Source organism: Phocoena phocoena, chromosome 12, assembly GCF_963924675.1.
Source record: "Phocoena phocoena chromosome 12, mPhoPho1.1, whole genome shotgun sequence".
Lineage (NCBI taxonomy): Eukaryota > Metazoa > Chordata > Mammalia > Artiodactyla > Phocoenidae > Phocoena > Phocoena phocoena.
In genome coordinates this window covers 66782901-67035828 of record NC_089230.1, presented here as the reverse complement: position 1 = coordinate 67035828, position 252928 = coordinate 66782901, and the positions used below count along the sequence as shown (strand labels likewise).

The 252928-nt window shown below is 43.3% G+C and overlaps 1 protein-coding gene and 1 non-coding gene across 5 annotated transcripts; one reads left to right on the top strand and one right to left on the bottom strand.

The window, feature by feature from the left end:
* Positions 1–23107: 23107 nt before the first annotated feature.
* Positions 23108–23214, bottom strand: LOC136132369 (U6 spliceosomal RNA). Its single transcript, XR_010656450.1, has one exon. It is a non-coding gene; the product is annotated as a U6 spliceosomal RNA (small nuclear RNA).
* An 88901-nt stretch (positions 23215–112115) lies between these two features.
* Positions 112116–252641, top strand: ANKRD6 (ankyrin repeat domain 6). Of its 4 annotated transcripts, none has more exons than XM_065888746.1 (15): positions 112116–112235; positions 138581–138679; positions 145511–145609; positions 147248–147346; positions 150945–151043; positions 152433–152531; positions 154918–155016; positions 156245–156322; positions 160510–160614; positions 161943–162077; positions 162386–162571; positions 163032–163184; positions 249912–250025; positions 250726–250837; positions 252073–252641. In XM_065888746.1, the coding sequence occupies exons 1-15, from the start codon at positions 112116–112118 to the stop codon at positions 252639–252641; spliced, it is 2166 nt and encodes a 721-aa protein (XP_065744818.1). The 4 variants fall into 4 exon arrangements, with proteins under 4 accessions (XP_065744818.1, XP_065744817.1, XP_065744819.1 ...); XM_065888745.1 differs by having other exon boundaries at positions 250726–250852; XM_065888747.1 differs by lacking the exon at positions 160510–160614 and having other exon boundaries at positions 250726–250852.
* The last annotated feature ends 287 nt before the right edge of the window (positions 252642–252928 follow it).

Here is a 252928-nt window from a genome sequence, read left to right as displayed (position 1 = left end):
GGGAAGCCCGAGATGAACCTATTTTATCATGGTTAGATGGTAGTGATTTGAATTTATTATTGAGGATGAAAATAAATCATGAACAATTTGACTTGGAAATTTTCAATTCAGATTTTTCACAAAACTAAAAGTTATTTCTCTTTCTTTGGAAGGGATAACATGTCTCATGCCAGTTTTTTGTTTTTAAATTAATTAAGTTATTTTTGGCTGCATTGGGTCTTCGTTGTGGTGTGCGGGCTTCTCATTGCAGTGGCTTCTCTTGTTGCGGAGCACGGGCTCTAGGCGCGTGGGCTTCAGTAGTCGTGGCATGCAGGCTGTAGTTGTGGCTTGCAGGCTCTAGAGCACAGGCTCAGTAGTTGTGGCACACTGGCTTAGTTGTTCCACAGAATGTGGGATCATCCCAGACCAGGGCTCGAACCCATGTCCCCTGCACTGGCAGGTGGATTCTTTACCACTGCACCACCAGGGGAATCCCTAGTGCCAGTTTTTAAACTTACTTTCTATCTAGAAAATACCAAGTGAACTGTAAGTCTCAGCTGAAATTCTGAATTTGACCCAATTTAGGTAGAATGTTGAGATGCACTATACACTGTTTTATATTATGCCATATGTAGTATAAAATATTCAAGTACCAAAGAGCAGACTTTTTTTTTTTTTTTTTTTTTTTGCGGTACGCGGGCCTCTCACTGTTGTGGCCTCTCCTGTTGTGGAGCGCAGGCTCCGGACGCGCAGGCTCAGTGGCCATGGCTCACAGGCCTAGCCGCTCCGCGGCATGTAGGATCCTCCCAGACCGGGGCACGAACCCGTGTCCCCTGCATCGGCAGGTGGATTCTCAACCACTGCGCCACTGGGGAGGCCCTGGTTGTAACATTTTTGAAGGTTTACTTAACCTCATTATGCCTCAGTTTCCTAGTCTGTAAAATGGGGATTTGAAACACTTTTGTACTCTGACTATGGTGGTAGTTACATGAATCTATGAATGTGATAAAATTCATAGAACTACACACACACGCACACGCACACACACACGCGCACACGCACACGCACACACACACACACACTGTGAGCCCATGGAAAAAGTGAAATCCAAGTAAGTTCTGTAAGTTTACTTTTTTTTTTTTTTTTTTTTTTTTTTGTGGTACGTGGGCCTCTCACTGTTGGGGCCTCTCCCGTTGCAGAGCACAGGCTCCGGACACGCAGGCCCAGCAGCCACGGCCCACGGGCCCAGCCGCTCCGCAGCACGCGGGACCCTCCCGGACCGGGGCACGAACCCGCGTCCCCTGCATCGGCAGGCGGACTCTCAACCACTGCGCCACCAGGGAAGCCCTGTAAGTTTACTTAATAGTATTTTACCAGTGCCAGTTCCCTTGTTTTGATAATTGTACTGTGGTTATGTAAGATATTACCATTGGGAGATAGGGTACACAGGAACTCTCTGTATTATTTTTTTACTGTGATAAAATATACACAACATAAAATTTACCATTTCAATGATTTTTTAAGTATGCAGTTCAGTGGCATTAATCACATTCACATTGTTTTGTAACCATCACCACTGTCAGTCTCCAGAGCTTTTTCATCATCCTAAACTGAAACTCTGTACCCGTTAAACGATAACTCCCCAATCCCATCTCCCCCAGGCCCCTGGTGACCACTGTTCTACTTTCTTTCTCTGTCAGTTTGATTCTAGATGCCTCCTATAAGTGGAATCATACAATATTTGTTCTTTTGTGACTGGCTTATTTTACTTACTCTTAATACCTTTGAGGTTCATGGACTATTTTTGCAACTTCTATGTGAGACTAATGTTTCAAAATAACGTTTAAAAAAGTAATAATAAAAAAAAATCCTATTGATGGGGCCCCACTGCTGGACTGTACCAAGGCCTAGAGGTTAAGAGCAGTGCAGATGGCCAGAAAGGCCAAGGAGTGACATTACCTCTCTTTCCTCTTCCTCCTTATCCCTAGTCATAGGAGAAGAGGTGCGAGAAAGAGCTGTGTTCTCTCTTGTATAGGGAAGAGCCTGCATTATTTATTAGTAGGTTCCTATATCAACCTGAGGAGCAGCTATGAAATCTCCTACTAAAATAGGGATTCTTTTTGTTGTTGTTTTGATGTTTCTGAAAACATGCTTGATTTTTAAAAAAAATTTTTATTAGAGTATAGTTGATTTACAATGTTGTGTTAGTTTCAGGTGTACAGCAAGGTGAATCAGTTATACATATACACATATCCACTCTTTTTTAGATTCTATTCCCATATAGGCCATTGCAGAGTACTGAGTAGAGTTGCCTGTATAGTAGGTCCTTATTAGTTATCTATTTTATATATAGTAGTGTGTATATGTCAATTCCAATTTTCCAATCTATCCCTCCCCCCCTTACCCCCGGTAACATAAGTTTTTTTAAAAAGCATTATATTATTTATTTATTTAATATTTATTTATTTATTTGACTGCGCTGGGTCTTAGTTGCGGCACACGAACTCTTAGTTGTGGCATGTGGGATATAGTTCCCTGACCAGGGATCAAACCCAGGCCCCCCTGCACTGGGAGCATGGAGTCTTAGCCACTGGACCACCAGGAAAGTCCCCACAAGTTTGCTTTCTACATCTGTAACTCTATTTCTGTTTTGTAGGTAAGTTCGTTTGTACTCCTTTTTTAGATTCCACATATAATCATATAAATATGATATTTGTCTTTCTCTGTCTGACTTACTTTGAAATAGGGATTCTTAACCTGAGGTTCATTGATGGGCTACAGATGCTCTAAGAGCTCCCAGAATTTAGGTGTAAGTATTTAAGTTAATGCTCATTTGTATATATGAGAGGGAAGACATTCCATAGCTTTTGTTACATTCTCACATGGTTCCCTAACCCAAAAATGGTTAGTAAGCAATGCAAGAAAATGTTGTTTACACAGCTCTACCCACTGCGTAACAGGCTCTTTCACTTGGGTGTCTTAGCACCTTTCAGTTTTCTGGTATATCTTTCCCCTTATCAGCCTCCAGAGGCTTTCTTTCTGTTTAAACCTGAGAGAAGCCTGAACAATTCTTTTCCTTCAGAGCCTCCCGCCATTCTCTCCTATATCCTACAAACTCCAGGATCCATTCCTCAAGGGCCAGAGGAGCCCCATAGCAAACTGTCTTGGAGTCCCTAGTGGGCAGATGTGGAACTAGAGCGTGTGCAGGACTTGGCCTCACAACTGCCATTTTTGTCCCTAACCTCTTTAGGCTCCAGAAAAATAGGAAGAAAATAATACTTGAGGTACAGCTCTGGAAAACTCATGAAGTGGTCCTGAATGACTGAAGTTCAGTAGATTCTGCCTTGGGGAATGCAAATTTAATTTTCATATTGTCTTCTGGTTTACACTTTATGTTTTAAATGTATTATAAATATATCATACAATACATTCTACCTTGTGGAGTATCCAGTGATTTAGGTGAGCTATTGCAATGATGTATTGTTATAAAAGATGTTAGTATCAGAATTTATTTATAAATAGAACTCTCTAGTCATTCAGACTGGTTTTTAACTCATATGAATGGATTGCATAAATGGGAGAAACTGTAACTTTCAAGTTTTTCTTATACATGTGATGCTTCAATATTTGCATTCATCTTAGAAACCCTTCAATAAATTATGACTTGACTCATTTATCCAACTCAAAATATATTCTGTTAGGGTAGGCTAACTGCTGTAACAAACATCTCCAAATCTCAGTAGCTTAATCTAGTAAAAGTTTATTTCCAGCTCACCTGAAGTCCAAATAGGTTATTCCTGGTTGAGCAGCTCTCCTGGTTAGCTCTTCTGCAAGTGACTCTGAGATAAAGGCTCCTTCCATCCCGTTATACCATCATTTTCAACATGTGGTTTCTCATGTCCCTACAAGGGGGAAGAGAGTGTGAAAAACGCAACCAGATTAACTACCCTCACCAGCAAGTGAAAACATCACTTCTGCTCGCATTGCATTGGCCAGAAGCAGCTCAGAGCCCCACCTCAATTTATGGGGACTGGGAAATATAGCGCCTGGCCAGGCAGCTGCTTCTGAGCAATAATCATTTACTTTATTTATTTATTTAATTTTTTATTTTTTGGCTGCACATGCAGATTCTGGGATCTTAGTTCCTCGATCACGGATTGAACCCAGGGCCACTGAGTCGTAGTCACCGGACCACCAGGGAATTCCCAATAACCATTTACTTTAGAAGGGGAACAGAACTCTTTGGTGGATAAGTAGCCACCTTTTATATTAATATGCTAGTCTTTTAACCGGTCAGTTCAGTGTAACTGCCTTCATATTATTTATTTCTCACTTTCCAAACAGCAAGTGTTATTATGTCTTTGTAGTGTAAAGTGTGGATGAGACCTTCATATGGGAAACAATTTTGTCATAATTGTTGAGCAAATAAAAATGGGATTAAGCCATCTAGTTTTATACATTTATTAGGGAATGAAGTATATTTTATTTATTCAGTCACCCAACCCCCTAGAGAATTGTACATTTGAGAAAGATGGAACATTAGCAAAGAGGAAGATTAGCAAAGAACAAGAATATGCATATCTTATTGGGTTCATTCTCGTAGTAATTTAAAACTACTTCCAGGGCTTCCCTGGTGGCGCAGTGGTTGAGAGTCTGCCTGCCGATGTAGGGGACACGGGTTCGTGCCCCGGTCCGGGAAGATCCCACGTGCCGCGGAGCGGCTCCACCCGTGAGCCATGACCGCTGAGCCTGCGCGTCCGGAGCCTGTGCTCCGCAATGGGAGAGGCCGCAACAGTGAGAGGCCCGCGTACCCCAAAAAAACCCAAAAAAACAAACAAAAAACCCCAAATAAACTACTTCCAGCTGCTGGCAATAGGCAAGTATGAAAATTTTTTTCTTCTTCTTCCAAAAAAAAAACAAAAGCAGTCTTCACCATGGGATGTATTACACAATCATAAATGTGTCACTTTTATTTGCTCTTTAAAGATCTTAATTTTAAAAAAAAATATTTATTTTTGGCTGCGTTGGGTCTTCGTTGCTGCATGCGGGCTTTCTCTAGTTGTGGTGAGCGAAGGCTACTCTTTGTTGTGGTGCCGGCTTCTCGTTGCGGTGGCTTCTCTTGTTGCAGAGCATGGGCTCTAGGTGCGCGGGCTCAGTAGCTGTGGCTCGTGGGCTCTAGGGCACAGGCTCAGTAGTTGTGGCACACGGGCTTAGTTGTTCCATGGCATGTGGGGTCCTCCCGGACCAGGGCTCGAACCTGTGTCCCCTGCATTGGCAGGTGGATTCTTAACCATGGCACCACCAGGGAAGCCGTATTTATTTGCTCTTAAGGGAAATTAATGTTGTAAGGTTTGGATCTGTTTATTTTATTTGCTTGAAGCCATTTTGTGCCTAGGAGGGTGCCATTTGGCTCTATTCAGCATCCGACAGCTAGAAATGGAGAATATTGAGTGTGAAGGATCCCAGTACTTAGCTGGAGTCATGGAGAAAGTGGTCCACAACTTTAGTAGTTACACTAACTATACAGGCATATCTTGTTTTATTGCTCTTCGCTTTGCTGTGCTTTGCTTTATTGTGCTTCATAGATACTGTGTTTTTTACAAATGGAAGGTTTGTGGCCACCCTGTATTGAGCAAGTCCATCAACACCATTTTTCCAATGGCATTTGCTCACTTTGTGTCTCTGTTATGTTTTGGTAATTCTTGCAATATTTCAACCTTTTTCATTATTAGTATATTTGCTACGATGATCTGTGTTCAGTGATCTTTGATGTTACTATTGCAAAAAGATTATGACTCACTGAGGCTCAGACAGTGGTAAGCATATTTTGGCAATAAAATATTTTAAAATTAAGGTATGTACATTTTTAGGACATAATGCTATTACACACTAAATAGACTACATTGTAGTGTAAATATAACTTTTACATGCACTGGGAAACCAGGACACTGGTATGACTTGCTTTATTGCTGTATTCACTTTATTGCAGTGGTCTGGAACCAAATCCACAATGTCTTCGAGGTCAGCCTGTAGTAGTGTTTCATTTACCCATTACTAGTTGAGACTGGGCTGTCCCACCTAAGGAAGAGGTCCCAATAATGAATATTTACCATCTTTTAAGTCCTAATTTATTTCTTTTAAAGTTACATTTTATGGTGCCCATGTAGGAATTAAAGATGCACTAGAGCAAAGGTCAGCAAATTATAGCCATGGGCCAAGTCTAGCCCACTGCCTGTTTTGTAAAGTTTTGTTAGAACGCAGACATACTCATTGATTTACATACCGCCTATGGTTGCTTTCACACTATACTGGCAGAGTTGAGTAGCTGTCACAGAGACCGTATGGTCCACAACACCTCATGTATTTATTTAGTATCCCTTTATGGAAAGTTTGCTAACCCTTTCACTAGACCCTTAAACCCTTAAAATTAGTATAACTTGGTTTGAGGTAACTCTGCTCCTACTTAGGATTTACTTAATCTCTGGCCCACAGTTCGCCATCACAGTGAGGATAATAAAACCTACCTGTCGAGGTAGTTAAAGTAGACTTTAAGTGATCTTGGGCAAGTTACTCAGTTGATCTTCTAGTTAGCTATCTGCCAGTCTGTCTTCCAGTAGGCTTCCTTAGACCAATCCATTTCCAATTTACCATGTATAAGAATCATCTGGGAACTCTATTAAAATTCAAAGATGCCCACCCTCATTCCCTAGGTCCTGATTCATCAGGTCTGGGAAGATGCACGTGTAACAGGCACCCCAGATTCTGATGCAGGTGGCCTGGACTTCAAGTAACTCAGACCCTTGTGGCAACTTGTCTTTGGGTCCCTAGAAATAGTTTCTCTGACAGCTCCAGATATGCTTCTTGACTCAGCCAGAATTGAAGCCTTGCCTACTATATAGGAGAGCTTGGAACCAAAAGGGGACTGCCCAGCGGCGTTAGTCATCAGCATTCTGAACATGTGCAGAGAGACCCGGCAGTGGGCTTATCGTATAAATCAAATTATTGACTGCCTGACTGCACCTATACAGCCATCTGCTGCTTTGCTTTCAAATAGAAATAATGATAGGGAAGTTGGCACTGGGGCTTCAGAGAAAGTGATTGGTTTATGTTGCAGCTCTGTATGCCTCTTGATGCTAAGAGGGAACAAATTAAAGCTAAAATTAGCAGTATAGCCCTGGGTTAGCTGTCTCTTTTTAAAAATCAAGATAAAAGTTAATAGCAGAAGAAGTTACCATGAGAGGAAGAGCCTAAGTCCAGGTGCTTTATAGGTGCTTTAAGAACGGATGCTGATTTAATGGTTTGTAATTTCCTTAATCTCCAGAATGTATTACCCTAGGTTATGTGATACTTAATGAACGGTTTGCTCACTGAAGCCTTTGTTTTCCTCCATTTGCTATTCAAAAACTGAGTAAAGAGCTGCAAAGCCAGTAATGAATAATGGCAAAATCCCCTGGCACCTGTTGGGTTTTAATACAATATGGAACAAAGTGAGACCCCCCCCCACAAAAAAAAGTCCAAAAACAAAAACCAGAAAAATAAAAACTTGAAGGAAGAATCAAAGAACCTCACTCTTTCAGTACTTACTATGAGTGGAGCTGTGTTGCTGTTCAAAAGCAGTGTTAAAATTGAGGTTCAGGTGCCTTTAAACATTTCCGTCTTTGCTGACCTGCTGAAATAAACCTGGGTGTTTGATTGGATGTAAGCCAGGGTATTTTGTACTCTGAAATGTAAGTAAAGTAAACACTTTATCATCCAATGAAGGACTTAACAGCTAATTAGATACCTTCCTGTTGGGAGATGTCTTGGGAAACTGATTTCAAAAGCATATGCTAATAAGGATTTAAAGAATCCTATGTAAGATTATCAAAGGATTCCTTTCAATAATGAGTTCCCTTAGACCCAGGATATTTTAATATATGATTAGAATTACTAATCATTCATTTAAGGGAGCCCAGCATTGCTGGGAAGTTAGGAATACCATCAGGGAACATGTTCTCAAGAGGTTGCAAAATAAACAACCATCTTCTGTTTTTATTAAAATGATAGCTTTAAAAGATCATTCCTTTTCTTCCCTGCAAAATATGCAACAGGTCTAATTTATCTCTAGACACCAGAATTTCTTTCCTTCCTATTACTAAACCCTTGAGAAAAGGCCATTTTGAAAAAAATAAGGCTTCTGTCTTTAAAAACGGATTATTTTGATATACCAAAAACGAATTGTCTTGATGCTCAGTGCATTTCTGTCCTTTTAAATCCTAAATTCACAAATTTATATTCTTCCCTTGGTATTTAAAGACTCAAGAACACTAACACTGTGCTTATAATTGACTGTGTTAAAAGTGACCATGTTTTTGTGTCTGAAAGTAGAACATGAAATATTGTACCAGATTTTGCCCGAGGACTTCCGTGCTGTTTCTTATTATGTCCTTCTCTCCCCAGCCTTTGGAATTCCCTTAATGTCAGAGACATTAACTTTGAGGGTAAGAGAGTAAATCTTAAGAGATGTAGTATTTGCTTTGAATTTACCAGCCAACTAAATAGGAAGGATGTTAATGTCTCAGGTGTACAAGGTGTACTTCTTGTTAGTGTTAATGAAAGCTGTGTATATAGTGGAGAGAAAACATATTCCCCAAATCAGTAAACAGACAGAAGCTATGATGGACTTTTTTCTTTTTTCTTTTTGGCCGTGTCACACAGCATGTGGGATCTTTAGTTCCCCAACCAGGGAAAGAACCCGTGGCCCCTGCAGTGGAATCGCAGAGTCTTAACCAATGGACCACTAGGGGAGTCCTGGATTTTGTATGAAAAAAGCAATGTCAGAGGCTATTAGGGTATTTAAGTGAAGGGAAAAATTCTATGTTATAGTACTAAATCTAAAAGGAAAAATCAAAAAGAATGGATACCTCTATGGGTATAACTGAATCACTTTGCTGTAACTGTAACTGTAAAATCATCTGTAACTAACACATCATTGTTAATCAACTATACTCCAATATAAAATAATTTTAAAAACATTTTTAAAAATTAAAAATAATGAAAAAATAAAAGGAAAGACCAAGTATTGATTGTAACCTAACCAGATACCATAAATCCACAGCAGCATTCTCAGCCCCACAGAATAAATGGCATTCATTAAGTTTGAGTATATTGTTGCCCTAGGATCAGGGAGGCCAAACTGTTTTACTCTTCTCTGCAAAGCCTAATCTCTCTACCTGAAAAATAATTTAGGAAAAAAAAATTTTAAGGTCAGTGACTCTCTCTTGGCCTCCCTGCATATTTGTCTTTTTCTTTCTTATTAGCATTAGGTAATGTATCTTAAAACCCCAGGCCTCTACATTCAAACCTGGCTGAATTACCTCTCTTGCACAATGCAGATGCCCTTCAGGAGAAGTCTGTTTCGTGGGAGACTGGCAGGCTTTAAAGAGAAGAGTGTGACTTGGCTGCCTGGAGGCTTGGGTTCCAATTTCATGTCTGACAGCAGCCTTTGTGCCCTCTGCCGAGTCACCTTCTTACTTCTGTGGCTTTCCTTTTCTTTTCTCTTAGAAAGGTGACCACTGGACTCATGTTTCAGATGGGTCCTCACTGACTAGTCCCCTGCCCCCATGGATTTGAGGCCCAGAAAAATTGTTTAGCTTAACAAATTATTATAAGCCAAATACCCTTATAACAGCCACGCCAGTCAGGAAATCGAACTTTGCCAGTCACCCCAGAAGCCCCTCCTTGGGTTGCATCTCAATCATAACTCCCTCTCTCCCTCCAAATTAACTACAGGCAGTCCTTGCCTTACATGACACTGTGGTACTATAAAGAAATGCTGAAATCCTGATAGGCTATCTTAATAATCAGTGGGAGAAATTGCGATTGTTCTGAGACCTTTAAATGTTTGGTCAGAACATTAAAAACTCTTTTACTGTCTGTTATAATTTTAGAGGGAAATGAAAAAATACTAAAATTTAGTATGTAATAATTTAAAACATTAGCAACATTGAGAATTAGACTTTTATTTCTTTGTAAAATCTTATCAAGAGTAGTTTGGTTTGCCTTTTCCCATACTATAATTTATGATACAGAACAAGCATCTTTTCTTTTCAAAATTTATTCTATTGAAGTATACTTGATTTACAATGTCATGTTAATTTCTGCTGTACAGCAAAGTGATTCAGTTATACATATATATACATTCTTTTTCATATTCTTTTCCATTCTGGTTTATCACAGGATATTGAATATAGTTCCCTGTGCGATACAATAGGATCTTGTTGTTTATCCTTCCTATATATACTAGTCTGCATCTTCAACAAGCATCTTTTCTATGCCTTGATGAACTTTCATACTCCTGTAGAAGTTTAGATCAGTTTCCAACATTTTATCCTTTGCGTTTTCAGTGTTGTGAAGTATCTGCAGGAGTTCCTTTAATGTGGACTTTTTGCAGCATCATTTCTTCATTCTTTTCATCTCCACACTTTCGTCATTTATGGCGATCAGTTCCCTTCATTCAGTTCCTCTGGCTGCACATCTAGAGGCTTCGGGTGGTAGCGCATCAACTTTCCCACAGTCAAACATTTCTTCTGTGACTCCATCCTGTTCCATTCAAATTTCACTTCCAGTGTTACCACTTTTGATTTCTTTGCTGCACTTTCTTCTTTGTTGGCTAATTACCTATTTTAATTGTTTATTTTGGTAAGCTATTATGTGGGTTTTTCATGGGGAGACAAGAAGACAACACAGATACATGGTTTGCTGTCTGTGTGAACTGAGTAACAAATGAGTGACCAGTCACTGACAGACTTGGAAAGATGTGACATGATTGGTCACTGATCATGATGGTCATCTATTAATTACATAGTGATTCGTAGACTGGAGTGCTGTTAGTGAAGTTTGTACCTCATGCAGTTTCTGAAAGTTAATTCACCATGGTAAGTGAGATTTGAGCCGTGTTGTTGGAGGACTGGTATAATTTAAACTGTGGGACCTGAAATTGTGCACATTATAATCGTGTAAAGTGAAGGCTGCCTGTATGATTTGCTGTAGTAATCACTTTCTTGTAGGTCTGGACACTATGGTTTAGTGTTGTTCCATAAAATGTTTTTGTTATGTCTTCTAAGTCTTTTTTTTTTTTTTAAATCTGTGGGTTTCCCCTCTGTATTAGTTTTCCAGGGCTGCTGTAACAAAGTACCACAGACTGGGTGGCTTAAACAACAGAAATTTATTTTCTCACAGTTCTGGAGGCTGGAAAATCTCAGATCAAGGTGTTAGCAGATTTGATAAACAACAAGGCCCTACTTTATAGCACAGAGAACTATATTCAATATCCTATGATAAACCATAATGGAAAAGAATATGTATATATATATTTATATGAGAATGTATACATATGTGTAACTGAGTCACTTTGCTGTACAGCAGAAATTAACACAACATTGTAAATCAACTATACTTCAAAAAATTTTTTTTAACTTAAAAAAAAAAAGGTGATTTGGTTTCTCCTGAGGCCTCTCTCCTTGGCTTGCAGATGGCCACCTTCTTGTTGTGTCTTCACATGGTCTTTTCTCTGTGCAAGTGAACTCCTGGTTTCTCTTTCCCTTCTTATAATGACACTAGTACTGTTGAATTAGGGCCTACCTTAATGGCCTTATTTTAACTTAATTACCTCTTTAAAGGCCACGTCTCCAAATATAGTCATACGAATTTTGGAGGGACACAGTTCAGCCCATCACATCTTCTATTCCTTTCTTTTCTTTACTACTTATGTATCAAAATAGCTGGGCTTCTTGACCACTGGTTATATAAAACATAAGCCATAATCACATAAACTTTTCATTAAAGAGTTAAGATCATTCATGAAGGACAACATTGAAAATTAGGCCTGGATTATGTTGGGTAAAATTATGTTCCAGTTACTAAGGATATATAACAAATCACCCCCAAACTTGGCAGCTTAAAACAGCAATAATCATTTATTATCTCTCAAAATCTGTCAGTCAGGAATTACAGAGTAACTCAGCTGAGAAGTTCTGACTCTGGTCTTTCAATAAGATTGCAGACAGATTTAACTGGGGCTACAGTCATCTGAAAGTTTGACTGGGGCAGGAGTCATCTTGAAGATGGCTTGCTCACTTGGCTGGCACATTGGGGATGGCTGCTGGTGGGAGGCCTCAGTTCCTTTCTGCATGGCTGCTTGACTGTCCTTATGGCATGGCAGCTGACCTGAGTGAGTAATCCAAGAGGTCAAGACAGAAGCTGCAATGAATTGTCATTTTCACCATGTTCTATTGGTCACAGAGATCCAGTCTTGATTCACTGTAGAAGGGGACTCCACAAAGGCATGAATATAGGAGGTATTGATTATTGGGAGCCATCTTGGGGACTGGCTGCTATAAATTGGATGGGTAAAAAGTGTCGTACTTTTGGGAAACCTGTTTGTAAGTCTATACCTTCAAATGCTGCTTATCTTACAGGCATGTCGTCAAAGTTAAACATTATTAAATGCAAACTTTCTACCTCACACTTAATGAGTTAATATTTTTAAGAGTTTTCAAGGTAATTTTTTATGATCAGTCTCTATGTCTGACTAAAACCATTATATTAATCCAAATACATACACTTACCTATTAGTAGATTTTTCTTTGGCTTGGTCATTCATCTGAGATACTGGTCTTTTGTTTTGTTTTAATTGGAGTATAGTTGCTTTACAATTTTATGTTAGTTTCTACTGTACAGCAAAGTGAGTCAGTTATACGTAAACATATCCCCTCTTTTTTTAGATTTCCTTCCCATTTAGGTAACCACAGAGCACTCACTGAGTAGAGTTCCCTGTGCTATTCAGTAGGTTCTCATTAGTTATCTGTTTAATACATAGTAGTGTATATATGTCAATCCCAATCTCCCAATTCATCCGCCCCACCCGAGATACTGGTCTTAAATGGTGGGATCAACAGCTTCAGATATCACATATGCCTTTATGTGAAGTAGGAGACGTTACTGGAAATGACAGAAGAGCATGTGCTATGGAGCAGGAAGGATATATGAAGGAAGGGAAGCAAGTTGAACAGGGGTGAACATGAGTAGTATGGAGGGTATATTAGTTGATGGGACAGAACAGAATTGGTGTGAGATGAAATTTCTTATGACAGGTTGTAAACTTGTGCAACAATATTTATTCTGTGCTGTCTGTAGGAAGATATATAGTTACCTAAGTGATTTAGCAGTATAAAGTATGAGATTCATGGCTTTATGTTAAATCAACTTATGTCCGATATAAAGCTGATGCTAATAATTTAGGATTAACATTTTTTATTGAAGTATAGGTAATTTACAGTGTTGTGTTAGTTTCAAGTGTACAGCAAAATGATTCAGTTATACACACACACACACACACACACACACTCACGCACACACATATTCTTTTTCAGATTCTTTTATAGGTTATTACAAGATAAGGTATTGAGTATAGTTCCCTGTGCTATGCAGTAAGTCCTTGTTGTTTACCTATTTTATATATAGTAGTGTGTATGTTAATCCCAAGATCCTAATTTATCTCCCCCCCCTCCACCCGACCCCTGCTATCCCCTTTGGTAACCATAAGTTTGTTTTCTATGTCTGTGAGTCTATTTCTGTTATGTAAATAAGTTCATTTGTGTCATTTTTTTAGATTCCATAAATAAGTGACATCGTATGATATTTGTCTTTCTTTGTCTGACTTAGTTCACCTCATATGATAATCTGTAGGTCCATCCATGTTGCTACAAATGGTATTATTTCATTCTTTTTTATTGCTGAGTCATATTCCATTGTATAAAACCACATAGGATTAAAATTTTTTTAATTGCCCACATTCACTCTTAACTCAGTATCGTTGGTTAAATAAAGATGTTTTGGGTTCATTCATAAAGGAAAATTAGGAACATTAGTAAAATATGATGAGTTTAAGCCCCTTAATGTGTTATAGTTTGATAGGACTTCACACAGCTGCAGAAATGAGTGTAGTATCCAATCTGAACTCTTGTGAATAGAGTGTTAGAAATGATGTTATTGAATTTTTACACTCCTGGAAGTTTGTCTAATAAATTGAGTAGTTGTCACACTGAGTTTCCTACAATTCATGTCATAAAAAATAACTAAAAACTAATATATTTGTATTCTCCCTCACTCCACAGGCTCATTAGAAGTGACTGGTTACTAGTTTCAAAAATGTAGTGAAAGAAGTTTGCAGAGTTTGTGTTCATTTGGGATCAGGCTGTTTTGCAGAGTCAAGGTTATTGAAATTTATTTGTGGCAGAGATGGGTGAATAATGAACAGTTCTTTCTAGACACATAATACAAGCTCCCTGTTGGCTTCTATCTGTCTGCCTTAGGAACAAAGATGTCTCTGTGCTACGGGGTAAAGACCTGGAGTGAAGTGAGTACCTGGCAAAGGCTAAGAGCACATGTAGGGCATGGAACCACGAGGACTCATCATGATGACTAGATTGCTTATGAAAAACCAATACTTGCAAGTTCTGATTGGAGTGGGCTTCACAAGTCTGTGTTCTGTCTTTCATATGTAGCATTTTGTTTTAGAGACAAAATAAGGTCTGTTGGATAAGGCAGTAAAAGGTTGTCTTTGGGCAATTCCTATAGCAGACTTTCTGTTTCAACTGATCTCTTGTTATTTGAGCCTTTTATTTATTTTTAGAGACATTTTAAAACACAGAAAAGTACATAGGCACTCTGTTCATTGACCACCAAGATCAGTTTTTAGTTTTCAGTATCTTCCTGGTGGGAATTTAATTTCCTGCTTCACAAAGTATTATGCTCGGACTACTAAAGTGAAGAACAATGATCCCTTCCAAGACTAGCTTTTATTTATAGCTGTAGCTTCTAATTTTATTTTAGTGCTTTGTAAACTCACCAAATCCCACTGCTTAACATTAGCAATAAGTTATGCCTTGTTTACTTCTAAGATGGTCTGGAGCTTTTAGTGTAATCGATCGGCTGCCTGCTTTTGCACATCTGCAAATGGTTATGTTATACACTGTCAAACCCATTCCAGAGAGGTGAGGAAGAAGAGAAAAAGAAAAGGATTCTTATCCTCTTCTTAAAATGATCTTTTCTTCTCCATGTAGGGAATTCGGATAATTCTGAAACGTCAACCACTTGATGTGGTTGGTTTTTTTCATTCGTTGTCCCATTCAGTATAGAGATTCATGCCCTTCACTTCTGGGAAATTTTATTCTATCATTTCTTTGATAATTCTCCTGTCCTCTTACTCTGTTTTCTCTTTTAAAACTTCTGATATGCAGAAGACCTATTGAATTGAGCCTCTCTTTTTGCTTAACTTTTCTGTCTCTATTTCTGCCTCTGTCTTTTGGTTCTATTTCCTGGGAGATTTTTTTTTTTTTCGGTACACGGGCCTCTCACTGTCGTGGCCCCTCCTGTTGCGGAGCACAGGCTCCGGACGCACAGGCTCAGCGGCCATGGCTCACGGGCCCAGCCGCTCCGCGGCATGTGGGATCTTCCCGGACCGGGGCACGAACCCGTGTCGCCTGCATTGGCAGGCGGACTCTCAGCCACCGCGCCACCAGGGAAGCCCTGTGGGAGATTTTTAAAACTTACTTTCGTTTCTTCTATTGAATAAAAAAAAAAATTGTCAATAACATTTTTATTTCCAAGAAATCTCTTTGGTTCTCTGATCATTTTTTTCATTTTAACTTGTTCTATAATACTTTCATTAATCTCTGAGGATACTAATGCAAGTTTTGTTTTTTTTTTTTTAAGTTCTTATCTTTTTTTTTGGCCACACAGCATAGCATGTGGAATCTTAGTTCCCCTACCAGGCATTGAACCCACCCCCATCTGCAGTGGAATACTGGAGTCTTAACTGCCAGACTGCCAGGGAAGTCCCTTAAGTTCTTGTCAGTTACCAGAATTATCTTAGTTTATTCCAGGGTTATTTCTTCTTGTTTACTGTGGTCCCTCCTTTTCATTTTGGAGGCTTTCCTTGAATGTCTGGTGGTCCTTGGTTTTGTGTTCATGTTTAAGACTAAAAGGCAATTGGAGGGTCTGTGTGCAAAATTGTAGAGTATATGAAGGTCTTGTCTTAGAAGCTGTTCAAATTCTCTAGAGAGGAAACATAATATTGGGGGGAAACCACTGACGAATTAATACAATATGATATCAGTTTTACAAATTGAAAAATAAAACTAAATGACATATGGCTTGTGGTTATATACATATGTGGCAAAACCATAATAAAGGCAAAAGAAAGTAAACACAAAATTCAAATGGTGCTTACCCTTCGGGGATATGATTGGAGTGGAGCATAAAGAATATCACTGTTATTGGTTATGTTCTAGTTTTTAAATTGAGAAGTGAGTTTTATTATGATCTTTATTCCTATGTGTATGTAATATAATATTAATACAGTCTTTTATATGTGTCAAGTATTTCATAATAAAAATGAGAAAATTTGAAGAAAACTCTTTGTATCCCATCTTGTGAGAGCAGATGCTTGACTGACAGTGTTCTGTGCTTGGAGTTGGAGGGCTGACTGTTAATAATCATGACCCACCCTTTCAGCTCAGTATGCAATTTGAGAAATGACAGGGTTAAATGAATCAGCACAAACAGGGTGGTTATGCATAATTCCTTTGGGGTTGTTCTTGGCACCATGCTCCCTGACGTCCTGATGTGTATACTGGTCACGGATTCTTCCAGACACCATTCAGTCTTCCCAGTGATGTGTAAGAGATGCCTCCACCAGCCCCTGAGTACCTGCTGGTCTTAAATTTCACCCTTTGCCTTCTGCAAGGTGCCTCAGGCACTTTTGTAGCACCTTTACTGCTGTCACTTACACATCTCTGTAAGCCGTTTGGGGTCAAAACTGTTCAGTTGCACATGAGATAAAGGCAGAAAGAAACCTCAGTGGAGTAAAGGAGCAGCTGGGAGACAAAGCACAGTACCGTGGTCAGTGCTCATTGGTGAAAGCTCATGGGCGGGGCATGGCTGGGAGGTGTGCATCTTCCCTCCACTCCCTCCTCAGCACCGGAATGATTCACCTGTGTGTGCATGGGGGTGTGCATAGTTTTTAATATTGAAATGTTTGAGACAGAAGGGTCATAATGAGTCAGTGCGTGTGGGGCACCACTAACCAAGTACAACTGTAGACCTTCAGTTTCTCCCCAGTTTGTGTTTCTGTCCACCCCAGTGCCAAGTGTTTCTAAGTCCCAAACCTCAGCAGGGTTTTGCAGGGCAAAATTGTCCCTTTCTCAAGTGTCCCCCTCTGTAAACACCAAGCTGAGGCTTCTTTCCCCTCATACAGAAGTTACCTCTTCTCCACTGTCTTTCCATCTTCCATAACTGTTGAAATCTCTCCTTTGCTTTTGGCCACTCCGTGTTCTATTCCTTAATGTGGCTTATCTTTATTCTTTTTCTCGCACGTTAGTGGGGTCTTTGTTGGGAGAGGATATAGGGGAGGTGTTTAATAAGCTTGCTTTTTTTCTGCCAAGAAATTTTAAAAAATTATTTAAAATTTGTTTTTATTTTCTTTTTTAATTGAAGTATAGTTGATTTACAATGTTACATTAGTTTTAGGTGTACAATATCGTGATTCAATAAGCTTTCTTTTTTAAAAAAAATTTATTAATTTGGCTGTACATGTGCGAGATCTTCATTACGGCATGCAGGATCTTTTTAGTTGGAGCACGTGGGATCTTAGTTGCAGCATGTGGGCTCTTAGGTGTGGCACGTGGGATCTAGTTCCCTGACCAGGGATCGAACCCAGGGCCCCTGCATTGGGAGTGTGGAGTCTTAACCACTGGACCACCAAGGAAGTCCCCAATAAGCTTTCTTTAATCAGAAAACAATATTAACATTATGAGGAATTTTGTCTCCCCCTATCCCGTGGTTTTTTTTTTTTCCCTTTAGCTTCATTGAGGTATAATTGACAAATAAAATTTTAAGATTTTTGTTTTTTGGTAAGATATTTAAAGTGTGCAAAATGGTGGTTTGATATACGTAAACATTGTGAAAGGATTAACATATCCATCACCTCACATGTATCTTTTTTTGTGTGTGTGAGAACATTTAAGTTCTAGTACTCTCAGCAAATTTCAACTACATGTGTTATCAACTGTGGTCACCATGTTGTACATTATTAGATCCTCAGACCTTATTCATCTTATAACTGAAAGGTTGTACCCTTTTACTGACCTCTCCTTGTTGCTCTCACTCTCCAACCCCTGGCAGCCTACTCTCTTTCTATGAGTTCAGCTATTTAAATATCTATTTATTTATAATTAAAAAAAAATTTAAGACTCCATATATAAGTGGCATTATGCAGTATTTGTGTTTCTGTGACTCATTTCACTTAGCATAATACCCTCCAGGTTCATTAATGTTGTTGCAAATGACAGGATTCCCTTCTTTTTTAAGGCTGAAATTTATTCCACTGTGTATGGAGTAAAATATTATATATATATATATATATATATATATATATATATATATATATATATATAAATATATATAATGTTTTCTTTAGCCATTCATCCATTAATGGACACTTAGGTTGCCTGCATACCTTGGCTATCATGAATAATGCTGCCATGAATATGGGAGTACAAATATCTCTTGGAGATAACTGATTTCGTTTCTTTCGGCTATATGCCCAGAAGTGGGATTGCTGGATCATATGGTAGTTCTATTTTTAACTTTTCGAGGGACCTCCATACTGTTCTCCATAGTGACTGTCCCAATTTACATTCGCACCAACAGTGTACAGGGGTCCCCTTTTCTCTGCATCCTTGCCAACACTTGTTATCTCTTGTCTTTTTGATGATAGCCATTCTAACTGGTGTGACATGATATCTCATTGCAGTTTTCCCTTATGATCAGTGATGTTGAGCACCTTTTCATATATGTGTTGGCAATTTGTATGTCTTCTTATGGGAAATGTCTATTCAGGTACTTTGCCTATTTTTGAATTGTGTTATTTGCTTTCTTGCTTTGGAGCTGTTTGAGTATTTTATATATTTTGGATAACTTGCAAATATTTTCTCCCATTCCATAGATTGTCTCTATACTTTGTTATTTGCTGTGTAGAATCTTTAGTTTGATTCAATACAATTTATTTCTGCTTTTGTTTTCTGCACTTTTGGGGTCATATTAGAAAAATCATTGCCCTGACCAATGTCAAAAAGATTTTCCCCTGTGTTTTCTTCCCCTATGTTTTATAGTTTCAGTTCTTACATTTAAGTCTTTAATCTATTTTTGAGTTGATTTTTGCATATGGAGTGAGATAAGGGTCCAATTTTATTCTTTTGATGAAAACAGAGTCTTCGCAACTCTCTTTATTGAAGAGACTGTCCTTTGTGTGTTCTTGGCACCTTTGTTGAAGATCAATTGTGGATTTATTTCTGGGCTCTCTATTCTGTTCCACTGGTTTATATGTCTGTTTTTATGCCAGTGCCATGCTCTTTTAATTATTATAGCTTTTTAGTACATTTTGAAATCACATGGTATGATGCTTTTAGCTTTGTTCTTTTTGCCCAGGATTGCTTTGATTATTTGAGGTCTCTGGGGGTTTCATGTGAATTTTAAGATTGTTTTTGGATAAATCTTTATAATTGAAGGAGCTTATATTAATTAGACTCATTCCTTGGTGAGGCAATCTTTTGTTAGTTTCACTTTTGCAAAACAAAGATTTGATAATGTATATTTACATACTGGAGATATGGCTCAATCTAATTTATCAGTTAGGTGCAAAAACACAGTCCACCAGTAATAGTGGCTCATCTTTAATAAGCTCTGGGATAACAGAATAAAATATTCCTTCCTGAAATGTAACTGAGGAGAACTATTATTGGTCCCTGAAGTTAAAAAGCTGTCATTGTTCTTTAATAAGATAATTTCATCACTAGTGGTGATATTTTATCTAGTAGTCTAAATTCCTACTTCCACCAGCAGGAACTTCACTTCTTTTTAACATGATCAAGTGTCCAATTTTAGAACAGCAGATGGCTGGAGCTTGCTTTATACTGATTAGTAATATTTTTTCTTCTAATGTACAGAAAACATTTCTTTAGTCCCTAGCAACTTGATCATCTGCACCCTTACAGAAATCTCAGTGTGCCCTATATGGCTCAGAGTATTATCTACAAGCACTTACATCTATCAGGCTTTTGTTTGGAGGCCAGAGCAGGAATGTCACATGATACGCAGGAAAAGGTCCTGTAATCTTGCCTATTCATACGTGGCGCACCATAGTTTGTCAAGAGTCTTTTGTACTTTAACAACACCTTTCCAAGAACTTATGTTGCTTCCATCTAAACTAACTTGAAACTTCCTTAGGGGAAAAATAGTATACATTTCTGTTTGTGAGGGAAACGGAACATACTTTATTTTATACTGGATTGTGAGTTAATATGTCTGGGTAGACCGTTACTGGCCAGAGCTGGAACCGAACTCAGGTTTGGCTGCTCATTGCTCTGGAGTCAATGTTCCAGAGACAAGGGTTGGTGAAAAAAAAAGATGCTTTATTCAGGAAGCTGGCAACCTGGGGAGATGGCAGACTAGCATACCCTAAGCCACCTCCCAGTTGTTGGTTAGGGGGCAGAAGGTCTTAAAGGGGAGTTTCAGGGGTGCACAGGCAGTGGGGGGCCCTCCGTGCAGAACAGCACAGTCAGTTCCGACAACCGTCTTGAAACTGGTCATGTGGTGGTCTAATCAGCATCATCGTGATTGTTTTAAGCACAGTTACTCTTCAATTCCAGGGTTGATTTGTTCCCATTTCCTTGAGGCCAGTTCTTGGAATTGTGCAAGGCACAGACTCAGTACTGCTCAAGACAGAGCAGCTTATGTCATGGCTACAGTCTGGTCATCCTGCAGTTAGCTTTTTCCCTCTGGTGGCAGTTTTAGTATCTGCAAAACAACTCAGGAATGTGCATCAGACACTGTTATCTATGTTCTTCAGGGAGGAACTAAAGATTCTGTGACGCTGTTGTCCTAATCATTAACTGCTTGAGCCTGCTCTTTTGTGACTCAGGGGAGGCCTGGGAAACTATGGCTTTTCTACAAACAAGAGACAGGGGACATGGAAGGGCTTTTATATCTGGAGGGCCCCCCTCCAAGGTCTGGCTCTGTTTCAAGACCTCTGGGAGTTATTTGTGGGGGACCCACCTTGGCTTTTAGGAGCAGGAAAGAAGTATTCAGGGAATTGTCATGGCCTGGGAAGGGAGCAGAAAAGTGTACCAATTGGAGTTTGAGTTTTTGAGAATGCTGTGTTTGTGTGTGTTGAAGGGAGGGAGAATAGTGATAGAGGAATAAATAGATGACTTTTCAGATAATCTGAGTGAAAACCTAAAATGAAAAGGGACAGCCTGGTGAGATGGGAGAAAACATCCAGCTTCACCACCTGTCTCCCAGTATGCTCTGAAAATTCTGGCCTGCAAAGATCCTCTTTCTTTAAGAATTTGTAGTGCATGTAATTATAGATTATCTGGCATTTTACTTTAAATTATTTTAAAAATGTGAGTCACTGCAAAGTGGTTTAGAGATCAGGCTCTGGAGCTAGGTCAATTTAGGACAAATCCTGGCCTTATGATGTATTAGCTGTGTGACCTGGGACAAGCTACTTAACCTCTCTGTGCCTCAGTTTCCTCATATTTAAAATGAGGATAATAATAATATCTACCTTGTTTTGTTATGGGTAAATTACTTAGCCGGCAAAATTAGTACATATTCATTGTAGAAAAGTAGATAGTGGGAATTCCCTGGCGGTCCAGTGGCTAGGACTCTGTGCTTTCACTGCTGAGGGCCCAGGTTCGATCCCTGGTTGGGGAACTAAGATCCCGCAAGCCAATGAAAATAAAAGGAAAGAAAAGAAGATAGTATAAAAATTAGCAGAAAAGGAGATAAGCATCTTCAATCCTTCCACCTATAGGTAACCACTATTACTATATTGGTACATACCCTTAAATGTTTTTTGTGTGCAGCCTTGCGATCATACTTTTCATGTTATCTTGTAACTTTTTCCTTTAATAATATATCATGAGCATTTGCCCATACTTTTCAACATCATATATCTAAAATAGAACTACATTGATTGGATAGGTAGTTTTTAGTTTATTAAAGTGTTCCCATATTGTTGAAGCTTTAGGTGGCTTCCAGATTTTCACTTTTACATGAAATGCTTCAGTATACATTTTTGTATGTTAATCTCATTCTTGAAGTTATTTTCCTTGAAGAGAAATGGAATTGCTGAGTCAAAGGGTATTCGTTTTTATTTTTAAGGCTTTTGACACATATTGCTAAATTGCCTTCCAGAAATGTTCACTAGCGATGTGTGAGAGTTTGTTTTCTTGCCCTCTTGTCAGTAGGGATTATTCTAATTTTTTTACATTCAATTTTATAGGTAAAAATTGTGTCTTCGTTGTTTGATTATGAAGAAGACTGAACATTTGTATGTTTTTAGCTCTTGGATTTCTTTTTCTTCTCTGGTGTGTGAAGTGCCTGTGTATTCCTTATTCACCTTTTTTTTTCCCTGAAGTATTCACTTTCTTGTAAACTTTCAATTTGTAAGAGATCTTTATGTTGAAAAGCTATTGTTTGGCTTCATTAAGATATTTTTCCCCCAAGAAGTAAAATTTCAACAACTTTGTTAATGAATCTGATACTCTGAGGTTGGTCAATTAAGCTTCATCCATGAGGTCTCTAAGAGAAAAACTACAAATCAGTTGATATTTATGATTTTATAGTACACAGGTATATTATTTATAGACACAGTTGGGAAGTCTTTTTTTTTTTCCTTCTGAAAATAGCAAATACTTGCTGGTGAGTTGATTTACTGTTTGGAGTTTGCTTTGTAGGTGGAATGTACTTCATTCTGATTAGGTATTGTGAATTCTGTTTTGTGCTATACCTATGAGATCATTTTCTTTTAATTGAAGTATAGTTGACTTACAATGTTGTGTTAGTTTCTGGTGTACAGCAAAGTGATTCAGTTATATATACATATATATACATATTCTTTTTCATATTCTTTTCCATTATGGTTTATTATAGGATATTGAATATAGCTTCCATTTGCTATACAGTAGGACCTTATTGTTTATCTGTTTTATATATAGTAGTTTGTATATGTTAATCCCCCCAAAATGTGGAATGCCTGACGATTTTGCATGTCATCCTTGCACAGGGGCCATGCTAATCTTCTCTGTATCATTCCAATTTTAGTATATGTGCTGCCGAAGCGAGCACTATACCTGTGATACCTTGATGGAGTCCTGAACTATTTGCTGGACACTGTCTTGGTATTTTGTTTATTTATTTATTTTTTTTATATGTAAAATATATAGAGATGAGATTTCTTTTTTTTACATCTTTATTGGAGTATAATTGCTTTACAATGGTGTGTTAGTTTCTGCTTTATAACAAAGTGAATCAGTTATACATATACATATGTTCCCATATCTCCTCCCTCTTGCATCTCCTTCCCTCCCACCCTCCCTATCCCACCCCTCTAGGTGGTCACAAAGCACCAAGCTGATCTCCCTGTGCTATGCGGCTGCTTCCTACTAGCTATCTATTTTACGTTTGGTAGTGTATATATGACCATGCCACTCTCTCACTTTGTCACAGTTTACCCTTCCCCCTCCCCATATCCTTAAGTCCATTCTCTAGTAGGTCTGTCTTTATTCCTGTCTTACCCCTAGGTTCTTCTTGACATTTTTTTCCCCTTAAATTCCATATATATGTGTTAGCGTACGGTATTTGTCTTTCTTTTTCTGACTTACTTCACTCCGTGTCTTGGTATTTTAAACTCTTAGAGTCAGCCACAGTGTTTATGTCCTGTATTTATCAAGGACTTGCTGTGTAGATAGATCAAAAGTCGAGATGGAAGGCACAGAGTTTTGTGATTCTAGAGCTGAGGTCATAATGCTTAGCATACAAATGACTTGAAAGATGGGATTCTTAGAAAGATTGGAACCATTGCCAACGTTGAACGCTTCACTGATTCTCTTTGAAGAGTATCTCAAGAGCTCACCCTCTGTAGGGCAGAGCACTGTTGCTCAGGCCTCCTGCAGGTATAACTTCTGAAAGCATGTTGGAGGACTCATTTATCTGTGTAGCATCTTGAGGCTTAAGTGCGAAGCATATATTTTTGTGAACTGAAGGAAATTTCTTTAGAGTGCAGTTGAAACTTTACTCACACCTTCAGACTCATTTTGGAATTTAAAACAGCTGTAAAAATTCCTCTTGTACTGATGGAGTTCCCAGGGTGGTGTGTCTCTCCTTCCACTTTCTTTACTTCCCAAGCTCTCCCCACCACAAGGCCTCCCAGCCGTCTAAGGAGATATCTCTGATGGCATAAAAGCCTTCTGAAAACCGTTAGGTGACTCATACCACGCGTGTATGGCTTTAGGCTTGACAGGTGTTTTTTTTACAATAGTTCACCCTCCCACTCTAAGGAGATTTCTGAAGTTCTGATCAGGGAGTCTAAAAATTCACATTTTGCCTAGTAGGTGATGAGGAGGGTGCTTATCTTACCTGTCTGGATTTTTTTTTTTTTACTCAAAGTTTAATGAAATATTCTGTATTACCCATAATCCTTTTTTGAAAGCGAGAGCAGACTATGAGGAAATATGTAGAATGAGTATAAATCAGCAGAGGAAAAGTCAAGTTCTTACTCCTATTATTTATAAATATTGAGACGTTATTTATTTAGGCATGATAAATATTCTTTTTTGATGGTTGAATGTGAGGGTCGTTTAGAATTAAATTTTTTATTTTAGTTTTTCTGAGTGGCTGGGACTTTTTCTAGCTAACCTAAGTGGTTTTATAGCGTTTCTCTGGCCGCTTAATCTGTATTTAGAATTTTTAGCAGTATTTTCAGAAAATTTCCAAGGCGCATCATTTTGTAAAAATTTGTGTTACAAACTTGTTTCTTTTTGATTCCCCCTCCCTTGGTCTCTCCCTTCCGCACCTCCATCTCATCAGTTCCTCCACTTCCCCAGTTCTGGGTCTGTTTAGTTTTCACCTCATGAGTAATGATTATTATGAATTCCGCTCGTTCTAATGAGGCACTAAGGCTGTCTCTCAGGTTTTGGATTTCCTTTAGGAGAAGTGTTAATTATTACCGCCTCACCTTCTTATACCTGGCACAAAAGTAAGTTGCAGAAGGAGAAGAGGAAACACCTGTTTATAAAATGTGGCATTTGAGTAAAATTCTAATGCAGAATGATTAACAGCAGAGCCTCATAGAATCAGCTCAGCCCCGTCTTGATTCGGTTTCCCGTGGTTGTGGATGTCGCATGTTTCATACTATGTGTAGACCTCTTCCACCATGCTTTTCATGTCACTCTCTACTTCTGTTGCCACCTTTTCAATTCACAACTTTAGTTCATTTCTCTGTCACGTTAGCTTTTTTTTTTTTTTAAATATTTTTCTAATTTTAATTATGCTTTATTATTTGACCTACATGCTATTTATGATTGTATTGATTAATTTTAAATTATTTTTTTAAAACCCCACAGTTGTTTATTTATTTATTTTTCTGGCTGTGTTGGGTCTTCGTTTCTCTGCGAGGGCTTTCTCTAGTTGTGGCAAGCGGGGGCCACTCTTCATCGCGGTGCGCGGGCCTCTCACTATCGTGGCCTCTCCTGTTGCGGAGCACAGGCTCCAGACGCGCAGGCTCAGTAGTTGTGGCTCACGGGCACAGTTGCTCCCGCAGCATGTGGGATCCTCCCAGACCAGGGCTCGAACCCGTGTCCCCTGCATTAGCAGGCAGATTCTCAACCACTGCGCCACCAGGGAAGCCTACGTTAGCTTTTTCACTGGGCTTTCCCTGTCTCCAGGGTCAAGTTCCCTTAATCTGTAAATCCAACAAATAGCCGCTAAATTTGTATTTGAATGGGGCCCCTGCACTACGCAGCCCTCCTAGAATTCCTCCTGTGTTATGGTCCAAGTCCTCAGCCTCTTCAAGGCTTTTTACTGTGAGCTCCAGATTAATTTTCTAGTCTCGTCACCTGCTGCTCCTTGACCTCCACATTCTGCCCTGTTGATCTGACAAGCCTGCCAGTCAGAACAGCTACTGCTTTTCCTACCACCCATCTCTGTGCAGAGAAATCCGACCCACCTTGGAAGGGGCACCATCTCCTCCAGCATTCCTTTGCAGATCCCTCCCGTTGACAGTGTTGCTCTGCATTCTGTAGCTCCGGTGTCACTCATCGGGAATTTTTTTTTTTTTTTTGCGGTACGCGGGCCTCTCGCTGTTGCGGCCTCTCCCGTTGCGGAGCACAGGCTCCGGACGCGCAGGCTCAGCGGCCATGGCTCACAGGCCCAGCCACTCCGCCACATGTGGGATCTTCCCGGACCGAGGCACGAATCCGTGTTCCCTGCATCGGCAGGCAGACTCTCAACCACTGCGCCACCAGGGAAGCCCGGGAATTGTTTTTACATTTGTAGGTTCTTATCTGTGTCGCCTGAGGGTAGGAACCAGCTCATCTATTCCTGGTTCCCCTGGACACACTCAACCTGCTTGGCCTGCGGTGCTCACTCTTTCATCCCCTTCTGGTTCTTTCCCCCATTAACATTCTCATTTCTCCTGTTGTAAAACAGCAACTACTGCAAACTCTCTCTTTACCCCAATTCCCTCTGTTATAGCTGTATCTCTCTCTGCTTGCCTCTATGAATTTATTTTTTGTAATTGAAGTATAGTTGATTTACAACGTTGTATTAATGTCTGCTATACAGCAAAGTGATTCAGCTATACAATATATACATTCTTTTTTTAATATTCTTTTCCATATGTTTTATCATAGGATATTGAATACAGTTTCCTGTGCTATATAGTAGGACCTGGTTTATCCATTATATATAATAGCTTACATCTGCTAACCCCAGTCTCCCACTCCAACCCTCCCCCAACCCCCTCCCCCTTGGTAACCACAAGTCTTGAACTTTTTTTTTAATGGAAGAGACTTGCTTTATTGATTTTCCTGATAAACAAGCTCATTGGAGAAAAATACAAATAATACAGAATTTGAAGAGGGTAAAAATCATCTAAAATGCTATCACTCAGAGGTAAATTGCGTTTCATTAAACATCGTGTCCCATTTCACACGTACGCACACGTACATACGCACTCTTGTGCATGATACCACAATTTTATATTAATGAAATCACACTGTACATACTGTTCTGTAACCTGCTTAAAAAAAATTCAGCAGTATATTGGGGACATCTTTCCAAGTCAGTTCATGTTAATCCTCATCATTTCTGTAAGCAATTATCAAGCACTCGATTGAATCAACAATTATTTAATCTAGCATCTTTTGATGAGGATACCCATTCTTTCCTGGTTTTTCATTTGTATGACTAACGCTGTAATTGCATTAGTTAGGGTTCTCCAGAGAAACAGAACCAGGGGACATGCACAATATAAAGAGCAATATAAAGCAATATATAGGATTGGCTCATGTGATTATAGAGGCTGAGAAGTCCCAAGATCTCCAGTTGAAAGCCTGGAGATCTCCAGTTGAAAACCCCCCATTAACTCTTAAGGATAAATTCCTGCATGTGAAATTGGTGGGTCAAATGTGTGTGTATGCTAGGTGATATTATTGCCCATCAGAAAGGTAAAGCTGTACCCAGGTAAAGTTGTCAGTAGCTTTTCCACTGCCCTCACCAACATGAATATTGTCAAATCATCCTAATCTTTGCCAATTTTATGGTTTAAAAATATCTTTCTTTTGCATTTCTTTCAAGACTAAGGTTGAATATTATTTTGTAAGTTAATGTTTGTGTGTGTGTGTGTGTGTGTTTTCCTTCAATTAGACTGACTGCTGTTTTCTGCACTTTTCTAGGGTCCTAAATCCAAATAATTACAATCCTATAATGGAACTTACTTAGTGTGTGTGTGGAATTGCTTAATCAGATCCTTTGCCCATTTCACTATTTGAGTGTTTTGTCTTTATTCATTTGTAAGAACTTTTCAAAAAGTATGCATGTTGGGGCTTCCTTGGTGGCGCAGTGGTTGAGAGTCCGCCTGCCGATGCAGGGGACACGGGTTCGTGCCCCAGCCCGGGAAGTTACCACATGCCGCGGAGCGGCTGGGCCTGTGAGCCATGGCCGCTGAGCCTGCGCTCCGCGGCTGGGCCCGTGAGCCATGGCCGCTGAGCCTGCGCGTCCAGAGCCTGTGCTCCTCAACGGGAGAGGCCACAACAGTGAGAGGCCCGCGTACCGCAAAAAAAAAAAAAAAAAAAAAAAAGTATGCATGTTATCATACGTTATCACAGTTTTCTTTTAAATTTTTTGGTTTTTATGATTAAGATGAAAAGGGCTTGTGTACTCCTAAAATTGTAAATATATTAATCTGTAGTTTCTTCTGCTCTTTTTATGGTTTTACTTTATTTTTTTAAATTTAATTTAATTTTTAATTTTTTTACTGGGGTATAGTTTTTCTTAAAAAATTAATTTATTTATTTTTGGCTGTGTTGGATCTTCATTTCTGTGCGAGGGCTTTCTCTAGTTGTGGCAAGCGGGGGCCATTCTTCATCGCGGTGCGTGGCCCTCTCACTGTCGCAGCCTCTCTTGTTGTGGAGCACAGTCTCCAGACGCACAGGCTCAGTAGTTGTGGCTCACGGGCCTAGTTGCTCCGTGGCATGTGGGATCTTCCCAGACCAGGGCTCGAACCCGTGTCCCCTGCATTAGCAGGCAGATCCTCAACCACTGCGCCACCAGGGAAGCCCTATAGTTGTTTTATATGGCTTTATTTTTAAAATTATCTTTTATTTTTATATTTGTCATAGATACTATGCCATCTATGTATTTTACCTTTATTTCCATAATTTCTAATAGGTAGCAACCTCTTTGTTTTCAGTATGGCTCTTTAATCCATTGGGTACTGCTAAATATATATACGGGTTACATTATTTCTTCTTTATTAGCTGAAATATAAAGAGAAACTTTATCTTATTTACTATTTGGTTTACTATTTTGGTTATTCACTTACTATTTGGAACAGTTTGTAATAGCACAGGCAGGATAAATCTTAATTCTTTCCTTTATCAGTTAGTTTTTACAGGAACTTCCTTACAGTAAAACTAGTGTAATTCAAGAGAGTCTGTTGCACAGAGCATAGTGCCTGTTGGAATAGCTTCTTGGAATACCTTTCTTTCAAGTAAAGGTATAGAGGTTTGCATGATATCCTATAGATAATGGTTTGGCTAAGAGGTCATGTAGTTCCACCTTCTGTTTTTTCTTTCTTTTTAATTTCTTGAGGTGGTTATTTATTAAGCTTCCAAGCAAATATAGTGTAGCATAAGACACTCCAAATCTATTCAGAAGAAAAGTATAAAATACTACCAAGTATTATTGCTAGTTTCTTCCACACCTCCTGTTTTCTCTAAAAGAGGAATAACCATCTCCCCCCCTGCAGCCTTCCTTCCTCCCTTCCATCTCCACACACATAGATATCAATGCCTATATGTATATGTACATGTTTATCACTTCAAGTTCCAGGACAGCCCCATATGGTCAAACTCTAAGTAACTGTGATTCGGCCCAGAGTTAGTGAATCCATTGTAGGTGCCTGATGGGCAAAGGAGCCCCTTGGAGGAGCAGGGACAGCTGGTTATTGGAGGTCACTGTGCTTCTCGGGTCTTCCCTTGTCTTTGGCAATAGTCCTGCTTCACGGTGAACCTGCCAAAAACTCGCTGGGTCTTTTCCTTTCGCTCCCTCTCAGGATAGCCTGTGCCAGAATTGTGAACGCATCCCCTGAGGATCCTGGCAGAAAACCTCAGGGTGACGGGTGCCGCCACCACCTCAGCGTCTCACTGGGTCTCCCCATCTCTTGGCATCTCTCTGGCTGTGAGTGGCTTCCTCTGCAAGGCAAGGTGAATCATGTTGTTTCATGCTGTCTGCACCACCCCCCGCTCTGGTCTGCCTCTGTAAAGCAAAGAAAATCGTTCACTCCCCTGCTCCCACGTCTGCTGATTGCTCAGGCCAACGTGCTGTGTCCGAGCCTCAGCCCTATGAGAAGGTTCGGGCCGTGAGGTACCTGGGCTCACACTTGGCCAGGAAAAGCCCCAGAGGAAGAGAGGCCACTGCCTGCTTCCTGAGCTCTCATCTGTCTCCATGGTCACTGGCCTTGCTCCGTGTTGTCATCTTGTGTTGCTTAGACTTTCTTTGTGTTTAATAGAGATTCTTTAAATCACACATTTTTAGATTTTTTTCCTGACCTGGCATCCCAAGTTTCGAATTCAGGCATACTATAAGTTTTTGCTCCCTTGCCTTTGCTTTTCACCTTTATGTAATCACTGCTGTAGGTCTAGAGGGTTTATTAAAAAGCATATATTTGTTACATCTTCCAAAATATTTTTCTTTAAAGGTGTCACTTCTTGGTTTTTCTTTCTTTTTAAAATCTCATCTTTATTCTTATCCTTCTAGGGTTGCGTAATTTTAAGTCTCTCCAGTGAATTTCTGTGTACCTGATGTATAGTGTTTATTAGTCAAGTGTAGTTGTGTTATTTTGTAAAGTAACATCTCACATTACCAGTGTGAATGGTTTTTAAAAATTTTTATTTTCTAAGCAACTGTCAATCCAGTTAATGGTGGGGCTTGAGGCTTAAAAATCGACAGCTTGTAATGTTGTAGATAAAGGGGGTGCAGGCGGTAATGCTTATCTGTCAGACTTCTCCAAGTAGCCCCCATGCAGCACTACACAACTCACCCAGCTTCCTTTTTTTTTTGCCGTACGCGGGTCTCTCACTGTTGTGGCCTCTCCGTTGCGGAGCACAGGCTCCAGATGCGCAGGCTCAGCGGCCATGGCTCATGGGCCCAGCTGCTCCGCGGCATGTGGGATCTTCCCAGACCGGGGCATGAACCCGCGTCCCCTGCATTGGCAGGCGGACTTTCAACCACTGCGCCACCAGGGAAGCCCCACCCAGCTTCCTTTTATCTTTTCCTTCACATCTCTAAAGCTGTCTTAGCTTGAGGTAGAGAACAAATGTTCAGAATGTGCAGTGGTCTGCAAATTAGATATCATCAGTGTTCATAAAGATATGTTTATCTGAGGAACTCTAATATCAATAACTTGTGAAGTTTTTGTCTATTTTTTTTTGGCCGCGCTGCGGCATCTTAGTTTCCTGAGCAGGGATCAAACCTGTGCCCCCTGCAGTGGAAGTGTGGAGTCCTAACCACTGGACCGCCAGGGAAGTCCCTCTCTTTTTTAATCTGAAAAATTGCCCACTACATTGTTACATTGACTATAGTCTAGAAACAAACCTAATTCATTAATGTCATTTTAGCTTGAAGTTATTTGTGCTTTTACTCCACCTCCTTTACAGTCTTCACTGAGGAGATGTAATTTAACCTGCATTCTTGACCTGATCAGAATTTTTGTACTTTGAGTAACCATTGAGGGAGTCAATATAAAATGAGAAATTTGTCTTATTTATAAATTGTCAGAAGGCAACAATCCCAAGACTCTCTATGTAAACATGAATAGATAGATGGAAACACAATTTATTTAGGAGACAAACCCTAGGAGCCCAAACCTAAGGTCTGGACATTTCCTATTTAAGCAAAAATAGGAAAAAATGAGAGCATATATGGCTCCCATTCTATGACTATTTTCAAATAAGAGTTGCTATACTCTAAATTCTGTTTGTGAAGCTGGGAGCTAAAAAGAAAACAATCTAAAACATGCTTATTTCACCTGAATCTGTATCCTAGCGTCTGTACTGGCATGCATATGATTGGAACATGTAGAGTTGAATCAGCACCCTTGTTTCTGGTTAGTTGCCAGAAATAAAGACATCAAAGGAAATAGTAAACTGGGCAGTGAATCAAAGCTGCGTGACCTTTCCATTTAGTAGCTATTGTAGGTCTCTCCACTGCTTTCTAACTGAAACTCTCCTTCCCACAGTCCCCTGTGAGAAAGGGCCACCCTAGGTAGACCAGTTGTTCGTTCTTGTTACCTTTACTTTGTACATGTGTAGAGTTGTTTCTGTGGGACAGAGTCCCAGATGTGGAAATATTCAGTCAAAGGGAGTGAACGTTAATAGATTTAACAAGTACTACCAAGTTGTCCTTTAGAAAGGGTGTGTCCATGTGCACTTCCACCAACAGTGAAGGTGAAACCAGCCACTGAGTTGTGATGAATACTGTGGGTTGTTTGTTGGGAGCCAGGCAAGCCTGAAGTTTTGCCAGCCATCTTCTAGACAAGAAGTTGATTCTTGGAATGGTTAAAAGCTGTTTTAGGCAGTGTAAAATGAGTTACAGATATTCTTAGAAAAGAACATTTTCTAAGAATACTTAGAATACATTTTCATAAATAAAATGAAAATATAATATTAAAGAATATTTAAAAATAATACATAATCCTACTCTCAATAGATATTCATTTTTGCAAATTACCATCTGCATATGGTTATATTTTCCTGGTTATAATTTGTGTGTATTTTTATATTTTACTTTTTTTTTCAGAGGACTGTCTCATAAGCTGTTTCCTATGTCTGTATGTCTCATAATGGTCATTTAAAAGCTGCATTTTGTCATTGTACCATAATTTAACTAAGCTCTTAATATTGAATAGTTAATATATAACCAAATACTTAAACTACATGTTCTTAATTAGATTTATTGGCTTGTTCTGGTTATGAGAGTAATGTAGTTCATTATTAAAAAATTTGGAAAACACACAAAACTTAGGAAGATGTACACAAAATTCTTTCTATAACTTCTGTTAACGAACTCTGTGAGTATTATATATTTTCTTCCTGTCTTTCCTTAATACACTATTTGTGTAAAACATATTCGTTTTCACATGTTTCTAAACCCCATTTTTTTTGGCTGCTCCACGTGGCATGTGAAATCTTAGTTCTGTGACTAGGGATCGAACCTGTGCCCCTGCAGGGAAAGTGTGGATTCTTAACCACTGGACCTCCAGGGAAGTCCTTAAACCCTTTAAAAATATCATTTCTCCTTTTTTAAAAAAAGGGAAGTTTTTTTCTGACTATAATAGTAATTTGAAATTATTACACAAAATTGGGAAACAATCCCAAACATCCATACTATCACCCTGAGGCATAAACCATTAATATTTTGGTTTATTACCTTCACATTTTATTTTCTTTAAAAAAAAATCTGAGATCTGGTATCATCAATGGTTCTTAACTTGGGGATGGTCATGGACTCTAAAATAAAATCCAAGTTAAGAACTCTTGCTGTATATGTAAATATACCTCCTTTTTTTCTATTAAACATTATAAAACAGGTGTTTTTAAATTATTGGAAACTCTCATAAATCTGCAAATTTGCTGATTGTTATGCGTTGAATTGTGTCACCCGAAAATGCACGTGTGAAAGTCCTAACTCCCTTTACCTCAGACAGTGACCTTATTTGTAGACAAGTTCTCTATAGAGGCAGTCAAATTAAAATGAAGTCATTGGTGTGAGCCCTAGTCCGGCATGACTAGGGCTTTATGAAAAGAGGAAATTTGGAGACAGACACACACAGAGAAGATGGCCATCCACAGGTCAAGGAAAGAGGCCTGGAGTGGATTCTTCTCTCATAGCTCTCAGAAGGAACCAACCCTGCTGACACCTTTATTCCAGACTTGTGACCTCCAGAATTGTGAGACAATAAATTGTGACTATTGTTTAGGTCACCCAGCTTGTGGTATTTGGTTATGGCAGCCCTAACAAACGAACACACTGATTATGTAGTCTTATATAATATAGACGTCTAGGTGCATATTTAGTTTGTGCTAGGCACTGTGCTGGGTTGGGAGTACTAAATCAACAGAGTCAAGTTCCCTGACCTTAAGGTGCTTAATTGGCACACAGGAATAGAACCCTGGGGTCATGCTATGATGGGTGGTGCTCAGGGCATCACGGGAGCCCAGAGCTGGGCCAGGGGTGAGGGCAGACTTCCCAGGAGAAGTACCACTTGAGCTGAGTTTGGAAGAAATAATAGGAGCTTACTTAACATTTCTATTGTGGGATATTAGGGTGTTCTCACTTTCCTGTGTTTTTCAATTATTTCTTTAGGATAGATCCCCAGTAGTGCATTACTGAGACAAGAATGTGAAGCTTGAAACATCATTTTTAGGGCACTGTAATTTTCTAGCAGGTGGAGGTTTCCTGGTTTATTGAATCATCCTCTTTTATTGGATGACAGTCTTCCTGATGCTGTTTCCAGTTTTGCTACTATAAATAACACTGTCATGTACATCTTTTTGTAGGTCCGTTTCTTCTCTTGGGTTTCCCACTTAGAGAAGTTCCTTTAGCATTTGTTGTAGAGCTGGTTTGGTGGTACCGAATTCTCTTAGCTTTTGCTTGTCTATAAAGGTTTTAATTTCTCTGTCGAATCTGAATGTGATCCTTGCTGGGTAGAGTAATCTTGATTGTAGATTCCTCGCTTTCATCACTTTAAATATATCATGCCACTCCCTTCTGGCTTGTAGAGTTTCTGCTGAGAAATCAACTGTTAACCTTATGGGAGTTCCCTTGTATGTTATTTGTCATTTTTCCCTTGTTGCTTTTAACAATTTTTCATCTTTAATTTTTGTCAGTTTGATTACTATGTGTCTCAGCAAGTTTCTCCTTGGGTTTATCCTGTATGGGACTCTCTACACTTCCTGGACTTGGATGGCTATTTCCTTTCCCATGTGAGAGAAGTTTTGGACTATAATCTCTTCATATATTTTCTCGGGTCCTTTCTCTCTCTCTTCTCCTTCTGGGACCCCTATAATGCGAATGTTGTTGTGTTTAATGTTGTCCCAGAGGTCTCTTGGGCTGTCTTAATTTCTTTTCATTCTCTCTTCTTTATTCTCTTCTGTGGCAGTGAATTCCACCATTGTGTCTTCCAGGTCACTTATCCGTTCTTCTGCCTCAGTTATTCTGCTGTTGATTCCTTCTAGTGTATTTTTCATTTCAGTTATTGTATTGCTCATCTCTGTTTGTTTGTTCTTTAATTCTTTGAGGTGTTTGTTCTTTAATTCTTCCAGGTCTTGTTAAACATTTCTTGCATCTTCTCGATCTTTGCCTCCATTCTTTTTCCGAGGTCCTGGATCATCTTCACTATTATTATTCTGAATTCTTTTTCTGGAAGGTTGCCTATCTCCATTTCATTTAGTTGTTTTTCTGGGGTTTTATCTTGTTCCTTCATCTGGTACATAGCCCTCTGTCTTTTCATCTTGTCTATCTTTCTGTGAATGTGCTTTTTGTTCCACAGGCTGCAGGATTGTAGTTCTTCTTGCTTCTGCTGTTTGCCGTCTGTGGATGAGGCTATCTAAGAGGCTTGTGCTAGTTTCCTGATGGGAGGGACTGATGGTGGGTAGAGCTGGGTGTTGCTCTGGTGGGCAGAGTTCCGTAAAACTTTAATCCACTTGTCTGCTGTTGGGTGGGGCTGGGTTCCCTCCCTGTTGGTTGTTTGGCCTGAGGCGACCCAGCACTGGAGCCTACCCGGGCTCTTTGGTGGGGTTAATGGCAGACTCTGGGAGGGCTCACGTCAAGGAGTACTTCCCAGAGCTTCTGCTGCCAGTGTCTTTGTCCTCACGGTGAGACACAGCCACCCCCCGCCTCTGCAGGACACCCTCCAACACTAGCAGGTAGGTCTGGTTCAGTCTCCTATGGGGTCACTCTCCTTCCTCCTGGGTCCTGATATGTACACTGCTTTGTGTGTGCCCTCCAAGAGTGGAGTCTCTGTTTCCCCCAGTCTTGTCAAAGTCCTGCAATCAAATCCCAGTAGCCTTCAAAGTCTGGTTCTCTAAGAATTCCTCCTCCCGTTGCTGGACCCCCAGGTTGGGAAGCCTGACGTGGGGCTAAGAACCTTCACTGCAGTGGGTGGACTTCTGTGGTCTAAGTGTTCTCCTGTTTGTGAGTCACCCACCCAGCAGTTATGGGATTTGATTTTATTGTGATTGCGCCCCTCCTACCGTCTCACTGTGGCTTCTCCTTGGTCTTTGGATGTGGGGTGTCTTTTTGGTGAGTTCCAGTGTCTTCCTGTCGATGATTGTTCAGCAGTCAGTTGTGATTCCGGTGCTCTCGCAAGAGGGAGTGAGCGCACGTCCTTTTACTCTGCCATCTTGAACCAATCTCTGTCGTGTACATCTTTCTGCATAAAGCTTTTTTTATAATTAAAATTATTTCCTGGGACTTCCCTGGCAGTCCAGTGGTTAAGACTCCACACTCCCAACGCATGGGGGACAGGTTCAGTCCCTGGTTGGGGACGATCCTGCATGCGGCATGGCGTGGCCAAAAAAAAAAAGAATTATTTCCTTAGTGATAGAGTCCTAGAAATGAATTAGGGTATCAAAACAGTCAAATTATTTTTCAGAATTACTGATTTACATTCCCATTAATAATCAAGTGAAATTTATTAACAAATCCATTTGATTTATTATAGTCTTTTATATCCTTTGGGGTGTGTTGAAACAGTTCAGTACTTCCCTCTTTGAAGACTGAACCTTTCCAGGGAAGTAAAGTGAGGTTTGTATCACTTGGGATGCAAGACCCCCCTCCTCCTTAGATTCTTCTTTTCCTCTGAGAAAAACCTGCTTAAAGGGCATTGTACCATCACAGACTTGCCCACACAGCTTCTGTGCTGGTTTCTCACCAGCAGATGTGTGCATTGGTCTCTGTTTATACTCTTAGGTCATTGTCTGTCTGAAATCTAACTATCCCAAAAGATCAGCCTTCCAAATTGGCTATTTCTGTTCTATTCTGAGATTCTCTCAAAAAGACTCATGTCCTCTGCATTCTGCTAGACTCTAAATGTTGGCAGCATATCTAATGTAACAGTAACAAAAACCCCACAATCATGGTGACATGCTGGGCATATGGGTCCATGAAGGAGCTGGATCAGGAGTGATGGGTCCTGCCTCAGTGAGAGAAGAGTTTGTTAACAAGCTTTGTATTGTTTCCTTCATTTTAAAAGTGAGTGTGTAGGGAGGGTGGGAGGGAGGGAGACGCAAGAGGGAAGAGATATGGGAACATGTGTATATGTATAACTGATTCACTTTGTTATAAAGCAGAAACTAACACACCATTGTAAAGCAATTATACCCCAATAAAGATGTTAAAAAAAAAAAAAAGTGAGTGTGAGTACATGTTATTCACTCAACCAGATAGTGAGCATCAAGGAACAAGGACTCACCTTAATTAGTTTTGTACTGTCTACCCCAAAGGGTGCCTTGCATAATTAATTGATGCTGAATAACCATTGATATAATTTTTTTGAAAATGCCCCACTCACTAGTTACTTAAAAAACTTTACTTTTGACATCGGGGGAAAAAAAGCAAAGTTATGCATAGTTTAAACACTACAGAAGCACATATGTGGAAAGTGTGAGTCTCCTATGTTCCTGTCCCACAAAGATGAGCAATCATGGTCTGCAATTTAGGACATGTTTCTCCACATTTTCTCCCTAGCGTTTAAAAAAATATAATGAGGGGCTTCCCTGGTGGTGCAGTGGTTGAGGGTCCGCCTGCAGATGCAGGGGACACGGGTTCGTGCCCCGGTCCGGGAGGATCCCACATGCCGTGGAGCGGCTGGGCCCGTGAGCCATGGCCGCTGAGCCTGCGCGTCCGGAGCCTGTGCTCCGCAACGGGAGACGCCAGGGCAGTGAGAGGCCCGCGTACTGCCAAAAAAAAAAAAAAAAAAAAAAAAAACAATGATGCTTCACTTCACTTCACTAACAATAAGTGAAATACAGAGTAAACAAAAATGAGATTTTTTTCCCTTATCAAGTTCTCAAAGGTAAGGTGAAACATAACATGCAGACCTGATTATGTTCATGTTGGTCTACCTGTAGGAAAATGGCACTTCTGTAGATGTGGGTGGGAGTTGAAATCTATCTAGACGGTAATTTGTCAGTAATTACCAAAATTTTGTCTACACACATCTTGTGCATTTTCTCTGCTGACTTTAGAGAAGTAAGAATGTTGAGAGCTGTTTTATAATAATGTCGTTAGGTGATGCGCTGGTGCTGGTGGTGGTGTCTCTACTATATGAGGAGGCTTGGTGAAGTCTCATCTGAGTCTGCTGTGTACCCAGAACAGTGCCAGGGGGCAATGTGGGTCAAAGCAATTCTCATGATTCTTTCACAATGTAGGCAGAGATAAGCTTCCCTGGGGAGGAAAGATTTTTTACCATTGCTCTTCTCAAGGTGGAAATAATCGGAGGTCCGCTCAGTCCCTGCAGACACTTTCTGAAGGCATTCCCTAGAACTCCCTCCTTTCCTCTGCTTCTAAGTTCTAAGGTAGCAGAGAGATTCTGCCCTATGACATATTCATAAGATTCAATTGACCGTAAAGCACTTTGTAAATGTAAGTGCTATAAGTGACCCAAATTATATCAGCAGCTTTTTGAGAAATGGAGAGAGGAAGGAAAAGGAATGTAAGGGAATGGGATCCAGGGAGCCAACCTTGCCATTTTCAAACTATAACAAATGGGTCATGGATCTACATTTTGTAATTTCAGAAATGACTAATGCTTGGACTGTTTTTGAGCATCTTAAGAGTGGCTTCATTCCAAGATAAATCAATCTTTGTACATTACACAGATTATGCCACTTTTTAAATCCATATTTTAATTTCATCATCATCCTGTTTCCAGCTCGAAAGATCCTGAGAACCCGTACTCAAGGTGGTCTTCTCACATCAGATGCTAAGGAAGTGTCCCTGTAGGCAGCTGGCCACCAGCCGAGCCTTAGAAGGAGCCTCTGCCCAGCACCTCTCGTACAGGGGGCGGGGCTCCAAGGGCCCTTTGGGAAAGCAGCCTTGGCGCTGACTCTCGACAGCCAGAGCTTTTCATTGTTAGAAAATTCATCAGCCCTTTCTGCTGCCGTCTGGAGCCCCCAGAATAAATCTACTGTGTGTGCCCTTCCTGTACTGAGGATGGCCATTCCCCACCCCGACCCTGCCCAAATCATTTCTTCCTCGTAGGAGAAGATTCTTCTTTGTAAAATAGTATGTGGACCATCTAATCCTCCCCATCCGCCCTTGTCCTTAGTGCTGTCTTTTTATAATGAATCCTAAAATTGTTACGTTTGTTCACTTGTTTCTGACACCCACGTCTCTCCATTGTCTCCTATTGACTTGTAAGCAAACTAAAACCCCAGAGCAGTTGCTTTTGAGCCTAAGTGAATGATGGAACCTCTGCTTCTCTGAACTGTCTTTTTCCTTTCAGCTCATTTTTTTTCAAGCCAGACAGACCTCTTTTGGAATTCTGATTCTGTGGGTCTTATCTAAAGCATTCATCTCTCCCAGCGTGAAGTCCTTAGATAATTTGAAAAGCCTGTGATGTATTTACCTAGGCTCAGGGCTCCCAAGAGGGTGACAAATCCGTCATAAAGAGTTTGCCAAATGCCTGCTGGCAACCAGTGGCTTCAAGGCTCCGTGGAGAGAGAGAAGGACAAAACCCAGGGCCTGGCTGCACGGAGGGGCCCAGGTCGCGGGAGCTTTGGTTTGACTATTGACATGTAAATGGTCAGAGGGGCCTGAGGCGGATCCCCGCAGACCCTCCCGCCATCCCTCCAACCACACAAAGCCCAGCCCTGAACGCGGCTGCAGGCTTTACCCTGTGAGGCGCTGGGCATCCTGACTGCAGAGGTAAGTCCTGAATCAGCTCTGCTGTAAAACTGTTCTGTTTGGGATGGTGATTGTGGACTGGAAACTTCTCCGAGCCACATGCAGTGGGAGCGGTCCCTTTGGATGTCGACAGAGACTCTGTGAAGGTTTTTGAAATGAAAAAGAATACTACTAAGTGATGATTAATTTGATTTGGTGTAAGAAAATAAACAATCACATTTGCCCACCTGTATGTGCATAGACAAGATTTGATGCTAGATGAGTTTCAAAATACTTTTTGAATTTTACCTGAAATTTCTGTAGCGTTATTTTCGGCTTTGTGTTTCTGTAGTCCCTCAGGCACCCCCCACCCCCTTTCCCTCTCTCAGTCTCTACCTCCCTTCCCTTCCGTCCTCCCTCCTTGTTCTTTTTTAAAATAAATTTATTTATTTATTTTTGGCTGCATTGGGTCTTCGTTGCTGCACGCGGGCTTTCTCTAGTTATGGTGAGCGGGGGCTACTCTTTGTTGCGGTGCGTGGGCTTCTCATTGCAGTGGCTTCTCTTGTTGCGGTGCACGGGCTCTAGGCGCACAGGCTTCAATAGTTGTGGCACGCGGGCTCAATAGTTGTGGCTCATGGGCTCAATAGTTGGGCTCACGGGCTCTAGAGCACAGGCTCTGTAGTTGTGGCGCATGGGCTTAGTTGCTCCACGGCATGTGGGATCTTCCCGGACTAGGGCTTGCGCCCGTGTCCCCTGCATCGGCAGGCAGATTCTTAACCACTTCTGCCACCAGGGAAGTCCCCTCCTTGTTCTTGTAGGGATGGTAAATTGTGTGACTCATAAAAGGAGTATCACAATGTGCTTTACAAATTAGAGAAGTGAAGGAAAAATTATACACCATTAGAATTATATGAATAAACCACCACTAAAGACTGGAGGAGCTGAGTCTGTTTTGTTCTCTCTCTCTCTGAAATTTCAGGGGAAAAGTTTATGTAGCTATAGTGTCCTAAATTTAGCATGTGAATTATGTGTGCTGGATTGCATGTACACCCTTTGCCAAATCATATATGCATTGACCTCCCCCACCCTTCAGAGCCGTTCCTTAGAGATATCTGAGATGCTCTCTCCCGGGCTTTTGTCCTCAGCAAGTCCCCCAGTACAACGGGATTCACAGCTCTCACACTGTGCATTTTTTCAGTTGACAGTGTCATGCTTTGGACCGATTTTGTTACAAGTCCTTTCAGAACTAGCGAGAAGTTACTGAAAATATAAACTTAGATTTCACATTCATAATGAGTGCTAGGTTGAATTTGAGAATCCTGATTTTAAAAAATCTCAACTGAAAGATTTTATTTGGTAAAAGTTATCCCATGTAGGACTCACTTCCCTGACTGCTTGCAGAGATGGTGCTTTGAAGGAAAACATTTTTTTAATAAAATGTAAATGTTTCCAGATCTCTTTCTCTCTCTGGTACAGATATTCTTTGAAATATGAGTTCTGTACACAATGCATCCTGAGGACTTGAATATTGATAGGTGGTTGTTAGTTCAGACACTTTTTTTGCCCTCTTAGAGTAATTATAGTAATAGAATTATGCTTCTATACCAGAATACCCATAACGAGATTGAAAAAACAGTTCAGGCAATCAGGCTTAGATCCAGAAACCATAAATCCTATCAGTAAGTGTGAAGTCTATTCTTAATATTTGTGTCTCATGCTCTAATGAGCCTAATTAGGGGAGTTTGGTACAATGAAAAGAACACAAAACTAAGTGTTACGAGACATAGGATTTGGCTCTAGCTACTTAGGTGGCCTTGGGCAAATGACCGACTGACTTCTCTGCCCTCAGTGGTTCTCGACCACTGGGGGCACCAATGGTTGAGGACCCTGGAAACTAAAACCCTGCAGTGCCACCCGGTCCAGGGAAGAATTGGCCCACTCCAAATGCCAATGGCTCCCACGCTGAGAAACACCGAACCCAACGGTCCCTGAGGTTCTTTCAGCTCTGTTTCTCTCAAGTTTACAAGCGGAGCATTGAAAGCATCCAGAACGATGTTGAACTGTTACACTTACTGTCTGTATCTCCCTATCTGCCACAGTCAAATAAAGAAAAAAGCAACTTCTCTCCGTTGATGAAGAATTGTTTAGGTATGGGATGAGGTGATGTGGAACCCATAAGTGTAGTCCTCAAGCTCTCTTCCCCTCCAACCAAATTTAACTTCTTGACATGCTGGAAGAAAAGAAAATTATCTTCAGCAACAGGATAGGAAATGTATGTGAAATTAGCCATATAACTTGTAAAACATTAGGTTAGTCTCTTTATTCTGTGCTATGTGAAAATCACTCACTTCATTGCATTTACTTTTACATTTACAGTGAAGAAATTGTTGCAAAGATGGGATTCATAGTGTTTGCTCCTGGACCTGGGAGTGAGAGCTGTGGTCCACGTTCCTTGTTCAGCAGTCCTGTCCTACGAGTTGCTCGGTGATAACTCAGTTCTCCCACCCTCAGGTGACCGAGAACCCTCTGCACAGCATGCCGTGACCTGGCCTGGCCTTTACGTGTATCAGTGCAGCATTGCTAGATGAAGGCTGCTTCTCTGTTGATCTCAGCAATCCAGCCACCTGCATTTGATGATAAACACGAATGCAAATGTGAACATTTAAACCATATGACCCAACACAGTTATGAGGGAGACGTCCAGATGATTCCGAAGATGTTCAGTATAGATTTGCATTAGCGTTACCAAACGCAAGTTTGTGTGCCCGATGCACAGTGAGGCCAAACAAACCAAATGTCGGAGTTTAGAGCAGAGAAAGGTTGTTTTTTTTTTTAGATTTATTTTTAACATCTTTATTGGAGTATAATTGCTTTATAATGGTGTGTTAGTTTCTGCTTCATAACAAAGTGAATCAGCTATACGTATACCTATATCCCCGTAGAGAGAACAGTTTATTGCCGGCCCAAGCAAGGACAGCTGGGTGTGGCGGGTGGGAAGGGGAGAGCTCAGGCTGAAAATACCCTGAGGTCCCCGAAGGGTTTCAGCAAAGCTGTTTTAAAAGCCAGGTGAGGGAGCGGGGGTTGCAGGAGATGTATGTGATCAGCTGGTGCAGAATTCTCTGATTGGTTGATGTTGAAGTAACTGGGTGATTAACAAAACCCTTAGGCGCCCTGTACATAGGTCTTGGGGCTCATGATCATCAAGTAGTTAATTTCTTCCGTTCGGTGGTGGTTTCATCATCTGTAAAACAACTCCGGAAGAGTGCATCAGATACTATTATCTAGGTAGTTCAGAGAGGAGCTACAGCAAAGGATGTGGCGGAGGGGTCTGTCCCGGGGAGGCCCCAGAGGGTCCTGCTCGGTTATATTAGGAGCACAAAATGTGAAAATTCTCATCAAGAATTTTCAGGCCTCTGAAAATACGTCTTAAAACCCCAGAACTGTGCTTGGGAAAGGCTGACTCAGTTTGCAGACACTGTCCAAGGTACTTTTGATAATTATTGGCATTCCAAAAAGGAAGGTAAATTATATTTTTATTATTTCTTTGGATTGAATACTTGATTCACTTTTGCTCAAGAATAGTGCCTTTCACACTTTAGACTGTGACCCATTAAAAGAAATATATTTTACATAGTCACTGGCTATGTACCTACACATATAAACACATACAAGTGAAACAGTTGTTTCCCAAAATACACGCAGCACACTCTATTTCCAGTTCTGTTTCATTCTTTAAAATGCTGCTTATGACCCACTAACTTATTTTCATGACCCACAAATAGGTCTGCACGACCTGCAGTTTGGAAGCTCTGTTCCAGAGGTGGTGTGGTGGGTAACTTTAGTGGGGCCTTTATCACGGTGGAAGCCCGTTGCCTTCCTCTGGATGCCAAGCCCCGCAGGCTGTCCATGCCCCGGGCGTCACCTCTGGTGGGTCTCGGGGCCATGGGCCTGGGCAGGCAGTGAAGGCAGAGCCCACGTGCTGGCTGCCTGGGAACTTGAACAGCTTCGCTTTTGAGAGCGTCCATCCTTCCCTGGACTCTGCTTTAGCTGACAGCTGCGTCTGAGAGGGAAGGTTTAAACAAAGACAATGATTCAATTTGAGTGCCCGTGAATCATGTCTTTGTCTCTGCTCTTGATAGAACAGAAGGAAGTTGTTCGTTATTAAGGATGCCAGCTGCCCGTGGAATGATAGGTCTGTAGTCAGGGCTGGCTCACTGTCAAGCAGGTAGAGAAGCTGGCTCCCCAGTTGGTGTGTTTTGAAGGGGTGTAGAAAGGATTTTCCTAAAGTTGTCTCCTCATTCCCTTCTGCCTAAAATTTTATTTTTAGAAGTTCATCCTTTTCAATCTTATAAGCTTTTTGGTTTCCCAGCTCAAAATAAAAAATATCCTTGAGGAAAGAGAATACCTTAAGATTACGTCAGATAACATTTAGTGGGGATTTGGACAGCCACTGAGAGCAAGGGGAGGGCTGCAGCGGGGGCTGGTGTGCCTGGAGGGCCGTGAGCAGGAACAGGGGGGCTGCAGGCCGGTGGAAGTTTCTGAATCTAATGGCATTTTGAAAGCTGTTTAAGAGTGTGGTGCTCTTTAAATTTTTTTTTTTTTTTTTTGCGGTACGCGGGTCTCTCACTGTTGTGGCCTCTCCCGTTGCGGAGCGCAGGCTCCGGACACGCAGGCCCAGCGGCCATGGCTCACGGGCCCAGCCGCTCCGCGGCATGTGGGATCTTCCCGGACCGGGGCACGAACCCGTGTCCCCTGCATCGGCAGGCGGACTCTCAACCACTGCGCCACCAGGGAAGCCCATCTTTAAATATTTTAATGAGAATTTTATGAAGACCTGGTGTCTTGGGGTGGACTTGAGTAGGGCTTAGAGGTGAGAGAGCTGATCCAAATGATGAAGGATGAGGGATGAGGGGACCCACCAAAAGTGACCAGAGGTCTTAGGATCACTTGCCACTGAGGGATTACGTGGCCTGTATAACAATAGAACCTGTTGCACACAATGGGTTCGTGTTCTCATTTAACAAATGTATTGTCTGCAGACATGACTAAAGTATGCCACCCAAGGTTCACATTTTATTTTGTCCAGTGCCTTCCACAAGCACCTTGCACGTATTTAGACATTTTTCCTTAATTGTAGCTTTCTGCTTGGTCAGATCACCACAATTCGATTGCATGCCAGTTTGTTTTTCCAGTTGTTGGTTATGATAGAATTTAGAGATAGAAAAAGATCTTAGTGATCACCTGGGTCAATGTTTTTCAAGCTGTGGTTATCAGCCCATTCCTGGGTCATTAGATCAGCCTCACGGGAGTTACTGACAGAGCCTGTCGGTTGAATGGGTGAGAACCCTGTAAATATTTATCTTCCCCACCAGGCATTGTGTAGCACACACGTACCTCCTGATGAGTAGCAATATACACAATACATTTCATGGGATACAGATATATTCATTCTTTTGTTTGACAAATATCAATTGTCAATTAAGCACCTTTTGTTTATAGGTACTGTGGGAAGGGGCAGGGGGTACAAAGGTGAGGAAGACATGGACCCCCGCCCTCGAGATGCTCGGGTAGTGGGGGCACAAAAGCTTATCACAGTGCGGTGGCTGCAGTGATGAGGACACGTAATTCCCTCCTCACCTCACCTGGGAGAACGCTCTCCCTGGGACGCCCCGCTCTGGAAAAGCACGGGCTGGCTGGTTTCAATGAACACAGCCGAGGAGACGCTCCCGGTACACCTGTGAGAGGACAGAAAATCCACCCTCAGTTTCAGAAAACTAGACGAGGGAAGGCTCCTGATGAGCGGTGATAGCTCGGCTTGGCCGGCACAGTGGATTGAATGCTGGCCCCCAAAATCTACGTCCATTCCCTAAATCCCTGGAGCCTGTGAACATTCCCTAATTTGGAAAAAGGGTTGAGGAACACCGCAGCTGGAGGAGGCCCGGAAGGGATCCTGCCCAGAGCTTCCAGAGGGAGCGCAGGCCTCCAGACCCTTGGGAGAATGAATTGCAGCTGTTTTAAGTCACCAACTTTGTGGCACTCTGTTATGGCAGCCCTAGCAAACTAAGCCTGGGTTTCCATAGGCAGGGACTACAGGAGGGCGGGTATTTCTGGAGAGGGTACAGGGGCGGGAGGCAAAGCCCTGCGTAGGGAGAGAGTGGGCCATGTGGCCGCAGCAGGGATTTTGTAAAAGGGAGTAACAGGAGAGAGGGCTGCAAAGCCGGTATCTGACTCCTGGCCTTTGTGGTGGTTTGAGTGATGCCCTGTTTATAAAGGATTATTTGATGGTTCATTGTACTGCCTCTCAGGTAATGGCTCCTAACACCGGGTGACCAGGCGAAAAATACAGAGTGAGGTTTGTTTGTTCCTTGGCTGGCTCCACTCTTGTGTGGACATGTGGAAAGCGCAGACACTCTCCGCTCTCTGGCCACTGCCCGCTGGAGAGGGCAGCCCCCCAGCTAGAGGGCCACTTTATTCACTCGCCTCGTCTTATTCTTTTGTTTTGTTTTGTTTTTTGGGGGTTTTTTTGCAGTACGCGGGCCTCTCACTGCTGTGGCCTCTCCCGTTGTGGAGCACAGGCTCTGGACGTGCAGGCTCAGTGGCCATGGCTCACGGGCCTACGGGATCATGTAGGATCCTCTGGGACTGGGGCACAAACCCATGTTCCCTGCATCGGCAGGCGGACTCTCAACCACTGCGCCACCAGGGAAGCCCCCGCCTTGTCTTATTCTTGAACTTGTATTTCTCACTGCATTTTCCTAAAAAGATATATTTTTATGGCGTTTTATCTCCTTGAAATTATCAATTAATGTTGACTCACTCCTGTGATGTGTAGTGAGCATGTTTAAACCAGATGAAGAAAATCATATTCCTCATTGTGAAACTAGTCCATGCTCCTTTCAGGGATGCAGGAGTTCAGGTTCTAGAACAGACCCTCCCCACATCATGCTCCTTCTTCTCCAACTAGACCATTTGATACCTGTTTGTTTTCTTTAGTGAGATAGAATTTAGGTGTGAGTACATTTTGGGGTCAAACTAAATTTTATTTCTTCGGCATGAGACATAGCAGCTAGAGGTCTTGTGTCTCCTCAGCTGTCTGTCTGACGGGCACGGTATCTCCTTCTATGTTCACTTTCCCCATCCCCCAAATTTTATTTACTCTCATGTTTTATGGCTTTAATGATCAGTTTTTATTACAAAAATAATTCAGGCTTATTATAAAATTGTCAAATGGTAGGTTTGAATATATTGCTCCTTAGTACTTTAGCTGGCTGCAAAACCCACTCCCCACTTTGCTGTGGTTTGTGTCCTCCCCCAAATTCATATGAGGAAATCGAATGTCCAATGTGATGGTCTTTGGAGGCGGGGCCTTTGGGAAGTGATTAGGGCATGAGGATGGAGCCCTCATGAATGGAATTAGTGCCCTTATGAAAGAGGCCTCAGAGAGCACCCTTGTCCCTCCCACCATGTGAGGACACAGTGAAAAGGCACCATCTATGAAACAGAAAGCAAGCCCTCACCAGACACTGAATCGGCTGGCACCTTGATCCTGGACTTCCCAGCCTCCAGAATTGAGAGCCAATTCTGTTCTTTATAAGCTACCTAGTCTGTGGTATTTTGTTATATATAGCAGCCCAGATGGACTAAGACACACTTCTGTGCCCTTATTAGTTTCCTGAGGCTGCTGTAACAAATCACTACAAACCGGGTGGCATAAAACAACAGAAATTTACTCCCTCACAGCCCTGGAAGCCAGGAGTCCAGCATCCAGGTGGGGGCTGGGCAGGCTCCCTCCAGAGGCTCTAGGGCAGATTCTGTTCTTGACTCTTACAGCTACTGGGGGTGAAGATATTTCTTGGCTTGAGGCCACATCACTCCAGTCTTTGCTTCTGTCTTCACATCACTGGTTCCTCTTTGTGTCTCTGTATGTCTGTGTCCCAAAACGCCCTCTGCCTCTCTCTTATAAGGATACATGTGATTGCATTCAGGGTCCCCCAAAGTAATATCCACTCTTTTGCCAGGTAAGGTCATACTCACAGGTTCCCAGTCTTAGGGCATGGACGTAACTTTTGGGGGGCTACCGTTCAACCCACTAACCATTGTTAAAGGAAGGATTATTATGACACATGTTAAAATGGTAAGAAAGACTTTATTCAGGAATATTGTGACAGGTGTCGACTACTGCTGTAGGAGAGAGAGATCGGGCTCAGCCCCGAATATGACAAGTACAGGTGGGGATTTATAGCCAAGGAGCAGGTTGGAGGGGTGGAGGGAAAATTACTAAGAGGAGACCTCAAGGGTAGGAAGAATTCTTGCTAAACGAACAGGATGCTTGCTGAAGGCCAGATGGTGGGGGATGAGGAATTTGATCAGATATTGAGGGTGATCAGCTATTAAGAGTGGGAGGTATTAAGGGTACTAAACTGACATAGCGGGATTCTCGCTAAAACTGGGCTCTGCAGGCCTGGCATGGATGGGGGCCGATGTGAGTTTGGTTAGGAGAGGGTCTTTGTCACAGTTCTCTTCAGCAGTATTTTCCAGACTCAGAAAGACCATAAAAGCCAACCCAAACTATATCAACAACCGAGCTTATGCCGATGGGGGAACTTCTGGAGAGCTACATGCTGCAGCTGCCTAATTGGAAAAGTGGCTCCTTGCAGGGTTCTCTCTCGTCTCCTGCAATCAATCTCTCTTGCCTCTCCAGACGCCCTAGCAGCGTGGGCATGCCGTCTTCTTTAGCAGAACCAGTTTACAGGTCACTCTGCTCCCCAACTCTCCCCCCACCCCTGCCCCACGCCTTAGAAAGCAGCACCTGCCCCTCCCTGAATGTTATTGTTTGTATTCAACCCAGGAGGGCTGATGTTAGGAAACTCACTGTGACATCAGAGAGAATTTTAGATAAATCGCCTTGTGGGAAGAGGAAATTGATTGCCGGTATGGGGCCCACCCTGGAAACATTTGGCAGCTGATAAGAAGCCCGGTGGTCATTCTAAGGATATGAAGGACCTGATTAGGCAGGAACCCTGTGGCCTGGGGGCGGGGACAGGGCGGGTCTAACTTCAAGACTGGTGTCTGTGGGAAGAGGGTGTGGGAGGGTCTTTTCCATAGCAGGGGAGGAGGGGTCTGCCTTCAAAATGACCTGATCCCTCTAGGGAGGACCAGGGCAGAACCAGGTCCAGATCTGTTGCTGGACTCACATCTGAGCAGGTAGTTGCCGGCCTGTCTCCTGCCGTGGAGACAGGTACTAAATAAATAAAGGGATTTACAGGTAGGAAATAAATGGAATCGGCTTGACGACTCTATAAGTAGCTCCTGCTGGTGCTTCAGGGAATGGGAGGCCCTGCTTTCACGGTATTTTCCAGTTCTCTTCTACAGGCTTATTTTACAGGATGAGACAATAGTGCTTGTCAAACTGAAACTCTCTCCTAGAGCTTTGCAGGAATCCAGTATGCTAATTATATCGAATTTGGCTCATGCTTATTTCACCCCAGCCCTACTCTGTGGGCTCTCTAGTACACTTTTTCTTTATCTTGTTTAACCTTTTACCGCCTTCAAGTCATAGGTATTATCTCCATTTTTTGGAGTGAGGAAACTGAGGCTCAGAAAGTTTTTGACCTGTCCAGGTTCTCACGTCTAGTGATGGTGGAGTCAGGATTGGAACCCGGGGCTGCCACTCCAGACCAGCGTGTGTGCATGCTCGGATGCAACCCCAAGGACCCCCATTAAAGGTGGGACAGACTCCCGGAGCTAACTGGGGGCTGCCTTAGGTCTTCAGGACATCGTACTGAGCCTGTCGAAAACGAAAACTCTGGAGTTATCCTTCTGCAGGTCTCAGGAACACTGAAGAGAAGGATTATTAGCAAGTGGGTTTTTGTGATTGTTGTTGTTTTAATATTTATTTATTTATTTGGCTGTGCCGTAGGGGAGCTGCGGCACGTGGAATCTTCCATTGCAACATGCGGGATCTAGTTCCCTGACCTGGGATCGAACCGGGTTCCCTGCATTGGGAGCCTGGAGTATTAACCACTGGACCACCGGGGAAGTCCCTTGTTTTGTTTTTTTGTAAGTACTTAGGAGTTTCATTTGGGAAGACAATGGTTGAATGAATAACAACAGAATTCTGTGTAGAAAGGGGTGTGTGTGGGGTTATCTAGAGTACTTAGAAGGTAAGGTTCTGTTGGCATGATTAAGGGTTGTCAGAGGGCAGAGTGAATCACCACCCAGGATCCTGTTTGTAACAAGCCTGCAGGACGCTAACTGAAGTCAGTGTGTGAACTGGAGATGTGGGCAGGAGATGATGTGAAGCCTGGTGCCCGTCTGCACTCAGGCCCAGGAAATCTGTCTCTTCCCCACCCTTTGCCCTTTAGAGGAATGTGCCCTGGGGAAATTTAAACTTTAAATCCCACTGTTTTTTTATCAAGTGAAAACAAACTTACTAAGTTTCAGAATTTGAGAATTTATGAGGTCTGTAAGTAAGAAGTTTGTCCCAACATCTAAGTGTAAATTCTAGCAGTTATTGTTTGATAGACAATATTGATGAAAAATTAAAGTTGTTTTTACTTCTCACTTTTTGCAGCAGACAAAGCTTCTACCGCAAGCACAGTGCCCCTGCTGTGGATGATTTCACAGCTTCCTTTATTCTGTTTTGGTGTAAATTCTAACTTGTCAGAGATGCTTTCTTTTACAAAAGAAAATGAAGTTTCAAATTAATTTTCCTTACTAGGTAGGTTTAATCTGAGGTGATTTTGAATGGATTAGATTCTCCCGAATGACAAAAACAGAAACAAATTGTTGCTGGCACCAGCTGATAATTTAGGATATTTAAAATTGAATTACAACCTTTAAACCACATTTAGTTTTTGCTTGTTTTTATTTGGCATACTTTTTTTTTTTGTCTTCTACTTTATGAGTTTTGTAAACAGAGGGCTCTAATCGCCTCCTCCTTGTCTAGTAAGTTCCTGCTCTGCAGAAACACTGGACTTACTGCCCAGACCTTGTTTGCTTTTTTCCTTTTTCTATTTCTCATTTTCAGATTTGTAGGAAGGCTATGAGAAATGGTATGTATGACTAAACGCTGCTTTTCTATGACATTAGTGAAATCCTTGAAAAGTGTTCTTTTGTCAAAATTCTTTTTTTTTTTTTTTAATCACTCCTGCAAACCTTATCTTCCTAAGTGTAGTACTAACAAATAACAGTGGATGCATTTCTCTCTCTCCCTGTCTTTGGAGCTATTTTTAAAATAGCTTTATTGAGGTATAACTCACATACCATAACACATCCATATATAGTTTAGTAAATTTCTACAGTTGTACAGCCATCACCACAGTGCAGTTTTAGGACATTTTCATCACTCATCATCGTTAGCTTGTGCCCATTTGCAATCAGTTCTAACCCTGCCTTTAGCTCCAGGCAACCATCGGTCTTCTTTCTGCCTCTATACATTTGCCTTTTCTAAACATTCCGTATAAACAGAATCATATAGTATTTGTTTTTTTCTGCTTGGCTACTTTCATTCAGCTTCTTTTTTTTAGGTTCATCTGTGAAGTATGTATCAGTATATGTTCCAGAGCTGTTTAAAAAACCCAACTTTCTATTGTGGCAATTTCAAAACTAGAGAGACTAGTACAAGTCACCCACATGTACCTCACTCCCAGATTCAATAATTAGGGACTTACAGTCAATCTTGTTTCATCTACTGGCCCCCTCTGCTTTTCTCTCCCACCCTCTTGGATTATTTTGAAGCCAATCCCAGATGTTCTATCACTTACTTTTTGTAAATAGTTTAGTATATGCATGTATGTTTATCTCCTGCTTTTCTAGAGCTAAGGAGTTAAATATCTTTAGAAAACGTGGGTTCTTGGGTAATGGAGACGATAAAAGAGCTAAATTTGTAATTTAGCTAAGATATAACACTCCTGCTGTGTTCAGGGTGCTCCATGTGGCAATCTAGGGTGTGATGTATAAATCTGGTGTGTCTACCAGGTCTGCAGTATATAATTACAATACTTAACTCAGACATCTGTCTATAAGGATAACAGATTTCCCTTCTAATATTTTTATTTTTATATTTTATTCATTTATTTATTTTTGGCTGCGTTGGGTCTTCATTGCTGCATGCGGGCTTTCTCTACTTGGGGCGAGTGGAGATCACTCTTCGTTGTGGTGCGCGGGCTTCTCATTGCGGTGGCTTCTCTTGTTCTAGAGCACGGGCTCTAGAGCGCAGGCTCAGTAGTTGTGGCTCATGGGCTTAGTTGCTCCGCGGCATGTGGGATCTTCCCGGACCAGGGCTCGAACCCGTGTTCCCTTCATTGGCAGGCGGATTCTTAACCACTGCGCCACCAGGGAAGCCCCTGGCTACAGTGGCTTGAACAACCTGGAGGAAATGCCCAAGGTCCCCTTCCCATCCGCGCCTCTCTTCAGCTTAGCCTGGCTTCCCTTCCACCTCTGTTCCTGCACCCTCCTTGATTCCTTGAGCCTCCAGCATCAAGGCTGCATTCCAAGTGGGGGACACAGCGTGATTGGAATGCTTCTTTTCCAGGTTGCCTTCTCTCTCCAGGGTACATAAATCCTACCGACAACATCAAGACCTAGACCTGTCTAATCATTTTCTCTTGTGGAAGCACCAGGCTAGTTCCTACGTATTTCCAGCATTTTGCCCTTTAAGGAGCACATGCTTGTAAAAACAGACGAAAACTTTCTTTCAGCCGAAAACGCCTCTTGGGTCTGCCCTCCACAGCTTAAACCTCGGGGCTCCATTTACGTCTGCATGCAAAAGGGAAAGGCCTTCGCAAAAGGGAAAGGCCTTCGCACAAGAGCACACACACTGTCCATATGGGGTTGCTCGGAACTCCTTCAGCTTAAACATTCTTTAGAAACACATTTTAGAAACACATTCCTTTGATGAGCTTGACAGGACTCCCAGCCATGAGAAGGCCCCGCTTATTCAGAGCTCGGCCTTACCTCTTGTCTCTAAGCCTCAGGCATCTCTCTCTGGAAGGAAACAGCGTAACAAAACGCCTGTCAAAGGTGTATCCTGCAGTGTCTTTGCATCAAAGCAAAGTACTTATTTCAGTGACTTGGGGAGGGGCTTTAGGGGTGACATCCACTTGGAGACACTTGAAAAAGGTTGTTTCTCACACTGGAGTGAATGGGCATTTATTTGTGTGTTCCCTGGTATGGGGTGCTGTAATGAAGATTCTTCTTTTGCATTCCTTTTCATTGCAAAGGCATCGTGGTGCTGAGTCTTTAATATGAGAAAGTTCTCTTCAAAAACAAAGCGTAGACTTGAATTGTGTAGTGCAGACAACATTATGCCCCAGCACACACCGACCCGTCCGATTTCTCTCCTCCTTTAATTTAATGGGTCTGGTTTGCAGGATAGATTTTCAGATTCTCACCCTCGTTGGTTTTCGGCTGAAAGTTCTAGTTGGCCGCCACTGAACACAATTAGCACCATTACTTATAGCCCCTATATTCTCGTTAACATTAAATTACACTTGCCCTAAAATTTCTGTTTATTCCATTTCCTCACTGGTTATTGGATGTTTGTAATTTTTTCTCGTGAGGTCTGCCACATTTCTTCACAGCAATAATGGGAATCATTACAATAGTAGAACTGGGATTTACACTGCCTATTTACTTGAAAAAAATTTTTTTGTTTACATATATATAGTCATTTAAAATAACATAACATTCCTATAATTAACATAACCATAATAAAAATAATCGATCTCAAGCAGAATAACCATTTCAACATCTCAATAGACATGAAAAGAAATAAATCCAGATTCCTGGCTACCAAGTTTACAGCCTAGTCTTATTTATTTTTTAGACCTGTCGGAGCCAATAAATAAATATTTTGAAAAAACAGCTTTTTAAAGCATATGCAGATTCAATCCTCGCATGCCTTACCTGACAGGACCCTTTTTGAGCTTTTGGCTGTTGTCAAGAAAATATAGCAATTAAATCCCATTAGGATAATAGCTACAGAAATGTAGGCCTTCACATTGTACTATTCTAAGCCTGGTATTTATATTAATTCACTTAATTAAAAACACAGAGATCTCAGCGTGGGGTATGACAAGAAAGCCTGCCAGTCTCTAGCTAACAGTCTGCCTCCTGGAAGATTTATTGCGTTCAACACAGGGAGGGGTGCCGGTGGGGTGATCCTGACAGGACTTGGCTTGGCCCAGGCTCTGCTGCTGCTGCCCCTAGTTCTGTCTAACCCAGGCTGTAGCCCCTCCACCGCCCCCTCCGCAGCCTCCCGCTGGTGCTGCAGGAGCCCCTCCACTCTCTCCAGTCCTCAGGCAGCAGAGTGCTGCAGTCCTTGCAGCTGGAATCTGGGCTAATCTGCAGAAGCACTCTTGCCGACGTTAGTGATTGGGCTACACTACAGTGCCTGGCAGGCAGTGCCCAGCCTTTTGCGTTAGAACGGTGGGTGGATCTGATGCCTTTTGGCTGCAGGGGCTCTCAAGGCAGGATTGGAAGGAGGACGAGGAAAGTGGGTCCCACTGCCTCTAAGTCATGTTCTCTGCCTGGTTAGGAAGCAGTGTGGATGGGCCCAGCGTCTAAGGAGGAGCGCCTCTCATGGGTAGAGAAGAGGACAGAAAGTAGGATCACGTGAGTGCACACATTTATCTCACGCCTGCTGTGTCTCTAACAGCCCCTGGGATGTGGAAGGAGGGTTTCCTGTATGGAAGGAGGGTGCCCTGTACAGAGCGTGGGCTTCTGAGTCAGAGGGAAGCTGATTTTGGCTCCTACCACTGCGCCCTACTACCTCTGCAAACGTGGGAAGCTACCTAATGCCTTAGGTTCTTCATTTATTTATTTCATTCAACAAATATTTGTTACGTGACTACTGTGTGGCTGATCTAGCCTTGAACAAAACAGTTCCTACCGTTGTGATGCTAGAGGGTGAAACACAGTAAACAAAATATCGTAAGTAGTGCTAAATGCTAAGACTGTAATTTTAAGCAAGGTAGTCGGAGAAGGCATCACCAGTGAGGTAACATCTGTGCAAACACCCGTAGGGGCTGAGGGGGAGGGCCATTTACATACTATATAGAGGAACAACAGTGCAAAGGTCCTGAGGCAGGGGGTACCTCTTATGTTGGAAGAGTAGCAGGGAGGCCAGTGTAGAGTGGGGTAGAGTGGGCCAGGGGACTAGAGGATGCGATCAGAGAGGAAAGGGGGAGCAGATCCCAGACGGCTTTGCACAGACCTGCGCTTTTATTCTGGGCCGTATGGCAAGCCATGTTCGGCGCTGGGGAAAGGGAGTTTGAAAATGTAGAAGAGTGACACGATCTGACTTGAGGTTTCATCACCTTGGCAGTTGTGATGAGAAACAGTCGTGGGGTGAGGGGCAGGGCTGGAACAGAAAGAACAGGCAAGAGGCTATGCAGCGCACAGGTGAGATGGGATGGAGGCCTGGACCAGGGTGGTGGTAGGAAAACGAGGCAAAGTGGTCACATTCTGGACCTCTTGAGTAATATCCACCTGATGGTGTGGTTGTGAGGTTAAATGAGATGCATACAGGGTCCTGGCATGTGGCGGGTCCTCAATAAAGGCCAGCTGCTACTATTGTTATTGAGGGGCTTGTCGTCTTGCAAGACAGTCCTGACACACACAGGAAACAGGTCAGGGATTTGTCCATCTGGCCAGCAGTAGCAGCGTTGGGACTGGAACTCAGAATCGCTGGCTTTGAACCAAGTAGAATGCTTCCTGCCTTTCCCTTTAACTGCAGATCTAAATCACTGTGAAACCACAGCGGGGAAGTGCTCGATTAAATCACACATGGAAAAGAGCTGCTCCGTCACACTTTATGTGGTGTGAGCTTTGACAGTAAAGCACTGAGCCTGGTTTCCGTGCCCTGTGTGTTGCAGCTGATGGGCCCGTTACATCTACTTGAGTTCAGCCTTTTGGTTTTGGTTTCCCCGGGCATCCTCCACCCCCTGCAGGCAGTGGGCCTGACCCTACCCTGGCACTATGTGGTTCTCCACTCCTTCCCAGGCCTCTGTATTCTTGTTCACTCCAGGCCTTTGCTGCCCTTCACCCATGTTGAGAGATTGAGCTTTGGAAAGTAAACGGAGGAGGGTAAATTGCATTAGTATTTTTTAATAGTTTAAAAGACATAGGATTTCTGTTGTGAATAAGTAAGGGTTCAGTGCAGGAAACAAACCACTCTAAGTATTGATACTTTAAGCAGGAAGAGATGGGGATTAAGTGGTCATAGACTTACTGGAAGGGAGAGAGCCCTGAGGAGCCGTAGGCTTGGCCCTGGGGTGATTCCCAGAAGTTTGAAGGACAGGCCTACCAGCAGGCTCCCAATTCAGAGGATGTTAACTGGGGCTGTGGATTCAAGAACCCACTCCCTGAAAAGGAAACCCTCCTGCACTGTTGGTGGGAATGTATATTGGTGCAGCCGCTGTGGAGAACAGTATGGAGGTTCCTTAAATAGCTAAAATAGAGCTACCATATGATCTGGCAATCCTACTCCTGGCCATATATCCAGAGAAAACCATAATTTGAAAAGATACATGCACCCCAATGTTCATTGCAGCACTATTTACAATAGCCATGACATGGAAGCAACTTAAATGATGTGGTATACACACACACACACACACACACACACACACACACACACACACACAGTGGAATATTACTTAGCCATAAAAAAGAATGAAATAATGCCATTTGCAGCAACATGGATGGACCTAGATATTATCATACTAAGTGAAGTAAGTCAAAGACAAATACCATATGATATCACTTACATGTGGACTCTAAAAAGATGATACAAATAAACTTATTTACAAACAGAAACAGACTCACAGACTTCAAAAACAAACTTATGGTCACCAAAGGGGAAAGGTATGGGGGAGGGATAAATTAGGAATTTGGGATTAGCAGGTACACACTACTATATATAAAATAGGTAACCAACAAGGACCTACTGTATAGCACAGGGAACTATACTCAATATTTTGTAATAATCTATATGGGAAAAGAATCTGAAAAAGAATATATATGTATGTGTGTGTACATATGTATATATATACACACACGTATGTGTATAACTGAATCACTTTGCTGTACACCTGAAACTAACACAACATTATAAATCAGTTATACTTCAATAAAATATAAATTAAGTTAAAAAAATAGAACCCACTCCCTGCCTGTGTTTCAGGGATCAGGCAGCCTGAGTGGAGTGAGGCCTGCCACCACCAGGCAGGAGGATGGTCCTGGAAAGCGGCTACAGAAAAACCTCCCATCTCCGCACCTTGCTCCCCAGTCACCACTGTACAGGCCAGGCCTCCTCTTGGCTTCCTAATTTGGCAGAGGTGCCTTTAGTTGGATCACATCCCAATCACTAGCTGCAGGTGTGGGATCTGCAAAGTGTAGTTTTTAGCTTTCTGCCCTCCAACCAGGAAGAGGATGAGGTGAGGTTAAACAAGCGAACTCCCAGTCCCCGTGACCTCCCACTTGTCTGTGGTGAGTATGGCAGGCCCCTTTCTTCTGGTCTTGTTGGCTTGGCCGGTGTTGAGAAGATACCACCCACAACATAAAACTCTACGTTAAACACCAAATCCAACTGTCAGTATTTCCCAAGCTTATCTTCAGTACAGTGCTGTGTACTTTGTAATGGAGGAGCTCATAATTACATTGTGATGACCCTCTGATGTCTATAAAATAAACAAAGTGGGCCTCATCACTGACGGGCAGATTTCGGTTTATTTATATTTGGAGAAAGTAATGAGTCTGGATTTCTGTTTATCACAAAATGTTTTTATGGTTCATGTCGTTACATAAAAAGACTAGGCTAGTCACACTATTTATCTAAAATTACATTATCAACATTTGGTATGAACAGAAATTTTAGCAGACTGTTTTCACTGTAAAAATGTGCAGGAGTGGGTGTCAGGTCCAGGTAAAGGTTAAGGAAAACATGAACTGGCATCGACACTGCTCTGACCAGTCTCATTTCTCTGGAGCCCAGAAATAGCCATTTCTTGCAGCTTTGTGTCAAGTACATTTTGTAAAAGTTAATCAAATTCCTCTAACCATTACCTGACAAAACAACAGGGAATTAAGCTAGTCTAATTAGTTTGGGAACTAAATCAGACAGAACAAACAAAGCAAAGCACAGGGTAGGATAAATGGATTCCGGTGGCCTCATCTGAAGGATAAATTACTTTTGACATACTACTAAGTCCTGTCAATCATAGGGTTCTTGAAAAGTGCCCTGGATGATAAAAACTGAAATTGGCAGATTGGTGTCTTTTTGAAAATTGGAGGTTGGGATAAAAAAATGAGTAAAATACATCTAATACTACTTTATATACACAAATGGATACTTTAAAATATATATAATAAATAACACTCTAAAGACATCTGTTTCCAAAACATACTATATTCCTTGGTAACCCTTTCAAATCACTCTCTTCTGTCGTTCAGGAACCATAACTGATGCTGCGTCATGGACTGATCCAGCTGCCAGTTTTTTGTTGTGCAGCCTGCACTTTCTTCTCCAACATTTGATTACGAAAATTTTCTTGCACACAGCAAAGCTGAAAGAATTTTACAGTGAACACCTGTGTACCCACCACCACCTAAATTCCACCATCAACATTTTATTAAAATTGCTTCATTACTTATCATTATAGGTGCTTTATCACTTACAGTCAGTTAGGTATTGCTGCATAACAAATTACCCCAAACTTAAGGGCATTTTTTTTTTGGGGGGGGGTGCTGCTCCTTGTGGTTTGTGGGATCTTAGTTCCCCAGCCAGCGATTGAACCCAGGCCCATGGCAGTGGAGGCATGGCGTCTTCACCACTGGGCCACCAGGGAATTCCTGGAGATTATTTAAAACAATAAGCATTTATTATCTCATTTAGCTCTTGTGAGTCAGGAGTTGGGGAGTGGCTTCTCTGAGTGGTACCAGCTCCGGGTCCCCTGTGAGGCTGTAGTCCAGACACTGGCAAGGGGTTACAGTCATCTGCAACTTGACGGGCTGGACAGTCCATTCCCAAGAGGGCTCAGTCACATGGCTGATGGCTTGAACCTTCAAAGATGGAACAAGGCAGTTTCAAATGGGTGCTTCTGAGACTGGTGGTTGCCAAGGAGGAGGGGATTGGGGGAGGGATGGAGTGGGAGGTTGGGGTTAGTAGGTTTAAGCTTTTATACAGAGAATGGATAAACAACAAGGTCGTACTGTATAGCACAGGGAACTATATTCAATATCCTGAGATAAACCATAATGGAAAAGAATATAAAGAAGAATGTATATATATGAATAACTGAATTACTTTGCTGTCCAGCAGTAATTAACACGTTGTAAATCAACTATACTTCAATGAAAAAATTACGTTACAATCGCAAATATATAACCTAATATAAAAAGGTACGACCACAGGGAATTCCCTGGCGACCCAGTGGTTAGGACTCCGAGCTTTCACTGCCGAGGTTGCCGGGTCAATCCCTGGTTGGGGAACTAAGATGCCCGCAAGCTGAGAGGCACAGCCAAAGAAAAAAAAAGTTACAACCACAGATGCACACTCAAGCTTATCATTAAAAAAGTGAAAACATTTTGTATGGAAATTTTAGACAAGTTAAATATTTAATATTTTTCCTTATTAAAAAATGGGTGCTGGGTTTCCCTGGTGGCGCAGTGGTTGAGAGTCCACCTGCCGATGCAGGGGACACGGGTTCGTGCCCCGGTCCGGGAGGATCCCACATGCCGTGGAGCGGCTGGGCCCGTGAGCCATGGCTGCTGAGCCTGCGCGTCTGGAGCCTGTGCTCTGCAATGGGAGAGGCCACAACAGTGAGAGGCCTCCTGCCCACAACCTTACCCCTTAGCAGTCACTCCAGCCCCTCCCCCCAACCCTAGGCAACTACAAAGCTACTTTCTGTCTCTGTAGATTTGCCTTTTCTGCACATTTCATATAAATGGATTCATATAGAAGGTAAGTTCCATGAGGGCAGGGATCTGTCTGCTTTGTTCTGTGTTGTGACTCCGGCACCCAGTGCCTGGCACATAGTAGGTGCTCAGTAGCTACCTGCTGGATGAGTGGATGGCTCCAATGGCAGGGGCTGAGAGCAGGGTGGCAGTAGCTGGCAGCTGGTAGCTCCAGCATTGCCCTGGATGGAGGGTAAGGGGGCAAGAGAATAACCTGCTAGCAATCTTGGTCTCCTGTTGATCGAGAAACTTCTGTCTCAGGGCTTACCATGAAGGTTGAGAGGCAGGCCCAGTGAAGGCCATGCACTTGATGTGGGTTGAGTCCTAAATAAAATGCCCCCTTTAGGGCTGAGGTGGAGTAGTAGGTTACAGGGTCACCACACCCTATAGATTCCTGTTCCTCCATAGACTCTTCTCAAACCCACAGTGACAGCTGCTGCCCCTTTAACACAGGTGCATCCACCACCCGGGACATGGGTGGGAGGGTGAAGGTGGGCAGGGGGCTTCTGCGTGGGCGCGTGGGTGTTGAGGTCCTCACCCAGTAGTGGGCGGAGGTGAGCTTAGCCTGCTCCGGGGGAGGCCAGCCGCCCTCTGGATGACTGTTATCCACCCTCTCTGCTCTCCTGGGAGGTGAGGCTCTTTCTTGGAAGTGCACCCAGGACCTGCTCCTCTCCTGACGGCTTCCTGGTAGTCAGGCTGCAGTGGCAGCAAAGGTAGGCCTGCCCAGGGGGGCAGAATCCAGGGGAGGTTGACCTTCCTGAACGAGGTAGAGAACGTATTAGTGTCCTCTTGATTCGGAGGGGAAGATTATCCTTTATGGTCAAAGAATGAAGAGTAAACAATGAAAAATACCTTATCAGGCCAAGTCAGTGACCCGTGAATCAAAAAATTCCAAGTGTTTAGTGCTGGAGAACCTTGGCAATCACCTTGTACAGCTCCTCTTTTAAAGATAAGAAAGAAACCTGGAAGCCAAAGGACCGGGCAGCTGGTTCAAGGCCTGGCCAAGCGGGGCCTGGGCCTCCTGGTATTCTGCTAATAAAGGCTGCCATTTGTTTTGTACCTACTTTGTATGTGTTGGCTTCTGTGCCGATACTTCACACAGTGCCCATCCATTAAGTATATTACAAAAATAAATAAAAACATTGCCTTAAAATTTTTTTCCCCAAAATAATACAAGTTGTGTAGTACTTATGATATTAGCACTTGCCAGGAACTGTTCTAAATTCCTTACAGATAGAAATACTCACTTGATCTTCTAACAAACCTAGGAGGCACATACTATTACTATCCCCATTTTCTGGATGAGGAAACTGAGGCATGAAGAGATCCCATTGACTTCTCTGAGGTGAGGTGGTGATGTCTAGCTAGAGAGTGACTGCATGCTGGCCGCACAACCCATGCTCTTAACCACAGTACGCCCTAATACCCTGTGCAAACATCAGTGCTACTGACTGAATCTTCAAACCTTTCTGTTTTCTAGGCATGTGATGGGCTTGTGCTTCCCACCTCCTTGTGTTTGTGGAGCCATGTGACTACTTCTGGCCACCAAATTGTGAAAAGTGTGTTGTGTCACTTCTGGGCTAGATCATGTGATCACTGTTGTGTGACCCTCCAGATCTGTCTTTACCTGTGCCCTGGTGGCTTGTCAGCCTGGGCAAATCAGAGAGGAAACAGCCCCAGCCAACCCTAGGTGGACAGAGCTGGAGTGTGAAATAAACTCCTGTTGAGCCACTGAGATTTGGGGTTTGTTTGTTACTGAGCCTATCCTGACTGATGTATTGATGTGCCTAATATTTTAAGGAGTACATTAGTAATAAGCTGGACACAATTTATTGAATTATTTTACTTATTCACGTTATTATTTACCCAGATTATTATTTGTCTTTCCAGTACCTCATTGGATAGCATTCACTTTCTTCCGTATATATATAGAAGGCAGGCTAGTACTATAGAAACAGCATGGTGCTTGAGGTTGAAAGTTCTGGGTTTGGGTCCTTATTATATTTTTAATACAACAGTTCTATTGAGATATAATTCACATACAGACAGTTCACCTATTTAAGGTGTGCAATGAAGTGGTTTTTAATATAGTCAGAATTGTGCAGCCATCACCATAATCAATTTTAGAACATTATTATCACTCCGAAAAGAACCTCCCCACAACCCTTACCCCTTAGCAGTTACTCCAGCCCCCCCCAACCCTAGGCAACTACAAAGCTACTTTCTGTCTCTGTAGATTTGCCTTTTCTGCACATTTCATATAAATGGATTCATATAGAAGGTAAGTTCCATGAGGGCAGGGATCTGTCTGCTTTGTTCTGTGTTGTGACTCCGGCACCCAGTGCCTGGCACATAGTAGGTGCTCAGTAGCTACCTGCTGGATGAGTGGATGGCTCCAATGGCAGGGGCTGAGAGCAGGGTGGCAGTAGCTGGCAGCTGGTAGCTCCAGCATTGCCCTGGATGGAGGGTAAGGGGGCAAGAGAATAACCTGCTAGCAGTCTTGGTCTCCTGTTGATCGAGAAACTTCTGTCTCAGGGCTTACCATGAAGGTTGAGAGGCAGGCCCAGTGAAGGCCACGCACTTGATGTGGGGTGAGTCCTAAATGCCCCCTTTAGGGCTGAGGTGGAGTAGTAGGTTACAGGGTCACCACGCCCTATAGATTCCTGTTCCTGCATAGACTCTTCCCAAACCCACACTTTTCTCAGGACCTCACTGAATTCCTTCCTCTCCAGGGAAACCTGCTGTCCCTGTATACTTGGCTGGGGATGAGACCCATTTCTCAGAGGCACACACTGAGGCCTTGGGAGGTTCTTACTGCTCTGAGTAGTACTGCAGGCACTGCTGGCTTGCCGGCCTGTGGAATTCCTACTCCCACCTGCAAACCCAAGCCTGAGCAGCCTGTCTGCCTTTCCCTGAGTACTCAGCTCACATCATTCAAAACACCAGGAGGGGGCTTCCCTGGTGGCGCAGTGGTTGAGAGTACGCCTACCGATGCAGGGGACATGGGTTTGTGCCCCAGTCCAGGAAGATCCCACATGCCGCGGAGCGGCTGGGCCCGTGAGCCACGGCCGCTGAGCCTGCGCGTCTGGAGCCTGTGCTCCACAACGGGAGAGGCCACAACAGTGAGAGGCGTGCGTACCGCAAAAAAAAAAACAAAAAAAAAACACCAGGAGGCAGAATAGTACAGTGATTAAGTCTAGGTTTGAGGCCCATACCTACATTCTTTAGCTAAGAGGCTATAGGCAAGTTACTAAACCTTTTTTAGGCTTTATTTCCTATCTGTAAAATGGGGATAAGAATAGTATAATAATATGAATAGACTTGTGAGCTTGTTAGAATGATGCATGTATAGTTCTTAGTGTAGTACCTGGCCCAATAAAATGTTTTGCCATTGTTTTTGCTATTATCAATAATTTGGTCATGATATTGTCGATGTTACTATTTCCTAGAGAAGAAGAAAACTAATTTTTTTTTTTTAAACAAATTTATTTATTTTTTCTTTGCGGTACGCGGGCCTCTCACTGTTGTGGCCTCTCCCGTTGCGGAGCACAGGCTCCAGATGCGCAGGCTCAGTGGCCATGGCTCACGGGCCCAGCCGCTCCGCGGCATGTGGGATCTTCCCAGACAAGGGCATGAACCCGTGTCCCCTGCATCGGCAGGCGGACTCTCAACCACTGCGCCACCAGGGAAGCCCAAGAAATAAATTTAAATTAGTTTTTTTTTTCTAGATTGCCCTAAGATTTGCTAGATGATTTTTATGGTGAGTCACTGAATACCTCTGTGTTATCTCCTGAAAGGGAAGTGGAGGAAAATGGAGAGAGAGGAGATGGATGGCCACAATGGCAGAGACACACTGACCCGTGGTTTGGTCTTGAGAATGGTTCTGATCATAGGGTTACCCTGGCTATTGTTTCAGTCCTGGGGAATCCAAGTTGAGAGCAGGTGCAGGACCGTGTTGTCAGCCTCTGTGAACCACTTAAACCTCAACATACAAATGTTCTAGAATTTGACGATAATTGTTACCTCCGAAGTAAACTTGCAGCAGTATTTTTAAAAAACAGTAAATTCTATATTCGCTAAACTCCAAGCATAGCCCAGAGAGAGGCCGGAACTCGGGATCCAAAAAACAAAGGAACAATGTTAAATTTTTATCTTTCAGATATATCGCTCTTTGTACCCTACTCTCTCCCCTCCCTCAGGAACTGCCATGAGGCAAATCTGAGCCACCTGTTGGTTTTGTTTTTGAAAACAACCGTTGAGTGTCTCTGCCTACACTTGGTGGGGGGCGGGGGGGGGCGGGCGGAGGTGCAGTCCCGGGCTTGCAGAACCCCCGAATGTCCCCGGGAGCTGCTGTGCAGTGTGCAGCTGCAGGCCAGGGCTGCTCAGGGAGTAGCAGAAGCTCCTCTGTGGCTGTGCACTTGGATTTTGACCAGCAGGAGGTATTTTCAGTGCTTTTGCAAAATCAGTGAACTAATTACTTGGCAGTGTCAGAAATGCCACTAAGCTTAGAGAATGGCTGCTACAGCACTTTATACATCAGTGTCAGTTTTAACCAAAGATCCTGATTGGGCTGCGGGGAGATTTCTCAGCTAATCTGGAATCATCCTGTTGCTTTTCTTTTCTTAGACGAGCGAGTGGTTTCCTCTCAGAAAATTCAGAGCCAGAGGTTTAGAGCTTTAACTTTTTTTATTTATTTATTCATTTTTGGCTGCATTGGGTCTTTGTTGCTGTGCATGGGCTTTCTCTAGTTGCAGCGAGCGGGGGCTACTCTTTGTTACGGTGCACAGGCTTCTCATTGCGGTGGCTTGTGTTGTTGTGGAGCACGGGCTCTGGGCATGCGGGCTCAGTACTTGTGGCTCGCGGGCTCTAGAGCGCAGGCTCAGTAGTTGTGGCGCACGGGCTTAGTTGCTCTGCGGCATGTGGGATCTTCCCGGACAAGGGCTCAAACCCGTGTCCCCTGCATTGGCAGGCGGATTCCCAACCACTGCGCCACCAGGGAAGCCCTAAGCATTTTTTTTGGATTGAAATATAGTGTACCAACTGAAAAGTGCACAAATCATGAACATACAGATGGATGAGTTTTCACAAAGCGAACATAACTATCACCCAGATTAGGAAATTGAATGCTGCTGGCAGTCCAGAAGCCTTTCACATCCTCCCAGTTAATACCTGCCTTCCTCCCCAGATCACTCTCCTGACTTCTAACACGATAGGTTCCTTTCGCCTATTTCTGAGTTTTATATAAGGAGAATTATACCGTGTGTCCTTTCTGTGTTGTGAGGTTTGTCCATGCGGTTATCACTTATTGATTTGCATTGCTATATAGTCAGAATGCATCACAATTTATCCCTTCTGCTCTTGATGGACATTTTTGTTGCCCTATGGATTTAAAAAAATTATCTGTATTTAAAACTTTATTTTCAACTTTGTGTGCTGTTAAAGCACTAAACAATTACTAAACAATAACTCCTTCAGAACATGACTCAAATACTTTGGTTAATTTTATTCTGGAATAGAAAGGCATTGATGCCAGTGTTAGGTGGCAGTGAGCTTCACAGAAGAGACAGAAAAGTTTATACTTCATTATAAAATAATTAGTGTCTCCCTATTTATGGCATGGTAAAGGGATTCAGGATGTATTTGTTACTTCTATAGATAAATTTAGAAAATTATAACTTGGTGGAAAAATTAAAGTTTCAATTTGTGACAACAAGAATTATCAAATTCTGTCACATTTCAGTTACTTAAGTAGTCAGATCATAAATGGAATTACAGTGTACATAAGGCATCCTCAGTAGCCTGTCATAGCATATTTGTTGGAGATGGAGACAGTTTACATTATCCTTATGTTCAGATTGATTACCAATAACTTATTTTACAGTTTTTTTACAATTATGAGTGATGCTGCAGTGAACATTCCCGTATGTCCTTTGGTGTATATGTGTTTGCCTTTCAGTGGATTACACACCTAGAGGTGGAATTGTCCGGGCATAGGATATGTCTGTGTTTGGCACTACGGAACAGTTGTCAGTGTACACCCCCAACTGGAGGTGTGGGAGAATTTCCATTGCTCCAGATCTGTGCCAACACTTGGTATTTTCAGTCTTTTAAAATCTTAATCATTCTTGTCAGAATGGTTATTTTCTTTTTCCTTGATGACTTTTGAAGTTGAGCACCTTTCCATATGTTTCTTTGCTATCCAGGTAGCCTCTTCTGTTAAGTTACCTGTTCAAGAGTCTGGACCATTCTCCCACTGGATTGTCTATCTTTTGCTTTTCTTTTTTTTCCTCTTTTCTCTTTTGGCCGTGCTTTGAGGCATGCAGGATCTTAGTTCCCCGATGAGGGATTGAACCTGTGTCCCCTGCGGTGGAAGCACGGAGTCCTAACCACTGGACTGCCAGGGAATTCCCTGTCTTTTTTTTTTTTTTTTTTTGCGGTACGCAGGCCTCTCACTGTTGTGGCCTCTCCCGTTGCGGAGCACAGGCTCCGGATGCGCAGGCTCAGCGGCCATGGCTCATGGGCCTAGCTGCTCCGCAGCATGTGGGATCTTCCCGGACCGGGGCACGAACCCGTGTCCCCTGCATTGGCAGGTGGACTCTTAACCACTGTGCCACCAGGGAAGCCCCCCCGTCTTTTTCTTAATGGTTTTGGAGCCATTCTTTATGTATTCTGGACATCAGACGTTAACTGGATGTATGAACTGTACATTTCTTCTCTCAGTCTTTTATTTCACCAGAATCGATTCCAAGCTCGGTCTCCGTGAGGGCTAGTTTCTTTCTACTTTATCCTTATTCCTAGGGTGATTAGCCCTTTTCAGGGTTCCCCCACTGAAGTGTAGGGGATTTACTCAGGCCCTTCTAACTGGCTCTGTTCGCTGAAGTCTCTTGGCAGCTACTTGCAAATCGGCAAATGCCACAAAGGAAATGTGACTGCAGACGGTTGACTCACCCTCTTTACACTAACCTTTTCTTCATGTTCATGGCTATGTAGGTCCTTGCTGCCCTGGTAGCTCTCTGATGTCTTCAAACAGATTTTTTAGTGTTTTGGTGGGCTTCTCTGGTTGTTATCGGTAGTAGGGGTGGTGTGGTTGGCAGACAAAATGGCCCTCTAAAGATATATTCACTTCCTAATCCCCAGAACCTGTGAATATTACTTTACATGATAAAGAGTGAATACTATTGATATTTTGTGTGCCGCCCCAATGTGATTAGGTTAAAGATCTTGAGAGAGGGCTTCCCTGGTGGCGCAGTGGTTGAGAGTCCGCCTGCCGATGCAGGGGACACGGGTTCGTGTCCCGGTCCGGGAAGATCCCACATGCTGCGGAGCGGCTGGGCCAGTGAGCCATGGCCGCTGAGCCTGCGCGTCTGGAGCCTGTGCTCCGCAACGGGAGAGGCCACAACAGTGAGAGGCCCGCATACCGCAAAAAAAAAAAAAAAAAAAAAAAAAAATCTTGAGAGGAGGCTTTTATCCTAGATTATCTGAGTGGGCCCAAAATGGTGGACCCGTAAGTGGTAATTTGTTACAGCAGCCAAAAGAAACTAATACAGTTGATCTGATGTAAGTCAGCTTTTCCATAACTTCTTTGAACGAGTAGTAGTTTAATAACTTTGTTACAGTCAGCTTCTAGATTTTAATTGCTATTTCAGATTAAATTCGTGGAATGCAGTTCTTTCTTTGATTATAGTGATGACAGCTGTGTAATTTTTAATACATTGTGAAAGGAAGCATGATGAAATTCCATTATTACTACAGAGCTGGTTTCTTTTATTGTATTAATAGAATCAAGCAACAAATCTGATGAAATTCAGATAGGTTGAAAGTCTGACACCCATTATTTTTCTTCAGTATGGTATTATATTTGTTAAAGAATTTGTGGAGAAACTGATTAAAAACGTCAAGTGGAAAAAAAATCAACTTATAGTGGAACCATTACAGATGAAGAAATTGGGATTGATAGTCCAGATAGGTGAGTTATGTTCAATTAATTATGTGCAGTCAACATAATCATCTTTACAACTTGCTGTAAGGAAAAACTGATACTTGTTTATTCTGACCACTCCTAAGCATTCAGTGGCAAAACTGAAAAAGAGAAATGACCTTGTCCTTTTGATAGTTAAAAATTGCCAAGTAGAGTAGAAACCCAGCTGTTTGTTTTCCTATGGTTGTTAAGATATGTAGTGGGATGTGGATAAACAATGGTAACACCAACTTGGATCCTGGGATCTTACTGGTCAATCGCTTGATTTAAAAATTTTTTTATTTATATATGTTTTTGATACATGCCTATCTGCAAGTGGTTGAGAGCAAAGCCAGTGTCTTCATACCTTCACTGATTCATTCATTAAATTGTTATTACTTTCCTACCTTGTACCAAGTGCTGTGCTAGGTACTAAAGATACTTTGAACAGCAAAAACTGACACGGTTCCTGCTTTCGTGGTGTTCACAGTTGAATTGGAGACAGACAAGCAAAGAATCGTTAAAATGAGTAGGTTATATAGACTGAGATAAATGACCTGAAAGAAAGGAGTGTGAGTCTGTGAGAACATGGGAGCACGAGCTCTTGGTGCACGGTCTTCAGTAGTTGTGGCACGCGGGCTCAGTAGCTGTGGCTCGCGGGCTTAGTTGCTCCGCAGCATGTGGGATCTTCGCGGCCAGGGCTTGAACCCGTGTCCCCTGCATTGGCAGGCGGATTCTTACCCACTGCACCACCGAGGAAGTCCCGTATACGTTGTTTTATAATCTGAACTTAAAAAAAACAAAAAACAAAACAAAAAAAACAACTTATTTATTTTATTTTTTTAGTCACACTGCATGGCTTGTGGGATCTTAGCTCCCCGACCAGGGATTGAACCCTGGTCAATCCCTGGTCTGGGAACTAAGATCCCGCAAACTGCTGCATGGCCAAAAAAAAAAAAAATAGAGATGGTTCTCATAGAATTTTTTTTTCCCTTTTCTTCACAGCAGATTAGGAGGGAGAGTCTCATGGCCTTGAGCTCCACTCATTTCGACTTGCACCCAGCTGGTCTTAGGTATCTGGCCCCAGCACTGCATGCGGAGGAAGGGATCAATTCTAGTGGCCGGAAGCCTGGTCCCAACCCTCCTGACATCTAGCCTAAAGCACGTCAGGGGAGTCAAAGGTGCAGGGACTAGGGATTGCTCCAGGTCACAAGCATTCCTAGGCATCAAAGCAGGGATGACCTTCTGTGCCCTGGGTCTGCCTCGGTCAGAAGGAGATGGCAGGTTTCCCCCGAGAGCTGGAGCAGCCTTTTCAGCCCGTTGTTTTATTCTCACGCAGTTAACTGGGTTAATGTGTACCGAAGTGCTGGAGGGTAGGCCTCAGTAGAGGGTGATGTTTAAGGAGCCGTGACACACCAGGCAGTCAGTTTTGCGGTGAATGAGATTTGCATCTTCCTTTTCTCTCTGAGAGGCAGTTTGCTTCTTTGCATCCGTGAGCAGCTGTCTTCACGGGAGAGGCCTGGGAGGGCTGGCTCTCAGTAATTATAAAAAGGGAACTTGCCTTCGAAGACTGTCATGTGAAGGATCTAAGGAGAGGATGTTTCAAAAAAGCGTTTTCTTTATTTTTTTATTGAAGTATAGTTGATTTACAATGTTGTGTTAATTTCCGCTGTACAGCAAAGTGACAATTATACACATATAGACACTCTTTTTTATATTCTTTTCCATTATGGTTTGTCCCAGGATATTAAATATAGTTCCCTGTGCTATACAGTAGGACCTTGTTGTTTAAGGAAGGCTTTGTCTATTACTGGGCCAGCTTATGGTTGGAGGACTTCAGGGTCTTTGGGGGGGTATGCATACTTAGGTATGTCACCAAAAGTGACAAAACCAAGCACTGAACCTTCCATAAGAAGAGCTCAGAGATACTGTTCTGTGGTCACAAGGGGACAGTTCTTTTTATATTTATCATCTTGGTAACCCATTCTTATCCTGCCCAGAGAAGAGCTTCCAGTCCTTTCTGGATCTAGAGTTCTCCGTTTTCACCATAAGTGATGCTGTGAAAGGTTTGCTGTCGCAGGATTTGCAGTGTGCCAAGGCTGCCAGCCCCACACCTCTGCTCAGTTTCCTCAGCGGCTGGAGAGTCTGTTTTCATTTACTCATTCAGCAACCACTTAGGACACTACTGTGTTAGGTGCTGAGCGTGTCGCAGCAAGTCTGTTGAAGTCACTACCCTTGAGGAGTTCACTGCTTGAATCAGTCTCTTGGGCGGCGTTGGTGTCTAATATCAGAGACTAGTCCTGATGCTACCTGCTCTTACCTCCGGAGTGTAATAATGGTGTAGTTTGTTGGCTACAGAGCATGTTTCTATAATGAAATGAGCTCATATGCAATTGGATAAAAGGGAATAACGTCAGTTCATATACTTTTCACCCTCATGGAAGAGGAGCTGGAATAGCAGGCGTAGAATTATAACCCTCAGCAGGAAAGGGAAATGCCCTCAGCTCAACTTCGGCATCCACAGGACCTCTCTCTGCTCTGTTTTAAGAAAATTAAACATGGTTGCCTGTGCCCAGGGCTCCATTCCGAGAGACTCACACCCTAGCCGTGAGGGCAGCTGGCAGCAGGTTGTACGTCCTCCTGTCTGGCCTGTCGCTGGGAAGCCAGCATCTTCATCTTGTTGTCTTTGTGTGTACTTTTATTATTTCCTGCAGTAACCTCTTGCTGCCATGAGCTGCTTGCTGGTTTGCTTCTGAGGTACCGATTGTGTGTGTGTGTGTGTGTGTGTGTGTGTGTGCGTGCGTGCATGTGCGTGGTCTGGCTACTTTAGGCTTTGAGAGGTCCTTGAGTGATCTGTCCCGTCCTATATTTATTTCCCAGATGCCCTGGCACTGACATCTGGAGGGCCAAGACGGTTAAACAACCGTGAACCGAAGAAGTGGGGATTCTGAGCGTCCCATTCCCTCCGTTCAGCCTTGCCCCGGCATACTTCATCTGTGAACCCTCAAGGAAGAGAGCCCCGGGAGGCCTGTGCGCGCGCAGGCTCTGCCGTGTGGCCACAGCTGGAGAGAGGACTGTCGGGGTGCCTGGCCAGCTCTCAGTGGTTGAGAGTCTGCAGGGGAATTTACGCCCCATTTACTATTTCCTGCATTGGGCACGGAGGGAGGCCTCCTAAACTATCTTAATATCATACAGGGTGGGAACTGAAGGCTGTTTGGAATCCCTTTTCTTGTGGCCTGATTCTGGGGTGACCTTAAGTGAGTCATAACACCCCTTCAGTGGCAGCAGGGAGTTAAGGAGCCTAGTTCCTTTTCAGAGAGACAGAGCATCAGCGGTCCTCACTTTGTGCAGTGCTCAGACAGCATCAGGCTGGCCACTTACGGCGCTCCAGCTCGGGGGCAGTCCAGGCCGCAGGAAGGGCCCAGGTTGGAGGAATAAATAAAGAATGCGGGACACTCTGCCAGGAGGACTTGCTTTGAAAATATTCCCAAGATAAATGTATAACCTGATTCTGAACGTCGTACCTCGCTGTGGGTGGAGAGGTTCCAGCAACAGTCCCACCGAGCTCTCCTGGCCCCTCCTTTCTTTGTACTGAGCGGTGGCAGACCATTTAAAAAGCACAGAGGTTGCTTTGAGGAGCAAATCTGTTTATTCAGCCACTGTATTTGAATGTCAAGGGTTAAAAAGATGCTTGAGATTGTTTGCACTACAGGGATCTAAAAATGCAGCCATGGGAATTCATGGGAGGCTTTATTCTCAGTCTGTTTTAGGAGTTGTAAGTGAAGGAGCCTTGATCCTTGTTGCTGTGCACCCCAGAGAGCTGTGTCTGTAAACAAGAGGTGGCTCAGTGTGCCTGTGACCACGCACCCCTCCCCAGCGGGTGGGAGGTGTGCTCCCATCTGGGAATTGAGCCAACGTTCCCATCTGTTCTTCCTCTTGGCTCCTGTTTTCACGGTTATGTCACTGTTAGGCTGACGAAAGGAGATAGAGGCATCAATAGAATGGAAGATATGGGCAAATAAATATGTTCCAATCGGAAGAACCAGTGAATCCATTGTACTTTCCTTGAAGGAGAATTACGGGAAGCTTTATCTTCCGTTTCAAAGAGAAAAGACAACCACGTGGATGAAAGCTCCTTGCTCTTTCATGGATCCTTCTATTTCAGCATCTCTCCATCCTAACCCCAGTCCAAGCCTCTACATCTGCTGACGCTGCAGCAGCGAGAGCCCCACCGGTAACCTGGGGCTCTACCGTTGCCCCGCCCTCCGGCCTTCATGCTGCACCACACGGACCATTTCAAAATCACAGACCTGACCATGGGGCTTCCTCTCAAAGGCCCTCCCAGGGCTCCCCATTGCCCCATACACCTTCCTTGCCCTCTCATCCCGTGACTTAACCACTGGGATCACTGGAGCTTTGAGTGGCTTCCACCCACAACACCACCTCGTCTCTCCTTACTCCCTGTATTAGTCAGCGTTCTCCAGCGAGACAGACCAATGGGATATGTGTATATACATATATAGAAGGAGATTTATTATAAGGATTTGGCTCTTGTGATTATGGAAGGTGGCAAATCCAGAATCTGCAGGGTGGTCCAGTACGCTGGAGACTCAGGAGAGCCGATGTTTCAGTTCCAGTCTGAAAGCCGTCTCCTGGAGAACCAGAAAGAGCTGGTGTTGCAGATGAGGTCCAAAGGCAGTCTGCCGGAGAATTCTTTCTTGCTTGGAGGACGTTGGTCTTCTTGTTCTAGTCAGGCTTTCAACTGATTAGATGAGCCCCACCCACATTATGGAGGGCAATCTGCTTTACTCAAAGTCCACTGATTAAAATGTTAATCTCATCTAAAAACAACCTTACAGAAACATCCAGAATGTTTAACTACATATCTGTGCACCCCGTGGCCCAGCCAAATTGACACATAAAATTAACAATTGCACTTCTCTTTGCTTTCTGTCATCCGTCCACACTGGACTTCTTCCAGCTTGTCTCATGTGCTACACTATCTTCTGGCCTCTGGGCCTCTGCACAGGCTGCTTGCTCCACCTGGAGTGCTTTCGTGTCTGGTGCATTCTTATTCACCCATCATGTGTCAGCTGAAATTCTACTTCCTTAAAGGAGCCTTCCCTGATCTCCCAGGCTAGGTTCATTCCCTCAGCTATATATTGCCAGAGCACACTAAACTTGCCTTTAGTATCACATTTAGAGTTACTTGTTCAGTGCCAGCCTTCCCCGCTAGACCTTAAGCTCCATGGAGGCAGAAAGCCAGGAAGCATATCTGTTTTGCTGTTCTATGCCTGGCTTTTACTATCTATTCAAAGATCATCCAGCGAATGAATAAATGCATGTATTGAAAGTTTACACTATATTAAAAGCTTACAAGCTATGAGGCTCTTAACATACACAGATGCAACCCTGTGAAGTAAATATTATTATCTTCACTTTTACAGAGGCCCACAGAGTTTAGGGACTTGCCCAAAGTCATGCCACTTGTCATATAGAATCTGGGCTTCAAATAATAATAAAGGTAACCGCTAGCACTTACAGCACTTAATAAGGGTCAGGTACTATTCTATGTATTTGACCATTGACAGCAACCCAGTGTGATAGCATCCAGTAATTGGCCCGCCGTGTTCCCTCCTCCCAGATTCACTCTGGAGGATCCGCTTCATTGTGTCTCAGGAACCCGGAATCCAGAATTCCAGGGGAGGGAGGCTGGTCCCCTCTTCACCCTGGGGTCTTCTCTGGACCATCTTCAGTTCTCTTCTCCTCTGCCCCAGGAAATAGGGGCAAGTTAGCAAGTCTGCTGGCCAAGCAGATGTCCAGTTGGGGAACGGAATGCCGCTCTCCCCTTCTTGAAGGTACCTCTAGTCTGTACAGGTATCCCCTTGCGGGCGGAGGTGGGCCTGGCGGGTCCGCGCGGCCTCGGGACCGGAGCCCGGGTCCCCGCCCACCCCAGCGCCCGCCGCCGGCTGAGCCCCGCGCCCCGCGCCTCCGTCCTGGGTCGCGGCGGCCGGAGGTGCGCCCGGGTCCGCGGGGAAGACGGGCGCCGAGGTCGTTTGTGTTGGGGGAGCGGTGCGCTGAGGTTACGGCGCCTCCCCTGAGCATCCTCCGCGGAGCATTGCGGCCCCGGGGCTGGGGGCGCCGCGGCTTGCTCTGCTCTCCGCACTGTCCCGGCTCTGAAGCCTCAAGAACACGGCCAGGCAGCAGTAGTTTAATGGGGAGTTGGCCTGGTGGGAACTAGGGGTCTGCTGGGGTCTCAGTTCTTGGCTGGCCCCGGAACACGAGGTTGCCAGGCGTGTGACGGCAGCAGGTAGGAGTGAGCCGCTGGTGCGGTGATGAGCAGGGAAGGAAGGACACTGGCTGTTGGCCTGTGAACCTAGGCAAGAACGAGCAGCCAACACAATCCAGACCAAGGTCCGTAGGCCCAGCTCGGTTCTGTGCGGCTGGTCAGTGGAACAGACCTGCAGGTGTGGCTCTTGTCACTCTAGGACCGGCTTCGGGACAGATCCTGCTGATGAGCCCGGGGCGCCGCCCGCAGTCCTCCCGGAGAGTGCGCCGGAGTGGAGCCAGGGGGGGTGCGCCCGGCTCAGCACCACGGCCACACGCGTCCAGTCTGCCGGCAAGGGCAGTGGGGAACCAGGGGAAGTCACGGCCTTGGGAATGTCCTCTGATGAAAAAGAACCTGCAGGCTTATCAGGTAACTTTTGTGTGGAACGTTGGTGCGTTGAAAAGCAGTTCTGTGTGCTTTCCCCCTTGGTGTGGATCAGCAGTGCTGAGGCAGCAGGCGTGATACAGAAGTGTGAGCAGAGACGGAATTCCCAAACTCCAGGGAGACTAGAGGTGACAGCCACCCTAGTGAAGAGGACAGGAGTTAGGGGGCTGGTGGCAGCCCAGCAGGTGCCCCTCATCTCAGGTCCCTAATCCTGGCTCCAGCCGGGTGGTCAGGGGAGCTGCAAGGTCTTCTGGGTGAGCAGAGCCCACAGTCCTGAGCTGTTCTTCGCTGTGTTTGGTCATCTCCCCCCATCCCAGGGGAGAAATCTAGGTGGGGTTTAAGAATTAGTGCTTTAAGAATGTGAATCTCATAGTTGAAACCTTGGAACACGTGTTTTTAGCACAAGGTGTTAAAGTGAACGGAAGGATTCAATGCCTTTTCAAGGAGGGTGTCTCCATGTGGGCAGAACTAGAGAATAAATGGGTCTTGAATAAACGAAAAAGGAGAAACGCTTCTCTTCATGATCATTCTACTCTCCAAAAAGCAGCCCTCTCCCCCTGTCTGCCACTTCCATAGACCTAGTTGGGGGCTATGGGGTAAGCCAGATTCTCTGAGTGACCTGGGGAAGGTGGGTCCAGGGGTGTCAGATAGTACCTGGTGCCAATAAATAGTAGGGCTTGGTTTTCTGAAATCCAGTATATACATGTATTTTTTGAGGCTATGTGTCTTCTCAAGATGACTTGAAAATACATTTGCACTCCCAGAATATGGGGGGATTGTTAGCTAAACATCTATTTCATTGTGTGAAATTACAAACTGATGCCCTAGGAGAATTAATTCCCTAGAGGATGGGGCAGGTCTTTTTCTTTATATATCAAGTTGCAGTATTAATAATGCAGCCATATGTGGCTCTGCTATGGAAGAGTTTAATTTTTAAAGACAGTTAGACAATTTTATGGCTGACTTGAAGTATTTGTCTCCAACCACTGGGTTGATATCATCTTGCCTCCCTAACAGATTCTTGCTTAGTTAAAGGAGAGATGAGTTGGGGGGAGTACAAAGCTTTTCAATTAATTTATGATCCTGTTAGGTGTCAAGACTGTAATTACTCTGTGATTGTTGCCTTTGCCAAAAAAAAAGAAAAAAAGAAAAGTTGAAAACCTGTTTTATGGAAAAGTTCTTTTCTGAACTTGAAAGATAACATAGGTTTAAAAAAAAAAAAAAAAAAAAAGCTTGTGTCTCCCCCGTCCAGAGCAGGGAGTGGGGAGAAATGAAGATTCCTGGCCTATTCTTTTTCCTAACCAGTGAATTTATAAAGTACTTTTTGGTGAACGGGACCTTTGTTTAAAAGAATCTTTAGATCTTACTTTTACATTCTTGACTACACATCTCACATCCAACTCATTTAGGCATCCATTCATTCAATATCTATAAGTACTGCTGTGCCCAGGGACTGTTGCAGGCTTGGGGATAAAGTGGTTAGCATGGAAGAGGCCCCTGCCCTCTTGGAGCTCCCATGGGATGGGGGTGACTGGAGGTAGACAATATGCAAATAAATAAATTAATGAACAAGATGATTTCCAGTTATGTTGACTGTTGTCAGAAAATAGAATTCAGCCCTGTGATGAAGTGTGTGCACTTGGGGAGGAAGCAGCTAGTCCGTTTTGACCTGCCCAAAGCATTGTAGACCTAGGGACCTGGTACCTGAGCAAGGTTCCGCGTTCCCGCCCCTGCTGCCAGCGCCACTGCAGGGTTGTACCACACACCCGGCAGGTAGAAATGGAAACCTTTGTGAGAACCTGGAAAACTGTTAGCAGGACTCTCTTTGGACTTCCAGTTCAGCTAAGTAGAGCGCACAGCTTCTTTAGGGAAAAGAGAAGAAGGTATTGCAAGTCTTAAACAAGAGTAAGGTTCCCCAAACACTGCCTTAATCAAGTTCATTAAAACTGAATGTATATTTAAAACTTTCCTTCTGATTAATTCTATTATAATATAAGTAGTAATACTTGAATTTCTCCATGAGGTCGAAAGGCATCTTGATTTAGGAGATAGGGAGTCGTGTGCCCCCGGTGTAAACCTTTGGCTTTCATTAAGTGTAAGTAGTAAACCCCAAATGCCTGCAGTATAAATAAGGTAAAATTTCTAAGAATTAGCCATTCTGGGAAATAAATATTTGGTTTGAAAAGCTCTACTGTTGTACTATCTACTGTTTGCATGTTTCCCCAGCCGCTGTATTTTGACAGCTGAGGCAATTAAAACAGACAAGAGTTTAAAACACACACACACACACACACACACACACATGGAAAGATCAGCGCAAAGCAAAGATCTGAGTTTGTGCTTTTGGTTTCACTGATAAATATGGAACATGATACACATACGGTTGTCTGGCCGCATTCCTGCCCTGTGCCACGCCATAAAGTACCCGGAACACTTCTCTGTTCAACAAGATGCTCTCCAGAGAACCCCTGGCAGCAGTGACCAGTATAATTCAGGGCCTAGTTCTGTATGGAGAGCAAATTTAAGTCAAAAATGCATTTATTCTGAAAGAATGCCATAGAACTTGGCCTCTTCTTGGCCTAATATAGAAAGTTGATGTTTTCTCGAAGCTAGGGAGGCAGCACCCCATAGTTGAGAGCAGTTGCCCTGGAATTTGGCAATCTGGACCACGTCCTGACCCGACCATTTTCTAGCTGTGCAATCCTGATTAAGTGGCCTGACCTCTCTCTGGTTTATTTCTTCATCTATGAAATGTGGGTAATCATAGGGCCCACCCCTATGCTGTCAAAAGGATTAAGTGAAGACCTTACCACGATGCATGACCCAGGGTAAAAAGCTCCGTCACTGATCATTCCCGCCATCATCGCTACTTGGTTCCACCTGGTGTCCAGGTGAGGCTGCTTTTGCCCTGTTTTGTTTACTCCGCTGCCCTTTCTCTGTAAAGCAGCTTACAAGCTACATCCCCAGACGTGGAGGTGCTCCTGGGAGGAAGGTGTGTGCTGCTATGAACTTGACTCCAAGTGGCTCTGCTCCCAGTCTCAGAGCTGTGGAATGCGCTCTTGGTGAAATGCTGCCTGACTCTCCTCTCTGTTGCCCTGGTGTGCAGAAAAAGACATGTCTGGGAAATTTTAAAGGAATGTAGCTGATCCAGGAGGAGTTGTCTCCAAAGGCTAACTTGAATGTATGTGTGTGTGTATATACACCACACACATATAATTGTATTATATTATATTTATAAAGTTTAAAATATATATTTAGTATATATATTTAAAGGCGTCAGAACTGATTAAGTAAAATGAATGATCTTATGTAGGGAGAACCTTGGAAAAGGCGTCAGAACTGATTAAGTAAAATGAATGATCTTATGTAGGGAGAACCTTGGAAAGCAAGCCAGTAGACTGGTGAGTCTTCTGCTTCTGCTCTAGGCCATACTGCAAACCTGGGCAAGATGGGCATCTTCTTTTACCTTCGTTTTCCCATCTCAAAATGAGTGTGATGGATGCAAAGAGACATTTGTTCATTGCCATGTTGTTCATGACAAAAATAAAGAATTGGAAACAACCTAAATGATTATCAATAAAGGAATGCCTAAATAAACTAGTATTCCACAGAATACTATACAGCAGTTATTGAAAAAAGCAAGTTACAAATAATTCATATAATATAATTATATTAAAATGCACATACACACAACTGTATACCATTGAGAGAGTGTGCGTACTGGTGCTTCTGGGTGTGTGTATGTGTGTGTGCCCATAGAAATGGTTTGGAAGGGATGACACCAAACTGGGAATGTAGTTTCCTACAGGAAGGGAATTGGGATGGAGAGGAGGTTATAGTCAGGGGGAGTTTTGCTTTAGTTATCATATTTGGGTTTTCTTCTATACTGAGAAATTATGTGTGTATTACTTGTACAGTTAAATTGAAAATAATTTCTAAAATAGGCATGTGACCGACTCTCTTATTCAGTTCAGACTGCTATAAGAAAAACCATAGACTGGGTGGCTTAAACAACAAACATTTATTTCTCACAGTTCTGGAGGCTGGAAGGTCTAAGATCAAGGTGCTGGGGTGATTCTGGTTTTGTCAAGGACTCTCTTCCTGGCTTGTAGACAGCCACCTCTTTGTTGTATCCTCACATGGCGGAGACAGAGGGGGCTCTGGTCTCTTCCTGTTCTTGTAAGGGTACTAATCTCATCATGGGGCCCCACCCTTATGACCTTATCTAAACCTAAGTACCTCCCAAAGGCCCTGCCTCCTAATGCCATTACACTGGGGATTAGGCTTCAATGTATGAATTTGGGGAGACATACATTTAGTCTATAGCACCAACCTGCAAGGCTTTTGAAAAGCCCCATTGCAAGAGTATAAGGTCACGTAGTTGTGAAGGTAACACTTTAAATTCTCACTCCAGGACCCTGGTAGTTTTCAGATAGACTAGCCAGTAATTCTTTGCTAACTAAAATCCATGTTCCATTTAGATTCTAAGTGTTTAGATGACTAAGCAAAATGAACAGTGTATCTGCAGTTAGTTAGACTTTGCTCTGCAAAGGGGCTGACTAGACCTCAAACAGCTGGATTCCTTCATCAAACAACTTAAACCTGGGTCAGTAAAAAGGGGTGTGACTAAGAAAGTACTGTAAAACACCGAGGTGGTTCAGATATGAGGGCACTTGATCTGTGAGAGCTGAATTTATTAGGCTCCAAAACTAAAGTTGTGCTCTTAAGGGAATAAATGCTGGGCTTGAGAATTGAAGGAGGGAAACCAACTTCATGGGCAGCAAGAGGAGGGAGGCATGGGGGAGAGGCCACGAGGAGGGAGGGAGGGAATGGGAGAAGCTGGCATTATTGATTGTTGGGTGCAACTAGTTAGGGGTGAACTGTACTCCATCAGTCCGAGCTCAGAGGGGCTGTTTCTGAAGATGGCGTGACCTGTGGGCAGTTAGAATGAGTCTCCTGGAATGATGGTTTTCAATAGGGAAGAGGGTGTATTTGAAGTGTGTGTGTGTGTGTGTGTGTGTGTGTGTGTGTGTGTAAGGGGGGACAAACTGTAGAGTTTTAAAAAGCGTATTGTAGATATCCGTATTTGTAATACAAAGGAATAAAAATAATCAACAAAATCTTCTAGATTGGTTGTAATATCCAGAAAATACCATAAAGAACCTGGGTTTTAAAAGATTGAGAACTACCCTAAAACAAGCTTGAAGACAAGGACCGTGGGTGTCTGGGAGGTGTGGCTCTTCTGTGAATCCACTACTGCACTAACCATTTTCTGTGGCCTGGATAATTTGTACATACGTGCTACTACTTTTTTTTAATGTCTGTAGATCAATAATAAAATACCAATTGTTCATAGTAGTAGCTTTTGTCACTGAATATTTTCCTGATCTTTTAAAAGCTTTCATTATAAAACATTTCAAACACATACAAGGGTAGAAACTATAGTACAATGGACCTTCTGTACCAATCACTCCAGCTTTAACACTTTTTCAGGACCAATCTTACGTCATTTGTACCTCTCTCCCCCAGTTCCAGATTATTTTGTGCAAATCCCAGACAACATGTCATTTCATCTGTGAATATTTTCGTTCATATCTTTAAAAGCACTCTCTGGAAAAAAAAACATAACCACAATATATCACACATTCAAAAATTAACAATCACTCCATAATATCCTAAAATATTCAGTAATTATTTACATTTTTCTGATTGTCACATAAAATTTTAATTGGGATACAAAGAAGGTCATGCATAGTAATTGGCTGATATGTCTCTTAAGTCTTTCTTAATCTCTAGGTTTTTCCTCCATTTCTTTTTATCTTTTGATTTTTTTTTTCGGTTGTTTTGTTATTGAAGAAATCAGGTCATTTGTCTTATAGAACATTGCTTCCGAAAGTGTGGTCCAGTGCTGGTTTGTGACAGGTACAGAGTAGATGTTTAGAAACTATTATAGCAATTAGATATTTCTGTAACATCCAGGAACGTGGTTATTATCAGCAAATGTGGTTTGGACTTAAATTTTGTGTATGAGGATGTTCTAACGGTGCAGCTAGGATGATAGGAGAACATTCTAGAGTAATTGTGAGAATAAAGAAGCTTGTGTCAGAATGTAAATAAATATATTGCTTCCTTCGTCAAGAACGTCTTGCTGTGGAAATGTGTCAGCAGATCCTGATCGGTAGTTCTGGCTGTAGCTAGCAAGGTAGAGACGAGAGGATTGTGAAGTAGTGCGCAAAAGGTGTCCGAAACAAGCGTTCTCCGCGGCACTTTATTTACAAGATGAGGTCAGAGAAATACTTCATTTAAACCCAGAACTTCCTGGGTGACAGATACATTCACAGGGTTCACAGGAGGCCAGGTGTCTTCAAGTGTCTCCAACCCCCAAAGGTGGATTTAGTCTTGAAGAAAGCAATATTGAATTAAAGTCAGTCATGGGGCTTCCCTGGTGGCGCAGTGGTTGGGAGTCCGCCTGCCGATGCAGGGGACACGGGTTCGCGCCCCGGTCCGGGAAGATCCCACATGCCGCGGAGCGGCTGGGCCCATGAGCCATGGTCGCTGAGCCTGCGCGTCCGGAGCCTGTGCTCCGCAACGGGAGAGGCCACAACAGTGAGAGGCCCGCGTACCACAAAAAAAAAATAAATAAATAAAGTCAATCATGGTTGTCTAACCACAAAGTTGCAATAGTAGTAGTGGTTACTGAAAGCTGGGATCTGTATACATTCTAGATACATTATCTTATTTCTCTAAGGTAATGTTCTTATATGTGATCTTACTGAATTTTCATAACCATTTTATCAAGTAGATAATATACCCAGTTTACAAAAGAAGCAGCTGATACTCAGAGAAATTAAGTAGTTTCTCGACAGTAAAATAACCAGTAAGGAGTGGATCTAAATTTGTCTGACTCTAAAATGTTAACCAACTGATTTTTTTTTAACATCTTTATTGGAGTATAACTGCTTTACAATGGTGTGTTAGCTTCTGCTTTACAACAAAGTGAATCAGTTATACATATACATATGTTCCCATATATCTTCCCTCCTGTGTCTCCCGCCCTCCCTCCCACCCTCCCTATCCCACCCCTCCAGGTGGTCACAAAGCACCGAGCTGATCTCCCTGTGCTATGTGGCTGCTTCCCACCAGCCATCCATTTTACGTTTGGTAGTGTATATATGTCCATGCCACTCTCTCACTTTGTCACAGCTTATCCTTCCAAAAACACAGACCTAACCAACTGATTTTTTTTTTTTAACCAACTGATTTTTAATAGTTATGTTGACACCCCAACAAAGCCATGAAAATTTAGCGGAAGAAATTTATATAACAGAATTTTTCATACACATGTAGATAATTTCTGAAAACGGAACAGTACAGCAAGCCAATGATGTTCTAAAACATCATTAAGAAAAAAAGCTGAAAGCAATGTGATGCTTTTAAAAATTGCGTTAAACTACATTTAGGAAAAAAATAAATAAAAGAAAAAATGACAATAGAGGGAAGCCCTTGTTACATAAGATCTTTTCACAGCGATTGGCCTTGACATAAATTGCAGCAATATATTTTTGGATCTGTCTCTTACAGTAATGGAAACAAAACCAAAAATAAACAAATGGGACCTAATGAAACTTAAAAGCTTTTGCACAGCAAAGGAAACCATAAACAAAATGAAAAGACAACCTACAGAATGGGAGAAACTATTTGCAAATGATGCAGCCGACGAGGGCTTAATCTCCAGAATATATAACAGCTCATGCATGTCAATACCACTAAAATGAACAACCCAATCAAAAATGGGCAGAAGATCTAAATAGACATTTCTTCAAAGAAGACATATGGATGGCCAAAAAGGACAATGTCATCAAAATAATAATGAAGCTCCAAGAGGCAAGTCCCCTCGGAGAGCCTGCCGCTCCACACCATAATAGTGTTCTAAACACTGCCTTAGAAACGACTGTATTTTATTTCATATTTTGAGAAGAAGACTCAAGAGTTTTCAAGTAAAAGCCCAGTTAAGTCATACAGGTGCCATACGAGCAGCTCCAAGATGGCCCCAGGACCATGAAGAGGGGCACCCGCTGCAGTCAGTCTTTCTTCAGCCCTTGGTAATTAGAGGATAAATTTGGAACCGCCATCCTGAAATATTACTTTTAAGGTAACTTCTGATTTATGGAGTACTGTTGGCATTGCTAAGTGTGATAACTAGAAAGATCCTACTACAACTCGTGTTTTGGGGGATTACATAGAATGTAGTTCAGCAACAAGTTACGGCAGACATGGCGGGCAGTGGTTGACCTGGCAAGAGTTGGCTCTTGGAGAGAGGGAACCGGCATTACCACACCTTTCTCCTGCCACCGCTGATAGGAGCAGCGTGCCCTGCAGTTTCAGAGGTGTGGTGATGGGACCTGCCTTTTCTTGGACCTGCAGCCCTGGTGTTAATATCCTTGCTCGTACTTGAGCACGAAGGGGGAAGATAGGAAGCCATCGAGCATGGTGTCTTGGGGGGATTAGAGCAGGGGGCACCTGTCCAGCTGATTCTCTGACAATAAGCACTCCCAACGGTATCTGCTTGACAGCCCATCCTCGGGGAGTCTGGAGATAGCTCTTCCCACCCCGTTTCTCTGCTTGTTGATATTTCTTCCTTTATGGCCGGATTTCCCCCTTTTGACTGAACAGCAAACCTCACCAGTTTAACTCCTTACATAATATATAGAAAATTATATCCTTTACTGGCTATAGTGGTCTGATAGATGTCGTTGATGAGTATATCCCGGGAACGTCAAAAGGTATGTTTGCTAAGGGTATGTTTGCTAAGAGCTAGTTTCTACTATTTCTGTCACTTTAATGTCAACAGTAGTTTATTGGGCATTTTCTTTTTTTTTTTCTTTTTCTTTTTATTGAAGTATAGTTGCTTTACAATGTTGTGTTGGTTTCATGTGTACAGCAAACTGATTCAGTTATATACATACATACATATATATATTCTTTTTCAGATTTTTTTCCCATGTAGGTTATTGAGTATAGATCAAAATATTGAGTATAGTTCTCTGCACTGTACAGTAGGTCCTTGTTGATTATCTATATTATATATAGTAGTGTGTATCTGCTATTCCCAAATTCCTAATTTATCCCTCCCCACCACCCTTTCCCCTTTGGTAACCATAAGTTTGTTTTCGAAGTCTGTGAGTCTGTTTCTGTTTTGTAAATAAGTCCATTTGTATCATTTTCATAGATTCCACATATAAGCGATATCATACGATATTTGACTTTCTCTATCTGACTTCAGTTAGTATGATAATCTCTATGTCCATCCATGTTGCTGCAAATGGCATTATTTCATCCTTTTTTATGACTGAGTAATATTCCATTGTGTATATTTATACCACATCTTCTTTGTCCATTCATCTGTCGATGGACATTTAGGTTGCTTCCATGTCTTGGCTATTGTAAATAGTGCCGCAATGAACATGGGGGTGCATGTATCTTTTCAAAGTATGGTTTTCTCCAAATACATGCCCAGGAGTGGGATTGCTGGATCATGTGGTAACTCTATTTTTAGTTTTTTAAGGAACCTCCATACTGTTCTCCATAGTGGCTGTACCAATTTACATTCCCACCAACAGTGTAGGAGGGTTTCCCTTTCTCCACACTCTCTCCAGCATTTATTGTTTGTAGACTTTTTGGTGATGGCCATTCTGACTGGTGTGAGGTGATACCTCATTGTAGTTTTTCTTTTTTTGAATTTTATTTTTTTATACAGCAGGTTCTTATTAGTCATCCATTTTATACATATTAGTGTATACATGTCAATCCCAATCTCCCAATTCATCACACCACCACCACCACCACCCCACCACTTTCCCCCCTTGGTGTCCACACGTTTGTTCTTTACATCTGTGTCTCTGTTTCTGCCCTGCAAACTGGTTCATCTGTACCATTTTTCTAGGTTCCACGTATATGCATTAACATATGATATTTGTTTTTCTCTTTCTGACTTACTCCACTCTGTATGACAGTCTCTAGATTCATCCATGTCTCTACAAATGACCCAGTTTTGTTCCTTTTAATGGCTGATTAATATTCCATTGTATATATGTACCACAACTTCCTTATCCATTCGTCTGTTGATGGGCATTTAGGTTGTTTCCATGACCTGGCTGTTGTAAATAGTGCTGCATGAACATTGGGGTGCCTGTGTCTTTTTGAATTATGGTTTTCTCTGGGTATATGCCCAGTAGTGGGATTGCTGGGTCATATGGTAGTTCTATTTTTAGTTTTTTTTTTTTTTTTTTGCGGTACGCGGGCCTCTCACCGCTGTGGCCTCTCCCGCTACGGAGCACAGGCTCCGGACGCGCAGGCCCAGCGGCCATGGCTCACGGGCCCAGCCGCCCCGCGGCACGCGGGATCCTCCCGGACCGGGGCACAAACCCACGCCCCCTGCATTGGCAGGCCGACCCCCAACCACTGCGCCACCAGGGAAGCCCTATTTTTAGTTTTTTAAGGAACCTCCATACTGTTCTCCATAGTGGCTGTATCCATTTACATTCCCACCAACAGTGCAAGAGGGTTCCCTTTTATCCACCCCCTGTCCAGCATTTGTTGTTTGTAGATTTTCTGATGATGCCCATTCTAACCGGTGTGAAGTGATACGTCATTATAGTTTTGATTGGCATTTCTCTAATAATTAGTAATATTGAGCAGCTTTTCATGTGCCTCTTGGCCATCTGTAATGTCTTCTTTGAAGAAATGTCTATTTAGGTCTTCTGCCCATTTTTGATTGGTTGTTTGTTTTTTTTGATATTGAGCTGCATGAACTGTTTATATATTTTGGAGATTAATCCCTTGTTGCATCATTTGCAAATATTTTCTGCCGTTGTGTAGGTTGTCTTTTTGTTTTGTTTATTGTTTCCTTTGCTGTGCAAAAGCTTTTAAGTTTCATTAGGTCCCATTTGTTTATTTTTGGTTTTGTTTCCATTACTGTAGGAGACAGATCCAAAAAGTTATTGCTGCAATTTATGTTGAAGAATGTCCTATTGGACATTTTCTGTGTGTCATCACCGTACCAAACTTATTACCTTGTTTTCTTAAGGTTATGCTATTTTTTTAATTGAAGTATAGTTGATGTACAATATTATATGTTATAGGTGTACAATATACTGATTGACCATTCTTAAAGGTTATACTCCGTTTATAGTTACTATAAAATATTGGCTCTGTTCCCTGTGCTGTGCGATATATCCTTTTTGCTTGTCTATTTTATACACAGTAGTTTGTACCTCTTAATCCCCTGCCCCTGTATTGTCCCTCCCTACTGGTAATCACTAGTTTGTTCTCTATATCTGTGAGTCTGCATCTTTTCTTGTTATATTCACTATTTTGTTGTATTTTTTAGATTCCACCTGTAAGTTTGAGTCTCACAAGAACCATTTGAGATCATTCTTTTATTATCTCCATTTTACAGCGGAGGAGACTGAGGCTTAGAAGGCTTAGATGGTTTGCCCACAGAATCATGCATGAAGCAGACTGGAGTCAAATCCATGTCTGGTTTCAGTGCCCTGGCTCTTAACTTGATGTTCTTTAAAATTGAGATACATTTCACATATCATAAAACTCACCCTTTTAAAGTACACAGTTTAGGGACTTCCCTGGTGGTCCAGTGGTAAAGAATCTACCTTTGGGCTTCCCTGGTGGTGCAGTGGTTGAGAGTCTGCCTGCCAATGCAGGGGACACGGGTTCGTGCCCTGGTCCGGGAAGATCCCACATGCCACGGAGCGGCTGGGCCTGTGAGCCATGGCCGCTGAGCCTGTGCGTCCAGAGCCTGTGCTCCACAACGGGAGAGGCCACAACAGTGAGAGGCCCACGTACCGCAAACAAAAAAAAAAAAAAGAATCTACCTTCCAATGTAGGGGACGCGGGTTCGATCCCTGGTTGGGGAACTAAGATCCCACATGCCGCGGGGCAACTAAGCCTGCACGCCGTAACTACTGAGCCTGCGCGCCTCAACTAGAGAGCCTTCGTGCCTCAAACTACAGAGCCCACGCTCTCTGGAGGCCGTGCACCACAACTAGAGAGAGAAAACCCGCACGCCACAGCTAGAGAGAAGCCCGTGTGCCGCGACGAAGAGCCCACGTGCCTCAACTAAGACCTGATGCAGCCAACAATAAATAGAGTATACAATTTAGTGGTTTTTACTATATTCAGAAAGGTGTGCAACCATCATCACTATCTAACTTCAGAACATTTTCATGACCTCAAAAAGAAACCCCAAACCCACTAGCAGTCATTCCCCATTCTTCTCTCTCCCCGCTCCTCCTGCTAGCTAGCAGTCTACTTTCTGTCTCTATGGATTTTCCTCTTCTGGACGTTTTGTATAGATGCAGGCATACAGCATGTGACCTTTTATGTCTGGCATCTGTTTACTTAGCTTAATGTTTTCAAGGCCATCCATGTTATAGCAAGTATCAGCCGTTCATTCCTTTTATGCCTGAATAATATTTCATTGTTTGGATATAGCACATTTTGTTGGTCCATTCACCAGTTATGGACATGTGAATTGTTTCTACTTTTTGGTGATGAATAATGCTGCTCAGACAGCACCTGTCTGACTTAACTGGGCTTTTACTTGTTGAAAACTCTTGTCTTTTTCTCAAAATATGAAATAAAATACAGTAGTTGCTGAGGAAGTGTTTAGAAGGCTATCACAACATGGAGAGGCAGGCTCTCTGAGGGGACTTGTCCCTCGGAGCTTCATTATTATTATTTTGGTGACATTGTTCAGTGGCAAGCAATGTTGTTGTAAAGGCATGAAACACCGAGTCTCAGCGTGTGGCTGGAGAGCACGTGGTTTACATAGTAATAATCGTACGTTTCCATTTCTGTTGTCATCACTGCAATGCATTCAAGTGCTTTTGAAGTCTAATTTGATAAAAAACAAGTCATGGACTAAAGGAGATGCTGTTTTCAGTGTCCTCTTTTTTCCGTCAGTTGGGTATTTACTGCGGGTGGGTAGTTTACTTCTCTGTGGACGGGGCCAGGCTGCTGTTGACCTAGAGAGGAGGGCTGTGCTGTCTGGGGTCAGCCTCCTCCCCTGGTAATTTTTCAGTTAATGATATTCAGGCAGTGGTTGTTCTTTCGCTCTAACATATTTATAAAAAATAACAGAAACACGTTAGAGTTAAAGGTTTATTCTCTTTACATGACTTGTTGAAGGCATGGACTGCTTCTCAGTGGTAAGTGGTAGAAACCCAGCACCCAGCACTCTTGCCTCTGGGACCCTCACATAGACGCAGAGGATACATTTGAATCGTGAGCAATATACATAGAAACATTCGGTACAGTTGAACACACGTATGCACGCCTAGGACCCAACAATTCCACTCCAGGTAAATGTATGTATATGGAGAGTCTCCCAAAGACATACATATAATAATGTTTATAGCAGCACTGTTTTCAAGACACAAGATACAGAACTACCCAAAAGCCCATCAATAGAAGAATGAACTGTGGAATATTCATTCACACAATGAAACACTATACTGCAGTGAGAATGAAGGGAGTATAATAACTAAGCAACGATGTGGAGGAAGCTCACAAGTAAAATGTGGAGTGAAAGAAGCCAGGCAGAAAGGAATACATCCTCTTTGCTTCTGTGAACACAATAGAAAGTTCAAAAACAGGCAAAACTAATCTGTGATGTTAAAAATCAGGACAGTGTTTCCTCGGGGTGGGAGCGTGGGCGCTGGTTAGTGATGAGAAGGGGCGTGAGCGGGGCTTCTGGGATACTGCCAGTTTATTTCCTTGACTAAGGTGCTAGTCACACAAGTCTGTTCTGTTTTTGGAAGTTCAACATGCTGTACACGTATGATTTGTACACTTTTTGGTAAATCATACATTTTAAAATATAAACTGTAATATATACATATATAATTACACATTAATATATACATATACATAATTATTTTCAGGTTTTCCCCACCTCTAGTTTTCATTCTAAAAGAACACATTGTCGGACTTCCCTGGTGGCGCAGTGGTTAAGAATCCGCCTGCCAGTACAGGGGACACGGGTTCGAGCCCTGGTCCGGGAGGATCCCACATACCGCGGAGCAACTAAGGCCATGAGCCACAACTACTGAGTCCACACGCCACAACTACTGAAACCCGTGTGCTCTAGGGCCTGTGCTCCACAACAAGAGAAGCCACCGCGGTGAGAAGCCCGCGCACCACAACGAAGAGCAGCCCCCGCTCGCCGCAACTAGAGAAAGCCCGGGCACAGCAATGAAGACCCAACGGAGCCAAAAACAAATAAATTTAAAAAAATAAAAAATATTTCTTAAGAAGTTGTTAAACGTGATGCAGACTATCAGAAAGAATCCTTGCATTAATTCAACAAATTCTGATGAGCAGAGACTGGGCGGGCTGGATGGTGTCTAGCTTGGGCAGGACTGGGAGTTGAGAGGGATGCAGCATCACCCTCTTCCCCATCAGTAACTGCATCCTCACAGGGGGTGCTCACTGTCTTTTCACATTGTCTCTCCTCCTTTGTTCCCCGCTCCCACCTCCCCACCTTTCCCCTTCTTTTTTTCTCTATTGCCTTCCCCCCACCATGCTCCTTGTTTGGACATTGACTGGATACAAATAATCATCGAAGAGGGGATCTGCCTGAAATTGGAGACCGCGCGTACTGTCCTCAGCTAGATTTTTGGGAGAACCCCCTGGAGAAGGGCTGTCAGGAAAGGAATAGTGACTCAGGAGAGGGTCTGTGGATTCTCCCCAGGGGACTGGCTCCCAGGCCCCCGAGAGCAAGGAAGAGCTAAGCCTGAGAGCGAAAGCTCCACCACTGACCATAACGAGTCCAGAGCCAGGCTTTGCTGAAGAGAGAGCACGACCCTGTGCTCTGAGAAACCATCAGAACGGGGAGGGCACAGGCTTCACCGGGGCCCTTCCGCAGAGGGGCTCACGTTGTGTAATTCCTCAGGTCACCCGTCTCCTGAAGACTGCTGAAGTTCAACTAATTAAATATAGTGTCATTGTGGAAATAATTTGACAATAATAATGAGAAAATCCTGCGACATAACTATTTTAAGATTGTTTGAAACTCTAGAGAATGAGCATGTCTGGGGCTAATTCTGGGCGTCAAGGTCACCGTCATTCCCGCTGCCTTCACTGTAAGGACCTCTTCTTGTAAAGAGGCAGCAGAGTTTTAATTTCGAATAATGCCCCATAACTGATCATGTTGACAGTCTTCATCATGTGATAGAATTATGGGAGGGAATTTTGTGGACCAAACTTGCTTATGGTTTATCTGTAGCTAAAACTTAAAATATGAACAATCATCAATTTGAGAGAAAGTCTTAGCTGAGAAATAACCAGAAGTAACCGGGGCGAGGGAGAGGCTGGTGTGAGGGAAGATGAGTTCCGGCGGGGCCTTCCCGGGAAGCCTGTTTCTCCTCCTAGGTCCTCACCTCCCTGGGGGTTGGAGTCCACCAGGGGGGCTGCATCTTCCTGAGCCGTGGACTGTGCACGTGCGTGTGTGACCGTTGGTGTATATGGACACCAGGACAGGGACAGAACCGCAGAGCCTCCTGGCTGGCGGCTCTGCTTGAAGTCCTAATTCCCTTTCTCTGCAGGGAGGAACACTTACTCCCAGCAAAGCTCTGTGCTGGAGCCAAACGCTGCATCATGCTCTGTGCTGAGCAGAGCCAAGGGACCAGAGCCTCCTTGGGGCAGCCCCTCTTTAAAGAGAGGTGAAGGTGTAAGAGATGCAGGAAGGATTCAGAAGTCTAATTAGAGAGTTTAGCCTCCCGTAGACGTGATACTATACGTGCACACACGCACACCTACTGTTGCCTGCGTGCTTACTCTATGCAAGCGCTGTGCTAAGTGCTTGCTGTCCACTCCCACAGGGAGTCCTCGTAGCTGCCCTATGAAGTCAGTAGCTACCATTATTAGCCCCATTTTACAGTCGAGGACATTACAGCCCAAGGAAGTTGTATAACCTGCCCAGGGTCATGGAGCATGCTCTGTGGTGGAGGGTTTTAATAGACACTCTTCTCCTCTTGATTCTCCCCAGTCCTGCCTCTGCCAGGAGGAACTGGAAGGGAATTGAGATGAGGGGTCCAGGCGTGTAGCTTCTGCAGGCAGTGGTGTATACGTAATAACGGCATTGCCGGGCCACTGGTGTCTCCTCTTGTAGGTGATGGGCAGTGTTACCATCAAATCACATCTAACCTAGACGTGCTTGCTGAAAGCTGTAGCTTTTAAAAAGAGTTATTGTGCACCCCAATGTTCGTTGCAGCACTGTTTATAATAGCCAAGACATGGAAGCAACCTAAAAGCAACATGGAAGCGACAGATGAATGGATGAAGAAGATGTGGTACATATACAATGGAATATTACCCAGCCACTAAAACGAATGAAATAATGCCGTTTGCAGCAACATGGATGGACCTGGAGATTATCATACTAAGTGAAATAAGTCAGACAAAGACAAATACCATATGATATCACTTATATGTGGAATCTTAAAAAAAAAAATGACACAAGTGAACTTATTTACAAAACAGAAACAGATTTACAGACTTAGAGAACGAATTTATTGGGGGAGGAATAGATTGGGAGTTTGGGATTGACATGTACACACTGCTATATTTAAAATAGGTACAAGGACCTACTGTATAGCACAGGGAACTCTGCCCAATATTCTGTAATAACCTAAATGGGAAAATAATTTGAAAAAGAATAGATACATGTGTATGTATAAATGAATCACTTTGCTGTACACCTGAAACTAACACAACATTGTTAATCAACCATACTCCAATATAAAATAAAAATAATAAAAGAGTTATTGGACACTAGTATATAAAGTAGATAACCAACAAGGACCTACTGTATAGCACAGGGAACTAGACGCAATATTTTGTAAAAACCTATAAGGGAAAAGAATCTGAAAAAGAGTGTGTGTGTGTGTGTGTGTGTGTGTGTGTGTGTGTGTGTGTGGTGTATAACCGAATCACTGCTGTACACCTGAAACTAACACTACATTGTAAATCAACTATACTTCAGTAAACAAAGTAAATAAAAATAAAAGTTATTGGAGAAAGCCATGTGGTTTATGAGAGATGGGGGTGAGAGAAGGGTGGCATGCATCATAGCATCTGGAGTTTCTAGTATCACAGACATTAGGGTAAGAAATACTTCATTGGCAGCGCTACTGAATAAAATGGGACCCCTGTGATGAAAATCTGCTCCAGCAGAGGTAAAAACGACCGTTTCTGGAGGATCAGGTAGCAGACATTGATAGGCAGAATCAATCAGTATGTGGCTGGGGGAGTTTGAGTGGTTTCACAAGTCACGGACATGAGAGAAGGCCTCTGTCCTCTGAGGAATATGGTGGAGGAAATACGCTGAAAAACAAATTATAGTGGCAAGTCACAGATGGTGTTTACTTCTGAGTAGATGACACTCCTGTTAATCCCTGACTTCCCTTTGCCTTATTTGGGATTGTGTTTGCAGGGTTACATTCGGACACACTTAATTCCTGGCCAGCAGAGCAACTTCATGTTTTGTCTTTTTTGTGTGCGGAATTGGAAACTGACAGCCCGACGTGACTTCCTCTCAGTTCTGCTTGTTTCCTGTAGGTAGGCTGCCGAGTCTTCAGCCTGAGTCGGCTGCCAGCTGGAGAGACCCCAGTGAGGTGTTTGTCCATCGGAGGGGCCATTGCTCCTCCTGGCATCATACCATCTCCTTCCTGAAGGAATGGGTGAAGGATGTTTTATAGGAATATGTTGTCAGTAAAACATTGTCAGCCCCTGGAAACTGACTGTCCCTCAGACAGCAGTGAGGGACCCCTTGGTTACAACAGCATTTACAAGTGTTGAAGTGACATAATGGAGTCCTGGCTTTCGGCCAAGAAGGTGTTGGGATGTGTGAGTGACTTTAAAAAGGAAGCACAGGGCTTCCCTGGTGACGCAGTGGTTGAGAGTCCACCTGCCGATGCAGGGGACATGGGTTTGTGCCCCGGTCCGGGAAGATCCCACATGCCGCGGAGCGGCTGGGCCCGTGCGCCATGGCCGCTGAACCTGTGCGTCCGGAGCCTATGCTCCGCGACGGGAGAGGCCACAACAGTGAGAGGCCCGTTATGTATAAGGCGTTTGTACTCGTTTCCTGTGGCCACTGTAACAAATTACCACAAACTAAGTGGTTTAAAACAACAGAAATTTATTCTCCCATGTTCTGGAGGTCTGAAGTCTGAAATCAAGGTGTCAGCTGGGCTGTACTCCCTCTGGAGGCTGTAGAAAACAATCCTTTCTTGCCTCTTCCATCCTCTGGTGGCTCCAGGAGTTCCTTGGCATGTGGCCACATCCCTCGCGTCTCTGCCTCTGGGGTCACGTGACCTCCTCTTCTTCTGTCTTAAAACTCTCTCTGCTTCTTTTATAAAGATGCATGTGGTAACGCAATTATACTCCAATAAAGATGTTAAAAAAATAAAATAAAAGAGCATCCCTGAAAGAAAAAAAGAAATAAAAATAAAAGAGCATTCCTGAAAAAAAAAAGAAAAAAAGATGCATGTGATTGCATTTAGGACCCACCCAGATAATCCAGGATAAGGTTCTCCTCTCAGGATCCTTAACATAATTACATCTTTCGTCATATAAATTAATACTCACAGGTTCTGGGGATTCAGACGTGGACATATCCTTTTGGGGGCCACCATTCAGCTCACTACAGCATTCATTGATGTATTTGGACGCATGGAAAAATAAGAGTAGCTACTTGCTCTGTAGGAGTCTATAATCCACTGGATAGGCCTAAGTGTATTTATTTATTCAGCAAGCATTTATTGTCCATATGCCATATGCCAGGTTGTGTTGTTGCATCGGATTTACACAGCTGGAATGAGACACAACCCCTTACTGGGGGAGCTGAGTCTGAGAAGAAGAACATTGAAAATGAGGGTAACCCTAAAGAACCTCAGTCTTGTAGTCTAGTGTTTGTTTGGAGATAGTCAAACCAAAGACCAAAAGTAATTTTTAAAGGAATAGTAATCATTTACTTATCAAAACACTTAAAAGAAACCCAACTCATAAACTCCCAGAAACAATTTTCATATCCCCTTTTCTCTCTCTAATTCTCTCACATTCCATAGGGTTCAGAAGCCCATTGTTTACCATCACCCCCTGGAAACACTTGTTCCATTTTCCATTCTGCACAGCGCTTCTTTCTCTCCCTCTCAGCTCTTTGTTATATAGATTAGCTTAGCTTCCCTTGACAAGTCAGCCTTCTTTCCCATCTTTCTTGCCTGTCCTCTAATTCTGTATCCTAAAGTCCAGAAACTTCTCTGGCTAGGGCAGTCCCCTTACAAGAGGAGGTGAATGGAGAAGGCTTTTTATCAGAAGGTAGGAAGAGAGGACAAGAACACTGACATCGCACACGTGCAGTCTGGTTTGGTTACTCCTAAGAAGGATTTGAAAGAATACAGTTTGTTATGGCCTCATTCAATCTTTGCAGCAACCCAATGGGTAAAAACGGTTGTTCTTCCTCTTTTATATACAAGGACAGGAGCTTAGATTCATTAAGTACACTGCCCAAAGTAAGTGGCTGAGCTGGGATTTCATTTCAGGGTACGTGGGATTTTGGCCTTGGGTACCTGGAGGGTGGAACAGCATTGGAGAAGGACACCTTGAATCAGGTTGGAAGGTATAGAAGGAGTTTGGAAAAGATCTAAAGATCATTCTAAGCAAAAATGACAGGATGGGGCTTCCAAGGTGTCCTGAGCACCCCTGTGGCCAAGCGAGGGTGCAGGATGGGTGGGCAGATGGGGTATCAGAAGAAGAGGCGGTGGGGATGAGCTGAGACCAGGCCACGCATGGGTTTGTGTATTGCTGGACTCTGTGCTGGGGGAGTGTGAGTCATTGAGGGTTATAGGCAGAGGAAAAACACTGCCACATTTGTGCTGTGCAAACAGCATTCTGATATCAGTGATCAACATACACTGAGGTAGGGGAGGGAATTGAGGCATGGAGACCAACTTGGCAGAATGGCTTCTACATGCAAACTTCAGTCCTATAAACAGAGCCTCCAAGCCCCCTGGATGGTCCATTCACATGAAACGCTCTTTGTTAAGAAGCACAGAGGAAGAGAGGTCCACAGACAAAGGCAAAATAATGGGCACCAAAGGCCCAGGTGCCACCCCCCAGCAAGCCACCGCCTGGCAGATAGGCACGGTGTTGATGGCCCCTCCTGCATTGTAGCTTGGCTGTCTGTGCGCCAGCTCTGCCCTCTTGAAACAAGCTGGAGGAGAAGGCTGTTTCTCATGACTCCCTTTCTTCTAACACTGGCATATCAGAAGGGGGGGACTTACCTGTTATTGGCTCAGTGGTCTCTAAGAAGAGAGAGAATTTAACCACTGTTGGCTCAACGGCTGTCTTTCCTGAGAGTCAAGTTTAAGAAATCCCAGCAGCTCTCTGTCTGGCCAGGTTGTGGTGACCTCTACAAAGTTATCTTTTATTGAAGATACATTTCAGGCCAATGTACACTCACCATATGAATGCTGAACATTAGTCTGGCCTTGGCTTCTACCGTCTCCTAGGCAAAAACTCATCTGCAGAGGCAGATTCTATGATGCAAGCTGAAACCTATGTCACCCCTCTCATCCCAGCTCTAAGTTTAGAGCAATTTCAGGAAACATATTCAGTGTCCAGTTGGAGACCACTGCAACAGTTAAGGTAAGGAATGCTGACAGCCTGAACGAAGGCAGTGGCAGTGCAGCTAGAGAAGAGAGAACAGATCAAGGAACATTTAAGCAGTAACCATACAACCATGCTTAATGTTTACTGAGCACTTTCTACGTGCTAGGCTTGTATAGCCTGTGTATTATATCATTCAATCTTTGCAACAATCCAGTGAGGTAGGAGTTGTTATTCTCTCTGTTTTACACATGAGGAAGCAGGCTTAGAGTCATTAGGAAATTTGCCCATGTTAAGTGGCAGAGCTGGGATTTGAGCCCGGGCAATCTGACTTCAGAGCTTGCATTTTATTTTATTTAGTATTTTTAAAAAGATTTATTTATTTTATTTTTAGTTTTGGCTGCCTCGGGTCATAGTTGCGGCACACGGGGGATCTTCATTGACGCATGTGGGCTCTCCGTTGTGGTGCGCGGGCTTCTCTCTAGTTGCGGCATGTGGGTTTTCTCTTTCTAGTTGTGGCGCACAGGATCCAGAGTGCGTGGGCTCTGTAGTTTGTGGCATGTGGGCTCTAGTGGGCTCTAGTTGAGGCGTGTGAGCTCAGTACTTGTGGCCGGCGGACTTACTTGCCCTGCAGCATGTGGGATCTTAGTTATCTGACGAGGGATCGAACCCGCATTCCCTGCATTATAAGGCAGATTCTTTACCACTGGACCACCAGGGAAGTCCCCTCAGAGCTTGCATTTTTAAATCTCTATGTTTTACTGTCTCAAATCAGGAGGATTTGGTAAATTATTGAATGTGGAGGTGGGGAAAGGAGAATAAGAGGAAGGAGAGGAGTGTTCCAGATGAGGGAAATAGGCAGACAGATGAAAGATGGAGCCCCTCACCAAGATGGAAACACAGGGAAAGGAACGGGTTTAAAAAGAAGGATGGTGATTTGGCTGTGAACACGTTGATAGGGGACATCCGAGTAAGATGTCTGTTAAATGGTTGGGTGTTTAAAAAATGGAGTTTTAGAGAGAGTGATTGAGGCTAAAGAAGATTTGGAGCAATTCGTATCTAGGCAGCAGAGGGGTGTGTGGGCAGCAGGTATGGAGGATATGTATGTACTGAGATCTTCTAGGGAAGAAAATGAGCAGAGACAACAACCTGGGATAGAATCTCAGGGACCTGCAACATTTAAGGGACCAGTGAAAGAAGAGCCCTTGGATGAGAGATAGAGATAGTCCAAGGGATGGTAGGAGCATGAGGACAGAGTGGGTCACGGAAACCAGAGGAGGAGGAAGTGTGATGAGGGAGGGATGGTAGCAGTGCCTCATGCAACAGAGAAATCATGTATGGTAGGAACTGAAGGTTACCATTGTGTTTGGCAACTAGGTCAATGTAAAACCAGCTGGTTACAATGCAAAATGTTATAGCCACTTTGGAAGGCAGTAAAGCAGTTTCTTACAAAGCTACACATTGTCCTATAATACGATTCAGCAAATGTATTCCTTGGTATTTACCCAAATGAGAGAAAACTTATGTACACACAAAAACCTGCACATGGGTGTGTTTTTTTAAAGATATTTTTTACTTTTTAAAATAAATTTATTTATTGTTGTTTATTTATTTTTGGCTGCATTGGGTCTTTGTTGCTGCGCCTGGGCTTTCTCTAGTTGCGGCGAGCGGCGGCTACTCTTTGTTGCGGTGCACGGGCTTCTCATTGCGGTGGCTTCTCTTGTTGCGGAGCTTGGGCTTTAGGCCTGCGGGCTTCAGTAGTTGTGGCTCGCGGGCTCTAGAGTGCGCGCTCAGTATTTGTGGCTCATGGGCTTAGTTGCTCCGCGGCATGTGGGATCTTCCTGGACCAGGGCTCAAACCCATGTCCCCTGCATTGTCAGGCAGAGTCTTAACCACTGCACCACCAGGGAAGCCCTGCATGTGGGGTTTTAATTGAAATCTACTTGACATACAGTATTGTGTTACTTTTGTGAACACAGTGATTCAACATTTACATACATTATGTAACGATCACCATGATAAGTCTAGGAACCATCTGTCCCCGTACAAAGTTATTACAATATTATCGATGATATTCCTTAGGCTGTATATTACATCCCTGTGGCTTATTTGCACATGGATGTTTATAGCAGCTTTATTCATAATTGCCAAAACTTGCAAGCAGCCAACATGTCTTTTATTTACTTATTTATTTAATTGAATTTTATTTTATTTTTTTATACAGGAGGTTCTTATGAATTATCCATTTTATACATATTAGTGTATATATGTCAATCCCAATCTCCCAATTCATCACACCACCAGGCCCCCCGCCACTTTCCCACCTTGGTGCCATACGTTTGTTCTCTACATCTGTGTCTCAATTTCTGCCTTGCAAACCGGTTCATCTGTACCATTTTTCTAGGTTCCACATATATGCATTAATATAAGATATTTGTTTCTCTCTTTCTGACAGTCTCTAGATCCATCCATGTGTCTACAAATGACCCAGTTTCGTTCCTTTTTATGGCTGAGTAATATTCCATTCTATATATGTACCACATCTTCTTTATGCATTCGTCTGACGATGGACATTTAGGTTGCTTCCATGACCTGGCTATTGTAAATAGTGCTGCAATGAACATTGGAGTGCATGTATCTTTTTGAATTATGGTTTTCTCTGGGTATATGTCCAGTAGTGTGATTGTTGGGTCATATGGTAATTCTGTTTTCAGTTTTTTAAGGAGCCTCCGTACTGCTCTCCATAGTGGCTGTATCAATTTACACTCCCACCAACAGTGCAAGAGGGTTCCCTTTTCTCCACACCCTCTCCAGCATTTGTTGTTTGTAGATTTTCTGATGATGCCCATTCTAACTGGTGTGAGGTGATACCTCATTGTAGTTTTGATTTGCATTTCTCTAATAATTAGTGGTGTTGAGCAGCTTTTCATGTGCTTCTGGGCCATCTGTATGTCTTCTTTGGAGAAATGTCTATTTAGGTCTTCTGCCCATTTTTGGATTGGGTTCTTTGTTTTTTTTAATATTGAGCTTCATGAGCTGTTTATATATTTTGGAGATTAATCCTTTGTCCATTGATTCGTTTGCAAATATTTTCTCCCATTCTGAGGGTTGTCTTTTCGGCTTGTTTGCGGTTTCCTTTGCTTTGCAAAAGCTTTTAGGTTTCATTAGGTCCCATTTGTTTATTTTTGTTTTTATTTCCATTACTCTAGAAGGTGGATCAAAAAAGATCTTGCTGTGATTTACGTCAAAGAGTGTTCTTCCCTTGAGCTATTTGTAATGAGGTGGATAGACCTAGAGTCTGTCATACAGAGTGAAGTAAGTCAGAAAGAGAAAGACAAATACTGTATGCTAACACATATATATGAAATTTAAGAAAAAAAAATGTCAAGAAGAACCTAGGGGTAAGACAGGAATAAAGACACAAACCTACTAGAGAATGGACTTGAGGATATGGGGGAGGGGGAAGGATAAGCTGTGACAGAGTGAGAGAGTGGCATGGACATATATACACCACCAAACGTAAAATAGATAGCTAGTGGGAAACAGCTGCACAGCACAGGGAGATCAGCTCGGTGTTTAGTGACCACCTAGAGGGTTGGGATAGGGAGGGTGGGAGGGAGGGAGACACAAGAGGGAAGAGATATGGGAACATATGTATATGTATAACTGATTCACTTTGTTATAAAGCAGAAACTAACACACCATTGGAAAGCAATTATACTCCAATAAAGATGTTAAAAAAAAAAAAGAAGAGTGTTCTTCCTATGTCTTCCTCTAAGAGTTTAATAGTGTCCAGTCTTACATTTAGGTCTCTAACCCATTTTGAGATTATTTTTGTGTACGGTGTTACGGAGTGTTCTAATTTCATTCTTTTGCATGTAGCTGTCCAGTTTTCCCAGCACCACTTATTGAAGAGACTGTCTTTTCTCCATTGTATATCCTTGCCTCCTTTGTCATAGATTAGTTGACCATAGGTGCGTGAGTTTATCTCTGGGCTTTCTATCCTGTTCCATTGATCTATATTTCTGTTTTTGTACCAGTACCATATTGTCTTGATTACTGTAGCTTTGTAGTATAGTCTGAAGTCAGGGAGTCTGATTCCTCCAGCTCTGTTTTTTTCCCTCAAAACTGCTTTGGCTATTCGGGATCATTTGTGTCTCCATCCAAATTTTAAGATTTTTTGTTCTAGTTCTTTAAAAAATACCACTGGTAATTTGATAGGGATTGCATTGAATCTGTATATTGCTTTGGGTAGTAGAGTCATTTTCACAATATTGATTCTTCCAATCCAATAACGTAGTATATCTCTCCATCTGTTTGTATCATCTTTAATTCCTTTCATCAGTGTCTTACAGTTTTCAGCATACAGGCCTTTTGACTCCCTAGATAGGTTTATTCCTAGGTATTTTATTCTTTTTGTTACAATGGTAAATGGGAGTGTTTCCTTAATTTCTCTTTCAGATTTTTCATCATTAGTGTATAAGAATGCAAGAGATTTCTGTGCATTAATTTTTTATCCTGCAACTTTACCAAATTCATTGATTAGCTCTAGTAGTTTTCTGGTGGCATTTTTAGGATTCTCTATGTATAGTATCATGTCATCTGCAAACAGTGACAGTTTTACTTCTTCTTTTCCAATTTGGATTCCTTTTATTTCTTTTTCTTCTCTGATTGCCATGGCTAGGACTTCCAAAACAATGTTGAATAAGAGGGGTGGGAGTGGGCAACCTTGTCTTGTTCCTGATCTTAGAGGAAATGCTTTCAGTTTTTCACCATTGAGGATGATGTTTGCTGTCGGTTTGTCGTATATGGCCTTTGTTATGATGTAGGTCCCGTCTATGCCCACTTTCTGTAGAGCTTTTTATCATAAATGGGTGTTGAATTTTGTCAAAAGCTTTTTCTGCATCTATTGAGATGATCATATGTTTTTTCTTCTTCAGTTTGTTAATGTGGTGTATCACATTGATTGATTTGCATATATTGGAGAACCCTTGCATCCCTGGGATAAATCCCACTTGATCATGGTGTATGATCCTTTTAATGTGTTGTTGGATTCTGTTTGCTAGTATTTTGTTGAGGATTTTTGCATCTATATTCATGAGTGATATCGGTCTGTAATTTTCTTTTTTTGTAGTATCTTGGCTGGTTTTGGATTCAGGGTGATGGTGGCCTCATAGAATGAGTATGGGAGTGTTCCTTCCTCTGCACTTTTTAAGAAGAGTTTGAGAATGATGTGTTAGCTCTTCTCTAAATGTCTGATAGAATTCACCTGTGAAGCCATCTGGACCCGGACTTTTGTTTGTTGGAAGATTTTTAATCACAGTTTCAATTTCATTATTTGTAATTGGCCTGTTCATATCTTCTATTTCTTCCTGGTTCAGTCTTGGAAGGTTATACCTTTCTAAGAATTCGTCCATTTCTTGCAGGTTGTCCATTTTATTGACATAGAGTTCCTTGTGGTAGTCTCTTAGGATGCTTTGTATTTCTGCGGCGTCCATTGTAACTTCTTTTTCATTTCTAATTTTACTGATTTGAGTCCTCTCCCTCTTTTCCTTGATAAGTCTGGCTAATGGTTTATCAATTTTGTTTGTCTTCTCAAAGAACCAGCTTTTAGTTTTATTGATCTTTGCTATTGTTTTCTTTTTTTCTATTTCATTTACTACTGCTCTGATCTTTATGATTTCTTTCTTCTGCTAACTTTGGGTTTTGTTCGTTCTTCTTTCTCTAATTCCTTTAGGTGTAAGGTTAGATTGTTTATTTGAGATTTATCTTGTTTTTTGCGGTAGGCTTGTATTGCTATAAACTTCCCTCTTAGAACTGCTTTTGCTGCATCTCATAGGTTTTGGATCATCATGTTTTCATTGTCATTTGTCTCTAGGTATTTTTTTTATTTCCTCTTTGATTTCTTCAGTGATCTCTTGGTTATTTAGTAATGTATTGTTTAACATCCATGTGTTTGTGTTTTTTATGTTTTTGTCCCTATAATTGATTTCTAATCTCATAGCATTGTGGTCAAAAAAGATGCTTGATATGATTTCAGTTTTCTTAAATATACTGAGGCTAGATTTGTGACCCAAGATGTGATCTATCCTGGAGAATGTTCTGTGCGCACTTGAGAAGAAAGTGTAATCTGCTGTTTTTGGATGGAATGTCCTATAAATATCAATTAAATCTATCTGGTCTATTGTGTCATTTAAAGCTTGTGTTTTCTTATTAATTTTCTGTTTTGATGATCTGTCCATTGGTGTAAGTGTGGTGTTAAAGTCCCCCACTATTACTGTGTTACTGTTGATTTCCTCTTTTATAGCAGTTGCCTTATGTATTGAGGTGCTCCTATGTTGGGTGCATATATACTTATAATTGTTATATCTGCTTCTTGGATTGATCCCTTGATCATTGTGTAGTGTCCTTCCTTGTCTCTTGTAACATTCTTTATTTTAAAGTCTATTTTATCTCATATGAGTATTGCTACTCCAGCTTTCTTTTGATTTCCATTTGCATGGAATATCTTTTTTCATCCCCTCACTTTCAGTCTGTATGTGTCCCTAGGTCTGAAGTGGGTCTCTTGCAGATAGTGTATATGAGGGTCTTGTTTTTGTATCCATTCAGCGAGCCTGTGTCTCTTGGTTGGAGCATTTAATCCATTCACATTTAAGGTAATTATCGATATGTATGTTCCTATTACCATTTTCTTAATTGTTTGGGGTTTGTTTTTGTAGGTCTTTTCTTCTCTTGTGTTTCCCACTTAGAGAAGTTCCTTTAGCATTTGTTGTAGAAATGGTTTGGTGGTGCTGAATTCTCTTAGCTTTTGCTTGTCAATATAGCTTTTGATTTCTCCGTCGAATCTGAATGAGATCCTTGCAGGGTAGAGTAATCTTGGTTGTAGGTTCTTCCCTTTCATCACTTTAAATATGTCATGCCATTCCCTTCAGGCTTGTAGAGTTTCTGCTGAGAAATCAGCTGTTAACCTTATGGGAGTTCTCTTGTACGTTATTTGTCGTTTTTCCCTTGCTGCTTTCAATAATTTTTCTTTGTCTTTAATTTCTGCCATTTTCATTACTATGTGTCTCAGTGTGTTTCTCCTTGGGCTTATCCCGTATGGGACTCTCTGCACTTCCTGGACTTGGGTGGCTATTTCCTTTCCCACGTTAGGCAAGTTTTTGACTATAATCTCTTCAAATATTTTCCCAGCCCCTCTCTCTCTCTTCTCCTTCTGGGACCCCTATAATGTGAACGTTGTTGTGTTTAATGTTGTCCCAGAGGTCTCTTAGTGTGTCTTCATTTCTTTTCATTCTTTTTCTTTATTCTGTTTTGCAGCCGTGAATTCCACCATTCTGTCTTCCAGGTTACCTATACGTTCTTCTGCCTCAGCTATTCTCCTATTGATTCCTTCTAGTGTATTTTTCATTTCAGTTATTGTAGTGTTCATCTCTTTGTTTGTCCTTTAATTCTTCAAGGTCTTTGTAAAACATATCTTGCATCTTCTCAATCTTTGCCTCCATTCTTTTTCCGAGGTCCTGGATCATCTTCACTATTATTATTCTGAATTCTTTTTCTGGAAGGTTGCCTATCTCGACTTCATTTAGTTGTTTTTCTGAGGTTTTATCTTGTTCCTTCATCTGGTACATAGCCCGCTGCCTTTTCATCTTGTCTGTCTTTCTGTGAATGTGGTTTTTGTTCCACAGGCTGCAGGATTGTAGTTCTTCTTGCTTCTGTCTGCCCTCTGGTGGATGAGGCTATCTAAGAGGCTTGTGCAAGTTTCCTGATGGGAGGGACTGATGGTGGGTAGAGCTGGGTGTTGCTCTGGTGGGCAGAGCTCAGTAAAACTTTAATCCGCTTGTCTGCTGATGGGTGAGGTTGGGTTCCCTTCCTGTTGGTTGTTTGGCCTGAGGCAACCGAACACTGGAGCCTACCCGGGCTCTTTGGTGGGGCTAATGGCGGACTCTGGGAGGGCTCACACCAAGGAGTACTTCCCAGAACTTCTGCTGCCAGTGTCCTTGTCCTCACGGTGAGACACAGCCACCCCCCGCCTCTGCAGGACACCCTCCAACACTAGCAGGTAGGTCTGGTTCAGTCTCCTATGGGGTCACTCTCCTTCCCCCTGGGTCCTGATGTGCACACTGCTTTGTGTGTGCTCTCCAAGAGTGGAGTCTCTGTTTCCCCCAGTCCTGTCAAAGTCCTGCAATAAAGTCCTGCTAGCCTTCAAAGTCTGATTTTCTAAGAATTCCTCCTCCCGTTGCCAGACCTCCTGGTTGGGAAGCCTGACATGGGGCTCAGAACCTTCACTCCAGTGGGTGGACTTCTGTGGTCTAAGTGTTCTCTTGTTCGTGAGTCACCCACCCAGCAGTTATGGGATTTGATCTTAATGTGATTGCGCCCCTCCTACCGTCTCATTGCAGCTTCTCCTTTGTCTTTGGCTGTGGGGTATCATTTTTAGTGAGTTCCAGAGTCTTCCTGTCGAAGAGTGTTCTGCAGTTAGTTGTGATTACGTTGCTCTCACAAGAGGGAGTGAGAGCAGGTCCTTCTACTCCACCATCTTGAACCAATCTCCAACATGTCTTTTAATAGGCGAATAGGTAAACCCCGATACATCCATACAATGGAATGTTATTCACCACTAAAAAAAAATGAGCTATCAAGCCATGAAAAGACATGGAGGCATCTTAAATTCATTTTACTAAGTGAAAAAAGCCAGTGTCGAAAAGCAGCATATTGTATGACTCCAACTGTATAACATTCTGGAAAAGGCAAAACTGTAGAGACAGTAAAACGATCAGTGGTTGTCGAGGGTTTGGGGGGAGGGAGGGATGAATGGGTGGAGCATTAGGCCAGTGAAGCTATTGTGTATGATACTATAGTGATAGATACATGCCATTATACATTTGTGCAGAGCCAAGGAACTGTACAACACAGAGTGAACCGTATGCAAACCATGGGCTCTAGTTAATGATAGTGTATCTATATTGACTCATCAGTTATAGCAAAGGTATCACACTAAAGCAAGATGTTAATAACAGGGGACACTATGTTTGTTGTGAGGCGGGAGTATGGGTGAAGTGGTATAAGGAACCTCTTTATACTTTCTGCTCAATTTTTCTGTAAACCTAAAACTGCTCTAAAAAATAAAGTGTAGGGCTTCCCTGGTGGCACAGTGGTTAAGAATCCGCCTGCCAATGCAGGGGGCACGGGTTCAAGCCTGGGTCCGGGAAGATCCCACATGCCGCGGAGCAACTAAGCCCATGCGCCACCACTACTGAGCCTGCGCTCTAGAGCCCACAAGCCACGACTACTGGAGCCCGCACATGCAGAGCCTGTGCTCTGCAAGGAGAGAAGCCACCGCAATGAGAAGCCTGCACACTGCCACGAAGAGTAGCCCCTGCCTGCTGCAACTAGAGAAAGCCAGTGCACAGCAACAAAGACCCAATGTAGCCAAAAATAAATTTTTAAAAATTTTAAAATAAATAAATTTATTAAAATAATTAAGTCTATTAATTAAAATAAAAAGAAAGAAGAATAGAAGAAAGGAAGGAATAAAAGAAGAAGTAAAGGAAGGAAGGAAGATAAAGCTGTGTACATACAGTCTTGAAAGTGTAGCATGAACCCATAATTATGACTAATTCAATTCTGTATGTTTGAGTTCCAAGTAGTACACAAATCTGACTAGTCTCTCTTCTTACCAACATTTAGGATTCTGCATCACAAATGCAAGATACAGTCCCATGTCTTTGGCATGATGTGAAAATTTTTCCACAGACTGACTTTGCAACATCATCTCTGGTCTTTGCCCACGTATTGTAAGCTCCAGCTGCAAAAGTCTCTTTGTTCCTCTTTCCTACCCTTCCAGACCACTCTGCCTTTGCTCTTGATGTTTCCTCTGCCTATGTCCTCCCCCACTTCTCTATCTAACAAAATCCTCCAGTCCTCCAAGCCCCAGCTCAAATGTGACCTTCTCTGTAAGAACATTCCTGACCTGCTTTCCACCCCAGCACTCCAAGCAAGAAAGCTGTCTCACCCAATTTCCATAGTTCTTTGTGCCCATCTATTCAATCAATGCTTAATACACCACAGAATTAACAACCGCAGCATCAGCAACGGTTTAGTAGGACAATTCGGGGCAGAAAGAAGCCAGATCAAAGTAGATTGAAGGAGTGGGTAGCAGGTGAGATATGGATACATGGCAGGTGGGCTACCCTCTGGGGATTGGTCTTATTGTCGTTTGGTATTGCTTGTTGAGGTTTGTCTTTAGTATTTGTGGTTTTACCCAACAGAAGTTAAGGATGGTGAGAGGAAAATTCCAGGGGTGACTGTGGTGCTGTCCAGTGCTTGGGTGCTGACGGACCTGTGTCACTTGAGATCAGTAATTCTGATCCCAGGTGCTGGGATCATCCTCGATTTTGGGGAGGAAGTGAAAGGGAAGAATGAAAACATCCCCCATTTGTTATCTTTTGAAGGTTCTGCAGCCATAGCCTGTTTGAACTTTGGGGAAAGGGAAAAGGCTAGCTGACTTGGTTCGTATCTCCTCTATTTCTTATGGGATCTACAGACTCCTGAAGACCAATTAATGATTAGAAAAAGCCACTGATTATTAGATTTTCTAGCATCCACTGAACAGATATTAAAGGCTAAGTATGTTCTGGGAACTGTGCCAGGCACTGGAGATACAAGATAAACAAAATAGGGTTCCTGCCCTCAAGGAGTTGCGTCTAACCAGGAAGACCAACCTTGAGCTCATGCTAGCAAATTACACTGTGAGGGAAGCTCGGGTCTTAGTCACCAGGGCTGCCATAACAAGATACCGTGGACTGGGTGGTTTCAATGGCAGGAATTCATTTTCTCACAGTTCTGAAGGCTGGAAGCCCCAGATCAAGGTCCAGCAGAGTTTGGTCTCTGATAATGATTCTCTTCTTGGCTTGCAGATGGCCACTTTCTCGCTATGTCCTCACATGGCCTTTCCTGTGAGCGTGGCTCGGAGGTGAGGGTGCAGGTGTGAAAAGAGGGGGCTGGGGAAAAGAGTGAGCAGGGGGGCTCTTTGGTGTCTCTCCTTATAAGGACATTAACCCTATCAGATTAGGGCCCCACCCTTAGAACCTCATTTTACCTTAATTACCTCCTAAAGGCCCTATTTCCAAGTACAGTCACACTAAGGGTTAGGGCTTCAATACATGAATTTTGGGGGACACAATTCAGCCTCATCTTGTCTAGGGAGAGATGGGGCAGTGGAGGGCTCAGCAATGGATGACTGTCGGTCTGGATTTTGGGTCATTTGCTATGTGATGTGAGTGCCTGGCCCCCAACTCGGAGGCTCTGGTGATCTAGCAGTGCCAGACAACTAAAAAGTAATTATTGCCCCATGTAAAAAGGGAAGGTTTCTACGTCACAAGCCTCCTGTCAGTCATATCTGTATTCAATGATGTGTCCTTAGACCTCCGATATATTATTTGTACATTTGCTAGCAGCTCTTCTTGATGGTAGGGTGTGTCATAGGTTTACTGAATAGTATCCAGATGTCACTCGGCTTTCCCTGCAACAGCCTCTCCATGCCTCCTGCAGAGGTGATTGTTTCAAAGATCCTCTAAGCGTCAGACTCAGAAGAGAACAGTTACCGTACTTGAGACGTCCTCAAGAAATAAGCATACGTGTTCCTTTGCCTCGGTGGGCTTGCCAAGAGGTGCCTCTCTGCCCCTGTCTTTTGCAGATAGCACTTGTGAACACCAGACTCTGCGAGCAACCGGTGTTGTTCTATCCTCATGGATAGCATTGTGTTGAGGGTCCCTATCTGGGGAGTCCGTTTTCTCAGAAGAAGGAAATGTCAGAAGCTCTGAGAAAATTAAGCACTCCTTGCTTTATACTCCTGTCGCATTTGGTGTACAGTTCTCATCTGGCATCCGGCCTTTTGGGCCCTGATCAAGGCTGATCAGGGCCAGATGATGAGTTTTTTCAAGGTAGGGAGCGGGTCGCATTCATCTATATTCTAACCTCACTGGTCCTCCAGTGGTGGTTGCAGTATCCCGGCAGTGATCACTTCTGGATAAACTAGTAGGAGGGTCGTGCATTAAAAATAGGATTATCATTCTATTGGCATTTTGTCTCCCCAGGGGAGTTCATTCTCTCTGCAGCGTGGCTATTCTCCTGCCCTTGGTGTAAGGCGAACACTGGCCAAAGCAGAATCCCAGCCCCTTGCCCATAGGAGCTGCTACCCTTAGGGTACCTAAGCTGGTACCCTTAGGGTAATGGAAGCAAGGCTTTGGGCAGGGATGGTGCTTGGAGGGTTCATGTTGACAGTGTTCTTTTCCCCTCTCCAGGACCAACAATTCTTGCTTTAGAAATGAGGGGGAAAATAGTAATATCGGTTCAAGTCAAAACCAAAACCCTCTTCCTTTCTATGATTACTCATAGAAATCGTTGGGAAGTTGGTTTCCTGTTGCTTCAACGAGTGGTCTGGAGGACACACCTGCAATGTGGAGGGCCATTGACAGCACTTGAAAAAGCTCCCTGTTTCCTCCCTTCCCCCTTTCCTGCAGAGACTCTGTTCAGAGGAGGATTTTTGCGACAAACTATGGGTTCACAAACACGGGGAGTGGCTCCACAACCAGGCCCTAGTCTCCTTGCTGCTGCGGTCACTGTGCTGGAACTCTCTGCCCAAGGGGGGCGGGGAGTGTCTGGGTCTCCGCTGTTTCCACGAAGGCAGTTCATTACAGATTTTGACCCTTCCTGCATCCTCCGTCCCTTACAACACGTGCACTCACCTCCCCGTATTACTGTTGAAAGAATACAAAAACTTAGTTTCTCTGTCGTCCGAGCATCATTCAGAAGCAGTCCGCCCATCTGTGAATCATTCCCTGACTGATCAGAGCAGTGTTACAGGTCCTCTGCTGGCAGGAGGCAGCAGTTCAACAAAGTCTGAAGACCCAGGACTTCTGTGCCAGGCAGACTAGGAAGCCACCAAACATTGCGAGCTGAATGGATGTCTTACTAAGCTTTTAGATGTGATCTGGCCAGTACTGGCAGAGGAAGCCCAAGGGGAGAAGTCAGCAAGCACTGTTAACATAAATCACTGCAGACCCTTGGGCGTTACAGTCCTAGGAAGCTAATGATCTCTCCAGGAAAGAACTGACTGTGGTTTTCCAGCAACAGAACACGATGTAGAACGGGGAGGACAGACCCCTGGATGTGAGTACAATCTCTCAACACAGGGTTTGGACCAGTAGGAGCAAAGCGAGTTATCGTAACTGATGGTGCTTCCTAACCACTGGTTCCTGGGTGCCTGTGGACCATCTCTGGGTGGGCTGTGCGTAATGCCTGGCTGGGACTTTTGTTTGCAGGTTTCTTCAAGAATATTTTGCCTGTTAGGAGACTGAATGCAGTGGCTTTGGGATACCCGTACCGGGGGACTTTTTTGTAAATCTTCAAGAAAACCTCATAGACCTTTCACTATAAAAAGAAAGCCGGTCGCATCACAGACCAGGGGAATCTTTCTTAGGAAGCTAAATCCCTTTCTGGATTCAGTATGCTCATTGCGTATTTATGATCATGCGTTTATTTCATTTCTGCTTAAAGAACTCGCAGCTTGTTTGCATTTTAAGGTTTTTCTCCTGTGAAAAATGCTGTGAAAGTGACAAAGAGGGATGTGATTGATAGACTTGGGGCAGAAATTCCTCACCTCCTGCCATGGGAAGTGTCTTGAATGATAGGTGATCTCTTTGGAAGCGGAAGCTCAGATTTAATGAGGGAACGGAGCTGCTTGCAGCCTGGGTACCCAACAGGTTGGCAGTGAAGTTTAACTCCTTGATTGCAGACTGGTCCTCTCCCCTCCCCACTCACTGCTGGGGGGTCCAACAGCCTCTTTATTCTTCTCCCCAGCCCACTTCCTTCCGCCTGGTTTGATTTGTCAGTTCAGAGGTATCAGATGAGAAGCCAAGTATCCCCTCACTGCAAAAGGATGGGGATCATTGTTCTAGGTGGGAGGTAAGGATACAAAGATTTAGGGCAGTGATCATGAGAGAGGTGGAAAGGAATGTGAGCTGGACCCTGCACCCCAACCCAAGGTGGAAGTCAGAAAGGAGGCGGAGGGACTTCCCTGGCGGTCCAGTGGTTAAGACTCCGTGCTTCCATTGCAGGCGGCATGGGTTTGATCTCAGTTTGGGTTTGATCCTGGGTTAGGGAACTAAGATCCCATATGCTGCACGGCAGGGCCAAAAAAAAAAAGAAAGAAAGGAGGCAGAAAAGAAGACTCAGCCACTTTGATCCCTCCCTCTGCCCCCCTCTGCCGTGTGTAAATGAAAATGAAGGCGAATACTGGAGGTCCTACTAGTGAGGCTGCTGGGTTTAAACTGAGCATGAACTTGAGATACCCAAGCACACAGCGATGGTGCTAGCAGCAGACTAGGAACTGGAAACCTGGGATTCTGTTCCTGATTTTGCAGGCACTTTTCTGGGCATCTCTGGCGGTGGTGAGGTATCCAGAATCTCCTGCAGGCCGCTCTCTGCCTCCGGTGGGCTGTGCGCTGGCTGTGGTGGAGGGTGTGGGATGGCTTGGGGGTGGGGAGCATTTTATTCTTAAGTAGCTGCCATTGAAATTTTAAAAAAAGAAAAACCAAAACGCTGACGTTTCTGCTTGGCCAACATTTTCTCACAAATGTAGTGTTTCTGTCTCTTTAAAAAAAAAAAAAAAGGAATAGTAATGTGCGCTGGGCTTGTAAAGGGCTGTTTACCAAGGGTAATCATGGGCTGTCTCAGTAGCTGGCAACCATGGCAATCCGTGCACCCTGGCTATTGTCTCAGTGTCCCCAAGGCTGAATTTATGGCATGGGACGGAAGGGAGGGAGGGGAGCGACTGTCAGTGTAGACAGGCCGGTTAACCCGTGATTCCGTTGCTGGGGAGGCCGGACAGCTTGGCTGATGGGCTGCCCTGGGGTTGCAGTAAGAAGATCTCTATCCCCAGGAGTTAAGCTGTGGAGTGAAATGGTGAAATTTTAGCCATGATGATAATATTTGTATGAACCGGGCCATTGTACTTCAGACACTCAGATGCCCGTTGCAGGAAAGGTTTGGGAAATAAATAACAAATGAGTGAGTGCAGAAGAATGTGGCTGAGGGAGGGAGAGCATTTAGGAAGCCAGGGCTAATTTTCTGCGTTTTCCTGCCATTTGGGCCTGGAGTGCTTTCGCAGGATTGGGGCAGACAGATCAGAAGCTCAGGGTAATTGGTTTGAACGTGCCGCAGGTTACCTGAATAAAGACAGACGTGTATCCTGTGTTTACGAAAGCAAACCACTGCCCAACAGTAGAACATTCTGGGAAACATAAAGCCCAAACTACAGTCTTTCAGTGCGACCCTGGGAATTTCCAAAGGCTTTTCCAGCTCCATTTCTCTCTGTTTTGAGTCTCAACTTTATTCTTTCATTGGCGCATTCATTCAGCAAAGATTTGGGGTGCATCCCAGCGATCTCTGACCGTGGCTGCGGGAGGGGTCCCCTGCTTGTACCTTCTCCAGGTTTGTTGCGCTTCTGATGGGTCTGGTGATCAGAGCAGGGTGGGTTTGTGAGGGCTCCTCGTGTCTCTTTCCTTGTTATCTCTCTTTTTTTTTTTTTTGGCCGTGGTGCGTGGCTTGTGGGATCTTAGTTCCCTGACCAGGGATTGAACCTGTGCCCTCGACAGTGCAAGCGCGGAGCCCTAACCACTGGACCGCCAGGGAAGTCCCTTTCCTTGCTCTTTTTTATCCACAATTTGGGCAACAGATGGACGACAGTGAGAAAATTTGATCATTTGCAAGCTGAGCAGGGAGAAGAATGACCTTTCAGAAGTTATACTACTCACATTTGGCCAATACTTTCACGTAATAAAATACCATCTTTAGTCCCTATCACAGTCCTGTTGTTCCGTCTGTTTTATACATGAACGTTTAACCCCAGCTGCCCGGAGCTGCTGGTGACATGAGCCACCTGGATGTCACGGTGATGCAGAGTCAGAGCAGGTACCGACCAGCCCTTTCTCAGTCACATCACAGCCAGTGAAAGGAACATGGGGTTTGCCTGGAAACCGCTGTAAAGGACGTCTGTATCTTCTGGTCCTTCATAACTAAAATGGGTGGTAGGTCCTGGGATTCCTTGTGGTACAGCATTTTCTCTCCATCTGCAATATTGGTATTTTTAGCAAGTACATTTTAAAACAAAAAGAGGCCCACATTGCCTTGCCCTCCTAATAGGAATAGGTCAGATTCTTAAGCGTTCCTTCTTTGGCCCCCAAAACCCTTCACCTTTGGCATAATCCCAGTGGCTTTGGTTTGCTCTAATGGTGGTCCAGCGCTGCTGGGAAGAGTCAGTCTTTAAAATTCTATCCATTTGGCCATTTGGTGGAAAGAGGGCTTGAGTTTACTGCTAGTTACTGCCCCCAGACCACGGCTCCGAGACGGGGCTTAGCATCCTGTCGCCGGTTTGAATTGCCCACTTACTTCCCTCTTGTTAAGCCCCTCCCTAGAGTAACTGTTTGTAGCATCAGTTTTGTTCCCAAGATGGGTTGTTCCAGCAGTTATTGGCTAGGAGATGGTCCGGGCCTGCTCCCAGCTCTCCACCTGTTGCAGATTTCTGGAACCTGCACCATTTACAATGGGAAAAGGATGAAGGAAGAGAAAGGCCGGAAATGCTGGGAGAAAGCCCCATGGGTGTGGCCCCCTCCTCAGGGTCTCTGTGGGGTGTGGTCCACAGGCACCTAACCGGCCAGGGGAATAGGCATGTTAGCCGTGGCGGGCCCACAAAATGCGGTCCAGAGGGCCCTGTGTGTTCCCACACAGTGTAGTTTCCTGCCGAGGGTGGGCCTGGAAACCAGGCTACATTCAGGGGATTGTGTCAGGCCGCTGCTACCTGGGTGGGAGATGCAGAGCAGACCTCGCCGTGGTCTGGAGTCTGCGGGGGTGGGGATGGGAGCGGGGTGTTTCCGTATACCCTCCGCCTTCCACGTGCAAGTTCAGGGTTTGCTGTGCAGAGGGTGCTTCCCGCCTGTCCTGTCTCCCCCAGCTCCCCTCCCCTGCACTGAGCAATCAGCAGATGCCCTAAAACCAGGGAGGAGAGGTGTGGCCTGTCCTGGGTGCTGAGTGGTGCTGATGGCAGCTTTGTTCTGTAACCCCTAGGTCCCAAAGATGGCATAGTGATGAAGGCCCCTTCCAATGATCGGAACGTCTTTACCCGAGGGTGCCTGCCTGGGCCCGTGGCATCGCGTTGAGCCAGAGGAACTTGTCTACCACTTCACGGAAAACGTCTTTCTCTCCTAATTCATGAGCCAGCAGGATGCGGTCGCCGCGCTTTCAGAACGCCTGCTCATAGCTGCATACAAAGGCCAGGCGGAGAATGTGGTCCAGCTCATCAACAAGGGTGCCAAGGTAGCGGTTACCAAGGTAACAAGAGAATAAACACTTTAGCCATTCCCTGGGGAAAAGCCTGCCTCTTAAGCATTGTCCATAAAACTGTTGTGTTTCGTTCAGTTTTCAAAGAACTGGTTGGTTTTGTTTTTTGTTTCCTGTGCTGGAGGTTTGGGGAGAAAGAAGAAGGATTAAAAATGCTTTCGTTGCTATCTTTCAAATGGAGTCACTCGTAATTAGCATTTGACCCTCTTTAAAATCGCAGTGTGGATTTTTCTCACCTACTTCTTTAGCCAGATGGACAAGAGATCTCTCTGGAGAAATTGGGGCGCAAGAACTTACTGGGTAGAGTGTGTGAGAATCACGTTAGGCTCCCTTGGGAGGCCTGTGGACGACGGGGCAGCCCAGACGCCATGCAGAACCTCACTGCTCCCATCTGGACAGTGATGGGCTTGGACCAGATGCCTCCCAATGACCTCTTTAGGCTGATTTCACGTGGGTCAGTGAGAATGTGTGGCAGGCTTTGGAGGGCATTGCTGACCCCTCACCAACAGATGACACCATGGTAGACGAGAGAATGCACAGGCCCAAGGGCAGTTTTATAGCAAAACTGAGGTAAGGCAGGCTCTGCCCAGTTAGGTGACAAGTGCAAATACATAGACGAAGTAATGCTGATGGCAAACACTTAGTATTGCTCTAAGCACTTTATAGGCCTCTAGAAGAGGTTCTTTTTTCATCCTCACTTTAGAGATGAGGAAACTGAGGCACAGAAAGATTGAAGTATTTACTCAAGGGGCCCCCAGCTGCTGAGTGGCAAAACTGCAACTTGGATCCAGTTATGACTCCAGAGCTCCCCACTCCAGGCCACCCCAGAGAGAGCCATGGAGAGAGGCGAAGTTTCATTTTCAAATAGTAACATCTGTTGACCTCTGACCTCCTATGGCAAAGATTGGCCAGCTCACATTTTTGGTTAGTCACGTGCAGTCTGTGTATTTCCTGCTTCTGATGTGTGCTTTTTCCAGCACCACCAAGCAGTTAACTCAATTCTGGCAGTATCTGTCTGGAGATAGCATCAGCTCTCACAGGCTAAGGGCTCAGTCCCATAAGACTGCTTCAGACACCAGTCACAAGTCCAGGTTGTCACCTATGCTTCTGACTGACTGGCTATAAATCAGAGGTTCCCACAACTCACTCCTTGGGTTGAATTAATTGGCTAAAGCAGCTCACAGAACTCAAGAAAACATTTTACTTACCAGATTACCAGTTTATTACTAAAGGATATAACTTAGGAACAGGCAGATGGAAGAGATGCAGAGGGCAAGGTATGGGGAAAGGAGGCCTCTGAGCGCACCACCCTCCCAGCACCTCTGTGTGTTCACCAACCCAGAAGTTCCCTGAACTCTGTCCTCTGGGTTTTTATGGAGGCTTCATTACATAGACATTATTTACTAAATCATTGGCCATTGGTGATTGATTCAACCTCCAGCCTCTCTCCCCTCCCTGGAGGTCAGGGAAGTGTGACTGAAAGTTCCAACCTGTAATCACTGTTGGTTCCCTTGGCAACCAGCCCTCCATCCTTAGGGCTTTCCATAAGTTATCTTATTAATATAACCTCAGGTATGGCTGAAAGGAGTTTATTAGGAATAACACACTCCTTTCACCTTTATGGCTCTGGAGCTGTTTCAGGAACTGATAGCAGAAGACCAGCTATTACAACAAAAGATTCTCCCGTTGCTCTTATCACTCAGGAAATTCCAAGGAGCTGTGAGGAGCTGTGAGCCAGGAACGGAGATTAAGAGCAAATCTGTATTTCTTTTTTCTTTTAATTAATTTATTTTTTATTTATTTTATTTTTGGCCGCGTTGGGTCTTCATTGCAGCCCGCGGGCTTTCTCTAGTTGCGGCGAGCAGGGGCTACTCTTCATTGTGGTGCGCGGGCTTCTCATTGCGGTGGCTTCTCCTGTTGCAGAGCATGGGCTCTAGGCGCACGGGCTTCAGGAGTTGTGGCACGTGGGCTCTAGAGCACAGGCTCAGTAGTTGTGGCGCACAGGCTTAGTTGCTCCACGGCATGCGGGATCTTCCTGGACCAGGGCTCGAACCTGTGTCTCCTGTATTGGCAGGTGGATTCTTAACCACTGCGCTACCAGGGGAGCCCTGTATTTCTTATTATAAGTCACAGTATCACAATGCTGGTCTCTAGAGAGACTGAAAGTCTTTGGGTACTCAAAGTTCACTCATTAGCCTAACAGCACTCTGACCTAGGTGGTGACTAGGTTGTATGGAATCCAGGGTGAAGGGAACCTTGACTCAGGCCTCAGCATGATCTATCCACAGCTCTTCAGGACCCAGGCAGTCACACATGGGAGAAAGTACAGGAACTCTGTAGTTAGGGCACATGTGCACACATTTTAACTTTGCTGTGTTTGCTAATTGTGCAAGTTGCTTAACTTCTTTGAGCCTCAGTTGCCTTATCTGTAAAATGGGGATAATAATACCAACCTTTCAGAATTGTTATAATAATAACTTATTAAAGCACTTAGCTCATAGTCTGCAAGTTCTCTTTTTTAAACAGTATCATTTGCTTTTTAAAAAACAGCTTTATTGAGGTATAACTTACATGCCAAAAAGCTTACCCGTTTTAAGTGTGAAATTTGATAATTTTTTAAAAACTATTTATTTATTTGGCTCCGCCAGGTCTTAGTTGCGGCGTGCGGGATCTAGTTCCTCGACCAGGGATCGAACCCAGGCCCCCTTCATTGGGAGCGTGGAGTCTTAACCACTGAAACACCAGGGAAGTCCCTGAAATTTGATAAATGTATTTACAGAGTTGTGTAACCAACACCATGTTCTAGTTTTAGTACATTTCTAATTTTAGATACCCAGTAAGAAACTCCATACTTCTTAGCTCTCATTCCCATTCCCATCCCCAGCTCCTGGCAACCATTGATCTACTTTCTGTTTCTACAAATTTCCCTTTTATGGACATTTTATATAAATAGAATCATACATTATGTGGTCTTTTGTGTCTGGGTATTTTCATTGAGCCTGCTGTTTTCAAGGTTCATCTGTGTTGTAGCATGCATTTTTGTTTATTACAGAATATTATCCCACTATATACATATATCACATTTTGTTTATCCAGTCATCAGTTGATGGACATTTTGGGTTGTTTCTGGTTTAGAACTATTACGAATAATGCTGCTGTGAACATATTTGTTCTCATTTCTCTTGGGTAGACACTTTGGAGTGGAATTGCTGGGTCACATGGTAAATCTATGTTTAACATTTTAAGGAACTGCCAAGCTATATTCCAGAGTATCTACCATTTTACATTCCCAACAGCAGTGTATCAAGCTTCCAGTCTCTATGTCCTCACCAATGCTTGTTATTATTTTTTTTTACATCACTTGCTTTTTAATAATTAATCAAAGTAAAGCATGTACATAGAAGCTTTGAAAGAATAAGTTCAAATACCGTTAAGAAGGCTTTTAACAAAAACTCCAATCTGCTCCTCTGCAGAAAAAACTTTAAAATTTTTCAGATTTCCCCCGCCCCCCGGCATTTATTTTAATATTTCTAATGAATATGCAAATACTACTCATTTGATTAATCAGTTCAATTTTTAATTTAAAAACAATTTAGGTATATTTTAATTTTTATGTTGCACATACCCATAAGTTAAAGCGTCAGATATTTTTACTATGTTTGCCTTCCAGTTTTGATTCTCCGTAGGCAATTACTTTCAACTCTTTTGGTAGATTCTTTTTTTTTTTTCGCGGTACGCGGGCCTCTCACTGTTGTGGCCTCTCCCGCTGCGGAGCACAGACTCTGGACGCGCAGGCTCACGGGCCCAGCCGCTCCATGGCATGTGGGATCTTCCCAGACCGGGGCACGAACCCACATCCCCTAGCATTGGCAGGCGGACTCTCAACCACTGCGCCACCAGGGAAGCCCGGTAGATTCTTTTAGTGCTTACATCCATAAAGGTATCGTGATACTGCTAAATCTTGATTTTTTCCATTTTTGGCATTATCTGTTTAACGATATGAAAAGCGATGATTTAAGGTTTAGCTTTCTTTCCCTCTCCTGCCCTCTCACACATACTTTCATAACAATGACCTCAGCATTTCATTTTTACATATTTTAACCAATTTATTCCAGTTATAGCTGAGCCCTGTGGTATGTACTATCATAACATTAACTTTTTTGCAATAATTTGTTTACCCTGATGTTTATAATCATCTTATATTTGTTTCTTTAGTTTTGTCTCTTACTGTCACTAATCGTCCCCATCTGTGTAATCTCTGGATGTGCAGAATGTTCGGTAGTCTCCATTGATTCTCCTTGAAGAGCTGTCCCCTGGAGCCCCTTCCCCTGCTTCAGTCTGCACTGGAGGCTCTCAGCCTCTGGCGGCTGTCTGAGGATCTGCCTTTACTCTTTACCTAGGGATTCCCCTTACCGCTTTTATATATGTTGACTTCGTGTTTTCTGGGCCCCAGTGTCTTTCTCCTTCTTTGTTTTGTTGTGGTACACCCTCTAGTGCAGTGCCGTCTGAGAGAACTTTCTGTGATGGTGAAATGTTCAATATCTGTGCTGTCTAAACAGAGTAGCAACACATGGCTGTTGAGTACAGTTGAACAATAAGAGTTTGAACTGCACGGGTCCACTTACACATAGACTTTTTTCAATAGTGAATACTATAGTACCATGTGGTCGGTGGTTTGTTGAATCTGCGGATTTGCAACCGCAGATACTGAGGAAACATGGGTATGGAGGACCTGGGAATATGAATATCAGTCATACTCGGATTTTTGACAGCGCGGAGGGTTGGCACCATTAACCCTCACGTTGTTCAAGGGTTGGCTGTACTTGAAATGTGGCTAGGATGACTGAGGAACTGAATTTTAAATTTAATTAATTAAGTTTAAATGCCATGTGTGGCTGGACTACCATATTGTTTGGTGTTTTTTAAGGCTCCACAAGTTGAAGTTACATTTAATTTGTTTAGTTATATTAAAACACATATATATTATGTGTTTATATTATTATATAAACATACATATATTATTATATATATGTATATATATTATGTGTCTATATTATTATTTTTTTTTTTTTGCGGTACACAGGCCTCTCACTGTTGTGGCCTCTCCCACTTACGGAGCACAGGCTCCGGACGCGCAGGCTCAGCGGCCATGGCTCACGGGCCCAGCCGCTCCGCGGCACGTGGGATCCTCCCAGACCGGGGCACGAACCCGAGTCCCCTGCATCGGCAGGCGGTGTCTATATTATTATATAAACATAATACCAAGCTTAATTTTAGTTATTTAATATTCACTTGCATCATGTGGACTTTCAAATTTATTACATTTTTTAATTGGTTAATAATTTCGATTTACAAGCAGCTCATGCAGCTCAATATCAAAAAAACAAACAACCGAACCCAAAAATGAGCAGAAGACCTAAATAGACATCTCTCCAAAGAAGATATACAGACTGCCAACAAACACATGAAAGGATGCTCAACATCATTAATCATTAGAGAAATGCAAATCAGAACTACAATGAGGTATCACCTCACACCAGTCAGAATAGCCATCATCAAAAAATCTACAAAGAATAAATGCTGGAGAGGGTGTGGAGAAAAGGGAACCCTCTTGCACTGTTGGTGGGAATGTAAATGGATACAGCTACTATGGAGAACAATATGGAGGTTCCTTAAAAAACTAAAAACAGAACTACCATACGACCCAGCAATCCCACTACTGGGCATATACCCTGAGAAAACCATAATTCAAAAAGAGTCATGTACCACAGTGTTCATTGCAGCACTATTTACAATAGCCAGGTCATGGAAGCAACCTAAGTGTCCATCGGCAGATGAATGAATAAAGAAGATGTGGCACATATATACAATGGAATATTAGCCATAAAAAGAAATAAAACAGTTATTTGTAGTGAGGTGGTTGGACCTAGAGTCTGTCATACAGAGTGAAGGAAGTCAGAAAGAGAAAAACAAATACCGTATGTTAACACATATATATGGAATCTAAAAAAAAAAAAAAAAGGTTCTGAAGAACCTAGGGGCAGGACAGGAATAAAGACGCAGATGTAGAGAATGGACTTGAAGACACAAGGAGGGGGAAGGGTAAGATGGGACAAAGTGAGAGAATGGCATGGACATATATACACTACCAAATGTAAAATAGATAGCTAGCGGGAAGCAGCCGCACAGCACAGGGAGATCAGCTCCGTGCTTTGTGACCACCTAGAGGGGTGGGATAGGGAGGGTGGGAGGGAGATGCAAGAGGGTGGAGATATGGGGATATATGTATATGTATAGCTGATTCACTTTGTTATAAAGCAGAAACTAACACACCATTGTAAAGCAGTTATACTCCAGTAAAGATGTTAAAAAAATTTTTTTCATAGATACCTTGGATTTTTTTTTTTTTTTTTTTTCGGTACGCGGGCCTCTCACCGCTGTGGGCTCTCCCGTTGCGGAGCACAGGCTCCGGACGCGCAGGCTCAGCAGCCATGGCTCACGGGCCCAGCCGCTCCGCAGCATGTGGGATCTTCCCGGACCAGGGCACGAACCCATGTCCCCTGCATCGGCAGGCGGACTCTCAACCACTGCGCCACCAGGGAAGCCCCCCTTGGATTTTTTATATAGTATACTGTCAAACCAAACATAATAAAATGTCTTCTTTATGAAAAAATCTTATAAAACTTATTTTGTTATCTTCATCAATAATCTACCATATGTCATTTATTGGCTACCATATTGAATAGCACAGCTCGAATGCCTTCCTGAGAATGAGCGAACAGGAGAGACTAATCAATTTTAGACACAATCTATTGCCCCTTTCCCTCCCACATTTCTCCCTATGTAGTTGTATCACAATTTTGGAGCAGATCCACAATTAGTGTGATTATATAAATGCTCTTCACTGGTGAGCCAATAATTGTACTATCATTACATTTCCATTGTTTGTATAACTTGCTGCTTTTCCTGAACTTGATCATTGCCTTGATTTTTAAATTTGTTTAGTTTTATTCAAACTTATAGTTAGATGTTTCCTCTACCTTTCAACTCTGTAAAGCAGTTCTTAGGGGGAGTTCCCTGGTGGCCTAGTGGTTAGGAATCCAGACTTTCACTGCCATGGTCCAGGTTCAATACCTGGTCAGGGAACTGAGATCCTGCAAGCCGTGCAGCGTGGCCGGGGAAAAACAAAACAAAACCAGTTCTTAGTGTAATTTCCATGGTTAAGCCTGTCACGTATTTACCAGTTTTATTCTTTTCCTGGAGATATCCCTTCTGGAGTCATCCATCCTTCTGTTCCAGTTTGATCTGGGCTACTCTCTAGTTCTGATGCATGTCCTTTCACCTCTCCCCTGTGTTAGACCCCCTGTTTGCCAAAATCCGTGTCACCCTCATTTTGGTGGTGCATATCCTCTGGCAGTTTCCTAAGAGAGGGAACATGGGAGACAAATGTTTTGAGAGTCTGCATATCTGAAAATAGAATCTTTATTCTACCCTCTCATGTAATTGACAATTTGGTATGAAACCTAGAGCTTCTAAGGCAATTTTGTTTTGTTGTTTTTGAGTGTTGCTGTTGGGAAGTCAGCTCATAGATTCTAACTTGCAGCTGCCTCCTGAAAGGCCTTTTGTATCCACTGTGTCCCCTGAAGGCCTGCCCACTCAGAACCCAGCTCATGAGCCTCCACCACCAGGAAGTCCACCGAGAATGGTTCTGTGCAGGTGCCCTGCGTGGAACTCACTTCCTCTGCACTGGTGCAGCACTTGCTGTGCGTTGGCTCTGAGTCCCTCATAATTGCGTACCGCTCTGTGGGTGCTCAGAACTCCCCAGCAGACTATCACTCTGACCTGGCCAGTTTCTCTTTTGTATTTCTCTGTGTTTGACACAGAAGGAAAGCTCTGGATTTGGAATCCAAAGACCTTGGTACAGGTGTCTGCTCTACTGCTTATTAGCTGCTTGTTCATGTAGGCCAGAGTTTCTCAGCTTCTGCACTATTGATGTTTTGGGCCAGATAATTCTTTGCTGTGGGAGGTTGTCCTATGCATTGTAGACTCTGGCCTCTGTTCATTAGATGCATGGTACTCCCTTCTCCCTGGTTGTGACGATCAAAAATGTCTCCAGACCTTGTCAAATATCCCCTGGGAGGGGGGCAAAATTGCCCCTTGCTGAGAAGCACAGATGTAGGCAAATTTCTTCACTTTACAGGTCTCATTTTCCTCCCCAAACTTAGAGGATTTCCATAGGGCCTAAATGTGATAACACATGTGGCTGCAGTTATAAAATCTAAGTGGGCACAAAATATTGGGTCTGTTTTTTTAACCCCTCCAGTGCCTAGCACAGTACTCACTCATTAGGCCCCATGTGTGTCCAGTGAGGGGAATAATGTTTAGTGTAAGTTGCTTCCACTCAGTGCTTACTAGGTGTCAGCTACTCTTGTAAGAGTCTACAATGATTCAGTCCTCTATACCTCACCACAACTCTGTTCTCATTATACAGATGAGGAAACTGAGGCAAGGAGAGGTGAGGTAACCTTCCCAAAGTTTCAGGACTGGGATTTGAACCCTGGCCATCTGGCTCCAGAGTTTTTGCTCTTAAACACCATGTTTTCCCTGTGTGTTTATGACTTTGGGTTGGGAACATCCTGTGGGCTGCTTGTTACTAGAGCATCTTCCTTGGCATCTTACACATAGGAGATATAATCTGCAAATGTTTTACTGACTAGTAACTCATGTGCCCAGGTACTTTAATAAGGCACTTTCCCAATAGTGTATTATACATGTGTGTAACATTTTATACTTTGCAAGTTATTTTCGTATATGTGCTGCTCATCCCCAGAACTCCATGAGCTTTTTCTTTTGGACTTGTGAGGAAATGGAGGCCCCAAAAGGGAAGTGACATACAAGCTAGGGCATGCCAGAGGTGGCACCAGAACCGGGATCTCCTGGCTCCCATGCTGATGTCATCTCTGTTACACCAGGCACCTCAGATAAGGGCAGCCTCTTCTGTCCTCATGGGGATTTTACCTAGTAGCTAATAGTGTGTGGGTATGATACCTTATCCACCAAGCACGAGTGGAGTTGCCATGCACAGGACAAGTCATCAGAGGCAGTGGGCTTGGGAACTGGGAATTGGTGTAGAAACTACACTTAAACATCTTAAATTCTTTTTTTAAAAAATTTTATTGGAGTATAGTTGATTTACAATGTTGTGTTAGTTTCTGCTGTAGAGCAAAGTGAATCAGTTATACATATATCCACTCTTTTTTAGATTCTTTTCCCCTATAGTTCATTACAGAGTATTGAGTAGAGTTCCCTGTGCTATTCAGTAGGTCCTTATTAGTTATCTCTTTTATATATAGTAGTGTGTACATGTCAATCCCAATCTCCTAATTTATCCCTCCCCACACTTACCCTCTGGTAACCATAAGTTTGTTTTCTACATCTGTAATCTATCTCTGTTTTGTAGATGAGTTCATTTGTACTCTTCTTTTAGATTCCACGTATAAGTGATGTCATATATTTGTTTTTCTCTGTCTGACTTACTCCACTCAGTATGAGAATCTCTAGGTCCACCTGTGTTGCTGCTAATGGCATTATTTCATTCTTTTTTTTTAGCAACTTTTTTTTTTAGTAAATTTATTTATTTGTTTGTTTGTTTTTTGGCTGTGTTGGGTCTCCGTTGCTGCACACGGGCTTTCTCTAGTTGTGTCAAGCGGTGGCTTCTCTTATTGCAGAGCACGGGCTCTAGGTGCACGGGCTTCAGTAGTTGCAGCACACGAGCTCAGTAGTTAGTGGCTCGTGGGCTCTAGAGCACAGGCTCGGTAATTGTGGCGCACGGCTTAGTTGCTCCGCGGCATGTGGGATCTTCCCAGACCAGGGCTCGAACCCGTGTCCCCTACACTGGCAGGCGGATTCTTAACCACTGTGCCACCAGGGGAGTCCCACTCCAGTATCTTTTTAAAGAACTTTTAGGAAGCTGGTCCTTGGGATGTTTCACCACAGCTTTCGTTTTCTCTGAAAGTAACCAGACAGAGGTTATTTGATGCAGCTTTAGTTAAGAAAAATGCAGTTTCATTCATAAAATTAATGTTTATCAAATTTCTATTTGATACCTACCACCACCCCTGAGTAATGACATAGGATTTAGATGATTAAGAAGTACAGGCCGCAGGGCCTCAAGGCATGGAAAGTGAGCCCCCCAGAGTTCACTGCTGAGTGGATGGGCAGAAAACTCAGCAGGTGGCAACATGGGGGGGGGGTAAAACATGGAGGAAGGGAAGGAAGGGAGGAAGGCAAGGAAAAAAAAGAACTAAAGACCGTATGCAAACTTACGCAATGTCATGTGTATCTAATTTATGTAATTTATGTAAAATGTTACATTTGCATACATGTTCATGCACAAAGAACTTGGAAAAGAGTTACATTTATATTGACCAGTTATATCCATTGATAAATGAAAACGGCATATAGGAAAGTAGCAAGTGATGGGTACAGTCTGATGCATTTTGGTTAAAGCGCAAGTCCACTTCTGTCTGCCAGCCTGCCTCTATTTGTGTGAGCACAGAGAACCGTGGGGAACACAATAGACTGCTGATGCCGTTTGCCTGGCAGTGAAGATGATTAGCTTTGCTTTTATAGATTTTTCCATTGTATTTTTCCGCTTATTAAAACAAGCATATATTACTTGAGTAATTTGTGAAACATGAAATCAAGTTCAGAAATGTGTGTTGAGTGTCTGTGCCAGCACTGGCCCAGTGCTGTATATTTACCATCTCACTGAAATTCTCGCCGCTCAAAAAGCCTGTGCTCCTGTCTGTGTGATACCAAAGGGGAAAGGGAGGCGCTGAGCAGGAAGCAGTTCGAGCAGTTGAGTAACTTCCCAGTTAAGTGGTCAATAACCCCGGGGGGAACCAGCCCTGTCTGGCTGCGAGGCCCACGCTAGGACGGCACCTGCGCAGTCCCTGTTCCTTCCAGCATCCCGCCAGCCACCCTTCCCCAGCTGCTTCTCCACATCAATGCACACAGAGAAAGAGGCCGTCCTGTGGGAGGGGCTTAGGCCAAAGGGCCTTCTCCGCCCCCCACCTCCAACACCACAGACACACCATTCCCAGAGTTTTCAAGCAACTTCAGGAATTCCCGACCAAGGAAGTGTAGTGCAGAGGGTATGACCTGGACCCAGGAGCCAGACTCGCCTGGGTTCAAACGCCAGCGTATTTACTAGCTCTGTGATCTCGGGGAATTTACTTGTTCCCTTTGTCACTCATATCATCACCTCTGAAATGAGGATTAGGTAGTACTGGCTACCTCATGAGGTTGTTTCAGCACCGGCGGAGTCAATTATGCAAGGTACTTAGAACAGCACTTGGCACATGGTAAGCGCTGGATGTGGCAGCCGTTACCGGGCAGTCCTGATGATGCAACAACCAGCATATCTTATGGTCTGAGAGTCGTGGTCCGAGTACCAGGCAGGGAGTCCTGAGGGGAGGACACAGGCCAGTCAATGCCCTCATCTGAAAAATGAGGCTAATCCCCCAGCTTGCGGGGTTGCTGTGAGGATTAAACGAGATGACAGCTGTGTAGCGGTGTCCAGCACTGAATGAAGAGAGAATTCTGCTTCCAGCCTGCCTGCCTACCTGCAGCTAGGACTTGCCAACCCTCCACAATTGGCAAGAGCCAATTCCTTAAAGTAAACCTCCTCTCATCCGTGCTGCTGAATTGATGAACATACTGGGGAATGCTATTCAGCAACAGAAAGGACTGAGCTACCAATAGAGGAAAGAACATGAATGACTCTCAAAGCCTTATGCATTTGAAGCCAGGCACAAAAGGCCACACACAGTGTGATTCCCTTTGTAGGACTTTTTAGAAGCGTCAAAACTATAGGAACAGAAAATAGATAAGTGATTGCCAGGGACCAGGGATGGTAGAAAGGGCTGACCGGGGTGGGGGTGGGGAGGAAAGCAGATGGAAATTTGGGGGAGGAAATGAAAGTCTCTGTTTTGCTTGCACTGGTGGTTTTCTATGATTCTATACATTGATCCAAACGCATCAAACTGAATACTTAAAAATGGTGAATTTTCCTGAATGTAAATCATTCCTTGATTTTTAAAAAAATAGCTGTTCTAAATATAGTAATTGTTATATAAGGAAATAAACTTAAGGGGGTTTAATAACTTTGTTCTAGTCATTTGTTGGGGAGGGGGAGATTTCCCCTCACCCCCAGCCCAAAGTTCTTTTGGTTGGTCTAATAATTAAGTTGACACAAGACCCATCAACAGGAGAAAACAATTTAATTCATACACACAGAGGTCTCACAGAAATGGGGTCCCCGCCCACCCCATCCCAAAGTGACCAAAGCAGTTCGTTTATATATCATTTTTAGACAAAGGAACAATTATTTGTGAAGATTTAACAAAACAAAGGGGCTTGTGCTTGGGAAAGCAGACTCATGAAGAAGTTTGCTTATACAGCTTTCTTAGCCTTGAATTCTCTAGCTTTGGTAGTAAGGATGCTTTCTATCCTATCCCCCTGTTTTATAGGGAGGATATCTTCACATGGGAGATTTATTTCCTGCTTTCAGAGGGAAAGAGGTGGGGTGGTCAGAGTGTTTTTTTAAAGTATTTTTTCTCACCGGCTATTTCTCAAGTAACTTTTTTTTTTTTTTTTTTTTTTTTGCGGTACGTGGGCCTCTCACTGTTGTGGCCTCTCCCGTTGCGGAGCACAGGCTCCGGACGCGCAGGCTCAGCGGCCATGGCTCATGGGCCCAGCCGCTCCGCGGCATGTGGGATCTTCCCGGACCGGGGCACGAACCCGCGTCCCCTGCATCGGCAGGCGGACTCTCAACCACTGCGCCACCAGGGAAGCCCTCAAGTAACTTTAATTCAAAATAATCAGTGTGCTATTGAGGCCTATTTTGGGTGACTTAACCTGGGCCCCGACACATTTATAGGTTGTTTGTGGCTCCTGTGGAGCTTTCATATTAGGTATCCCATTACTAGTGAATGATTATGCTCCAATAAATATAAACTTTAAACTTTTAAAAAGAGAACTGCAAATGGTTTGATTGTAGTAACGTCACTTTCCCAAGCCTGACTTTTGATCGTGTCTGCAGAAATGAAGAACATGCAGGGGCTGGTGGATATTTTCAGCAGCCACTCCCAAGGGAAGGCTGGAGGTGGATAAATGCTGTACATTCACGGCCTCAAGAAATGCAGCCAGAACAGTGGAAGCCAAGGATCTTTTTTGTTGATGCTCATTTGCTTTGGTTTTGATTCTGTGGGAGTGTGTTTAATATTAGGACTTACGGGAGTTGGGTGGGTCTGAACTTGTTTGCCAGGCTGTTGGTTTGTAGTCCTTTCCTGAGAGGTGCCAATCCCCAGTCCCCAAGAGGAGGGTGGCGTGAGAAATAGATGCTTACAAGGCTGTTGATCAGATGAAGTGTCCACTTGAGAGAATGTGTTGTCTGTCACATGCTTCTTCCAGAAGACTCCATACATTTGTTTAAAAAGATATAAAAGGGACTTCCCTGGCAGTCCAGTGGTTAAGAATCCAGGCTTCCACTGCAGGGGGCACGAGTTTGATCCCTGGTTGGGGAACTAAGATCCCACATGACGCGCGGCACAGACAAAAATTAAAAAAAAAAAAAAAGATATAACCAATTTAAATATTTCGAACAGGTAATATTTACATTCACATGGTTCTAAAACAGAAGGCACAAAAAGTTGATAAGTCTTTCACACTGTCTCCCAGCGGCTCAGTGTCTCCTTTTCTGAAGGCAACCTGTGTTACCTGTTTCTTGCGTTTTTTTCCTGAGATAGTTTATGCGTATATGTGCAAATAGATGTATCTCTATGTATATCCCCACAGATTGCTTCTGTGCAAACTGTAGGACACTATACATACTCTTCTTCCCTTTGCTTTTCTTCAGTGAACCGTAATTGGCTTCACGCATCCCCTATTGATGGGCATTTAGATGCTGTTAATCCTCTGCTCTTAGAAATTATGTGGCAGCTACTGACCTTGTCCTGAGGTCTTACTGCACAGCGTGGTTCTGTCTGTGGCACAGGTTTCTTTGAGTGGCACTGATGGGGCAGGGCATAATTACAGGGCAGACCCTTGTAATTTTCAGACCTGGAGCAGAACAGCTCTGCATGGAGCTTGCGCCGGTGTACACTCTCCTGGCAGAGAGAGGGGGGCCTGGGAACACTGCCCTTTAAGCACGCTGTGACCAGAGCTATACCAGCCCCTCCCTCCTCCCTCTATTCCTGGCCCTTCTTCCGAATTTATCCTGCCTTTCTCCATTCCTCGCCAGGAGCTCTCGGCAGTGGCTCTGTTTGGCCTTTGTTCCTCTCCCGTTCGGCATGGGTTCATAGAGTTTCTCTTTTTCACCAGCTCTGGCCTGTGTCTAGTGTCAGCTTCCCGGGAGTCAGGGGGAAAAGCAAGGGGTGGCTGATGGGAGGCCAGTGGCGGGAGTCTCCACACATCTCCTCCCCTTCCTCACCCTCCCAAGGCGGCCTGGGACTTCTCATCTCACACCCAGTAGCCAGTGTGTTCTCGCCTCCTGAGTGAGGGCTGGGCCTGCGCAGGGCTGATGCAGCCCCGGTCCTGCTCTTGGGTCCACACGCTCCATGGGGGCCCTGAGGGTGTGGAGTTACACGTCAGGTCACACAGAAAATCTGCTTTTTGTTCTCCAACAGCTGGAAGCATCACCCTGTGGGAAGAAAATCTCCACTGGGAAAACTCAGGCCTTTGTAGTTTATTGTCAGAAATCAGGGAAACTTGACATATGGTGGTAATTCTGAGCAACTCTTATAAAACGAACACGTGTTCAGATTTTATTTAATCAATTAGTGAGGGAACCAGGAAGATGTTGCAACTGCTTCAAAAGAGAATGCAGAAAATTACAAATATGCAGGTCTCGGGAAAGCGGAAATAAATTTGCTTATTAGGTATAAAACTGGCCAGTATACACTGAATCTGCTAGACACAATTTGTTGGCATCACCCTCAGGGTTCTAAGACTTACAGACTTGTGAAATAGCTCAAAGACAAGGAAGCTAACCCGGAGATGACCTGGAATTGCACTGCGCCTGAAATGGGGCACTTAGTCATCTCTCTCGCTTTCACCCACTTTATATTTTTATTTTTAAATTCTTTTCATTTTTAACAATTATAGTAAAATATACATAACGCAAAACTTACTACTTTAACTGTGTTTAAGTGTTCAATGGAATTAAGTCCATTCACATTTTTGTGCAACCACCAGCCCCATCTATCTCCAGAATTCATCTTCCAGACGGAAACTCAGTACCCCTTAAACACTTCCACCCCATACCCTCCTTGCCCTGGCAACCTACAGCTCCACTTCCTGTCTCTATGACTTTGTCACCCGTTTAAAAATCTCTCAATTTTTCCTTCCCAAGAGCAGAGGCAGAGAATCACTTCACCATCTCTGTGACCCTGGCCTCCTTGAACCTTGGTTTCCTGTCTGTAAAATCAGCCTAACCCCTACCTCGGGGATTAGCTGTCAGGGTCAAATGAGGTGATCCATGCAGAGTGCTTGTACAGTGTAATAAGGATGTAGAAGGAGCTCAGCGGAGGGTAGTTATTATCATAATTACTGTTTTCTCACTTGCATCCGTAGTCCCCGGAGGCACAGAAGTCCCCCTCGGTAGGTCAGCAGTTTTCAGTATTGACCACATGTGTGATCACCTGGATAGCCTTAAAAAGATACTGATGCCCAGGTTCTGATTTAACTGATGTGGGGTGTGGCTGGGCTTGTTTCAGAGCCCCCGTGACTCTAACGAGCAGCCGGCTGGGAACCCGCTCACTGCTCCGGGGCCTTCCTCCAGGGAGCCTGGAGCCCCGTGTGTGGGATGGAGCAATGCTCTCTGCAGAGCGCTGCCAAGTCGGTGGTTAGATGCCTGGAATTCATGGCGCTGTTTGTGGAACACCACGGAGTCCTGATGTTCTCGATGCCGTAACGCAAGCCAGAAACAAGTTCACCTGCAGGAGATCCACGTCTTGAGTGTGGGAAGGCAAATGCATGCTGTGAATTGTTGTGTGGCCCACCTGTGAGATGTGCGTGGCACGTTACCGGCTCAATACTAAGAAAATCTCAGTGAGGGTTCACTTAGGATGGTGAGGGTGTTAGTTAAGTTAGTGTTTCCCGCAAAGTTAGGGGGCGCCCCCCGGAGATGCTCCTTTGGGGGAGGGAGAAGGCAGTGTAAGAATTGGTGTCACGGCCCAGACTTAAGTCCCCACCTGGGCCTGAGGGGAGATGTGCTGTGACTGAGGAGAACAAGCCTCGAAACGTCAGGGATGGACCCTTAACACTGACTCAAGCACCTCAGGAGAGGCAGCCGTCGCTGCTGTTGGAACGGGGGTCCGGGGTCAGCCCGGAGTCTCTTGGCTGCTTGCTCACGGCCTCTGGGGAAGTCTTGGGAGGGGCGCCTTGCTCTGCGGGGCCTCTTCTGTTGCCCTCTTGCTGTGTCTGCAGTGGTGTTCAGCGGGAGTGAAGGCAGGCCCTCTTTCCCCAGCTCCGGGCAGGCCTGCTGGGTGCGGTGGCCCAGAGGCCCAGTCCGCACCGGGGTGTTCACACAGCAAGTCAGCTGCATGTCCCATCCCTGGGTCTGTCTGTGCAGTGTGTGCTCTGTTGCCTTAGCAGTCTGCGCTGAAAACAGAAGCCTCAAGCTGCACAGCTGACTTTCATAGCCCAGATTAATGTGCTGGTAACACCCCCTAAGTATCTGTGTCTTTCCTGAACGAAATGCATTGGAGGATCACTGGTTTCCAGGCCAGTAATCTTCCTGTTGTAAGACTTCCACGAAGTGTCATCACCTAATCCACGCTCTAGGGTTGCTATAAAATAAGGAAGCCAGAGAGGAAAGAAGCTTTAGAAGCTGCTGAGTTGCCCACTTGGGCCTCTGCTCAGATGTCAGTGCAGATGGTCTGTTGGTGGATTCTCTATTAGTTTTCTTCTTTCTCTTTTCTTGCTCTTAAGCTGTAATGACTTCGGTTTCAGAAAATAAATGAAGCCAGGAACTTGTTTGGAGACTGAAAATTCTTTCTCAGCAGGCCTGTTGGTTTGTTTCCAGTGAGAACTGGCTGTTGCATGTTTAAGTTGTTATAAACCAAGGATATAAACCAAGACGGGTGAGTAGGTGGTGACTATGCCTGGTCTTCTTTCAGCCTGTGTTTCCATCAAATAGAGCAACGTCTAAAGAATTCTACACCATGAGCAAGTGAAAATGCAAGGCTGATTCTACATCAATCAGTGTAATCCCCATATCAATAGTTGTCTTAGTCTGTTTAGGCTGCTGTAACATAATACCACAGACTAGGTGGGTAAACAGCAAACATTTATTTCTCACAGTTCTGGAGGCTGGGAAGTCCAAGATAAAGGTGCTGGCAGATTTGGTTCCTGGTGAGGACCCTCTTCCTGGCTTACAGACAGCCGCCTTATTGCTGTGGAATGTTAGTCAGCCTTAAAAAGGAATAGAATTCTGATACATGCTGTGACATGGGTGAACCTTGAAAACATTATGCTAAGTGAAATAAGAGAGACACAAAAGGACAAATATTGTATGATTCCACTTGTATAAGGCACCTAGAATAGGCAAATTAATAGAGATGAAAAGTAGGGTGGGTGGAATTCCCTGGCAGTCCAGTGGTTAGGACTCTGCGCTTTCACTGCCGAGGGCCTGGGTTTGATCCCTGGTCAGGGAACTAAGATCCCACATGCTGTGTGGTGAGGCCAAAGTAATAAAAAAGAAAGAAAAGAAAAGTAGGATAGAAGTTAGCAGGGGCTGGGGAGAGGGGAATTATTGTTTAATGGCTACAGAGTTTGTTTGGGATAATTAAAAGTTCTGGAATTGAATAATGGTGACGGTTGCACAACATTGGAAATATACTTGATGCCACTGAATTATAAACTAAAAAATGGTTAAAATGGTAAATTTTATGTTATGTATATTTAACCATAATAAAAAAATTGTTTTAGTTCACCCAAGAAGCAGAAAACTTAAATAGTCTAATTACCATAGAAAAGATTAGAAATGTGATTAAAGATGCAACCTTTAAAAAAGCGCTAGAGCCAGGTGGTTTCACAGCCCTGTTCTGTATTTTAACAAAAAACCAATCCCAATGTTGTTTAAACTATTGTAAAGCATAGAGCAAAATGGAAAGCTGGATTTGTGTTATGAAACTGGTGCAACCTTAATACCAAAACCAGGTAAATATAAATGAGTGAGAGAAATAATACAAGAACTATAGAGCAATCCCAATTATGAATTAGAAACAAAAATTCTTAATAACCTTACTTAATAAAATACAGCACATATCAGAATAGTACAATGTGACCAGGTAGAGTTTGATCCAGGAATGCAAGGATGGTTCTGTAATTCATTACACCAACAGATTAAAAGGGAAGAAAACCCACATGATTATATTAACAATTGCTGAAAAGGCAATGATTCCCATAAAAATCAGGAAATAAGAGAGGACAGTTCTTACCTCCCAACCATAGTTCATCAGGCATTGGACCACAGTGCTTTGTCAGTGTTTCAACGTACTGAAAATGTAGTCTAAGTAGCTACCTGCAAGGAGCTTGGAAGCCATTAACTGATACCTTCTAACTTAGGAACAGATGTACTATAGGAACCAATGGGATTCTTTTTTTTTTAATTAATTCATTTATTTATTCAGTTGCGCCAGGTCTTAGTTGCGGCACGCGGGATCTTTTAATTGCGGCATGCGGGATCTTTTAGTTGTGGCATGCGGGGTCTTTAGTTGTGGCATGTGGGATCTAGTTCCCCGACCAGGCACCAGATCCAGGCCCCCTGCATTGGGAGCGCGGAGTCTTAGCCACTGGACCGCCAGGGAAGTCCCTGACCAATGGGATTCTTTACAGCCAGTTAATATTTTGGTCCTTCTGGTTGGTGGACCTTTCTAGAAGCAAGCCCAACCCTAACAGTTTCTGCATCACCTCAAAAGGAATTCTCTTATTAATGAAGCCATTATGTTTGAATAATTGATTCCTAACCATACACATTTAAAATCATCTCTCCCAATTATTTATGATTATTAGGCCCTCCCCAAAGTAAGACTTAGAGAAACATTATGAACCTTTTTGGCACTGACCATCTTAAAAGAAAGGACTGTTATTTTAGAGGACAATCCCAGTAGCCCTGCCCGAGTATGATTGGACTGTTGACCCCCGCCAGTGCAGGAATTTTACATCTGCCCCCATTACATTTTGTCTTGCTAAAATTAGCCTGTCCTTCCAATCGGAGATTGTATTGGATCCTGATTTTTGTCATCCAAGGACTTTATTCCCTCACTGTTTCTTGTCACCTACTGTCTGATTAAGATGTGATGTGTCACTCATTCAAGTAGGCAGGTAGACAAATCACATTTCCAAAAAAGAAAGAAAGTTCTGAAGTCTATTTAAACTATACATTTTTTTAAATGTAAACTTTTACTTTCTCACTTTCCTTTTATCCGTGGCACTTTTTCTTTGTCCATTTTCTTCCCTGAATATCTTGATAACTTTGTTTTCATTGAATCATAAGCCTGAGAAGGACTTTGAAGTTTTGGACCCAAATCTACACCATTCCAGGCAGTCAGAGCTCTGGGAATACTGTTTATGATAAGGGGACCCTGGGGACACCTAAGAAAGTTTGTGGGGAGCCTTATAATACAATTTAAAACCAGAACAAGGGGCCAAGTGGCCAGGATTCCAGCTGTTATTTGTTCTGCCACAAATAAAACTTGAGCTCTTGAAAATCACTGACCCTCTGCTAGCCTTACTTATCCTCTCCAAATTAAATTCTCAAAGACACTTTTCAATCCGAATATTATATTGTTTCTAAAATATGTGCCACTCCTACTTTACTACTGTTACAACTTTCTTGCTTCCTCTCTCTCTTTCCTATTTCCTTAATGCTGCAGGTAATACAGACAGACTTTACTCGCCTCAAAAAAGGCTGCATGACCCTGACCTATTGTATTTCTCATGATCTTAAGAAAGGAAGTGTTGTCATTTTGAAATTATTACACTAATTTAGGTTATACCTAAATTCTTCTTGTTGAACTGTTTCCCTTCATGTGGGTCACATCTCTGCAACTGCCCTCCTTGTAACAGCACCCAGTTAAGATGGCTCAATTGTTTTATTTCTTTGAGCTAATGAGTCTCAATTCCTTTAGCCTCCTTTTGCCCCATGTGTCTGTGTGAGCTTGAGCAAAAGCACATCGTTTTGTTCCAGGAATGGCTAAGCACCCTTTCTTCTCACTTCTCAGGTCCACTCTGTTAGACCAGGCAGCTTCCTTGAGGAGTCAGGGCTCAGCATCCATGGGGCAGGTGTTCATGGGGTGAGTGTTGTCCGTGTGAAAGGCCTGCCCTTTAGTAAGGAGGATCTGAGATACCTAAGCAGGAGAAAGAAGCTGTGACCCAGCTTCCAGGTCCTGACTGGAGTAATGAGTGACTAGGGTCACAGGCCAGGACTCTCGGGTACCATGGAGTCTGTATGAAGAGAGAGTCTTTCCAGGCTTGTTTCACTGGCTTGTGGTTCTCAAATTACCCCTGGTTCGCCTCCCTGGGGCTCCGCCCCTCCCGAGGGAGGTGTCTCCAGGGTAAATACCTTGGCCCGCCTGGAGTGTCTGGTGAGAAGGATTAAGTACCACATCTGAACACAGGGAGGAACAAAACACCTCCACTTTCTTTCAAGGTGTATTTTAAGCTGGTTACCTTTGGCTGGGCTCCCTTGTTGGGGGAGATCTTTATCTGAACAGGAATTCTTCTCTAGGAATATTCCCTGACCGAGCCCCACCCCCTCCAGCTGGGAGTTAGGCTCTTCCAAACGAGCAGCAGGGACTTTTCGTTCTGAGCGCCCTTTATGATCACCTGAGAGTGTAATTTATGGGTCACCTGCTGGAACGGGAGTCACTCTGATGTTACCATGCAGCAGTTCTGCTGGAAATCGGGACCCGCAGGGCTCAACATGCCAGAACAAAGCAGCACCCAGACCAGAGCCCAGAGCTGTTGACAGTGAGGCCACTTTTTTGTAGTTGTTGCCTGGCTACGTCTCAAGGCCCTTTGCCATTCAGTTCCCTGGAAGTGAGTGGGCTCCAAGCCTCTGCCTCTCCCTGGTTGGATCAGGGAAATGTGCTCTCTGTAGGGTCCTGCACCCTCTCTCCCCTCGCTGTTCTCAGATGGCCTGTCCTGACCCCAGGGCAGGTTGGAGGGACCAGCACATTTAAAGCATGCAACGAGGGATTCATAACCTCCGGCTGCACGTTAGAATCACCTGGAATTTAAAAAACACCCACTCCAAGACCCCACCCTAGGCTGATGGAATCTGGGCTTGAAATTTGAGATCTTAAAAATACTTTCAGGTGACTCTAATGTGGAACAGCATTGAAAACCAGTGGTTTATGTTAGTGGCTCTCAAAATGTGGTTCTATACTAGCAGCATCTGCTTCTCCTGGGAACTTGTTAGAAATGCAAATTCTCAGCCTCCACCCCAGACCTACAAAATCAGAAACCCTGGAAGGGGGCCCAGAGAGCTGTCTTTAACAAGCCTCTGCTGCCCAATAAAGTTTGAGGACCACTATTAATGCACAAGCAAGCTAGTTTCATGTGACCTGTGAATGTAACTGTAAAAGCACCAATAGAAAAGATGCAGTGGAAAAGATGGGGTAAAGACGATAATCCTTGTATGGGGTGGTAGAATCACAGATGATTTGCTTTCATTTTCCGAATTTTTAGTAGTGTCATTGTATTGTTTATATACTCTCTTAAGATACAGAAAGTTCTGGGTTGAGGAGATGTAGTCTTTTAGTGTTTTGTACTGACAGCCGGGGACGAAAGCGTCATGAGGAATGTACCGAGAGGAATGACTCCTGCTGGAACAGTCCCCACTGGGCAGGTTTCACCTGAGGGCCTGTGGCTGCTCTGGGGAGGATTATTCCGGCCCCTCCTCAGCCCAGGTCACTCATCGGAATCACCTGGGGAGGATATATAAACCCCCTCGCCCCGCTGCCTGCGCGTCACAGAGCACTGAGTCAGCAACTCTGGAGGAAAGCCTCAGGCATCAGCACGGGTGGACAGACACACAGACCAACCTCCCCAGGCGATTCAGATGTACAGTGAGAATGGACAGCCTCTCTCCTCATCTGGAGATTCCGAGGAAACCAGGTAATTTGCAAGCACCCTCAGGGGTGATCATCTGGGAGCCGCGGGAGCGTCCTGAGAGTGGAGGCATCTGCCAGGGGAGTGCCTCCCCCAACAGGAAGCAGCTAGCAGGGAGTGTGGTGGGCCAGAGCATGCGGGCTGGGGTCAGATAGCTTAGGGGTGAATCCAGACTCGAGTTACCTGCTGCGTGACATTGAGCAAGTGACTGTCTCTCTATGCTGCAGTTTTCTCATCTGTAAAATGGGCTTAATAATGCTGCCTACCTCCTAGGGTCGTTGGGAGGATTGAATGAGCTAATACACGTAAAACTCTTAACATGTGCCTACCATGCCGTAAGCGTCCCATAAATGTTAGCTGCTGCTAGCCCTTGCTCTCATCCTTGTTGCTATTGGTCTTGCTGGGCTCACCAGGGCCTGGTTGAGTTGGGTTAAATTGGTCTTTGAATTAGGCAGGGCCTAGGACAAACCAGTGCTTCAGAAACTTCTTCCTCTTATCATTCATGGTCCACAGTCTTTTCTTCTGTTCCCAAGTCTTCCACTGGCCATTCCTAGGGGCATGGAGGTTGAGACCGGTTGTACCCTTAAGTTCAGGTCATTCAAAGACCCCTCTAGGGGCTTCCCTGGTGGCGCAGTGGTTGGGAGTCCACCTGCTGATGCAGGGGACATGGGTTCGTGCCCCGGTCCGGGAGGATCCCACATGCCACGGAGCGGCTGGGCCCGTGAGCCATGGCCGCTGAGCCTGCGCGTCCAGAGCCTGTGCTCCGCAACGGGAGAGGCTGCAACAGTGAGAGGCCCGTGTACTGCAAAAAAAAAAAAAAAAAAAAAGACCCCTCTAAGGATCAGTTTTTATTTGCCCCTCACACTTAGGGTGGTTTCAGCCTTCTGCGTTTGTCAGGCATGACCTTGGGGTATCCCTGTGTGCTGGGTGGGAGCAGCTACTCCCCCGAATGGCTCTACTTTTGTTGCTTTTCACTACAGAATGTTCTGGAAAACCAAGCACATTTCTGGGTGGGTGGTGTGTGTGTGTGTGTGGTTGTGTTAGGAGAGCCCAGGGGACAGGAGTGAACAGCTTCAGGGTCAGTGGGAAACCAGTTACTACCGCCTTTGCTACTTGCTGTAGTTTTACCAGATGCCAGAAAAGGAACCAGACATGCAAGGGGGACACTGACCCTCTTCAGAGGAGCCCCTGTGTCACTGTTGCAGCTGCTCAGATGCTCGTGAAGCCCCCAGGATGCCTACACCTCCTCTGAGGGGTTGAGACGTCCCCGAACCTGGAGGCTGCAGCCCGCCGGGCCCGCCTTGTCTCTGGTCAAGCGTGGAACTGTGGAATTTGCTCCAGTGACCCTGGGAGGCCCAGCCTGCCCTGTGGTTGAGGAGCGCCGGGATTGGTTTGAGGTGCAGTCCCGCACTCGGGGAGATCACGGCCTAGTGGGAAGGGCCCTCAGAACAGGACTGGTGGTTCCCTGAGGGGAGCTGAAGTGCTGTGGTGTGGAGAAGGCAGCCGGGAACATTTCTTCTCGCAGAACTGGAGAAGGGTGTTCTCAGTAAAGAAGCCCCTTCCAGAGAGACGTGGAGACGTGGGACCTTGTATTTCAAAACCCTGCAGCGTAGGGCCCACCTGGCTATCCAGGTGACCCGAGGTCCAAGTCTTCTCCCAGGTCTGTGCCCTTGAAAACATCTCACTTGTCTCTGAGGCAATGGTGCAGGGGTGTCAGGGAGGAGAGGCAGCGGTTGGGGTGTCTTCAGGGGTGAGGCTGGGGACAGTTGGAGGGAAGGAAACCCGTGATGGATGGTGGGCGTTACCTCACTTATCCTGTTTGAAGCCTCCGGGGTGGGTAGTGGAGACCGTTCCTATTTCACAGATGAGGAAAGGGGCTTAGGAGAGTGTCCTGCACAAAATCTCACAGGTGTTACTAGTCAGAGCCGGGATTTGAATGAGGCTTGTCGGGCTCCAGTGCCTCTGGCCTCTCTTTTCTCCACAGAGGGGACTCTGCTGACCTTGGATGAGGAAGCTGCCTCCAGTCCAGGGCCGCCTTGTTAGTAATCTATAGTTTCTGAAGTGCCCTTCAGACGTGACCTGGTTTGAACCACATCGGTGTTTCCTTCTCTGGATCTTCTGATTTTTTGGTGTTCACTTGGGCAGACCCTTTCGCCTCCTTGGGCCTCAGCTTCCACACTGTAATATCTGGTTGCTGACAGGGATGTTCCTTGGGGCTCCCCTGACCTGGGGCACCAGCTACTCCTCGGCCTGTGGCCTCCTTCCCAGCCTCTCTCGGGGCAACTTCTGCCCGCACGGTCTGCACTTTCCAGATGCTCAGAAGCTCTTGTGTCCCGCCATCCTGTCAGGCCTCCTCACAGCACACACGTCTTTCTCCTCACAAATGCAGTGGGCTTCCCCTTGTTTCAGGATGCTTTAGAAGCCTTGTGAGGGTCACTGATCCGATGGCCTGGATGAGGACGCAGGACAGGTGGAGCCCGGGGCCAGGCCCAGCAGGGCGGGAACCAGGCTCTCTGGCTCCATCTCATCAGCTGTGGACATTTCGTCGGAGGAGTCAAGGTTAAGCGGCCCGCGCTGAGCAGTTGCCAGCCAAGGCAGGTCACGCTTTCATCTCATCTCAGACGTTGCCTTTTTATGAAGGCTTTTTATAGCCCACTTTCTTAGGACAAACTTTTTTCTTAATTAAGAATTCTAATTTTAAAGTGAGCTCTGACCTCTTTCTTTCCAGAATCATTCTGTTGCTTTGATTGCATTTCGCGGGTTGAAGTTAAGATCCCTTATTGTCTGCTATCTTGTTTTCCTGCGGGGCTAGTTACCCACGGCAAACTGGCGCTTGATCGAGGTCATAAGTGGGTTTATCCTGCTAGAATATCAGTAAAAGCCTTTGGGAAGTTTTACCAAGATGCGAGAAAGGACTCAGGCCGTGTGAGACCCTTATTCCCCTGGGAGTGTTTCAGCACAGGTGGGGCCGTGCATGGTTAAATGCTGTTTGGAGCTGGGGTGGGAACGTTTCTTCATGGTGAACTTGAGGGAGAAAGCAAAGGCAACATAATGGCTCCTTCAAAAGTTGGAGAATTAGGCGTTTGGCAAGGTCAGTTCTCTAGATGGAAACTGATTTACACCGAAGAGGATTATTCTGAGTGCAACCCTCAGTGTCACGGCTCAGGAGCCCGCTTGCAGGGAATGGTCATCTCTATGACCCACCAGCAGGGCTGAGAAGCCCGCTCAGGTGCACGGGAGACGTGCACTCATGTGTGTTCTGCCAGCCACTGGGAACAACCTGGAACCCGTCAGCGGGAGAATGAGTGAATGATGTGACAATATTTTTAAAAAACTCAAAAATATAATGTTGGACCCCCCCAAATTGCCAAATGACATTGTACAGTTTAATACCATTTATGTAAGGTTTGAAGACAAGCAAAACGATGTTCATCTGTTGTGCGTGGCTACAAACATGTAGTAAAGTGTAATAAAAGGGACAGGAATGACGAATCCCAAATTGAGCGGTTACCTCGGGGTTGAGGGGAAATGAGATCTGGGAGGGGTTCACGAGGAATGGCTACGGTTTCTCTAATTTTTTCTTAAAGTGATTGGTGGTTGTGTACATTTTAAAATGTTCATATTTTTGAATGGCTGAAATACTTTGTAATTTAAAAATTTGTCTCTAAAGAGGGGAGAATGTGTTCTAATGGTTTGTCCCATCAGTTTCAGTTTTGAGGAATTACTAACTAGACTTCTCTGGGGCTGATTAGCTTGACTCTTTGCTGCTCTCCCATCTCTTACCCCATCAGATTCACTGTGGCCACTTCACCATCCCTGACTATCAAACCAGTGGGGAAATAAGAGAAAACTTGAAAGCCCTCACTTTCCTACTTGCTGGTTGGATGAGCGGGGAGTGGAAATTATGCACTAAGGGAAGTCTCCACATTTTGAGCATATTTTGTTCCTTGATCACAGTGCCAATAGCCAAGGTTAACCAAGACAAACTTGAATTCCGGATGAATCCATAAGAATCTCCTGCCAAACTGAACGGGGTGGGGTGTGGGGGGGTGGCGGGGAGCGCCACTGTGCAAACCTTGCTCTAGGCTCCCCGCCCCCAGGGGAAGAGTGTGTGACGTCTTGTTCTGAAATCAGTGTTTGCTCTGCATTAACAGCATGGCCGGACCCCCTTGCATCTTGCTGCCAATAAGGGCCATCTTTCTGTGGTCCAGATCTTGCTGAAGGCTGGCTGCGACCTCGATGTCCAGGACGATGTGAGTAGAAGCCATCATTCTATCAGGGCATGGTTGTCAAGGGGGCTTGTCTGCCTCGAATCCCACAACATGTAACTAGCTATGAGGGGAGGGAGTGGGCGGTAAGAGATGCTCTCCAGCACTTTGTAGCTCCATCTTGGTGGGAAGAACTTCCTCTTGAAGGTCTGCTGTGGGCCCCATTCTCAGTAGCAAGGTTGAGTTTGGGAGTGTGAGCTGGTCTTTCCATCATGGTTCCTATCTAGTGGTAGTATTTCCTGTCTAGTATTATTCAAGTGCAGAGCCTCGAAGGGCATCTTGTCTGGTCCTGTCTCAGTATAAAGGAGCACACCACACACACACACACACACGCACACACGCATGCACGCACACACGAGTATGGGCAAGCCTTGCTGGAAATGTGTCATTGACCAAACATAACTGGAGAAAAGGTGAGGCTTAAAAACTTAATTTTTTTATTTTCTCGCCTTGATTTCTCTTACGCTGTATACATTCAGTTAAAAAGGACCTATTTAAAGAAACAACAGCACACTGACCTCATGGAATCTGAGAAAAAGGAGGCCTCCAGAAAGAGTTCACTCTGGTGCTCTGCCATGATTGAAACTCAGTCTCTGAGTTTCTTTAGTCAAATTATCTAGAAAGAGATTCCAGTTGGTTCTTTTGGAGTCAAGAATCCATTCCTGAGTAAATCAGCAGTGGCTGGCATGGGGTCACCTAGTGCATAGGGTGGCCCTGTTGGGTCTTTGAAGGGAGTGAACTAAGAAGCGGATGTAGAAAAGATTATGTAAATTGCCGTCCAGTGAGCTATTAGGAAAATATCCTAATGATAATCTGATTGGAAGCTATTTTCAGAAACTTTTAATTCTGTTTCTAACTCTAACTTGTATAGTAGGACTCAAAGGAGAAAGAACTTTTGTGAGGAACACAGAATCTTGGAGAGTTAGTATTTATAAACCCCTTCCAGATTCACCTGTAATCTCTGTGGTTACAGAACATTATCAGATTTCAGACACTCAGGTGGGCTAGGGTGTGGGTTACCATAGTGCTTCCAGTTTTCTTTGAGTCTGTGTAAGGTCCTAAAACTTGGCAAACACCCAAGTTGAGAAGGACGGCATTCACAAAGAAATAACCAAATATGTCATATACACGGGCAGAAGGCTGTCAGTGTCATTCATAAATTTCTGGTTATATTTGGAACCTATTGAGTCAAGGATGTTATTTTCAAAAGATGCTGATCTAGCTTTAAGCTGTGGATTTCTGCCTTGGGTCCCAACACTTTTTTCTTTCCTTGCAGTGTAGCCATCATAACATACCTGATTATATCTTATCCTTACATGACAGGAGCAAAAACACAGGGAGAGAGAAGAGATTCTGACCACAGGAAACGCAGGGCATTCGGTGCTTGGTGCAAATATGTTGGACTGCATCTGGTTTTCTCTGTGTAATTGACGCCCTTGCTTGCCACGGTGGCAAGGCTGCAGTACCAGGCATGCTAACCCATCCTGACCCAACACTCCTGTCTCAGGTCCTGAGCTGCGAGTATCACTGTGTTCTCCTGAAGCAAAAGCCATGCTGACTTTCTAGAACTACTGCTGTTTATATCAGGCAAGATAGGAAGTAAAAACTCAGGAGCCAAGGCAGCCAAAGGGGGACATAGCAGCAGAAGGAAAGCCAGCTCTACTTTCAGAGAGGAACTCTTTCACTTATTGAAATCTTTTTTTTTTTTTCTTTTTTGCATCTTTCCCTTGGTCTAGGCGATGCGTACATTGCTTCTCCCAGGTAGCTTAAAACAAAACAAAACGAACGACAAAACAGTGCAGAAACAGCTGGGAATGGAGAAAGTAGAATTGATCTTTACTAGTCCTGAAGTAATGCATTTGCCAGAATATGGTTCATGTGTGTCTTCTATACATTTACTGTGTTGATCAGCCTTGAAACTCATGTAGGAATTCAAGGAAGAAAACTCTTTATGAGTGTTCTTTAAAGAAGCTGGTGGGAGATTAAGAATTGGAAAAAAATCATTTCAGAAGTTACCTGTCTTGGGTGATGGGTAGCGATAGAGAAGGTTAATGTTATGAAGAATTTACTCCTAACTTCGTGTTCTACAGATACTGTGCTTTATGTCATGGTAAAGACTGAGAATTAGTTGAAGAATGACCTCCAGTGCCCTGGAGTGGGATTATTATGAATTTGAACCCGTGGAAACCAGTTCTTTAGAATATGCAACTCCAGGGGCAAGTTCCCTCTTGCCTCCTGCCAACCCTGTCAACTCTCATTGGAGCTCTAAGGCCATCTCTGATTGGTCAATGAGCAATCACACGGCCCCCACCTCAGAAATAGTCCACGACCCCGTGGCCACGGTAAAAGGCATGAAGGAAGAGAAAAATAAGAAAAACCAGAGAAGCAAGGCTAGGAAGAACCCTGGAAGATCAGAGAGAGAAAAAGAGGTCAGCAATTATTTTGTGCACCTACCCTGTCTTGAGCTTCCTTGCAACATGTCTGCCTGTGGCACCTGGGAGGGATCCCTCCTGAAGAGGGGCATGGTCCACCCTTGCATGACTGGGGTTTCTCCCATGAGCTTGGCTTTGGAATCTGCCCACATTTGTGCTCACTCTTTTTCGCCATGTAGGAGAGAACACTCAAAGTATTTCAGAACAAAGTTCTAGACCTCAGTGGTTGCAAATCGTTTGAAATCCCAAAGTAAGGAGCACTGACGTCTTAGAAAAATGGAGAGCTGGCAGCTCATGCACTTTGCAGACTGTTGCAGTCACTTTGGAACACGATTTGCCTGTTCCAAACCGAAGTGCCAAACTGCAAGATTGCTGGGTCTTCAAGTTTCCAGCTTCAGCGCTTTCCTTCTGCTTCTTTGTAGTCAGCCATTCAACAAATACTTCTCAGGTGCCTATACTTGCCAAGGCACTGGGCTCAGTCACTTAGCTTGATGATGCCGTAAACACTTAGCTTGATGATGCCATAAAGAGGCAGCCCATCCCACAGAAGCACCTGATCCTTCTTAAGGCCTGTCTTAAGGTAATTGACTTCACAGGTTGTGAACAGCTCAGGGTGAGCGCAAAAAGCCTTGCCAATTTGAGTTCTGCCCCAACCATGCTACCCCGGATTAGCTGGTTATCCCCTGAAATGCACTGGGCCTTAGTTTTTTTTAATTAATAAAATGAGAGAATTAGGTGCCATGGTGCTTGGAGCATTAGTAGAGGATTAATAAGTATTTGCTGAATAAATAACGAATAAATTTTGTTGAGAATGCCATACTTTTCCTAGCTTTTTTTTTTCCCTCCAAAGTTTCAGAATTTCATGGTTGATATTTAGATCATGTAGAAATAAAGATTATGTCAGAGTTGCTGCTTGGGTCTGTTATAAGTACGTAGTGAGGATACATCTTGTTCTTTTCTGTGTCATATTTCAAAGAGGAAATATTTCAAAGGTAAGTTTTAGTTTTATAACAGGAAGAGTTGATTCACAGGTAATTGACCCTGTTTCAATCAAGGGTCTCAGGTGTTTGCTTATGTTGTGTTCTGGGGGGGGGGGTAGTTCTGAGACAGCCCGAGGTGGTCCTTGGCTTACGTATTTCGTGTCTCTCAGCCTGTGATGCTCACCTTGGCAACTTCAGGGTGGCTGGTTTTCATGTACTAGAGAAAGTGTCTCACCCAGTCCTCCAAACCCACCCCACCTGGTGTGAGCAAAGCTAACGGTCCTGCTCAAGGACCACTCAGGGTGGGGAAAGGCTGGCTTTGGCCTTCACAGCCGTGTATATCCGACACCTGAGGCAAGGACCCTGGCTTTGAGCGGGTCTGTGACTGAGGGGTGTGAAGATGGAGGGGAGGCTGTGGCCTGGAGACAGGCAGGGCCAGGAAAGGGGACACGCAGGAGACACCTGTGCCAGGTGCCTGAGGACCCTTTGTTCCCACCATAGCCTCACCCAGCTGGTCAAGTCTCCTTGCGCGTTTTGCTCGTCCCTCTGGAAATTGACGTTTAAGGGCCGAACTAGAAGTGAGATTTAGCTTCTTGCATTGAGCTAGAATTTCACAAAGGAATGTTACCCCCAGGGGAGCAAGTACAGGAGATTCATGCTAAAAGCAAGTAATAAATACTGGTGACATTCAGGCTCCAAAGCTGCCTCAACTCATGATTTAGTGGCAGCCCGTGAAACACAATAAAGCATTTGACTTGAAGCCAGGCTGAGGTTAGACTGCACCTTGACTTAGCAGCAGGAGTGGCCCACACGGCCCACACTTTATGCAGAACATGCACAGAATGGTTACATTTGGTTACGTAAAAGGGTTGTTCTGATTGGGCCCAGGAGTGCTAGTTAGAATGCTGGCAGCTTGTGGGAATAGCACAAGGCCTCTAATGATTAGAAATCTGACTGAGTCGGTGTTTACCCTGAAGGAGGGGGCTGCAGCCTTACTTTTGTTGCTGAGAACAGGGCACCACATTTCTTATCAGGTCAGTAACAAATTGCACTTGGGGTCCATTTTGGGAAAACCCATCACCATGCTGGTAGAGAAACAGGCAGTCTTGGAGATTCTTATAGAAGTTTTAAAAAGTTAAGACTGGGCAATTTTTCATGATTACTAAGTACACCTCATCTGGAAACACTTCCTAAGTTGTTTGAAGACGATGTGTGATGGCTTCGCACACCTTGTGCAAACACTGACCTAGTGGCCATGTTCTGCTTTTGACTGCATGGCACACAGAAAGGGTCCTCTTTGAGTAAGGGGTCTTGGAAAGGTGGGTGAGAAGAAAACCAAGGCTAAAGCTAATTTGTAATGGGAATAATGGCTTAGGATACCAAGGGGAGGGTTTGGTGACAGAATTCAGTGGACAGTGGATGGAATCATGGTAATGGGAGAGTGGAGGTCTGGATCCATCACTGCAGAATGAACAGTGAGAAAAGCTTCTGAGACTTGGACAGTCCCTTTCCTGGTATATTGGTACAGCTTAGACTTTTAATAAATAGCAGTTTTTCCTGATGCTAGAAAAGTATTAAATACTGGAAAGTATTAAAAAGTATAAGGGAGAAAATAAAAATCATTTCCCCTCATGTTTCTTTTGTTTTTTGTTTTTGTTTTGGCTGTGTTGGGTCTTCGTTGTTGTGTGCTGGCTTTCTCTAGTTGCGTTGTGCGGGCTTCTCATTGCGGTGGCTTCTCTTGTTGTGGAGCACGGGCTCTAGGTGTGTGGGCTTCAGTAGTTGTGGCATGTGGGCTCAGTAGTTGTGGCTCACGGGCTCTAGAGCGCAGGCTCAGTAGTTGTGGCGCACGGGCTTAGTTGCTCCGCGGCATGTGGGATGTTCCCGGACCTAGGGCTCGAACCCATGTCCCCTGCATTGGCAGGTGGATTCTTAACCACCGTGCCATTAGGGAAGTCCCTCCCCTCATGGATTTTTAAAGGGAGATTTAAAAAAATTTTAAGAACGTGAATTTGGTTTTTAAGTAGGATTAAGTACTTTTTTACTGTCATAAACTATACATAACATAAAATTGACCATCTTAACCATTTTTAAGTGTACAGTTCAGTGGCATTAAGTACATTCCCATTGTTACAGAACCATCACCACCATCCATCCCCAGAACTTTTTTTTGGATTAAGTGCTTTTAAAGTGCATTGTCATTTGTTACAGTTTCCAGGGATGTAAGTAGAATCAGCATTTGGTTAAGGCAGTTTATAGGTAGCAGTGCATCCTTCTTTAAAAATCCTCCATGTTTTCTGTCTTCTAACTGTCTTTCTTTCCTCTCTCCGGCTAAGGACCAGGAGTGCCCCAGGGCATGTCCTTTGCCCCTGCAGTGTTCCACCAGAAAACTGTTTATGTAAAATTCTTGCCAACCACATCATAGACCCCAAGAAGGGCAGGGAGGGACCTTGCCTCCTTTCACAGGTGAAGAACCTGAAGTCCAGCAAGGTGACAGGTGTCTCCCAAGGCTATGCGTGATGCACATCTCCTGACCCCCTTGCCCTGTACCCCTTCCGTCCCACCAGGAGTTTTCCACACCGTTCACGTTCACGCATCTCTCCATTCAAGCCTGCGCCCCAGGCTAGACTTGATATCCTGAGTGCCTGTCAGAGATAAGATGTGCCCTCAGAGACTTCAGAACTCTCTCTTGCTACAGACTTGACGGTTGTACTTCTGGGATTTTAGTCCTTCTCTCAACTGCAATTAGGGGAAGAGTCAAGTTCCCTTTGGCGCCCTGACAGAGAAAAAGCAGGTCGGCAATCCCAGGAATCTGATCACAGAGAAAGGGGTCAAATGCAGCATAAATCAGCGAGGATGCTGTCCTGAAACATCAGAAGAGGCTTCTGAGAGACGTGCAGTGACAGCCTGAGCCCCTGGCCTCCTCAGATGTCCTAGCGTAACCCCTGCATTGCTCTAGGCCAGGGCCAATCAACATGTACACCGGCTCTCCGGTCGTGTGTGCCGCTAGCTGACAGAGCAGTCCAGTGAGTCCTCTGACCCTGGGGAACGGGAGGCCTCAGCAGGGAGTAGAGATTCCAGGCATTGCTGGTTCCATTGCACAGCACACAGCCCAGCCCGCAGACCCACTCTTCACAGATGACAGTCACACTGCCGTCCCCTGGCGTGGCCCTCATCCAGAGGTCGGCTCTGTGGCCCAGGGCTGTTCTGCAGTTGGCTTAGGGTTACCACTGAGTTTGTGAACAAAATGACTCTCCAGGCATGCACTGTCTACTAACTAGCCCACCTAAGCCCGGCTGGGCTGGCACACGGTGATGGGGATGTCCCTGTGTCGGGTGGAGGGAGGGAGCGAGTGGTGAGGGGCCGGGGAGGGCTGACTGCTGTCCCTGTCTCCCCGCCACCTGCAGGGGGATCAGACCGCCTTACACCGGGCCACGGTGGTGGGGAACACCGAGGTCATCGCGGCGCTCATCCAGGAGGGCTGTGCTCTGGACCGACAGGACAAGGTGAGGAGGGAAGTGGGACGGGTCAGCCTGAGGACCCTCTTTGGGACCTGCCGAGCTCGTGAGATGCTGTCATTCCTGAGTCAGCTCTCATGCCTTAACATGAGGAAATCGGCCCAGGGTTCCTCTGAAAGAGTATCTGATATTGAATTTTAAAAAACTCATCCCTCTGTTCTGTGGCAGCAGTGGGCAACCACATAAATATAAATGGTGAAGAAAAAAAGTCTAGAATTAGTGACCTTTGGAGGCCTGGGTGGGGGAAGGGATGTGCCCCAGCCTCTCTGTTTCCTTTTTTTTTTTTTTTTTTTAAAGATAACGGAGTGAGTTAATTTATTTAAACTACACTGGAAGAGAAAATAAGCAAAATCAAGTCTTTAAAAAATCCCAATGACATAGTGTTTTTAAATTGTCAAACCATCTTAAAACATGGGACTTTGCAATTGAGTGCAGTCTGGCCTCTGTCCACTTTTTTTAAACAACCTTTTATTACAGTGTAACATACATATACAGAAAGGTGCACAACTAATACGTGTGCTGCTCAGTGAGTTTGCACTGCCTGAGCACATCTGTGTGAGCCCCCAGATCAAGAAGGAGGTCATTACCAGCACCCAGAAGTGTTCCCACCCGGGACCCCCTTCACTCTTCCTTCTGCTTCCTGCTTCCGGGCCACATATCCGCCACCACCATTCCCAGCATCTGGCCTTTGGTACAGCCCTCGAGACCCTAGACTTCCCCTGTGGGTGTCAGCAAATGTCAGGTCCGTGGCTTACTGTGTTGAATGAATGTCTAAGCCAGAGCCTGGACGCAGTTGGACACTGTCCCTGCACTGCCCCCAGCTGACGGCCCTGCGCCTGGCCTGGAACAGCCAGGAGGGCCTTTCCATCTCTCCTCTCTGTGCCCCCGTCTCCTCACCCCTAATCCCAGGTCCCACCCCACGCAGTTCATTGCACTTAATGTGTCTTTTTTTAATAGTAAGTTAAGCAAATACAACCTATGTTTAATGGGTTGATTTCTATTGAAAAACCATCTATTGAGGACACTCGTTTACCTTATTTACAGATAGATCACTGTTCTCAGTGCCTGCTCATTTGTTTGGGGCCCTGAGGCTTTTGGATTAAACTGGGAGAGATTAGATTTGGGGGAAGAAAAAGGAGCAGTGGAATCTACCTCTCTGCCCTTGGGGCCCTGGAACTTGTGAAGCTGGACTCTTCATTTGCCTGACCTTTGCAGGGTTCTCTCTGGGGCCAGAGCAGAGCAGAGGAGGCCCTCAGGGGCCGTAGAGGTGGGGAGAAAGGGGCATCGTACCTCCTGATGCTACTTTATGTTACACATGAGCTGTGCATGGGCCCTGGAGCCTTTCTCACCCTGGGTTCCTGGAGAGACTCAAGCCCTAATGCCTGAAGTCATCCATTGTAATACATCCTAAATCTAGAACGCACCCGGAACGGTACTTGTTAGGTACCGTTTTTGGAAGAGTGGAGAAACTGACCACTCAAATCACTGCCTGGGTTCTGTGGTTCAGGTGAGAAGCCCCGGCGGAGAAAGGCCCCTGCTTGTGCCCTGAAGTACCGTGTGCTCTGTTGACGGCAATGAGACGGATCAGGCCCAGCTGATGTGCTTTCTCCTGTGTGTGCTCCCCAGGACGGGAACACGGCCCTGCACGAAGCGTCCTGGCACGGTTTCAGCCAGTCTGCCAAGCTGCTCGTTAAAGCAGGAGCCAACGTGCTTGCCAAGAACAAGGTGAGGCCCGGCAGGTGCTAGATCCCCTCGGCCACAGGTGAGGACATCCCGCCTGCCTTCCCGGCGGGAGCCTCCTCTCGCTGAGCAGGGCGAGGGCTCAGGGCCGCGGAACCTGGTGGGAATTGAAAGCTTGCAGCTCCTCGGTGGGAGCGATGCACGGGGTCCACGTGGGGGGAAGGAGGACCTACCTGGGGCCCCGGCCTCCCGTGAGCGCTGCGGCTTCCCTACTGTCCCGTCGGTCTGTGAGTGTGCGGTTGAGGGGGCCAGCCCTGTCCTGCGGGGACAGGAAAGGACAGCAGCCTCTCCTCTCTCTCGTTGTCCTCTGTCACCCCTCTCTCCTCTGTCCCTCTCCTTCCGTGCTCGTTATTAGTGTGTCCCTGGACTAGTTTAGAAGCCTCACAGCAGACTGACCCATCTGCCTGGGGCCTCCCCAGAGTGGCCTCGGCCTCTGTTGCTGTTGTCTCTCTGGGAGAGCTTGGCGTGTACCTCCTGCACAGCAGTGTGGGCTCACCGTCCCCTCCTGCTGCCCCCTCCCTCGGGGGTACCCTGTTCCTTTCTGCCCACTGACCTCCAGCCCAGTCCCCACAGGCCCATCGGGCAGTTTTTTAGAGGGCTCTCTTGGACTGTACACAGCTCTGTGCTGTGTTGACTGGTGAAATGTTTCTCATGGTTCCCTCAGGGGCCGAAAGCTTGAGGAAAGCAGCAAGCCATGCATCGTAACACCTCCAGTAATGCCTGGCCCACTGCCCGGCACGCTGGTGGCTCTCCATTTCTTCCAGGTGGTACATGGTCTGGAACATTATACCAACTCGAAGTAGGTGGTTTCCAGTTAATGGATAGGGAGGCCTAAGCTGGGAGCTAGTAGTCTTTTGTAAGATACGTGATTCGTTTGTGACACAATTAGGGCCGTAAACCAGCCCTGGTGGGTCTCCATCACACTCCCTCCTGTCCCCTGCAGGGCCCCAAAAGTATTGTGTGGGAAGCCATGTGTCCTCTCTCTAGATAAAGCAGCAGGGGCTGTTGGAAGCACAGGTGAGGTGCCATCCCAGAAGAGGGACTTCTATTCTGCACCAGCCACAGCCTCTGGGGAAGCCTCTAGAAGGTCCTTTTTTTTTCCCCCAGCTTTATTGAGGTATAATCGACAAATAAAATCGTAAGATATTCAAAGTGTACAACCTGATGATTTGATAATTCCCAGGGGTTAATGAACACATTGATCACCTCACATATTTACCTTTTGTGTGTGTGTGAGAACATTTAAGTTTCCAATTAGCAAGTTTCAATTATAGAAGACAGTGTTATCAGCTGTGGTCACCACGTTATGCCTTAGATCCTCAGGCCTTGTTCATCTTATAGCTGAAAGTTTATACCTTTTTACCAACCTCTGTGTATTTCCCCACACCCCAGCTTCTGGCAGCCGCTTTTCTACTGTTTCTACCAGTCCATCTTTTTTTTTAGATTCCGCTAGACGTGAAATCATACGGTATTTGTCTTTCCCTAACTTATTTCACTTGGTGTATTGCCCTAGATTCACCCATGTTGTCGCAAATGACAGGATTTCTTTCTTTTTTAAAGGCTGAATAATATTCCATTGTATAAGAAAGGTCCTTACTCGGCAAAGTATAGCAGTCCTTATCTGGGAGATCAGTACTCATTACTCAGGGTGGGGAAAATGCCTGCTATGTATATCTACCTAGGTCACAGTTGTTTTTAATTTCAGGTTTTGACGTTGCAGGCTTTTGCATCTGACATCTTTCACTTTGTACAGTGGTTTTGAGAGTCTTATATTGTTTCGTGTGTGATTAGTTCATTCCTTTTTATTGCTGAGTAACGTTCCACTGTATGGATGTACCACAATCTGTATTCTAACCCATATCTTTTCATTTTCTTCGTCCAAATGCTTTTCAGCATAATTGATTTTTTTTATTGGCAAAGTAAATTTTGGTATATTTCTACAGCCATCAGATTTCTTTTATTTCAGTCATTTATTCAACACATTTAATGACTCCCACGAAGCCAGCAGCTTTGAGACAACCTTCTCTATGTGCACTGAGAATCATACCAGGGAGCAGAGTGTTTAAAACACGGGCAGACCCTTCATTTTGGAAGATTAAGCTAGCAGTGGTTCTCTACCCGGCTGCGCTTTAAAATCTCCCGGGAAACTTTAAAAACACGGGGAGAGGGGAGAAAACCAAACCCACCTGATGACTAGGCTTGGGGTGACCAGCTGTACCGTTTTTGCCCTGAGTTGGGGGCAGAGTTTCCCAGCATGCCGGCCTTTCAGCGCCTACACCCAAGCGGCCTGGCCCCACCCCCTGGGGCGGGGCCATCAGAGTTGCGTCTGCGCACTGGTCTATTTAAAGCCCCCCACCCCCACCCCAGGTGACTCCAGACTGCAGCCGAGGGTTGATGACCGACTAACGAGCTCCCGCAACTCTCGGGCTTAGAGCTCACCAGGTTCCTGGAGGTAACAGCAAGGAAGGAAGACTCTGCCCAGGCTGGTTAGAGCTAAGCTGGTGAGAGGGGAGTGAGTGACCCAGCAGCACACAGTTTTCCTTTATTTTTAAAAACTCATTCGTCTTTTTAAAGGGAAGGAATATAAACCATCCTTGAGTATGGGCAGACAGTGCTGTGTGATCCAGAGAGGAGTAAAGCAGGCCAGGGAAAAGCCCTAAACAGGCAGGCTGATAGCTCTGAGCCCGCAGCTGCAGGCCTGACGCAGCTTTTAAGCTCAGCAGAACAAACATTGAGCTTATGTATTTAATCTCCTGAGTCCTTGCAGGCTGACACCAAATCACGTTGCCTGTTTCTCTTGTTGCTTTTCTAGGGGTTAGCAGCAGCCTTGCAGGCCTTATTCCCGTAGTTTCAAAGAGTTCTCTTGCCAAAAATTCTTTCTGCAACATTACTGTGGACATGATTCTGACCTTTGGTTGCTATTTTGACCTTGAAGGTAGAGTCCAGAAGCAAGAGGGTCTCTGTGTGGGAAGTGACAGATGCAGTTGTATTATGCAGTGGAGGCCTTGTCCGTAGTTCAAATTTTGATGTTTCAAGAAAAACCCAAGATTTAAAAAGGCTTGCAAATTCTGTTAACCTTTAGCCTGCAGTGTCGGATGTGGCCTGTTTGCCTTCCTGACTCTGTTGGTAGGGTAGCCAACCAACAGCCACCCTAACACAGCTCTCCTCTGTGTTCCTCTTGTCGCTAAGAGGAACAACCTCGTGCACAGCACTCTGCCATTCAGAAGATGCTCTCCTAGGCTCTCCGAATCAGTCCTCACAGCCTCAGCATGTAGGAGTCACGCTCCATTTTACAGGTAAGGAATCCAATTAAGAGCCTTGCCCAGTAGCTTGCAACGAGTTAAGTGGCAGAGCCAGGATCTTGGAACCAAGGTTTCTATGAGCGATGTGACTCTTCTGCCCGTTTGGATTCCCAATTAAATGTTCTTGCCACTAAAGCCCTGGGACCACCGATCGGGAAGCAGAGAACGTGAGCCTTGACTCTTCTGTGAGTAAGCCTCGGCCCCCGGCAAGGCCTGCCCGGTGCAGGCCCGCGGAGGAGGGGTTGCTAACGTGTGCTTCCTTCTGTCTGCTTCCCTCCCAGGCGGGGAACACGGCTCTGCACCTGGCCTGCCAGAATAGCCACGCCCAGAGCACACGCGTCCTCCTGCTGGGCGGCTCCCGCGCGGACCTCAAAAATAACGTGGGTGGACAAAACCGACCTCCCTCGCGCTCTCTCATGTCGCCTCGGAAAGTAACCCTGCAAGCATGCTAGAGTATTCACGTGTAGACAGTAAAAAGGGTTCGGGGACTGCCGAGAAAGTATTCGTTTTTTGCTAATTCCTAAGGGGTCCTTTAGGGGGATGGGAAGAGGACTCAACACTCAGAAACACTGCTTTTCTCCCATCCTTGCTCCCTCGCCCCTCAGCCTTGCAGTCTGTTTTATTGAGCACAGCAGGTGTCTAGCATATGAGTTTAGGAACGAAGCTAATTGTTTTCAGGAAGCCTCTGCCCGCAGAGGCTTCCTGAAAACTCTTAGCAAATATTGGTTGATGCTATACCCGGGAGGCCTTCTGATGCTCTATGCCCGGCGTCTACAAATCCATTACTGAGGCACCCTTGGGATGAGCTGATGGGCCAGTAGTTCTTAGAGGTGCCTGACCTGAAAGGTGCTGTGGGTCTCCCTCCTCCCTCCACAGAGCTGCATTTCCTTCATGAAGCCCGTGCCTCAGCCATGTGACAAGAGAATCTGAGGCTTCTCTCAAAAATGGCTTTAGCCGGGGCCCCCCTGATTGGGGGCAGGCTCATCTAAAGTGGTTCTGAGAATGCTCTGAACTTCAGCTTTGAGCTTGGTTCCTTCTTAATCCGGGGGGAGAAGGTTGTACTGACGGCCAGCATCTCTAGACAGAACTGGAGCTTGAACAGAAACGCCTGCAGAAGGTCACCACGTTGTCTCCAGTTCTGCTGTTTTCTCTCTGGGAGCAGGACTAAGGAAAGTCCTGATCCCCAGTTTTTCTGAATGCCCTGTTTCATGCTCAGCAATTGCTTCCTCATCAGCTCCCTAGACTACATTTCTCCCCATGGGATACTGGGGTCCTACTAAAATGGGATGCACTTGAATTTTTTAGAGTACATGCTCTTAAAGTCCAGTGGCTCACCCTGCTCTCCTGGCCCTCTCAGCCATGATGGGTCTGTGATGGGAAAGTCTCATTTCCAAAGCATGCTGTTGGTCTTAATCAGGGTACTCCAGAGCAGAGCCTTCGGGTCTTAGGAGAGGCTGGGGTCAGCGGAGTCTTAGTAAATGCCAGCTAAGCAGAGCCTCCCTTAGCTCTTGTGAAGGTCTCATGGGGAGCAGGCATCCAGTGGATGAAACCTGAAACAGTCTGCATGGTGGGGAAAAAGCAGGGCTGCAGACAGAAAAGGGCTGTGAGTTGTGGAGTGAGCGTCTGTGATAAAGGAGATGCTTACAATTCAGGCTGTTACCTTCTAAAGAATATATGCTAGCCTGCCAGCTTTTAAATGATATTTTCTTTTTATCTTCTCTGTTTTGTAACTGCTCAGACTGTGCTTAGAGTTTGATTTCTGTCCGCAGGCAGGCGACACCTGTTTGCACGTTGCTGCGCGCTATAATCACTTGTCCATCATTAAGCTCCTCCTCAGTGCTTTCTGTTCTGTCCATGAAAAGAACCAGGTCAGTGCATGTGTTCTCCCCATGGTTAACCTGCAGGTGTGTTGGCACAGACGGGAGCAGAGGCTGCTGGGGGGCGGTGTCCTTTCCCAGCCTGGGACTTGGCCAGTGCTGGCCTTTGCAGGAACCATGGAGTTCCTGTGGCCCTGGTTTATCTGGCCTCCTGGAGAAAGCATGCCCTTAGCATTCCAGTTCATATCACCACATTTGCATAGTGAACATTTTCTGGAGATCCTGCTGTGGGTTTTGTTTTTAGTGTGATTTTTAAAAAGGAAACCCACAAGAAAGAGTGGCTTAGTAAATAAGGAAGGGCATTAGGTGTCTCATGACTCCTGAGTTCTCTTACCTGAATTGCCACCTTTATGTGAGCTGAGGGAGTCTCTCTTTTCTGTAAAGTTCGGCACCTGATCAGTATCTATGCCATATACTTGGGGTTTCGAAATCTGTGATTATTAGTGTCCTGTGGAAATGTGATTTTCGTAGTTACTTGGAGTTTTAAAAAGTTGTCTTGTTATTTATTGATACCTATACCTAAGTGATGCATTGTTTGACTTTTCTGAGTTTGGGTACGTAAATCTGAAATTTAAAAAAAAAGTTAGATTGTGATTCAGATTAAAAATACCCTATAATGGTGGTTACTGACCCTGGCCGCATATTAGAATCAACAGAGGATTTAAAAATACCATTCCTGAGTCCCACTGCAATATAAATGATCAGAACATCTTGGGGTGAGGTCCAGGCAATGGTATTTTTTTGTTGTTGTTTGTGTGTGTGTGGTACGCAGGCCTCTCACCATTGTGGCCTCTCCCGTTGTGGAGCACAGGCTCCGGACGAGCAGGCTCAGTGGCCATGGCTCACGGGCCCAGCCGCTCCGCGACATGTGGGATCTTCCCGGACCGGGGCACGAACCCGTGTCCTCTGCATCGGCAGGCGGACTCAACCACTGTGCCACCAGGGAAGCCCAGGCAATGGTATTTTTAAAAAGCTCCTGGCCTGAGTGTGCAGACAGGATTGAGAACCACTGACCTAATAGCTAAATTCTGTCATTCTCCAGCCTCGCCATGGACTCTAGATTCATCAGGTTACCCCAAACAGCCCTCGCCAACCAGTGCTGCTTCTCAACCTGGGTGGTATATTACAGTCACCTGCCAGCTTTGGGAAATCATCAGACCCAAGCCACACTCCAGGCCAATTAAATCAGTGTCTGTGTGGGACCCAGGCATCAGTAGTTTTTAAGGCTTCCCAGCTGATTCCAATGAGCAGGCGAGACTGGAAACCACTGCTCCAGAGCTTCCCTCAAAACACACAACCAGGTGACTCAGGAATGAAATGAACACTTTCTTTGGCTACTTACCAGAGAAGGAGGGCCTTGGGATGGCGGGATTTTCATGCTTTACTTGTTCACCTGCCAGGAACGAATGAATGATTTAACTTTTATATTGGTCTGACTTATTTATGTCATTCTGTTTGGGAATTAAAAACAGTTTGCATGTGGAACTGGCCCACCAAGCTGCATTTGACATAGCCTTCTTTCACAGTTGATTAAAATATTTTTTTGTTAAAAACAACAACAAAAAACTTACAGGCTATTTGGTAAGAGTTTGAAAACATCTGGTGTTAAGCGAATACTGATTCTCAGTGACTCCACCCAAACAAAATATCCTGGCCTGCAGGATGATTCCAGGTGGCCCTTTCACATCCCTGAGGATGGCTGCAGGGCTGGGATATTACTCCAGGGCCTGTGCAAGTAGCCATCTTCGAAGCTTCTGCTCATTCTAATTCAGAAACCAAGGGGTTCTCTGCCCACCCCCTGCCTGGGCAGAGGGACAGGGTCCAGAGCTCCTGGCTACCAGCCTGTGATCCTGCCTTTCAGGTCAGGTCCCACCATTCTCAACAACCCAGGCCCAGCATGACTTTGCCCCCTTGCCTTTAATCCTGTCCTGTGATTTCTGGCATCTCCACTCAGAAAGGAATGTGGTATTCGTGCATAAGTTCATTCAGTCGCAGAGTCTCTTTTAAAAGAGCCACATTTAAACAAGGTCCTACTGTATAGCACAGGGAACGATATTCAATATCCTGTGATAAACCATAATGGAAAGGAACGTGAAAAAGAATATGTTTATAAAATGGAATCATTTTGCCATACGGTAGAAATTATCACAGCATTGTACATCAGCTATCCTTCAATAAATAAATTTTAAAAATAAAAAATGAAGTATGGTTAAAAATAATAAAAGAACCACATAACACTTTAGCCAAGGTCAGTCAGTGTAAGACAGATTTTAGTTTGACTTTGAAAAGCCACCGCCAGGCCACGGAATTAAAAAGCCAGAGGCCTGTGGGCCACGATCCGATGGGGTTTAGCCGGCTTTCTTCTGATTAATTTCAGGCTGGAGACACAGCACTTCATATTGCTGCTGCCCTAAATCACAAGAAGGTGGTTAAAATCCTACTGGAAGCCGGAGCAGATGGGACCATTGTCAATAACGTAAGTGGAGTTGCAACAGTGGTTTCCAAAGGTGTTCCCACCCCTTTCTGGATCAGGGCCTGTTGTTGCTGCCCCACCCCCTGCGGACTCCAGAGCACAGCCTCACCCAGGCTCGCTCGGGAAGACCATGCAGCGGCACTGACCCCACGATCCTGGGGCCCGCGGGGGTGGACTTGAGGGGCCCTTGCTCTCAGCAGCCCCACGAGTTACAAACCCTGAGGGCTCATCTTCAGACAACTCAGCGAGCATGTCCTGGCATGAAACAGGGTCAGGGGTGCGTAAGTAAACTGGCAAGTGGATGTTACCGAAAGTGAGTTCCAGGCCTTCTAAACAGATGTGGTCCTCAGAAAAATGGCCACCAGGCTAATCTTCCTCAAAACTCCAGCTGCTTTCTCTCTAAAATCACCTTCTCTCACGCCCTCTCTCTCAATGTCTCCCTCCTCCCCTCCCCCTCTCATCCTATAGCAGGTACCAGCTCAGGCACCCTCTCTTCCTCGAGGTTGGCCTGTGATCTCTGTGCTCCTGAAATTGCACAGACTCGGGGGGCACTGGGGGTGGAACAGTTGTCTGGGGAGTTGGGGGTGTCGAGGCTGGTAGTCCCCCTCCCAGCTTTAGTACCTGGATTGGTGGTACCTCTCCCATGATGCCATGAGCACCTTTCCCTTCCTTTGAATCCCACTGTTTTCAACTCCTGGTCTGGGCTTTAATCTCCCTAGAGTCTCTGTTATGGCCATAGCTTCCTAAATGTTTTTCACAGTCCAGTTCCTGAGACTCTGTGGCTGGGCCCTGATCTGCCCTTCCAGGTGTTTTCTCCATTGTACTCCCAGAAGATGTATCGCTTGGCTGGATTTTTATGATGCTTTGTGTTTTCTCAAGTGACATGTTCCACCTTGACCCCATCTGTTTTGTTTTGTTTACCTCCCTCAATCCCCTTTCCAGGAAGCCTTCCTGGGTGAGCAGTGCCCCTGACCATTGTCTCTTAGAACACCTACTGCTCACCTGGTCAGCACTTACCCCGTGTGCCTGTGTCCTCAGGTGTGACTGGGCTCCCCGTTGGATGAGACTCAAGAGCAGGACCATGTCACATGCACGGTTGTGTTTCGCTGAGCACATTTGTAGGTGCTGGTGTGACCGGGTTGCTAGCTCCTGGGAGAGCTGTCCCCGCTGGGCTGTGCATGCGTGGGGCTGGTGTTCCGTACTCACTGGTCCTCCCTTTGCCTTTCCTTAGGCAGGCCGGACTCCACTGGAGACTGCCCGCTACCACAATAATCCGGAAGTTGCTCTCCTCCTCACTAAAGCGCCCCAGGTAGGATTTTTTGCATTTTCCATTGTATTGATTATGCGGGGTCTGCAGGGTCATTGGGATTCCCCGGTTGCCATCTACTGAAGCCAATTCAGACCAACTTAAGAAGGGGACAGATGGGCTTACTGTCCAGGCAGCAGGAAGTGTAGGAATCCACATGAGCCTCCAAGATACCTGGAACCAGAGATCTCAGGCCCAGCAGGCTGTTCTCATACATGGGCATCATTTCCTCTCTGTGGCTGGATCATTGTCACAACCAGTTTCCTGAATCATAATTTCCCAGCCAGGGAAAAGATTCAGTTTAAAATGTCATAGGAGGGGGCTTCCCTGGTGGCGCGGTGGTTGAGAGTTCACCTGCCGATGCAGGGGACACGGGTTTGTGGCCCCGGTCCGGGAAGATCCCACATGCTGCGGAGCGGCTAGGCCCGCGAGCCATGGCCGCTGGACCTGCGTGTCCAGAGCCTGTGCTCCGCAACGGGAGAAGCCACAACAGTGAGAGGCCTGCATACCGCAAAAAAAAAAAAAAAAAAAAAAAAATGTCATAGGAGGGACTTCCCTGGTGGTCCAGTGGTTTAAAACTCAGTGCTTCCAGTGCAGGGGGCATGGGTTCAATCCCTGGTCAGGGAAGTAAAAGCCCACATGGAGTGCAGCACGGCCAAAAAATAAATAAAAACGGTAAAACATAGGAGAAGATCGTGATTGGCGAGCTTGGGGCAAATGCCCGGAACAGGTGGGGCAGAGGTGCTTCAGGAAGATGGTGGCATCCATTTGACCACGTGGTTAGAAGAGAAGTATTTCCCAGACAGAGGTGGGATGAGGCATCCGTCTGGGCAGACAAAGCCGTAAATGTCCACTAGAGGCAGTTGAGTACCGTATAGTTTTCTCATTTTTTATTAAATAGTGGTATATTGGCCATCATTCAATTTAAGAAGATGACTGATATCTTACTTGAGGTTGAAACGATCTAAGTCACAAAGAAATTTAATAGTGATGATTTATAAGCTATTTATAATTTTAGTACCCTGAAATAACTGTTTATAGTACCTTCCACAGACACATAATTTGTATATAGTTGTGTCCACAATGTATATACTCTTTGGTATTATGCCCTTTATCCTAAGTGTAATAGGAAACTGTTCTGTAGTCTTTACAGTTATTTATCACAGTGGAAGCATAATATTCTTTCTTTGGTTGCTGTTCAGTATCTTGTTAAACCATTTCCTTAATGTTAGACATTTAGGTTATTTCCCAGTTAGAGCTAGTCTCTTACCTTACAGCAAACACTGATTGGTTTTCCACCTTATTCTGGCTAATGCTGCAGGAAGACAAAGTCTTAGGGAGCCAGAGGGAGAGTCCGGACCCCAGCCTGCTGCACCATGGCCCAATCTCAGGCAGCCTGGGGTTCTGCACGGGCTTGATTACATTTAAGTTTTAAAAACATGCCTGATATAACTAGCAGTTTCTGGAAATGGTTAAGATTTTTGTCTCTTGCAAAATCAATCACCCTCTTGCCTGTGGAGAAGGTCCTTCTCAGTGAGCTCTGAAAATCCACAGAGCCCCTGACAGGTGTGAGTCGGGTGCTCCTTTGGAAAAAGGCTCCACCTCTGCCTAGCTGTTTGCAAACAAATCCTCAGCAGAATCACCTCTCGGAATCCTGATTAAAAAAAAAAAAAGCTAGTCTCTTTCAGATCAAAAGGGACACGGTCGGGGGGCTTCCCTGGTGGCGCAGTGGTTGAGAGTCCGCCTGCCGATGCAGGGGACGTGGGTTTGTGTCCCAGTCTGGGAAGATCCCACATACCGCGGAGCGGCTGGGCCCGTGAGCCATGGCCGCTGAGCCTGCGAGTCCGGAGCCTGTGCTCCGCAACGGGAGAGGCCACAACAGTGAGAGGCCCGCGTACCGCAAAAAAAAAAAGAAAAAAAAAAAAAAAAGAAATGACTTAAGCTAGTTTTTCCACACCCATATTGAACAGCAAATAAATAGGATATTTTTAAAGTTTTTGTTTTTTTTACATGATTGTACATACTAACCCTTATTTTCAGTGCAAAGAAAAAGCTTTGGAATATGCATAAAATTGCATGCATACTGTCCTGTTGATCTGTGGTTATAGAAATGGTCTTGTCTGAAACGAGAAATCCCCTTGCCTTGGCACTTTAGTTGACCATGGATTTCGATGGTTCACAGCAGTACTAAGAGGATACTTCTTTCCGAGGCCTTAAGATCAATATTTCCTGATTTCTGTGAAGTGGGAAAGATTGATGATGGTACATTTGGTGGATGGCCTGAGAAAGGCTGGGAGCCATGCAGAGTTATTTTCATTGGCTAATAACATGGTCTATGGTGGGAATTTTTCTGATTACTTTGTGTTTGGGTGAAGTGAGTGTTACTTCTTATTTTTGATTGACGTGGTTCACAAATGCTTTGGAAAGTGAATTTCAGGCTGATTCTGGAGCTGTGTCCTAAGTGTCTATAAAGCAGATGAGCAACGGGCCTTACTACCCTTCATCAGACTCGACTTCTTACTGAGTCTAAAATTTAGCTGAGGACCTTGGTTCTCAGACCTTTTTTGGTCTAAGGACCCTTTTACTTCCTTAAATATTACGGAGGCCCATAAAGAGCTCTGTTTATGTGAGTTTATATCTATCAGTAATTACCGTATTTGAAAATAAAATTTAGAAATATTAAAGATATTCATTTAAAAATAAGTCCATTTTGTAGCAACATAAATAGCATCATTTTGTGAAAAAGAACTTTTTCAAAACAGAAATGAGAAGAGTAGCATTGTTTGACATTGTTTGCTCACGTCCTTACTGTCTTAGAATTCTGTCATCTTTTATTGCTGCATGCAGTCTACTGTAATGTCACTGACGTAGCTTCTGGCAAACACAGTACACTCATGAGAGAAAGAGCATGAAAAACGCCAATGTTGTTGTAATATTATGAAAATAATCTTAACCTCACGGACTCAGGTCCCTGGACACTTCCAGAACTGCTGGCTTTAGGGGATGAGTATATAATTCAAAAATCCGGTTCAGCTGCAGGCAGGTATTGTCAGGAATTCTCCATTTAGGAGGTACCCACTGCCCGTGGAGGATTTTTTTGTCCTCTAATGTGTCACTTGAATTTAATGAACACAAGGAGGAAGTCTGACATTGAGATGCAAAACACTAGGCTGAACTTCAGAGAGCCCTTATCTATCTATATAAGAAGACAGTAAAATATTGTTTTATTGCAGAAAGATAGTGTGGCCTTGAAAGGGCTTTCACCGTCTGTACCCCCTTGGGTTTTGTAAGGGGGGTGAACCCTGGAGCTAGGAGTAGGGAGTCTGGAGGAGAAGGGTGTGGACCTGAGCCAGGGATTGCAGGTTTCCACCAGCGCACAGGTCTGCACTCCGTGATTAACCATCTCTGCCAGCCTAGCACTCTAAGGCCCCCAGGCAGGTGGAGACACTCCCAGGGACCACTGGTCCAAGGCGCGCCGGCCACCTACGTTGTCTCGGTTAATTCCGGCAGCTCCCCATTCTCACGTTGAGAAGACGGAGCACAGAGAGGTCAAGTCACTTGCCTGAAGATCCCCAGCTAGCTGCTGCTGGGCTCCTCTGGGCCTGTGGGATCCCACGTTACTTGCCTGTGTCCATTCCACCTCTCTGCCCTCGAAGGGGCAGACCACAGCCTTCTTTTGGGGGAAGAGACTCCTGCCCCGTGGTTGGTACCATGGCTCACAGGTACATCTCAGTTAGGCTTGAATTAAAGTTATGTTTGAATATGACTTGGATACGGTTTGGCCAAGAGAAAATCTGATGGGCTACATCAGGTCCAGTGTCCCAAGATAGACCGTGCCTGGCACGGGGCTGCTGTGTCGCACACTCCAGGGGACACCGTTCACATCCTAGTCTGTGTGAGCCATGCTCCCTGGAGCTGAGCCGTGCACGGCCTGCTCACACCTACGTGGGCGCCCTGGCCCATCGCTAAGTGCCTGTTAGTGTTGCTGTCCTAGACTGTGAGCTCAAGGTCAGGAACGATGTCCTGCCGTCTCTGGGACCCTAAGCGCCCAGCACAGGATGTAGGAGGCATAGTGGGTGGTCTAGAGGCGCTTGTTTGATGTGAACGCCTGGTCTCCCCCTGCTCAGCTGGAGGCTCCAGTAGGTCCGTGCACACCAGTGGTTTGTAACGATGCCTCTTGCCTCCTTCAGGTCTTGCGCTTCAGTCGTGGGCGAAGCCTGAGGAAAAAGAGAGAGAGGCTCAAGGAAGAGAGGAGAGCTCAGTCTGTGCCGAGAGATGATGTGGCACAAAGCAAGGTGGGGGGATAGCCCTCCCGCCCACTGCCAGGGTGGGAAACTGTCTCCCTGCCTCCTCCGGGCCCGTCTGGCGGCTGCCGGGCCCTCCTCTGTCTCTCCTTTCCTCGGGGTCCTTCAAATCTTGTCCGTCTTTCCTTCTAGCCTCTTGTCTTCTCTCCACGATTTCAGGCCGTGTACTCTCACGCCACCCGTCTTTTCCAGCACCCTGTGTGGCTGTATTTGCGAGCCCTGTGCATCCGTGGCCTTGTCGCTTCCATGTGGACAGCACAGCCTCTCTGGCACCACACCCTTCATCATGTAGAGCAGAGGTTTTCAAAATGTGAAAACCTTGTCACCTGGAGCCTTGGTAGAAATGCAAATCTGGGGGCCTCACCCCAGACCCACTGGATCAGAAACTCTGGGGTAGGGCCCAGCAATCTGTGTTTGAACAAGCCCTCCAGGTGATGCCAATGTGGACTACAGTTGGAGGACCAGTGGCGTAGCTTGTTGCCTCTCCTTCCGCTTAGGGAGTGAACAGAGGCTGTGCTAGCCCATACGGCTCCTCTGTGCGAATTAGAAAAAGTTGCCTTCTGGGCAGACCAGCCTAGCACAGGGCACGTATGGCGAATAGAGCCCAAGGTGGACTTCAGCTCCCTCAGCCCCACTCACGCCCTCGGCTAGGTGCCTTTGTGCAGTGAACAGCTTGCACAGCTGTGCACGGCAGCCCTGGAGTGAACCATGCCTTTCAACTCTCCCAGGAAGAAGACTAGGATATAGAGACAACTTCTGGCACATAAAATTTTATACCAATTATTTGTTTTTCTCTCTGTTTGAAAATCTTACCAGTTTCCAGGGTTAAGGCATTGTAACTCGCATTGGTTCCTGTGTGTGAATTGTACATATTAACTTGTAAAAGTTCTCACAAGGACCAGAAAAGTGATTTTTTTTTTTTCATTTCAGAAGGTTCTCACTCTCTTCTGTGAATTGTGAGCGTCCAAGATCAAAGAATGAGTGGCGTTGTCTTTTTGTTGAAATGTAAAAGACCAAAAAAATCTCTAATGCTGAGGTGTTTTGTGTGTACTACGTTCCTAAAGTTGCAGAACATAGTTAGACCCAAGGCAATATCTAGTTTGGCACCTAATAAATGAAAAACCAAACATTCAACTTACCAGGAAAAGCACAGGTGTTCAGTTAAAACCACCAAGCAGTGCTTCCTATGTCTGAAATTTGTCATTGGAAAAGATTCCCAGGGGTCCTTTAGTGGATGGAGGCTGGAAAATTTTATGCCATTATTGAAAAAGGCTGGGGGATCAAGGAGAAGAGGTTTCTGGGCTTTTTTTCCTCTGTAGGGAAGTGTCTCAGCAGGAGACACCCATAGCAGTGAACAGGCTGTACCCAGAAAAGAAGAGTCCAGAGAAGATTTCCTGTCTGCCTCCCCGGAGCCCAGAGCAAAGGACAACAGGCAGAAAAAGTCAAGGCCCAAGGTCAGGAGGCACGTGAGAGCTGCCAAGAGGGCTGGGAGGAGGGCTGGCGGAGGGCCCTGGGATAGCGTCATGCCCCGCAGCTAAAAAGCCACTGCACTTGGCTTGCTTGCTGGTTTGGAGCCAGAGCACAGAAATCGGCCCTGGCCGGCTGTGGACACAAGGTAAGCATGCTGGTACAACTCTTTTGACACATACCTGGCGCAGAACGCTGAGAGACTAGCAAGGCGGGCCAGACGGGAGCCGCCGGCTGGGCATCAGGCTTGCAGGTGTCACGGCGCTCAGGGTGGCTGTCGCCTTCTCTCCCACAGGCGTCAGCGTTTTCTGACCCCACCCCACCAGCAGACCAGCAGCCTGGACAGCAGAAGAGCTCGCACACTCACAGTCACCCTAAAAAGAGGCCCAGGCATCACTGTTCACCCCCAGGTGCCCCCCACGAGTTCAGAGCGTACCAGCTGTACACGCTGTACCGGGGCAAGGACGGCAAAGTGATGCAGGTACCTGCCGGGCCCTGTCAGGGCAGGACTGTAGGCTGTAAGCGAGGTGTCTGTGTAACCCTGTTGCTGGGGGTTAATGTCCACTTTTAGCGGTGACTACAGAAGGCATGAGCTTTGAAGATAAGCCAGCTGGCCCTCCCCACCTAAACTGTGCAGTACCCTCCTGCCACGTAGGCCTGGAGAGCACAGGGATGTTACAAAGCTCTCTGCACCATCCTTAGGTACTGCATAGATAACCTTGAGGCCGGGTAGTGGATAAAAGCAGCTTGAGGACTGGGACCGTATGTTACACTCTCTGAATCTTCTTAACGTCTACAGAGCCAAGGCTTGGCCTGTCAGTCCAAAGTTACCACAGGGATGAGTCTCCTCCATCACGTGTGGTCCCCTGGTGTACTGACAGACACATGTTTTCAGAAGGAACGAACGACTTGGATTGATTCCTCTTTGGCTTCCTTCTTAGGCACCAATAAATGGCTGTCGATGTGAACCCCTGATCAACAAGCTGGAGAATCAGTTGGAGGCAACTGTGGAGGAGATCAAAGCAGAGCTGGTGTCGGTTCAGGATAAGATGAACACGAAGCTGGGGCACATGGAGAATAAGACCCAGCACCAAGTAAGCGGTTGCCATCCTTCTCATGGCGTGGTGTCCTGGCAGAAAATGAAATCAGACCTCAGCACACCTTTCTGTTCTGCAGACTCTGCCCTGAGCATGTCGGGCAGGCTGTCAGGGAAAGAGACCTGTGATTTCTTTTTTTTTTCCTAATTTTATTTCTTATACAGCAGGTTCTTATTAGTTACCTATTTTATACATATTAGTGTATACACGTCAATCCCAATCTCCCAATTCATCCCACCACGACCCCACCCTCCTGCCGCTTTCCCCCCTTTGTGTCCATACGTTTGTTCTCTACATCTGTGTCTCTATTTCTGCCCTGCAAACTGGTTCATCTTTACCATTTTTCTACGTTCCACATACATGCGTTAATATACGATATTTGTTTTTCTCTTTCTGATTTACTTCACCTGTATGACAGTCTCTAGATCCATCCACGTCTCTACAAATGACCCAATTTCATTCCTTTTTATGGCTGAGTAATATTCCATTGTAATGCACCACATCTTCTTTATCCATTCATATGTCGATGGTCATCTAGGTTGCATCCATGTCCTGGCTATTATAAACAATGCTGCAATGAACATTGGGGTGCATGTGTCTTTTTGAATTATGGTTTTCTCTGGGTATATGCCCAGTAGTGGGATTGCTGGGTCATATGGTAATTCTATTTTCAGTTTTTTAAGGAACCTCCATACTGTTCTCCATAGTGGCTGTATCAATTTACATTCCCACCAACAGTGCAAGAGGGTTCCCTTTTCTCCACACCCTCTCCAGCATTTATTCTTTATAGATTTTTTGAGGATGGCCATTCTGACGGGTGTGAGGTGATACCTCATTGTAGTTTGGATTTGCATTTCTCTAATGATAAGTGATGTTGAGCATCCTTTCATGTGTTTGTTGGCAGTCTGTATATCTTCTTTGGAGAAATATCTATTTAGGTCTTCCTATTTTTGGATTGGGTTGTTTTTTTGATATTGAGCTGCATGAGCTGCTTGTATATTTTGGAGATTAATCCATTGTTAGTTGTTTACAGATATTTTCTCCCATTCTGAGGATTGTCTTTTCATCTTGTTTGTAGTTTCCTTTGCTGTGCAAAAGCTTTTAAGTTTCATTAGGTCCCATTTGTTTTTTTTCGTTATTATTTCCATTACTCTAGGAGGTGGGTCAAAAAGGATCTTGCAGTGATTTATGTCATAGAGTGTTCTGCCTATGTTTTCCTCTAAGAATTTTATAGTATCTGACCTTACATTTAGGTCTTTAATCCATTTTGAGTTTATTTTTGTGTATGGTGTTAGGGAGTGTTCTAATTCCATTCTTTTACATGTAGTGGTCCAGTTTTTCCAGCACCACTTATTGAAGAGACTGTCTTTTCTCCACTGTATATCCTTGCCTCCCTCGTCATAGATTAGTTGACCATAGGTGCATGGGTTTATCTTTGGGCTTTCTATCCTGTTCCATTGATCTATATTTCTGTTTTTGTGCCAGTACCGCATTGTCTTGATTACTGTAGCTTTGTAGTATAGTCTGAAGTCAGGGAGTCTGATTCCTCCAGCTCCATTTTTTTCCCCCCAGGAATGCTTTGGGTGTTCAGGGTGTTTTGTGTCTCCATACAAATTTGAAGTTTCTTTCTTCTAGTTCTGTAAAAAAAAATGCCATTGGTAATTTGATAGGGATTGCATTGAGTCTGTAGATTGCTTTGGGTAATGTAGTCATTTTCATAATATTGATTTTTCCAATCCAAGAAGGTGGTATATCTCTCCATCTGTTTGTATCATCTTTAATTCCTTTCATCTCAGCGTCATATAGTTTTCTGCATACAGTTCTTTTTTCTCCCTAGACAGGTTTATTCCTAGGTATTCTATTCTTTTTGTTGCAGTGGTAAATGGGAGTGTTTCCTTAATTTCTTTTTCAGATTTTTCATCATTAGTGTATAGAAATGCCAGAGATTTCTGTGCATTAATTCTGTATCCTGCAACTTTACCAAATTCATTGATTAGCTCTAGTAGTTTTCTGGTGGCATCTTTAGGATTCTCTATGTATAGTATCATGTCATCTGCAAACAGTGACAACCTTACTTCTTTTCCAATTTGTATTCCTTTTATTTCTTTTTCTTCTCTGATTGCTGTGGCTAGGACTTACAATACTATATTCAGTAATAGTGGTGAGAGTGGACATCCTTGTCTTGTTCCTGATCTTGGAGGAAATGCTTTCAGTTTTTCACCATTGAGAATGATGTTTGCTGTGGGTTTGTCGTATATGGCCTTTGTTATGTTGAGGTAGGTTCCCTCTATGCCCACTTTCTGTAGAGTTTTTATCATAAATCGGTGTTGAATTTTGTCAGAAGCTTTTTGTGCATCTATGGAGATGATCATATGGTTTTTCTTCTATAGTTTGTTAATATGGTGTATCACATTGATTGATTTGCATATATTGGAGAATCCTTGCGTTCCTGGGATAAATCCCACTTGATCATGGTGTATGATCCTTTTAATGGGTTGTTGGATTCTGTTTGCTAATGTTTTGTTGAGGATTTTTGCATCTATATTCATCAGTGGTATTGGTCTGTAATTTTTTTTTTTTGTAGTATCTTTGTCTGGTTTTGGTATCAGGGTGATGGTGGCCTCATAGAATGAGTTTGGGAGTGTTCCTCCCTCTGCTATATTTTGGAAGAGTTTGAGAAGGATGGGTGCTGTTAGCTCTCCTCTAAATGTGTGATAGAATTCACCTGTGAAGCCATCTGGACCTGGACTTTTGTTTGTTGCAAGATTTTTTTTTTTTTTTTAACATCTTTATTGCGGTATAATTGCTTTACAATAGTGTATTAGTTTCTGCTTTATAACAAAGTGAATCAGCTATACATATACATATGCTCCCATGTGTCTTCCCTCTTGCGTCTCCCTCCCTCCCACTCTCCCCATCCCACCCCTCCAGGCTGTCCCAAAGCCCCGAGCTAATATCCCTGTGCCTTGCGGCTGCTTCCCCCTAGCTATCTACCTTACTACGTTTGTTAGTGTGTATATGTCCATGACTCTCTCTCGCCCTGTCAAAACTCACCGTTCCCCCTCCCCATATCCTCAAGTCCGTTCTCCAGTAGGTCTGCGCCTCTATTCCTGTCTTATCCCTAGGTTCTTCATGACATTTTTTTTCCTTAAATTCCATATATATGTGTTAGCATACGGTATTTGTCTTTTTCTTTCTGACTTACTTCACTCTGTATGACAGACTCTAGGTCTATCCATCTCATAACAAATAACTCAATTTCATTTCTTTTTAAGGCTGAGTAATATTCCATTGTGTATATGTGCCACATCTTCTTTATCCATTCGTCCGATGATGGGCGCTTAGGTTACTTCCATCTCCGGGCTATTGCAAATAGAGCTGCAATGAACATTTTGGTACATGACTCTTTTTGAATTTTGGTTTTCTCAGGGTATATGCCCAGTAGTGGGATTGCTGGGGCATATGGTAATTCTATTTGTAGTTTTTTAAGGAAACTCCATACTGTTCTCCATAGTGGCTGAACCAATTCACATTCCCACCAGCAGTGCAAGAGTGTCCCCTTTTCTCCACACCCTCTCCAGCATTTATTGTTTCTAGATTTTTTGATGATGGCCATTCTGACTGGTGTGAGATGATATCTCATTGTAGTTTTGATTTGCATTTCTCTACTGATTAATGATGTTGAGCATTCTTTCATGTGTGTGTTGGCCTTCTGTATATCTTCTTTGGAGAAATGTCTATTTAGGTCTTCTGCCCATTTTTGGATTGGGTCGTTTTGTTTTTTTTTGCTGTTGAGCTGCATGAGCTGCTTGTAAATTTTGGAGATTAATCCTTTGTCAGTTGCTCCATGTGAAAACGTTTTCTCCCATTCCGAGGGTTGTCTTTTGGTCTTGTTTAGGGTTTCCTTTGCTGTGCAAAAGCTTTGAAGTTTCATTAGGTCCCATTTGTTTATTTTTGTTCTTATTTCCATTTCTCTAGGAGGTGGGTCAGAAAGGATCTTGCTGTGATTTATGTCATAGAGTGTTCTGCCTATGTTTTCCTCCCAGAGTTTGATAGTTTCTGGCCTTACCTTTAGGTCTTTAATCCATTTTGAGCTTATTTTTGTGTACGGTGTTAGGGAGTGATCTAATCTCCTACTTTTACGTGTACCTGTCCAGTTTTCCCAGCACCATTCGTTGAAGAGGCTGTCCTTCCTCCACTGTACATTCCTGCCTCCTTCATCAAAGGTAAGGTGACCATATGTGCGTGGGCTTATCTCTGGGCTTTCTATGCTGTTCCTTTGATCTATATTTCTGGTTCTGTGCCAGTACCATACTGTCTTGATTACTGTAGCTTTGTAGTATAGTCTGAAGTCAGGGAGCCTGATTCCTCCAGCTCCGTTTTTCGTTCTCAAGATTGCTTTGGCTATTCGGGGTCTTTTGTGTTTCCATACAAATTGTGAGATTTTTTTGTTCTAGTTCTGTGAAAAATGCCGGTGGTAGTTTGATAGGGATTGCATTGAATCTGTAGGTTGCTTTGGGTAGTAGAGTCATTTTCACAATGTTGATTCTTCCAGTCCAAGAACATGGTATATCTCTCCATCTATTTGTATCATCTTTAATTTCTTTCACCGGTGTCTTATAATTTTCTGCGTACAGGTCTTTTGTCTCCTTAGGTAGGTTTATTCCTAGATATTTTATTCTTTTTGTTGCAGTGGTAAATGGGAGTGTTTTCTTGATTTCACTTTCAGATTTTTCATCATCAGTGTATAGGAATGCCAGAGATTTCTGTGCATTAATTTGGTATCCTGCTACTTTACCAAATTCATTGATTGGCTCTAGTAGTCTTCTGGGAGCATCTTTAGGATCCTCTATGTATAGTATCATGTCATGTGCAGACAGTGACAGCTTTACTCCTTCTTTTCCGATTTGTATTCCTTTTATTTCTTCTCTGATTGCTGTGGCTCAAACTTCCAAAACTAGGTTGAATAAGAGTGGTGAGAGTGGGCAACCTTTACTTGCTCCTGATCTTAGTGGAAATGGTTTCAGTTTTTCACCATTGAGGACGATGTTGGCTGTGGTTTTGTCATATATGGCCTTTATTATGTTGAGGAAGGTTCCCTCTGTGCCTACCTTCGGCAGGGTTTTTATCATAAATGGGTGTTGAATTTTGTCGAAAGCTTTCTCTGCATCTGTTGACGTGATCGTATGGTTTTTCTCCTTCAGGTTGTTAACACGGTGTATCACATTGATTGATTTGCGTATGTTGAAGAGTCCTTGCATTCCTGGAATAAACCCCACTTGATCATGGTGTATGATCCTTTTAATGTGCTGTTGGATTCTGTTTGCTAGTAGTTTGTTGAGGATTTTTGCATCTGTGTTTATCAGTGATATTGGCCTGTAGTTTTCTTGCTTTGTGGCATCTTTGTCTGGTTTTGGTATCAGGGTGATGGTGGCCTCGTAGAATGAGTTTGGGAGTGTTCCTCCCTCTGCTATATTTTGGAAGAGCTCGAGAAGGATAGGTGTTAACTCTTCCCTAAATGTTTGATGGAATTCGCCTGTGAAGCCATCTGGTCCTGGGCTTTTGTTTGTTGGAAGATTTTTAATCACAGTTTCAATTTCAGTGCTTGTGATTGGGCTGTTCATATTTTCTATGTCTCCCTGATTCAGTCTTGGCAGGTTGTGCATTTCTAAGAATTGGTCCATGTCTTCCAGGTTGTCCATTTTATTGGCATAGAGTTGCTTGCAACCTCTCATGATCCTGTGTGTATTTCTGCAATATCAGTTGTTACTTCTCCTTTTCCAGTTTTTTTTTTTTTGTTTTTTTTTTTTTTACCTCTTTATTGGAGTATGCTTGCTTTGTAATGGTGTGTTAGTTTCTGCTTTGTAACAAAGTGAATCAGTTATACATATGTTCCCATATCTCTTCCCTCTTGCGTCTCCCTCCCTCCCACCCTCCCTATCCCAACCCTCTAGGCGGTCACAAAGCACCGAGCTGATCTCCCTGTGCTACGCGGCTGCTTCCCACCAGCTATCCATGTTACGTTTGGTGGTGTATCTATGTCCATGCCACTCTGTCACTTTGTCACAGCTTACTCTTCCCCCTCCCCATATCCTCAAGTCCGTTCTCTAGTAGGTCTGTCTTTATTCCTATCTTACCCCTAGGTTCTCTCTGACATTCTTTTCCCCTTAAATTCCCTATATATGTGTTAGCATATGGCATTTGTCTTTCTCTTTCTGACTTACTTCACTCTGTATGACAGACTCTAGGTCCATCCACCTCATTCCAAGTAGCTCGATTTCGTTTCTTTTTATGGCTGGGTACTATTCCATTGTATATATGTGCCACATCTTCTTCATCCATTCATGCGATGATGGACACTTAGGTTGTTTCCATCTCTGGGCTGTTGTAAATAGAGCTGCAATGAACATTTTGGTCCACGACTCCTTTTGAGTTATGGTTTTCTCAGGGTATATGCCCAGTAGTGGGATTGCTGGGTCATATGGTAGTTCTATTTGTAGTTTTCTAAGGAACCTCCATACTGTTCTCCATCGTGGCTGTACCGATTCACATGCCCAGCAGTAGTGCAAGAGGGTTCCCTTTTCTCCACACCCTGTCCAGCATTTACTGTTTCTAGATTTTTGGGTGATGGCCCTTCTGACTGGTGTGAGATGATATCTCATTGTAGTTTTGATTTGCATTTCTCTACTGATTAATGATGTTGAGCATTCTTTCATGTGTGTGTTGGCCTTCTGTATATCTTCTTTGGAGAAATGTCTATTTAGGTCTTCTGCCCATTTTTGGATTGGGTCGTTTTGTTTTTTTTTGCTGTTGAGCTGCATGAGCTGCTTGTAAATTTTGGAGATTAATCCTTTGTCAGTTGCTCCATGTGAAAACGTTTTCTCCCATTCCGAGGGTTGTCTTTTGGTCTTGTTTAGGGTTTCCTTTGCTGTGCAAAAGCTTTGAAGTTTCATTAGGTCCCATTTGTTTATTTTTGTTCTTATTTCCATTTCTCTAGGAGGTGGGTCAGAAAGGATCTTGCTGTGATTTATGTCATAGAGTGTTCTGCCTATGTTTTCCTCCCAGAGTTTGATAGTTTCTGGCCTTACCTTTAGGTCTTTAATCCATTTTGAGCTTATTTTTGTGTACGGTGTTAGGGAGTGATCTAATCTCCTACTTTTACGTGTACCTGTCCAGTTTTCCCAGCACCATTCGTTGAAGAGGCTGTCCTTCCTCCACTGTACATTCCTGCCTCCTTCATCAAAGGTAAGGTGACCATATGTGCGTGGGCTTATCTCTGGGCTTTCTATGCTGTTCCTTTGATCTATATTTCTGGTTCTGTGCCAGTACCATACTGTCTTGATTACTGTAGCTTTGTAGTATAGTCTGAAGTCAGGGAGCCTGATTCCTCCAGCTCCGTTTTTCGTTCTCAAGATTGCTTTGGCTATTCGGGGTCTTTTGTGTTTCCATACAAATTGTGAGATTTTTTTGTTCTAGTTCTGTGAAAAATGCCGGTGGTAGTTTGATAGGGATTGCATTGAATCTGTAGGTTGCTTTGGGTAGTAGTCATTTTCACAATGTTGATTCTTCCAGTCCAAGAACATGGTATATCTCTCCATCTATTTGTATCATCTTTAATTTCTTTCACCGGTGTCTTATAATTTTCTGCGTACAGGTCTTTTGTCTCCTTAGGTAGGTTTATTCCTAGATATTTTATTCTTTTTGTTGCAGTGGTAAATGGGAGTGTTTTCTTGATTTCACTTTCAGATTTTTCATCATCAGTGTATAGGAATGCCAGAGATTTCTGTGCATTAATTTGGTATCCTGCTACTTTACCAAATTCATTGATTGGCTCTAGTAGTCTTCTGGGAGCATCTTTAGGATCCTCTATGTATAGTATCATGTCATGTGCAGACAGTGACAGCTTTACTCCTTCTTTTCCGATTTGTATTCCTTTTATTTCTTCTCTGATTGCTGTGGCTCAAACTTCCAAAACTAGGTTGAATAAGAGTGGTGAGAGTGGGCAACCTTTACTTGCTCCTGATCTTAGTGGAAATGGTTTCAGTTTTTCACCATTGAGGACGATGTTGGCTGTGGTTTTGTCATATATGGCCTTTATTATGTTGAGGAAGGTTCCCTCTGTGCCTACCTTCGGCAGGGTTTTTATCATAAATGGGTGTTGAATTTTGTCGAAAGCTTTCTCTGCATCTGTTGACGTGATCGTATGGTTTTTCTCCTTCAGGTTGTTAACACGGTGTATCACATTGATTGATTTGCGTATGTTGAAGAGTCCTTGCATTCCTGGAATAAACCCCACTTGATCATGGTGTATGATCCTTTTAATGTGCTGTTGGATTCTGTTTGCTAGTAGTTTGTTGAGGATTTTTGCATCTGTGTTTATCAGTGATATTGGCCTGTAGTTTTCTTGCTTTGTGGCATCTTTGTCTGGTTTTGGTATCAGGGTGATGGTGGCCTCGTAGAATGAGTTTGGGAGTGTTCCTCCCTCTGCTATATTTTGGAAGAGCTCGAGAAGGATAGGTGTTAACTCTTCCCTAAATGTTTGATGGAATTCGCCTGTGAAGCCATCTGGTCCTGGGCTTTTGTTTGTTGGAAGATTTTTAATCACAGTTTCAATTTCAGTGCTTGTGATTGGGCTGTTCATATTTTCTATGTCTCCCTGATTCAGTCTTGGCAGGTTGTGCATTTCTAAGAATTGGTCCATGTCTTCCAGGTTGTCCATTTTATTGGCATAGAGTTGCTTGCAACCTCTCATGATCCTGTGTGTATTTCTGCAATATCAGTTGTTACTTCTCCTTTTCCAGTTTTTTTTTTTTTGTTTTTTTTTTTTTTACCTCTTTATTGGAGTATGCTTGCTTTGTAATGGTGTGTTAGTTTCTGCTTTGTAACAAAGTGAATCAGTTATACATATGTTCCCATATCTCTTCCCTCTTGCGTCTCCCTCCCTCCCACCCTCCCTATCCCAACCCTCTAGGCGGTCACAAAGCACCGAGCTGATCTCCCTGTGCTACGCGGCTGCTTCCCACCAGCTATCCATGTTACGTTTGGTGGTGTATCTATGTCCATGCCACTCTGTCACTTTGTCACAGCTTACTCTTCCCCCTCCCCATATCCTCAAGTCCGTTCTCTAGTAGGTCTGTCTTTATTCCTATCTTACCCCTAGGTTCTCTCTGACATTCTTTTCCCCTTAAATTCCCTATATATGTGTTAGCATATGGCATTTGTCTTTCTCTTTCTGACTTACTTCACTCTGTATGACAGACTCTAGGTCCATCCACCTCATTCCAAGTAGCTCGATTTCGTTTCTTTTTATGGCTGGGTACTATTCCATTGTATATATGTGCCACATCTTCTTCATCCATTCATGCGATGATGGACACTTAGGTTGTTTCCATCTCTGGGCTGTTGTAAATAGAGCTGCAATGAACATTTTGGTCCACGACTCCTTTTGAGTTATGGTTTTCTCAGGGTATATGCCCAGTAGTGGGATTGCTGGGTCATATGGTAGTTCTATTTGTAGTTTTCTAAGGAACCTCCATACTGTTCTCCATCGTGGCTGTACCGATTCACATGCCCAGCAGTAGTGCAAGAGGGTTCCCTTTTCTCCACACCCTGTCCAGCATTTACTGTTTCTAGATTTTTGGGTGATGGCCCTTCTGACTGGTGTGAGATGATATCTCATTGTAGTTTTGATTTGCATTTCTCTACTGATTAATGATGTTGAGCATTCTTTCATGTGTGTGTTGGCCTTCTGTATATCTTCTTTGGAGAAATGTCTATTTAGGTCTTCTGCCCATTTTTGGATTGGGTCGTTTTGTTTTTTTTTGCTGTTGAGCTGCATGAGCTGCTTGTAAATTTTGGAGATTAATCCTTTGTCAGTTGCTCCATGTGAAAACGTTTTCTCCCATTCCGAGGGTTGTCTTTTGGTCTTGTTTAGGGTTTCCTTTGCTGTGCAAAAGCTTTGAAGTTTCATTAGGTCCCATTTGTTTATTTTTGTTCTTATTTCCATTTCTCTAGGAGGTGGGTCAGAAAGGATCTTGCTGTGATTTATGTCATAGAGTGTTCTGCCTATGTTTTCCTCCCAGAGTTTGATAGTTTCTGGCCTTACCTTTAGGTCTTTAATCCATTTTGAGCTTATTTTTGTGTACGGTGTTAGGGAGTGATCTAATCTCCTACTTTTACGTGTACCTGTCCAGTTTTCCCAGCACCATTCGTTGAAGAGGCTGTCCTTCCTCCACTGTACATTCCTGCCTCCTTCATCAAAGGTAAGGTGACCATATGTGCGTGGGCTTATCTCTGGGCTTTCTATGCTGTTCCTTTGATCTATATTTCTGGTTCTGTGCCAGTACCATACTGTCTTGATTACTGTAGCTTTGTAGTATAGTCTGAAGTCAGGGAGCCTGATTCCTCCAGCTCCGTTTTTCGTTCTCAAGATTGCTTTGGCTATTCGGGGTCTTTTGTGTTTCCATACAAATTGTGAGATTTTTTTGTTCTAGTTCTGTGAAAAATGCCGGTGGTAGTTTGATAGGGATTGCATTGAATCTGTAGGTTGCTTTGGGTAGTAGAGTCATTTTCACAATGTTGATTCTTCCAGTCCAAGAACATGGTATATCTCTCCATCTATTTGTATCATCTTTAATTTCTTTCACCGGTGTCTTATAATTTTCTGCGTACAGGTCTTTTGTCTCCTTAGGTAGGTTTATTCCTAGATATTTTATTCTTTTTGTTGCAGTGGTAAATGGGAGTGTTTTCTTGATTTCACTTTCAGATTTTTCATCATCAGTGTATAGGAATGCCAGAGATTTCTGTGCATTAATTTGGTATCCTGCTACTTTACCAAATTCATTGATTGGCTCTAGTAGTCTTCTGGGAGCATCTTTAGGATCCTCTATGTATAGTATCATGTCATGTGCAGACAGTGACAGCTTTACTCCTTCTTTTCCGATTTGTATTCCTTTTATTTCTTCTCTGATTGCTGTGGCTCAAACTTCCAAAACTAGGTTGAATAAGAGTGGTGAGAGTGGGCAACCTTTACTTGCTCCTGATCTTAGTGGAAATGGTTTCAGTTTTTCACCATTGAGGACGATGTTGGCTGTGGTTTTGTCATATATGGCCTTTATTATGTTGAGGAAGGTTCCCTCTGTGCCTACCTTCGGCAGGGTTTTTATCATAAATGGGTGTTGAATTTTGTCGAAAGCTTTCTCTGCATCTGTTGACGTGATCGTATGGTTTTTCTCCTTCAGGTTGTTAACACGGTGTATCACATTGATTGATTTGCGTATGTTGAAGAGTCCTTGCATTCCTGGAATAAACCCCACTTGATCATGGTGTATGATCCTTTTAATGTGCTGTTGGATTCTGTTTGCTAGTAGTTTGTTGAGGATTTTTGCATCTGTGTTTATCAGTGATATTGGCCTGTAGTTTTCTTGCTTTGTGGCATCTTTGTCTGGTTTTGGTATCAGGGTGATGGTGGCCTCGTAGAATGAGTTTGGGAGTGTTCCTCCCTCTGCTATATTTTGGAAGAGCTCGAGAAGGATAGGTGTTAACTCTTCCCTAAATGTTTGATGGAATTCGCCTGTGAAGCCATCTGGTCCTGGGCTTTTGTTTGTTGGAAGATTTTTAATCACAGTTTCAATTTCAGTGCTTGTGATTGGGCTGTTCATATTTTCTATGTCTCCCTGATTCAGTCTTGGCAGGTTGTGCATTTCTAAGAATTGGTCCATGTCTTCCAGGTTGTCCATTTTATTGGCATAGAGTTGCTTGCAACCTCTCATGATCCTGTGTGTATTTCTGCAATATCAGTTGTTACTTCTCCTTTTCCAGTTTTTTTTTTTTTGTTTTTTTTTTTTTTACCTCTTTATTGGAGTATGCTTGCTTTGTAATGGTGTGTTAGTTTCTGCTTTGTAACAAAGTGAATCAGTTATACATATACATATGTTCCCATATCTCTTCCCTCTTGCGTCTCCCTCCCTCCCACCCTCCCTATCCCAACCCTCTAGGCGGTCACAAAGCACCGAGCTGATCTCCCTGTGCTACGCGGCTGCTTCCCACCAGCTATCCATGTTACGTTTGGTGGTGTATCTATGTCCATGCCACTCTGTCACTTTGTCACAGCTTACTCTTCCCCCTCCCCATATCCTCAAGTCCGTTCTCTAGTAGGTCTGTCTTTATTCCTATCTTACCCCTAGGTTCTCTCTGACATTCTTTTCCCCTTAAATTCCCTATATATGTGTTAGCATATGGCATTTGTCTTTCTCTTTCTGACTTACTTCACTCTGTATGACAGACTCTAGGTCCATCCACCTCATTCCAAGTAGCTCGATTTCGTTTCTTTTTATGGCTGGGTACTATTCCATTGTATATATGTGCCACATCTTCTTCATCCATTCATGCGATGATGGACACTTAGGTTGTTTCCATCTCTGGGCTGTTGTAAATAGAGCTGCAATGAACATTTTGGTCCACGACTCCTTTTGAGTTATGGTTTTCTCAGGGTATATGCCCAGTAGTGGGATTGCTGGGTCATATGGTAGTTCTATTTGTAGTTTTCTAAGGAACCTCCATACTGTTCTCCATCGTGGCTGTACCGATTCACATGCCCAGCAGTAGTGCAAGAGGGTTCCCTTTTCTCCACACCCTGTCCAGCATTTACTGTTTCTAGATTTTTGGGTGATGGCCCTTCTGACTGGTGTGAGATGATATCTCATTGTAGTTTTGATTTGCATTTCTCTACTGATTAATGATGTTGAGCATTCTTTCATGTGTGTGTTGGCCTTCTGTATATCTTCTTTGGAGAAATGTCTATTTAGGTCTTCTGCCCATTTTTGGATTGGGTCGTTTTGTTTTTTTTTGCTGTTGAGCTGCATGAGCTGCTTGTAAATTTTGGAGATTAATCCTTTGTCAGTTGCTCCATGTGAAAACGTTTTCTCCCATTCCGAGGGTTGTCTTTTGGTCTTGTTTAGGGTTTCCTTTGCTGTGCAAAAGCTTTGAAGTTTCATTAGGTCCCATTTGTTTATTTTTGTTCTTATTTCCATTTCTCTAGGAGGTGGGTCAGAAAGGATCTTGCTGTGATTTATGTCATAGAGTGTTCTGCCTATGTTTTCCTCCCAGAGTTTGATAGTTTCTGGCCTTACCTTTAGGTCTTTAATCCATTTTGAGCTTATTTTTGTGTACGGTGTTAGGGAGTGATCTAATCTCCTACTTTTACGTGTACCTGTCCAGTTTTCCCAGCACCATTCGTTGAAGAGGCTGTCCTTCCTCCACTGTACATTCCTGCCTCCTTCATCAAAGGTAAGGTGACCATATGTGCGTGGGCTTATCTCTGGGCTTTCTATGCTGTTCCTTTGATCTATATTTCTGGTTCTGTGCCAGTACCATACTGTCTTGATTACTGTAGCTTTGTAGTATAGTCTGAAGTCAGGGAGCCTGATTCCTCCAGCTCCGTTTTTCGTTCTCAAGATTGCTTTGGCTATTCGGGGTCTTTTGTGTTTCCATACAAATTGTGAGATTTTTTTGTTCTAGTTCTGTGAAAAATGCCGGTGGTAGTTTGATAGGGATTGCATTGAATCTGTAGGTTGCTTTGGGTAGTAGTCATTTTCACAATGTTGATTCTTCCAGTCCAAGAACATGGTATATCTCTCCATCTATTTGTATCATCTTTAATTTCTTTCACCGGTGTCTTATAATTTTCTGCGTACAGGTCTTTTGTCTCCTTAGGTAGGTTTATTCCTAGATATTTTATTCTTTTTGTTGCAGTGGTAAATGGGAGTGTTTTCTTGATTTCACTTTCAGATTTTTCATCATCAGTGTATAGGAATGCCAGAGATTTCTGTGCATTAATTTGGTATCCTGCTACTTTACCAAATTCATTGATTGGCTCTAGTAGTCTTCTGGGAGCATCTTTAGGATCCTCTATGTATAGTATCATGTCATGTGCAGACAGTGACAGCTTTACTCCTTCTTTTCCGATTTGTATTCCTTTTATTTCTTCTCTGATTGCTGTGGCTCAAACTTCCAAAACTAGGTTGAATAAGAGTGGTGAGAGTGGGCAACCTTTACTTGCTCCTGATCTTAGTGGAAATGGTTTCAGTTTTTCACCATTGAGGACGATGTTGGCTGTGGTTTTGTCATATATGGCCTTTATTATGTTGAGGAAGGTTCCCTCTGTGCCTACCTTCGGCAGGGTTTTTATCATAAATGGGTGTTGAATTTTGTCGAAAGCTTTCTCTGCATCTGTTGACGTGATCGTATGGTTTTTCTCCTTCAGGTTGTTAACACGGTGTATCACATTGATTGATTTGCGTATGTTGAAGAGTCCTTGCATTCCTGGAATAAACCCCACTTGATCATGGTGTATGATCCTTTTAATGTGCTGTTGGATTCTGTTTGCTAGTAGTTTGTTGAGGATTTTTGCATCTGTGTTTATCAGTGATATTGGCCTGTAGTTTTCTTGCTTTGTGGCATCTTTGTCTGGTTTTGGTATCAGGGTGATGGTGGCCTCGTAGAATGAGTTTGGGAGTGTTCCTCCCTCTGCTATATTTTGGAAGAGCTCGAGAAGGATAGGTGTTAACTCTTCCCTAAATGTTTGATGGAATTCGCCTGTGAAGCCATCTGGTCCTGGGCTTTTGTTTGTTGGAAGATTTTTAATCACAGTTTCAATTTCAGTGCTTGTGATTGGGCTCTTCATATTTTCTATGTCTCCCTGATTCAGTCTTGGCAGGTTGTGCATTTCTAAGAATTGGTCCATGTCTTCCAGGTTGTCCATTTTATTGGCATAGAGTTGCTTGCAACCTCTCATGATCCTGTGTGTATTTCTGCAATATCAGTTGTTACTTCTCCTTTTCCAGTTTTTTTTTTTTTGTTTTTTTTTTTTTTACCTCTTTATTGGAGTATGCTTGCTTTGTAATGGTGTGTTAGTTTCTGCTTTGTAACAAAGTGAATCAGTTATACATATGTTCCCATATCTCTTCCCTCTTGCGTCTCCCTCCCTCCCACCCTCCCTATCCCAACCCTCTAGGCGGTCACAAAGCACCGAGCTGATCTCCCTGTGCTACGCGGCTGCTTCCCACCAGCTATCCATGTTACGTTTGGTGGTGTATCTATGTCCATGCCACTCTGTCACTTTGTCACAGCTTACTCTTCCCCCTCCCCATATCCTCAAGTCCGTTCTCTAGTAGGTCTGTCTTTATTCCTATCTTACCCCTAGGTTCTCTCTGACATTCTTTTCCCCTTAAATTCCCTATATATGTGTTAGCATATGGCATTTGTCTTTCTCTTTCTGACTTACTTCACTCTGTATGACAGACTCTAGGTCCATCCACCTCATTCCAAGTAGCTCGATTTCGTTTCTTTTTATGGCTGGGTACTATTCCATTGTATATATGTGCCACATCTTCTTCATCCATTCATGCGATGATGGACACTTAGGTTGTTTCCATCTCTGGGCTGTTGTAAATAGAGCTGCAATGAACATTTTGGTCCACGACTCCTTTTGAGTTATGGTTTTCTCAGGGTATATGCCCAGTAGTGGGATTGCTGGGTCATATGGTAGTTCTATTTGTAGTTTTCTAAGGAACCTCCATACTGTTCTCCATCGTGGCTGTACCGATTCACATGCCCAGCAGTAGTGCAAGAGGGTTCCCTTTTCTCCACACCCTGTCCAGCATTTACTGTTTCTAGATTTTTGGGTGATGGCCCTTCTGACTGGTGTGAGATGATATCTCATTGTAGTTTTGATTTGCATTTCTCTACTGATTAATGATGTTGAGCATTCTTTCATGTGTGTGTTGGCCTTCTGTATATCTTCTTTGGAGAAATGTCTATTTAGGTCTTCTGCCCATTTTTGGATTGGGTCGTTTTGTTTTTTTTTGCTGTTGAGCTGCATGAGCTGCTTGTAAATTTTGGAGATTAATCCTTTGTCAGTTGCTCCATGTGAAAACGTTTTCTCCCATTCCGAGGGTTGTCTTTTGGTCTTGTTTAGGGTTTCCTTTGCTGTGCAAAAGCTTTGAAGTTTCATTAGGTCCCATTTGTTTATTTTTGTTCTTATTTCCATTTCTCTAGGAGGTGGGTCAGAAAGGATCTTGCTGTGATTTATGTCATAGAGTGTTCTGCCTATGTTTTCCTCCCAGAGTTTGATAGTTTCTGGCCTTACCTTTAGGTCTTTAATCCATTTTGAGCTTATTTTTGTGTACGGTGTTAGGGAGTGATCTAATCTCCTACTTTTACGTGTACCTGTCCAGTTTTCCCAGCACCATTCGTTGAAGAGGCTGTCCTTCCTCCACTGTACATTCCTGCCTCCTTCATCAAAGGTAAGGTGACCATATGTGCGTGGGTTTATCTCTGGGCTTTCTATGCTGTTCCTTTGATCTATATTTCTGGTTCTGTGCCAGTACCATACTGTCTTGATTACTGTAGCTTTGTAGTATAGTCTGAAGTCAGGGAGCCTGATTCCTCCAGCTCCGTTTTTCGTTCTCAAGATTGCTTTGGCTATTCGGGGTCTTTTGTGTTTCCATACAAATTGTGAGATTTTTTTGTTCTAGTTCTGTGAAAAATGCCGGTGGTAGTTTGATAGGGATTGCATTGAATCTGTAGGTTGCTTTGGGTAGTAGTCATTTTCACAATGTTGATTCTTCCAGTCCAAGAACATGGTATATCTCTCCATCTATTTGTATCATCTTTAATTTCTTTCACCGGTGTCTTATAATTTTCTGCGTACAGGTCTTTTGTCTCCTTAGGTAGGTTTATTCCTAGATATTTTATTCTTTTTGTTGCAGTGGTAAATGGGAGTGTTTTCTTGATTTCACTTTCAGATTTTTCATCATCAGTGTATAGGAATGCCAGAGATTTCTGTGCATTAATTTGGTATCCTGCTACTTTACCAAATTCATTGATTGGCTCTAGTAGTCTTCTGGGAGCATCTTTAGGATCCTCTATGTATAGTATCATGTCATGTGCAGACAGTGACAGCTTTACTCCTTCTTTTCCGATTTGTATTCCTTTTATTTCTTCTCTGATTGCTGTGGCTCAAACTTCCAAAACTAGGTTGAATAAGAGTGGTGAGAGTGGGCAACCTTTACTTGCTCCTGATCTTAGTGGAAATGGTTTCAGTTTTTCACCATTGAGGACGATGTTGGCTGTGGTTTTGTCATATATGGCCTTTATTATGTTGAGGAAGGTTCCCTCTGTGCCTACCTTCGGCAGGGTTTTTATCATAAATGGGTGTTGAATTTTGTCGAAAGCTTTCTCTGCATCTGTTGACGTGATCGTATGGTTTTTCTCCTTCAGGTTGTTAACACGGTGTATCACATTGATTGATTTGCGTATGTTGAAGAGTCCTTGCATTCCTGGAATAAACCCCACTTGATCATGGTGTATGATCCTTTTAATGTGCTGTTGGATTCTGTTTGCTAGTAGTTTGTTGAGGATTTTTGCATCTGTGTTTATCAGTGATATTGGCCTGTAGTTTTCTTGCTTTGTGGCATCTTTGTCTGGTTTTGGTATCAGGGTGATGGTGCCCTCGTAGAATGAGTTTGGGAGTGTTCCTCCCTCTGCTATATTTTGGAAGAGCTCGAGAAGGATAGGTGTTAACTCTTCCCTAAATGTTTGATGGAATTCGCCTGTGAAGCCATCTGGTCCTGGGCTTTTGTTTGTTGGAAGATTTTTAATCACAGTTTCAATTTCAGTGCTTGTGATTGGGCTGTTCATATTTTCTATGTCTCCCTGATTCAGTCTTGGCAGGTTGTGCATTTCTAAGAATTGGTCCATGTCTTCCAGGTTGTCCATTTTATTGGCATAGAGTTGCTTGCAACCTCTCATGATCCTGTGTGTATTTCTGCAATATCAGTTGTTACTTCTCCTTTTCCAGTTTTTTTTTTTTTTTTTTTTTTTTTTTTACCTCTTTATTGGAGTATGCTTGCTTTGTAATGGTGTGTTAGTTTCTGCTTTGTAACAAAGTGAATCAGTTATACATATGTTCCCATATCTCTTCCCTCTTGCGTCTCCCTCCCTCCCACCCTCCCTATCCCAACCCTCTAGGCGGTCACAAAGCACCGAGCTGATCTCCCTGTGCTACGCGGCTGCTTCCCACCAGCTATCCATGTTACGTTTGGTGGTGTATCTATGTCCATGCCACTCTGTCACTTTGTCACAGCTTACTCTTCCCCCTCCCCATATCCTCAAGTCCGTTCTCTAGTAGGTCTGTCTTTATTCCTATCTTACCCCTAGGTTCTCTCTGACATTCTTTTCCCCTTAAATTCCCTATATATGTGTTAGCATATGGCATTTGTCTTTCTCTTTCTGACTTACTTCACTCTGTATGACAGACTCTAGGTCCATCCACCTCATTCCAAGTAGCTCGATTTCGTTTCTTTTTATGGCTGGGTACTATTCCATTGTATATATGTGCCACATCTTCTTCATCCATTCATGCGATGATGGACACTTAGGTTGTTTCCATCTCTGGGCTGTTGTAAATAGAGCTGCAATGAACATTTTGGTCCACGACTCCTTTTGAGTTATGGTTTTCTCAGGGTATATGCCCAGTAGTGGGATTGCTGGGTCATATGGTAGTTCTATTTGTAGTTTTCTAAGGAACCTCCATACTGTTCTCCATCGTGGCTGTACCGATTCACATGCCCAGCAGTAGTGCAAGAGGGTTCCCTTTTCTCCACACCCTGTCCAGCATTTACTGTTTCTAGATTTTTGGGTGATGGCCCTTCTGACTGGTGTGAGATGATATCTCATTGTAGTTTTGATTTGCATTTCTCTACTGATTAATGATGTTGAGCATTCTTTCATGTGTGTGTTGGCCTTCTGTATATCTTCTTTGGAGAAATGTCTATTTAGGTCTTCTGCCCATTTTTGGATTGGGTCGTTTTGTTTTTTTTTGCTGTTGAGCTGCATGAGCTGCTTGTAAATTTTGGAGATTAATCCTTTGTCAGTTGCTCCATGTGAAAACGTTTTCTCCCATTCCGAGGGTTGTCTTTTGGTCTTGTTTAGGGTTTCCTTTGCTGTGCAAAAGCTTTGAAGTTTCATTAGGTCCCATTTGTTTATTTTTGTTCTTATTTCCATTTCTCTAGGAGGTGGGTCAGAAAGGATCTTGCTGTGATTTATGTCATAGAGTGTTCTGCCTATGTTTTCCTCCCAGAGTTTGATAGTTTCTGGCCTTACCTTTAGGTCTTTAATCCATTTTGAGCTTATTTTTGTGTACGGTGTTAGGGAGTGATCTAATCTCCTACTTTTACGTGTACCTGTCCAGTTTTCCCAGCACCATTCGTTGAAGAGGCTGTCCTTCCTCCACTGTACATTCCTGCCTCCTTCATCAAAGGTAAGGTGACCATATGTGCGTGGGCTTATCTCTGGGCTTTCTATGCTGTTCCTTTGATCTATATTTCTGGTTCTGTGCCAGTACCATACTGTCTTGATTACTGTAGCTTTGTAGTATAGTCTGAAGTCAGGGAGCCTGATTCCTCCAGCTCCGTTTTTCGTTCTCAAGATTGCTTTGGCTATTCGGGGTCTTTTGTGTTTCCATACAAATTGTGAGATTTTTTTGTTCTAGTTCTGTGAAAAATGCCGGTGGTAGTTTGATAGGGATTGCATTGAATCTGTAGGTTGCTTTGGGTAGTAGAGTCATTTTCACAATGTTGATTCTTCCAGTCCAAGAACATGGTATATCTCTCCATCTATTTGTATCATCTTTAATTTCTTTCACCGGTGTCTTATAATTTTCTGCGTACAGGTCTTTTGTCTCCTTAGGTAGGTTTATTCCTAGATATTTTATTCTTTTTGTTGCAGTGGTAAATGGGAGTGTTTTCTTGATTTCACTTTCAGATTTTTCATCATCAGTGTATAGGAATGCCAGAGATTTCTGTGCATTAATTTGGTATCCTGCTACTTTACCAAATTCATTGATTGGCTCTAGTAGTCTTCTGGGAGCATCTTTAGGATCCTCTATGTATAGTATCATGTCATGTGCAGACAGTGACAGCTTTACTCCTTCTTTTCCGATTTGTATTCCTTTTATTTCTTCTCTGATTGCTGTGGCTCAAACTTCCAAAACTAGGTTGAATAAGAGTGGTGAGAGTGGGCAACCTTTACTTGCTCCTGATCTTAGTGGAAATGGTTTCAGTTTTTCACCATTGAGGACGATGTTGGCTGTGGTTTTGTCATATATGGCCTTTATTATGTTGAGGAAGGTTCCCTCTGTGCCTACCTTCGGCAGGGTTTTTATCATAAATGGGTGTTGAATTTTGTCGAAAGCTTTCTCTGCATCTGTTGACGTGATCGTATGGTTTTTCTCCTTCAGGTTGTTAACACGGTGTATCACATTGATTGATTTGCGTATGTTGAAGAGTCCTTGCATTCCTGGAATAAACCCCACTTGATCATGGTGTATGATCCTTTTAATGTGCTGTTGGATTCTGTTTGCTAGTAGTTTGTTGAGGATTTTTGCATCTGTGTTTATCAGTGATATTGGCCTGTAGTTTTCTTGCTTTGTGGCATCTTTGTCTGGTTTTGGTATCAGGGTGATGGTGGCCTCGTAGAATGAGTTTGGGAGTGTTCCTCCCTCTGCTATATTTTGGAAGAGCTCGAGAAGGATAGGTGTTAACTCTTCCCTAAATGTTTGATGGAATTCGCCTGTGAAGCCATCTGGTCCTGGGCTTTTGTTTGTTGGAAGATTTTTAATCACAGTTTCAATTTCAGTGCTTGTGATTGGGCTGTTCATATTTTCTATGTCTCCCTGATTCAGTCTTGGCAGGTTGTGCATTTCTAAGAATTGGTCCATGTCTTCCAGGTTGTCCATTTTATTGGCATAGAGTTGCTTGCAACCTCTCATGATCCTGTGTGTATTTCTGCAATATCAGTTGTTACTTCTCCTTTTCCAGTTTTTTTTTTTTTGTTTTTTTTTTTTTTACCTCTTTATTGGAGTATGCTTGCTTTGTAATGGTGTGTTAGTTTCTGCTTTGTAACAAAGTGAATCAGTTATACATATGTTCCCATATCTCTTCCCTCTTGCGTCTCCCTCCCTCCCACCCTCCCTATCCCAACCCTCTAGGCGGTCACAAAGCACCGAGCTGATCTCCCTGTGCTACGCGGCTGCTTCCCACCAGCTATCCATGTTACGTTTGGTGGTGTATCTATGTCCATGCCACTCTGTCACTTTGTCACAGCTTACTCTTCCCCCTCCCCATATCCTCAAGTCCGTTCTCTAGTAGGTCTGTCTTTATTCCTATCTTACCCCTAGGTTCTCTCTGACATTCTTTTCCCCTTAAATTCCCTATATATGTGTTAGCATATGGCATTTGTCTTTCTCTTTCTGACTTACTTCACTCTGTATGACAGACTCTAGGTCCATCCACCTCATTCCAAGTAGCTCGATTTCGTTTCTTTTTATGGCTGGGTACTATTCCATTGTATATATGTGCCACATCTTCTTCATCCATTCATGCGATGATGGACACTTAGGTTGTTTCCATCTCTGGGCTGTTGTAAATAGAGCTGCAATGAACATTTTGGTCCACGACTCCTTTTGAGTTATGGTTTTCTCAGGGTATATGCCCAGTAGTGGGATTGCTGGGTCATATGGTAGTTCTATTTGTAGTTTTCTAAGGAACCTCCATACTGTTCTCCATCGTGGCTGTACCGATTCACATGCCCAGCAGTAGTGCAAGAGGGTTCCCTTTTCTCCACACCCTGTCCAGCATTTACTGTTTCTAGATTTTTGGGTGATGGCCCTTCTGACTGGTGTGAGATGATATCTCATTGTAGTTTTGATTTGCATTTCTCTACTGATTAATGATGTTGAGCATTCTTTCATGTGTGTGTTGGCCTTCTGTATATCTTCTTTGGAGAAATGTCTATTTAGGTCTTCTGCCCATTTTTGGATTGGGTCGTTTTGTTTTTTTTTGCTGTTGAGCTGCATGAGCTGCTTGTAAATTTTGGAGATTAATCCTTTGTCAGTTGCTCCATGTGAAAACGTTTTCTCCCATTCCGAGGGTTGTCTTTTGGTCTTGTTTAGGGTTTCCTTTGCTGTGCAAAAGCTTTGAAGTTTCATTAGGTCCCATTTGTTTATTTTTGTTCTTATTTCCATTTCTCTAGGAGGTGGGTCAGAAAGGATCTTGCTGTGATTTATGTCATAGAGTGTTCTGCCTATGTTTTCCTCCCAGAGTTTGATAGTTTCTGGCCTTACCTTTAGGTCTTTAATCCATTTTGAGCTTATTTTTGTGTACGGTGTTAGGGAGTGATCTAATCTCCTACTTTTACGTGTACCTGTCCAGTTTTCCCAGCACCATTCGTTGAAGAGGCTGTCCTTCCTCCACTGTACATTCCTGCCTCCTTCATCAAAGGTAAGGTGACCATATGTGCGTGGGCTTATCTCTGGGCTTTCTATGCTGTTCCTTTGATCTATATTTCTGGTTCTGTGCCAGTACCATACTGTCTTGATTACTGTAGCTTTGTAGTATAGTCTGAAGTCAGGGAGCCTGATTCCTCCAGCTCCGTTTTTCGTTCTCAAGATTGCTTTGGCTATTCGGGGTCTTTTGTGTTTCCATACAAATTGTGAGATTTTTTTGTTCTAGTTCTGTGAAAAATGCCGGTGGTAGTTTGATAGGGATTGCATTGAATCTGTAGGTTGCTTTGGGTAGTAGAGTCATTTTCACAATGTTGATTCTTCCAGTCCAAGAACATGGTATATCTCTCCATCTATTTGTATCATCTTTAATTTCTTTCACCGGTGTCTTATAATTTTCTGCGTACAGGTCTTTTGTCTCCTTAGGTAGGTTTATTCCTAGATATTTTATTCTTTTTGTTGCAGTGGTAAATGGGAGTGTTTTCTTGATTTCACTTTCAGATTTTTCATCATCAGTGTATAGGAATGCCAGAGATTTCTGTGCATTAATTTGGTATCCTGCTACTTTACCAAATTCATTGATTGGCTCTAGTAGTCTTCTGGGAGCATCTTTAGGATCCTCTATGTATAGTATCATGTCATGTGCAGACAGTGACAGCTTTACTCCTTCTTTTCCGATTTGTATTCCTTTTATTTCTTCTCTGATTGCTGTGGCTCAAACTTCCAAAACTAGGTTGAATAAGAGTGGTGAGAGTGGGCAACCTTTACTTGCTCCTGATCTTAGTGGAAATGGTTTCAGTTTTTCACCATTGAGGACGATGTTGGCTGTGGTTTTGTCATATATGGCCTTTATTATGTTGAGGAAGGTTCCCTCTGTGCCTACCTTCGGCAGGGTTTTTATCATAAATGGGTGTTGAATTTTGTCGAAAGCTTTCTCTGCATCTGTTGACGTGATCGTATGGTTTTTCTCCTTCAGGTTGTTAACACGGTGTATCACATTGATTGATTTGCGTATGTTGAAGAGTCCTTGCATTCCTGGAATAAACCCCACTTGATCATGGTGTATGATCCTTTTAATGTGCTGTTGGATTCTGTTTGCTAGTAGTTTGTTGAGGATTTTTGCATCTGTGTTTATCAGTGATATTGGCCTGTAGTTTTCTTGCTTTGTGGCATCTTTGTCTGGTTTTGGTATCAGGGTGATGGTGGCCTCGTAGAATGAGTTTGGGAGTGTTCCTCCCTCTGCTATATTTTGGAAGAGCTCGAGAAGGATAGGTGTTAACTCTTCCCTAAATGTTTGATGGAATTCGCCTGTGAAGCCATCTGGTCCTGGGCTTTTGTTTGTTGGAAGATTTTTAATCACAGTTTCAATTTCAGTGCTTGTGATTGGGCTCTTCATATTTTCTATGTCTCCCTGATTCAGTCTTGGCAGGTTGTGCATTTCTAAGAATTGGTCCATGTCTTCCAGGTTGTCCATTTTATTGGCATAGAGTTGCTTGCAACCTCTCATGATCCTGTGTGTATTTCTGCAATATCAGTTGTTACTTCTCCTTTTCCAGTTTTTTTTTTTTTGTTTTTTTTTTTTTTACCTCTTTATTGGAGTATGCTTGCTTTGTAATGGTGTGTTAGTTTCTGCTTTGTAACAAAGTGAATCAGTTATACATATGTTCCCATATCTCTTCCCTCTTGCGTCTCCCTCCCTCCCACCCTCCCTATCCCAACCCTCTAGGCGGTCACAAAGCACCGAGCTGATCTCCCTGTGCTACGCGGCTGCTTCCCACCAGCTATCCATGTTACGTTTGGTGGTGTATCTATGTCCATGCCACTCTGTCACTTTGTCACAGCTTACTCTTCCCCCTCCCCATATCCTCAAGTCCGTTCTCTAGTAGGTCTGTCTTTATTCCTATCTTACCCCTAGGTTCTCTCTGACATTCTTTTCCCCTTAAATTCCCTATATATGTGTTAGCATATGGCATTTGTCTTTCTCTTTCTGACTTACTTCACTCTGTATGACAGACTCTAGGTCCATCCACCTCATTCCAAGTAGCTCGATTTCGTTTCTTTTTATGGCTGGGTACTATTCCATTGTATATATGTGCCACATCTTCTTCATCCATTCATGCGATGATGGACACTTAGGTTGTTTCCATCTCTGGGCTGTTGTAAATAGAGCTGCAATGAACATTTTGGTCCACGACTCCTTTTGAGTTATGGTTTTCTCAGGGTATATGCCCAGTAGTGGGATTGCTGGGTCATATGGTAGTTCTATTTGTAGTTTTCTAAGGAACCTCCATACTGTTCTCCATCGTGGCTGTACCGATTCACATGCCCAGCAGTAGTGCAAGAGGGTTCCCTTTTCTCCACACCCTGTCCAGCATTTACTGTTTCTAGATTTTTGGGTGATGGCCCTTCTGACTGGTGTGAGATGATATCTCATTGTAGTTTTGATTTGCATTTCTCTACTGATTAATGATGTTGAGCATTCTTTCATGTGTGTGTTGGCCTTCTGTATATCTTCTTTGGAGAAATGTCTATTTAGGTCTTCTGCCCATTTTTGGATTGGGTCGTTTTGTTTTTTTTTGCTGTTGAGCTGCATGAGCTGCTTGTAAATTTTGGAGATTAATCCTTTGTCAGTTGCTCCATGTGAAAACGTTTTCTCCCATTCCGAGGGTTGTCTTTTGGTCTTGTTTAGGGTTTCCTTTGCTGTGCAAAAGCTTTGAAGTTTCATTAGGTCCCATTTGTTTATTTTTGTTCTTATTTCCATTTCTCTAGGAGGTGGGTCAGAAAGGATCTTGCTGTGATTTATGTCATAGAGTGTTCTGCCTATGTTTTCCTCCCAGAGTTTGATAGTTTCTGGCCTTACCTTTAGGTCTTTAATCCATTTTGAGCTTATTTTTGTGTACGGTGTTAGGGAGTGATCTAATCTCCTACTTTTACGTGTACCTGTCCAGTTTTCCCAGCACCATTCGTTGAAGAGGCTGTCCTTCCTCCACTGTACATTCCTGCCTCCTTCATCAAAGGTAAGGTGACCATATGTGCGTGGGCTTATCTCTGGGCTTTCTATGCTGTTCCTTTGATCTATATTTCTGGTTCTGTGCCAGTACCATACTGTCTTGATTACTGTAGCTTTGTAGTATAGTCTGAAGTCAGGGAGCCTGATTCCTCCAGCTCCGTTTTTCGTTCTCAAGATTGCTTTGGCTATTCGGGGTCTTTTGTGTTTCCATACAAATTGTGAGATTTTTTTGTTCTAGTTCTGTGAAAAATGCCGGTGGTAGTTTGATAGGGATTGCATTGAATCTGTAGGTTGCTTTGGGTAGTAGAGTCATTTTCACAATGTTGATTCTTCCAGTCCAAGAACATGGTATATCTCTCCATCTATTTGTATCATCTTTAATTTCTTTCACCGGTGTCTTATAATTTTCTGCGTACAGGTCTTTTGTCTCCTTAGGTAGGTTTATTCCTAGATATTTTATTCTTTTTGTTGCAGTGGTAAATGGGAGTGTTTTCTTGATTTCACTTTCAGATTTTTCATCATCAGTGTATAGGAATGCCAGAGATTTCTGTGCATTAATTTGGTATCCTGCTACTTTACCAAATTCATTGATTGGCTCTAGTAGTCTTCTGGGAGCATCTTTAGGATCCTCTATGTATAGTATCATGTCATGTGCAGACAGTGACAGCTTTACTCCTTCTTTTCCGATTTGTATTCCTTTTATTTCTTCTCTGATTGCTGTGGCTCAAACTTCCAAAACTAGGTTGAATAAGAGTGGTGAGAGTGGGCAACCTTTACTTGCTCCTGATCTTAGTGGAAATGGTTTCAGTTTTTCACCATTGAGGACGATGTTGGCTGTGGTTTTGTCATATATGGCCTTTATTATGTTGAGGAAGGTTCCCTCTGTGCCTACCTTCGGCAGGGTTTTTATCATAAATGGGTGTTGAATTTTGTCGAAAGCTTTCTCTGCATCTGTTGACGTGATCGTATGGTTTTTCTCCTTCAGGTTGTTAACACGGTGTATCACATTGATTGATTTGCGTATGTTGAAGAGTCCTTGCATTCCTGGAATAAACCCCACTTGATCATGGTGTATGATCCTTTTAATGTGCTGTTGGATTCTGTTTGCTAGTAGTTTGTTGAGGATTTTTGCATCTGTGTTTATCAGTGATATTGGCCTGTAGTTTTCTTGCTTTGTGGCATCTTTGTCTGGTTTTGGTATCAGGGTGATGGTGGCCTCGTAGAATGAGTTTGGGAGTGTTCCTCCCTCTGCTATATTTTGGAAGAGCTCGAGAAGGATAGGTGTTAACTCTTCCCTAAATGTTTGATGGAATTCGCCTGTGAAGCCATCTGGTCCTGGGCTTTTGTTTGTTGGAAGATTTTTAATCACAGTTTCAATTTCAGTGCTTGTGATTGGGCTGTTCATATTTTCTATGTCTCCCTGATTCAGTCTTGGCAGGTTGTGCATTTCTAAGAATTGGTCCATGTCTTCCAGGTTGTCCATTTTATTGGCATAGAGTTGCTTGCAACCTCTCATGATCCTGTGTGTATTTCTGCAATATCAGTTGTTACTTCTCCTTTTCCAGTTTTTTTTTTTTTGTTTTTTTTTTTTTTACCTCTTTATTGGAGTATGCTTGCTTTGTAATGGTGTGTTAGTTTCTGCTTTGTAACAAAGTGAATCAGTTATACATATACATATGTTCCCATATCTCTTCCCTCTTGCGTCTCCCTCCCTCCCACCCTCCCTATCCCAACCCTCTAGGCGGTCACAAAGCACCGAGCTGATCTCCCTGTGCTACGCGGCTGCTTCCCACCAGCTATCCATGTTACGTTTGGTGGTGTATCTATGTCCATGCCACTCTGTCACTTTGTCACAGCTTACTCTTCCCCCTCCCCATATCCTCAAGTCCGTTCTCTAGTAGGTCTGTCTTTATTCCTATCTTACCCCTAGGTTCTCTCTGACATTCTTTTCCCCTTAAATTCCCTATATATGTGTTAGCATATGGCATTTGTCTTTCTCTTTCTGACTTACTTCACTCTGTATGACAGACTCTAGGTCCATCCACCTCATTCCAAGTAGCTCGATTTCGTTTCTTTTTATGGCTGGGTACTATTCCATTGTATATATGTGCCACATCTTCTTCATCCATTCATGCGATGATGGACACTTAGGTTGTTTCCATCTCTGGGCTGTTGTAAATAGAGCTGCAATGAACATTTTGGTCCACGACTCCTTTTGAGTTATGGTTTTCTCAGGGTATATGCCCAGTAGTGGGATTGCTGGGTCATATGGTAGTTCTATTTGTAGTTTTCTAAGGAACCTCCATACTGTTCTCCATCGTGGCTGTACCGATTCACATGCCCAGCAGTAGTGCAAGAGGGTTCCCTTTTCTCCACACCCTGTCCAGCATTTACTGTTTCTAGATTTTTGGGTGATGGCCCTTCTGACTGGTGTGAGATGATATCTCATTGTAGTTTTGATTTGCATTTCTCTACTGATTAATGATGTTGAGCATTCTTTCATGTGTGTGTTGGCCTTCTGTATATCTTCTTTGGAGAAATGTCTATTTAGGTCTTCTGCCCATTTTTGGATTGGGTCGTTTTGTTTTTTTTTGCTGTTGAGCTGCATGAGCTGCTTGTAAATTTTGGAGATTAATCCTTTGTCAGTTGCTCCATGTGAAAACGTTTTCTCCCATTCCGAGGGTTGTCTTTTGGTCTTGTTTAGGGTTTCCTTTGCTGTGCAAAAGCTTTGAAGTTTCATTAGGTCCCATTTGTTTATTTTTGTTCTTATTTCCATTTCTCTAGGAGGTGGGTCAGAAAGGATCTTGCTGTGATTTATGTCATAGAGTGTTCTGCCTATGTTTTCCTCCCAGAGTTTGATAGTTTCTGGCCTTACCTTTAGGTCTTTAATCCATTTTGAGCTTATTTTTGTGTACGGTGTTAGGGAGTGATCTAATCTCCTACTTTTACGTGTACCTGTCCAGTTTTCCCAGCACCATTCGTTGAAGAGGCTGTCCTTCCTCCACTGTACATTCCTGCCTCCTTCATCAAAGGTAAGGTGACCATATGTGCGTGGGCTTATCTCTGGGCTTTCTATGCTGTTCCTTTGATCTATATTTCTGGTTCTGTGCCAGTACCATACTGTCTTGATTACTGTAGCTTTGTAGTATAGTCTGAAGTCAGGGAGCCTGATTCCTCCAGCTCCGTTTTTCGTTCTCAAGATTGCTTTGGCTATTCGGGGTCTTTTGTGTTTCCATACAAATTGTGAGATTTTTTTGTTCTAGTTCTGTGAAAAATGCCGGTGGTAGTTTGATAGGGATTGCATTGAATCTGTAGGTTGCTTTGGGTAGTAGAGTCATTTTCACAATGTTGATTCTTCCAGTCCAAGAACATGGTATATCTCTCCATCTATTTGTATCATCTTTAATTTCTTTCACCGGTGTCTTATAATTTTCTGCGTACAGGTCTTTTGTCTCCTTAGGTAGGTTTATTCCTAGATATTTTATTCTTTTTGTTGCAGTGGTAAATGGGAGTGTTTTCTTGATTTCACTTTCAGATTTTTCATCATCAGTGTATAGGAATGCCAGAGATTTCTGTGCATTAATTTGGTATCCTGCTACTTTACCAAATTCATTGATTGGCTCTAGTAGTCTTCTGGGAGCATCTTTAGGATCCTCTATGTATAGTATCATGTCATGTGCAGACAGTGACAGCTTTACTCCTTCTTTTCCGATTTGTATTCCTTTTATTTCTTCTCTGATTGCTGTGGCTCAAACTTCCAAAACTAGGTTGAATAAGAGTGGTGAGAGTGGGCAACCTTTACTTGCTCCTGATCTTAGTGGAAATGGTTTCAGTTTTTCACCATTGAGGACGATGTTGGCTGTGGTTTTGTCATATATGGCCTTTATTATGTTGAGGAAGGTTCCCTCTGTGCCTACCTTCGGCAGGGTTTTTATCATAAATGGGTGTTGAATTTTGTCGAAAGCTTTCTCTGCATCTGTTGACGTGATCGTATGGTTTTTCTCCTTCAGGTTGTTAACACGGTGTATCACATTGATTGATTTGCGTATGTTGAAGAGTCCTTGCATTCCTGGAATAAACCCCACTTGATCATGGTGTATGATCCTTTTAATGTGCTGTTGGATTCTGTTTGCTAGTAGTTTGTTGAGGATTTTTGCATCTGTGTTTATCAGTGATATTGGCCTGTAGTTTTCTTGCTTTGTGGCATCTTTGTCTGGTTTTGGTATCAGGGTGATGGTGGCCTCGTAGAATGAGTTTGGGAGTGTTCCTCCCTCTGCTATATTTTGGAAGAGCTCGAGAAGGATAGGTGTTAACTCTTCCCTAAATGTTTGATGGAATTCGCCTGTGAAGCCATCTGGTCCTGGGCTTTTGTTTGTTGGAAGATTTTTAATCACAGTTTCAATTTCAGTGCTTGTGATTGGGCTGTTCATATTTTCTATGTCTCCCTGATTCAGTCTTGGCAGGTTGTGCATTTCTAAGAATTGGTCCACGTCTTCCAGGTTGTCCATTTTATTGGCATAGAGTTGCTTGCAACCTCTCATGATCCTGTGTGTATTTCTGCAATATCAGTTGTTACTTCTCCTTTTCCAGTTTTTTTTTTTTTGTTTTTTTTTTTTTTACCTCTTTATTGGAGTATGCTTGCTTTGTAATGGTGTGTTAGTTTCTGCTTTGTAACAAAGTGAATCAGTTATACATATGTTCCCATATCTCTTCCCTCTTGCGTCTCCCTCCCTCCCACCCTCCCTATCCCAACCCTCTAGGCGGTCACAAAGCACCGAGCTGATCTCCCTGTGCTACGCGGCTGCTTCCCACCAGCTATCCATGTTACGTTTGGTGGTGTATCTATGTCCATGCCACTCTGTCACTTTGTCACAGCTTACTCTTCCCCCTCCCCATATCCTCAAGTCCGTTCTCTAGTAGGTCTGTCTTTATTCCTATCTTACCCCTAGGTTCTCTCTGACATTCTTTTCCCCTTAAATTCCCTATATATGTGTTAGCATATGGCATTTGTCTTTCTCTTTCTGACTTACTTCACTCTGTATGACAGACTCTAGGTCCATCCACCTCATTCCAAGTAGCTCGATTTCGTTTCTTTTTATGGCTGGGTACTATTCCATTGTATATATGTGCCACATCTTCTTCATCCATTCATGCGATGATGGACACTTAGGTTGTTTCCATCTCTGGGCTGTTGTAAATAGAGCTGCAATGAACATTTTGGTCCACGACTCCTTTTGAGTTATGGTTTTCTCAGGGTATATGCCCAGTAGTGGGATTGCTGGGTCATATGGTAGTTCTATTTGTAGTTTTCTAAGGAACCTCCATACTGTTCTCCATCGTGGCTGTACCGATTCACATGCCCAGCAGTAGTGCAAGAGGGTTCCCTTTTCTCCACACCCTGTCCAGCATTTACTGTTTCTAGATTTTTGGGTGATGGCCCTTCTGACTGGTGTGAGATGATATCTCATTGTAGTTTTGATTTGCATTTCTCTACTGATTAATGATGTTGAGCATTCTTTCATGTGTGTGTTGGCCTTCTGTATATCTTCTTTGGAGAAATGTCTATTTAGGTCTTCTGCCCATTTTTGGATTGGGTCGTTTTGTTTTTTTTTGCTGTTGAGCTGCATGAGCTGCTTGTAAATTTTGGAGATTAATCCTTTGTCAGTTGCTCCATGTGAAAACGTTTTCTCCCATTCCGAGGGTTGTCTTTTGGTCTTGTTTAGGGTTTCCTTTGCTGTGCAAAAGCTTTGAAGTTTCATTAGGTCCCATTTGTTTATTTTTGTTCTTATTTCCATTTCTCTAGGAGGTGGGTCAGAAAGGATCTTGCTGTGATTTATGTCATAGAGTGTTCTGCCTATGTTTTCCTCCCAGAGTTTGATAGTTTCTGGCCTTACCTTTAGGTCTTTAATCCATTTTGAGCTTATTTTTGTGTACGGTGTTAGGGAGTGATCTAATCTCCTACTTTTACGTGTACCTGTCCAGTTTTCCCAGCACCATTCGTTGAAGAGGCTGTCCTTCCTCCACTGTACATTCCTGCCTCCTTCATCAAAGGTAAGGTGACCATATGTGCGTGGGCTTATCTCTGGGCTTTCTATGCTGTTCCTTTGATCTATATTTCTGGTTCTGTGCCAGTACCATACTGTCTTGATTACTGTAGCTTTGTAGTATAGTCTGAAGTCAGGGAGCCTGATTCCTCCAGCTCCGTTTTTCGTTCTCAAGATTGCTTTGGCTATTCGGGGTCTTTTGTGTTTCCATACAAATTGTGAGATTTTTTTGTTCTAGTTCTGTGAAAAATGCCGGTGGTAGTTTGATAGAGATTGCATTGAATCTGTAGGTTGCTTTGGGTAGTAGAGTCATTTTCACAATGTTGATTCTTCCAGTCCAAGAACATGGTATATCTCTCCATCTATTTGTATCATCTTTAATTTCTTTCACCGGTGTCTTATAATTTTCTGCGTACAGGTCTTTTGTCTCCTTAGGTAGGTTTATTCCTAGATATTTTATTCTTTTTGTTGCAGTGGTAAATGGGAGTGTTTTCTTGATTTCACTTTCAGATTTTTCATCATCAGTGTATAGGAATGCCAGAGATTTCTGTGCATTAATTTGGTATCCTGCTACTTTACCAAATTCATTGATTGGCTCTAGTAGTCTTCTGGGAGCATCTTTAGGATCCTCTATGTATAGTATCATGTCATGTGCAGACAGTGACAGCTTTACTCCTTCTTTTCCGATTTGTATTCCTTTTATTTCTTCTCTGATTGCTGTGGCTCAAACTTCCAAAACTAGGTTGAATAAGAGTGGTGAGAGTGGGCAACCTTTACTTGCTCCTGATCTTAGTGGAAATGGTTTCAGTTTTTCACCATTGAGGACGATGTTGGCTGTGGTTTTGTCATATATGGCCTTTATTATGTTGAGGAAGGTTCCCTCTGTGCCTACCTTCGGCAGGGTTTTTATCATAAATGGGTGTTGAATTTTGTCGAAAGCTTTCTCTGCATCTGTTGACGTGATCGTATGGTTTTTCTCCTTCAGGTTGTTAACACGGTGTATCACATTGATTGATTTGCGTATGTTGAAGAGTCCTTGCATTCCTGGAATAAACCCCACTTGATCATGGTGTATGATCCTTTTAATGTGCTGTTGGATTCTGTTTGCTAGTAGTTTGTTGAGGATTTTTGCATCTGTGTTTATCAGTGATATTGGCCTGTAGTTTTCTTGCTTTGTGGCATCTTTGTCTGGTTTTGGTATCAGGGTGATGGTGGCCTCGTAGAATGAGTTTGGGAGTGTTCCTCCCTCTGCTATATTTTGGAAGAGCTCGAGAAGGATAGGTGTTAACTCTTCCCTAAATGTTTGATGGAATTCGCCTGTGAAGCCATCTGGTCCTGGGCTTTTGTTTGTTGGAAGATTTTTAATCACAGTTTCAATTTCAGTGCTTGTGATTGGGCTGTTCATATTTTCTATGTCTCCCTGATTCAGTCTTGGCAGGTTGTGCATTTCTAAGAATTGGTCCATGTCTTCCAGGTTGTCCATTTTATTGGCATAGAGTTGCTTGCAACCTCTCATGATCCTGTGTGTATTTCTGCAATATCAGTTGTTACTTCTCCTTTTCCAGTTTTTTTGTTTTTGTTTTTTTTTTTTTTACCTCTTTATTGGAGTATGCTTGCTTTGTAATGGTGTGTTAGTTTCTGCTTTGTAACAAAGTGAATCAGTTATACATATACATATGTTCCCATATCTCTTCCCTCTTGCGTCTCCCTCCCTCCCACCCTCCCTATCCCAACCCTCTAGGCGGTCACAAAGCACCGAGCTGATCTCCCTGTGCTACGCGGCTGCTTCCCACCAGCTATCCATGTTACGTTTGGTGGTGTATCTATGTCCATGCCACTCTGTCACTTTGTCACAGCTTACTCTTCCCCCTCCCCATATCCTCAAGTCCGTTCTCTAGTAGGTCTGTCTTTATTCCTATCTTACCCCTAGGTTCTCTCTGACATTCTTTTCCCCTTAAATTCCCTATATATGTGTTAGCATATGGCATTTGTCTTTCTCTTTCTGACTTACTTCACTCTGTATGACAGACTCTAGGTCCATCCACCTCATTCCAAGTAGCTCGATTTCGTTTCTTTTTATGGCTGGGTACTATTCCATTGTATATATGTGCCACATCTTCTTCATCCATTCATGCGATGATGGACACTTAGGTTGTTTCCATCTCTGGGCTGTTGTAAATAGAGCTGCAATGAACATTTTGGTCCACGACTCCTTTTGAGTTATGGTTTTCTCAGGGTATATGCCCAGTAGTGGGATTGCTGGGTCATATGGTAGTTCTATTTGTAGTTTTCTAAGGAACCTCCATACTGTTCTCCATCGTGGCTGTACCGATTCACATGCCCAGCAGTAGTGCAAGAGGGTTCCCTTTTCTCCACACCCTGTCCAGCATTTACTGTTTCTAGATTTTTGGGTGATGGCCCTTCTGACTGGTGTGAGATGATATCTCATTGTAGTTTTGATTTGCATTTCTCTACTGATTAATGATGTTGAGCATTCTTTCATGTGTGTGTTGGCCTTCTGTATATCTTCTTTGGAGAAATGTCTATTTAGGTCTTCTGCCCATTTTTGGATTGGGTCGTTTTGTTTTTTTTTGCTGTTGAGCTGCATGAGCTGCTTGTAAATTTTGGAGATTAATCCTTTGTCAGTTGCTCCATGTGAAAACGTTTTCTCCCATTCCGAGGGTTGTCTTTTGGTCTTGTTTAGGGTTTCCTTTGCTGTGCAAAAGCTTTGAAGTTTCATTAGGTCCCATTTGTTTATTTTTGTTCTTATTTCCATTTCTCTAGGAGGTGGGTCAGAAAGGATCTTGCTGTGATTTATGTCATAGAGTGTTCTGCCTATGTTTTCCTCCCAGAGTTTGATAGTTTCTGGCCTTACCTTTAGGTCTTTAATCCATTTTGAGCTTATTTTTGTGTACGGTGTTAGGGAGTGATCTAATCTCCTACTTTTACGTGTACCTGTCCAGTTTTCCCAGCACCATTCGTTGAAGAGGCTGTCCTTCCTCCACTGTACATTCCTGCCTCCTTCATCAAAGGTAAGGTGACCATATGTGCGTGGGCTTATCTCTGGGCTTTCTATGCTGTTCCTTTGATCTATATTTCTGGTTCTGTGCCAGTACCATACTGTCTTGATTACTGTAGCTTTGTAGTATAGTCTGAAGTCAGGGAGCCTGATTCCTCCAGCTCCGTTTTTCGTTCTCAAGATTGCTTTGGCTATTCGGGGTCTTTTGTGTTTCCATACAAATTGTGAGATTTTTTTGTTCTAGTTCTGTGAAAAATGCCGGTGGTAGTTTGATAGGGATTGCATTGAATCTGTAGGTTGCTTTGGGTAGTAGAGTCATTTTCACAATGTTGATTCTTCCAGTCCAAGAACATGGTATATCTCTCCATCTATTTGTATCATCTTTAATTTCTTTCACCGGTGTCTTATAATTTTCTGCGTACAGGTCTTTTGTCTCCTTAGGTAGGTTTATTCCTAGATATTTTATTCTTTTTGTTGCAGTGGTAAATGGGAGTGTTTTCTTGATTTCACTTTCAGATTTTTCATCATCAGTGTATAGGAATGCCAGAGATTTCTGTGCATTAATTTGGTATCCTGCTACTTTACCAAATTCATTGATTGGCTCTAGTAGTCTTCTGGGAGCATCTTTAGGATCCTCTATGTATAGTATCATGTCATGTGCAGACAGTGACAGCTTTACTCCTTCTTTTCCGATTTGTATTCCTTTTATTTCTTCTCTGATTGCTGTGGCTCAAACTTCCAAAACTAGGTTGAATAAGAGTGGTGAGAGTGGGCAACCTTTACTTGCTCCTGATCTTAGTGGAAATGGTTTCAGTTTTTCACCATTGAGGACGATGTTGGCTGTGGTTTTGTCATATATGGCCTTTATTATGTTGAGGAAGGTTCCCTCTGTGCCTACCTTCGGCAGGGTTTTTATCATAAATGGGTGTTGAATTTTGTCGAAAGCTTTCTCTGCATCTGTTGACGTGATCGTATGGTTTTTCTCCTTCAGGTTGTTAACACGGTGTATCACATTGATTGATTTGCGTATGTTGAAGAGTCCTTGCATTCCTGGAATAAACCCCACTTGATCATGGTGTATGATCCTTTTAATGTGCTGTTGGATTCTGTTTGCTAGTAGTTTGTTGAGGATTTTTGCATCTGTGTTTATCAGTGATATTGGCCTGTAGTTTTCTTGCTTTGTGGCATCTTTGTCTGGTTTTGGTATCAGGGTGATGGTGGCCTCGTAGAATGAGTTTGGGAGTGTTCCTCCCTCTGCTATATTTTGGAAGAGCTCGAGAAGGATAGGTGTTAACTCTTCCCTAAATGTTTGATGGAATTCGCCTGTGAAGCCATCTGGTCCTGGGCTTTTGTTTGTTGGAAGATTTTTAATCACAGTTTCAATTTCAGTGCTTGTGATTGGGCTGTTCATATTTTCTATGTCTCCCTGATTCAGTCTTGGCAGGTTGTGCATTTCTAAGAATTGGTCCATGTCTTCCAGGTTGTCCATTTTATTGGCATAGAGTTGCTTGCAACCTCTCATGATCCTGTGTGTATTTCTGCAATATCAGTTGTTACTTCTCCTTTTCCAGTTTTTTTTTTTTTGTTTTTTTTTTTTTTACCTCTTTATTGGAGTATGCTTGCTTTGTAATGGTGTGTTAGTTTCTGCTTTGTAACAAAGTGAATCAGTTATACATATGTTCCCATATCTCTTCCCTCTTGCGTCTCCCTCCCTCCCACCCTCCCTATCCCAACCCTCTAGGCGGTCACAAAGCACCGAGCTGATCTCCCTGTGCTACGCGGCTGCTTCCCACCAGCTATCCATGTTACGTTTGGTGGTGTATCTATGTCCATGCCACTCTGTCACTTTGTCACAGCTTACTCTTCCCCCTCCCCATATCCTCAAGTCCGTTCTCTAGTAGGTCTGTCTTTATTCCTATCTTACCCCTAGGTTCTCTCTGACATTCTTTTCCCCTTAAATTCCCTATATATGTGTTAGCATATGGCATTTGTCTTTCTCTTTCTGACTTACTTCACTCTGTATGACAGACTCTAGGTCCATCCACCTCATTCCAAGTAGCTCGATTTCGTTTCTTTTTATGGCTGGGTACTATTCCATTGTATATATGTGCCACATCTTCTTCATCCATTCATGCGATGATGGACACTTAGGTTGTTTCCATCTCTGGGCTGTTGTAAATAGAGCTGCAATGAACATTTTGGTCCACGACTCCTTTTGAGTTATGGTTTTCTCAGGGTATATGCCCAGTAGTGGGATTGCTGGGTCATATGGTAGTTCTATTTGTAGTTTTCTAAGGAACCTCCATACTGTTCTCCATCGTGGCTGTACCGATTCACATGCCCAGCAGTAGTGCAAGAGGGTTCCCTTTTCTCCACACCCTGTCCAGCATTTACTGTTTCTAGATTTTTGGGTGATGGCCCTTCTGACTGGTGTGAGATGATATCTCATTGTAGTTTTGATTTGCATTTCTCTACTGATTAATGATGTTGAGCATTCTTTCATGTGTGTGTTGGCCTTCTGTATATCTTCTTTGGAGAAATGTCTATTTAGGTCTTCTGCCCATTTTTGGATTGGGTCGTTTTGTTTTTTTTTGCTGTTGAGCTGCATGAGCTGCTTGTAAATTTTGGAGATTAATCCTTTGTCAGTTGCTCCATGTGAAAACGTTTTCTCCCATTCCGAGGGTTGTCTTTTGGTCTTGTTTAGGGTTTCCTTTGCTGTGCAAAAGCTTTGAAGTTTCATTAGGTCCCATTTGTTTATTTTTGTTCTTATTTCCATTTCTCTAGGAGGTGGGTCAGAAAGGATCTTGCTGTGATTTATGTCATAGAGTGTTCTGCCTATGTTTTCCTCCCAGAGTTTGATAGTTTCTGGCCTTACCTTTAGGTCTTTAATCCATTTTGAGCTTATTTTTGTGTACGGTGTTAGGGAGTGATCTAATCTCCTACTTTTACGTGTACCTGTCCAGTTTTCCCAGCACCATTCGTTGAAGAGGCTGTCCTTCCTCCACTGTACATTCCTGCCTCCTTCATCAAAGGTAAGGTGACCATATGTGCGTGGGTTTATCTCTGGGCTTTCTATGCTGTTCCTTTGATCTATATTTCTGGTTCTGTGCCAGTACCATACTGTCTTGATTACTGTAGCTTTGTAGTATAGTCTGAAGTCAGGGAGCCTGATTCCTCCAGCTCCGTTTTTCGTTCTCAAGATTGCTTTGGCTATTCGGGGTCTTTTGTGTTTCCATACAAATTGTGAGATTTTTTTGTTCTAGTTCTGTGAAAAATGCCGGTGGTAGTTTGATAGGGATTGCATTGAATCTGTAGGTTGCTTTGGGTAGTAGAGTCATTTTCACAATGTTGATTCTTCCAGTCCAAGAACATGGTATATCTCTCCATCTATTTGTATCATCTTTAATTTCTTTCACCGGTGTCTTATAATTTTCTGCGTACAGGTCTTTTGTCTCCTTAGGTAGGTTTATTCCTAGATATTTTATTCTTTTTGTTGCAGTGGTAAATGGGAGTGTTTTCTTGATTTCACTTTCAGATTTTTCATCATCAGTGTATAGGAATGCCAGAGATTTCTGTGCATTAATTTGGTATCCTGCTACTTTACCAAATTCATTGATTGGCTCTAGTAGTCTTCTGGGAGCATCTTTAGGATCCTCTATGTATAGTATCATGTCATGTGCAGACAGTGACAGCTTTACTCCTTCTTTTCCGATTTGTATTCCTTTTATTTCTTCTCTGATTGCTGTGGCTCAAACTTCCAAAACTAGGTTGAATAAGAGTGGTGAGAGTGGGCAACCTTTACTTGCTCCTGATCTTAGTGGAAATGGTTTCAGTTTTTCACCATTGAGGACGATGTTGGCTGTGGTTTTGTCATATATGGCCTTTATTATGTTGAGGAAGGTTCCCTCTGTGCCTACCTTCGGCAGGGTTTTTATCATAAATGGGTGTTGAATTTTGTCGAAAGCTTTCTCTGCATCTGTTGACGTGATCGTATGGTTTTTCTCCTTCAGGTTGTTAACACGGTGTATCACATTGATTGATTTGCGTATGTTGAAGAGTCCTTGCATTCCTGGAATAAACCCCACTTGATCATGGTGTATGATCCTTTTAATGTGCTGTTGGATTCTGTTTGCTAGTAGTTTGTTGAGGATTTTTGCATCTGTGTTTATCAGTGATATTGGCCTGTAGTTTTCTTGCTTTGTGGCATCTTTGTCTGGTTTTGGTATCAGGGTGATGGTGGCCTCGTAGAATGAGTTTGGGAGTGTTCCTCCCTCTGCTATATTTTGGAAGAGCTCGAGAAGGATAGGTGTTAACTCTTCCCTAAATGTTTGATGGAATTCGCCTGTGAAGCCATCTGGTCCTGGGCTTTTGTTTGTTGGAAGATTTTTAATCACAGTTTCAATTTCAGTGCTTGTGATTGGGCTGTTCATATTTTCTATGTCTCCCTGATTCAGTCTTGGCAGGTTGTGCATTTCTAAGAATTGGTCCATGTCTTCCAGGTTGTCCATTTTATTGGCATAGAGTTGCTTGCAACCTCTCATGATCCTGTGTGTATTTCTGCAATATCAGTTGTTACTTCTCCTTTTCCAGTTTTTTTGTTTTTGTTTTTTTTTTTTTTACCTCTTTATTGGAGTATGCTTGCTTTGTAATGGTGTGTTAGTTTCTGCTTTGTAACAAAGTGAATCAGTTATACATATGTTCCCATATCTCTTCCCTCTTGCGTCTCCCTCCCTCCCACCCTCCCTATCCCAACCCTCTAGGCGGTCACAAAGCACCGAGCTGATCTCCCTGTGCTACGCGGCTGCTTCCCACCAGCTATCCATGTTACGTTTGGTGGTGTATCTATGTCCATGCCACTCTGTCACTTTGTCACAGCTTACTCTTCCCCCTCCCCATATCCTCAAGTCCGTTCTCTAGTAGGTCTGTCTTTATTCCTATCTTACCCCTAGGTTCTCTCTGACATTCTTTTCCCCTTAAATTCCCTATATATGTGTTAGCATATGGCATTTGTCTTTCTCTTTCTGACTTACTTCACTCTGTATGACAGACTCTAGGTCCATCCACCTCATTCCAAGTAGCTCGATTTCGTTTCTTTTTATGGCTGGGTACTATTCCATTGTATATATGTGCCACATCTTCTTCATCCATTCATGCGATGATGGACACTTAGGTTGTTTCCATCTCTGGGCTGTTGTAAATAGAGCTGCAATGAACATTTTGGTCCACGACTCCTTTTGAGTTATGGTTTTCTCAGGGTATATGCCCAGTAGTGGGATTGCTGGGTCATATGGTAGTTCTATTTGTAGTTTTCTAAGGAACCTCCATACTGTTCTCCATCGTGGCTGTACCGATTCACATGCCCAGCAGTAGTGCAAGAGGGTTCCCTTTTCTCCACACCCTGTCCAGCATTTACTGTTTCTAGATTTTTGGGTGATGGCCCTTCTGACTGGTGTGAGATGATATCTCATTGTAGTTTTGATTTGCATTTCTCTACTGATTAATGATGTTGAGCATTCTTTCATGTGTGTGTTGGCCTTCTGTATATCTTCTTTGGAGAAATGTCTATTTAGGTCTTCTGCCCATTTTTGGATTGGGTCGTTTTGTTTTTTTTTGCTGTTGAGCTGCATGAGCTGCTTGTAAATTTTGGAGATTAATCCTTTGTCAGTTGCTCCATGTGAAAACGTTTTCTCCCATTCCGAGGGTTGTCTTTTGGTCTTGTTTAGGGTTTCCTTTGCTGTGCAAAAGCTTTGAAGTTTCATTAGGTCCCATTTGTTTATTTTTGTTCTTATTTCCATTTCTCTAGGAGGTGGGTCAGAAAGGATCTTGCTGTGATTTATGTCATAGAGTGTTCTGCCTATGTTTTCCTCCCAGAGTTTGATAGTTTCTGGCCTTACCTTTAGGTCTTTAATCCATTTTGAGCTTATTTTTGTGTACGGTGTTAGGGAGTGATCTAATCTCCTACTTTTACGTGTACCTGTCCAGTTTTCCCAGCACCATTCATTGAAGAGGCTGTCCTTCCTCCACTGTACATTCCTGCCTCCTTCATCAAAGGTAAGGTGACCATATGTGCGTGGGCTTATCTCTGGGCTTTCTATGCTGTTCCTTTGATCTATATTTCTGGTTCTGTGCCAGTACCATACTGTCTTGATTACTGTAGCTTTGTAGTATAGTCTGAAGTCAGGGAGCCTGATTCCTCCAGCTCCGTTTTTCGTTCTCAAGATTGCTTTGGCTATTCGGGGTCTTTTGTGTTTCCATACAAATTGTGAGATTTTTTTGTTCTAGTTCTGTGAAAAATGCCGGTGGTAGTTTGATAGGGATTGCATTGAATCTGTAGGTTGCTTTGGGTAGTAGAGTCATTTTCACAATGTTGATTCTTCCAGTCCAAGAACATGGTATATCTCTCCATCTATTTGTATCATCTTTAATTTCTTTCACCGGTGTCTTATAATTTTCTGCGTACAGGTCTTTTGTCTCCTTAGGTAGGTTTATTCCTAGATATTTTATTCTTTTTGTTGCAGTGGTAAATGGGAGTGTTTTCTTGATTTCACTTTCAGATTTTTCATCATCAGTGTATAGGAATGCCAGAGATTTCTGTGCATTAATTTGGTATCCTGCTACTTTACCAAATTCATTGATTGGCTCTAGTAGTCTTCTGGGAGCATCTTTAGGATCCTCTATGTATAGTATCATGTCATGTGCAGACAGTGACAGCTTTACTCCTTCTTTTCCGATTTGTATTCCTTTTATTTCTTCTCTGATTGCTGTGGCTCAAACTTCCAAAACTAGGTTGAATAAGAGTGGTGAGAGTGGGCAACCTTTACTTGCTCCTGATCTTAGTGGAAATGGTTTCAGTTTTTCACCATTGAGGACGATGTTGGCTGTGGTTTTGTCATATATGGCCTTTATTATGTTGAGGAAGGTTCCCTCTGTGCCTACCTTCGGCAGGGTTTTTATCATAAATGGGTGTTGAATTTTGTCGAAAGCTTTCTCTGCATCTGTTGACGTGATCGTATGGTTTTTCTCCTTCAGGTTGTTAACACGGTGTATCACATTGATTGATTTGCGTATGTTGAAGAGTCCTTGCATTCCTGGAATAAACCCCACTTGATCATGGTGTATGATCCTTTTAATGTGCTGTTGGATTCTGTTTGCTAGTAGTTTGTTGAGGATTTTTGCATCTGTGTTTATCAGTGATATTGGCCTGTAGTTTTCTTGCTTTGTGGCATCTTTGTCTGGTTTTGGTATCAGGGTGATGGTGGCCTCGTAGAATGAGTTTGGGAGTGTTCCTCCCTCTGCTATATTTTGGAAGAGCTCGAGAAGGATAGGTGTTAACTCTTCCCTAAATGTTTGATGGAATTCGCCTGTGAAGCCATCTGGTCCTGGGCTTTTGTTTGTTGGAAGATTTTTAATCACAGTTTCAATTTCAGTGCTTGTGATTGGGCTGTTCATATTTTCTATGTCTCCCTGATTCAGTCTTGGCAGGTTGTGCATTTCTAAGAATTGGTCCACGTCTTCCAGGTTGTCCATTTTATTGGCATAGAGTTGCTTGCAACCTCTCATGATCCTGTGTGTATTTCTGCAATATCAGTTGTTACTTCTCCTTTTCCAGTTTTTTTGTTTTTGTTTTTTTTTTTTTTACCTCTTTATTGGAGTATGCTTGCTTTGTAATGGTGTGTTAGTTTCTGCTTTGTAACAAAGTGAATCAGTTATACATATGTTCCCATATCTCTTCCCTCTTGCGTCTCCCTCCCTCCCACCCTCCCTATCCCAACCCTCTAGGCGGTCACAAAGCACCGAGCTGATCTCCCTGTGCTACGCGGCTGCTTCCCACCAGCTATCCATGTTACGTTTGGTGGTGTATCTATGTCCATGCCACTCTGTCACTTTGTCACAGCTTACTCTTCCCCCTCCCCATATCCTCAAGTCCGTTCTCTAGTAGGTCTGTCTTTATTCCTATCTTACCCCTAGGTTCTCTCTGACATTCTTTTCCCCTTAAATTCCCTATATATGTGTTAGCATATGGCATTTGTCTTTCTCTTTCTGACTTACTTCACTCTGTATGACAGACTCTAGGTCCATCCACCTCATTCCAAGTAGCTCGATTTCGTTTCTTTTTATGGCTGGGTACTATTCCATTGTATATATGTGCCACATCTTCTTCATCCATTCATGCGATGATGGACACTTAGGTTGTTTCCATCTCTGGGCTGTTGTAAATAGAGCTGCAATGAACATTTTGGTCCACGACTCCTTTTGAGTTATGGTTTTCTCAGGGTATATGCCCAGTAGTGGGATTGCTGGGTCATATGGTAGTTCTATTTGTAGTTTTCTAAGGAACCTCCATACTGTTCTCCATCGTGGCTGTACCGATTCACATGCCCAGCAGTAGTGCAAGAGGGTTCCCTTTTCTCCACACCCTGTCCAGCATTTACTGTTTCTAGATTTTTGGGTGATGGCCCTTCTGACTGGTGTGAGATGATATCTCATTGTAGTTTTGATTTGCATTTCTCTACTGATTAATGATGTTGAGCATTCTTTCATGTGTGTGTTGGCCTTCTGTATATCTTCTTTGGAGAAATGTCTATTTAGGTCTTCTGCCCATTTTTGGATTGGGTCGTTTTGTTTTTTTTTGCTGTTGAGCTGCATGAGCTGCTTGTAAATTTTGGAGATTAATCCTTTGTCAGTTGCTCCATGTGAAAACGTTTTCTCCCATTCCGAGGGTTGTCTTTTGGTCTTGTTTAGGGTTTCCTTTGCTGTGCAAAAGCTTTGAAGTTTCATTAGGTCCCATTTGTTTATTTTTGTTCTTATTTCCATTTCTCTAGGAGGTGGGTCAGAAAGGATCTTGCTGTGATTTATGTCATAGAGTGTTCTGCCTATGTTTTCCTCCCAGAGTTTGATAGTTTCTGGCCTTACCTTTAGGTCTTTAATCCATTTTGAGCTTATTTTTGTGTACGGTGTTAGGGAGTGATCTAATCTCCTACTTTTACGTGTACCTGTCCAGTTTTCCCAGCACCATTCGTTGAAGAGGCTGTCCTTCCTCCACTGTACATTCCTGCCTCCTTCATCAAAGGTAAGGTGACCATATGTGCGTGGGCTTATCTCTGGGCTTTCTATGCTGTTCCTTTGATCTATATTTCTGGTTCTGTGCCAGTACCATACTGTCTTGATTACTGTAGCTTTGTAGTATAGTCTGAAGTCAGGGAGCCTGATTCCTCCAGCTCCGTTTTTCGTTCTCAAGATTGCTTTGGCTATTCGGGGTCTTTTGTGTTTCCATACAAATTGTGAGATTTTTTTGTTCTAGTTCTGTGAAAAATGCCGGTGGTAGTTTGATAGGGATTGCATTGAATCTGTAGGTTGCTTTGGGTAGTAGAGTCATTTTCACAATGTTGATTCTTCCAGTCCAAGAACATGGTATATCTCTCCATCTATTTGTATCATCTTTAATTTCTTTCACCGGTGTCTTATAATTTTCTGCGTACAGGTCTTTTGTCTCCTTAGGTAGGTTTATTCCTAGATATTTTATTCTTTTTGTTGCAGTGGTAAATGGGAGTGTTTTCTTGATTTCACTTTCAGATTTTTCATCATCAGTGTATAGGAATGCCAGAGATTTCTGTGCATTAATTTGGTATCCTGCTACTTTACCAAATTCATTGATTGGCTCTAGTAGTCTTCTGGGAGCATCTTTAGGATCCTCTATGTATAGTATCATGTCATGTGCAGACAGTGACAGCTTTACTCCTTCTTTTCCGATTTGTATTCCTTTTATTTCTTCTCTGATTGCTGTGGCTCAAACTTCCAAAACTAGGTTGAATAAGAGTGGTGAGAGTGGGCAACCTTTACTTGCTCCTGATCTTAGTGGAAATGGTTTCAGTTTTTCACCATTGAGGACGATGTTGGCTGTGGTTTTGTCATATATGGCCTTTATTATGTTGAGGAAGGTTCCCTCTGTGCCTACCTTCGGCAGGGTTTTTATCATAAATGGGTGTTGAATTTTGTCGAAAGCTTTCTCTGCATCTGTTGACGTGATCGTATGGTTTTTCTCCTTCAGGTTGTTAACACGGTGTATCACATTGATTGATTTGCGTATGTTGAAGAGTCCTTGCATTCCTGGAATAAACCCCACTTGATCATGGTGTATGATCCTTTTAATGTGCTGTTGGATTCTGTTTGCTAGTAGTTTGTTGAGGATTTTTGCATCTGTGTTTATCAGTGATATTGGCCTGTAGTTTTCTTGCTTTGTGGCATCTTTGTCTGGTTTTGGTATCAGGGTGATGGTGGCCTCGTAGAATGAGTTTGGGAGTGTTCCTCCCTCTGCTATATTTTGGAAGAGCTCGAGAAGGATAGGTGTTAACTCTTCCCTAAATGTTTGATGGAATTCGCCTGTGAAGCCATCTGGTCCTGGGCTTTTGTTTGTTGGAAGATTTTTAATCACAGTTTCAATTTCAGTGCTTGTGATTGGGCTGTTCATATTTTCTATGTCTCCCTGATTCAGTCTTGGCAGGTTGTGCATTTCTAAGAATTGGTCCACGTCTTCCAGGTTGTCCATTTTATTGGCATAGAGTTGCTTGCAACCTCTCATGATCCTGTGTGTATTTCTGCAATATCAGTTGTTACTTCTCCTTTTCCAGTTTTTTTGTTTTTGTTTTTTTTTTTTTTACCTCTTTATTGGAGTATGCTTGCTTTGTAATGGTGTGTTAGTTTCTGCTTTGTAACAAAGTGAATCAGTTATACATATGTTCCCATATCTCTTCCCTCTTGCGTCTCCCTCCCTCCCACCCTCCCTATCCCAACCCTCTAGGCGGTCACAAAGCACCGAGCTGATCTCCCTGTGCTACGCGGCTGCTTCCCACCAGCTATCCATGTTACGTTTGGTGGTGTATCTATGTCCATGCCACTCTGTCACTTTGTCACAGCTTACTCTTCCCCCTCCCCATATCCTCAAGTCCGTTCTCTAGTAGGTCTGTCTTTATTCCTATCTTACCCCTAGGTTCTCTCTGACATTCTTTTCCCCTTAAATTCCCTATATATGTGTTAGCATATGGCATTTGTCTTTCTCTTTCTGACTTACTTCACTCTGTATGACAGACTCTAGGTCCATCCACCTCATTCCAAGTAGCTCGATTTCGTTTCTTTTTATGGCTGGGTACTATTCCATTGTATATATGTGCCACATCTTCTTCATCCATTCATGCGATGATGGACACTTAGGTTGTTTCCATCTCTGGGCTGTTGTAAATAGAGCTGCAATGAACATTTTGGTCCACGACTCCTTTTGAGTTATGGTTTTCTCAGGGTATATGCCCAGTAGTGGGATTGCTGGGTCATATGGTAGTTCTATTTGTAGTTTTCTAAGGAACCTCCATACTGTTCTCCATCGTGGCTGTACCGATTCACATGCCCAGCAGTAGTGCAAGAGGGTTCCCTTTTCTCCACACCCTGTCCAGCATTTACTGTTTCTAGATTTTTGGGTGATGGCCCTTCTGACTGGTGTGAGATGATATCTCATTGTAGTTTTGATTTGCATTTCTCTACTGATTAATGATGTTGAGCATTCTTTCATGTGTGTGTTGGCCTTCTGTATATCTTCTTTGGAGAAATGTCTATTTAGGTCTTCTGCCCATTTTTGGATTGGGTCGTTTTGTTTTTTTTTGCTGTTGAGCTGCATGAGCTGCTTGTAAATTTTGGAGATTAATCCTTTGTCAGTTGCTCCATGTGAAAACGTTTTCTCCCATTCCGAGGGTTGTCTTTTGGTCTTGTTTAGGGTTTCCTTTGCTGTGCAAAAGCTTTGAAGTTTCATTAGGTCCCATTTGTTTATTTTTGTTCTTATTTCCATTTCTCTAGGAGGTGGGTCAGAAAGGATCTTGCTGTGATTTATGTCATAGAGTGTTCTGCCTATGTTTTCCTCCCAGAGTTTGATAGTTTCTGGCCTTACCTTTAGGTCTTTAATCCATTTTGAGCTTATTTTTGTGTACGGTGTTAGGGAGTGATCTAATCTCCTACTTTTACGTGTACCTGTCCAGTTTTCCCAGCACCATTCGTTGAAGAGGCTGTCCTTCCTCCACTGTACATTCCTGCCTCCTTCATCAAAGGTAAGGTGACCATATGTGCGTGGGCTTATCTCTGGGCTTTCTATGCTGTTCCTTTGATCTATATTTCTGGTTCTGTGCCAGTACCATACTGTCTTGATTACTGTAGCTTTGTAGTATAGTCTGAAGTCAGGGAGCCTGATTCCTCCAGCTCCGTTTTTCGTTCTCAAGATTGCTTTGGCTATTCGGGGTCTTTTGTGTTTCCATACAAATTGTGAGATTTTTTTGTTCTAGTTCTGTGAAAAATGCCGGTGGTAGTTTGATAGGGATTGCATTGAATCTGTAGGTTGCTTTGGGTAGTAGAGTCATTTTCACAATGTTGATTCTTCCAGTCCAAGAACATGGTATATCTCTCCATCTATTTGTATCATCTTTAATTTCTTTCACCGGTGTCTTATAATTTTCTGCGTACAGGTCTTTTGTCTCCTTAGGTAGGTTTATTCCTAGATATTTTATTCTTTTTGTTGCAGTGGTAAATGGGAGTGTTTTCTTGATTTCACTTTCAGATTTTTCATCATCAGTGTATAGGAATGCCAGAGATTTCTGTGCATTAATTTGGTATCCTGCTACTTTACCAAATTCATTGATTGGCTCTAGTAGTCTTCTGGGAGCATCTTTAGGATCCTCTATGTATAGTATCATGTCATGTGCAGACAGTGACAGCTTTACTCCTTCTTTTCCGATTTGTATTCCTTTTATTTCTTCTCTGATTGCTGTGGCTCAAACTTCCAAAACTAGGTTGAATAAGAGTGGTGAGAGTGGGCAACCTTTACTTGCTCCTGATCTTAGTGGAAATGGTTTCAGTTTTTCACCATTGAGGACGATGTTGGCTGTGGTTTTGTCATATATGGCCTTTATTATGTTGAGGAAGGTTCCCTCTGTGCCTACCTTCGGCAGGGTTTTTATCATAAATGGGTGTTGAATTTTGTCGAAAGCTTTCTCTGCATCTGTTGACGTGATCGTATGGTTTTTCTCCTTCAGGTTGTTAACACGGTGTATCACATTGATTGATTTGCGTATGTTGAAGAGTCCTTGCATTCCTGGAATAAACCCCACTTGATCATGGTGTATGATCCTTTTAATGTGCTGTTGGATTCTGTTTGCTAGTAGTTTGTTGAGGATTTTTGCATCTGTGTTTATCAGTGATATTGGCCTGTAGTTTTCTTGCTTTGTGGCATCTTTGTCTGGTTTTGGTATCAGGGTGATGGTGGCCTCGTAGAATGAGTTTGGGAGTGTTCCTCCCTCTGCTATATTTTGGAAGAGCTCGAGAAGGATAGGTGTTAACTCTTCCCTAAATGTTTGATGGAATTCGCCTGTGAAGCCATCTGGTCCTGGGCTTTTGTTTGTTGGAAGATTTTTAATCACAGTTTCAATTTCAGTGCTTGTGATTGGGCTGTTCATATTTTCTATGTCTCCCTGATTCAGTCTTGGCAGGTTGTGCATTTCTAAGAATTGGTCCATGTCTTCCAGGTTGTCCATTTTATTGGCATAGAGTTGCTTGCAACCTCTCATGATCCTGTGTGTATTTCTGCAATATCAGTTGTTACTTCTCCTTTTCCAGTTTTTTTGTTTTTGTTTTTTTTTTTTTTACCTCTTTATTGGAGTATGCTTGCTTTGTAATGGTGTGTTAGTTTCTGCTTTGTAACAAAGTGAATCAGTTATACATATACATATGTTCCCATATCTCTTCCCTCTTGCGTCTCCCTCCCTCCCACCCTCCCTATCCCAACCCTCTAGGCGGTCACAAAGCACCGAGCTGATCTCCCTGTGCTACGCGGCTGCTTCCCACCAGCTATCCATGTTACGTTTGGTGGTGTATCTATGTCCATGCCACTCTGTCACTTTGTCACAGCTTACTCTTCCCCCTCCCCATATCCTCAAGTCCGTTCTCTAGTAGGTCTGTCTTTATTCCTATCTTACCCCTAGGTTCTCTCTGACATTCTTTTCCCCTTAAATTCCCTATATATGTGTTAGCATATGGCATTTGTCTTTCTCTTTCTGACTTACTTCACTCTGTATGACAGACTCTAGGTCCATCCACCTCATTCCAAGTAGCTCGATTTCGTTTCTTTTTATGGCTGGGTACTATTCCATTGTATATATGTGCCACATCTTCTTCATCCATTCATGCGATGATGGACACTTAGGTTGTTTCCATCTCTGGGCTGTTGTAAATAGAGCTGCAATGAACATTTTGGTCCACGACTCCTTTTGAGTTATGGTTTTCTCAGGGTATATGCCCAGTAGTGGGATTGCTGGGTCATATGGTAGTTCTATTTGTAGTTTTCTAAGGAACCTCCATACTGTTCTCCATCGTGGCTGTACCGATTCACATGCCCAGCAGTAGTGCAAGAGGGTTCCCTTTTCTCCACACCCTGTCCAGCATTTACTGTTTCTAGATTTTTGGGTGATGGCCCTTCTGACTGGTGTGAGATGATATCTCATTGTAGTTTTGATTTGCATTTCTCTACTGATTAATGATGTTGAGCATTCTTTCATGTGTGTGTTGGCCTTCTGTATATCTTCTTTGGAGAAATGTCTATTTAGGTCTTCTGCCCATTTTTGGATTGGGTCGTTTTGTTTTTTTTTGCTGTTGAGCTGCATGAGCTGCTTGTAAATTTTGGAGATTAATCCTTTGTCAGTTGCTCCATGTGAAAACGTTTTCTCCCATTCCGAGGGTTGTCTTTTGGTCTTGTTTAGGGTTTCCTTTGCTGTGCAAAAGCTTTGAAGTTTCATTAGGTCCCATTTGTTTATTTTTGTTCTTATTTCCATTTCTCTAGGAGGTGGGTCAGAAAGGATCTTGCTGTGATTTATGTCATAGAGTGTTCTGCCTATGTTTTCCTCCCAGAGTTTGATAGTTTCTGGCCTTACCTTTAGGTCTTTAATCCATTTTGAGCTTATTTTTGTGTACGGTGTTAGGGAGTGATCTAATCTCCTACTTTTACGTGTACCTGTCCAGTTTTCCCAGCACCATTCGTTGAAGAGGCTGTCCTTCCTCCACTGTACATTCCTGCCTCCTTCATCAAAGGTAAGGTGACCATATGTGCGTGGGCTTATCTCTGGGCTTTCTATGCTGTTCCTTTGATCTATATTTCTGGTTCTGTGCCAGTACCATACTGTCTTGATTACTGTAGCTTTGTAGTATAGTCTGAAGTCAGGGAGCCTGATTCCTCCAGCTCCGTTTTTCGTTCTCAAGATTGCTTTGGCTATTCGGGGTCTTTTGTGTTTCCATACAAATTGTGAGATTTTTTTGTTCTAGTTCTGTGAAAAATGCCGGTGGTAGTTTGATAGGGATTGCATTGAATCTGTAGGTTGCTTTGGGTAGTAGAGTCATTTTCACAATGTTGATTCTTCCAGTCCAAGAACATGGTATATCTCTCCATCTATTTGTATCATCTTTAATTTCTTTCACCGGTGTCTTATAATTTTCTGCGTACAGGTCTTTTGTCTCCTTAGGTAGGTTTATTCCTAGATATTTTATTCTTTTTGTTGCAGTGGTAAATGGGAGTGTTTTCTTGATTTCACTTTCAGATTTTTCATCATCAGTGTATAGGAATGCCAGAGATTTCTGTGCATTAATTTGGTATCCTGCTACTTTACCAAATTCATTGATTGGCTCTAGTAGTCTTCTGGGAGCATCTTTAGGATCCTCTATGTATAGTATCATGTCATGTGCAGACAGTGACAGCTTTACTCCTTCTTTTCCGATTTGTATTCCTTTTATTTCTTCTCTGATTGCTGTGGCTCAAACTTCCAAAACTAGGTTGAATAAGAGTGGTGAGAGTGGGCAACCTTTACTTGCTCCTGATCTTAGTGGAAATGGTTTCAGTTTTTCACCATTGAGGACGATGTTGGCTGTGGTTTTGTCATATATGGCCTTTATTATGTTGAGGAAGGTTCCCTCTGTGCCTACCTTCGGCAGGGTTTTTATCATAAATGGGTGTTGAATTTTGTCGAAAGCTTTCTCTGCATCTGTTGACGTGATCGTATGGTTTTTCTCCTTCAGGTTGTTAACACGGTGTATCACATTGATTGATTTGCGTATGTTGAAGAGTCCTTGCATTCCTGGAATAAACCCCACTTGATCATGGTGTATGATCCTTTTAATGTGCTGTTGGATTCTGTTTGCTAGTAGTTTGTTGAGGATTTTTGCATCTGTGTTTATCAGTGATATTGGCCTGTAGTTTTCTTGCTTTGTGGCATCTTTGTCTGGTTTTGGTATCAGGGTGATGGTGGCCTCGTAGAATGAGTTTGGGAGTGTTCCTCCCTCTGCTATATTTTGGAAGAGCTCGAGAAGGATAGGTGTTAACTCTTCCCTAAATGTTTGATGGAATTCGCCTGTGAAGCCATCTGGTCCTGGGCTTTTGTTTGTTGGAAGATTTTTAATCACAGTTTCAATTTCAGTGCTTGTGATTGGGCTGTTCATATTTTCTATGTCTCCCTGATTCAGTCTTGGCAGGTTGTGCATTTCTAAGAATTGGTCCACGTCTTCCAGGTTGTCCATTTTATTGGCATAGAGTTGCTTGCAACCTCTCATGATCCTGTGTGTATTTCTGCAATATCAGTTGTTACTTCTCCTTTTCCAGTTTTTTTTTTTTTGTTTTTTTTTTTTTTACCTCTTTATTGGAGTATGCTTGCTTTGTAATGGTGTGTTAGTTTCTGCTTTGTAACAAAGTGAATCAGTTATACATATGTTCCCATATCTCTTCCCTCTTGCGTCTCCCTCCCTCCCACCCTCCCTATCCCAACCCTCTAGGCGGTCACAAAGCACCGAGCTGATCTCCCTGTGCTACGCGGCTGCTTCCCACCAGCTATCCATGTTACGTTTGGTGGTGTATCTATGTCCATGCCACTCTGTCACTTTGTCATAGCTTACTCTTCCCCCTCCCCATATCCTCAAGTCCGTTCTCTAGTAGGTCTGTCTTTATTCCTATCTTACCCCTAGGTTCTCTCTGACATTCTTTTCCCCTTAAATTCCCTATATATGTGTTAGCATATGGCATTTGTCTTTCTCTTTCTGACTTACTTCACTCTGTATGACAGACTCTAGGTCCATCCACCTCATTTTCCAAGTAGCTCGATTTCGTTTCTTTTTATGGCTGGGTACTATTCCATTGTATATATGTGCCACATCTTCTTCATCCATTCATGCGATGATGGACACTTAGGTTGTTTCCATCTCTGGGCTGTTGTAAATAGAGCTGCAATGAACATTTTGGTCCACGACTCCTTTTGAGTTATGGTTTTCTCAGGGTATATGCCCAGTAGTGGGATTGCTGGGTCATATGGTAGTTCTATTTGTAGTTTTCTAAGGAACCTCCATACTGTTCTCCATCGTGGCTGTACCGATTCACATGCCCAGCAGTAGTGCAAGAGGGTTCCCTTTTCTCCACACCCTGTCCAGCATTTACTGTTTCTAGATTTTTGGGTGATGGCCCTTCTGACTGGTGTGAGATGATATCTCATTGTAGTTTTGATTTGCATTTCTCTACTGATTAATGATGTTGAGCATTCTTTCATGTGTGTGTTGGCCTTCTGTATATCTTCTTTGGAGAAATGTCTATTTAGGTCTTCTGCCCATTTTTGGATTGGGTCGTTTTGTTTTTTTTTGCTGTTGAGCTGCATGAGCTGCTTGTAAATTTTGGAGATTAATCCTTTGTCAGTTGCTCCATGTGAAAACGTTTTCTCCCATTCCGAGGGTTGTCTTTTGGTCTTGTTTAGGGTTTCCTTTGCTGTGCAAAAGCTTTGAAGTTTCATTAGGTCCCATTTGTTTATTTTTGTTCTTATTTCCATTTCTCTAGGAGGTGGGTCAGAAAGGATCTTGCTGTGATTTATGTCATAGAGTGTTCTGCCTATGTTTTCCTCCCAGAGTTTGATAGTTTCTGGCCTTACCTTTAGGTCTTTAATCCATTTTGAGCTTATTTTTGTGTACGGTGTTAGGGAGTGATCTAATCTCCTACTTTTACGTGTACCTGTCCAGTTTTCCCAGCACCATTCGTTGAAGAGGCTGTCCTTCCTCCACTGTACATTCCTGCCTCCTTCATCAAAGGTAAGGTGACCATATGTGCGTGGGCTTATCTCTGGGCTTTCTATGCTGTTCCTTTGATCTATATTTCTGGTTCTGTGCCAGTACCATACTGTCTTGATTACTGTAGCTTTGTAGTATAGTCTGAAGTCAGGGAGCCTGATTCCTCCAGCTCCGTTTTTCGTTCTCAAGATTGCTTTGGCTATTCGGGGTCTTTTGTGTTTCCATACAAATTGTGAGATTTTTTTGTTTTAGTTCTGTGAAAAATGCCGGTGGTAGTTTGATAGGGATTGCATTGAATCTGTAGGTTGCTTTGGGTAGTAGAGTCATTTTCACAATGTTGATTCTTCCAGTCCAAGAACATGGTATATCTCTCCATCTATTTGTATCATCTTTAATTTCTTTCACCGGTGTCTTATAATTTTCTGCGTACAGGTCTTTTGTCTCCTTAGGTAGGTTTATTCCTAGATATTTTATTCTTTTTGTTGCAGTGGTAAATGGGAGTGTTTTCTTGATTTCACTTTCAGATTTTTCATCATCAGTGTATAGGAATGCCAGAGATTTCTGTGCATTAATTTGGTATCCTGCTACTTTACCAAATTCATTGATTGGCTCTAGTAGTCTTCTGGGAGCATCTTTAGGATCCTCTATGTATAGTATCATGTCATGTGCAGACAGTGACAGCTTTACTCCTTCTTTTCCGATTTGTATTCCTTTTATTTCTTCTCTGATTGCTGTGGCTCAAACTTCCAAAACTAGGTTGAATAAGAGTGGTGAGAGTGGGCAACCTTTACTTGCTCCTGATCTTAGTGGAAATGGTTTCAGTTTTTCACCATTGAGGACGATGTTGGCTGTGGTTTTGTCATATATGGCCTTTATTATGTTGAGGAAGGTTCCCTCTGTGCCTACCTTCGGCAGGGTTTTTATCATAAATGGGTGTTGAATTTTGTCGAAAGCTTTCTCTGCATCTGTTGACGTGATCGTATGGTTTTTCTCCTTCAGGTTGTTAACACGGTGTATCACATTGATTGATTTGCGTATGTTGAAGAGTCCTTGCATTCCTGGAATAAACCCCACTTGATCATGGTGTATGATCCTTTTAATGTGCTGTTGGATTCTGTTTGCTAGTAGTTTGTTGAGGATTTTTGCATCTGTGTTTATCAGTGATATTGGCCTGTAGTTTTCTTGCTTTGTGGCATCTTTGTCTGGTTTTGGTATCAGGGTGATGGTGGCCTCGTAGAATGAGTTTGGGAGTGTTCCTCCCTCTGCTATATTTTGGAAGAGCTCGAGAAGGATAGGTGTTAACTCTTCCCTAAATGTTTGATGGAATTCGCCTGTGAAGCCATCTGGTCCTGGGCTTTTGTTTGTTGGAAGATTTTTAATCACAGTTTCAATTTCAGTGCTTGTGATTGGGCTGTTCATATTTTCTATGTCTCCCTGATTCAGTCTTGGCAGGTTGTGCATTTCTAAGAATTGGTCCATGTCTTCCAGGTTGTCCATTTTATTGGCATAGAGTTGCTTGCAACCTCTCATGATCCTGTGTGTATTTCTGCAATATCAGTTGTTACTTCTCCTTTTCCAGTTTTTTTGTTTTTTTTAACCTCTTTATTGGAGTATGCTTGCTTTGTAATGGTGTGTTAGTTTCTGCTTTGTAACAAAGTGAATCAGTTATACATATACATATGTTCCCATATCTCTTCCCTCTTGCGTCTCCCTCCCTCCCACCCTCCCTATCCCAACCCTCTAGGCGGTCACAAAGCACCGAGCTGATCTCCCTGTGCTACGCGGCTGCTTCCCACCAGCTATCCATGTTACGTTTGGTGGTGTATCTATGTCCATGCCACTCTGTCACTTTGTCACAGCTTACTCTTCCCCCTCCCCATATCCTCAAGTCCGTTCTCTAGTAGGTCTGTCTTTATTCCTATCTTACCCCTAGGTTCTCTCTGACATTCTTTTCCCCTTAAATTCCCTATATATGTGTTAGCATATGGCATTTGTCTTTCTCTTTCTGACTTACTTCACTCTGTATGACAGACTCTAGGTCCATCCACCTCATTCCAAGTAGCTCGATTTCGTTTCTTTTTATGGCTGGGTACTATTCCATTGTATATATGTGCCACATCTTCTTCATCCATTCATGTGATGATGGACACTTAGGTTGTTTCCATCTCTGGGCTGTTGTAAATAGAGCTGCAATGAACATTTTGGTCCACGACTCCTTTTGAGTTATGGTTTTCTCAGGGTATATGCCCAGTAGTGGGATTGCTGGGTCATATGGTAGTCCTATTTGTAGTTTTCTAAGGAACCTCCATACTGTTCTCCATCGTGGCTGTACCGATTCACATGCCCAGCAGTAGTGCAAGAGGGTTCCCTTTTCTCCACACCCTGTCCAGCATTTACTGTTTCTAGATTTTTGGGTGATGGCCCTTCTGACTGGTGTGAGATGATATCTCATTGTAGTTTTGATTTGCATTTCTCTACTGATTAATGATGTTGAGCATTCTTTCATGTGTGTGTTGGCCTTCTGTATATCTTCTTTGGAGAAATGTCTGTTTAGGTCTTCTGCCCATTTTTGGATTGGGTCGTTTTGTTTTTTTTGCTGTTGAGCTGCATGAGCTGCTTGTAAATTTTGGAGATTAATCCTTTGTCAGTTGCTCCATGTGAAAACGTTTTCTCCCATTCCGAGGGTTGTCTTTTGGTCTTGTTTAGGGTTTCCTTTGCTGTGCAAAAGCTTTGAAGTTTCATTAGGTCCCATTTGTTTATTTTTGTTCTTATTTCCATTTCTCTAGGAGGTGGGTCAGAAAGGATCTTGCTGTGATTTATGTCATAGAGTGTTCTGCCTATGTTTTCCTCCCAGAGTTTGATAGTTTCTGGCCTTACCTTTAGGTCTTTAATCCATTTTGAGCTTATTTTTGTGTACGGTGTTAGGGAGTGATCTAATCTCCTACTTTTACGTGTACCTGTCCAGTTTTCCCAGCACCATTCGTTGAAGAGGCTGTCCTTCCTCCACTGTACATTCCTGCCTCCTTCATCAAAGGTAAGGTGACCATATGTGCGTGGGTTTATCTCTGGGCTTTCTATGCTGTTCCTTTGATCTATATTTCTGGTTCTGTGCCAGTACCATACTGTCTTGATTACTGTAGCTTTGTAGTATAGTCTGAAGTCAGGGAGCCTGATTCCTCCAGCTCCGTTTTTCGTTCTCAAGATTGCTTTGGCTATTCGGGGTCTTTTGTGTTTCCATACAAATTGTGAGATTTTTTTGTTCTAGTTCTGTGAAAAATGCCGGTGGTAGTTTGATAGGGATTGCATTGAATCTGTAGGTTGCTTTGGGTAGTAGAGTCATTTTCACAATGTTGATTCTTCCAGTCCAAGAACATGGTATATCTCTCCATCTATTTGTATCATCTTTAATTTCTTTCACCGGTGTCTTATAATTTTCTGCGTACAGGTCTTTTGTCTCCTTAGGTAGGTTTATTCCTAGATATTTTATTCTTTTTGTTGCAGTGGTAAATGGGAGTGTTTTCTTGATTTCACTTTCAGATTTTTCATCATCAGTGTATAGGAATGCCAGAGATTTCTGTGCATTAATTTGGTATCCTGCTACTTTACCAAATTCATTGATTGGCTCTAGTAGTCTTCTGGGAGCATCTTTAGGATCCTCTATGTATAGTATCATGTCATGTGCAGACAGTGACAGCTTTACTCCTTCTTTTCCGATTTGTATTCCTTTTATTTCTTCTCTGATTGCTGTGGCTCAAACTTCCAAAACTAGGTTGAATAAGAGTGGTGAGAGTGGGCAACCTTTACTTGCTCCTGATCTTAGTGGAAATGGTTTCAGTTTTTCACCATTGAGGACGATGTTGGCTGTGGTTTTGTCATATATGGCCTTTATTATGTTGAGGAAGGTTCCCTCTGTGCCTACCTTCGGCAGGGTTTTTATCATAAATGGGTGTTGAATTTTGTCGAAAGCTTTCTCTGCATCTGTTGACGTGATCGTATGGTTTTTCTCCTTCAGGTTGTTAACACGGTGTATCACATTGATTGATTTGCGTATGTTGAAGAGTCCTTGCATTCCTGGAATAAACCCCACTTGATCATGGTGTATGATCCTTTTAATGTGCTGTTGGATTCTGTTTGCTAGTAGTTTGTTGAGGATTTTTGCATCTGTGTTTATCAGTGATATTGGCCTGTAGTTTTCTTGCTTTGTGGCATCTTTGTCTGGTTTTGGTATCAGGGTGATGGTGGCCTCGTAGAATGAGTTTGGGAGTGTTCCTCCCTCTGCTATATTTTGGAAGAGCTCGAGAAGGATAGGTGTTAACTCTTCCCTAAATGTTTGATGGAATTCGCCTGTGAAGCCATCTGGTCCTGGGCTTTTGTTTGTTGGAAGATTTTTAATCACAGTTTCAATTTCAGTGCTTGTGATTGGGCTGTTCATATTTTCTATGTCTCCCTGATTCAGTCTTGGCAGGTTGTGCATTTCTAAGAATTGGTCCATGTCTTCCAGGTTGTCCATTTTATTGGCATAGAGTTGCTTGCAACCTCTCATGATCCTGTGTGTATTTCTGCAATATCAGTTGTTACTTCTCCTTTTCCAGTTTTTTTGTTTTTGTTTTTTTTTTTTTTACCTCTTTATTGGAGTATGCTTGCTTTGTAATGGTGTGTTAGTTTCTGCTTTGTAACAAAGTGAATCAGTTATACATATGTTCCCATATCTCTTCCCTCTTGCGTCTCCCTCCCTCCCACCCTCCCTATCCCAACCCTCTAGGCGGTCACAAAGCACCGAGCTGATCTCCCTGTGCTACGCGGCTGCTTCCCACCAGCTATCCATGTTACGTTTGGTGGTGTATCTATGTCCATGCCACTCTGTCACTTTGTCACAGCTTACTCTTCCCCCTCCCCATATCCTCAAGTCCGTTCTCTAGTAGGTCTGTCTTTATTCCTATCTTACCCCTAGGTTCTCTCTGACATTCTTTTCCCCTTAAATTCCCTATATATGTGTTAGCATATGGCATTTGTCTTTCTCTTTCTGACTTACTTCACTCTGTATGACAGACTCTAGGTCCATCCACCTCATTCCAAGTAGCTCGATTTCGTTTCTTTTTATGGCTGGGTACTATTCCATTGTATATATGTGCCACATCTTCTTCATCCATTCATGCGATGATGGACACTTAGGTTGTTTCCATCTCTGGGCTGTTGTAAATAGAGCTGCAATGAACATTTTGGTCCACGACTCCTTTTGAGTTATGGTTTTCTCAGGGTATATGCCCAGTAGTGGGATTGCTGGGTCATATGGTAGTTCTATTTGTAGTTTTCTAAGGAACCTCCATACTGTTCTCCATCGTGGCTGTACCGATTCACATGCCCAGCAGTAGTGCAAGAGGGTTCCCTTTTCTCCACACCCTGTCCAGCATTTACTGTTTCTAGATTTTTGGGTGATGGCCCTTCTGACTGGTGTGAGATGATATCTCATTGTAGTTTTGATTTGCATTTCTCTACTGATTAATGATGTTGAGCATTCTTTCATGTGTGTGTTGGCCTTCTGTATATCTTCTTTGGAGAAATGTCTATTTAGGTCTTCTGCCCATTTTTGGATTGGGTCGTTTTGTTTTTTTTTGCTGTTGAGCTGCATGAGCTGCTTGTAAATTTTGGAGATTAATCCTTTGTCAGTTGCTCCATGTGAAAACGTTTTCTCCCATTCCGAGGGTTGTCTTTTGGTCTTGTTTAGGGTTTCCTTTGCTGTGCAAAAGCTTTGAAGTTTCATTAGGTCCCATTTGTTTATTTTTGTTCTTATTTCCATTTCTCTAGGAGGTGGGTCAGAAAGGATCTTGCTGTGATTTATGTCATAGAGTGTTCTGCCTATGTTTTCCTCCCAGAGTTTGATAGTTTCTGGCCTTACCTTTAGGTCTTTAATCCATTTTGAGCTTATTTTTGTGTACGGTGTTAGGGAGTGATCTAATCTCCTACTTTTACGTGTACCTGTCCAGTTTTCCCAGCACCATTCGTTGAAGAGGCTGTCCTTCCTCCACTGTACATTCCTGCCTCCTTCATCAAAGGTAAGGTGACCATATGTGCGTGGGCTTATCTCTGGGCTTTCTATGCTGTTCCTTTGATCTATATTTCTGGTTCTGTGCCAGTACCATACTGTCTTGATTACTGTAGCTTTGTAGTATAGTCTGAAGTCAGGGAGCCTGATTCCTCCAGCTCCGTTTTTCGTTCTCAAGATTGCTTTGGCTATTCGGGGTCTTTTGTGTTTCCATACAAATTGTGAGATTTTTTTGTTCTAGTTCTGTGAAAAATGCCGGTGGTAGTTTGATAGGGATTGCATTGAATCTGTAGGTTGCTTTGGGTAGTAGAGTCATTTTCACAATGTTGATTCTTCCAGTCCAAGAACATGGTATATCTCTCCATCTATTTGTATCATCTTTAATTTCTTTCACCGGTGTCTTATAATTTTCTGCGTACAGGTCTTTTGTCTCCTTAGGTAGGTTTATTCCTAGATATTTTATTCTTTTTGTTGCAGTGGTAAATGGGAGTGTTTTCTTGATTTCACTTTCAGATTTTTCATCATCAGTGTATAGGAATGCCAGAGATTTCTGTGCATTAATTTGGTATCCTGCTACTTTACCAAATTCATTGATTGGCTCTAGTAGTCTTCTGGGAGCATCTTTAGGATCCTCTATGTATAGTATCATGTCATGTGCAGACAGTGACAGCTTTACTCCTTCTTTTCCGATTTGTATTCCTTTTATTTCTTCTCTGATTGCTGTGGCTCAAACTTCCAAAACTAGGTTGAATAAGAGTGGTGAGAGTGGGCAACCTTTACTTGCTCCTGATCTTAGTGGAAATGGTTTCAGTTTTTCACCATTGAGGACGATGTTGGCTGTGGTTTTGTCATATATGGCCTTTATTATGTTGAGGAAGGTTCCCTCTGTGCCTACCTTCGGCAGGGTTTTTATCATAAATGGGTGTTGAATTTTGTCGAAAGCTTTCTCTGCATCTGTTGACGTGATCGTATGGTTTTTCTCCTTCAGGTTGTTAACACGGTGTATCACATTGATTGATTTGCGTATGTTGAAGAGTCCTTGCATTCCTGGAATAAACCCCACTTGATCATGGTGTATGATCCTTTTAATGTGCTGTTGGATTCTGTTTGCTAGTAGTTTGTTGAGGATTTTTGCATCTGTGTTTATCAGTGATATTGGCCTGTAGTTTTCTTGCTTTGTGGCATCTTTGTCTGGTTTTGGTATCAGGGTGATGGTGGCCTCGTAGAATGAGTTTGGGAGTGTTCCTCCCTCTGCTATATTTTGGAAGAGCTCGAGAAGGATAGGTGTTAACTCTTCCCTAAATGTTTGATGGAATTCGCCTGTGAAGCCATCTGGTCCTGGGCTTTTGTTTGTTGGAAGATTTTTAATCACAGTTTCAATTTCAGTGCTTGTGATTGGGCTGTTCATATTTTCTATGTCTCCCTGATTCAGTCTTGGCAGGTTGTGCATTTCTAAGAATTGGTCCATGTCTTCCAGGTTGTCCATTTTATTGGCATAGAGTTGCTTGCAACCTCTCATGATCCTGTGTGTATTTCTGCAATATCAGTTGTTACTTCTCCTTTTCCAGTTTTTTTTTTTTTGTTTTTTTTTTTTTTACCTCTTTATTGGAGTATGCTTGCTTTGTAATGGTGTGTTAGTTTCTGCTTTGTAACAAAGTGAATCAGTTATACATATGTTCCCATATCTCTTCCCTCTTGCGTCTCCCTCCCTCCCACCCTCCCTATCCCAACCCTCTAGGCGGTCACAAAGCACCGAGCTGATCTCCCTGTGCTACGCGGCTGCTTCCCACCAGCTATCCATGTTACGTTTGGTGGTGTATCTATGTCCATGCCACTCTGTCACTTTGTCACAGCTTACTCTTCCCCCTCCCCATATCCTCAAGTCCGTTCTCTAGTAGGTCTGTCTTTATTCCTATCTTACCCCTAGGTTCTCTCTGACATTCTTTTCCCCTTAAATTCCCTATATATGTGTTAGCATATGGCATTTGTCTTTCTCTTTCTGACTTACTTCACTCTGTATGACAGACTCTAGGTCCATCCACCTCATTCCAAGTAGCTCGATTTCGTTTCTTTTTATGGCTGGGTACTATTCCATTGTATATATGTGCCACATCTTCTTCATCCATTCATGCGATGATGGACACTTAGGTTGTTTCCATCTCTGGGCTGTTGTAAATAGAGCTGCAATGAACATTTTGGTCCACGACTCCTTTTGAGTTATGGTTTTCTCAGGGTATATGCCCAGTAGTGGGATTGCTGGGTCATATGGTAGTTCTATTTGTAGTTTTCTAAGGAACCTCCATACTGTTCTCCATCGTGGCTGTACCGATTCACATGCCCAGCAGTAGTGCAAGAGGGTTCCCTTTTCTCCACACCCTGTCCAGCATTTACTGTTTCTAGATTTTTGGGTGATGGCCCTTCTGACTGGTGTGAGATGATATCTCATTGTAGTTTTGATTTGCATTTCTCTACTGATTAATGATGTTGAGCATTCTTTCATGTGTGTGTTGGCCTTCTGTATATCTTCTTTGGAGAAATGTCTATTTAGGTCTTCTGCCCATTTTTGGATTGGGTCGTTTTGTTTTTTTTTGCTGTTGAGCTGCATGAGCTGCTTGTAAATTTTGGAGATTAATCCTTTGTCAGTTGCTCCATGTGAAAACGTTTTCTCCCATTCCGAGGGTTGTCTTTTGGTCTTGTTTAGGGTTTCCTTTGCTGTGCAAAAGCTTTGAAGTTTCATTAGGTCCCATTTGTTTATTTTTGTTCTTATTTCCATTTCTCTAGGAGGTGGGTCAGAAAGGATCTTGCTGTGATTTATGTCATAGAGTGTTCTGCCTATGTTTTCCTCCCAGAGTTTGATAGTTTCTGGCCTTACCTTTAGGTCTTTAATCCATTTTGAGCTTATTTTTGTGTACGGTGTTAGGGAGTGATCTAATCTCCTACTTTTACGTGTACCTGTCCAGTTTTCCCAGCACCATTCGTTGAAGAGGCTGTCCTTCCTCCACTGTACATTCCTGCCTCCTTCATCAAAGGTAAGGTGACCATATGTGCGTGGGCTTATCTCTGGGCTTTCTATGCTGTTCCTTTGATCTATATTTCTGGTTCTGTGCCAGTACCATACTGTCTTGATTACTGTAGCTTTGTAGTATAGTCTGAAGTCAGGGAGCCTGATTCCTCCAGCTCCGTTTTTCGTTCTCAAGATTGCTTTGGCTATTCGGGGTCTTTTGTGTTTCCATACAAATTGTGAGATTTTTTTGTTCTAGTTCTGTGAAAAATGCCGGTGGTAGTTTGATAGGGATTGCATTGAATCTGTAGGTTGCTTTGGGTAGTAGAGTCATTTTCACAATGTTGATTCTTCCAGTCCAAGAACATGGTATATCTCTCCATCTATTTGTATCATCTTTAATTTCTTTCACCGGTGTCTTATAATTTTCTGCGTACAGGTCTTTTGTCTCCTTAGGTAGGTTTATTCCTAGATATTTTATTCTTTTTGTTGCAGTGGTAAATGGGAGTGTTTTCTTGATTTCACTTTCAGATTTTTCATCATCAGTGTATAGGAATGCCAGAGATTTCTGTGCATTAATTTGGTATCCTGCTACTTTACCAAATTCATTGATTGGCTCTAGTAGTCTTCTGGGAGCATCTTTAGGATCCTCTATGTATAGTATCATGTCATGTGCAGACAGTGACAGCTTTACTCCTTCTTTTCCGATTTGTATTCCTTTTATTTCTTCTCTGATTGCTGTGGCTCAAACTTCCAAAACTAGGTTGAATAAGAGTGGTGAGAGTGGGCAACCTTTACTTGCTCCTGATCTTAGTGGAAATGGTTTCAGTTTTTCACCATTGAGGACGATGTTGGCTGTGGTTTTGTCATATATGGCCTTTATTATGTTGAGGAAGGTTCCCTCTGTGCCTACCTTCGGCAGGGTTTTTATCATAAATGGGTGTTGAATTTTGTCGAAAGCTTTCTCTGCATCTGTTGACGTGATCGTATGGTTTTTCTCCTTCAGGTTGTTAACACGGTGTATCACATTGATTGATTTGCGTATGTTGAAGAGTCCTTGCATTCCTGGAATAAACCCCACTTGATCATGGTGTATGATCCTTTTAATGTGCTGTTGGATTCTGTTTGCTAGTAGTTTGTTGAGGATTTTTGCATCTGTGTTTATCAGTGATATTGGCCTGTAGTTTTCTTGCTTTGTGGCATCTTTGTCTGGTTTTGGTATCAGGGTGATGGTGGCCTCGTAGAATGAGTTTGGGAGTGTTCCTCCCTCTGCTATATTTTGGAAGAGCTCGAGAAGGATAGGTGTTAACTCTTCCCTAAATGTTTGATGGAATTCGCCTGTGAAGCCATCTGGTCCTGGGCTTTTGTTTGTTGGAAGATTTTTAATCACAGTTTCAATTTCAGTGCTTGTGATTGGGCTGTTCATATTTTCTATGTCTCCCTGATTCAGTCTTGGCAGGTTGTGCATTTCTAAGAATTGGTCCATGTCTTCCAGGTTGTCCATTTTATTGGCATAGAGTTGCTTGCAACCTCTCATGATCCTGTGTGTATTTCTGCAATATCAGTTGTTACTTCTCCTTTTCCAGTTTTTTTGTTTTTGTTTTTTTTTTTTTTACCTCTTTATTGGAGTATGCTTGCTTTGTAATGGTGTGTTAGTTTCTGCTTTGTAACAAAGTGAATCAGTTATACATATGTTCCCATATCTCTTCCCTCTTGCGTCTCCCTCCCTCCCACCCTCCCTATCCCAACCCTCTAGGCGGTCACAAAGCACCGAGCTGATCTCCCTGTGCTACGCGGCTGCTTCCCACCAGCTATCCATGTTACGTTTGGTGGTGTATCTATGTCCATGCCACTCTGTCACTTTGTCACAGCTTACTCTTCCCCCTCCCCATATCCTCAAGTCCGTTCTCTAGTAGGTCTGTCTTTATTCCTATCTTACCCCTAGGTTCTCTCTGACATTCTTTTCCCCTTAAATTCCCTATATATGTGTTAGCATATGGCATTTGTCTTTCTCTTTCTGACTTACTTCACTCTGTATGACAGACTCTAGGTCCATCCACCTCATTCCAAGTAGCTCGATTTCGTTTCTTTTTATGGCTGGGTACTATTCCATTGTATATATGTGCCACATCTTCTTCATCCATTCATGCGATGATGGACACTTAGGTTGTTTCCATCTCTGGGCTGTTGTAAATAGAGCTGCAATGAACATTTTGGTCCACGACTCCTTTTGAGTTATGGTTTTCTCAGGGTATATGCCCAGTAGTGGGATTGCTGGGTCATATGGTAGTTCTATTTGTAGTTTTCTAAGGAACCTCCATACTGTTCTCCATCGTGGCTGTACCGATTCACATGCCCAGCAGTAGTGCAAGAGGGTTCCCTTTTCTCCACACCCTGTCCAGCATTTACTGTTTCTAGATTTTTGGGTGATGGCCCTTCTGACTGGTGTGAGATGATATCTCATTGTAGTTTTGATTTGCATTTCTCTACTGATTAATGATGTTGAGCATTCTTTCATGTGTGTGTTGGCCTTCTGTATATCTTCTTTGGAGAAATGTCTATTTAGGTCTTCTGCCCATTTTTGGATTGGGTCGTTTTGTTTTTTTTTGCTGTTGAGCTGCATGAGCTGCTTGTAAATTTTGGAGATTAATCCTTTGTCAGTTGCTCCATGTGAAAACGTTTTCTCCCATTCCGAGGGTTGTCTTTTGGTCTTGTTTAGGGTTTCCTTTGCTGTGCAAAAGCTTTGAAGTTTCATTAGGTCCCATTTGTTTATTTTTGTTCTTATTTCCATTTCTCTAGGAGGTGGGTCAGAAAGGATCTTGCTGTGATTTATGTCATAGAGTGTTCTGCCTATGTTTTCCTCCCAGAGTTTGATAGTTTCTGGCCTTACCTTTAGGTCTTTAATCCATTTTGAGCTTATTTTTGTGTACGGTGTTAGGGAGTGATCTAATCTCCTACTTTTACGTGTACCTGTCCAGTTTTCCCAGCACCATTCGTTGAAGAGGCTGTCCTTCCTCCACTGTACATTCCTGCCTCCTTCATCAAAGGTAAGGTGACCATATGTGCGTGGGCTTATCTCTGGGCTTTCTATGCTGTTCCTTTGATCTATATTTCTGGTTCTGTGCCAGTACCATACTGTCTTGATTACTGTAGCTTTGTAGTATAGTCTGAAGTCAGGGAGCCTGATTCCTCCAGCTCCGTTTTTCGTTCTCAAGATTGCTTTGGCTATTCGGGGTCTTTTGTGTTTCCATACAAATTGTGAGATTTTTTTGTTCTAGTTCTGTGAAAAATGCCGGTGGTAGTTTGATAGGGATTGCATTGAATCTGTAGGTTGCTTTGGGTAGTAGAGTCATTTTCACAATGTTGATTCTTCCAGTCCAAGAACATGGTATATCTCTCCATCTATTTGTATCATCTTTAATTTCTTTCACCGGTGTCTTATAATTTTCTGCGTACAGGTCTTTTGTCTCCTTAGGTAGGTTTATTCCTAGATATTTTATTCTTTTTGTTGCAGTGGTAAATGGGAGTGTTTTCTTGATTTCACTTTCAGATTTTTCATCATCAGTGTATAGGAATGCCAGAGATTTCTGTGCATTAATTTGGTATCCTGCTACTTTACCAAATTCATTGATTGGCTCTAGTAGTCTTCTGGGAGCATCTTTAGGATCCTCTATGTATAGTATCATGTCATGTGCAGACAGTGACAGCTTTACTCCTTCTTTTCCGATTTGTATTCCTTTTATTTCTTCTCTGATTGCTGTGGCTCAAACTTCCAAAACTAGGTTGAATAAGAGTGGTGAGAGTGGGCAACCTTTACTTGCTCCTGATCTTAGTGGAAATGGTTTCAGTTTTTCACCATTGAGGACGATGTTGGCTGTGGTTTTGTCATATATGGCCTTTATTATGTTGAGGAAGGTTCCCTCTGTGCCTACCTTCGGCAGGGTTTTTATCATAAATGGGTGTTGAATTTTGTCGAAAGCTTTCTCTGCATCTGTTGACGTGATCGTATGGTTTTTCTCCTTCAGGTTGTTAACACGGTGTATCACATTGATTGATTTGCGTATGTTGAAGAGTCCTTGCATTCCTGGAATAAACCCCACTTGATCATGGTGTATGATCCTTTTAATGTGCTGTTGGATTCTGTTTGCTAGTAGTTTGTTGAGGATTTTTGCATCTGTGTTTATCAGTGATATTGGCCTGTAGTTTTCTTGCTTTGTGGCATCTTTGTCTGGTTTTGGTATCAGGGTGATGGTGGCCTCGTAGAATGAGTTTGGGAGTGTTCCTCCCTCTGCTATATTTTGGAAGAGCTCGAGAAGGATAGGTGTTAACTCTTCCCTAAATGTTTGATGGAATTCGCCTGTGAAGCCATCTGGTCCTGGGCTTTTGTTTGTTGGAAGATTTTTAATCACAGTTTCAATTTCAGTGCTTGTGATTGGGCTGTTCATATTTTCTATGTCTCCCTGATTCAGTCTTGGCAGGTTGTGCATTTCTAAGAATTGGTCCATGTCTTCCAGGTTGTCCATTTTATTGGCATAGAGTTGCTTGCAACCTCTCATGATCCTGTGTGTATTTCTGCAATATCAGTTGTTACTTCTCCTTTTCCAGTTTTTTTTTTTTTTTTTTTTTTTTTTTTACCTCTTTATTGGAGTATGCTTGCTTTGTAATGGTGTGTTAGTTTCTGCTTTGTAACAAAGTGAATCAGTTATACATATGTTCCCATATCTCTTCCCTCTTGCGTCTCCCTCCCTCCCACCCTCCCTATCCCAACCCTCTAGGCGGTCACAAAGCACCGAGCTGATCTCCCTGTGCTACGCGGCTGCTTCCCACCAGCTATCCATGTTACGTTTGGTGGTGTATCTATGTCCATGCCACTCTGTCACTTTGTCACAGCTTACTCTTCCCCCTCCCCATATCCTCAAGTCCGTTCTCTAGTAGGTCTGTCTTTATTCCTATCTTACCCCTAGGTTCTCTCTGACATTCTTTTCCCCTTAAATTCCCTATATATGTGTTAGCATATGGCATTTGTCTTTCTCTTTCTGACTTACTTCACTCTGTATGACAGACTCTAGGTCCATCCACCTCATTCCAAGTAGCTCGATTTCGTTTCTTTTTATGGCTGGGTACTATTCCATTGTATATATGTGCCACATCTTCTTCATCCATTCATGCGATGATGGACACTTAGGTTGTTTCCATCTCTGGGCTGTTGTAAATAGAGCTGCAATGAACATTTTGGTCCACGACTCCTTTTGAGTTATGGTTTTCTCAGGGTATATGCCCAGTAGTGGGATTGCTGGGTCATATGGTAGTTCTATTTGTAGTTTTCTAAGGAACCTCCATACTGTTCTCCATCGTGGCTGTACCGATTCACATGCCCAGCAGTAGTGCAAGAGGGTTCCCTTTTCTCCACACCCTGTCCAGCATTTACTGTTTCTAGATTTTTGGGTGATGGCCCTTCTGACTGGTGTGAGATGATATCTCATTGTAGTTTTGATTTGCATTTCTCTACTGATTAATGATGTTGAGCATTCTTTCATGTGTGTGTTGGCCTTCTGTATATCTTCTTTGGAGAAATGTCTATTTAGGTCTTCTGCCCATTTTTGGATTGGGTCGTTTTGTTTTTTTTTGCTGTTGAGCTGCATGAGCTGCTTGTAAATTTTGGAGATTAATCCTTTGTCAGTTGCTCCATGTGAAAACGTTTTCTCCCATTCCGAGGGTTGTCTTTTGGTCTTGTTTAGGGTTTCCTTTGCTGTGCAAAAGCTTTGAAGTTTCATTAGGTCCCATTTGTTTATTTTTGTTCTTATTTCCATTTCTCTAGGAGGTGGGTCAGAAAGGATCTTGCTGTGATTTATGTCATAGAGTGTTCTGCCTATGTTTTCCTCCCAGAGTTTGATAGTTTCTGGCCTTACCTTTAGGTCTTTAATCCATTTTGAGCTTATTTTTGTGTACGGTGTTAGGGAGTGATCTAATCTCCTACTTTTACGTGTACCTGTCCAGTTTTCCCAGCACCATTCGTTGAAGAGGCTGTCCTTCCTCCACTGTACATTCCTGCCTCCTTCATCAAAGGTAAGGTGACCATATGTGCGTGGGCTTATCTCTGGGCTTTCTATGCTGTTCCTTTGATCTATATTTCTGGTTCTGTGCCAGTACCATACTGTCTTGATTACTGTAGCTTTGTAGTATAGTCTGAAGTCAGGGAGCCTGATTCCTCCAGCTCCGTTTTTCGTTCTCAAGATTGCTTTGGCTATTCGGGGTCTTTTGTGTTTCCATACAAATTGTGAGATTTTTTTGTTCTAGTTCTGTGAAAAATGCCGGTGGTAGTTTGATAGGGATTGCATTGAATCTGTAGGTTGCTTTGGGTAGTAGAGTCATTTTCACAATGTTGATTCTTCCAGTCCAAGAACATGGTATATCTCTCCATCTATTTGTATCATCTTTAATTTCTTTCACCGGTGTCTTATAATTTTCTGCGTACAGGTCTTTTGTCTCCTTAGGTAGGTTTATTCCTAGATATTTTATTCTTTTTGTTGCAGTGGTAAATGGGAGTGTTTTCTTTTTTTTTTTTTTTTTTTTTTATTTATTTATTTATTTATTTGCGGTACGCGGGCCTTCTCACTGCTGTGGCCTCTCCCGTTGCGTAGCACAGGCTCAGGACGCGCAGGCTCAGCGGGCCATGGCTCGTGGGCCCAGCCACTCCGCAGTACGTGGGATCTTCCCGGACCGGGGCACGAACCCGTGTCCCCTGCATCGGCAGGCGGACTCTCAACCACTGCGCCACCAGGGAAGCCCGGGAGTGTTTTCTTGATTTCACTTTCAGATTTTTCATCATCAGTGTATAGGAATGCCAGAGATTTCTGTGCATTAATTTGGTATCCTGCTACTTTACCAAATTCATTGATTGGCTCTAGTAGTCTTCTGGGAGCATCTTTAGGATCCTCTATGTATAGTATCATGTCATGTGCAGACAGTGACAGCTTTACTCCTTCTTTTCCGATTTGTATTCCTTTTATTTCTTCTCTGATTGCTGTGGCTCAAACTTCCAAAACTAGGTTGAATAAGAGTGGTGAGAGTGGGCAACCTTTACTTGCTCCTGATCTTAGTGGAAATGGTTTCAGTTTTTCACCATTGAGGACGATGTTGGCTGTGGTTTTGTCATATATGGCCTTTATTATGTTGAGGAAGGTTCCCTCTGTGCCTACCTTCGGCAGGGTTTTTATCATAAATGGGTGTTGAATTTTGTCGAAAGCTTTCTCTGCATCTGTTGACGTGATCGTATGGTTTTTCTCCTTCAGGTTGTTAACACGGTGTATCACATTGATTGATTTGCGTATGTTGAAGAGTCCTTGCATTCCTGGAATAAACCCCACTTGATCATGGTGTATGATCCTTTTAATGTGCTGTTGGATTCTGTTTGCTAGTAGTTTGTTGAGGATTTTTGCATCTGTGTTTATCAGTGATATTGGCCTGTAGTTTTCTTGCTTTGTGGCATCTTTGTCTGGTTTTGGTATCAGGGTGATGGTGGCCTCGTAGAATGAGTTTGGGAGTGTTCCTCCCTCTGCTATATTTTGGAAGAGCTCGAGAAGGATAGGTGTTAACTCTTCCCTAAATGTTTGATGGAATTCGCCTGTGAAGCCATCTGGTCCTGGGCTTTTGTTTGTTGGAAGATTTTTAATCACAGTTTCAATTTCAGTGCTTGTGATTGGGCTGTTCATATTTTCTATGTCTCCCTGATTCAGTCTTGGCAGGTTGTGCATTTCTAAGAATTGGTCCATGTCTTCCAGGTTGTCCATTTTATTGGCATAGAGTTGCTTGCAACCTCTCATGATCCTGTGTGTATTTCTGCAATATCAGTTGTTACTTCTCCTTTTCCAGTTTTTTTGTTTTTTTTTTTTTTTTTTTTACCTCTTTATTGGAGTATGCTTGCTTTGTAATGGTGTGTTAGTTTCTGCTTTGTAACAAAGTGAATCAGTTATACATATGTTCCCATATCTCTTCCCTCTTGCGTCTCCCTCCCTCCCACCCTCCCTATCCCAACCCTCTAGGCGGTCACAAAGCACCGAGCTGATCTCCCTGTGCTACGCGGCTGCTTCCCACCAGCTATCCATGTTACGTTTGGTGGTGTATCTATGTCCATGCCACTCTGTCACTTTGTCACAGCTTACTCTTCCCCCTCCCCATATCCTCAAGTCCGTTCTCTAGTAGGTCTGTCTTTATTCCTATCTTACCCCTAGGTTCTCTCTGACATTCTTTTCCCCTTAAATTCCCTATATATGTGTTAGCATATGGCATTTGTCTTTCTCTTTCTGACTTACTTCACTCTGTATGACAGACTCTAGGTCCATCCACCTCATTCCAAGTAGCTCGATTTCGTTTCTTTTTATGGCTGGGTACTATTCCATTGTATATATGTGCCACATCTTCTTCATCCATTCATGCGATGATGGACACTTAGGTTGTTTCCATCTCTGGGCTGTTGTAAATAGAGCTGCAATGAACATTTTGGTCCACGACTCCTTTTGAGTTATGGTTTTCTCAGGGTATATGCCCAGTAGTGGGATTGCTGGGTCATATGGTAGTTCTATTTGTAGTTTTCTAAGGAACCTCCATACTGTTCTCCATCGTGGCTGTACCGATTCACATGCCCAGCAGTAGTGCAAGAGGGTTCCCTTTTCTCCACACCCTGTCCAGCATTTACTGTTTCTAGATTTTTGGGTGATGGCCCTTCTGACTGGTGTGAGATGATATCTCATTGTAGTTTTGATTTGCATTTCTCTACTGATTAATGATGTTGAGCATTCTTTCATGTGTGTGTTGGCCTTCTGTATATCTTCTTTGGAGAAATGTCTATTTAGGTCTTCTGCCCATTTTTGGATTGGGTCGTTTTGTTTTTTTTTGCTGTTGAGCTGCATGAGCTGCTTGTAAATTTTGGAGATTAATCCTTTGTCAGTTGCTCCATGTGAAAACGTTTTCTCCCATTCCGAGGGTTGTCTTTTGGTCTTGTTTAGGGTTTCCTTTGCTGTGCAAAAGCTTTGAAGTTTCATTAGGTCCCATTTGTTTATTTTTGTTCTTATTTCCATTTCTCTAGGAGGTGGGTCAGAAAGGATCTTGCTGTGATTTATGTCATAGAGTGTTCTGCCTATGTTTTCCTCCCAGAGTTTGATAGTTTCTGGCCTTACCTTTAGGTCTTTAATCCATTTTGAGCTTATTTTTGTGTACGGTGTTAGGGAGTGATCTAATCTCCTACTTTTACGTGTACCTGTCCAGTTTTCCCAGCACCATTCGTTGAAGAGGCTGTCCTTCCTCCACTGTACATTCCTGCCTCCTTCATCAAAGGTAAGGTGACCATATGTGCGTGGGTTTATCTCTGGGCTTTCTATGCTGTTCCTTTGATCTATATTTCTGGTTCTGTGCCAGTACCATACTGTCTTGATTACTGTAGCTTTGTAGTATAGTCTGAAGTCAGGGAGCCTGATTCCTCCAGCTCCGTTTTTCGTTCTCAAGATTGCTTTGGCTATTCGGGGTCTTTTGTGTTTCCATACAAATTGTGAGATTTTTTTGTTCTAGTTCTGTGAAAAATGCCGGTGGTAGTTTGATAGGGATTGCATTGAATCTGTAGGTTGCTTTGGGTAGTAGAGTCATTTTCACAATGTTGATTCTTCCAGTCCAAGAACATGGTATATCTCTCCATCTATTTGTATCATCTTTAATTTCTTTCACCGGTGTCTTATAATTTTCTGCGTACAGGTCTTTTGTCTCCTTAGGTAGGTTTATTCCTAGATATTTTATTCTTTTTGTTGCAGTGGTAAATGGGAGTGTTTTCTTGATTTCACTTTCAGATTTTTCATCATCAGTGTATAGGAATGCCAGAGATTTCTGTGCATTAATTTGGTATCCTGCTACTTTACCAAATTCATTGATTGGCTCTAGTAGTCTTCTGGGAGCATCTTTAGGATCCTCTATGTATAGTATCATGTCATGTGCAGACAGTGACAGCTTTACTCCTTCTTTTCCGATTTGTATTCCTTTTATTTCTTCTCTGATTGCTGTGGCTCAAACTTCCAAAACTAGGTTGAATAAGAGTGGTGAGAGTGGGCAACCTTTACTTGCTCCTGATCTTAGTGGAAATGGTTTCAGTTTTTCACCATTGAGGACGATGTTGGCTGTGGTTTTGTCATATATGGCCTTTATTATGTTGAGGAAGGTTCCCTCTGTGCCTACCTTCGGCAGGGTTTTTATCATAAATGGGTGTTGAATTTTGTCGAAAGCTTTCTCTGCATCTGTTGACGTGATCGTATGGTTTTTCTCCTTCAGGTTGTTAACACGGTGTATCACATTGATTGATTTGCGTATGTTGAAGAGTCCTTGCATTCCTGGAATAAACCCCACTTGATCATGGTGTATGATCCTTTTAATGTGCTGTTGGATTCTGTTTGCTAGTAGTTTGTTGAGGATTTTTGCATCTGTGTTTATCAGTGATATTGGCCTGTAGTTTTCTTGCTTTGTGGCATCTTTGTCTGGTTTTGGTATCAGGGTGATGGTGGCCTCGTAGAATGAGTTTGGGAGTGTTCCTCCCTCTGCTATATTTTGGAAGAGCTCGAGAAGGATAGGTGTTAACTCTTCCCTAAATGTTTGATGGAATTCGCCTGTGAAGCCATCTGGTCCTGGGCTTTTGTTTGTTGGAAGATTTTTAATCACAGTTTCAATTTCAGTGCTTGTGATTGGGCTGTTCATATTTTCTATGTCTCCCTGATTCAGTCTTGGCAGGTTGTGCATTTCTAAGAATTGGTCCATGTCTTCCAGGTTGTCCATTTTATTGGCATAGAGTTGCTTGCAACCTCTCATGATCCTGTGTGTATTTCTGCAATATCAGTTGTTACTTCTCCTTTTCCAGTTTTTTTTTTTTTTTTTTTTTTTTTTTTTTTTTACCTCTTTATTGGAGTATGCTTGCTTTGTAATGGTGTGTTAGTTTCTGCTTTGTAACAAAGTGAATCAGTTATACATATGTTCCCATATCTCTTCCCTCTTGCGTCTCCCTCCCTCCCACCCTCCCTATCCCAACCCTCTAGGCGGTCACAAAGCACCGAGCTGATCTCCCTGTGCTACGCGGCTGCTTCCCACCAGCTATCCATGTTACGTTTGGTGGTGTATCTATGTCCATGCCACTCTGTCACTTTGTCACAGCTTACTCTTCCCCCTCCCCATATCCTCAAGTCCGTTCTCTAGTAGGTCTGTCTTTATTCCTATCTTACCCCTAGGTTCTCTCTGACATTCTTTTCCCCTTAAATTCCCTATATATGTGTTAGCATATGGCATTTGTCTTTCTCTTTCTGACTTACTTCACTCTGTATGACAGACTCTAGGTCCATCCACCTCATTCCAAGTAGCTCGATTTCGTTTCTTTTTATGGCTGGGTACTATTCCATTGTATATATGTGCCACATCTTCTTCATCCATTCATGCGATGATGGACACTTAGGTTGTTTCCATCTCTGGGCTGTTGTAAATAGAGCTGCAATGAACATTTTGGTCCACGACTCCTTTTGAGTTATGGTTTTCTCAGGGTATATGCCCAGTAGTGGGATTGCTGGGTCATATGGTAGTTCTATTTGTAGTTTTCTAAGGAACCTCCATACTGTTCTCCATCGTGGCTGTACCGATTCACATGCCCAGCAGTAGTGCAAGAGGGTTCCCTTTTCTCCACACCCTGTCCAGCATTTACTGTTTCTAGATTTTTGGGTGATGGCCCTTCTGACTGGTGTGAGATGATATCTCATTGTAGTTTTGATTTGCATTTCTCTACTGATTAATGATGTTGAGCATTCTTTCATGTGTGTGTTGGCCTTCTGTATATCTTCTTTGGAGAAATGTCTATTTAGGTCTTCTGCCCATTTTTGGATTGGGTCGTTTTGTTTTTTTTTGCTGTTGAGCTGCATGAGCTGCTTGTAAATTTTGGAGATTAATCCTTTGTCAGTTGCTCCATGTGAAAACGTTTTCTCCCATTCCGAGGGTTGTCTTTTGGTCTTGTTTAGGGTTTCCTTTGCTGTGCAAAAGCTTTGAAGTTTCATTAGGTCCCATTTGTTTATTTTTGTTCTTATTTCCATTTCTCTAGGAGGTGGGTCAGAAAGGATCTTGCTGTGATTTATGTCATAGAGTGTTCTGCCTATGTTTTCCTCCCAGAGTTTGATAGTTTCTGGCCTTACCTTTAGGTCTTTAATCCATTTTGAGCTTATTTTTGTGTACGGTGTTAGGGAGTGATCTAATCTCCTACTTTTACGTGTACCTGTCCAGTTTTCCCAGCACCATTCGTTGAAGAGGCTGTCCTTCCTCCACTGTACATTCCTGCCTCCTTCATCAAAGGTAAGGTGACCATATGTGCGTGGGCTTATCTCTGGGCTTTCTATGCTGTTCCTTTGATCTATATTTCTGGTTCTGTGCCAGTACCATACTGTCTTGATTACTGTAGCTTTGTAGTATAGTCTGAAGTCAGGGAGCCTGATTCCTCCAGCTCCGTTTTTCGTTCTCAAGATTGCTTTGGCTATTCGGGGTCTTTTGTGTTTCCATACAAATTGTGAGATTTTTTTGTTCTAGTTCTGTGAAAAATGCCGGTGGTAGTTTGATAGGGATTGCATTGAATCTGTAGGTTGCTTTGGGTAGTAGAGTCATTTTCACAATGTTGATTCTTCCAGTCCAAGAACATGGTATATCTCTCCATCTATTTGTATCATCTTTAATTTCTTTCACCGGTGTCTTATAATTTTCTGCGTACAGGTCTTTTGTCTCCTTAGGTAGGTTTATTCCTAGATATTTTATTCTTTTTGTTGCAGTGGTAAATGGGAGTGTTTTCTTGATTTCACTTTCAGATTTTTCATCATCAGTGTATAGGAATGCCAGAGATTTCTGTGCATTAATTTGGTATCCTGCTACTTTACCAAATTCATTGATTGGCTCTAGTAGTCTTCTGGGAGCATCTTTAGGATCCTCTATGTATAGTATCATGTCATGTGCAGACAGTGACAGCTTTACTCCTTCTTTTCCGATTTGTATTCCTTTTATTTCTTCTCTGATTGCTGTGGCTCAAACTTCCAAAACTAGGTTGAATAAGAGTGGTGAGAGTGGGCAACCTTTACTTGCTCCTGATCTTAGTGGAAATGGTTTCAGTTTTTCACCATTGAGGACGATGTTGGCTGTGGTTTTGTCATATATGGCCTTTATTATGTTGAGGAAGGTTCCCTCTGTGCCTACCTTCGGCAGGGTTTTTATCATAAATGGGTGTTGAATTTTGTCGAAAGCTTTCTCTGCATCTGTTGACGTGATCGTATGGTTTTTCTCCTTCAGGTTGTTAACACGGTGTATCACATTGATTGATTTGCGTATGTTGAAGAGTCCTTGCATTCCTGGAATAAACCCCACTTGATCATGGTGTATGATCCTTTTAATGTGCTGTTGGATTCTGTTTGCTAGTAGTTTGTTGAGGATTTTTGCATCTGTGTTTATCAGTGATATTGGCCTGTAGTTTTCTTGCTTTGTGGCATCTTTGTCTGGTTTTGGTATCAGGGTGATGGTGGCCTCGTAGAATGAGTTTGGGAGTGTTCCTCCCTCTGCTATATTTTGGAAGAGCTCGAGAAGGATAGGTGTTAACTCTTCCCTAAATGTTTGATGGAATTCGCCTGTGAAGCCATCTGGTCCTGGGCTTTTGTTTGTTGGAAGATTTTTAATCACAGTTTCAATTTCAGTGCTTGTGATTGGGCTGTTCATATTTTCTATGTCTCCCTGATTCAGTCTTGGCAGGTTGTGCATTTCTAAGAATTGGTCCATGTCTTCCAGGTTGTCCATTTTATTGGCATAGAGTTGCTTGCAACCTCTCATGATCCTGTGTGTATTTCTGCAATATCAGTTGTTACTTCTCCTTTTCCAGTTTTTTTTTTTTTTTTTTTTTTTTTACCTCTTTATTGGAGTATGCTTGCTTTGTAATGGTGTGTTAGTTTCTGCTTTGTAACAAAGTGAATCAGTTATACATATGTTCCCATATCTCTTCCCTCTTGCGTCTCCCTCCCTCCCACCCTCCCTATCCCAACCCTCTAGGCGGTCACAAAGCACCGAGCTGATCTCCCTGTGCTACGCGGCTGCTTCCCACCAGCTATCCATGTTACGTTTGGTGGTGTATCTATGTCCATGCCACTCTGTCACTTTGTCACAGCTTACTCTTCCCCCTCCCCATATCCTCAAGTCCGTTCTCTAGTAGGTCTGTCTTTATTCCTATCTTACCCCTAGGTTCTCTCTGACATTCTTTTCCCCTTAAATTCCCTATATATGTGTTAGCATATGGCATTTGTCTTTCTCTTTCTGACTTACTTCACTCTGTATGACAGACTCTAGGTCCATCCACCTCATTCCAAGTAGCTCGATTTCGTTTCTTTTTATGGCTGGGTACTATTCCATTGTATATATGTGCCACATCTTCTTCATCCATTCATGCGATGATGGACACTTAGGTTGTTTCCATCTCTGGGCTGTTGTAAATAGAGCTGCAATGAACATTTTGGTCCACGACTCCTTTTGAGTTATGGTTTTCTCAGGGTATATGCCCAGTAGTGGGATTGCTGGGTCATATGGTAGTTCTATTTGTAGTTTTCTAAGGAACCTCCATACTGTTCTCCATCGTGGCTGTACCGATTCACATGCCCAGCAGTAGTGCAAGAGGGTTCCCTTTTCTCCACACCCTGTCCAGCATTTACTGTTTCTAGATTTTTGGGTGATGGCCCTTCTGACTGGTGTGAGATGATATCTCATTGTAGTTTTGATTTGCATTTCTCTACTGATTAATGATGTTGAGCATTCTTTCATGTGTGTGTTGGCCTTCTGTATATCTTCTTTGGAGAAATGTCTGTTTAGGTCTTCTGCCCATTTTTGGATTGGGTCGTTTTGTTTTTTTTGCTGTTGAGCTGCATGAGCTGCTTGTAAATTTTGGAGATTAATCCTTTGTCAGTTGCTCCATGTGAAAACGTTTTCTCCCATTCCGAGGGTTGTCTTTTGGTCTTGTTTAGGGTTTCCTTTGCTGTGCAAAAGCTTTGAAGTTTCATTAGGTCCCATTTGTTTATTTTTGTTCTTATTTCCATTTCTCTAGGAGGTGGGTCAGAAAGGATCTTGCTGTGATTTATGTCATAGAGTGTTCTGCCTATGTTTTCCTCCAAGAGTTTGATAGTTTCTGGCCTTACCTTTAGGTCTTTAATCCATTTTGAGCTTATTTTTGTGTACGGTGTTAGGGAGTGATCTAATCTCCTACTTTTACGTGTACCTGTCCAGTTTTCCCAGCACCATTCATTGAAGAGGCTGTCCTTCCTCCACTGTACATTCCTGCCTCCTTCATCAAAGGTAAGGTGACCATATGTGCGTGGGTTTATCTCTGGGCTTTCTATGCTGTTCCTTTGATCTATATTTCTGGTTCTGTGCCAGTACCATACTGTCTTGATTACTGTAGCTTTGTAGTATAGTCTGAAGTCAGGGAGCCTGATTCCTCCAGCTCCGTTTTTCGTTCTCAAGATTGCTTTGGCTATTCGGGGTCTTTTGTGTTTCCATACAAATTGTGAGATTTTTTTGTTCTAGTTCTGTGAAAAATGCCGGTGGTAGTTTGATAGGGATTGCATTGAATCTGTAGGTTGCTTTGGGTAGTAGAGTCATTTTCACAATGTTGATTCTTCCAGTCCAAGAACATGGTATATCTCTCCATCTATTTGTATCATCTTTAATTTCTTTCACCGGTGTCTTATAATTTTCTGCGTACAGGTCTTTTGTCTCCTTAGGTAGGTTTATTCCTAGATATTTTATTCTTTTTGTTGCAGTGGTAAATGGGAGTGTTTTCTTGATTTCACTTTCAGATTTTTCATCATCAGTGTATAGGAATGCCAGAGATTTCTGTGCATTAATTTGGTATCCTGCTACTTTACCAAATTCATTGATTGGCTCTAGTAGTCTTCTGGGAGCATCTTTAGGATCCTCTATGTATAGTATCATGTCATGTGCAGACAGTGACAGCTTTACTCCTTCTTTTCCGATTTGTATTCCTTTTATTTCTTCTCTGATTGCTGTGGCTCAAACTTCCAAAACTAGGTTGAATAAGAGTGGTGAGAGTGGGCAACCTTTACTTGCTCCTGATCTTAGTGGAAATGGTTTCAGTTTTTCACCATTGAGGACGATGTTGGCTGTGGTTTTGTCATATATGGCCTTTATTATGTTGAGGAAGGTTCCCTCTGTGCCTACCTTCGGCAGGGTTTTTATCATAAATGGGTGTTGAATTTTGTCGAAAGCTTTCTCTGCATCTGTTGACGTGATCGTATGGTTTTTCTCCTTCAGGTTGTTAACACGGTGTATCACATTGATTGATTTGCATATGTTGAAGAGTCCTTGCATTCCTGGAATAAACCCCACTTGATCATGGTGTATGATCCTTTTAATGTGCTGTTGGATTCTGTTTGCTAGTAGTTTGTTGAGGATTTTTGCATCTGTGTTTATCAGTGATATTGGCCTGTAGTTTTCTTGCTTTGTGGCATCTTTGTCTGGTTTTGGTATCAGGGTGATGGTGGCCTCGTAGAATGAGTTTGGGAGTGTTCCTCCCTCTGCTATATTTTGGAAGAGCTCGAGAAGGATAGGTGTTAACTCTTCCCTAAATGTTTGATGGAATTCGCCTGTGAAGCCATCTGGTCCTGGGCTTTTGTTTGTTGGAAGATTTTTAATCACAGTTTCAATTTCAGTGCTTGTGATTGGGCTGTTCATATTTTCTATGTCTCCCTGATTCAGTCTTGGCAGGTTGTGCATTTCTAAGAATTGGTCCATGTCTTCCAGGTTGTCCATTTTATTGGCGTAGAGTTGCTTGTAGTAAGCTGTTATGATCTTTTGTGTTTCTGCAGTGTTAGTTTTTAGTTCTTTTTTATTTGTAAATCTATGGATTTGAGTCCCCTTTCTTTTTTTCTTGATGTGTCTGGCTAATGATTTTTCCATTTTGTATATCTTCCCAAAGAACCAGCTTTTAGTTTTATTGATCTGTGGTGTCGTTTGTTTTCTTTTTCATGTATTTTTGATGTGATATTTACGATTTCTTTCCTTTTGATAAGTTTCGTTTTTTTGTTTTTCTTTTTTCTCTAATTGCTTTAGGTGCAAGATTAGGTTGTTTATTCCAGATGTTTCCTGTTTCTTAAGGTGGGAGTGTATTGCTGTAATCTTCCCTTTTACAACTGCTTTTGCTGCATCCCATAGCTTTTGGGTCATCATATTTTCATTGTCCTTTTTACTAGGTATTTTTTGATTTCCTCTTCGATTTCTACAGTGATGTCTTGGTTATTAAGTAGTGTATCCTTTAGCCTGCATGTGTTTTTTTATTTTTGTTTTTTTTTTCCTGGTACGTGGGTCTCTCACCGTTGGGGCCTCTCCCGTTGCAGAGCACAGGCTCTGGACCCACAGGGTCAGCGGCCATGGCTCACGGGCCCAGCTGCTGCGCGGCATGTGGGATCTTCCCAGACCGGTGCACGAACCCCTGTCTCCTTCATCGGCAGGTAGACTCTCAACCACTGCGCCATGAGGGAAGCCCCTGTTTGTATTTTTTACAGATCTTTTCCTGTGTTTGATATCTAGTCTTATAGCGTTGTGGTTGGAAAAGATACTTGATACGATTTCAATTGTCTTAAATTTACCAAGGCTTGATTTGTGATCCAAGATATGATCTATCCTGGAGAATGTTCCATGAGCACTTGAGCAAAATGTGTATTCTGTTGTTTTTGGATGGAATTTCCTATAAATGTCAATTAAGTCCATCTTGTTTAATGTATCATTTAAAGTTTGTGTTTCCTTATTTATTTTCATTTTGGATGATCTGTTCTTTGGTGAAAATGGAGTTTTAAAGTCCCCTACTATGATTGTGTTACTGTCAATTTCCCCTTTTATGGCTGTTAGTATTTGCCTTACGTATTGAGGTGTTCCTGTGTTGGGTGCATAAATATTTAAAATTGTTATATCTTCTTCTTGGATTGATCCCTTGATCATTATGTAGTGTCCTTCTTTGTTTCTTGCAATAGTCTTTATTTTAAAGTGTATTTTGTGTGATATGAGAATTCCTACTCCAGCTTTCTTTTGATTTCCATTTGCATGGAATATCTTTTTCCATCCCCTCACTTTCAGTCTGTATGTGTTCCTAGGTCTGAAGTGGGTCTCTTGTAGACAGCATATATATGGGTCTTGTTTTTGTATCCATTCAGCCAGTCTGTGTCTTTTGGTGGTAGCATTTAATCCATTTACATTTAAGGTAATTATCGATATGCACGTTCCTATTCCCATTTTCTTAATTGTTTTGGGTTTGTTATTGTAGGTCTTTTCCTTCTCTTGTGTTTCTTGCCTAGAGAAGTTCCTTTAGCATTTGTTGTAAAGCTGGTTTGGTGGTGCTGAACTCTCTCAGCTTTTGCTTGTCTGTAAAGGTTTTAATTTCTCCATCAAATCTGAATGAGATCCTTGCTGGGTAGAGTAATCTTGGTTGCAGGTTTTTCTCCTTCATCACTTTAAATATGTCCTGCCAGTCCCTTCTGGCTTGCAGAGTTTCTGCTGAAAGATCAGCTGTTAACCTTATGGGGATTCCCTTGTGTGTTACTTGTTGTTTTTCCCTTGGTCCTTTTAATATGTTTATTTTGTATTTAATTTTTGATAGTTTGATTAATATATATTTTGGTGTGTTTCTCCTTGGATTTGTGCTGTATGGGACTCTCTGTGGTTCCTGGACTTGATTAACTATTTTCTCTCCCATATTAGGGAAACTTTCAACTATAATCTCTTCAAGTATTTTCTCAGTCCCTTTCTTTTTCTCTTCTTCTTCAGGGACCCCTATAATTCGAATGTTGGTGCATTTAATGTTGTCCCAGAGATCTCTGAGACTGTCCTCAGTTCTTTTCCTTCTTTTTTGTTTATTCTGCTCTGCAGTAGTTATTTCCTCTATTTTATCTTTCAGGTCACTTATCCGTTCTCCTGCCTCAGTTATTCTGCTATTGATCCATTCTAGAGTATTTTTAATTTCATTTATTGTGTTGTTCATCGTTGCTTGTTTCAGCTTTAGTTCTTCTAGGTCCTTGTTAACTGTTTCTTGCATTTTGTCTATTCTGTTTCCAAGATTTTGGATCATCCTTACTATCATTATTCTGAATTCTTTTATAGGTAGACTGCTTATTTCCTCTTCATTTATTAAGTCTTGTGGGCTTTTATCTTGCTCCTTCATCTGCTGTGTGTTTTTCTGTCTTCTCATTTTGCTTATCTTACTGTGTTTGGGGTCTCCTTTTTGCAGGCTGCAGGTTCGTAGTTCCCCTTGTTTTTGGTGTCTGTCCCCAGTGGCTAAGTTTGGTTCAGTGGGTTGTGTAGGCTTCCTGGTGGAGGGGACTAGTGCCTGTGTTCTGGTGGATGAGGCTGGATCTTGTCTTTCTGGTGGGCAGGTCCACGTCTGTTGGTGTGTTTTGGGGTGTCTGTGGCCTTATTATGATTTTAGGCAGCCTCTCTGCTAATGGATGGGGCTGTGTTCCTGTCTTGCTAGTTGTTTGGCATAGGGTGTCCTGCACTGTAACTTGCTGGTCGTTGAGTGAAGCTGGGTCTTGGTGTTGAGATGGAGTTCTCTGGGAGATTTTCGCCGTTTGGTATTACGTGGAGCTGGGAGGTCTCTTGTGGACCCGTGTCCTGAAGTTGGCTCTCTCACCTCAGTGGCACAGCACTGACTCCTGGTTGGAGCACCAAGAGCCTTTCATCCACACGGCTCAGAATAAAAGGGAAATAAAATAGAAAAAAAGAGGATAAAATAAAATAGAGTAAAATAAAATAAAGTTATTACAATAAAAAATAATTATTAAGAAAAAAGTTTTTAAAAGTTAAAAAAATAAATGGGCAGACAGATCCCTGGGACAAATGGTGAAAGTAAAGCTATACAGAGAAAATCTCACACAGAAACATACATATACACACTCACAAAAATAGAAAAAGGGGAAAAATAATCTATCTTGCCCCCAAAGTCCACCTCCTCAATTTGGGATGATTCGTTTTCTATTCATGTATTCCACAGATGCAGGTACATCAAGTTGATTGTGGAGCTTTACTCCGCTGCTCCTGAAGCTGCTGGGAGAAATTTCCCTTTCTCTTCTTTGTTCGCATACCTCCCGGGGTTCAGCTTTGGATTTGGCCCCGCCTCTGCGTGTAGGTCGCCTGAGGGCGTCTGTTGTTCGCTCAGACAGTACGAGGTTAAAGGAGCTGCTGCTTCGGGGGCTCTGGCTCACTCAGGTCGGGGGGGGGAGGGAGGGGCACTGCGTGTGGGGTGGGCCTGCGGCGGCAGAGACCAACGTGCGTTCTCCCAGGGAAGTTTTCCCTGGATTCCGGGACCCTAGCAGTGGCGGGCTGCACAGGCTCCTGGGAAGGGAGGTGGGGATAGCGACCTGTGCTCGCACCCAGGCTTTTGTTGGCGGCAGCAGCAGCCTTAGCGTCTCATGACCGTCTCTGGGGTCTGCGCTTTTAGCCGCGGCTTGCGCCCGTCTCTAGAGCTCTTTTAAGCGGCGCCCGTAATCTCTCCGCGCGCACCAGAAAACAAAGAGGGAAGAAAAAGTCTCTTGCCTCTTCGGCAGCTCCAGACTCCTTCCCGGAGTCCCTCCCGGCTAGCCGTGGCGCACTAACCCTTTGAGGGTGTGTTCATGCCGCCAACCCCAGTCCTCTCCCTGCGCTCCAATCGAAGCCCGAGCCTCAGCTCCCAGCCCCCGCCCGACCCGGCGGGTGAGCAGACAAGCCTTTCGGGTTGGTGAGTGCCGGTCGGCCCTGATCCTCTGTGCGGGAATCTCTCCGCTTTGCCCTCCGCACCCCTGTTGCTGTGCTCTCCTCCGTGGCTCTGAAGCTTCCCCGCTCCGCCACCCGCAGTGTCCGCCCGTGAAGGGGCTTCCTAGTGTGTGGAAACCTTTCCTCCTTAACAGCTCCCTCCCACTGGTGCAGGTCCCGTACCTATTCTTTTGTCTGTTTTTTCTGTTTTCTTTCGCCCTACCCAGGTACGTGGGGAGTTTCTTGCCTTTTGGGAGGTCTGAGGTCTTCTGCCAGCGTTCCGTGGGTGTTCTATAGGAGCAGGTCCACGTGTAGATGTATTCCTGATGTATCTGTGGGGATGAAGGTGATGTCCGCGTCTTACTCTTAGGCCATCTTCTCCGGACTCGGCAGGCAGATTTTTTTTTTTTTTTTGTGGTCCGCGGGCCTCTCACTGTTGTGGCCTCTCCCGTTGCGGAGCACAGGCTCTGGACATGCAGGCTCAGCGGCTATGGCTCACGGGCCCAGCCGCTCCGTGGCATGTGGGATCTTCCTGGACCAGGGCACGAACCCTTGTCCCCTGCATCAGCAGGCGGACTCTCAACTGCTGCGCCACCAGGGAACCCGGCATGCAGATTCGTAACCACTGTACCACCAGGGACGTCTCAAAATGTTTTTTTTTAATAGCTGGTTTTTGTTTTTAATTCCAGCCTAGCATCCAGTGAATATTCTGTGCTTGTATGTTATGTGTTAGGTCCCTGTGGTCTCTCTTCATCTAGAGCAGTCCCTGGTTCCTTCTTGCAGTTTCTGTTTTCTTCCATAATATTAACTTTGTAAAGAGTCCAGGCTATTTGTTTTATAGGATGTTTTATATTCTGAATTTGATAGTTTCTTCATGGTGTTATTTAACTTCTTTCTCTATCCCTGTATTTCTGAAAGTTAGGTCTAGAGCAGTAATCCTCAAAGTGTCATCCCCAAAGCAGCAGCATCAGCATCATTTGGGGACTTGTGGGGAAAAAATGCAAATTCTTGGGCCGCATTACATATCTACTGAATTTAACTGTGAATAAAACTCGGGAGGCAGGGTCTAGCCACCTGTGTTTTAACAGGACCTCCAGGTGATGCTGGTAAAAAACCTAAAGTTTGAGACCAATGGTTAAATATTTTCGGCAAGAATACATCATATTTAACTGTGTAAAGTTCAAATTACATCACATCAGAAGAGATAAATGTCAGGATGTCTCATTTGGCTAACCTGGTAACCACCATCTCTTTCCATTGTAAAGGTATACTTTCCCTTTGTAATAAGAAATGTGTGACAGATACAGGTTTTTAAATGGGAAAGACTTTTAAGAGCTTATAAAATAACACGTTCATTGGGAAAAACATTCCACATTCCACCTACAGAACTATTTTCATAGTGACACTCCCCAGAGATCCCTTTCATTACTGTGAATTTTCCCATAGGTTTTTTCTTTTATAGATACAACCTTACTAATTTTTCCTTTTAAACAAAAATGGAAGTATACTATGCTTTTTCTTGCAGCTTACTTTTTAATTTAGTAGTACATCTTAGACTTGTAGAGCTACGGTGTGCTTTTTAATGGCAGTGTACTGTTTCTATGCAAGGAGATATACACGTACTTTTTTTTTTAACATCTTTATTGGAGTATAATTGCTTTACAATGGTGTGTTAGTTTCTGCTTTATAACAAAGTGAATCAGCTATACATATACATGTATCCCCATATCTCCTCCCTGTAGCGTCTCCCTCCCACCCTCCCCATCCCACCCCTCTAGGGGATCACAAAGCACCGAGCTGATCTCCCTGTGCTATGTGGCTGCTTCCCACTAGCTATCTATTTTACGTTTGGTAGTGTATATATGTCCATGCCACTCTCTCACTTCATCCTAGCTTACCTTCCCCCTCCCCATGTCCTCAAGGCCCTTCCTCTACGTCTGCATCTTTATTCCTGTCCTGCCCCTAGGTTCTTCAGAACCATTTTTTTTCCTTTAGATTCCATATATATGTGTTAGCATACAGTATTTGTTTTTCTCTTTCTGACTTACTTCATTCTGTATGACAGATTCTAGGTCCATCCACCTCACTACAAATAACTCAATATCGTTTCTTTTTATGGCTGAGTACTATTCCATTGTATATATGTGCCACATCTTCTTTATCCATTCATCTGTTGATGGACAGTTAGGTTGTTTCCGTGTCCTGGCTATTGTAAATAGAGCTGCAATGAACATTTTGGTACATGACTCATTTTGAATTATGGTTTTCTCAGGGTATATGTCCAGTAGTGGGATTGCTGGGTCATATGGTAGCTCTATTTTTAGTTTTTTAAGGAACCTCCATACTGTTCTCCATAGTGGCTGCACCAATTTACATTCCCACCAACAGTGCAAGAGGGTTCCCTTTTCTCCACACCCTCTCCAGCATTTATCATTTGTAGATTTTTTGATGATGGCCATTCTGACTGGTGTGAGGTGATACCTCATTGTAGTTTTGATTTGCATTTCTCTAATGATTAGTATACACATATTTTTGCTTCCTGCTTTTTTCACTGAATTTTATATCATGAGCACTTTCCCATGTCCTTGGCTTCATAGTATTCCAGCATATTAATGCAACATAATGTATTTAAACATTCCTTTTGTTAGACACTGAAGTTGCTTATAGTTTTTCATTCAAATAAATGCTGTGAACATTTATGTGCATAAACTTTTGATTGCGTCTGAGGTTATTTGCTCAGAATTAGGATAATTGGGTCCAAAGTTTAGAGTATGTTTAAGGCTCTTGATAAATTTTGGCAAGCTACTTAATTGAAATGTTGTACCAATTTATATCCTACCAGCCGCGTCTGAGCCTCCAACTTCTGCCATCATTTAATGTTAGCATTTTTTTTAAAGTTTTTCCCAATTGATTAAGGACATTTGACTGTTTAATTTCTACTTCCTTGTTTACTGGCGAAATTTTTAAGGTTTGTTATTTGCATTTCATAGAAAGCCCATTTTAAAAATCTTTGAGCCATGATAGATTAGTTATGACAGTTTTGTAAATAAAACGTCACTTCAGCTAGCTCAGGTCCAGAGAGGAATGCATTAGGTGAGTGCTGGGATGTCTCAAGGACCTCTCTTTGGTTCAAAGAAGGTGACAGATTGGGATGTAGAATCTTAGTCCTAATTCCAGATCTCGGGAAGGACTCTGGTCCGGCATGAGTCAGGCGCGCATGCCCGGACCTGTCAGCCATGCCCCAGGAACACATTTGCGTGTCCACTTGGGTGCTCTCGGCCGAGCCATTCGTCCGTGCAGGGCGGGCAGGAGGTGGCGGAAAAGGCCTGTCCTAGTAAACAGGCAAAGAGCAGTTGACAGAAAAACGTGAGGAACCAAGCAGGAGGTGCTCGCCGCATCTGCAGACCTGCTGCTGCCTTTTTATTATGGACATCTGAGTGTGGAGCGTCAGCGTGTCCCCGACAGGAGAGGAAGCTGCCGCTGAGCCCTCCATGGCTGGCTCCCGCTCACAACGGTTCCCTTCTCTGCTTTGGCCCTTGTCAGGCAGTGGGAGTGTGGCCCCATTGGATGTTTAGAGCCCTACAGGAAGTGTCCAGCTGGGGGAGCACAGGGGCACGTGATTGGAAGGTGACAGTCATTTACTCACTGAAACAGTCCCCTTTTTTTGTTTTTTTGCTTGTTTTGGCCATGCGTCTTGTGGTGCCCGACCAGGGATTGAACCCGCACCCTTGGCAGTGAAAGTGAGGAGTCCTAACCATTGGACCGCCAAGTCCCTTGAAGCAGTCCCTTTGAACTCTGTCCACAACCTTCTTCACATGTGCTTTGACTACTTTCAGTGAAGGACCAAGAGGATTTGTTCACTGGGAAAGCTGGATGAAAGTCCTGAGTATTCAGCTTCTTTCATTTCCTCTTGGGCAGCCACTGACATTTAAAAAGGGGAAGGGGGATTAAAAAAACAATTTTTTAATAAGGGGAGTTGGGGTAGCTCCATACTCCTTGACATAGTTTTTCCTTGCAGTAATAGTCTTGGCAATAATGTTCTAAGACCCATACAGATTCTTTTTTACCTACCAGGACTGTGTTGGCTCAAGTTGTATATTTACTGTGTATGTATAGTCTCTTAAACCCCTCAGGACTTTTAAATGAGAAAAAGAAGCTTTGGCCTACACAAAAACATGCTCAGGAATTCTGAAAAATCAGAGTTCCATGAATGCCACGGATAAAGACTCGGCTGAGGAGTCTTGCTTTGGTACTCCTGAGCCCGCCTCAGAAGTCAAGATGCCAGGTCCCATCCTTAGATCATCTCAGTCACTCGCCCTTCGCCCATTGAATCCTAGATGCGGGTTCTGGACAAGCTGATGGTTGAGCGACTCTCAGTAGAGAGGACGGAGTGCCTGAACCGCCTGCAGCAGCACTCGGACTCAGAGAAGCACGAAGGAGAGAAACGGCAGGTGAAAACCAGGATCTGTCCGTGCTGACCTTGCACTTGCCACTCTTTTCCCCCCGAGTCAAGGGACTCGGACCCATCATTGAAAACTCCCAGGCCGAGATCCCCTAAAAGCGTTGGTGTCAAAGCGCGTGTCATTTTTATAACCTGAAATGAAGTCAGTAGGAAGGAGCCTGGAGTGTGGTTCCTGTTTGCGCTGAATGTGCTGACCGGAGGTGGAGGTGGGGCAGTTTGTAGAACGTGCTGGAAAGCCGAGCTCTGCCCTGGATCACTGCTATGTGTCGCGCCCCTGCTGGGCCTGCACAAGATTGGGTTCCTGCCCTCGGGCAGTTTGCGGTCCACCCCAGACAGCAGACGTGAAATGAGTACTTGCGAGCATGTGAGTGAGTTCATGTGCCTAGCAGCCAGACGTGCTTGGCGTGGAAGCCGTGGGAAGCTTTGGCTGTTGGCGTCTGAGGAGTCTCTACGTAGCTTAATGAAGATCATAGTTAGCTATCGGCTTGGGCGCTGGGTGAATCCTGGGCTTCAGAGGGCCAACAGAGAAGGCCGTGTGGCCTGTGGGAGGCGGGTAATCCAAAACTTCGGGGCTTGTCCAGAAAAGAGCCTATCACAGTCGAAAAGTCCACATTCTTGAGGTTTTAATTCATAAGCCATGTATCAAAGTCTCCTGATGATTTGTGTACTAACTTGTGGGGTTTTTTTAGATGTCCTTGGTGGATGAATTAAAAACTTGGTGCATGTTAAAGATTCAGAATCTGGAGCTGAAGCTTTCTGGAGATTCTAGGGCCTCCAGGACTAAATCCACACCATCCACTTGCGAGTCCTCCACAGGTAACCAACACCAACATGCAGAGAGAGCCCTTTATCCAAAGGTGATGAAACCCCCCGGTTGCGTTCTCTTCTGCATCTGAAGGCAGTCTGTGTGACAGGGCTGCGGGCAACACTGGATTGTAATGTGAACTCTGTAGGGGCGAGGACCATGCTTTGCCCACTACTGTATTCATAGTTCCTATACGGTAATAAAGCACTCCTATTTAAGTGTTCAGGAATATTTGAATGAAGGAATAAAAGAATTGTTGATCCGTGATAGCAGTGCAATCTTGATGGTGTCAGAGTTGGACCCCAACGATGAGGGTGAGGAAAGGATGTGTCGTCTCAGAAGGGCACTCGCCCCTGCCCTTGTGACTCTTTCCCTTTCTTGTCCTTGATCAGCCTTTTCTACCTTTGGCCAACTCCGTACAGCCTCATTAAAAAACAGTTCATGTATCAAAGCTGCCCCAGGGGCTGGATAAGAGATGCTTTGAGCCAGAACATCTTTACATTAGCTACGGTGGCTACACTCGATGATCAGTTGAGGAGATTCATAGCCTTAGTAATTAGACCTCCATGGGGAGGTTTTGATATGTCACATGTTTCATGTTACCATAGGCCATCTCTGTATTCGTGGTTTTATCTTCCGTAACAGTGGGGAAAATCCTGGGCAAACTTTTCATGCTAGGACTAATTATGGAACTTGTCATGGAGCTCTGGGTATGGGTAATAGGACCGCCTCTCCAAGTGGGAGCTTGGATCAAGGAACTAGTAACCGGGGCTATGGTCTGTAAAGGGCCCGGAAGTTAGAGAATGGGGGTATTGATTCTGATCAGTAAATGCCCAATTCTGTTTTAGGACAAGTAGTGAGATGTGTCATCCTTGGCAATCAGGAAATGGTACCCAGAGCCCTTTACTGTACGTTGAGACAGGCTAAAGGAAAGGCCAGTAACGTTTTTGGCTTAGATGCCGCCAGTGTGTCTAATGCAACATCCCTGAAAGCCCTGACAAGCCAAGATGATAATCAGGGGAGAAGTGGAGGGGAAGGACAGGAGAAGTTGCACACGGTGGGTGATGGTTGATAATCAGGGGAGAAGTGGAGGGGAAGGACAGGAGAAGTTGCACACATGGGTGATGGTTGAGAAGGCTGGTTTACAGGATTCCCGGGACTCTTAAATGCCAGCCCATGTGACTGTATGAACACGGATTCGCTCTCACTTTTGTTTTCCTTCCGAAACCAGGTGTGGATCAGTCAGTGGTGACCGCAGGTCCAGTAGCAGCCTCTGACAGCCCCCCTCAGGTGGTCAGGCCCAAGGAAAAGGCCCTCAGCTCCACAGCCGCCCACAGACTCCAGCAGGAGCTGTCTTCCTTGGACTGTACAGGCTCCCGACTGAGGAGTGTCAAGGTCCAGACAGCCTCGTTACTCCTGAAAGAGGCAGCCAAATGCGACCCGCAGGCTGGGCCCTGTGTTGACAGAGGCACCCAAACCAAGAAGTCTGGGAAAAGTGGGCAGACGAGGCACCGCGGCCAGCAGCCAGCAGCCAGCACCACCTGCGGGCAGCTGCCACCAGCAGGTGGTGAGCAGACTGCCCCTCATACTCGGGACACCTCCCAAGCGCTGGAGCTCACCCAGTATTTCTTTGAGGCTGTTTCCACCCAGATGGAAAAGTGGTATGAAAGGAAGATTGAAGAAGCACGAAGCCAAGCCAGTCAGAAAGCCCAGCAAGACAAGGCCACGCTGGAGGAACACATTAAAAGTTTAGAGGAGGAACTTGCTAAACTAAGGACTAAGGTACACAAGGAAAACTAGGGCCTGGGAAGTGGGACGAGAAAGGATTCCTGGGACTTCCCTGGTGGTCCAGTGGTTGACTCTGTGCTTCCAGTGCAGGGGGCGGGGGTTCGATCCCTGATCTGGGAACTAGGATCCTGCATGCCGTGGGGAGGGCGGGGGGGAAGGATTCCTGAAGACTTCCGATCCTGCAGCTGCAGAAGAGCTATGTCGGAGGTGTCAGTTATTGTACACATAGCAGACCTTGCCTTTTAAAAAATCACTAATTTCTAAAACGTGCCAGACACATGCTTCCTATGCCCTGAAGT

Bases quoted from the DNA above. Each gene is read 5' to 3' on its own strand.
- ANKRD6 (XM_065888745.1), top strand. From the start codon at position 112,116: ATGAGCCAGCAGGATGCGGTCGCCGCGCTTTCAGAACGCCTGCTCATA. The intron at 145,610-147,247 runs GTGAGGAGGGAA...TGTGCTCCCCAG, and splicing joins CTCTGGACCGACAGGACAAG to GACGGGAACACGGCCCTGCA. The intron at 162,078-162,385 runs GTCAGGAGGCAC...TCTCTCCCACAG, and splicing joins AGAAAAAGTCAAGGCCCAAG to GCGTCAGCGTTTTCTGACCC.